The sequence below is a fragment of the Lontra canadensis genome, unplaced genomic scaffold, assembly GCF_010015895.1.
Source record: "Lontra canadensis isolate GAN:19392208 unplaced genomic scaffold, GSC_riverotter_1.0 scaffold118, whole genome shotgun sequence".
Classification (NCBI taxonomy): domain Eukaryota; kingdom Metazoa; phylum Chordata; class Mammalia; order Carnivora; family Mustelidae; genus Lontra; species Lontra canadensis.
In genome coordinates, this window is record NW_022631112.1 from 427,130 (window position 1) to 715,487 (window position 288,358).

General features: G+C 41.8%; 4 protein-coding genes and 1 long non-coding RNA gene across 7 annotated transcripts in view; 2 read left to right on the forward strand and 3 right to left on the reverse strand.

Annotated features, from left to right (window-relative positions):
* Positions 1-2,107, reverse strand: part of LOC116857103 — a 176,777-nt gene extending 174,670 nt beyond the window's left edge. The window contains exon 1 of the mRNA XM_032840946.1: positions 2,019-2,107. The gene's annotated coding sequence lies outside the window, so the exon portion shown is untranslated. The remainder of the gene's footprint in view (positions 1-2,018) is intronic.
* A 44,711-nt stretch (positions 2,108-46,818) lies between these two features.
* On the reverse strand, positions 46,819-95,597 carry WT1 (WT1 transcription factor). The gene is made up of 9 exons (XM_032841014.1): positions 94,519-95,597; positions 88,624-88,746; positions 88,075-88,177; positions 78,747-78,824; positions 58,324-58,420; positions 55,183-55,333; positions 51,386-51,475; positions 50,686-50,778; positions 46,819-48,209 (listed from the first exon to the last, which is right to left on the reverse strand). The coding sequence occupies exons 1-9, from the start codon at positions 94,961-94,963 to the stop codon at positions 48,088-48,090; spliced, it is 1,302 nt and encodes a 433-aa protein (XP_032696905.1). The 5' UTR covers positions 94,964-95,597; the 3' UTR covers positions 46,819-48,087.
* Positions 95,598-95,627: 30 nt separating this feature from the next.
* Positions 95,628-161,600, forward strand: LOC116857125. The gene is made up of 3 exons (XR_004380700.1): positions 95,628-95,670; positions 124,072-124,219; positions 161,521-161,600. It is a non-coding gene; the product is annotated as an uncharacterized LOC116857125 (long non-coding RNA).
* A 66,067-nt stretch (positions 161,601-227,667) lies between these two features.
* EIF3M (eukaryotic translation initiation factor 3 subunit M) lies at positions 227,668-250,988 on the forward strand. The gene is made up of 11 exons (XM_032841057.1): positions 227,668-227,778; positions 230,158-230,290; positions 231,246-231,384; positions 231,668-231,791; positions 231,947-232,041; positions 243,157-243,240; positions 244,204-244,303; positions 244,919-245,000; positions 249,079-249,222; positions 250,265-250,325; positions 250,794-250,988. The coding sequence occupies exons 1-11, from the start codon at positions 227,737-227,739 to the stop codon at positions 250,912-250,914; spliced, it is 1,125 nt and encodes a 374-aa protein (XP_032696948.1). The 5' UTR covers positions 227,668-227,736; the 3' UTR covers positions 250,915-250,988.
* A 297-nt stretch (positions 250,989-251,285) lies between these two features.
* The window catches only part of CCDC73 (coiled-coil domain containing 73), a 152,938-nt gene continuing 115,865 nt past the window's right edge, over positions 251,286-288,358 (reverse strand). For all 3 annotated transcript variants that reach the window (XM_032841056.1, XM_032841053.1, XM_032841054.1), the window contains 9 exons: positions 287,606-287,734; positions 287,042-287,101; positions 285,557-285,661; positions 277,687-277,797; positions 271,977-272,111; positions 260,001-260,178; positions 256,981-258,480; positions 254,906-255,039; positions 251,286-251,588 (listed from right to left, as the gene is read on the reverse strand). In XM_032841056.1, coding sequence (XP_032696947.1) covers positions 251,382-251,588; positions 254,906-255,039; positions 256,981-258,480; positions 260,001-260,178; positions 271,977-272,111; positions 277,687-277,797; positions 285,557-285,661; positions 287,042-287,101; positions 287,606-287,734 — 2,559 coding nt within the window. In that variant the 3' untranslated portion in view covers positions 251,286-251,381. The remainder of the gene's footprint in view (positions 251,589-254,905; positions 255,040-256,980; positions 258,481-260,000; positions 260,179-271,976; positions 272,112-277,686; positions 277,798-285,556; positions 285,662-287,041; positions 287,102-287,605; positions 287,735-288,358) is intronic.

Here is a 288,358-nt window from a genome sequence, read left to right on the forward strand (position 1 = left end):
CTCTGCCAGCAAGCAGGCCAGTTACGGCCTCATGGCCCAGCCCACAAGGAAAGGCCTCAACTTTAGCGCATGTCACTCCCCTAATTATTCTCTGTGCCTGGAGTCCAACAATAACAGAGCGTTTTTCACAAGCAGCTCCCACCATGAACCTTGCAGCCTCATGCATGCATCCGAGCACTGAGAAGTGCTAAAGGGTCGGGGGTTCACGCGGCCAACAGTCCCAGGCCTCTGGGGGAGAATCCCGGGCACTCTCTAGTCCAAAATCTGCCCCCAGAATAAATGCCTGAGGCCCCAGCTGCCTCCAGGGCCTACTTCCTGGGGCTGACCTGGGTCACAGTGGGTGGGGCCCTAAGAAGGCCCAGCAGATCTGAAAGCAGCTGCACCAGAGCCACTAAGAGAAAGAAGCAAGGGGTGGGGGACAGGATACTAAAGAAAGATTTTTCCTCCAGGGTCACATTCAGCGAGTGCTCCCGAAGCTATATCATATCCCGAAGATTGGTTTTTCAGTAAAGTTACTTACTCAATACCAGCCCTGACAGATACTGGGATTGGAGGTACGGTTCTAGGATATAACGGCAAAGTCCCCTACATTATTGAGGTGGGGGAGGGGCAGCAATAATCAAACTAATAATTTCGGTTCGTGATTAGTGCTTTGAAGAAAATAAAATATCTTTGTCCCATGGGGGTGGACAGGGAAATGAATATGAACTAAGATCTAAAGGAGGAGGTAGCAAAGCAAAGGCAAGGGAAAAGCATTCCAGGCAGAGAGAACAGAAGTGCAAGACCCTGAGGCCTCTGATTAAACGCTGATTAGGGGTTTAAAAAATGTTTGATGAAAAGCTAGTGCTCTCAAAATTCTAGTACATGGTAGACTTATTTCCTTAAAAGCATAAAGATCAAAGTGCCGTGTTGGAAAGAAATTTGTCCTTGGCTTTAAATGAAGATGCAAAAAGAATGTCTGTGAATATATATTTACATTTATATGTCTCACAAGGATCTTCTTAAAAAGCCTTTCATGTCCTTTATCCTTTAAACTTTTGTAATATAGGTTGAAAGCACGATACAATCTTTCTCTTCCAGCTCAAGCACTGAAAGATCTTTCTCCTAGAACTAATGAAGACATCCGTTCTGTCCGGATGTAATTTACCTCCCTTGTTCCAGATTTTGAAATAAGAATACCACGTACCCCTAATTGCAACTATGTAAAAAAAAAAAAAAAAAAATGTGTGCACAAGGATTAAGACGATGGGAGACTAGGAAGGGGTGGCGGTTGTTTTTCAATATTCCTTTGTTATTATTAAAACTGGGAAGAAAAGATACATTGTGCCTAACTGTGCAATTTTCTTGTCTTCAATGTGAATAAATGTGTTTTTAACTGCTGTTTATGTCCCATTTCCAACATCACCGCCACCGACAACCTCTCCCGGCTACAAATAAAGTTGAGAAGTGCAAGAGGTTTTTACAAACCCTCGTACAGTGAGTGCGTCGGCTCACGTACAATCCCTGTGCATCCGTCGACGGAACTTCTTGGGGATCCTTCGGGATCCCGGCCGTATTTCCCCCCAGGCTCTTATTAAAACCAGGTGCGCGGGAGGAGGGCGTTTTGCACAGAAAAGGCTTACGCTTGGCCCAAAGCTCCCCCTTCCGGTGTGTTTTCTAGACGGGATTCGTGAGCTGAGCAAAGAGAAAGCTGGCAACTCCTGCGGGGCGGGCAAACGGGGCGTGTGGTCAAGACGGACCCGCGCGCGGCCTGCGCCAGCGCCAAGTGTGCAGGGGCACCAAGTGAGCCGGGGACACGGACACTGCGCCCCCGCCGCCGGGAGTGTGGTCGGCGCGCGGGGGAAGCCCCAGAACCACAGCTCGGCCCGCGGGGGCCGAGAAGAGCAGGAGGGCGGCAGCGGGGCCACCGCAGATGGGAGCGTGAGAGCCGGGCGCGCGGAGGGGCCGGCCTAGGCCCCGACCCGCGGAGCTCGGCCGCCGTCTGCTGTCGGAACTCGCGCGGGCCGCGCGGCGCTTACCGTCGGCGGCCGGTGGCGCTCACGTGTCCAGGGTCCCGGCCGGGCGCGCGGGGGTGGGGGGAGGTGGCGCGGGACGCGGCGGCCGGCGCTCTGGGAGCTGGGGTCGCCGCACTCGGGGCAACGCGGCGCGGGGTGCCTGCGGGCCTCTCTGCCCGCGACCTTTGACCGGCGGTCGGGCCTGGGAGGACGAACACCGCGCCCCCTCCCGAGCGGGCAGGGAAACTCCTGAGAGAGCTCGGGAGAGCTTGGTCCTGCTGGGCCGGGACCCCCCACATTGGGCCCAGCCTCTGGGATGACGGCGTTGGTTACTTGCGGGGGTCAGAGATTTGAGTGTGGGCGCTTTCATCAGACCCTAGAGCTATTCAAAGTGGAGACCACGGGACGAGAAAAAAGGAGCATTATTAGGTTACAAATGGTTAAGGGGCAGAGAACAGGGAACCCCAAAAATACAGTTGCAATTTTTGAGCGGCCACTTACTCTTCCTTGGACCAAACGACAAACCGACATTTTCTCTTTCTTTCTTTTTCTCTACTGCTTTTAAGAGCGTGTTAACTAGGCTCTGTATAGCTTTGGTTCCGACAGCCCTGCATGAATTTTCAGTAACCCCAGGAAACCGCCAGCCAGACAAGACGGTGAGAAGGCCTCCCATCCCAAGTATTTGCCTGCACATTTGGTCCCATGAAAACTCCAAATCGGGTCACCCCAGCATATCTTCTGGGCGTGGTGCCCTGTTTGATGGGAAAAAGTATTCTCTGCCCCAACCTCAAGATCCTGTGACAGCCAACAAAGGGAATTCTAGAGAAGTTTCCAGACTGAAGCAACCCTAGTAATTTCTGGTAAAACATTATCTAAAGCTAGTTTTTCAAATCGTGGTCCAGGGACCACCTACATCCTGGGATCCTTGGTAGAGATTCAGGATTTAGGGCCTACAATATAGCTAATGAATTAGATTCAGAATGATGAGGCCCAGGAATCTGCATCTTTGGAAGCTTATCTTTCAAGGTTTCTGCTCAGTATGGTTTGAGAATTACTAGACTTAGCCCTTTATTTGACACTGCTGAAATGGTGCTTGTTTTTCCATCTGGAGCACTGCCTCAAAACTCTCAACAGTGTTAAACATTCTTCTTCTCCTTCTTCTGCTCCTTCTCCTTCTTCTTCTTCCTTTTTTCTTCTTCCGTAAGCCACAAAATTTGGCTTCCAAACAAACTGTGCCTTATTTCATGAATTTAAAAAAAGAGACAGAAATATGTCAAAGCATTACTTCCCACTGTCTAGGGCTCTGAGCACATCCTAATAATTAAAAAAAAAAAAAAAAAAAAAAAAACACCACTAGGTAAGTGGATTATGCTGAGTGCCTTCTACTAATGTTGGGCTGTTTGTCATTCTCAGCCCGACCCACTCCTGTCCTGCTGCTATTGACTGAATGCTTGCATCCCCTAAAATTCATGGTGAGACTTCATCCCCAGCCTGATGGTATTTGGAGGTGGGGCCTTTGGAAGATGATCAGGTCAGATGATCCTTACTGGGATTCAGGACTTTATAAGAGGCTTGGGAAAGCTGCTTTACCCTCCTGTCATGTAAGACACAGCTCGTGGATGAGTGGCTGAACCAGAAAATGGGCTCCCACCAGACACCAAATCTGCCAGTGTTATTCTAGCTTCCAGAACTGTGAGGAATTTCTGTTGTTTATAAGCTACTGAGTCTATGGTATTCTGTCCTAACAAGCCCAAATGGGCTAAGACACCTGCTGGTTTTTCTTCTGTTTCACTCAGGCCTCAATCAGCACAGCCTTCCTGATAAAATGGAAGCTGAGCCTGTGATCACGGCAGTTTCCAAATTGCACTGTGCAATAAAGTCATCTGTGGAGCTTCTTAGACTACTGACCCACACAGAATGTCCGTAATCCCAAACATATTTGTTTGCAGAAAATTTATTTTACAAAGCATCTCATGGAATTAATGAGTTATCAAAAGTGGTACTGTCAGAAAGAGCAGTGCACTGAAGTTGAGGAAATAATTAAGGGGGTAAACAGAATTTTTGCAACAAAAATATTTAACACCTTCTTGCTTGCAGTATCAAGAATTGGAAATAACCTAAATTTGTCCAGCAGTAGAAAGTTGGTTAAAAAAATGACGGAACATCTATATGAAGGAATACAAGACGACTATTAACATAGTTTAGAGATTATTTATTGACTTGGAAAGATCTTCTTGAGTAAAGTGAGAAGGCAACATGAACAATTGCTCCCTTCTTGTTTAAAAAAAAAAAAATCTAGTGGTAACTGACATAAGACCCATAAAAGCAAACTCCTAAGGGGGTGATAGTGAACACAGAAAAGAATCCCGATTTTGAACTGCAGACCTGGGAAACAGAGCCGAAAACAGAGCTTTAGTTTGAAATCTACTGAAAAATCAATTAGATAGGCTCTCCAAGTCATCTGCTGCCCCCCACGGCAGCAAACCCTCAACCCTCTTCCCCAGCAGGCTGGAAGCCTCACATACATCCTCCAGAGAAGGGATTGCAAGATTTCTTCTCTATGTCATGAAGGGTTCCTGATCAGATCCCATAAAACTGCACTCTGGTGAAGCCCACAGTTGACAAAACCCATCCACACACACGAAGCTTCTAATCAGAGTTTCTCTGCCCACTTGGCAGATATCAAGAATCACCAGATGTTAGAAGGAAAATGCTAATGTCAAAGAAGTGGTAAGAGCAAACAGAAAGAAATGAAGACTATGAAAAAGAAGGCACCTGGGTGGCTCTGCCTTTAGTTCAGGTCTTAATCCCAGGGTTCAGGGATCGAGCCCCACATCAGGCTCTCTTCTCTGCAGGGAACCTGCTTCCTCCTCTCTCTCTGCCTGCCTCTCTGCCTACCTGTGATCTCTGTCTGCCAAATAAATAAATAAAATATTTTTTAAAAAAAGAAGAAGAAAAACCATTTTTTAAAATTACGACTCTCAGAGAGATAAAAGACGATATAAGTCTGTGTAATAAGAACAGTCTGTTTAAAAAACAAGGGAACTAAGAAAAGACAGAGCTCTTCAACATTATATATAGGAAAATAATAAGGCATAACAGATATAAGTGAAAATAAAGGAAAGACCAGATCAACTAAACGATAGTATTCCAGGGAGACAGGATTGAAAACAATAGAGGGGAGGCTATCATTAAATAATTAATTGTTTAATCAGTAGGATTCCCCCCACTGAAGGCCATGAGTTTCCTGATAGAAAGGGCATCTTGAGTGCTCAGAAAAAATGGTTTAAAATAAACCTACACAGGGACGCCTGGGTGGCTCAGTTGGTTAAGTGGCTGCCTTCGGCTCAGGTCATGATCCCAGCATCCTGGGATCGAGTCCCACATCGGGCTTCTTGCTCAGCAGGGAGTCTGCTTCTCCCTCTGCTTCTGCCTGCCACTCTGTCTGCCTGTGCTCACTCTCTCTGACAAATAAATAAATAAAATCTTTAAAAAAATAAAATAAAATAAACCTACACAAAGGAACATCGTTATGAAATTTCAGAATATTAGTACAAATAGATTTGAACCACATCTAAAGAAAAAAAGAGTGACCTAGAAAGGATCAAGAATTAAAAACAACTTCATACTTCTTGACAACAACACTAGAAGTTGGAAGACAATGGTAACTAATATTATAGACTTAACTTTAGCTCTATTGGACTATAGTGAGTGTTTTACAATTCATCCTTACCACAACCTTATGAAATAGGTGCTTTTCTTATCTCCAGTTTACAGGTGAGAAATCTGAGGTACAAAGGAACAAACTACAAACTTGCCCAAATGACCTAGGTAATAAATGGTAAGCGCTAGGATTGAATCCAGGCTGTCTGGCTCCAAAGTCTGAGATTTCATTGATATATCATACTGAAACAGTGCTTTCGAAATTAGACATGAAAAGTACATCAACACAAAATTATATATCCAGCCAAATTATCAGTAAGTGAGAAATAAAGACATTTTTAGACATGCATGTTTTTTTTTTAAAAATCTACTTTTCGCGTACCCTTTCTTAAGGACAAATATATGATCCCAACTATATGAGGTACTGAGAATAATCAAATGCACAGAGATAGAACGTAGAACATTGGTTACAGGGTGTGCAGAGAGGTGAGAATAAGGAGTTGGTTAATGGGTACAGAATTTCACCTTGGGAAGATGGAAAGAGTCCTGGAGACGGATGGTCATGATGGTTGCACAGTAATGTGAATATGCTTAATGCCTTTGAATTATATACTGAAAAATGGTTGGAATGGTAAATTTTAGATTATGTTTACCAAAAAGGAAAAAAAAAGCTACTAGAGGAGAAGGTACACCACCCAAATGAGGGAGTGGAACAAGAAAGAGAAAAGTTGGTATACAGGAAGCAAGAAATCTAACTCAAGAGCAGGACAGAAGGATCCCCAGGATAACGATGGAGGGAGGTCCAAGGATAGCAGCTGTCCAGGAGGCACAGAGAACAACATTCCACAATGCAGCAGGTCAGAAGGCTCTAGGAGTGACATCTCCAAAAAGAGGAATCAATGAAAAACAGAATGTCTATTGAACTTTATAGTTAACTGGGAGATAATTGGAGGCTACATTACAAGGACATGAAAACCTAAGCAAACAAACAAGATGATCGTCATTTCTGGGAAAACCTCAAATTGGCATAGAAATTAAAAATTATCTTGGTACTCATACTATGTGGCTCAGCTGTGAATTGCATGTATCTCATCACAAGATGTTGACCACGGAACACTGATCCAATCACAATTATGATAGAACTTCTTTGAGAAGATGACTGGTGTGTAACAGGGTGGGCAAATAATCACGAAAACCAAATTCTTAGGAATCAGTCGATAATACCTCTGAAAGAAAAACCAAGAAGTGGCTTAGACACATATGTTAAGTACCAAAATAAACAACTAAAAGATTTTAAAGCAGTTGTCTCTTAAAAAGCAGAAAACAAGGAGGCAGAGTGGTTTGGAAACTGCTATTTTTTGTGATAAGCCTTGTTGAACTATTTGACTCTTCAAACCACATGGACATGGAAGTTAGGTAAAAATTAAAAAAAAAAAAAAAAACAGACCAAAAAAAGACAAATGCAATTCTGAAACTCCTCCAGATGATCCAGAAAAGTCTGTTTCTCCTTATTTTCTCAAATCAAACTCACTTTTTTTTCAAGCAGCGGTTTTCTGCATGACTCCTCTATCGTTCTCTTCCATTGTACGCACATTTTCATAAGATGAGCTTTTGCGAGCTAACCTGGGAACGCAACCATTTCTTATATTACTTCTCCAGAGATGTGTAGCTCCTAACCAAACAACTTCCAAAAAAAAAAAAAAGAAGACTTTCAGAACTTCTGTTTATTTACTGGGGACCATATTATCCATTCCCATAAGATTTTACAATACAGCTGAAAAAGCATTTGAAAAATCGGAGGGTTTTGTGATTGTGCTCAACACCATGCCAATTGTTTGGTAAAAGTCAGTGAATGGGTGACACCTGGAAAGAGTGATGGGCAGGGGGCCGTCCCTGGGGAAGGCTCCATCCAAGAGGCTCAGTTCAAGCTGAACCTGTCAAGATGGATGGTAGCTTGTGTAGATGGTGGTACTGATCAGGATTCTATGCAAGTGACAGATACTCAACCAAACCAGCTAAGCTGGAAGTAGAATTTTTTGGGTCCACCCAACTAGGACATCCACCAGCTTCTGGCAAAGATGGTTCCTGGGTCCAGAAGTGGTGCTAAGTGCTCTCCATCTCCATGGCTCCCCTCTGCAGCTCTAGTCTAACCCTTGGAGCTTTGCCACATAGGGCGCCGATGGGGTGGGTGGATAACTTGACCGGTTCTACATCCAAATCCCAGGGGAAGACCCAGATTGGTCCTCCAGCGGTTCAGGTGAATGGATACTGTGATGAGCCAGGCTTGAATTGGCTGCCAGAAAAAAGGAAAGATGGGGAATAAACTACTGGAGTTCCAAAATAAAACCTATTACATCCCTGTGTAATTGTACATACCAAATATGCTCTAGAGGAGATTTATTAGTGCGTGGGCCAATTGGCAATATAAGTAAAAATGCCTCATAAATGCTAAAAGCACCATGAGATGTTGGTTGTGAGTCAGTATGAAATGTAAGTCTGCATCGGCCCTGCCCAGCCAAACTGCAATTACTCCTGGATCTTTAGCTCTCTGAATGTTTTAAGTTTTTCTTTCCTCCTAGCAGATTCATTTGTCACCGTTCCCCCGAATATTGGCCTCTTTCTTCTCCCAGAGTCTGCTTCCAACTGCAGTGAAAAATTTGTTCATGTAATTTTTCAAAGGAAGTCAGAAGGGGGGGAAAAATGTCCAAAGTTGGAATGGTTTGAAACTGAAAACATAATGAATGTATGTGTGTGTGTAATCAGATTGTTCTCAGCATCTTTCACTCTACCGTTTCCCTAATCTATTGAGTCACTTTCTTGGCCTTGTTGCTCTAGTCCTCCAATAAGCCAAAAATGTTTTGCTGATACTAGCTGCAATTTATTGAGTGATAGGATATTTGTAACGTACTTTGAGACTGAGCTTATAGCCCCAAAGATTAGGCAATTCATTAGCAGAGAAATATTTTTGCCATCTAAAGAAAAAAAAATTTTTTCAGAATAATTAACTGTCTATATTGGGATTTCCAGTTTTTATAAGGCTACTTTAGACATCTGAATTTTAATTAGGTGTGCAACATTCATTTACTGCTGACAATGTGAAGTAGGCTGCTGTCGAAATTTGGTTCTGGTAAACGTTTCAGGGATGTCAACACTTGAATACCTAAGGCTATATTGAATTTTGTATTTGAAGGTAATATGGATGAAAGCTAACTACCTAGGAGTCTGAGTTTTACTAAAAAGATCCTGGTAATATTCTCCATAATGGGCACTAGCAAAATCTTAGAACATGGCCTCTACTTCATTAGCACAAAATTACCCAAACAAGACATTATTGGATGACTGCTCAAGGCCGTTCTCAATCCACTTCCTCCTCACCAGCTACCCACTACAGAGACTGAAAATTCCGGGTATTTATTTTCCCAGCCTCCTCTGTAGCTAGATGGCCATATGATTCAGTTGAGGCCATTTAGATGGAAGAGAAAGACAGGGAGTTTGGGGAAAGATTTTCCTATCTCAATAAAAGACAAGATGCATGGGAAGAGAGCCCTTTTGTGTCCGTCCTTCCTGCTTCCTTCTTTGTGGGTCACATTTGAGAATGTAACACCTGGAGCTTTAGCAGCCATTGGTAACCATTGCTGAAACACTGAGTATGATAAAGCAGAAAAAGCCCAGGTCCCTGGGGCCATCTTTGAGCCACAACACCAATCAGAATGGCACATTTCATACTAAGTGTGACTAGTAATCTACACTTCAGCCAGCGGGCATTCTATCACTTTTAACCAAAGACATGATTATCTTTTTTTTTTTTTTTTTTTTTTTTTTTGAGAGAGAGAGAGAGAGAGCATGAGTAGGGGAGGCAGAGGGAGAGAATCTTAAGCAGGCTCCACATACAGCACAGATCTCTACATGGGGTTCAACTCAGGGCTCAATCTTACAACCATGAGACCATGAACTAGTCTAAAATCAAGAATCAGATGCTTAACCAACTCAGCCATCCAGGCTCCCCATTATCTTTAAAATATTCAGGGATATAAATTATTTACCTGCTAACCATCCTCTGCTCTCCCTTTTCTGATGCTACATGGGTTTTTATTTGGGTATCCAGTCTTCTTATGTATTTCATGTAGCCAGTGGATACAGATTCCGTCCCCACATCCAGAGGCGATCATTGGTTGACTTAAGTCAATCAACAATTTCCACGCCCCTGGCTTTGAGTGGTGATTGATTCAAGGATTAGATGCAACTTAAGTTGTCCAACCAGGGAGAACTTTGGGTTTGTATTTGGAATGCTAGGAAAGGAGTGGTCTCTTACCTTCTGAACTACTCACATATGAAGCCTGGAATGCAAACAGAAGGCAAAACAGAAAGATGAAAAGAAACTGAGTCCATGATAATGTCCTTGAGGTGCCAGATCACCCTGGTTTTACCATTACATGAGCTCATGACTCTCCTTTATTAAAGTCAGTTTGAGTTGCATTTTCTGTTCTCATTCTGATTTGACACATCTCCTATCTGGACAGATGGGCAACAAAGAAGAAACACCAAATGGAGGCATTTTAAGAAGCGAAAGTGAAAGCATCCCTCCATATCTCCACCATATTAGGTAGATGTATGGTCACTCGTCCTTTTTTTCCACTCACCAAAGCTGGAGAAAAATATGACACATCAAGTTGTCCCATGTAATGTCACATGCCACTTACTCTGTAGGGCTTTAGTAAGTAATTAGCCTGTCTGTCTTGGTGTCTGTACAGGTAAAATGGAGGCGATAATGGTACCCGTCTCATAGAGAGGCTTGGGGGCTAAATGTGGGAATGCATGTCAAGTGCCTCTGACAGGGCCTATTCATAGTCGACGCTCAGTAGATGTTGATTATTACGATGATCACGAATCCTCTGTCAACTAGGGATTGCCCTGAGGAGACCAATATCTCTTGCCCAATATTCCCAATGATCTTTGAACAAGATATCATCTTGTTGAAGAGCTCATTCCTCTTCTTTCAGTCAAAAGAGAGCAAAATCAGATTCCTTCAGATTTCTTTTCTTTTCTTTTTTTTTTTTTTTAATTTGACAGACAGAGATCACAAGTAGGCAGAGACGCAGGCAGAGAGAGAGGAGGAAGTAGGCTCTCCGCAGAGCAGAGAGCCCAATGCAGGGCTTGATCCCAGGACCCTGGGATCACGACCCGGGCCGAAGGCAGAGGCTTTAACCCACTGAGCCACCCAGGCGCCCCATCCTTCGGATTTCTAAAGAGGCCCCCAACTCCTTAGCTCACACACAGATCTTTTTTTTTTTTTTTTTTAATTTATTTGACAGAGAGAGATCACAAGTAGGCAGAGAGGCAGGCAGAGAGAGAGGAGGAAGCAGGCTCACTACTGAGCAGAGAGCCTGATGTGGGGCTCGATCCCAGGACCCTGGGATCATGACCTGAGCCAAAGGCAGAGGCTTTAACCCACTGAGCCACCCAGGTGCCCCAACACACAGATCTCTTAATCAAAGCTCACTCCTGCCTTTCAGAAGGACCCGGAGCACTTAAATGCTATTGATTCTTACTCTCTGTGAAAAGGGGGTTCCCCCCCCGCCGTATCTATCCTCTTACCCTGGGAATCCAGAACTAGCCCGACAGCACACCAGCACCACGCCCTGCATGAGAAGAAAGCCCAGCTTGGGGCATGTTTATATTTGGCTGTTGCTGCCCCCTCACCCTTTAGTCCGCTGGGGAAAGACCAGGATGGATTCGTAGATCCAGAGGGAGAGGGAGAAACCTGGACACTGAGAAGCAGCCTCTGTAAACAAGGTTTCTGGAACGGCTGCTTTGGTGATTTCATCCCTGGTCAGGGATGCCATAAAAAAGAGAAATATTCAGTGATCCCCATTCCACATCACTGTAAAAGACTTAGAATCAGGGCCCAGAAAGCTTGGGTTCCAGCAACATTCTGCTTTGACAGGACCTTAAAATGCCTTCTGGAGTCAAGTCAGGGGGAAAAATTCTTAAGGTAACTGAGTGCAGCAAATAACCATGTATGAAGAATTTACTCTAATTGCCAAAAAGGAATATGGCCAAGGCTCCTCAGGAAAGGAGAAAAAAAAGTGAAAAAGAAAGCAGAAACATTATGATAAGAAGAGAAGGGATGTTCATTTTCAAACAGGAGATAAGATATGGATTAAAGTTCATCCTCAGAATAGTGTAGCAAGAAACTTTATAGCCAAACTGACTCCCAACCGGAAAGGTCCCTGTTTCTCGGATCTCTTTGAATTATAGGGAAAACTAATTGGATCTTCATGTTTACCATGGAGGAAACCAAGTGTTACTCAGGATGTAAATCCTGGAGGTACTTTAAAAGGACAACGTTGACCTTTACAAGCCTCTAAACTTATAGATCTGTAAGGAGAAAAAAATTGATTTCCTGACCTTTGACTGCTTCCTTGTCATTTTTTTTTTCCCCTCTACGCAGGGGCCTCTATTTCCCTTACTCTCTCCTTGGTGTTATTTTTTTCTGACTGTGCCATTTGTCCCTGTTTTGTTTTGTTATTTTCTGACTGTGCCTCAGACCAGTGGAAGGGAATAGGCCTATTTCCCAGTCCAGCCCTGGGAGAGGCGAGCAAGGCCTGCGGAGTGACTCCTCCAAACAACGTCCCTGGGTGAAGCCTGATGCCCCTCAGGGGCCTCCACTCTCTCTAGAAGCTGACTCACCTCCTCAGCAAACCCATGACAGTAAGACTAACTACCATGACATAATACTGTCCACTGAATATTGTGGTAAGACATCTTCAGACGATATCTTAATTAATCCTCACAACAACTCTGTGCATTTGGACCTCTAACAGGCTACACACAGCTCTCTCATTTCACAGGTCAGGAAACTCCCATTGTCCTCACCACGTCCTTTCTCCTTCGTCCTCCTTTCTTCAACCCACCATCCTGCAAGCAGAGGTGAAGTAAATGGGGGGCAGATTGTTGGAACTCGGAATTTTAGGGCTGATGGGACAGCGGCTGCTAAGAAAGGAAAATGAGGCCGAGAGACAGAGCAACTTGCCATACAAGGCCCATTAAGTACCCGGGAACCCCCACACCAGCATGGTTTTACCTTGGCACACAGCATTTTTTTCATTCACCCAAGCGTGCTCAAGGATGCCACAGTGTACCACCGTTCCTCAACGTTCAGTAATTCCCTGTGGGCTGTCTGCCATCTTTAGTGTCAGTGTCTATGGGGAGAAGCGAGGGGAATTTGGAGGCCTTTGCAGGACTGGAGGGAGACGTGGAGAGTGAGGGGGCAGGGGAACAGATGAGCATACCATGGAGAAGTCAGGCTGTGGGAATGACAACATCATGGGGTGGGGGATGGACGATGCTAAGTGATTCATCCATTTATCCCCAGTCCTCAAGCAAAGATGACCCTTCTCAAAATAGGCCAGGGGCTAGGGCAGTGTGATCTGAGATATGTTTACCTCGGGGACGTGCATAGGGGCTCCAAATCATTGCTCTTTGCCGTTCAAATGGCTTACAACAACATCTCTTGCTTTTAAGGCATTTGCTTTCCATCGTGAAGATTTTTGTCATATTTGTGAACCATCTGCAATATTATTAGCTTAATAATTTGTATCTATTTTTAAAGACAGATATGTTTTAGGGAAAAGTTTGCATCAATAGTATAAATGGAAAGTCAGTGTCATTTGTGAAAAATAGGGCATAATAATAAACACCATGAAAACAAAACAATGTTATTAGGTGCTAGCTAGCTAGTTGTCTGTCAAAGACTCTGTGCCTCAGCTTTGTTCTCTTTTTTGTTAAAAAGAGAGATTACCAGGTGTTAGGTGTTAAAGACAGGGCCAAATGGAAATTGTCTCCTTGACCTAAACCAGAAGGATTGGCAGAGAAGTTAAGAGCTATTGAACATCATCTAAATTATCTATGGAACCACCCACGGTCTTCATCCCAGGCTCTGGGGAATTCTGTGGGTCCCTTTCATGTTTCTCCAAAAACCAACACAGTGGCACATAAGAATTGATTCAATTCACCAGAGACCTATTATCCACCTCTGTGAGTTGGGGTGATTCACTTCTCTGGGCTCTAGATTTCCACAAAATGGGAGAGAGACCAGATCACATCTCCCAGTCTTTTCCAGCTCTAAAGCCTCCTTCTGGCTTTATCTAAGAAAACGAATATCAGATTTGGGACGTAGGACAGCGTGGATAGAACAGGCAGCCAGATGGTAACTTGAAAGGTGATACAGAAGGGGCCTGCATGTTGGGGAAGGGGTGAGGTGTGGAAGTATCACAGAAAGAAGTCATCCTGTTCCCAGGCTCGCCTGGGGCCACCGAAATAACATGTTCAGTCCCAAAATGCTCAGATGGTTAAAAAAAAAAAGTAAAACTCTGATCTTTTCATATTCAACACTTGGATTTCAGAACTAAGTTGCATAACTTGTAGTGAGAAAATTTATTTCATTTTCCTTTTAAAAAATAATTATCTACTTTCTGATATGAGGCATCCTGAACAGACTGGTTTCTGTTTGCTTGAGAGGAGCTTTGGGCAGTGGTTAGAAACTTGGCCTGAATTCCTTCACTTACTAAGGGTATAACTTGGGTAAGTCAGTCTCCACCTTAAAGGGGGGGTGGGTTAATAGTGAAACCCACCATGTTACCCATTTGTGGGGCGTAACACTATTAAATTGCAGTGATTGGGTAAGAAAATATGGGTTAAGTGTTTAGCACTGTGTCTAGCAAACAGTAAATGTCAAACAAAAATATTAGCTCGTAGTGTTTCCTGCCCATCTTGGCCCTTCTACTTGCTGTGCCACCACAGACCCCTTCCCTGCAACGCCATCCCTACTCAGGTCCTTCCTTCCCGTCTGGGTGATCACCTTTCTCATTGTCTGGCTGGTACCTCTTGTATGCCTGTCTCTGTGTCCTTTGCCAGATGCAGTCAGCAATCAATAAATCTGTTGAATGGTGTAGATCCCCTTTTAAAAATAATGGACGCACCCTTTCGCTGCAAATAGGAAGGATTCTACATGGATTTGTATACTGCGTTCAGATTGGCGGCTGAAATACCTACCCCCAAAGTGTGTTGTACACGAGGACTATCTGTGCACGCAACCTTTATAGGACTTGGTTGAAACAATTCCTGGTTTGCTAAATTAAGATGGGGAAGAGAACATAATCTCCCACTTCTGTTTCATTTCACCCCAGGATAAGGAAGAGAAGAGGATGCAAGTTTCCTAACTGTCCTGGTTTTCTTCTTGGATTCATCTAAGTGTGTTTACAAAATAGACTCAGTGGATTCCTTAGTAACACACACAAGATTAGCCCCTTCTGATATCTGAAAGATATATGAATTCCTGAACTGCTGATGAGAAAGATCCGTGAAGAGTTTTTTTTTTAATTGGTTTAGTAAGATTATTTCCAGTCAACAATTCCCTAGTTTAGTGGCAGAAGATAGATCTGTTTTCCATTAAAGTTAGATGCCAGACTTTTGAATCACTCCAAATAAAAACCCTTCCCTTAAAGAGCCACTTGCTCTCATTTGTTTTATAGTAAAAAATAAAAGTCAAGATAGAAAACATTATCACCAAATGGCATGCCGAAGAAGCACTAGCAATAAGAACACAAACAGCTCTTGTGCCAGTACTCGATTTCCAACTCCCGAGGCAGGATGCTCTCTCTGTGCTTCGTTGGAAACAAATAAACAACCATAAGCCAACTCGCCCTCATTTGTTTCCATCAGCCAATAAAAATGGTTGCCTCCTACTTGGGAGTTAGAAAATGCTTTCTTGTCTAATTTTTATTTGGTCCTCAGGACATCCCTGGGAGGCAACTGGGGCAGGTAAGAGAGATAAGATCGGAAACAGCCGCCATGTCCATTGACTGATGAATGGAGAAGTACAGTGTGATATAACCATACAACGGAATATTATGGAGCAGTAAAAAAGGAATGAAGGCCTGAAACGTGCCACGATAGGGACAAACCTTGACAGCATTAGACTAAGAAAAAGAAGTCAGTCCCAAAGGACCATATATCGTATGATTCCCTTTCTATGAAATGCCCAGAACAGGCAAATCTATAGGGACAGAGAGTAGATTGGTGGTTGCCTAGTGCTGAAAGAGAATGATGGGGTTGGTTGGGGTGGTAGAGAGCCAAAGTGGGAGTAATGAAAATATTCCCAAACCAAGTGTGGTGATGGTTACACACAGCTCTGTGACTATACTAAAAGCCAGTGCATTTTAATATATAGGCCTACTGGATGGTTTCTTATATCTCAATAGAGCTGTTTTTAAAAAGAGAGATAACATCGTGGAGTCTATCTTTGGCCTAGATGTGGGTTCCACATCTACCCAGCTCCACCACTTTGTTACTGTACAACTGTCTGAATCACAAGCGACCTCTCTTAGAAATAATCCAGTTTCCCTTGCAGGGCGGGGCAGAGGACCAGATCCGAGCTTGCCCACAGAGGGCTTGGCCGTGTGCTGAGGATGTGCCTCATACTTGATACATGGGGGCTCTGCTTAGGACCCTTCTGACTTTGAGCTCACTGAGGCTCAGAGGATGAAATGGGACAGATGGGAAATGGGCCTGACTAGCCTCCCAACACATGGCACAGGTCTGCCTAGAATATTCAATTTGGAAGGAGAGGTAGCAGGCACTTACACCCTACCATGTGCTGGCTCTGGCTGGTAGTGAGGACACAGTGGAGGGCTCGGCGATCCCTGTCCTAGTGGGGTTCACAGAGGAATGACTCAGAGAACAGGTTCAGGAGCTGCGTTGACCAGAGGTAGACCATAGGTGCTACCACTGATGGGCTTTAGGATCCTGGGTGGTTAACTTAATTTGTCTAAGATCCAGTATCTGCGAGTGTCCGATGAAAATCACAACAACACATAATTTCTGTGTCAACTATACTCAAAAAATTTTTTCGCTTTTGCTGTGAAGGTGTTTTTAATTTATTTTTTTAATTAAGGTTTTTCTTTCTTTAGTCCCAGTATTGTTAGCAAATAGTGTTATATTGGTTTCACAGGTGTACAACATAGTGATTTAACAAGTCTATATGCCATTCAGTGCTCATCATGACCAGGGTACTCTTTTTTTTTTTTACAGTCAATTTTTTTTATTTTTTTAAATTTTTTTTATAAACATATAATGTATTTTTATCCCCAGGGGTACAGGTCTGTGAATCGCCAGGTGTACACACTTGACAGCACTCACCATAGCACATACTCTCCCCAGTGTCCATAACCCCACCCCCCTCTCCAGACCCTCCTCCTCCCAGCAACCCTCAGTTTGTTTTGTGAGATTAAGAGTCACTTATGCTTTATCTCCCTCCCAATCCCATCTTGTTTCATTTATTCTTCTCCTACCCCCCAATCCCCCATGTTGCATCTCCACTTCCTCATATCAGGGAGATCATATGACAGTTGTCTTTCTCCGATTGACTTATTTCGCTAAGCATGATACCTTCTAGTTCCAACCACGTCGTTGCAAATGGCAAGATTTCATTTCTTTTGATGGCTGCATAGTATTCCATTGTGTATATATACCACATCTTCTTTATCCATTCGTCTGTTGATGGACATCTAGGTTCTTTCCATAGTGGCTATTGTAGACATTGCTCCTATAAACATTCGCATGCATGTGCCCCTTCGGATCACTACGTTTGTATCTTTGGGGTAAATACCCAGTAGTGCTATTGCTGGGTCATAGGGTAGTTCTATTTTCAACTTTTTGAGGAACCTCCATGCTGTTTTCCAGAGTGGTTGCACCAGCTTGCATTCCCACCAACAGTGTAGGAGGGTTCCCCTTTCTCCGCATCCTCACCAGCATCTGTCATTTCCTGACTTGTTAATTTTAGCCATTCTGACTGGTATGAGGTGATATCTCATTGTGGTTTTGATTTGTATTTCCCTGATGCCGAGTGATGTGGAACACTTTTTCATGTGTCTGTTGGCTATCTGGATGTCTTCTTTGCAGAATGTCTGTTCATATGACCAGGGTACTCTTAATCCCCTTTTTCACCCCCCCAAAATTTTAATAGTAATACATAATCTATAACATCAGTGTGAACATTTAATCAGATGATCTATATGAAGTATTAAATGACACATACTAAACACTAAAGAAATAACTGTTATTATTATTTTATTTATCAGTATCACTAAGAATATTATTATATCTCTGGCCAGAGGACCATCTTATTCAACTTCTATTAGCTTATTTCCTTATTTTTGAACTGGAGATATTAATGATTATCTCTAGCTTTTTATATAACCCAGGCAAGAAAATTTGTGTACAAAGTATTTCTGACTCAGGATTATCTAAACCCAGGGAAGTAGCATCCCTCCGAACCCCGAGTGAACCGAAGTATGGCTTTGTTTTGCCTCAGACAGCAAACCCTTCTAAATTACAACCCTGGGAAATCAAGATGATAGTAAATTATCTGGGCCATCCCCTGGCCTGGGGGACTTAGGGTTAGGGTTCAGGTAGTAAGTCCTAGAGTAAGTGGACATGTAGCCTGGCTGCAGATTGATGAGGGCTGAGAGGAACTGGTTATTTGATCCCCAGGAAATGTTTCTGGGCTGGGGTCACTGTTGCCAGCTTTTGAATCAGTAAGGCAGCACCTTTCAGACCAGAAACTTCAATTCTATTTATCAAGTCAAGAGAAGGGAGAGAAGCAGAGGCACTAATGAAAGCAGGGCATTGGCTAAACTGAGGTGGAGGCCAAAACTTTAGCCCTCACAGAAGACAGAGGGATGAGGCAGAGCATCTCCTGGTTTGCACGAGTTTCTGGGGGCTTCCAAGGGGGGGGATGTGGGTTCTGTCTTCAAGAGCTCAGCCACCTTTCTAACCTCTCCAGAGAAGCAATTGCCAGACACCAAGTCATCCCAAACACCTTCACTGAACATGTACCAGGGGCCATTCTCGGCACAGCTAATATTCCTTCGTTCATTCATACAACAGTAAATATTGAGCCCTTGTGCCAGACACTGGGATAAATAGAACGATGAATGAGGCATGGCCACTCACCGAGTTTCCAGTTGCGTAGGGGGGAGGAGGAAATCAGCCATTACAGAGTGATAAACGGTAGGAGGAAGGACTGAGCATGGGACTATCCAAGCACGTAGGATAGAAACCAGACCTGGAGGAATCTAGGGTGGCCTCCCCCAGGAGGTGACACTTCTGTCAGGCACTGAAGGATGAGTAGAAGTTTCCCATCGGAAAAGGAGGAAGAGACTGCAAAGCAGAGGGAGAATATATCCAAAGGTCTAGGTGTGAAACCCAGAGTGCTTCTGCAGAACAGAACGTGTTCTGTTTGGCTGGAGTAAAAACAGCCATGATGGGGACGGGCCAGAAACACGGCTAAAAAAGATTACCTGCAGCCACATATCACCTCCCTGCTCGAACTATTCCGTGGTGTTTCTGACCTGACCGAAATACTCCCAAGAATCCTGGCAGGGTGACCTTGTTGGTCAGGTGACCTTGTTGGTCAGGAAGAATGATTTCAAAGAGTAACAGTCCCTTGCCACCATCTGGGGACTGAGAAACAGCAAAGTTTCCTCCCTCGATTCCCACCGCTAGCTAGTGAGGCTGCCTCCAGAGTCTGAAGGCCTGGCAGCCAGTTTCGGTCCCCTAGGAAGTGTCTGTGGCCCCAAACCTGGAGCAGGCACACTGCATAAATCATGACACAAAAAAACAATCCTCATCCAAATGTGGGTTCTCTTGCTGACCCTCTGTTCATAACTTGAAACCAAAACACCCCTTCCACTCTCTCCCTACTCCCCTCTCCATGGGTTCCCAGCAAAAGCACTCCTTCAAGTTGTTTCCCGTAAGCCATTACTGAGACCTTCAGACAAGGAGGCCTTGTCACCTGTGGGTCTGGGGCAAAGCAGAACAATGTCCAACATGGCTGCCAGGGTAGGGCGATGGGCAGAAGCTCTGGTTTCCTTGGTGGAGGGAAAAAGACCGAGGGGGAAAGGAAAGACACAGATGAGCTAACATAAAAGGCTTGCCCTGGGAGATAGACACTTGTATGTATATCTGCATTCTTGACCAAGAATAGAGTGGCTTCCTGTTTCTCAAACTTAACGGGCCTGTGAATCACCTGGGGGAGTTTGCGAACGCCCACCTTCTGAATCGGTACATCTGGGTTGAGGCTTCAGGCCTGCATTTCTAAAAAGCTCCCAGATGATAACCACGTTAGTTATCTACTGCTGCATAACAAATTACCACAAAATTTAGCAGTGCGAAACCACAACGATTTATAGTCTCACACTGTGTTCGAGGGTCAGGCATCTGGGAGCAGCCTTGCCAGAAGATTCCGGCATGAGTTCTCTCATGAAGTGACAAGCAAGCTGTAGGGTGGGCTGCAGTCTCTGAAGGGCCCTGGTCCTCGGCTTCCAGGAGTGTCCCGGTTGGGTCCTGTTGCAGGAGACTCCTGTCCTCCATGGTGTGGGCCTCTCCAGAGGGCTGCTTACCTGGGATTTTCCTTCACCCGAGACGGAAACCACAGTCTTTTTACACATAACCCCAGAAGCGACACGCCATCCCATCTGCCATGTTCTATTGGTCCGAAGGCCACACAGAAGGTGAGAGGAATGAAACTCTACCTACTTGAGAGGAAGAGAATCAACACATTTGTGACCGTGTTTTTAAAACCATCACAGACATCGTTGGTGCCAGTCTCAGTCCACACTGAACAGTCTCCATAGGCCTATTGCTGAGGTCGGAAAGTCACTTAACCTCTCAGTACCTCATCTGTAAAATGGACATAAAGATGGAAGCCATCACATAGGGTTTTTCCTTATGAAAGAGAGGGTGCAGAGAAACTGCTCAGCACAGTACCCGGCGCGTGGAAGTGCTCGGTTAATGGTGACCACCGTGACTATTATCCATAGTCTTGTCACTTGACAGGCTGACCTGTCTCCCAGTGCTGGGGAGGGGATGAGGGGGGCGTTCCAGGCTCTGCTCTCTTGCACCTTCGTCCCAGTGCTGCTCAGTGCTCGTCACCTTCTGTCCCTGAAGCAACAAGGTGAGTACTGAATTGTTCCAGAAACCCAGAGACCTTCTCCCCTGCCTCTAGCCTCCTGCACAGCGGCTGCTGGGAAGGATTCAGGGGAGCATTGCCTAGAGAGCATGAAACCCATGTCAGGGATGCAGCTCACACCATCACAAGGTGGTCATGGGTCGATGTTAAGGGTCATCTTAGAACTAGGCCCACCGAATCAGAATCTCTGGCTAACCTGCTTTTATAACACCCTCTGTAGGAGAATTCCCAGGTACACTGGGGTCTAAGAGGCACTGCACACAGATGCAAGAGATTTATTTACTCACCTACCCCCCCGCCCCGCAAAAGAACGGGAAGGCTTGACTGTGAGTTCCTGAGAACAATAATGAGCTGTCCTCCTGGGGCCTTGTCTGAGGCCAGAGCTGGACTGGCCCTGGGGTTGACCCGGTGCAGAACTTCTGTCCTGGTGACTAATGATGCCGCACGGCCCAGCCTGGCTGGGGTTTGTCTACAGGCCCCATGACAGGCCCATCCACCCAGATAACCGCAATCTTGCTTTGTGGGATCAAATACTGGCTCAGGATTTATGAGTCCAAGAAACGACAAGGCTGTGCTAGAGAGGGGGTGGCGGGGGGCAGGGAGTGGCCTCGTCTCCCTCCAGAGCCTTGGCTGCCTTGCCGAGCTTTGGGCTGCAGGGCAGGCCGAGAGGACAGGCTGCTGCCCGTCCTGGGTCGGAACAGGGTCAGAATGCCAGGGAATAGCCCAGCAGCTGCTTCATGTCTGCACTCGACCCTTCAGCTTGTGTTAGAGGGTGAAATCATTGCATGGTACACACTGGTGCATTTTGTCATCCTAAAACTGAAGACGAGGTTAAAAATTTTTTAAAAAGCAGCATTCTCCCATTCTGTAATTGGCGAATGGAAAAGATGTTTGTCTTTGTTATCCTCTCCACAACGGGAATTAACGACTTGCTGAGAGCTGAGAGGCTGCAGGCCTGTGTTAGGAATTCCAATGGGCATCTTTCTAGCTTGGTTCCTCCTTTAGGAACCCGGGCCTGTGCCTCACACAGCTTTGGGAAGTTAGGAAGTGTGCGCACACGCCAACCTGCGTGTCCAAGGGTTTACAGTGTAGCGTCCACACACCGATTTATCAATTTATTTATTCATTTAAGTGATTTGATTAAATGCTCTTTGCCAGACACTGTCTAGGCTGCTGAAGATATACTGAGACTGATGACGGAACTTCCATTCTGGGGGGTGTCAAAGGAGACAGATAATAAACAAGGAAACATACAAATTTGGGTAATTCCTGCATGTGACAAAGCAGGGTTGGAGGTGGCTTGGAGCATTTCGAACAATCATTAACCTGTGCCGTGGTTGGAGAAAGCAAAGAATTAGATATTGATTTGCAATCTCGGCTTCCAGTTCCTTAATCATTCCTCTTCCAAAATAGTTACCTGACGAAGGACTGCGTTGTCCTCTTTTCAGTTTCCGTTTGGTTGGGATAGAACGTTGCACAGCCCTACAGCACAGGGACCCCATTAATAGCGTGGTTGTTACCGCACGGATTTTTCCAGGTCAAATTTTATTGTTTTTGGCTTGAGGCTGCTGCAAAATTTACAGAGCAAGGAGAGGTACAATGTGGTCTACTGAGCAAGTTACTGAGTTAGAGTGAGTTTCTACGCTTGAAGATACTTAGCATTTAAAGGCAATTTCATAAAGTCACCATTAGACTCATATATCACAATGGCAATTCAACAATGACGTCTAAAGGTTTTAAATGTGATTTTTGGAGCAGCAAGTACAGAAAAGCCTTAAACATAGGATTGGGGTGATTTTGCTTCTATGCTTTGGGGTGATAGAACTCCCCAAGACCTATGGAACACTGTGAACCCGAAAATGCACACATCTGCGTTCACATAAAATTTCAGGGTCCATGAACTCTTGAAGTCCATCCACGGATCTCCCAGGGGATCCATGGACCCTAGTTTCCTGCTCTAAAATTTATATTCATGGAAAGATGTCCAAGATATTTTTAAGTGCAAAAAAATAAGTTGCAGACAGTATATTCAGTATGATTCCATTTTTCTTTTAAATATTATGTATAAATGAACTTTGATATCTGCAGGGAGTGGCATCAAGTGAAAAGTTTACTTTTTACCTTTTTTTTGCATACCTCATTTTGAATTATTTTATACAGCAAACATATTATTTTGGTAGTAATCTTCTTAAAAATTAAGCCTTCAAAAAATAGAAATCATGACCACGAGTCAGACAGTGCAGTTGTCCTTCCTGGGAGATTGATCTTGACTGAGACCAATGCTTCCAGAAGGCTCTAGTGTGGACCAGAATACAAGGGGCTGAATACAAGGCTATGCGGAAGGTCTATCTCAGGGCCCTTTAGATGTAAGTTTGCTGGACTTAAAGATTCAAATGGGTAGCAATGGAATAATTTAAAAATGTATTTCTTTTTATTTTAAGATTTTATTTATTTATTTGACAGAGAGAGAGAGAGAGAGAGAGAGAAAGCATAAGCAGGGGAAGCAGGAGAGGGAGAAGGAAACTCCCTGCTGAGCCAGGAGCCCAATGAGGCACTCGATTCCAGGACCCTGGGATCATGACCTGAGCCGAAGGCAGATGCTTAACTGACTGAGCTACCCAGGCGTCCTAGAAATGTATTTCTGAAAGAATTTGTCCCCAATGAGGAAAGAACAAATTAGTCTGGAATAATCTCCTCAAATCGTTTTAGGTTACATTGGAGAGGTCTACCACATAAAGCATTAGGATCAAAGATCTCTATTCTTGGAAATCGGTGCCAGTCTTCTGCTGAGTCCTCATCCGAAAGGAGCAAAGCTGAAATAAGCAAGGAGAGTGATAACCTCAACTCCCACAGTTCCATACCAGGGCCCAGATCACAGGGAAAGCTAACCTTTGAGGGTATTTGGTGATGCACACTGGGATCCCAATAAGGAAGTGTAGAAATTCAGTCTATCATGTTTCAGATCATGACACCCTTCCCATCTGTACTCCCTGCTAAGGTAACAAGTAGAACATAGAAAAGTACTAAGTAAAGCACCTTGCGTTCAGGAATCATTTACCGCTCTAAGGGTAGATTTTTGCAAAACCATAGAGCTTAGCCCATCACATGGTATACTAAAGGGGGCTTGCCATGCAGGGAAGAAAGAGACTTTGGTTTCTTTCTCTTCTGAATCAAATCCTGGCCTGTCTTTGCTGTTTTCCTCCCCCCATGAAACCAAAGATGTTGAGAAAAGCCTTGGGCCAAATTTTGCTCCATTTCTCCCGGCCGTGGGGAATGGAGGCCCGTCCCATTTCCTGGAGTCATTCCATCTACTGTGCCCTTGGCCAGTCCTCTTGAGCTTGTGCTGGGCAGGGCTGATTGCCACACTTCAAAATAGCTCTTTCGGGGAGGTAGGAGAATGCAGTGGTTAAGTTAGCTATTATTAACATGATTTTAGTGATACTCGAGGACAGAGACTGGCTCTATGAAGACCTTGGCTTCTGTGGGTGGAAGTGACACTTCCATCCCACCTCCAGGGAGTAAAAGCATGTTCACGGTTGGGATCATTTTGACCTCACCTATCTTGAGACCAAGACCATCACAGGGTTCCAGGACAGCCCACGACATTAACAACCCACATGACTTCATTATTAGCCACTGCAGCTGCCATCATCTTATACTCACAGTGTGCTTTCTGGCCACGCAACAGAACCACGTGAATTAGTTATCTATTGTGATCTTTACGATATATCAGCAAAGCCCAGAGGAGTGGGCCCACTTGACAGATTAGAAAAGTGAGGCTTGTAGCAAATAAGGAATTCTTCCCAGGTCTAATCATCTCAATAGAAGAAGAGAAGGTGCTTGAAGCCAGGTCTTCTGACCCCACGTCCAGTGTTCCTTCCCCTCCACTAGCTTAGGTTAGGCAAGTAACCACAAAGCACAGTCCAACCAGTGAGAATCCCAGGGCATGAGCTCTGTTTTTCTTGGACCCAGCAAAGGAAGCAATCTTTTACCCCCAAAAAACAAAAATAAATAATAACTAGCTACCATGTTCTTAGTTCTCACTCTATGTCAGACACTTCATAAATATTATCTCCTGATTCTCACAAGAGCCCTACGTGGAAGGTACCATTATTCATGTTACAAATGAAGAAACTGAGGCTCGGGGAGCATCCAGTGTCTTGTCACAGACAGAAAGTGGTCATGCCAAGACTTCATCACCCAGGCTGCGACCCTGCGGAGGTCCGGATTCTCAGGCACCGCGCCTGCCGCCTTCCCCCAGCGGGCTTGTTCCTTGGTTCATTTATCTGGCCCCCACCCCAGGTCCTGACACCAGAACTTTTGCTTGGTAGCGGGTTAGTTGATTGAATCAAGCCAAATACTTCCACCTTGTCTGTTAACAGCCCTTCAGCAATGGCGCGTTAGGGGTCTAAGAGCCCTTAAACCAGCAACACAAAATCCCTTCTTTCTGCAAAATTGCTCTTTCAGATGGTGGGGAACTCCACGAGGACGCAGAGACGATTCCTCAAACAGAGTCTCACTCGGCAGCATAATTAATAAATGTCCCGAGGAGGGTCGGGGGAAAGATTTGCTGCCGTTTTGCTGGGCATCTGGGGAGTGAAATGCAAGCAATTCAAGTACATTTTTTATTTCCACTTATTGCCTTTGTCAAGAACCTCCATACTGCATAGGGCAGATGGATTAGGGTGGGTTGGTTTCTTTTTTAAAACAATTCCATGTTTACGTGAAATACATCTCCCCCTCCCACCTCCACTGACTAAAAAGAAAAACTACAAAGAAGGAGAAAAAGCAAAAACCTAAGCCTCCGTTGTTGACAAACGCTGGAAGAAATGTGGAAGAAACTTCCTTTTTATGCAATGAATGCTTTTTCTCACGTTTCAACAATCTCTTTTTTCCCCTAAAGCAACTCAGCGCAAAGCAAATACAATTTGGTGGAGGGAAATACACTTGCAACAGATTGCCCCCCTCAAAAATGTGCTGATAGTGACGGCGGAATTGAAGGTTTGGGAGGTTTGTGCAGAAAGGGAAAGCGAGCCGGGTTGCCTGTGACCTGGAAATCTCGGCCCCTCGAGTCCCAGAGTTCAGCTTCGGGTTTTGGTGTTCTCCTTGGAGACTCCGATTGATAGCTGTTGTCTCTGCGAATACAACTTGAACTAATTCCCAAGATAATGACTGGGCCTCCCATGATTTACTAACCTCACCGCTATGCAGCCGCTGACCAGGGCCCGTTAATCCTTTAATGGTCCCTGCAGTGCGTCCTGGCCACTCTGAAAATTCCACAGCCCTCCCTGGAACACTGAGAGGCATTGAATGCCCTCTCCCCTCCCCTCCCTCCTCCCCACCCCCACCCCTTATCTTATCAGGTGGCTAATTCCCACAAATTATTGTGTGATTCAGGGGGGAAAAAAAACTGAAATTGCTCTCAAATCATAAATTTGTCACTTTCTGGACAGCTGCTAAGTCAAGAAAATCTTGACCAAGTGGTGCTTAGTCACTGTTTTGAACAATTAAGACCTGTAAGTGCATTTGGCTCTCTCTCAAGCGATGTTTATTGATGGGAAAGAAGAAAACAGTTTATAGAGAGGTTTAACATGCTATCCACTCTTAAGTGGAGTGTAATCCTTCAATGGGGGTCGTGTGAATCACAACACACTGTCCCAGGCACATTGTCTCTGTGCCCCACAACACCCCAGGCTCAGTATTGGCCTTAGGATGGAGAATACCCAGGCTTCCTAAATCCTGTCCTACTCAGAGCCAAGAGTAATCACGACGGCCATAGGAGGTGTCGAACACATGGGGTCCCCTGAGCACTGAGCCTCAGAGAGGACATGGAGGCACTTTTCTTTTAAATCCTATATCGGGAATCTCTCCACTTCTCACCACCTCCTGTCCCAGCCGCCGTCATGCCTCAGTTGGATTATTGCAAGAACCATCCCGCCGATCTTCGTCCTCACCCACTTCAGCCTGTTTCCACATAGCAGCCTGAAGGATCCTTCTATTTATTTCTTTACTGAGGTAGTAATCATATAGCATAAAATTAAATATTTTACAGTATGTAATCCAGTGGCTTTTAGTCCATTCTCAAGGCTGAGTAACCATCACCTCTGTCTAGATCCAAAACACTTTCATCATCCCAAAGGAAGCCGGTACCCCTAAAGCCATCTCTGCCCACTCTCCACTTTCCCTCGCCCCTGGCAACCATGAGTCTGCTTTCTGTCTCTATGGATTTGCCCACAGACACTCATACAATGGACTCATACAATATGAGACCATTTTAGTCTGGCTTCTCTCGCTTCCCGTGTATTCATGTCTCACTCATGTTATAGTATATATCTGTACTTCATTGTTTTTTGTGGCTGAATAATATCCCATTGTGTGGCTATACCACATTTAATTTATCCCATTATCGGCTGACAGACCTTTGGTTGTTTCTACCTTTTGACTATTGTAAACAGTGCTGCTGTGAACTTTCTCATATAAGTTTTCCTTTGACTACCTGTTTTCAAGACTTGAGGAACTTACCTAGGATTGGAATTGCTGGGCCATGATCTTTTTCATCTTTGAGTCAGATCAAGTTACTCTTCTGCTCAAAAGCCTCCAGCAGTTTCCCACCCCAGAATAAAAAAAAAAAAAAAAAAGTCTTTACAATTCCCTACAAGGTAGATCGTGCAACCTCTCTGAACTCACCTATTACCTGCCCATTGGTCCCAGCACACCAGCCTCCTCCTGCCCTCCTACACGGCGATGCCCCACCTTGGGCTCCTGCACGCGACTGTTATACTGGGGATGCTCCCTCTTCCCTCCTCCCTGACTTCCTTTGGGTTTCTAACCATATAATGATCCTATTTAAAATGGAGTTCCCATCCCCTTTATCCCTGCTTATTGTTCTTCAGCTGGTCTAATAAATATTCATTTGATTTTGTTGTTATTGTTTTTGTCTGTTTTTCCCAATGAGTGGAAGCTCCGTGGGAGCAGAATTTTGGTTTTATCCATTGACATTCCAGGACCTAGAACAGGGCTTGCACCGGCTAATAACAACTAGCCCTTACATGCCTGCCTGAGTGCCAGAGGGGTGCTTTTGTATGAAGAAGTCATCTCCTTTTCCAATTACAGCAAGGGACATTAGTTCAATCTGTATGCATTTATCAGGTTAAAAAAAAGTTCAACACAAAGTAAATTAGGCATCACACCCAAACAGAAGTATTTTATATCCTGAGCTGAAGGCAGAGGCTTTAACCCACTGAGCCACCCAGGTGTCCCTCATTCAAATAATCTTGAAGAGAGGTTATGGATTAGCTTAACTCACAAGCTTCTTGTAAAGAGGTTAAGAGAGTTGACCAAGGGTCATAACTAGCAAGTCACTGAGCAGGGAGCTTGAACCCAGCAGAGTGCTTGCCCTGAACCACTGTCTTGGGTGATCTTACTATTTGAATGTATGCAAAGAATGGACACACAAAAATAGAAGCCTCAGAGATCCAAATTTTCATTTCAAAAATCCAGATGGACTTAAAACACTTGCTGTGGTCTGGGTTATTAACATATCTTTCCTTCCACAGCTAAGAAAGACTTGTGAGTCGTGGTCGGACAGTTACTAAAGTGACAGAGTTGACTTTTGGGAGTATGGATACATGGAGGGGGGGAGCTGAACTGCAATCCACACCCAAGAGCGTGAGAACTAATATAACTTGATTTTCCTAGAATGGAACTTAATTCCTATGTCAAAGTCCCATGTTCTTGGGGTCCAATCTTGTTTAATATTAACAGGGTAGTGCAAGTTTCAGGAGACTCACTGCCAAAGCCTGGAATATTGTCTTTTTGCTGTTCCAGCAATCCTTGCACACAAGTATTTACTGAGACACTTGCCCTGTCTGCCCTCCCCTTCGGGCCTAGAGGGCACTAGACACTCAGCTGGGGGGTCTATGGCGTCCTACCACTCTGTCTACCCAAGACATACCACTTAGCCATCTCTTTCTGGAGTCTTGCCATCTCCCTTCCCAAGCCCCTCCTCCTGCCTAAAGGAATGTCTTACTGATCTTCAGAAGAAATCCTTCTTTCTTTTAAATTATGGTGATTTCTTTTCTGAGTCATTCCCTCCATGATTTCTTTCACTCCATGGCAAATACAAACACAAAAATACATAAAAACTCAAAGAAGTTACCAGCCAGCCATCTCTTCCTATCATACCTATTCCCGGATGAAAAGAAGCCAGGAACTAGCAACTAGAGTCGGGAGAGGGAGAGCAGAATGCTTGGAGAAAAATAAAAAGGATAATATTTCCAAAGCGGTATCTCCGGCCAACATATTGTTGAGCACACACTGTGGGCCAGTCATTGCTCTGGGTGCTAGGGATACAGAGAAGAACAAAATCTACATAGAGTATGTATTAGTTTTCTATTGCTGCTATAACAAATTCCCACAAGCTCAGTGACTTAAAACAACAAAAATGTATTATATTACAATTCTGAAGATCAGCAGTCCAAAGTGGTTCTCACTAGACTAAAATCAAGGTGTATCATCCGAGCTGCATTCCCATGAAAGCTCCAGGGGGAGATCTGGGGAGCCGTTACTCTGCCTGCAATAGGAGGTAAGAGTCTGGAGTTGCTGTGGCAGGGGCAATTATAGGAGAAACGTGGGGCTGTAGGACAGGTCTTGGGGATGGCAGATTAGGAGTTCAGGAAATGCTTCTCTGTTTAGGTTGGGACCTGGAGGATGAATAAGAGAGATTTGGGAGATGGGAAGAGGAGGCTACAGAAGGAGGGATCCAGACAAAGTTTAGAGCAAAGGGTCAAAGGTGGTAGAAAATGAAGTCGATCTTTGGAGCTGTGAGTTGTTGAGCAAGGCTGCAAGGTAGGGGTCAGGTGTTCAAAGGCCTGGTAACCCCCGGGGATGTCTAGGCTTTATCGTCAGGGCAAAGGGCAGTGAGACGAGATGACCTGCATTTTAGAGAAGTTTTTCGTGGGTGGCTGCTGTGCTGGTATAGATGGGAATGGGCAGGACTGGTAGTGGAGAGAACAGTTAGGAGGTTGTTACAATAATCCAGAGACAGATGATGGGGGTGGGGTTCCCTAGACAAGTGGAGACAGTGTAGAAAGATTTAGATTTAGGACTGTCAGGGCTTGGTGATTGATTGGATGTTGGGTAAAGGCATAAGGAAGAAGGAGGAGACCAGGATGGCTCCCAGGTTTCTAGCTGGAGCCACTGAGGGAGGAGGAGGAGGCTTGAGGAATAAAATGATGGGTTCCATTTTGAACATGCTGACTTGCTGTTACCTGTGGGAGAACCAAGTGGAGATGCCTGGGAAGCAGTTGGCTACAGAGGTGTCATTGTGTCCATGTGAAGAGTAAATGAAATGTCCACAGAGTGCATTTAGCCCAGTGGCTTGCACAAAGTACATGCTCAGTAAATGTGAGGGATTAGTATTATTACTTTTATATCCAGTTCTGGGCTGTGCTTCAGTAAACCATGCCCTGAGAGCCACTGGGGGCAGGGGATGGGGACAAAAGGAAAGCAAGTAAATGCGGGGAGATCAGGGACAAGGGTGATTCTGCCGCTGCACGCATGTCCATGCTCTCACTCTGAGTGCCATCGATTAAGAGAGAAAAGGTAGACAGTTTGCCCGCTGAAGTTGGGGCATCAATTAGCATTAGCCAAATACAGAGAAAACAAAACTACCCTGAGTGCACGATGGTCCCTGGAGGAATCGGAAGGGAAGCTCCTCAGGCTGATCACTAAGATGAAGTCCAGGTTGGTTGGTTTTTAATGGGAAACTGTTGGGGGCAGGGGGGAGCAGCATCAGCAATGGCAGCCATGAGTTGATTCTCCTCTTAGTTCTGATTTTGACCCAGCATTGCCATCAAAGAGAGCTCTGTCTGCACATCTGGGCACACAGGCACTTGTAAGAAGACTGAGGCAATTTCTCCCGGTAGTTTAATATTCATACTTCCCCCTCACAGAGAGTAATTAATTAGTACTTGCCCCTCAGAGAGAGAAATTAATTTTTCCGGGCAAAAGTACCATTTGGGGGACGCCTGGGTGGCTCAGTTGGTTAAGCAGCTGCCTTCGGCTCAGGTCATGATCCCAGCGTCCTGGGATCGAGTCCAGCATCGGGCTCCTTGATCGGCAGGGAGCCTGCTTCTCCCTCTGCCTCTGCCTGCCATTCTGTCTGCCTGTGCTTGCTCTCTCTCCCTCTCTCTGACAAATAAATAAAATCTTTAAAAAAAAAAAAAAGTACCATTTGGTACAAGGAAAAACTGTATGATCTATGAGCTACTGGAGGAAATTTATTTCCTTTAAGTATTACCATTATGAAAGTAGCAACTTCGTAAGAGAAAAATGGAATTCAAGGAACATTAACCTCTAAATAGTGACAGCATTTCAAATTCCTGGCCTGCCTTCACTGTCACTAGGATAACTTTCGAAGTTGTGAGTACGAGGTCAGGCAATGCAATGAGAAATATCCAGAATCCAGTTGGTTGTTGTTTTCGTGGATTTCATGTGTTGCTGGGCTCCAAGACTGGAAAAATATTCAAAGAATGAAGGATTCTACCAAGTTTAAAGGTCTTTCAAACTAGAGCAGAGACATTTAAATATCTCAAGAATCAAAGAAATGCAAAATCCAGTCAAGTGATGAAGTGGTTGGCTGGGAGGTGTGCAGAATTCTGTGTGTACAGAGAACAATTGGGAATTGTAACTTGCATGGGGAGACACTGAGATACAGGACCGGAGATAAAGCTTGGTGAATCCCATCAGTCCAGTGGACAGTCCCGTAGTCAGCATCCAGACTCTATCAACCCTACCAAAGGTAACCCCAAAAATGTTTGGGAGTAATGAAGTTGTTTCTTCAGGTGGTAAAAGTTTCCTTAATTCTGAAACCTGGAGATTTTTTCATACAGAAGCATAGAGATGGCAAGGGAATTCAACAAACAAGCAAAAATATTAACATTTTTGTGTTAAGACATCACTACATGTTTTCGGACTTTAAGTGTAAAATTTAAGAGAACTTGGTATATTAGAGTTGACAGTCTGGTTTTGCAATTTTTTTTAAGGTGCTGTGCAAATAGATCATGCCAGGAGATCCTAATCCCTGTGAAACAGAGATTATAGCAAGAGACATCTTTGTCCGCTTTCATTTTCAAGAATTGCTTCGGTGCTTCTACACTAAGGATGGCTTGGGTTTTGCACTTAATTTTTTAAAAACTTTTTCTTGTGGAAAGTTTCAACATGCACAAAGGTAGAGAGAAAGAGATACTAAACCACCCTGTACTCAACACCCAACCTCAACAATTTTTAACATTTTTCTGTTCTTGTTTTATTTACTGACTCTATTGCATATGTTCTATTCCCTTCCTCCTCCTCAAGGATAATGACGCAGACATGAGGATTTTTTTAAACTAGGGTAAAATCAATGAGATGTACAGATTTTTAAGGGAAAAATTTGATGATTTTTGATAAATGTATACAAGTAAGTAATCAAAACCTCGATCAAGATACAGAACATTTCCATCACTCTAGAAAATTCCCTTATGCCCTCCTCCAGCTAATCTCCTCTCTCCATAGACAACCACGGTTCTGGTTTCTATCACCATCGAGTTATTTTGCCTTTTCTTGAGCTTCATATAAAAGAAATCATTCAGGGTTGTCTGGGTGACTCAGTCATTAAGCATCTGCCTTCAGCTCAGGTCATGATCCCAGGGTCTTGTTAAGATCTCAGAGTCCTGGGATCGAGCCCCGCATTGGGCTCCCTGCTCTGCGGGGAGCCTGCTTCTCCCTCTCCCACTCCCTCTGCTTGTGTTCCCTCTCTCACTGTGTCTCTGTCAAAAAAAAAAAAAAAAAAAATCTTAAAAAAAAAAAGGAATCATTCAGTAAGTTCTCTTTTGTGTCTGGTTTCTTTTACTCAAATTGCTTTTGAGATTCATCTGGATGGTTGCATCAATTAGTCATTCATTCCTTTTTATTGCTGACTAGTATTCCCTTATATGAATTTGCCACCATTTATTGACTCATTATCCTGTCGATGGACATTTGCGTTGTTTCTAATTTTTCACTATTGTGATTATAGGTGATATAAACATTCTCGTGTAATTCTTCCTGGTGATGCATGTTTTCATTTCTTTTGAGTGGATACTAAGGGGTGGAATTGTTGGGTCAGAGAATAGGTGTATATTTGACTTTATAAGGAACTACCAAAAAGTTTTCCAAAATGACTTTACCATTTTAAACTCTTACTAGCAGTGTATGAGAATTCCTGATGTTCCACATCTCTGTCAGTATTTGGTGTTGTTAGGGTTTTTTTCACTGTTCTAGCAAATGTGAAATGGCATCTCAATTGTTTGAGATTAATCTGCAAGTGTAAGTATGTGAGTGTGTATGTGCGTGTGTCAAGAAAGTCTTCCTATCAAATTTTTAAGTATGACCAAGGAAAATGATAGACTCTTTATTAAGGCATTTGAATTTATGAAGATATTTATTTTTCTTGTTAAATAGGAAACTGTCGATAGTTTCTACAAATCACATCTTCTATTCCTAGATTAAATTTCGTCTTACCATAGCGGACAATTCTTTTCATATGTGCTGTTTATTCTCACAGACACAATTTGATATACCGCTTTTGCATCTTTTCCCATGTAAAATTAGTTGAAATCGTTTGGTGGTAGGGGAGCAGGGTCAAGGTGGGGCTGTGTCCTTCTCAATTTAAAGATCAAAACCAAATTCAATTCATAGAATAGCCGCAGTTAACAGGCCCACCTCTGCTATTTGGGAAGAACTTGTGTAATAAAAAGGATTATTTATGGTGCTGTAGAAAGAGCAGTGGCTTGGGATGCAAAGAGAACAGCTCCAAATGCCAGCAGGCCGCTCACCGGCCTTCGGACCTGGCAAATTTCTCCACCTCTCTATGCTTCAGCATCTCCTTCATCCCAGAGCAAAGGGATGAATGGAGGACAGACACCCGGTAAATCCTGATGGCAAGACTGATGACTTAAGATAAAGTTTTCTGTAAAATGTGACCGGCAACTGCGGGTATCCACCAGGCACGGCATCTCCTGACACACTAAACCACTGGACATTCGTCTTTGAACATGGGATTAAGGTTCCCACCACGGAGGGGCTTAAAACAATAGAAATTTATCTCACAGTTCAGGAGGCCAGAAGTCTGAAATGAAGGTGCCAGAAGGACCAGTTGGGGGCTCAGAGGGAGAATCTGTTCATGCCTATCTCCTAGCTTCTCGCGGATGCCAGCAATGCTTGACGTCCTTTGGATTGTCATGACTTCAATCTCTGTTCTGTCTCCATGTGACGTTCTGTGTCTCTGTCTCTGTCTCCATCTTTTCTTCTCTCTTTTTCTTTTCCTTTTCTTCTGATGAGCACAGGAATCCTATTGGGTTAAGGACCCACCTACTCCAGTATAACCTCATCTTAACAAACTTTACATCCCCCATGAGGCTATTTTCAAATAAAGTCACATTCTGCGGTTCCAGGGAGGACACAACTTTTGGGGGCCACTATCCAAGCCGATACACACCCCTATATTGACACACCTTTGGAAACACCATTTGCAGTTATAAAACACGGGCCTCACACTCAGAAGACCGACATTCCAGTCCCTGTCTTGCCTGGAGCTGAATGACCTGGGAAAATCTACTTTACCTTTCTATGCCTCATCAGGAAAATGAAGTCAGTTCAGGTGGCCTCTAAAGTCTCTTTTAATGAAGCCATTCACAAGATTTGGGGACCCAATGGAGTTGCTTACATGCAGGGAAATGTGGGAAAGAACCATCAGGAAACCATGCCAGAGATGGGGAGAGGGTATAAGGACACAAACGGGTGGCATTGTTGGGGGGCACCCCAGCCTCACCGTGAATCTTGGTGGATGGGGGGCAGGTGCAGTCCTATCCCTGGGCGCCCAGGCTGCAGGTGCCCAGAGAGCAGATCTAAAGGTTTTACCTGCTAATTCTCACCATTCAAAGCCTCTGGCCTCTGGGATGGCTTTCGGCTGGAGCTTTTATTGGTTATTCAAGCTGTTCTTCTGAGCTGGCTTCTCTTTAACAATGGAGTTTATTACCATATAAATTGAAGACCTTGGTACACATTTTGGGAAATGTGGATTGATACCCCCCAGCAGGAATCAAGTGAACAGATTCCATTTACTGAAAGTTACCAGGCATTGTGGTAAGGACCCTCTGTGACCTCTTTCATTTTGTCCCTCAAAAAACTCTTTGAACCTGTGTGCCAGTCAATCAGTGTATTGCCGCTCAGCTCCAAACTCACCCTTCAGTACCTGCCTTGCAATGACTGACGGGACTCTGAGCCTGTCTTCTTCACCGTGACCACTGTGTGAAACTCCGTCAGTAGAGGGCAATGGAGGAACGTGATGGGAGGAAGAAGCGTCTCTTCCTGGTTGTGCTGTGCTCCTTGGCTTCTGCTGGCTGCCGCTGCTCCAGGCATTACACCCCTCCCCATGTGGGGGCCATCCAGGGGTGCTCTGCTCTACCCAGGGTACCCAGTCCCTAAGCAGCCTCACAACCCCTGCCCAGAGCCCAGTGACCACCTCACTGTGTCTTTCCTGCTGCAAACACTTAGGCCTCCCTGAGGCTCCCTAGCTCCCCTATGCACCTGCTCACCAGACCAGGTTTGTCTGTGCCCTGGAGGATGGTCTCTCATGGCCCTCCCAACACCGACACCACAAATCCTAGGCCAAGTTTCACCTGCCAGGAAGAAGACTCCCAGCATCCTACTTCCCTTTGCCCACCCACCTGGGCTCACCTGTCCCTGGCCACTGTATACCAGCTCTGGGCCAAACAGCCCAGCAAACGTCTCTGCCATCTGGTGGGCTACGACCTCCAAGTGAGTCTGAACCCCAGCCTCGAGGAAGGCCTCCCCACCCCAAGATCGTCCTTCCCTTGGGTACCTTCCCTCAGCTCTGGTGTACCCTCTAGAATTCTCTTCACATCTTTCTACTTATTGACCTCTCCATGCTTAATACTTCTTTATATTAAACCACCTCTGTTCAAATCACTGTGTGGTTTCTGCCTCCTGCTTGGACCCAGACTGATACAGGCAAGTACCGCTATTATTTCCTTCTTAGAGATAAGAGAATGCAATGAGCAGAGGCGAAATGACTTCCTTGGAACATGTGAGGAATGCAGCAGAGCTGGACGCAAACCCAGGCCCGTTGGTTCCAAAGCCTTCTATTTTCACCCCTCTGCTGAACTAACTAGGGATTGGTGTGAAGACATCACATGGGGGAGAGAGATGGGCTGACCTCCCCTCAGCCCTCCTTTCCCATGCTTTTATGTCTTGAGTATTCAGGCTAAAACAGGGGCCAAAAATGAAAAAGAAAAAAAAAAAAGGCCGGCTCTTAGGGGAAGGTTTCCAACAGTGATGAATGTCAATGGTCATCTCAAATGAAGGGCCAATATAAACATGAAGGAAAAGAAAAAAGAAAAAGAAATGTATTTAAAAATCACTTTCACGCATATTACATGTGGTCAATATCTTTCCAAATACACTTATTATGAGACTGATATTTGATTTTTGCCAATTTTCCCAGTTTTGTCTTAATCTGATAAAATGCCTCATTTCCCTAAAGAGACAACTAAAATCCCAGTTTGAGGGTCTTGCCTGTACTCTTACTTGGCTCAGAGTATCCATGTTTCTGGATGATGTATGTCCATTCAGCAATCAGGGGCGCAGGTCCCCACTGGGGCGCTCAGAGAGAACATGTAACAGCTTCCATATTCCTGGAAATGAGGCCCCAGGTTCCTCTTACAGTTTCTCCCTTGGGGATCACAGCAATGTGAGTCCTAATTAGCCTCAAAATAACAAATCCCAATATTAATGATCTTACTCAAGGGTTGTTCTGGTCTTCCAACTTCAGTAGGGAAAAAAAGTCCTGTGTGAGGATTAACCATTTCCTACTGATGAGACATGGTGAACTCTGACCTGTGAGTTAGGAGCCCTAGATTTGAGTCCTGGTTTTGCCACTCATTCTGTGGCCCTTCAAGTCGTTGTAAATGAAAGGACTGGATTCTAAGCTTCCTTCCAGTTCTATGGCTCTTTGACATGCAGACTCCTTTCAACTCCATTTAGTCGTAGCAAGTGAAACCCTGGCAGCTCCCATCACTGACGGCTCACAGGGCACCTGCCAAACCGCCAACCGCCTTAAATGCATTGTCTCATTTGATTCTCACTTTAAACCCATAAGGTAGGGGTGCCCGGGTGGCTCAGTCGGTTAAGCGTCTGCCTTCAGCTCGGGTCATGAACACAGGGTCCTAGGATCAAGCCCCACTTCAGGTTCCCTGCTCAGCAGGGAGCCTGCTTCTGCTTCTCTCTCTCTCCCTAATAAATAAAATCTTTAAAATTAAATAAATAAACCTATGGGGCACCTGGGTGGCTCAGTGGGTTAAGCCTCTGACTTTGGCTCGGGTCATGATCTCAGCGTCCTGGGATGGAGCCCCGCATAGGGCTCTCTGCTCAGTGGGGAGCCTGCTTCCCCCCCCACCCACCCACCGCCAGCTTGTGATCTTTCTCTGTCAAATAAATAAATAAAACCTTTTAAAACTTAAATAAATAAATAAACCTAGAAAAACTCACATTTTACAGGTTCAGAGGGGTTTGAACCTGGAAGTAATAAAGCTATAGCCACAAGTTCTCTCCCCAGATGGGTCACTGATTTTTTCCCAACCAAATAAATACCTTCCAAATAGGGTCCAGCAGAAGAAATGTGAAATTAGAGCCATCATTGATTTAAACAAGAAAAAGTCAGTATCAAACTCCGCTAGCTAACTGAGGATAAGGCAGTGGGTGGAAGTGGTCCGGGAGGTGGTGAGAATTGAAGTGGAGGAAAGAGACAAAATGGCACAGCCGGGTCCGTTAGGCACATGATCAAGTTAAATCCTTCCAGCAACCACAGAAGGTGAGCTTGCCATTCCCATTATGCAGATGAGGACGATGAGGTTCGGAGAGGTTAAGAAACTTGTACACACTTGTACACACCACCAGCCAGCAGCTAAGTCGCGTTCGGAACGCGTTTTGTTTTGCTCCTTCTATCACGCTGCAGTGGGAGGACATTTGGGAGGCAGAGATTTCAGGCCCTGAGCAATCATACATAGACTTATCAAGGCCAAGGCTGTGTCCACCGACAATGAAATAACTGGTCCTTTTGGTGCAAAGGAAGAAAAAAAGTGTTTCTTTAAAAAGTCGGTCCTTCCTTGACATTGGCTGAGCTGCGATCTCCTGCGTGGGTCCGAGGCCCCGCATCCCAGCAGGAGCTCTTTCTGGGCAAGGGAGGCTGCGCCCATGGGGGAGGAACCTGGGCTGTGACGACGGTCCCATCGGGGCTGACTTTAGGTTGGGCCCCAGTGAGGCTTTAGAATAGGCCTGTGGGAGGAAGCCGAAGAATATGGTATGAGGCAGGCACAAGGCCTGCACACACCAAGCCCTCTTCAAAACAGAGAGAAGCAAAGTGCTGTTCTACTTGTCTTTGGCCCCGTCTTTGAAGGCCAGAAGCTTACAAAGAACCAAAATGGGGCCTTCCTGGGAAAAGGGAATAACTGAACCGAGGACAAATACACTTGGTGCTGTAAGATGGCTCTCCAGAAAACAAACGAACAAAAGCAGTTCCGCTTTGTAGCACCTGCCAATTTCCATGGTATAAATACTTCCAACCCAAGCGACTACTGTTTTAACAACTGTCTTGCAAAAGTCTAATTTTTTTTTTTTTAAGTAGGTTCCACACCCAGCATGGAGCCCAATGCAGGGCTTTAACTCAACCCTGAGATCAAGAATGGAGCTGAGGTCAAGAGTTGGTTGCTTAACTAACAGAGCCACACAGGTGCCCCAACAAAATTCTAAATATTTACTCCTGTCTCACAAGCCAGTGGAAGCCAGCTTTACACACTACTGTGTAACCAGATCCAAGGGTGCGCCATCTTGAGAAAGCAGCAGTCTTTTTGGACAATGGCCCAGTTGCCCCCCCCCCTTCCCCACTATGGCTTTAGGTATACTAAGATATTCCCTATCTTTTTAATTTTTGCAGTTCCTTCTGCCTGGAACCTGGAATGTTCTTCCCTTCTCTTCCTTCTCAGAAACTCCTATGCATCCTTTAAGACCAGGCTGAAAAACACTCTGTTAAACCTTCCCAAAGCTCTTTAAGCAAAGCTCATGCTTGATCTTTTGCCCACGCTTGGACCATCAGTTTAAGTTCCTGCTTCTCCCACTAGACCATGAGGCTCTTGGGGAGAAGGCCATGCTTGCTTCATCTCTGAACTAGGGGTCAGGCACATAGAAGGCTCACGATATGTGTTTGCTAAGTGAATAAAATTATAAACTTCTCTCCGGTTTCATATTTGGCAGTGAGTGACATGACTCCTCAGCCTACATAGAATGTCTATTTCTCCAGAAGGTTCATGAAAGCTGTTCTAACGATAGTCATTGGGTGACAGTGGCCCATCCCAGCTCTGAAGGGATATTCTGGGAAGACCCAGGGTGAACCAAAAAAACAAACAAACAAAAAAAAAAACGTAGGGGGCTTTAAGGCTCAAAGTTGGTCCTTCTCTTAAGTACCCTCCCCTCAAACCTAAGAGGCTTCTATAGGGACCCCACTGCAGGGGAGTGTCATGCAGCGTGTCCCCTCGGGACTGCCATGAGAAGCCCAGCATCAGAGGACAGGGTGATCTCAGACTGCCGATCTCAAACTGGGAACTTCCAACCTGCCAGAGAGAAGTGGAAGGAAGGAATGGAAAGGGGAAGAGCAAGAGAGAAAGGAAGAAGAGTGACAGGAGAGAGTAGCAGTGTTCTCTCCATGCACCGGTGATAACAGTGCATCCCAGCAATGATAAAGTGAAGAAAATGAAAACACTGCTCTGGAGATTTCTAGAGCAGCTAACACAGCGCTAACTCGGCAATAACTCAGCCTGGTGAAAAGCAGCAGGGCATCCGCCATAGAAACAGCCCGTCCATGTCATGGCTTCTGTGCACTGTCTGGCGACGCTGGTTCGTTGAAACCACACCGTCCCCGCGCCCCCCGGGGCACCAGGAGTGGCGGCTAACCCAGGGGAGAGGTTGTGCAGGGTTGACGCTGATGAGGAGGTTTTTCGGAAAGACAAGCTACCCTTGACTGGATGCAGATGGCCGGGTGAAAAATGAAATCTGCCAGCAGAGGCTGCCTTTATCAGCTGTAGAGGCTCAGCAGGGACGAGACTTCCCCATGCCTGGCCCGCCAGAACGAGCCTCCGGTTTCAGCACCCTATCACAGACTGTCCTAATGAGTTCTTCTGATGGGAGGTGGGGGGCGCCAGGGGGCGGGGGGGGGGTGGGGGTGGGGAAGCCTGCACATATCTGCTTCTGGGAGTGCATCCTGGCAGTCTGGGGCATGGTACCGAACTCGCCTGGTGTTTGCATTCCATCTCCCAGAGCTGTAGGCAGGAATGCCTGCCGCAGGACAAGGGCTGAGACTCACCCGGGACTGAGTGCCCTGTCTATACTGGCCCGTCTAGCCGTCATTCTGGCCCCCTTTTTAATTTCCAACTGGGAGGCAGTGCCGAGAAAAGCCAAGAGGTTTCCCCCAGCACGCCAAGCCAGACCGATAGCCAGAAACCCAGGGGGTGCCCGCGGTATCGAAGATAAAACAAGAGCAAACGCTGCTGTATATTAAGTTGCTACTATGGGCCGAGCACCACATTGGCGCTTGGCCCCATGTAACCCGTCCAACTGTCCTATGAGGGCAATGCTATAGTCCCACCTTACAGATGAACAAAGAAAAGGTTAAGTCAACCTGTCCAGAGTCACAGAGCTGGTAAGTGACAGATCTGGGGAATGAAACCATGTGTCGTCTATTCACAGAGCCTAAAAGACAAGTGTGGAAGAAAGTGGGCAAAATGAAATGAGGTTTCTGGCGATTTGGCAGTGGATGGTCAGATAAATGAGTCAATTTTTCAGTTTCATCCAGGTTCTTTTTGTGTGTGTGGATTTTACTTTTTTGAGAGAGAGAGAGAGAGCGCGCACACACACAAGCAGGGGGAGGAGCAGAGGGAGAGGGAGAGAGAAAAATATCAAGCACATTCCCCACTGAGACTGGAGCCTAACCTGACCAGAGCTGAAACGTCAGACGCTTAACTGACTGAGCCACCCTGGTGCCCCATTTCATCCAGGTTTGGTAGCATCATGGAGATGACCATAATTTGAGAGCTGAATCTACCATTATGGATTAAACACACACACGCCATAAATTCATCCCAGAACCCATTTCCAGAGCTTTTTAATCACTGATGATTTTGGTTATTTGGTTATTTGATTTTGGTTATTTGAGCCACTGCTCTGCTCATCTGGGCACCTACCAGGCAATGCAGCCAGCAACTTAGATGGCAAGTTGTCTCCGAGGCCCCCAACTGGCCTGCAAACCCATAGAGTTCCCAATTCCTTGATATTGTCGCACTTGCCCACACACACCTGTGTTGAAGTCTTCTGAATACTTTTCCCCTTTCATTTGGGAAGCTGAACCTGCAGAAAGCACTTCGATGGGTTCAGAGAGGACCTTTACACAAAGGATGCCACAGGACCCTTGATGATGAGGGTAGGTCCTGCCCAGTCCCACCTGCCCACACCCTCCTCTCTGAGGTGACTGACAGGTGGGGAAGTGACCTTACATCACCAGTCCCTTCAACCTCCCGAGTTTCGTGGATCACACAAGGGAAATGGAGACAATTGTGTGACAAGAGGAATTTGGCCAGCTTCTCCCAGGGCAGCCCCCCCTCTTCTGTGCAGTGGGGAGGGACCATAACCTGCTGGTGGGGGTACCCCAGAGCCTGTTGGATGAACAGCCAGAGACCTGGCTGCCTCTGACTGAGGGTAGTTGGGCTAAGCACCTGCAAGGTCACCTTCTGTCTTCTGGCAAACCTGCAGGAGGTTCAGAAGGTGTTTGATGTCTCACAGGTGTGAAGGCAGAGCCTGTGCTCTTAGAGACTGTGTCATGCTGCTGGAATGTTCCTGCCTGCTGGAGGACATGTTCACCCCACGGTCTGCTTCAACAGCCCTCATCCTCTGCTCTGGGCCTTTCTGGGCTGCTCTCATCAGAGGTGAGTGGCTGGATCAGCAAACAGAACCATTCTGTCTTGTCTCTAGTGTTGGATGTTGCTAGAACACTTAGGGAATGGAGGAGTCTTTCAAAATTCACATCTCTTCAGCTGCCTCTTCTGAGGGCTCGGGGTCCCTGTCGAAAAGTGGTGGCAGCTTGTTTCCAGAAGGCAGCATCAGGAAACTTACTCAGAATGAATTTTGTGTTATCCACACAGTGAATTCAAAGGCATCTTTATCACGCAGCCCCACTTGATTATCTTCCCCCCATAAGATCTCCACAAACTCTGACCAAGCATCGCCGTGCCCTTCCTCCCTGGCTAGGGGAGAAGTTTGCTAGGGTTGAGGCTGGAAGGAAAGCTATGTCCCAAATTGAGGCCAGGGACATCGGTCATTATATTTTTAGACCTCGGAAAAATTGGTCTAAGAGGCATCTATGACAGTGTCCCTGGCCCTCTTCATTTGGATAGTAAGGACCCAATGACATCTTAGAAAAATGGAGGCTGCCTGCTGAGATGTGGGGACAGTCCTATGTACAGGACACATCCACAGGACTCCCCCTCCCCAACCATCACCAGAAACCAACAGCTTCCTCCTCAGGCCGTTCCCTCTGACGTTCAGCTCCTTGGGAAAGCAGGATGCTGCTTTTTAAAAGTACTCATTGACCTTGAACTTTTAAATGTGTTTCTCAATTTTCCCCTTTTATCACTGTCCGGCTCACATTATGCTATGTCATTTCTTAAGTTCCGGTATTTAATATAAAATACTGAATGAAAACATATTTTACAAAAGAGCTCTGCAACTGGAGATGTGGAGAGAGACCACCACGCCGATCAAGCATATCCTTTCTCCCCGCACCGGACAAACATTCCCAGTATCCGAACGAATAAGCGGGCAAGGCATTGGGATTGCTCCTCAGGTTTGTGGGGCCAACGGGTGTGGGGACAGAAGGATAAACAGGGTACAAGGAATGGGCTAAGAGTCAAAGTCGAGTGAGAATCTCAACTGTGCCATGTACAAGCTGGTTATATAAGCCGGTTGTATATTACCCTGTGGGACGTACTTCTTGGAACCTGTTTCTTCATCTGTAAAATGGGAATGTTCTCAGTAGAACTCCTGGCTCCATCCACACACAAAGGTCCAATAAATGGCCCCTGTTATGATCATTTGCCTGTTGGCACTTGAGCATCTCCGACGTGGGAGAGCCCTGGGTGTGTGTTCACAGTGCTGGCGCCGGTTCACGTGGGGGTCAGGCCCTGTCAGACAGAAGCCCCCTCTTCCTGTCAGACCTCCCTGACATCCACACTTCATCCCTCATCCCGTCTCATCCTTCTTGCCAGAGCTGTCTGTCTCCCTCTTTCCATCCCTCCTTCCCCCTTTCTCCGGAGTCCAGCTGCCTCCTCAGTGGCCCTCAGAATCCTTGCCGTGTCAGGCAATCCTTCTTACCCGGTGTCAACATCCCCAAAGCCCCTGGGACGCTGCAAGGGGAAAAGCTGCTTGTTTCAACCAACCCACCCTGCGCATTTATCTCGGCCCCATCTCCCCCGGCCCAGCCTTCAGTCCTCCCCTGCCCCATAAAAATATCTTGTTATCTCTTCAGCTCGCATGTGCTGATTTGGTCTGCCTCCGCTGCTTACATCTGTGATCTGTCTGAGGCTTCCCCTCATACCCGGCTGGCTTTCAGTCTGGGACTAAAGGCAGGGAGTCTCCAGAGTCCTGGGTCTTGGGTTTGCTCTCCTCTGTCTCTGAAAACCGGCCTTATTCAGGACTTGAGTAGACAGAGCTGTCTGCTGACTGGGCTGGAAACCCACCGGCCCCTTCCTCTGCTGTCTGGCTCTCTCCTTCTTTCTCAAGGCCAGTTCAAGAACAGAATCAGGGTTTCACTTGAAAAACGGAGAAAAGCCCGGCGCCCTCCCCTGAAGCAGCTGCTTTCTCAGTGCAAGAAACCAGACCAGGTGTGATCTTCATCATCATGAGCACTTAAACTTATTACGCTTTGCACAGATTTTAATCCCTTGACACATAACACGGTCATTAGAAGCAAAGACCTAAATGAAAAGGGCCAACACCTTTGAATTTTCTTAGGGATCTGTCTTCCTTCCTGTGGAAGCTTGCTTTCCCTTACTGTTGTAAGCATTTACCTGTGAGAAATTCTTAGTAGCCACTCAGCCAGCAGTGAGGCTTTGAAGAAAAATGCCCCCAGGTGAGAGCCACTGTTCTACACACACACACACACACACACACACACACACACACACACACACACAAAATCTCTCCCGGACACACCTGTTGGTCAAAGACCAGAAGTACAAACACTTGGCAGGGAGGAGAGGGTTCTAGAAGCCACTGCCTTTGCCCACTGGCACCCAAGGCACCAAGCAAGTGGTTCTCGGTAGGAGCAGGACATGGGGAATTCCTGCCTGTCAGCAAGGCTGCTGGCTCACAGGGAGTCAGTTCTCTCCAAAGCCACAGAATTCCAGGTTGTGGGTGTCAGGGAGGTTGAGGGCTGCTTTGGTGATGTGGACCATGGAAGGCATAGCACACTTCATCTCGCCCAGGGAGGCCTCCCTGCTTGTGGCGGTCACCAACAGAGGATGGGGAGACCTGGTTGGAAACCAGAACTCCCCATGGGTTCTCCCGGATCCACCGGGGTAACACCTGTAGCATGAGCGTCCCTACCCACAGCTCCACAGGCCACCGCTGCACAGCCCTGGGGCCATCTTCCCTGGCTGCTCCCTCTCTGGGCTAGACAGGTTCAGTGTGGCCCCAGGACTGTCAAGAGCAAATCTCATCAGTCACCTTTCAGCAAGCATTTATTGAGCCCACTCTCTAGGTCCTTGCTATGGAAAGGGCAGTTTATGGCCCAGCTGGGAGCTTCTAAGAAATGCAGACTCTCAGGCCCTGCCCCAGTGCTTCCAAAGCTGAGTACGCCCCTTGGCGATCCCTCACGTGATGCCCATGGTCACTGAAGGTTGAGAAGGCCTTTCTCTAAGTAACCCAGGAGAGGCAGATCCGCTCCTATCCAGCGGCTCATGGTCCGGCTGGGAAGACCGTGTTCACAGATCTGAAACAGTGGAGGGAGTGCGAGTCTATGTCACTGAGCCTGACTGGTGGGTACAGGACATCAAGACCAAGTCCTGCCTCAGCTTCTCGTTTGTAAAGTGGCAATGAAACTTGACTCGTTGACCTTGCAGATCGTCCTAGATGGGAAAGCGCTATACCCACCGAAGTTACAATTTATTGTTACAGACTTAGAATGCAACACAAGTTCAGACATGAGGGGGCTACAGAGGACTGCAACAGTCTGAGTAATCCAGCAAAGGAGAAGGGGGCTTTCAAAGACATTGAACCATATACTGAACTAGATAGACACTCTAGTCAAGCAAGAGGGGAAAACGCACATTTTGACACACGAACCAAACACAACCTCACTGGAGGTACAGAGAGCTCCCCCCGACCAACTTTCCCTGACTTTCACCCTGACGATCGACTGAGGCTCAGATCCGTAAGTCTCAGAGGCACACACTCACTGCCACCCAGAGCCTCACAGAAGACACAGAGCGAGCAGATGTCGTCTCTGTGCAGATGTCAGCAAGAGCCGTCTTGCTGTAAACCTCACCTCTGCTTGGGGGTATAGGAAAATAGATTTGTCTTTTTTTTTTTTTTAAGATTATTTATTTATTTATTTGACAGACAGAGATCACAAGCAGGCTCCCCACTGAACAGAGAGCCCAATGCGGGGATCAATCCCAGGACCCTGAGATCATGACCCGAGCCGAAGGCAGAGGCTTTAACCTACTGAGCTACCCAGGCACCCTGGATTTGTCATTTTGCAGGGCTGACCAATGAAGATGGCTCGACAATGCCAGGAAACATACACAGGGCAGAGCTAAAGGAAATTAGCAGGTGAGTTCTTAGCTAATTAGTTTCCTAGGTAATGCTTCTCAAGCCTTTGCTTTGTCCTAGATCTTTTCTTTTCTCTTCTCTTTTCATTCCCTTCCCTTCCTCTTTCTTCCTTCTTCTCTTTCTTTTTTAAATTTAATCTTCACAAAAATCCTATCAAGCAGGGGAATCTTTTGTTCCTACCTTGCAGAAGAGGAAACTAGGGATTTAGGATTTGAACCCAGGTTGGTCAGTGACCTTAGCTGTCGCCTGTTAAACCGCTAAGGCAGTGTGAGAATCTCTGGTCTTCCTCCTGCGGTTGAGACAATGTGGCTTTGCTGTCGTTGTGAGACCTGGCTCGCTCTGACTTGCTGACGTTGGCCATGCTTGTCCTGAGCTTCTCCAGAGAAATGCTGTCTTCTGGCAGGAAAAGATAAAACTGGCTGATACAAATGAGTCACCATACTAGCTATAATTAACAATGATGCAAGAGCCAGATGCAAACGAAGAGGGGGCCTCAGGACCTGACTTTTAGACGGCCCAAACTCTTAGCTGCTGGAGAGTCTCCGTGGCAGAGCAGCTGTCTGCTCTGGGTACGCTATGGAGGAAGACGTGAAACCTGGGCGCAGGCGCATTCCAAGCTACTGGAGCTGGGAAGGGCACCACCAAGTCAACCTCCTTATTTACAGCTCAGAGACCATACACCAGAACCAGAAAAAGAGTTTATAGTTTATACATAATGTAGACCTTTGCATTTACACCCGGCTGCCCTGGAAAGTCTAAGCACTTTTCCACCTACCGAGCTGATTTCTAACAACCACAGACGGCAACTCAGTTGTGCTAGGTGTTCAAAGTGTTCAGCCTCTGGCCTCCCAACTGCTGTATGTACCTGTGAACTTTCCAGACAAAGCCCAGTCATCATTAGCATCCCTAGTCTCATTTGCTGACCTGGAATCTTGTATCACTTGTTAGGGATACAAGGATAGCCTGATTAAATTCACCAAGCCCTCCATAAAGGCATCTGACCACAGCGCGAACACCATCACCCGGGGAGGCTGGCTGCTTCCAGGATGGATAACTGCTTCCTGGGGTTCGTGACCTTTGATGTCCCATAGCATCTTCTTACCTGTTTAAGACAGTCTCAACCCTTCTTAAGATTTGAACACAATGCAGCTGATACAATCTTGCCACTTTCCTTTTGAAGAGACTTTAATTGAGAGTGAAGTGAAAAATGCAGGTTACATTTTTAGTGTTATCATTGATATGTTGTAAGATCAACACCAAAACAGTGATGCATCTAACATTTACACATTTCCTAAGTTTAGTTGTCAAAGAGCAAATCATGATCAGATATATACATTTACACAATAATTTCAAGCAACAGTAAATAATAAACACCCTCCTTTAGCACACATGCACACACACACACACTCACACACACTCAACCACCCTTAATGGATTTCCTCACACTAGTAAGTCTCATCTTGCCACATACACTGTTAGACTCAAAGTTACTTAACAACAGTCTTATCAGTGGGGATGCTGGACCAGCCCAATTTTCTTCTAGAATCACTTTAATTTTTACAACTTGAAGCCACATACCCAACACGGTCTGTACATTCTAAGGACACCCTAGATGATAAAAATGAATTCCACTTCCTTTGTGTGAGGAGAGATGTACATCTCTGAAGAGGAATGTGATTACAACTCCAAAAAGTCAAAAATAAACCCCAAATCTCAGATCTCCAAGCACAGCTTAACAGCATTGTGCTAGTGTTAACATTGAATTAGCTCAACGGGAAGATTCTTTTTGATTTCTCTACAGAGGTACTGGTTAGTTCTGATTCTTTCTTAGGCTGCTTGAAACACACATGTCTCTTAAGGGGCCTGGGAGCAGTACATCGCGCTGTCCAGGTTAGCGGCCTGCCTAGCCTCCGAAATGTCAGACAGGGCTCAGCCCCGGTGCCTTGCTCTCTGATTTATTTCTGGCTGTTAGTAAGTGGAAACCATGACAAAGTTTACATTAGCAGACACATACACATGCCCCAGCCTGTAAATATTCTATGATGGAAAATGGTACAATGACTCCATTCCTAGTGAAAAGGAGCGTAAAAGGAGAAGAGGGGGCGGGGGTAACGTTACCAATAATGGCTCTTCTCCCAGTGGAAAACCCAGACCAAATGGCAGAGATGGGCTTTGAACTAACTGGACTTTGTCAGCCACTTCTCCAGGGTCTCTGGAAAAGCAAGCCAAGCAGAGCCCAGCGGCCTGGGGCAAACCTGGCGGGATCCAGCAGCACAGCCATCTTGTCTTGGAAGCTGGTTGAAGAAGACCACCGGCCATTTCCTTCTTAGAGAGGTGAGTGAGGAGGAATTTTAAAGTCAGATTTGAAAGGAGTTCACACACCGTCCTGCCTGGGACACAGACATGTCCCCCGGTCAGACCCCCTCAAAGCGCCAGCTGGAGTTTGGTCATGTTTCTCTGGTGCATGTTGTGATGGCGGACTAATTCGTCTGAGCGGGCAAACTTTTTCTGACAACTGGGCCACCGACAGCTGAAGGGCTTTTCACCTGTTGACACAATTGCCGGTCAGAGACACTTGCGGCAGAGAGACTGGGCACAAGTTCAACTCTCAAAGTTCTGAGTTAAATCATCCCAAGGCACTCACCCCCCATCAACACAACCCCCGGCCAGTTCTTTCCCTAGGCTAACAAATCGGGCTCATTTCATGGGCAGCCTTGGAATGGCAGCACCTCTGGACCCTTCAGGATTAAATGACTGTAGAAAGTATGAAATATTATTAAGTCAGAGGACTGGGGAAATGACAGGAAAGGAAAGAGACTAGTTAATCAAAATGGGCAATTCATATGTAATCGAGGGGAAAACATTTGTTTCAACCTTTGCTCTTAGACCATTTTGTGAATTGCATAGATGTTTCCCCTCCACTGTCTTCCCAGGGAATCCAGCTTCAGTGGGCTGCAGGAGCTCAGGTTCATGACCCTGGGTATTACTGATGGATCGCCCTCCTGTAGTAGAGCTGGGACTGTAGCTTACATATCTCTGTCTGTGTCAATATTCTGGATGGGCTGCGTATTTTAAAATAAGTCATTGATACCACTTGGCAGGGTATTTGCTTCCTTTACCTTCAAGTGTTCCTCAGAGCATAATCCCTGTTCTAGTAGAGGCGTGGTTTTAAGATTTTTAATGAGCTTGCCAAAAGATCGAGACCTCCCCACCTAAGGAGCTCTCAGAAGTTCCTTCCAAGCCTCATTCTGGACAGGAAGGATAATCAGCATTTATGAAATGCCTAGTATATGCCAGCCTTGTGCTGGGTATCTTCTGTATACTTTATTTCACGTATCCCTTACAACAGCTCTGCAAGACAAGCATTAGTATGCCCACTCTGGAGCTGAGGCTAGACCACTAGCAAGGGCAGACCCAAGCAGGATTTAATCCCTGGGCCTGTCTGTTCCTAAGCCCATGGGCTTGGCAGGATCCCCCCTCCCAGGCCTGGCCCTAATGGAGATAGAGCTGTGTGTGTCTTTTTCCCAAGTAAAAATGCCTCAGGAGCCAATCTCTGTCCAACCAAGGAGAACTTCCCAGGATATTGTTGGTCCCACTTTGGCTCCTCTGAGAACTACTGGTTGGCACAAGCAGGGAGCAATGTCTCAGGGGAGGCACTGTTTCAGGGTCAGAACTAGGGGCTGATCAAAATAGGGTAAAACAGTCTGCCAGTGGCGTGGGTCATTTTGCACATATGCCTATAGACACAGGGTTAGAGGAGGAGGGGGCCTGGATATAAGGGATGATAATTTTCTCACCAAATTATGAGCTCAGGACTAAGAAAAAGAAGAAACACGAGAGGCACCTGAGAAGGGCAAAAGAGAGGCCTGTCCCATCAACTCTGGGGTGGGCACAGGTTTATAAATGCAGCCTATTGGGGATGAGAATCTGCTACTTCATGGGGGCTCACAACCTCATGTTTTCCTTCATCTCCAACTCACTATTCCTCTGCTCTTCCTGATCTGACCCTTGGCTATCCCTCCCAACCTCCAGCCACGCTGTCAAAGGTCATGTTCTAATGGGCAAAGCCCAACCCTTTCTCTCATTGGTCTTCACTCTCCTCAGTCTCTCAACGGCACTCAGCTTTGCTGACCTTGGCTCTCTTCCTGATTTCTACCCTCCCTGGGCTGTGAGACAAACCTACGCTTTCTCCAAAAAAGAAAGCCATGGGACGTGGTGGGCTGGGAGCAGAAGGAATTGGGATTGCTACTTACTAGCTTTGGGACTGTAGACAAGTCATTTCATCACTACGGGCCTCAGTCTCCTCATCTGAAAAATGGGGATAAAACATGCCTACCTTCCTCTTCTTACAAGGATGTTGCAAAGATACAGCGAGATAACCCTAAGCCTTGACCCTCCTTCCAAAGCTAGAAAATACACAGCAAAGGTGGTGCTACTTTCATTAGGAATCACACCAAGCTTGTGGAAAAGCAAAAAGTTTCAGCGACCAGTGAATAAATGCCCTGTTCCCCTCTCTACACTAGTAAAGAGGGAATAATATCCACATGCTGATATGAGTTTGGCAGAAACCATGTCTGCTCCTGGGACATTAACTTTTAGCCCAGCAAGGATTCAGGCCTCTGAAAATAGTGTCATGAAATGTGAGCTCTCCAGAGAGTAAATATTTGGCTTGTGAGAATTTCTGCTGTTTTTCTGTAAAGTTGATGATCTTATCAAATGGAGCGACACGGTGTAATGCAGCAAACTGGGAACAGTGGGGACCTAGCTCCTCTCCTCCTTTCTTTCTGGACACACAGTAAAGGAGTGTTCTTTGCATTTCTCCCTTCTGCTCTGTAGTTCCCAGCCCCATCCCTTCTGAAACAATGTTATTAAAGAGAGCCCTGCACTGTTCTTTCTCTTGCTACACCTGCTCAGAACTTTTACACTCATCTTTTCCCATCTCTCCCAATACAAACAACTTCATTCAACAGTATTTTTTTAAAAAAAATAATGAAAAATAAATGTGAAGAAAAGTTTACGCACTTGTTTTACCTGTATGAGTCCTGGTGTGGGTCTTCAGGTGGTCAGACCGGGAGAACTTTCGCTGACAAGTTTTACACTGGAATGGTTTCACACCTAAATGGACAGAGAAGGTCTAGCCGCAGCCCTAACAATGTGGGAGCATAGGGAGGCCCCCGGGGCCAGCTTCCTGGAGGTGGCCAGAGGAGATGGGCCTTTCCAGCCCCCTGTGATGATGTCTGCATCTCTTTCAGATGTCCCCCGCACCCCAGGCCTGGCATGGACCACCTGATTCTATACAGTAATCCCTGAAGACCTGCTTCTGTCTGGGGAGCAGCTAACCCTTAACCACAAACGTCCAGATTCCCACTAGAGTCTCGGCTGTGTCCAAGACTGAAAAAGTGAATCACACACTACAAATTGATCGTGCTCTCCACCACCCTGTTGTTCACTGCTACTCAGCGTATCATCAGGAAATGGCTAGTGGGAGCCCACTATTCTGTGGTCTGCAGGAGAAATGTGGGATGTTTCATTGTCTTTTTTTTTTTTTCCCCTCCTTAAGAAAAGGAAAATCTCCAGTGGTGGGGGAGGGGGGCATACTTATTGGGAAAAGCTAAGCAAATGGCTAACCCTCTCACATCCATATTCAACAATAAAGAGAATCACAAAGTCAACTGCAACCCAAGAGAACATACTGCCAGCAACGAGAAGGGAGCCTACAAACCTGTGTGTCTCCTTTGGTGTCTTTTGAGTTGGTCTGAACGAGAAAACCTGCGTTCACAGTCCTTGAAGTCACACTGGTATGGTTTCTCACCTTGGGGAAGACACATAATCCATTTGAAAATGCTGCTGGAAATGGGGATCTCATGAAAGGCAATCTCTCCTGCTGGGAATGAGGGATCTCCAAGAGCCTAAGGCACTCTGGTAGACTGCGGTAGGGTGCTGCTATGTGAGGCTCAAGGCCTTCCTGCACACGGGGTCCTGGACAGTGAGTGGAGAGTGGGGGATGAGTTGAATGAGGATAGGTCCCTCATCTCTGAGTTGTAAGTGGACAGGAGCTCAGGTTCTGGTGTCAGACACTAGGGTCCCAACCAGCTCTGCCACTTCAAGCTCTGGGTGAAGAGCCATTTCCTTATTGAGAAAGGGGGCTACTAGTCTCACAGCTTTGAAGGATTCATGAATAGCTTGAGCCAGGCCAGCCACATAAAGGGCTTCTTTGCCCAGTGCCAAGCACACAGGCACTGCTCGAGAAATACTGGTAGAGAATCTTTAGAAAAATAATAAACCAAAAACGTCTTAACTCTTCAACTGAGTTGGAGGCAAAATTCTGGAATGCGTATGCCTTGGAGCTGGCCCCAGGTAATAAATGTTTTATGTTTTATGGTCTGAAGATTTGGTGTTCTCTGCCACTGACTTCTCATTCCTGGATCAAGCCTAAACAGCTCCATGCTTGTGAGACACTCAAGTGAAACCAGGAACCGAAGTATCTAGAAAGGCTTCGGTATTCCTTTATCCAAGAGAAGTCAGTAGTGGGATTGCACAAACTTCTGCCTCTGAAGGGAGAAGCCCCACCCCTGTCCTTGCTAGAGAAAGTTCAGCCAAATACTGGGAACAAAGCTCCATGAGTGCACTGAGTGACCTTGGGCCTGCCCACCTTCTTATGAGAATTCTGAGTCACCAGTGTTCTGGGATGGAGAGCAAGCCATCCCAGGACCAGCTGTTCTTTCTGTTAAAAGGCATTCCCGCGTTGCCTGTCTGGCCTCATATCCTCTGTTTCCCTGATTAATCTCTATTCCTGCTATACCAGAGCTCACCATTCCCTAAATCTGCCTTGCACTTTGCTTACACCAAATGCCCTTTGTCCTTATCTCCACATTTCTCCCTGTCACCAAGTCTATGGTACGTCCCTTGCCAATGCCACCTGCTTCTTCTGTGATGCCTTCTTGGAAATTTCATGATCAGTTTGAAAGCCCTTCATTCCCTCGGTACAGAACATATTACAGAACATCTAACTTGGTAGACTGGGTCCGTGGCTACCTTCCTGCAGGGGCTGGAAAATCCTGGGGGCAGGAAACTTTCCTTCACTTCGTATTTATATCTGGCCCAGTGCCTTATACTTCAACAACCGTACTCAGTCTACTTTCTTTTTGGTGCCTTTCTGCTTCTGCTCCTTCTTTGCTTCCTCTTCCGTGCCCTACTAACCCTTTGATAGCAAGCCCAAGCCCTTCCTCCTTCTGGGATGACTTTGGCTCAAATCAGCAAATCTTCTCAGCTAACTCCAGCCTCTGGTTTAGCACATTGTCACATACTCTCTTAGTCCCTTTTCATACGTGAATCCTAGCTGCAAAACAGACTATCACCTCTCTGAGAAGGGGGTTTATGACTTGCAGTGAAAAGGCACAAGTGCAGGTTCTGCTTCCACTATATTTTACCCACATGATAACTGGTCAGTGTGTGGGGATTAAATGAAAGAATGCATGTAGAGAGTCTGGCACACAAAAAATATTTGATATAAAAGTACTTAATACAACAGTCTTACTACTGTCATGTGTGATAAGAAAAGCTTGCATTCTTCCAAGAAAAGGGCTCCAGAACTGTTAAATACAGACTGCTCTCCTTGTCTTCTGCAAAGAGGAGCTTCTTAAAGCCATCAGAGGGTGTGGGGGTCATGGCTACCTTGCCCACTGCTTGCCCCTCACACACACAACTCCCCCTCCCTGCTTTTCTAAGTGTCTCTTCCCCAGTCAAGGTTTCTACAACCATATTGCCTCCAGTGTATTCCCTTGCATTTCTCTAGCCACAATTTTTCTTTATCATTTTCTTAATAGACTTCATAAATGCTTTTCAAACGATCTCATTTGGGAAACATGTAAAAATATAACAGGTCCCCAGTTCTCTCATCTTTAGCCTTGGAGCCTGTGGTCTACTGAGTGCAGACTCAGGTTTGTTCTAGAACTGCATCCTCCAGACACAACAACTTAGCAAAATCCAATGATCCAAAGAGATGTGAATACAGCTCGTCTCTTCTTCAGCTTCCCCAGAGCAAAATAAGCAGCAATAACAAAATAGTAAGGGTAACTGTAACAATAAAACTGCCCTTCCAGTTATGGGAAAAAACAGTGCCAGCTCCCCTGTAGGAAAGCCTGGCTTCTCACTGCTTCTCACTCAGTCTTCCCTGCAGTGGTAACCCGACCACACTCTCGTCCAGTGCCCACAAGGAAAAGAGCAAACTTTTGTGAAATGGCTGCTCACACTCAAGGTAGCCAATGACCAGACGAGGCCAATTCTCTTTCTCAGAGGAAGTTAAGATCCCTTAGCCTGTGGGAAAATCCTATTTTCCTTAACACATCACCGAAAATCATTTTTTTTTTAAGATTGAAAACAAAAATTAAACCTCCAAATCCATTTTCCCGTTCCTATCTGGTCGGTTGTTACTAACCCAAACAGTTCAGTTTTGCTTTGGACCACCTCTCTTTAAGTCTTACTGACTTGCTCATCAATCTCTCAAAACTGTCTGATTACCAAACTCCCGGAATAGGTCCTCTCTCTTTAGAGATGCTAATAGTATTCTAATAGTTACACTATTGTTTATTCAGACCTATTGACATACAGACTATACTAGGTGCTTCATAGCTAATGCCTTGCATTTAATTTGATTTTAAAAGTTAATCTAGGGGCACCTGGGTGGCTCAGTTGATTGAAACCTCTGCCTTCAGCTTGGGTCATGATCGCAGGGTCCTGGGATGGAGCCCCACATCCGGCTGTCTGCTTGGCAGGCAGTCTGCTTCCTCCTCTCTCTCTGCCTGCCTCTCTGCCTACTTGTGATCTCTGTCTGTCAATTTAATAAATAAAATCTTTTTAAAAATAAATTAAATAAATAAATAAATAAATAAAATAAAATAAAAGTTAATCTAGACTTTGGGCACCGGGGTGCCTCAGTCAGTTAAGTGTCCAACTCTTAATTTCAGCTCAGATCATCATCTCAGGTCATGAGATTGAGCCCCACATCAGGCTCCACACTCAGTGTGGAGTCTGCTGGAGATCGTCTGTCCTTGTGCCTCTGCCCCTCTCCTGCTTGTTCTCTCTCTCTAAAAAAAAAAAACGTAAATCTAGTCTTAAGACTGGAATAAGAAAGGCATTACCACCTCCATTTTCCATGAGACAAAAGGAAGTCCAAAGAGAGGTTCAGTAACTTGCTCAAGGTCTCACCAGTTGGTTGTGAAGTCAGAATTCAAACACATATTAAGCCTCTTTAGTTCAGCGGAATTCTTTTTCCACCACTCTGCTCTGTCATTCCTGAAGAAAGTTTACTAAATTCTTTATTAAAGGATAGACCATTGGGTTGGAAAATGCCCCTGGCAGCTTTTTTAATCTTCTTGGCCAGATCTTTCAAAGCACTGCCTACTGCCAATCCAAGAAATTTCCGGTGTCCTTAGCGGTGGGACAGCCAAGAGCAGGAGCTCTTGAATCCCCCTTGCCCACCGGCCACTGGAAATGAGGCTGGACAGGGGACACACTTACCAGTGTGCTTCCGGCTATGCATCTGTAAGTGAGACAGCTTAAAATATCTCTTATTGCAGCCCGGGTAAGCACACATGAAGGGGCGTTTCTCACTGGTCTCAGATGCCGACCGGACAAGAGTTGGGGCAACTCCAGGCACACGTCGCACATCCTACGAGCAGAGTATGAGAGAAATGGAGGCTTTAAGCCACATGTGAACATTCATGTCAGTCCTGGTGGAAGTGAGCTTTAGAATATATCCAAAGACAGGATGACGGTTATAAGATGTAAAACTGCTCCCATCCATACTCCAGATGCCCACAGCAGACATCACTAATGGACGACAGATCAGACCATGTTACAGTGCAGCACGCCAACATTACTACTACGAATCAACCAGAACTGGTACTTCTTTGAGGTCTTTTTGGGGTTGCTGATCCAGAGGATCTGGAAAAGAAATGCTAGTGATTGCAAGAGTTCCCCATCCATCCTGTCTCTCAGCTTCACCCCTGGAGACGGTGAGGTCTAGAAGTCCAACGTCCCAGAATCTATTTCCTCCCACTTGGACACACAGCCACATGACTTCAGGCCCAGTCTGAAATGTGTGGGGAAGTCCTTATTAGAGAAAAATATGGGATACTGAATGAACCCCAAACTGACCAGACTTTCCATGTGGGAGTAAATGACAAGGAAGGAAGAGGCCCCTGAGAGCTGGGGGCTCTCTCTGTGAAGGACTGAACCACCAGAGGCCAATGATATAGGCAGAGTAATCGCTCAATAGTAACACCAGAAAACACTGTGTCTGTCTTCTGGGCACTTTCCATGTCCTTCACTGTTGATTCCCTTTACCTTGAGGGAGTGGGTATGTATCAGTTCTCCATGACAAGGTGCTAAGGGGACACAGCGAGACAAATTCTCCTTCCTGCTCTCAGGATCAATGACTCATAGATGGGGAAAGTGGGAGTGTCCCAACGGCCACTGAATCTTCTTCATTCTCTTTCAGATGTGCAAATCAAGACCAAAGAGCACATCCGTGTTTTGTGTTAAGACCCAGAACTACCTCTGAGCCTAACCCATTCCCCGATCTGTGCACCTTCCACACCACACTTACATTCTAGATCCCATTTCACGTTGCCTTGCCCTTTGAGATTTTCTTTTTTGAAGGAAAAGTACTATGGTGACACACAAGTTTGCTGTTGATAGGCCACAGTGCCTCGAGGCAAATGGTGGCGTAAATTTAAATGACGAGCCAGCTGTGTTTGTCAAATTCTAGGAGAAAACGAGTCAGTAGTGAATCAACACCTGTGAGGTCTGGAGTCTATCCACAGCCATGATAGTGAGTCTGACAACCTGGGATTGGAGGACAGGAAGTTAAAAGGGGCTCTCTTCATTTCCTTTGATTTAATCTAGAGGTAGCACACACAACAGCAGGATATAAAACCGTGTTGTCGATGTCAGTCAAGGATCCTGGTGGAGGATGCTGGGGGCATTTGATGGAGGGGAGACTGGGATGACTCTTCCTGTACCTCCATCAGATTTCATATTTCTATAACCCTCACCTTATTGTCACCCTTGGAAGGTTTGGGCTGAGGGAGAACACTGTTCTATCACCATGATGCTTCTGGAAACATCAATCAGAATATCTCAGAGCTACTTGCCCCATACATCATGTTGGGACCTGGCTCGCACACAACTTACTTCTCGGGTACTGACTATTCTGGTGAAAGTATCACCACGGTCACTCGTGTTAGAGTCACTGAGGCACACGTGAAAGTCACACACTGAGACTCTTGGTAACTGTGTGTGGTTCTGATCCCCAAAAGAGGCTCTGCTGAGGTGGTCTGCCGTGGACTTTTGTGAATTCTCCAAAATGTCTACCTTTTTACTTTACTTTCCTCACTCTCCTTGGAGGCCCCTCCCCTCAAACTGCTCACAGCCCTCTGTCTCCCTGAGAAGCAATGCAACATGGTGCTTAAAAACATGGGTTCCGGAATCAGACAAGTCTCGTGTTACAACCAGTTGTGTGACTGTGCACAAGTCACTCATCTTCTCTGGACTTCGGTTTCCTCATCCATAAAATGGACATAATGGTGCCCACCTGTAAAGGTGCACTGAGGATTAAATGGAAAAATAAAATACAGACATGGAAGAACCTTAAATGCATATTGCTAAGTGACAGAGGTCAGTCTGAAGAGGCTGCATCCTGTGTGATTCCAACCATAACACGTCCTGGAAAAAGGCGAAACTATAGAGACAGTAAGAACATCAGTGGTTGTCGGGGGGAGGAGAAGAAGGGGGGACAGATGAATAGATGAATAGGGGGACAGATGAATGAACAGGCATTGTTATTTTTAGACAGTGGAACTATTCTGTACTCTAATGCAATGGTAGAAGTAGGGCAGTACACATTTAAGAAAATCCATGGAAGCCCCCAGCGTGAAAACCCAACCCTGAGGTAAACCATGGACTTCCGTTAACAATAATGTTTCAGAAAAAAAATAATGTATCAATACTGGCTCATCAAGTGTAACAAGTGTATCATACCGAGGCAAAATGTTAGTCCCAGGGAGGAGGGAGAAAAGGGAGGACAGGGGAACTCTTTGTACTTTCTGCACAATTTTTCCTTAAACCTGGAACTGATCTAAAAACTTGAGTTGATGAAGACAAAAAGCCCATATATAAAATTTGGCATACCTCCTGGCACATAGAAAATGTCCAGCACCAACACGGTGTTGCTGTTATTGTCATTATTTATTGTTATTAGTAGAACACCAAGCAAGAGAAGAGTCAGCTTCGGGCGCTTGACAATGCAGACCAAGTCAAGGTTCTGACTTGGAAGCCAAGCGTCTGGATCATTCATTGCAAGAGTTCCACAGCCCACCTGGGAAAGGTGAATTAAGCAGCGAAGGAGAAGGGATGGGGTTCTGCCAGAAGCATCTTGGTCCAAGTCAGGGATGTGGGTGTGGTCACAAGGACCTGTAGAGAAGGGGCTGCCCTCTCCACCCCAGTGGAAGAGGAGAGGTCCCTATCGTCAGAGCACTCTGTAATGAGGAACAGACTTACCAGGACCAAATGGCCATCAGCATGGAAGCGAAGGGCTATTGAGAAAGGAAAGAGGCATACAAGTCCCCGTCCAGCAAGCCCCCCCTCCCAAGTTCTCACCTGAATGCCCCTGAAGACGCCGTGGGTGTGTATTCTGTACTGGGCACCACAGAGGATGGGCGTCGTGTGGTTGTCACTCTCGTACCCTGTGCCGTGGCTGCGAACACAAAGAAAGGACAACAAGGCTCAGGTCGGTCCACCGGTGCCATCTGGAAATGCTCATCTGCGGCAGAAGGAATGTTCTTAAAACGCTCACAGGACAATGACAGCTGGCTTTTGCATCCCTGCACTGGGGCTGCTCTGGAAACAGGACTCTGGGAAGGGTGGGGCCGCTCAACCATCACGTCACCTCCACGCAGCCCTCCCTCACGTTCAGGTTCTCACAGGCCAGCCATTTGGGTCTACGCCTCTCAGACGAGCTGGAAAAAGACCCTGGGGCAGGACTTCATTGCCAGCAAGTTGTTTACCTTCTAGCTGGCAGGACTGACAGCTCCAAATATCTCAGGAATGAGCAGATCCCTCAAGTTCCACATTGAGTGCAATGGATTTTGGTCGGCACCTCATGACTCAGTTTTTACCAGATAGCCCCAAGAAAGTGATGACACAGGAGAAATGTCACATTCTCAGAAGTGGGGATTACACATCTGCGGCCCTGCTCCACTCACCCCTACAGATCAGTTTCCCAGATCAGCTTAACTCTTTGCAGCCGACCCATGGTGTCCATGGACACCGGGTAATCCTACCCAGCACTAGGCTGGCTAGTCGTCTAGTTGGTGCCCAGGTTCACCTTGAGCTGTGAGCAAGAGCTGAAGGCTGTGGAAGGCTGAAAAGAAGAACTTGGAAGAAGTGAAGACTCGAGAAGTATTCTCTCCTTTAGGTAAAAGCTGGTATGTGTGCTGCCGTTATTTTACTTCCAAATGAGGCAGAGTAAGGATTCTTATCTACATGGGAAGCGCATTACAATTCCTTCTAGAATCAGCACAGGGAGCTTTTAGGAAATGCCTCTGTAAAAAGGTGCAGCTGCTTTGGAAAATGTCTGGCAACTCTTCAAAAGATTAGACCTAAAGTTACAAGGTGACCCAGAAATTCTACTTCTAGGTATATTCCCCAGAGAAAGGAAAACATGTATCTACAGATAAACTTGTATGCGTTGTTGATTAGCAGCATGATTCGTAATAGCCAAAAAGTGGAATCAACCCTAATGCCCATCAGCTGACGAATGGATGAATGAATTAGAGTATCTTCATAAGAGGGAATATTATTTAGCAATAAAAAGGTGGGAAATACTGATACATGGTAATGTGGAAAACCCTGAAAACAGGCTAAGTGAAGAAAGTCAGCCACAAAGGACACACCTACTGTGGGATTCCGTTTAAACAAAATGTACAGAACAGGCAAATTCTGTAGAGACAGAAAGTGGGTTGGTAACGGGCTGCCTAGGACCAGGGAAGTTGGGGGGAATGGCAGAATGACTGCTGAAAATGTCCTAAAATTGTGGGAATGGTCGTACAGTTCTGTGAATATATGAGAAACTGCTGATTTGTATACTGTAAACGGGTGAGCTGTTCGGTGTGTAGAATTTATAAAGCTGCTTTACAAAATTAACTCCGGGGAATCAAGGGGTCCGTGTAATGGTTTCCCCCACCCCAAGCCTCCAGGTGTAATTAACTTGCTGTCAGGGCTGAGAACCTCCACCCTCTACCTCTGTTACTCTAGAGACACCAGGGGTCCCTGTGTGGGAGGCAGGTAGCTGGGCCGATCAGCCCACTCCAGCTGAGGGTGTGAGGAAAACCCAGGCCTGGCTCCACTCCCACTTCCCCAGGGGAGAAAATTCCTGGAGGGGAAGGGTGTCTGCCAGGATGACTGACTTGTCCACACGTCCCACAGCCACAGCAGCTGTGGGGTTTCACATTTAATTCTGGCTCCAGGCATTTCAGAAAGAATTGCCTGTCTCCCTTGCAGAGAGCAGTGATAGCAGTATGGGGAATCGGGTGGCAGTTCTGTTCCCTTGAACCTACTACACCGTGTCTCCACATCCTCCAGGTGATTTCTGTCATATCTCGGGGTGGGGGGAAATGTCCCAAAGAGCTAAACCAGGGTTAAACATGCAAAAGTCAGAAAGAAATGCCAAATCCAGATAACATCTGCCTCTGAACCTTAAAGTGTACTTGCCAAGAAAGAGGCCACATCTGCTTTCCTTACGATCATGCTATAGAGACAGTGAGGACCCAAGAGCTGATGACAGTGGCCATGTGGTAGCCGACAGAGGACAGGACAATGAAGGATGCTGCCAGAACATTCTGCCTTGAAGGCTGGGAAGAGATGTGGCCTCTGCTTGGTGTAGTCCTCTGCATGGAGCCAAAACGGGACACATTTTGTAAGGTTGAGGGATTCCAAGGGACACAACAGAAATCTGAATTATTTTAAATTCTGCTATCAAAGGGGAAGAATTCGGAACTCTTGTCTTGGCAGCTAACCACCGGATGTGTTGTTACTTGGGTTCGTGGAGGACACAGGAAATAGACTTCCCTCAAAGTACTTGTCCCAGGAAAAGAAGTGCTGCCCCACTCACAGGTAATGACATGGTCTTCAGAGCCAGATGCAAGCCAACACACACAAAGGCAACCAGAAACAAGACTGTACCTGCCAAATACGCCCCTAGCTTCTTCCACCAGGTCGATGAATAAAAACTACAGCTGGGTCCTGCCTGCTGGCTTTGGCGTCTCCAGAAGACAGACCCAGCAATGCCATTCCACACTTGGAAACCCTGCAACCCAACACTCTTCCCAGTGGGTCTGACCAGAACCGGATACAATCCACAGACATTTCATATGGGGACCACTCTCTCTGGGTGAGTAAAGGAAAGCAGGTCAATGGTCATGGAACCATACACTAACAGAGGGAGAAAAGTCATCTACTCTAACCCTCAGCTCAAACTCCTGTAACTTGTCTTCAATGGTTGGACAACAAGACTGGTGGTAAGTGTTAAAGGCAGCCCATTCCATTTGGGAAGTGCTTTAATTGTGAGGACAGACCTTTCTAAGCCAACCTGAAATTGGCCTCCTCCTTTCCATCTGCGTGTTTGACAGCCCTCTCTGTGTATCTCCTCTGCTCTGGGGTAAACTCAGCCTCAAAGACAGAGTCCAACTTGTCACTGTCTGTATCCTCTCAGCTTGGTGACTGAAGGCACTTAGTCTATAAATGTTCCATGAGAAGGACTGAATCTAAATCCTCTTCCCATCAGAGTCCTTCAGGTATGGGACCAGGTACAGAGCTGCGGTTCTCTCAGAGATTATGACATAAACTGGTGTCTGATTCCTTCCCCATCTATACCATCCTCTTCTTGATCCCCTTCCTTTGTTAAGTCTCTTTCAGCATGTGGCTTGAAATGGGTGCCAGTGCCCCTGGAAGACTGCCATTCTAAGGGAGGAGGACCATCCATAAACACAAAAACCTTAAGAATTGGGGGAGTGACATAAATAAGTAAGACCAGAGAATACATGCCTCACTCGAAGGGATTCCACTGCAAATTTTTCAAAATCAGTATGCCGGTCAAACACAGCACAATGCATTAAGCCCACAGGCTGTCAGGGCTCAATGAACACATCCAAGCACATTACTTCTTGGCACTCAGGTCACAGTGGCCCTCCTCAGTCAAATAGAATCTTCAACATCCAAGACAGCATGAACTGCAATTAAGGCACGTAGCTCCAACCTTGAGCTTGAACACATAATTTCTTCAACTGCTGTTCAAGACTACACATTTATCCTTCAAACTCCATTTTATTTCTTTTAGCAAGTCATCCCAACTGTTGAAATCTTTTTTACTCAATTTGGCTTCCAAAACATTTGTTTTCTATCCCATTTCATACTGTCTCTACCTTTGAAAATCACCTTTTTTTGTTTCCATTTTAAAAAAGAGGGTGGGGGGAGGACCTTCTTTGCTGTTGTGGGGAACTATTATATTTATAATACACATAACTGTTCTCTACTATTAGGAAGTGATAGGATTCTCGAAGTTCTCTCTATGCGGCAACCTGGGGGTAGCCATCATAGAGAATCTAGTCATTTGGATGGACAAATGTCATCAGCAGGAGTTAATCTGAGACAGAATGGCTCAGAATGATGGTGGCTGCCATTGGAACAATAGACCCAGCTATGAGCTTAGGTGGTCAAGTAAAGGCAAGCTTTTCCTCCAAGAGAATTAGCCTAAAAAAGTTCTAGTGATTATGTTGTAAATGAACCAAATAGGAGTGAAGGCAGAATTCTTAGATGTCTGGATCCATAAAGCCTTCTAAGAAGGGCAAGGAGCTACCACCCAGTGAAGAGATTTCTGGAGGCAAAGATGCACTTTCCAAATGAAGCAATCACAAAGCTCTGGACAGTTATGGGGCAAAAATTTGTCATGACCTAGAGACAAGGATGTTATTACTCATGGAGCAGCTCGAGAGTGGAATGTGAATCCCACCAGACTGAGCAATGATGAGACCCAAATCTCCCTTAGGGTAGAAAAGCTTGCGGTGGCTAGATCTACCTCCCAACCCAGATAATAAGGAGGAAAGGACGGACCCTGCTCTTTCAGCCATGGACTGGTAATTCTATGAACCCAGTTTGCCAGATCTTTCCATTTTCCAGAAAAGTCAGAAATCGAGATTTTTTATAGGAGATCACTTCAGCTCTAAATTCTGGCAAATGGGGCGCCTGGGTGGCTCAGTCAGTTAAGTGTCCAGCTCTTTATTTTGGCTCAGTTCATGGTCCCAGCATTGTGAGATCGAGCCCCACATTAGGCTCCTTGTTCAGCAAGGAGTCTGCCGGAGATCCTCTCCCTCTACCAGGGAGGTGGGGAAAGCTGTGGGGAAACGTCCCCACCCACCCCCTTAAATAATCACTCAGTCAACCAATAAAAAACTCTGGCAAATAACTGAGATTTCCTAGAATCACTATCAGATCAAACGACATATCTCTGGCCTAAAGGCCACCAGTTTGCTACCTCAACTTTAAAGGTGTACAAGGAAGTTTAAGCTATAAGCTAGAAAATTCCATCTTGGTTTCGTTATTTCCTTGACATGGCAACAAAGTAGAAGCAGGGAAGCACCTGATTCTTTGAAAACGGTATATTAGAACTTTCAAAACCCTTGAAAGCTTAAAAAAGAAGCTGTACTTGTCCACAAGGGCAAAATCCAGAAGCACTTATCATCTACAAGTATCAATGTTCACTCTAAATTTCATTGGTCCTCTTGCAGGTAGGTATAAACATTGAAGCTACAGGAAAAATTCCAGTGTATCCATTTCCTACAGCTGCTGTAACAAATTGCTACAAATCTGATGGTTTAAAACACAAATTTATTCCCTTATAATCCTGAATATCAGAAGTCTCAAACCAGCCTCTGTGTCCTAAAATCAAGAGGTGGGCAGGGCTGTTTTCTTCTGGAGGCTGAGGGGGAAATCTCTCTCCTTGTCTTTCTCAATTTCTAGAACTTGCCTGCATGCCTCAGCATCTTTTTTACATCATTCCAACCTCTTGCTTCCTTCGCCACATAACCTCTGTAGTCAAATCTCCCTTGTGTCTTCTTCTAAGGGTACTTTTTACATGTAGGGCTCACCCAGATGATTCAGGATGATCCCCCCATCTCACCAGAAAGGTGCCCCTGGGTGACTCAGTGGGTTAAAGCCTCTGCCTTCAGTTCAGGTCATGATCCCTGGGGGGTCCTGGGATCAAGCCCCACATCGGGCTCTCTGCTCAGCAGGAAGTCTGCTTCCCTTCCTTTCTCTCTGCCTGCCTCTCTGCCCACTTGTGATCTCTGTCAAATGAATAAATAAAATCTTAAAAAAAAAAAAAGATCCTTAACTTAATCACACTGCAAAGTTCCAGCAATTAGGACATAGCTGTCTTTGGGGGTCATTATTCAACCTCCCATACCAAGAGAATCAGACTTACTCAGTTTCTTGCAGATACATTTGAAAGAATTAAATTAATTTGGATCCTTTATCTCCAGATTAATCTAGTTTGAAAGAGAAACAGCACCTCCCCATCAAACCATTATAGCATCTAATGAGACTGGGCGTGTAAAGCACACTGCTCAGCCCGTGGTTTGCCTTCAATAAAAGTCTCTAGGACTTCACAGTAAGATCTGCATTTTACAGCAAAGATTATTGAGATTTAAGAAGACACTGAGTTATCTGCTCAAAGTCAGACAGATGGCAAGTGGCAGAGATGGGGTTTGAGTCCAGGTCAGTGCAGCTCTCATCCTTCAAAACTAGCTAGACAATTCTGGTGGAAGTTATTCCCCATCCTGGGTTCACTTTTGTCATCAAGACCCTTGACTAACTCTCAGCTCTCTTCTCCAGCGGTATGAATGAAATTAGGCTTGCTGGAGGTTTAAAATGTTGTGGGAATGGCTAGGATAGGAGAAGGGGAGCGATCAGGATGAACAAGTTTAAGATACTCTTCAGGACACTCCAGCTTCTGCTCTGAGGCACAACTTTCATTTTGGTGTCAGGAAAGCACAAAGCTAGCTGATGGAAACGGTCTGCTTATATGCAACAGACAACAACCAAAACTGAGCACAATTTTTACCAAAAAAAATTTCTTTCCACCTACCTGGGAAAATCAACTAAGCAGAAACAGTTATCAGTGGAGCATATACCTCGTGACTTCATTCCTGGGGGTGTTGGACTGCACATTTTCCTAAACAGCTTTAAAATGCATAAAAATGTATCCTGAGAAAGTGGGCTTTTCCTAGACAGCTTTAAAATACATAAACATGTGTCCTTAGAAAGTTCACAAAAAGAGAAGAATGTCCCTCATATAGCACAAATTATGAGCCTCCTCATGCTAAAAACTTGTACACTGAGGTTTGGCTCAGAAAAAAAAAATGTTCGAAGAGTAGCTTCTCTAGAAATGATTAATTTTGATATTCCACAGGCACAAGAAGATTAATAAAAAGGAATTGAGGTTTTACAGATGAGGAAAACCAGAGCTGCTCTGAAATCCCTTATCAACAGAAGAGGGAAAGAAAGAAAGAGAGAGAGAGAGAAAGGAAGAAAGAAAGAAAGAAAAGGAGAAAAAAAAGAGAGACTTTTGAAGATTATTAGTATTTGATACAAATATTCAAAAAGGGGAAACCTCTACCTGTGATTTCTCTCTCCCACCTCTAGTCCTTGTCCAGGTGGGCATCCCCCCACCCTCACCTCCATCTTCTCACCTCTGCAGAGTTAATCAGGTTGATGAAAAGCACCTGAGAAAACGTCAAACTCTTGCATATCCAGAGAATGGAACTTACCTATCAACCCCTCTTCTCTGTCCATCCTTGATAATAGGACTATATACATGAGATGCTTAAATGCTTGATTCCTTTTGGTGGTGGCAACCTAGCATAACTACCTCCAGCTCAACATGAAAGCTATTTTCTTCCCTGCCTGAATGTGATGTGCGAAGTGCAGTATTTAAATAAAATTCTGTACAAACATCACCAGCAAGGCCATTCTCTTTTCTTCGTGTAATTTCAACGTTTATAGTGGGAATAACAGGTGTATATAAAAGCCAAAGGATTGTTCTGTCCCTGAGAATATTTAAATGATGCAGTTTCTTTTATGAATCCAGCACAGAACCTCAAACGTAAAAATGAAACAACCAAGTTAAATTTGAGTTTAAAAAACAAAAACAAAAATACAAGTAATGTCTGCAGTCTGATGGTTCATGGTATAAAATTCTTCCAGAAGCACCGTCTACAGAAAACAACCAGCTATCTGAGTCTTCCTCCTCTCCTCAGGTGTTTCATTTCAGTTCAGATCTCAAGAAAAAGATGCATATTTGACTTTAAACAAAAATCTAATCTATCTTGTGTCACTTTTAATTAGAAAGTATACTATAGTAATTCTAACTATTGTACCTTTTTTTTTTTTGTTAAAGATATTGCTTATTTATTTGACAGAGAGATCACAAGCAGGCAGAGAGGCAGGCAGAGAGAGAGGGGGAAGCAGGCTCCCTACGGAGCAGAGAGCCTGACGTGGGGCTCGATCCCAGGACTCTGAGATCATGACCTGAGCCGAAGGCAGAGGCTTAACCCACTGGGCCACCAAGGTGCCCCACCATTGTACCTTTTAATTAACACTTTTCTCATGAACATTATTAGAAAGAAGGCTTCTCCACAAAAAACAAACAAACAAACAAACAAAAAACCTTGCCATTTGCAAGGATGTGGATGGACTTAGAGGGTATTATGCTAAGCAACATAAGTCAATCAGAGAAAGACAATTATCATATAATCTCACTGATATAAGGAATTTGAGAAATAAGACAGAGGATCATGGAGGAAGGGAGGAAAAAATGAAACAAGACAAAACCAGAGAAGGAGATAAACCATAAGAAACTCTTAATCTCAGGAAACAAACTGAGGGTTGCTGGAGGGGAGGGGTTGAGAGGGATGGGGTGGCTGGGTGATGGACACTGGGGAGCGTATGTGCTGTGGTGAGTGCTGTGAATCGTGTAAGACTGATGAATCACAGACCTGTAGCCCTGAAACAAATAGTACTTATATGTTAATTTAAAAAAAAAAAGAAAGAAAGAAAGAAAGAAGGCTTCTCTGCACTATCCTTCATTTATTTTCCCTCCAGGTCTCATACATCTTTATGGGCACCCAGCTCCAAAATCATCTGGAGCGGAAGAGAACTCATGCCACTTTTACTAACTTTGACTGTTTGTTGGTTTGTTTTTAAAGATTTTATTTATTTATTTGAGAGAGAGTGAGCAGTAGGGAGAGGGAGAGAGAATCTGAAGCAGACTCCACACCGAACACAGAGCCCAATGAGGGGCTAATCGCACAACTGCAAGACCACAACCTGAGCTAGAACCAAGAGCCAGAGAACCTAACGGACTGAGCCACCCAGCCACCCCTCACTTGGGCTGTGTTCATTCTCTGCTGAGCATCTCTTGTTCTGCCTACTCCACATCCGACCCACCTTTCTCTGCAAACATTGCCCTTTTCCTTTCCACTTTTCTGCTAATCCGGGCCTTGGACCCCAGGGGTGAGGACATACTCAGGACCTGGCCAATCAGATCATTGCACTCTCTAGCCACATGACCCAACCCGGGCCAATGAGAGCCTTCCCTGGGTCTTTTGTTGGAGAAGAAACAATAAGAAGGTATCTTCCTTGTGAGGCTATAGATGCCCAAAACCAGAGCTACTTTTGCCACGATGGAGAGAGCCTGTCTAAGACAGCTAGCACAGAAAACAGCAGGGACAAAAGGCAATGAAAGAGTATTCTAAGGACATCGTCTGAGCCCTTGAATCCAGACATGGGATTTTTAAAGATAATACATAAGTTACAAAATTAAAATTTCCCCTTTGACCTCTGCCACTTACAACCAGGGTTCTGCCCCCTGCTACAGAAAAAGTCTTGATTCGTACATAATCTAGCAGTTACCTAAAAGTCATTGGATTTATTTCTTCAGCGAATTTCTCAAAACATGTTATCTATAGAGGAGTACTGGTCCCTTCAAGGTCTTACCTTCTGGAAGATGCCTGCTGGTTCCAACAACGCTATCATTAACAAAACCTAGTTTGTATTCCTCTTTTGAAAGTTTCTTTATAGTCATGGCTCCTAGGCCTTCAGTTCTCATGCAGCCTGGTCGTTGGCTGCTCTTTAACAGGGGACACAGGCTGCATGGTTAACAGGCTGACAGCAATGCTTGTATACATCAGCCCTATGAGCCATCAGGCTTCCTCTCCACTTGAAACACTGAACAAACCGTCTCCGACTGACATTTTCCCTCTTATTTAACACTCACAGCAGAGCTAAGAGATACTTTAAATATTTAAATCCAATTTCTCACAACAGTTTAGAGAGAGCACAGTCCAAACACACCACAGTTTTACTGGCCCCTAGCACTTAGAAGATGGTTTTCGGCATGACTTTCATTCCTGCTTCAACACACACACACACACACACACACACACACACACACACAACTGTATTTTCAGAGACCATCTCAATCAGACCATATAAGATATCTCTGGATCTCTCATTACGTGTGTCTGGTACTGAGGTGATAGTTTATCAGAATCCCAAATTTCATCTAACTCACTGGGTTCACTGTTCTCAAATCCTGGGCTCTATGGCTAGAAACTGCTGGTAGATACCAAGAATGGCTGTCCCAGATCCACGTGAGACAAGCCTTGCACAGGAAAGATGGGGCAGGAGCTTTTCAGCCCAGATTCCTAACGGCTTCTACCCAACTAGCTTGCTCACTCTTGAATCTGGAAAAGTTTACTCAACTATGCTCAATTACATTAAAAAAAAAAAAAAAAGTGTGCTCCTAAAATACCAGGATCAAGCATGGGGCTCTGAAGATTAAGATGTCCCCTGCTTCTTCAGGTGAAACAGAGGCTTGCAGGTGTGAAGGCTGTGTGCATAATCATCTTTTCCACAGGTCCCACGAATGTTAGTAACACGACAGAGTAGATCAAGGTGAAGACATGAAGGAAAATCCTTGTAATATATTAACAGAATCACATTCATTCTCAAAGAAATTTTGAAACCAAAGGCATTACTGCTAAAAAGTTTTTGAAAATGAGGAAATTCAAAATGGAGACATCTGACACAGAACAAGACTTGAAAAAATGTTGAGGAATGCCATTCACATTCTTTTATTTATTTATTTATTTATTTTAAGATTTACTTCTTTATTTTAGAGAGAGTGGGCAGAGGGACAAAGGGAGAGAGAGAAAGAAACCCAAGCAGACATGGCCCTGAGCTCAGAGCCTGATGCAGGGCTTGATCTCATGACCCTGAGATCAGACCTGAGCTGAAACCAATAACTGGATGCTTAACTGACAGCACCACCTAGGCACCCCTGCTATCCACATTCTTGAAGAAAGATCCACTTTTTTTTCAAAAGTCAATCTTCTCCAAAATTAATTTTTATACCTGATTCAATCTACTCAAAATTCTAATTAAAGCTTAAAAAATAAACTTGTTATTTTAGAATTGTTATAGATTTACAGAAAGATTTCTAAAATAATATAAACAGTTACCATATATGTCATACCCAGTTTCCTCTCTTACATCTCACGTTAATATTAGTGCATTTGTCACAATTAACCAACCAATATTCACAAAGACTTTCTTTTCTTTCTCTCTCTTTTTTTTTTTTAGAGAGAGCATGCCTGCTATGCATGAGCAAGGGTGGTGAGGAGCAGAAGGAGAGGGAGAGAGAGAATCTTAAGGGGGCTCCACGCCCAGTATGAAGCCAGATGGTGCTGAGGTCATGACCTGAACCAAAATCAAGTCAGACGCTTACCCAACTAAGCCATCCAAGCACCCCAATAAAGACTTTCTTTGAAATGAACAAGCTGAATCTAAAATTCATCTTGAAGAATAAACAAGAGATAATAGCCATAATTAGTCTGAAAAAAGAAATACAATGCTAGGAAATTTTCTATCAAATATTTAAACAGACTATAAAATTATAGCTAAGAAAATAGTCTGATACTTGGCAAAAAGAATTAGACTGATCAAAAGAAGAGAGTAAAGTATCTAGAAATGAACCCAAGGAATTTGATAGGATCCAAGGATTAATAAAGGAAATACTTGAAGTTAGTGAGGAAAGGCTGGATTTTTCAAAATAGTTTGGAGATACTGACTAGTCCTCTAGAAACAAATAAAGGTGGAATCAAATTGCCAAATAAATTCAAGATGAACTAATGTTTAAATATAAAGAGTAAATTTAAAATATACCAAGAGGGGCACCTGGGTGGCTCAGTGGTTAAAGCCTCTGCCTTAGGCTCAGGTCATGATCCCAGGGTCCTGGGATCGAGCCTCACATCGGGCTCTCTGCTCGGCAAGGAGCCTGCCTCCTCCTCCTCTCTCTCTCTGCCTCTCTGCCTACTTGTGATCTGTCTGTCAAATAAATAAAAATCTTTAAATAAAATAAAATAAAATAAAATATACCAAGGAATAAGTAATTTTTTTTAAAACCTTGGGATGGGAAAATCTTTTTTTTTTTAAGATTTTATTTATTTATTTGACAGAGAAAGACCACAAGTAGGCAGAGAGGCAGGAAGAGAGAGAGAGAGAGAGAGAAGCAGGCTCCCCGCTGAGCAAAGAGCCTGATGCGGGGCTCGATCCCAGGACCTTGAGATTGTGACCTGAGCCGAAGGCAGCAGCTTAACCCACTGAGTCACCCAGGCACCCCGGGATGGGAAAATCTTTATAGACATGATACCAAAGCCAAAAACTTGAAACCATAAAACAAAAACTGATCACTTTTACTATAAAACTTTCTGACAGGAATAAACAAAACTATTAAGAGTCAAAATCCACATCAGAGAAAATAGTTGCAGTGCATAGGACAACAAAAGTGTTAATATCCTTATAAACAAAGAGCACTTGCTGATCAACAGTTAGGTTATTGGATAACCTATCCCAGCTCTCAGCTACCCAGTTGCATTTCCCATGAAGCCTCTTCTCTAAGGACAGTGTTCTAGCAATTCTATCCTCTCCCACCAACAACTTTTTCCCTCTTCTTGATCATTCCCATCAGTAAACAAACAGGCAGGCATTTCTCTCTAAATATAAATAAATAAAGCAAAACACTAAGAAATCACCTTCTTGGGGCGGCTGGGTGGCTCAGTCATGAAGAGTCTGCCTTTGGCTCTGGTCATGATCCTAGGGTCCTGGGATCGAGACCTTCATCGGACTCCCTGCTCAGCAAGAAGCCTGCTTCCCCCTCTCTCTTCCTGCCTCTCTGCCTGCCTGTGATCTCTCTCTGCCAAATAAATAAATACAATCTTGAAAAGAAAGAAAGAAAGAAAGAAAGAAAGAAAGAAAGAAAGAAAGAAAGAAAGAAAGAGGAGGAGGGAGGGAGGAAGGGAGTGAGAAAGGAGAGAAAGAAAGAGAGCAAGGAAGAAAGAAACAACCTTCTCCTGACATTCTATCTTCATTGAGCTAGAACCCCATTTCTTTGCTCCTTTTTGCAGCAGAACTCCATGCAAGTGTCTTTGTACAAATGTCTCCAGTCTATCTTCTTCTAGGATCTCTTAAACCCACCTCTATCAGGCATTCCCCCTCTCCTTCTAACCTTTCCAGAGACAACCACAATTACTAGTTGGGTAAATGTTTCCAGGAATTTCTTTCTGCAGATACAAACACATCCTAATAAAAATTAGTGATCACAGGGTGGTGAGAAAACAGATACCTCTTTTCCTTTATGATGTTTAGGTACTGGTCTGATTTTTTTTAAATACATAGGAAGCCTGCGCTACTTTTATAATTAAGGGAGGGGAGTTGTTTTCATTTTGGTAAAGTCACCATCTTAGTCTTAAGAACATTATATTTGTGGCTTTGTTTTTAAAATAAAGAGTTAGAGGGCTCCTGGGTGGCTCATTCAGTTAAGCCCTCTACCTTCAGCTCAGGTCATGATCCAGAGGTCCTGGGATGGAGCCCCGCATTGGGCTCTCTGCTCATCGGGTTGTCTCATGTTCTCTCTCTCAAATAAATAAAAATTATTAAAAAATAAATAAAAATAATTAAAAATAAAGCTGGAGTAAATGAACTTTTTCACTTTTAATAGGGAAAAAATCTCCTCAAGTATGCAACAGACCCTCACTTCAGAGAAGTGTTTATATGGATGGCTTTTTACTAGCGTAGCCTCCATGTCGATGTTTTCCTAGCTGGAGGTTACGATTTTTTTTCTTAGGTAAATGATAGGGAGAAGGATTCATGGTGAGTAGAGGGTCTCAAAAGGGTACAAGATGGGATCACAGACATGAGAGTTGCAAAATATTCCTTTTTTTAAAATTTTATTTTATTTTTTCAGTGTTCAAGATTCATTGTTTATGCACCACACAGAGTGTTCCATGCAATACGTGCCCTCCTTAATACCCACCACCAAGCTCACCTAACCCCCCACCTAACCCCCTCCCCTCCAAAACCCTCAGTTTGTTTCTCAGAGTCCTCAGTCTCTCATGGTTCATCTCCCCCTCTGATTTCTTCCAGTTTGAGATACCACCTTACACCAGATAGAACGGCCAAAATCAACAAGACAGGAAACAACAAGTGTTGGAGAGGATGTGGAGAAAGGGGAACCCGCCTACACTGTTGGTGGGAATGCAAGTTAGTGCAGCCACTTTTGAAAACAGTGTGGACATTCCTTAAGAAAGTAAAAATAGAGCTACCCTATGACCCTGCAATTGCACTTCTGGGTATTTATCCCAAAGATACAGATGTCGTGAATGAAGGACCATATGTACCCCAATAGTTCATAACAGCAATGGCCACAATTACGAAAATACTCCTTTAGGCCATGAAAGACATTCTCCACGCATCTATTATACTTCTCCTCCCCAACACACACACACAAACACACACATGCACATGCACACGCGCACACACACACACACACACACACCTTTATAGACAGGCTGGAATCCTACTTCATCTTTCTGGGCTGAGTCCATTACCTTCCTCATATCCATCTTGGACCTTTGGCCACCACCTTCCTTTTCTATCTTTCCTGCTTGGTCTCTTTGTTCTTCTGGTCTGAATAAACCTGTCATTTCCCCTCACCTTTACAAGACGAATATGATTCCTTGCTTAAAAATAAAATAGAGGGGCACCTGAGGGGTTCAGTCATTAAGCATCCGCTTTTGGCTCAGGTCGTGATCCCAGGGTCTGGGATCGAGCCCCGCATCAGGCTCCCTGCTCGGCGGGAAGCCTGCTTCTCCCTCTCCCACCCCCACCCTGCTTGTGTTCCTTCTCTCACTGTGTGTGTGTCTCTCTCTGTCTGCCAAATAAATAAATAAATATTTAGAAAAATAAAATAGAAACATAATATGGAGATGATGTCTATCAAGCCCGAAGTAGTTTTTTAAATGAAATATTTTTTAACAAGTTGATAATATTTTCAAAACACTCTCTTGATAGTTGAAATACAGAACTTGGCAGTGGCTTACAGAAGTTGAAGCCCAATCATTGGCTGTAAAAAAGAAAAGGACATAAATGTATATGTATGCATAGAAAAAGTTCTAGGGGCACCTGTGTGGCTCAGTTAGCTAAGTGTCCAACTCCTGATTTTGGCTCAGGTCCTGATATCACGGTTGTGAGACGGAGCCCTGTGTTGGGCGCTGGGCATGGAGCTTGCTTGGGATTCTCTCTCTCCCTCTGCCCCTCACTGCCCCTCCCCAAAAGAAAAAAGTCTAAGTGTATGCAACATAATATTAACAGTAATTTCATCTGAACTACTGGGCTGGGGAGGGGGAAGTGGTCATTTCTTTCCCTGCATAATTGTATTTTTTAGGTGTTCTATAATATATATACCTTACTTAAAAAATTAAAAAAGTTAAATACACTAATTGAAAATATGCCCAAAGACCCAAGGATGGGAAAGGCAGACAGCCTAGGAGAGTTGAAATCAGTAGCATGGAGTGAGAATGGAGGGCCAAGAAGTTCCTTCCCAGGTGCAAGGAGCAGGAGACACAGCTCCACCCCAACCCTGCCAACCCAGGAGTCCCAGGTTTGTCTTGGCAGTTCAGCTAACAGATCCAAGTGGAGTCCCAGGGAAGACAAAGAACCACTTTCCTGGCATAAATGTAGCCATTTAAAAGGATAAATTAACACAGTTTTGTTGGGGGCAGGGCTTAAGGGTCTCACTCAGGAATGCTGATACTCAGAGAACTATTTCTCTCCACCTTTGCTCGGCATCCCAAGCTCCAGGAGCCACTTAAAAGCAGGCTATCTATTTTCAAGAAGTAAATCTCTTGGACGAATACCTTATGTTTATGAGCTGGAAGGTGCTGGGCTGTGTATTGGAACTCCCAGCCAGAGAAGACAGTTATCTCTTTTGGCACAGGTTCTCGGGGATGAGACCATGTCTAGCGGGGATTTTCTCCAGATTCGAGAGCCTTGGCCCTACCAAACCGCACCGCTTCTTTTTCACCATACATCACTCATCGTGAATCTTTCGTTTTTCCTTTCAACCATCCACAGGTCAAATACTGTGTGTTCCCAACCGTCTGTGAACTTCTTGGACCAGCAAAGGGACATTCATTGTGCTCAGCACTCCTTTAACTTTTCTATTGTATTCGATTTCCCACTCCCCCTGCCCAGCTCCCCAGAGAATAACTTCTTCCTTGTTTTAATAACTTGGACCACAGTCAAGGTTGATGTGTTACTCCATTTTGCAGGATATTTTCTTCAGAAGAGGCAAAACAGAGACTAACGGAGGAGCTGCGGCTTGTGAGCAGCCTTAGGAAATCAGCGGCCGTTAAGAACACACAGGAAAGGCTTTTAAAGACATAAAAAAGCAGGCAACAAATGCAAAAGCACCATAAACAGAATTATTCATAAAGGTAGACTAATGCTTAGAAGGAACCCCTGGCAATTTTCTCTCCCAGTGACCCACTTTAAAAATCTAGTTTCATTTGTGAGTAACGAAAAGGGTCAGAGTTAAGAAAGTGGGTTCACAAAATACCTCCTGCTGACTTAAATTGAAATATAATACTCTCCCATATGAGGTCATAAAAGTAATTATGATCCCAATGGGCACACAGAGATCAGAAAATGAATAAAGAGAGGAAAAGAGAAGAGTAAATCAGGGGCAAGAGTATCCCCTCCTCCCCCATTGTATCATGTTTTCATCTCATTTTGCCCACGCTCGCCCTAAAAATCCCATCCCCACCCATTGTAATAACACCGCTCCCTGACATCTAATGAAAGATGTCTCCAAGGACTTGCTTAGGACACAAGGAAAAAACCCTCTTCTTTTTTAAGTAAAAATTTTCAAGGAAAAAAAGACATGAACAAATATTTAATGGGGGTTTGTCTGAAGTTCATGATCTTTTTAATAAAAAAACATTGGGATAATGTCTCATTTTTATGAGTGATATGGAAATTATCTTTTTTCTCTAAAATATGAGGCAAACCTCCAGTATTTCTGTTCTATATCTACTATGTCACCATGATTTTTCTTATCATTGATTTCAGTGTCAAGACACTAGTTGTGGATTTAAGTAAAATAAAATAGTTATCTATCTTTCTTCACGGAATATTTTTACTCAAATCGTGTATTTTCCACATTAACAGCGTTTTCATACCCTGACAAAAGGAAGTGAATACGACATCAGAGAGAAGGATGATGCTGACCCAGATTGTGTCTCCCCCTGGATAAAAGCCCAATTTTCTACTGGAATAAAAGATTCAACTGAATTCTGTTCTCGACAGCCCAGGGGCTTGGAGGAAAGAGCTAAGGAGTAGCCATTTTTAATAGCCATAAGAGAGGAGGCAAACTGTAGGTCATGACACACCAGTGCGTTGTAATATCAATCTACACATCACAACAAGTATTTTATAGTTCACACCAGCTCAGCGAAGAGCCTGCTTCTCCCTCTCCTTCTGCTGCTTCCCCTACTTGTGCACTTGCTCTCTCTCTCTCTCTCCTCCTATCAAATGAATAAATTAAATCCTTAAAAACAAATAAATTAAAAATAAAGTTCACATTGCTATGTGAGCTTGGTTTAGGTGGCTTAGTCTCTCCTCCCTCCTCATCTGAAAGATGGACACACCCTAGTATCCTAGGATTGTCATGAGGTCAAAGGAAAAAACATCCGTAAAGCCCCTTACATAGAACCCAGTAATGTTAGCATCCACCCTGAGATAAATTGTCGAATCGCAAATGGAAGCAGACGTCAGATGACTTACAATACATTCTAAAGGGATAAATGTGCAGCATGAGAGATGTTAGTAAGTTACACAAAGCAACTTTGTTTTCCAAAGAGTTGTTGTTCCGTAGGACCACCTACTGGAGACATTTTATTGTTTTCATTCAGCTTTCTGAATTAAAATAGTATTCAAGAAATACATTTTGGTTCAGAAATCCTTTCCTAAAATGTAAGCACCAGGCCAACAAAAACTCTTCTAGTTTTCTTTTCTCCTTGAAGAGGATCAAACAAAACAAACTATTCGCACTTTAGTGCTTCATCTTTACAATATAGCTTCTGATTCTCCAGAAAGTGACCAATATCATGTGTCTAAAGACCTTAAAAGGTATCAAAATTATTTCAACTATGGAAAGACCCAGAATCAAACACGTGCCAGGATCCCATATCTGTAATTTTTGTAATTAAGTAAACAAACCAACCCTGTACTCCAGCATGAAGAAATTTTAAAAATTGAAACATACTGTTCACTTCACAATCAAGTTCTGTCTACTCTTGGCATTTAACGTGGGGACAGTTTCTGAATTCTGAGAAGAGCAGAGAGAAGAAAAGGAAGGGGAAAAGAAAGAAAGGTAAGAGCAAGAAACCAAGAAACATCAGACAAGTTGAGAGTAGGTAGAAAGATAAAATGCTGAAATTATCAGTAGCCCCTTGGACACAAGTGTGGAGAGGGAAAATTCAAATCAACAGGTTTTTTTGGTTTTGTTTTGTTTTGTTTTTTAACTTTTGGGTCTTGAGAAAGGAAGTTGAGATTTGGATAAAATAGCAGGAAAAAATGGGGGATGGGGGTGTAGAGAAGGATCTAACAGTAAATCTTGGAAGACTGAAAAATAACTTTGCTGATCACTGAAGGATGATCCAAAAGCCAGCACTGAGCCAATGAAAGAAAGAGGAATGAGAAGAGGGCAGCCAATTCTGGTGTTCATGCAGGGGAAATAAAATCAAAAGAAATGGTACAGAAATGTCCCAGGCTGCAGACTATAGGCCCGGGGAAGGCACAGATGTTTAAGAACGGAAAAAAAAAAAAAGTTTTTTTAAGAATTCTGGCTACAGACTTGGGATAAAAATTAAGTTCTCCCTGAGAGATTTAAAAGCAAATAGAGAAAAAGCAAGTCATATATGCCTGAAAAATGTGAATGATCTAACAGGGAGATGTATAATACCACAAATTGAATGTTTTGCAAAACATTCCAGAGGAAATGAGCAGGGCTCTTAGTGCATCATTGCAAAGCTGTTTCCTAGGAGTATGTTGATGAGAAATGTCACCACCTCCATTTTTGCCCACAGTATGTCTATGACAGATGAGAAGGAGAGGGAGAGAAAGAGAGAGACGGAGAGATCCTTCCATCCCACTGTACCCACTGCTATGCTGGTCACCCACTGTCAGTGCTAACTCCTGCATCACCCCAGGCACCAGTCAACAAGGCCTACATCATTGACTCTCCCATCATCGTATCGTCCACTCACTTGCTCTGCCCTTCTGTCCATTTCACTGAGCTGGAGCTCCCAGCAGCAACTCTAGAAGAGAAGAAGAGGCGGGGAATGGGGAATGGAGCATGCATGGCTCTAGCAAGCCCCCGGATCCCAGAATCCAATGAGAAGCCCCTCATACACAGAGATGTGAAGTTAGTTGTCTCGTCCAGAGTGCTGGACTTAGTCTCCAGTGCCACCGGGGCTGTTGGTGGAGTGGAGGGTAGCATTAGGGAGGCTGGAAAGAGCCTCTGCTTTGGCATTAGATCCAGGCTTGGAATCCCACCTCTACCATTTACTATGACGGGAACTTGGGAAGTTACTTAACTTTCTAAATTTGATCTGCTTATTTGGAAAACAGGGTAACCATACCTAAGCCTTACAGTGTTAAGAAGAGTAAGTGAGGGGACTGAGAAAAGCACCTGCTATATTACGGGGACCTCACTGGAGTTGTACGCTAATGCCCATTGACTCCAATTTGAACAGCCGACAGTGAGTTCTTGTACTATTGAAAGCAAGTTCCACCTGTTTGCCTTTTAAAATCTCCAGGTGCAAAGAATCTCCCCTCCCTGTACTGTGTCTTCCCTACTGTGACAATCTACTGAGCACAAAGAAAATCTGTTGGCACAACCAGGTGTGAGCTCATCTGACTCAGAAGTCTCCCAGCATCAGCACTCAAATACGAATTGGGATCCCGGGTATTACAAACTGAGAGTATTTCTCGATAAGCTAATGTAATAGTTAACATCTGTGATATCACTAGCAAAATAAACATTAAATGAGGTTGAACGGACACAGTTTTGAAGAACTCTGAAACACTCCATAAGTAAAGGCCAGATTACACCTTCTCAATAGTCTCAACTCTCTTGTTTCGGACACATACAGAAATCTCCTATTTTGGGGCGCCTGGGTGGCTCAGTGGGTTAAAGCCTCTGCCTTCGGCTCAGGTCATGATCCCAGGGTCCTGGGATCGAGCCCCGCATTGGGCTCTCTGCTCAGCGGGGAGCCTGCTTCCTCCTCTCTCTCTGCCTGCCTCTCTGACTACTTTGTAATCTCTGTCTATCAAATAAATAAATAAAATCTTAAAAAAAAGAAAAAAGAAAGAAATCTCCTATTTATATTCCTGAAAATTTAATACTGAACACACCCCACCAACTGGGGGAGGGAGGAAAGCATCTTAATTCTACAGAGAGCCATGACTATTTTTCTAAGACTGCATTTCTTTCGTGAGTTAAAAGCGCCTTTTAAATGGTTCAAACAGGTGTATATTGAAGGGAAACGGAACAGAGAAAACCTTACCCCTTTAAAGTGGCTCCTAAGTTCATCTGATTCCACGTCATGCATTCAAGCTGGGAGGTCATCTGGTATAAATTGTCACTGTTAGAAAAAATATCCAGAGTTAGAAACAGAGAACTACAAAGAAAGACACAGTTAATAGCATTTTACTTTTTCTTTGCAGCGAAAGCCTCCATGTTTTCCAAAATGACAGAATACTGTGAGTCTGAAATGATTTTCATTTCGGCCCACTGATTCCTTGCGGTCACACAGAGCAGGAAGGACGTGAGAGTAATCTGGAAGCCTTTAAAAAACCTTAGCAGAGCAAACACTGAAGTTTCTAAAAAGGTATTAAACCTTTCAGGGGAAGAGGCTAAAAGGGAGTGAAACTCTTGAAAGGCAACACAGGCCGGATAACTCAACATTAAAGTTAAAAGCCTGGAGCTGAAAGTAAAAAGATGGCAGATTAATTATTCGTGAAAAGGCCATTAAGTTGTTTTAATCGAAAGGATACGTATCACGTGGATTATGAGGGTCCGAGAAGTCAAAGAGTGATGGCTGGTGGATGGTCTCATACTCAAGGATGTGACAAGCAAAAGAGAAAGAATGGTAAAGACTATGCACAACTGAAGAAATTCGTCTCTAGAAATTGTATAATCCTGGAACAAGTCAAAAGGAGGGGGGAAAAAAAAAGCCCAAGCCCTAAGCTCTAAGAAGGAAAATAACGGCTGATCATTTACATTAAGACCCCAAAGAAGAAAATACACTATCATGTAAACCAACCAAAAGTTGTTCTCTCCTCTCCTCTTACATTTATCTCCTTCCTAGAAAAGCAGCACATAAATCAACTGGCAGAAATCTCCTTAATTACCAAGCTCTATGCGGAATACATTCAGTCCTGAACTGAAATGGTTAATTATGAAATTTGAGACCCAAGAGATGAATGGGCTGTCTGCGGACCCTTGGTCTAAACATATTACAGAGGAATACCTTCCCTCTACCTTCATGGCAGAAGAGAAAGAGAGAAGCTTTCCGTGTCTAACGTGCGATATCAGACCCCAAACCCAGACCATCTCCACCTTGTCGTGGTACGCCTTCCTTGGGCAGAGGCAACACCAAATTTTAATTAAGAGAAGGTTTCATCAGGCCAGCCAAACTGGGAGCTTGTGGAGAGGTCAGGGAAATCGCAGCAACTCGGGATGTTTGGATGCTGTGCTCCCTCTGGGCATAGCCTGATAAATCATGGCAGAGTCCCTTCTGCTGTTTGCATAATTACTCGGAAAATGATCTGGAACTCCTTTGTGGTGGGCACACAGGATAAGGAGAAAATCAGATTCCAGGAGGGAATTTTACATATGAGATGTGAAGTGGCTTCAAGCTCCAAGTACGGGTCCTTTCATTAGTCAGTGTGTATCTGGAGCCCATCACTCATCCTTAGTCTGACTGGCTATTATGCTACTACAATATCCTAAAGATCAATGGAAAAAAAAAAATGATTAGTTTCTCCTGCCGCTTCTCCATTTGCGGTAGCGGCCCGTGCTGGTCTGTGCCACTACGTTTCGCAATTCCACAAATTCTTGCTGTAAGGCCGATGTAATTAATTCCTGAAGGACCCCCAATTTTTATTAGAAGTGCCAGCCCTGCTGCATTTAACACAGAAGAGTTTCTTGAACTTTCTGTGGGCTGACAGCTCATTAATAAGCATCCTCCTCCACAATCTCTACTGGTTTTTGTTCTCTTGCGCCTTTTCATCAAGCAATCCATTTATTAATCTCGCCATTAATCTCAGCCAACAGGCATTGTATTCCCCCAGCAGCTCAGTATTTTTGTCACTGATTTTTAAAAAATTGTTCACCAACTAAAATCACTCAGCTCCGGTTGACAATTTTCCTAGGCCCTATTGGGATGTGGGATCTTTCTGGAATTATTTCATCCTTGCCTAAGACGAAGACCATCATTTTCAAGAGGGCCGAGAAGCAAGATGAGGGACAGAAGTTTATGCATATGGGTTAATGAGCACCAAATATCTAACTTTATGATTTAGGAATTTTCTCACACACTTAAGGAATAGTCCAATAGATTCGTAAGGGTCTTTATCAGGAAGTACCGTGAAGAGAAAATATTTTTAAGACCATTTTCTCAGCCCCCAAAAAGCAAACTTTCCCAAATACACAGTCTATGTCTTACGTATGTGTATCTTCCTAGCGTGTGCTTAATAAACACACTGCACAGTTGGACAGCTACTGCTTAGACAAAGCTTTTGAGTACTTGAAATATACTAGTGCCACACACTGAAATAAGATTTGGGTTATTTTTTTAAAAGATTTTATTTATTTATTTGAGAGAGAGAAAGAGAGAGGACAAGCAGGGAAAGGGGAAGAGAAGCAGACTCCCATGGAGCACAGAGAGGAACATGGGGCTTGATCCCAGGACCCGAGATCATGACCTGAGCCAAAGTCAGATGCTTAACTGACTGAGCCACCTAGGCACCCCAAAATTTTGACTATTTTAAAAATAGAATATTTTAAAAATTAATTTCATGGTCTTATTTTTTTTAATGCAGCTACTAACAAATTCCAAATTCTATATATCGATATCTATCTGTATCTATCTATCTATCTGTCTGGCTTGCATGGGTTTTATTGGTCAGTACTGCTCTATAAGTTTTAGGACCTTGAGCCAATCAGTTTGGCTCTCTGTACCTCAGTTTTCTCATCTGCCAAATGGAAGTCTTAATCTCCATCAGTCTAACTTTACAGGGATTTGGTAAAGCCTTAAAAGTAGCTCTTTGAAGGCTATCCAGATAATATATTTAAAATTTTCTAAAGTATCTAATTTTTCACAGTGCTTTTCACACATCCTCAATATGCCCCACAACTTGGCGAGGCAGGTGTAGTTATGATCCCCATTTATCAGAGGATGACTGGGGCTCACAGAAGTGCCTGGCGTTGGCTTGCCTGATGCCCCCCAGCCCACCTGCCATACCCCTCTGAAGACATCCTGGCATCACTTGGCCTGCAAACTCATCCTCTACCACTTAAATAACAGTAATCATAAATAACAATAGTACAGACAGGTCTGGAGGGGAAAGAGAGCATGCTCCAGGAAGCACGGTGACTTTCTGTCTCCAGAAAGTTCTAAGAGGCAAGATGCCCAACACATCCTTTTCAGCCAACTAAGAATCGTATGCCAAGATCACAGGAAACACTTCTTGTTTTAGTGGTCCCGATAGCTCAGTTTGCAAATCCTCTTGAGGGGAGAGAAGATGGGAAGGGCGATAGGGAAGACGGACTTGTGGAAAATCCCCAAGCTCCGAATAGGTTTCCTGAGTCCAGTGATAGGATCGGAGCACCATTTTAACCACATCCTGCCTTCTGCTGGCTGGGGTTCCTCAGAGGCTCGGTCACTTAGCTAGGCTGGCACAACCTCTTCATGGAAGTCAATGACAACATGGCAGTAACTGCTGTCAGGGAGGAGAAAGAATGTGAACCCGAGCTAAAAATACCAGGCCCGAGCATGCTCCAGCTCTGATGTCTTTGGGCCATCGGTCCACACCTAGCTTTCATCATGAAAACCCACAGGAAGAGAAAGAGCTGGTCAGGGAATATATGGCCTCTGACAAATAAAGCATCTAATTTTTAAATAACCACTGTAGGTGTCGACCACTTCATTCCCAGAGGAGATCAGATAAGCAGGTGGTTTGGCTCAAAGCAAACCACAGTGGTCACGTAGGCATTTCAGCTCCTCGTCTAACTCTGTCTGTTTGGAAGTGAACTCTGAAATCGCAGGCTGCCAAAATATATTCCAAAAGTCATGGTATCCTTTATATTTTTAAGTAGATTTTTTTAAGGGCCCTTGTTTCCTATGTAAGAAATGTTTGAAGTTGGAAGCAACGGAGAGAGGAAAGAAACTTCTATAACTGGGATTAATGCAAGTTGGAGTAAAATAAAAGGAAGTCAGTCCTAGCAAAAAGAGGAACTTAAAAGGAAATCGGTAGTAGATCATATAGAGTTTGTTTTGGCCTGGACTGCAGTATTATTGAGTTCTCGACCTCCACACAAAAAGAAAGGAAGGGGAAAAAAGCCCTTAGCTATTATCTGAGCTGGGACTCCCCCACTCTTCAAATGCATGTGTAATTCAAGTACATGTTCATCTTTGAGTGTGTTTACTACATTCAGCAGAGCAAGGTAGAAACGTTCATGTCACCATTGGCACAGAGCTGTTGAACCTGGCTGAGGTTGGGGTCATCTCTGCCAGATGTTGGCTGACTGACAAAGGAGCACTTTGGTGGAAGTAAAGAACCCCACAAGGAAAAAAGAAGAAGAAGAAGAAGAAAGCAAGAATTAAAAAAGAAAATGCCAACCAAGAAAAATGCAGCTAGAGTTGGCATCTGTGATCAGAATTCACGATGGCCAGCCTTTGCTGCAATAGCTCTGCCCCACACCAACAGAGGGGCCCCTACCTGATAACCAGGACGCAGACACAGAGGCTGCAGCCAGACCTCCACGCAGCCCTTCTCCTGCGTTCTTCCCTCCAAGGCGCCATGGAGGCTGCCTGTTGAGAAATTTCTGCCCAGCAGGCCATGATGAATAATTATTTTACAGTCAATCTCTTGGTATTGTTATTTCTCTCAAGCTCACCAGTTAACCAAAGAAAAACCCACTGGGGATTCAACTTCTATTAATAAACACTTGGTCAGCACAAAAGTTGCAGGAATATTTGAAACTAGATTTTTCCCCCTCCCTGGAGACAAGTCCATTTCGAGCCTTTGGTTGTGATAACACTGCCCACCCCTGGAAACCATTTCAGACTTTCTGCCTTCGTGCCTACTGATGCAGGAAACAAATACCAGTATTGTCTTAAGTGAAACTTTATACCATGTAAAGTGTTCCTAGATACAAAAGTGAAAAGAGGCTTTCGAGATTGTCACTTTATTTTCTTGGACATGAGCCGTCGCTCTGATTCATGTCTATGTTGAAGGCCAACCTCAATGGTAGATAATGGATTTCCCGGTGACCTGAATTCCCCAGAAACTCTATGGCTGCTACGGAAGTCTCACAAGAAAAACCATCCGCTGTGAAAAGCCTCCACTGTCAACCGCATCGTTTGTGAATCATCAGCATTCAATTAGCAATATTTCAATCAGCAGTTACTGCTTCCCAAGGTGGGGTGGTTTCACCCACTAAATGGTGAAAGGAAATAGGCTCATTTAAATTGGTAGCACAGTTGCTAAAGAAGGATGCGCAAACCTAATAAAAGAGTCTAAGAAGGAAAGGAAAGGACTAAAATAGCTATAAACAAACAAACAAACAAACAAATAACGTGTGGGGACTATTTTTCAAACACAGGACACAGAACTCCTTTTCTTATCTTTTCTTTTTTTAGATTTTATTTTTTATTTGAGAGAGAGAGAGATCACAAGTAGGCAGAGAGAGAGGAGGAAGTAGGCTCGCCGCTGAGCAGAGAGCCCGATGTGGGGCTCAATCCCAGGACCCCGAGATCATGACCTGAGCTGAAGGCAGAGGCTCAACCCACTGAGCCACCCAGGCGCCCCCAGAACTCCTTTTCAAAGTAGCTGTGAGTATCAGCCCATGAACTGGGCAGAGTCAGGGATGGGGGGCTCCAAGGAGGTCAGCAAGCGGTGAAGGCAGAGGGGTTTGTGGAAGAAGAGTCACAGGAAGTTAAGCAGGGAAGGCCCCGCTAGCTCCCCGTTCTAGGTAGAAATCAGGACAAATCTGTGCTTAGTGAGAGTGGATTCATTACTCTCTCCCCTCAGGAGAGTCATGTGGATTAAAGAAGTCAATACTTGGAAAGTGCCTAGAAAGGTGCCCGGATGAAGGAAGTCTCTATGAGCCTTTGCTCTGCATATTTACCAGCAACAGTGGGGCTACAGACTGTACACGGGGAACTCCAGTGGAGTGAGTGGCCTGGAATCCCTGCTTGATTCAGAGCACAGATGGGTTTTGAAGTCAGAGAGACTGTGGATCAAGTCCTGGTCTTGATTCTGACTTGCTGTGTGACTTAAGCCAGTTATTTTGAGTCTCTGAACCTACTTCCTCTTCAGGAGAGTGGAGATTCAAGCATCTACAAAGAACTTAGAACTCAATGAAGGAACTGAGTGAAGCACTTAGCTCAGCGGCCAGCAGCACATAGTCAGCATGCAACAAACCCTCACAGTTTACTCACTTTTCCCCCAGCTATGATCACTGGTCCCCTAGGGGCTGAAATCTGGTTTCAGAAGCCTTAGTGACCTTTCCACGGACCTCTACCCACCTTCAAAATGCAAAGTGGCAGAGAGGATGGGGAAAACCATCCTCTATCACCTCCCATAAGCTGACTGGGGACATTTTTCTATTCACTATTATGCCCATCTACACACAAAGGGGCACAGCCAAAACTCCTCAGATCTGTTACCTGAGAGAGAAGAGAGAATCACTGGACAGTTCCCTCCTAACAAGAAGAGAATTTTGAGAATTTCCTCAAAACAAATTCACATTGCACACTGCTTATTCCATATATATATACCGTGTTGCCTCATATATATATATATATATGTCTTTATTTCATGCTGGGATGGAAGATTAAATTCAAGATTGGAGAGACAGAAGCTTTGGAAGGGCAGTGGGGAAGAGTCTGGGCAGGCTGCCCCAGGGGGTCAAGTGCAACAAGGCAAACGAAATACAGGCAAGCCTTTCCCAGGAGGTCCCAATTTTAGACAGAAGGGAATGGAGCCAGGGACCAAAGAAGCACCAGTGAACTCTAAAACCCAAATGTTATGCCATTCGGTGATTAAAATTTACTAGTGTTTCCTATGCTTTTTCAAACACTGCATTCACAAAAGCATTTCAATACCCTTTCAGACTTTTTTAAGAGTGAAAAAGAAAGGAAATGACATAACTGTGGTAATGTCAATGCATAGAACCAATTTTAAAACATTCTTACACCTGCTCATTCATCATTATTGCAGGGGAAGTACCTGATTTTTGAAAAGTGATTAGAAATGTTATGAATTTAGGGTGACTGGAACTTCAAAGACAGTACAGACTTCGAGGGAGCAAACTCTTTTCCTACAGGAGTCATAATTTCTTGCTTAGGAGTTATCGCTTCGAAATTTCCTCTAACAGAATAAAATGCTATTTTTGTGATATAAATACCAAAAAAAAAAACCAAGAAGCAAAAAAATTCCAATTATGTAGAAAGAAGAAAGGGTTAAGCAAATATTTCCAAAAGATGAACCTGACAAAATTGCTTTATAGAGTGGACATTCAGAAGCTGGATTACAAATGTGAGAATATTACCTATAAAATGCAATCCAAGTGACTTTTCCCACTTCCAAGGCAACCACAATTTCAGCTCTTGTCAAAATCCACCACAGGGACTCAGTTTCAGAATTGTTGTTAAACCAGTGGCTGTGATCACTTTATCCCCACCTCCTCTTTCTAGGCTAGACCCTCTGATGGCCCCTTCCTAGTGTGGCTCTAGGCTTGGGAGAGAGGAGAGTAAGAAATGTGTGTGTGTCTGTGTCCCTTTGAACCAATGCCTCCCAGACTCCAAACCCCAAAGGGATATACTACCACCCACTCCAGCGTCAAAGGCTTCCTCTCTACCTGGGGGTAAGTCTCCAGTCAGGAACTGAAAAGGCAGGAATGGGCCAAGGCCATCCCATGGGGAACCATTCCAACTATACCCCCAATGGCTGTTCCAGTTACAACAATGCCACTCTGGTAATGTAGGAACAGTTCCTCAAGAAGGATGGGAATGGCCCTGCCACCACAGTTTTGATAGGAGGGAGTAGGAGTGTTCGCAACAGAGAATGGCTGTGGGTTCTGCGTGCTTTCCAGTGCTGGGACCCACCAAGGGGAAGCACTGAGGTGCCAAAGAACAGAACTGGATTCTAGCTAGTGAGAAAGAAAAGGAGGATGAGGAGGTAAGGTCATTCTTCCGCGGTCTCTCAGCAACCTTCAAGCATTTCTTTGCTCCTTCTCGCTCAAAGAAAAAAAGAAAAGGCGAAAGGAAGGGGAAGGGGAAGGGAAGGAGAGTGATCTTGAATCCAAGATCCAAATAGATATGCCGGATTTCCCCCATCAAAAGGGAAGACTTCTGAAGTCCGTGTTGCCTCAGGCATACAGAACTCGAAGGGGCTCGACCCTGTACTTCCCCCAGATAGGAGAACCAGACCAGTACCAGGCTCAATTTCATAAGCACACCGAGACTTTAGGATGCGCCGCAGCCAGCTAGGGAGCGAAGCCTCCTTCCCCTCCTCCACCTGTGGGACTGGAGGTCCTCCAGGCACGGCCATCCCCCCCACCCAATCTCCCAGGGCAGGAGCTTTTCCTTCCTTCATTACCTCACTACCTCCTTCCCTTGACGTCAGCCCCGGGTCCTCGAGCGGAGGGGGAGGATGGAGATGAGTTTGGGGGCAGTCGGTATCAGGATCCCCGCAGCACCGGGGTGGGGGGCAGGGGTGGAATATGAGGTAATGCTCGCCCAGTCCCCGCCTCAAAGGCCAAGAGCCGCCACTTCCCTCCGCCCGCCCCACCTTCCAGCCCCGCGCGCCGGTGTGTGCACCAGTTACTAGGCAACCCTATCGGAGAAGCGGGATGCCGGCCAAGTTCACCCAAAGTTGAAGAATAAATTTGGGGGAGAGAAGGTGGAGGGTGGAACGAGGGCCGGGAGAACGCACAAGGGACAGGGGGAAAAAAAAGCTTGGAAGGAAAAGAGGCTGGTCTTCTGCCTCCCTGGAATGGGAAGGAGGACAGACGCGGGCTGGAGCAGCGTCCCCGAAGGCCACCGCGGCGACCCGACTGAGGTCCTGCCCGCAGTCCGGGTCCGCTGCCGGCGCGGGGCCTGGCGCTGGGAACCACGCCCACCGGGTGCCGCGGCGGCCGCAGACCCCGGAGCACAGGGGTGGGGAGCAGGCTGTGGTCCCAGCGTACGCGCCCTCGAATTACTCCCGGCGAAGGCCGCCGGTGTGGCCAGTGGGCGAGGAGCGGTCTGAGAAGTGAGAAGAACGGAGTGGGAGTGGACTCCATGTCTAATCTTTGGTCCCGAGGAAGCTAAGGGCTCCTTAAGGAGCGCTTAAAAAAATAACTTCTCCAAGCTCCACTGTTCTCTAGTTCAAACAGTAACCGCCCTCGTTTATATTCAAAACAAGAACGCCATGAGACGAGGAAACCTACTTCGTTCAAATCAGGAGATCTGCTTAAATTTGCTTTAAGTAGCTAAACGCGTCCTTTGCCTCCAGGACCCCGCACGCCCGCGGTCGGGGCTGCCCGCGTCGGACGTTCCCGCCGGTTCGCGCGCCCTCTCCCGGGTCCCGGGGACCCAGACACTGTGCGGAGCGCTTTCCTACCTGCTGTACGGCGTCCTCAGCAGCAGGGCCTGGCTGCCAGTGCAGCTGTCGGTCGGGGTGTGGCAGCCATAGACTGGGGGCGGCACGGAGTACTGCTGCTCGCCTGCGGAGAGCCGAGGAGAGCCGAGTGAGCGCGCCGCAAGGGATCCGGGTGGGAGTCGGTCGGGGTGGCGCGCGGGGGGTGAGGACGCGGGCAGGGTCCGGGACAGACAGCATCCCCAGCCAGGCTCGGAGACGAAGCTGGGGGCCACGAGCCTGGACGCCGGGGCGTGCCGAGAGAGGGCGTCCAGATCGTAAGGAGCTAATCTGCTTCTCACTTCACATTCCCTTAGGGCTTACTTCCTAGTACACGGAAAAGACATTCGTAGACTTGAGTAGAGCGGTCACCAACATGCTGCGGGTGGGGGCAAAACTCAACCTTTTCTTCTCAATTGGGTGAGACTGGGCTGATTATTTCTAAAAATCCCTTCTCTCAAAATTCGCCGTGGGATTCCGGGGATTGGCATGAAAGAAGGGGAGAAGGACCCCACATCCTTCCCGCCTGCTTACCCAGAGAGCCCTGCTGGCCCATGGGGTCCTCGTGCTTGAAAGAGTGGTTGGGGAACTGCGCCGCGTGGTGCGAGGGCGTGTGACCGTAGCTGGGCGTCCCGTCGAAGGTGACCGTGCTGTAACCTGAGAGCGCGGCGGAGAGAAGCACAGCGTCAGAGGAGTGGGGGTGGGGGTGGGGGGTCGGTGGGTCTACGAGACCTGAACTGGGGTCGAGGAGTCCCCGGCCCCGAACCAGAAACCCCAGTGGAGGAAGATGCCACCCCACCGGCCTCCAGAACTTTCTCGGCGGGAAGCCGGGCCCAACCGCAAAGGTGTGACCTCGGGGGCCGGCGAGCCGTCCTTTCCCAAGTAAAACCCTGACCTCCCTGCCGTTTCCAAATTCATGTACGCCCCTCGTCTCCCACGGTGTCTGCAGCTCCTGAACCGAACCTCAGGAAAGTGAGGTATGAAAACCGCCAACCGCTCGCCAGAGAAAGTTCTTCACCTCTAAAAACAAACACCGTGGCTCTTGCTCGGGGGCAGCGCGGGCGAGCGAAATGAATCTGTTCAGCTGACCCCGCGCTGACTCGGAGCCGTAAATCAGGGGACCGCGCACCAACTTTCATTAATTACTCGGAGCCCGTTAAACGGCATGGGCCTTAGATGGAAAGAGTCATTACTGAGTAATGTTATTTGAGGCTGCGCGACCCTAACACCACGACATCTAAGGCCCTCAGGAAAGCTGGTGAGGATTAAAAGAAAGGGGCCCTTTCAGTTGGGCCCGCGGGCGTCGGCCCTGTGCCCTCCTTCTACCCCTCTCGGATGCAATTCGCATCCCGTTCGTCCTTACTCTGACCACCATCGTGGGGGTTCCTCGCGCCCCAGGAGAGGAAGCTGCTTGTTTTAGAGTGTACCTGACACTGTAGCTCCCTTTCCCTCCAGGGCAGCGCACGGGTCCCCCAGTTTCCCTACAGTGCAACCAAGGGCAACATCGACTGTTCTTCTCCGGCTCTCCAAAGGCTGAGTAACAGAATGTGGTGTCTTGATTGAAAAACGTGGTCTCGCCGGGCCACTGGGTGGCTCAGTCCTTAAATGGCTGCATTCGACTCAGGTGATGATCCCAGGGTCCTGGTATTGAGCCCGAGGTTGGGCTCCTTGCTCAGCGGGAAGTCCGCTTCTCCCTCTCTCTCTGCCCCTCCCCCCTGCTTGTGTTTTTTCTCTCCCCCTCTCTGTCAAATAAATAAATAAACAAACAAAGTCTTTATTAAAAAAAGAAAGAAAGAAAAATGTGGTCTCCTTTTGTGGTTATTATTAAATTGCTTGAAACAGCTTCTGGAAAACTGTTGCCACCGCTGGGGAAAAAGCATCCTCCAACTACGATAAAGGTCAGTCCCGGGGCCCTGAACGGAATGGTGGGATTCTCTCCTTTTATGCGCAGGCCCCAGAGTTTCTGGCCTGAGGTCCAGGCCCAGGGGCAAATGAGATCCACCCGGTTGCTCACTTACGCTTACAGGAGGGCCACCGTGTGGATCCATCCCCGCACATTCTCCCAAACCCCTCCCAGCCATTGCGCTGGATCTTGAAACTCCACTCAATTTTTGGGAGTGGGATGGGTCAAACATCCACACTCTTGCCCCAGGCATGACAGAGGGTCTGCAACAAGTGTTTGTGAAGACTTAGGGTAGACAGAACTAGGAGGCTGTTACCCCATCATTGAAACATACCCCTCAAACAAAAACAAAACCGGAGCTTCTCCTGCCCACTTGGGGCAGTGTGGTGTGTCTGAGTAGGAGACAGGGTCAAGGCAGGTCCAAAGCAGATCATACCGGGCAGGCAAAATCTCAAGCACTGCTTGGCGCCACAGGTTGACAATTAAGAAACCACCAACTTTTGTAACTTGCATGACCCCAAAGTCCTACATCTCTCGCCTGCTAAGTAGGCAAAGATGACCCCCGCCCCGGTAGCTGTCAGGCCTGAGTGAGCTGGGTTTCCTTCTGGGAGAGAAGGCACGGCCCTCTTTGAGGCCTACCTGTCAGCTTACAAACGAAATGTGGCTCTCAGTACCCAGTTTTGCAGAGAGAAGGCCGAATTTTGAAAAGATGCATTTTTTTAAATAGAAGAAGAAACAGAAACCACAAAGAAATTGTCTCTAGACGAACCCTTCTCCATTGCTGAGCAGATGGTTAGGCAGTGGCCTGGAGCACGTGCTGTCCTTGGAGGCGGGCTCTGCAACTGTAGGGTTGCGGGCTGCAGCTCCCCAACCGGCCCCGTCGCCTCCGCGCCCCGCAAGGCTCCCAAGGGCCCCTCCCGGACAGGTCACGCAGACCGGGTATGGGGAGGCGGGGTAGGGGCCAGCCTCCAACCCCTCCCTCACGACCCCCGTGTTGAAGGCGCCTGCGGAGGGGACAGAGGGCTCTTTTAATTAGAAACTTATCGGACTGATTAGATCACGCTGTCCTGGGGCCTCTCGCTGGGCCAGGGACGGAGAGCGCGGGGGCGGGGGCCCAGGGAGGAACTGTTGCGGGCAAAAAGGGGCAGCGTGTTCAAAGACTTCTTGTACAGGCCTTCAAGGGAGAGGCTCTAAGCGTCCAAGGTAGCGCTTTTCCCACGGTTAGTCTCTGCCCGGGAAGGGAGTGCAACCTTGACCGCGCGGAGAGGCGAGACACGCTCTGCGCCTCCCTCCCCCGCGCGCGGCAGCGGAGGAACCCGGGAACAGCCTGGCCGGGCCTGGCTTCCCAAGAGCTGGACGGTAAAGTGGACAGCAGGCTCCGTCAGGGAGAGGGGCAGAAGGCTGAAAATGATGACTCCATTGCCTCGGCAGAATAAGGACAAATCTGTCCCCCAACGAAATACCCTCTCCAACATGACCCAAAGGGAGGCACCCTTCGCCCTTGGGTACAACTGGTCTCCACACTTGATTCTAGGGTGACCTGGTGGTGATGCTAAGGCCGCCTCCTGCACGGATTCTGAGCCCCCTCCAGCTGAGGGAATCAGAGGCTGACTGACAAGCAATCGTTTGGGGGTTTTGGGGTTCCCCCCTTCAATTCATTAAGTCTGGGACTACCCAAGTCCTCACCCCACTTCTGCCCTGACAAACCATCTAAACAAACCTCACACACAGACTACTGTCGGTTCAGTGCCCCTCCAACAGGGCAAAGGAAATCCATCTCAACAAAAGGACCAAGATCCCTGGAAAAGGAGGTAGAAATAGCCTAGTATGGTCTGCGTGTGAGTCCCAGCTGTACCTCAGAGCGACCTGTTGCACACCTAATCTCTTAGAGCCTAGATTTTCTCATCCAGAAATAAGGGAGTCCTCCAATGTCAGACTCCATGCACTCCAATATGCAAACATGCACGCTGCCTTAATGCTTCATCGCCAGTGCGATGTACAGAGTACAGAGTAGATGCTCAATAAATGTTTGCTGAATTAATGTTTGGAAGTTTAGGACACCACCTATCCTGTTTAAGAAATTGGAAAGGGAGGGGGGTGGCATGATGCCTGGTGGTGCCAACTGTCCTTTCCTGTGGGCCAGGATTAGGCTGCTTTGCCTAGGGACAGGGATGCAGAGTCTTGATTTCTCTCTGCTGGAGCCTGGTCTGGAGTCTGTTGATGGCCATTCCCATACTCTGAGGAAGGAGCTGATGCCCTTGCTTCCCCCAACACAAGCCTCCTGCTAGATTGCATTCCTGGGGGAGCCACAGGAATCCCAGAAGTCAAGAGAATTAATCCAGAATCTCCAGGCCTTGGGGTTGCTAAGGCTAGGACTGAAGCTGGAGCAGCTCCTGACATCTCACCCTAACCCCCAGCTGCCCAGTAAGTCCCAACAGCCAGGCGAGTATGACTCACTTACATTTTCAGTGCAAGAAAAAACTAAACCCACAGAAGAGAGTTGCCTTACAGGTTGTGGCACGTGTCTGGAGCTGGCTTTCCTCTGGGCTCTTCCCCAGGATGGGGATGAAAACTCCTTCACCTGCTAGTCCTGGTCCCCAACTCCCAAGCCTTATATCTCTTTGGCAACCAACCCCATGCTAAACTGATGGGATCCTAGGCACCAGAACTGCCTATAGAAGAGACCCAAACAGCATCCAGATTCCAGATTCCAGATTCCAAAAATCCCCCCAGAACCTAGATGGACTCAAATAAATGCTTACAGCACAGTAGTATTTTGAAGCCCCAGAAACAGACCAAATGGCGTCTCCAGGCCTCCAAAGAGAACACATCCACACTCAGATTCACTCACGTCACACACCTGCCTGCCAGTCTTGCCGTTTCTGGTTCAGCCAATTTTAGATGGTCTGCTGCCTTTGGAATGTAGAGCCCCAAGCCAGGGGAAAGTTGGGCTTCTGCTCCAGTGGCATACAACTTCAGAGCAACCCAAGTTGCTCACCTCTGCTCTCCTCTTACAGATGGGGAAACTGAGAACTGGAGATTTGTAAAAGGTAACAACAGCCTGCTAATCAGAGGTGACACTCAGAGAACACAAGGCTCTGAATCGACACTGAGTTATTCCAACATCCCTTGAGTGGGAAACACTAACTTCCATGTAGCAAACACCCAGAATGGAGGCCCCCCGGGTGCTGCTTGAGGTTCCTCCACAGACCACGGACCTCGAGTCCCCTAAAGGAAGAGGGGAGAGTGGTTTCGATTTCACTGGGGCTTCTGGTGAGCCAGGTGCTGCAGGCTGGGTTTAGCTAGGAACCACCTGAAGATACTCATTTAGAAGGTGTTGGCACTGACCATGTACCAGAAGCCCTGAGCCCTTCTGCGCTTGGGGAGCCCTGGCACCTCCCGCAAACGGTACATGCTCTGTTCTCCCGGCCCACGCATCCTAAAAACATCCTAGTCCCTTAGGTCCGGGGGAAATTTTGCTCCAGCAAAAGCATCCGCCATGGCCTTTGTAAGACATTTCCTAAAATACGGAATGAACTCTCAAAGAGCACAGAAGTCCAATTAGTATCAAATTGGAAAACAAACTACAAGGGCCCAGCCTGATTGACACTGCGCTAGTTCCTGAGAAACGTTAAGTAGGTGTGCGAGAGCCAGGGCGGGATGGGGACACTACTGGCTGAGTCCCTCGATGTACACTGAAGTCGGCAAATAAACCGTTCTTGTTCTGACCCCCCTGTCTTGCAAAAATCAGCTGAGCTCCGAGTTTAACGACAAAAAGGCACCAAGGCGCGCTGAAAGGAAGACCCACGCTTGGGCCTCGTTCCACCGCCTCTCGCAGGACCCGGTCCCACACAGCTTGGAACAGAATAAACAGAGTTCTCTTCTAGCCCTGGAGCTCTCACGGACGCTGCCTGAGCTGGAACCCAGGAGACATCCGCTTTTAATACTACCAGACGCGAACACGGCCATGGTTCCAGGAAAGCCACTGTTTAGCTGATAGCGCGTGCATGTCCTCGTTCCTTGTTCCGTGATACTTATCGTACGTCTAACGTGAAGGCTGGAACGGCCCCTGACATTTCCGTGCGGGGTAGGAACACGGGCTGCTCAGTCTGAAATCTACAAAGTTCCAGTGCCTAGTAACAGTCCCGTGGTGCCTTGAGCCACAGAGCACCTTCCTGAGACAGAGCCAGACACTGCACCGGTTCCCCCTTCCGACTCCCTCGGAGTCCAGCAGTCCTGGAATCTCCTGGGGTCCGAGGGGCCCCAGATGACCTCCCGGCTCATGCGAACCAGTCGGGCTCCCGGCCCTGCAGGATGTCAGGGGCCTCCGCCGGCACGTACTCCCTCTCCCCGGCCTCCTCTCCCCAAGCCGCTGCTTCCGCTACCCTCACGGTCTGGGGTGGGGGTGGGGGGGGCAGCCGGTTAAGAGCCGGGGTCAGGGAAGGGATAGGACCGGGGAATGCTAGAGCGCGGCGACAGCGCCGGCGCCACCCCGCGTGTAGAGGGCGCTCCCCCGGCCCGCTTACCCTGGTTGCGGATAGCGGGCTGGCTCTCGAGGCAGCTGGGCAGGTAGGGCGCGTTGGGGAACATCCTGGCCTGACCGGAGGACGCCTGGCTGGGCGGAGGAGGACCGAAGGGACCGTAGCGACAGGCTCCAGCTGTGCCGGTGAACTGGCCGGAGAAATGCACGGTGAAGGCGCTCAAGCACTGCTCCTCGTGCGGCTCCGCGCCGCCCCAGCTCGGCTCCTGTTTAATGAAGGAGTGAGGCGGCGGCGGCGGCGGGGGTGGCGGCGGGGCCGGCGGCGGCGCAGGACCGCCCAGCGAACCGTAAGCCGAGGCGCCCGGGGGTGCAAAATCCAGCACCGGCGCCCACTGCGCGGCGCCGCTCACGGGCAGGGCGCAGCCACCGCCTCCACCCAGCGAGGGTACCGCCGGCAGCAGCGCATTCAGGTCCCGCACGTCAGAGCCCATTTGCTGCGGCTCAGCCCCGGATGCCCCGCGGCTCCTTCGGCCTTGCAGACGCTCGGCGCTGTACTCGGCCGCACCTAACTTGGCCCAGAGGCCGCCTGGGCCCCGGAGCCCCGGCTGCTCGGGGTGCTGAAGGCACCCAGACCCGGAGCGGAGCGAGTGTGAAGACGCCGGCTCCGGGGCACACGTGGAAGCTGGCTCCTGCGGCAGGAGGAAGTCCAGGATCGCGGCAAGGAGGCGGCGGCGCCCCGGCTCCTGGGCTGCGGTCCCGTCTCTGGGTGGGTGGGTGGGTGAGTGAATGAGTGAGTGGGAGGGCGGGTGGGAAGGGGGGAGCGCACAGACGACCGGGTTGCGGAGAACCCCCGGGTGTGGGCGCTGCCTTGAACTCCTTACCCCAGCTGCCTGGCTGCCCCCAGCTTCCCAAAGCTCAAATAAGAGGGGCTGGCGGCGGGGGAGGAGGAGGAGCCAGGAGCCTCGGCCGCTCCATTCACACCGCTGCCTAAACCCGGCCAAGCAGCGCGCGCGGCTAGGTGGGGGCGCCCTCGCCGCGGGGGTGGGGGGCGGGCTTGAGAGAGCGTACCTCTGGGAGACACCCTCCTCTCCTACCAGCCACGCGCTCTCAGCCCGCCTACGGGACGCAGCCTACCCCCACCTCCCCTTCTCGGCCTTTGCAAGTGTGGGAGTCTCGGGGCACTGGCGAGTCTCTCCAGGTGAGCAGCGAATGTCCCCACGGTATCCCCGTGTGTGTGGTGGTGGAGGTGGCGGGCGGGGGGGTGTTAATCTGAGAGGGCGGGTTCAAGGGAGGGGCAGGTGAGCTCCTCGAGGGCGGGAACTTCAGGAAAGCACTGAAAACTTTCCGGAGCTTCAGAGAGGCCAATTCCTTTACTCAGAGCCCGAAAGTCCAGCTCCTGCTTCTTGTGCCGCCGGGCAGGAGTGGTGGCCGTAATCTCAGGTTCACTTGGGGTGGGTGTCACACTTTATGGGTTCCAGAGGCCACGCGCAAGGTGAACGTGGGTGACCTGGGGGGCGCGGTGCTTCAGCTGTGATAAAAGGCATATTTCGATCGTCTGGTAGTTGGTTACTGGATGAGGTTTGTGCCCAGACGAAGGCAGTTGTCGCCTGCCTAAAAACTGGTGTCAGCGGTACTTAATCTCCTTTCCTAGTGAGGGATATTTAACTCTAATTCGGTGAAGCCGGGAAAGCCTTTAGGGGAACACCCAGAGCTTGCACGCATTCTGATCGGAGAATCCTGGAGCCCAGTATGGAGGCTGAGAGGTGGGTCGGATTCCAAGTCCAAGTCCCCCCGGGAAAGGTTGTCTCCTGCAGCCAGTCCCGCCGCCCTCGGCCTCCGCTCACGATGGAGGATACCATTCTGGATAAGCAGTGACTGATGAGGGGACGCAAACCAGTTAGGAGGACCACGAGGGAAAGCCCTTAGTGGCCCACGGTCCAGGGCAGTGTTCTCACCGTTGGGAGTTCCGAGCGCTGAACTTCGCCACATCAGACTCCTCTCTTCACTCTGTGGGAGCCCCGCACGCCTCAGGGCGGGTGTTTGAGGTTTTGTTTCGGTTTTTGGCTCTTCCACAGTAGTCAGGATTTAAGGGGTTGCGGATCCTAGGCAAGGAGAAGCGCTGGGAACCCGGGTAGGAGTGCGTTTCGGGGCTCGTGGAAACGCCCAGGAGGCAGCGGCGACGGCGCAGCCTGGAACCGCCAGGAGCGCGGGCGGGTAGAAGCCGGTGGCCGCCAGGCCTCTTCCTCCAGGCTGGCCGCGGAAGGGCGCGCACCTCTCCACCAAGCCCTAGCGAAGCAACAACCATGGTAGTTGCAGTTTTACAAAGAAACGGAACGTTTTAAAAGCCGTGGCATGCTCTTCATTTTCTTGCGCTTTGGTTTTAGATAACTTGAACTTGCGCTGAGTAAATGAAGTAGACCTGAGTTCTGGCTGCGAACCCGAGGCTCAGAGCCTACACACCAAACAAAATTCCCTCCTCTTGGGGTCGCTCGTCCTAAAGGCGCAGGAGACGGTGAGGGCAAAGGTCGGGAACGCGCGCTACCCGCTGGTTCCCCCGGCCATCTAGAGGTCCTGCCCCTCTCTGCGCTACTTTGGTGCATGACTGTGCTTGTCTCCACTCAGAAGCTTTACCTTTTCTTTAAAGAACTGAAAAGGTTCTGAAGGCCAGCTCCTTCTCCCCCGACACTCTGTGAGCTGCCCACTACGCTTTCGCAAGTGCAGTCTGGAAACCTGCAGCGGGGCTGGAGAGCTGGGCAGAGGGCATGAGCCTGTGGTCCCTTTGGTGCAGAAAGGCCCCAGCAGATGAAACTTCTCAGGCCAAGTTGCCCCTAGAACTCCGCAGACCCCTGTCTCACACCCACCACTTTTATTTCAACGTCGAAGGAGTTTTTAACTAGGAATCACTCAAGCGCCACGAGGGAAGGAGAGACCTTTACGAAAAGTCAGGGATTTTTATTTGCCAACGAAAAGGTCGAGATTGTTTCTTTTTTATACTCTTCTGCAAAGTTTTGGGGGTCTTTGGGGGGGAGGTGACTTGAACGTGAGCTTTTGTGGTTTTGAATCCCAGATAGGGCAGAGGTGCTTAATTTTGCGCCTTTACGTTTTTAAAAAAGTTTTTGTTCAGGGGCGGGGTGGGGTGGAGTGAGAAGAACGGGGGGCCGAGAAAATTCAGGACTTTTCTTCCCTCCGCCATTTGTTGCCTGAGAATCCCAGAGGGAGGTAGAGCGGTAGTGTGATCCCCGCTTCAATCCTGGCTTGCCTCCTCGCTCCCGCACGGTAGTCCGAAACGGTGGGAGGAGTTCCCTGCAACCCGCAGGTCCGGGAAGTAAGTGCTGCGCGTCCGCCACCGCTCGAAGTCGGAGGGCCTCGCGGGAGAGGAGGTCTCCGAACGCCCCCACCCATCCGCATCCCCGGAAGCCCAGGAGCCCCAGGCCCAACGCTGGGAAACCCGCACACTGAGGTCCCCCTTTTCCCCTTGAATAACCTATTCTGCGGGAGCTCGGCGGTTATCCAGGCAGACGCGCCCGCTAAGCTGGCCTCGGCCCCCTGAGCCCGCCAGGCGGAGGGACAGAGTATCTGGCCGGGAGGAACTCTGCCCGCCTCGGCAGGTGAGCGCTCTCCGGCACCTCCGTAGCTCGAGGCCCAAGGAAATGAGCGCGGCGGAGACCTGGCCGCTCCCTTCTCTGATCCACCTTTCCACTCCCGTCAGCGCTGAGACTTACAGCACAGAGGATTTGCCTGAATCACCATTTGGCAGGAATGGAAATACAACTCCCCGTCTGCAGAGAAGGAAACTGAGGCCCAGGCAGAGAGAGGAAAGGCAGCTGTAGAGCGCGGTGGTTAAGAGGATGGAATTGGTAGTCAGAGAGTGGAATCTCAGGTCCGCCGGGTAACAGCTGTGTAACCCTAGTGGACTTCCATAGCCTTTCTGAGCCTCAGTTTCCTTATTGATGAGATGGGATAGTGCAATACTAGCGTCCACTTCGTGGAGTCGTGGGGATTCGACCAGAGAATAGTGTTGGTTTCACGCGTTCGATAAACGTTACAATCGTTGTCACTATTACTAAGGATACATGGCAAAATAGTGCCCAAGCCGAGCTGGAACCCACATCTCTCGACGACGTCTAGCTCAGTCAGGCCTTTATCCCCCTCCTTTTCTGCCTCTGTAGAGCTAATGGAATGGGCTGTAAAGAAGGGAGGGAGAGAGGGACACTGAAAACCCATGTGGCTCCGATACATTGGTAAAAGTCATCCTGGCCTGGAAGGTGCTTAATTATTGGGAGATCAAAAATCACCGCTGAGTGGTAGAGGGTCCCGAGGACCTCTAACCGCCCCCCTCCTCCGCCCCTTTGACCCCGGGGCTGTCAACTGCATCTAACCAAGAGCGGAGCCGGCCTTGCAGCCGCGGCCCCAGGGAGCGGCGCGTACTCCCAGGCTGCGCTCCGGGCGTCACCCCGCGGCCGCCGACAACTGAATAAACACTCAAAGCACTGCGATCTGTCAAAGGCTGGGGCCGGAGACGCAGAAGAGGAGTGGCTGCACCACCAGCCGCCCAGGAGGAACTGGCGCTCCATGAGCACCTCGGGCAGGGGCTAAGCCCCGAGCGCCACGCGCAGGACCAGCAAGCAGCCCAACAGCTACTCCTCCCCTCCCTGCCCACTCCAACTCTCGGGGATCTGCTTACCCCCGGCATCTCCGTAGGCGCTTAGCAGGCTTCCAGCCCCGTGCTTGCAGTAGAAACCCCAGCTTCATTTCTTTAAATTAAAAAAAAAAAAAAAAAGTAAGCGAGGGACTTTTGTTAGAGAGTACCCCTCGCCTTTGTCCCCCCACCCTGGCTTTCTCTGCTCATTTGAAAAATAACTCGATTTTTTTTAACAACCTTTCGTCTACAGTACAAACTCCGTTCTCTGACCCAGTTTGGGGGTTCAGGACCGGTGAGCGCCGCCGCCTAGGCGCTGCAAAATTTTCCCCTCTCCCGCAGCTTGCAGTTCTTGGAAGGGCCAGAGTTACCCGTCTATTCTGATGCCACCGCGAGTTGGTCCCCAAGCTCCCAGAGAGTCCCCGTTGAAAGGATTCCGCAGCGCTGCCTCTATTATTATACCGTAAATCTTTTTAAATTCTGGAACTAATTATATAGAGGATATGTCTCAATTTGTTCTGCATTAATGCCACAGTGGGGATGGAGGCCGGGCCGTGGCCAGAGCAGATACGTAGGCCCATGAAATTGATGAACTGAGAGTTGCTCCCAGTCCTAAGCGCACCATCTGGAATTCCAGTCTGAGGTTACAATTAGAACTCCTGACCCCGGATTCAACTTTGCAAACAACAGGGGGAAAAATGGGAAAAAGAAAAAAAAAAAAAAGGGAAAAAAAACCCAACTTATATTCTGCACCTGTAAAAAAAAAAAATCCCCACACAATCTTAAAATCTTTCCATCTCAGAAGATTCTTTCCAAGTATTCTTTAGTGTTTTTTTAACCTATAAAAGATAATGGACTATATTTTATAGACTGGATTTTATCTTATCCCTTTCCCTCTCCCGACTGCACTCAGTTTAACAGTTGTCAGTTTTTTTCTTTTTTCTTAAGGGTTGGATTTAATTATATGGGACCAAAATATTCCTTAGTAAATTAGCTTGCTAAATATTCTGTCATTTTGCTATTCTGCTTTTGAGAAACAGCTTAATTACAGAAATCTATCTGGATCTAGGAACTTCTTTTTCACTGTTGCTCCAGCTTAACTGTAATCAGGGATTTTATTTGTGTTATAATTTTATTTGTGTTCTAAATCGGTTAGGCCAAATTCTTCCTTCTTTCTTTAGTAACACACTGCTTTATTTTCCTCTCACTTTGACCCTCTGAAGAAAACGAAGGACCAGGCAGTGCTGGGGAAATCTGTTAAATTTATTAGCATAAATGCTTAGACAAAACGAGATATAAATCATTCAGATGTATTAAGCCATAAAGTATCCCAATGAAGTCAGTGCCTCACGGGGTCCTGGTGTATAAATGTTCATATAAAACAAGTTATCAGTATTATCTTTCAAACTGAATATGTGTTGTAAAAATATTCAAACATTGAGTTAAGAATATGGAGGCAACGGCTATGTAGGAAGGGTAGCGATTTGGTGGCTCAGAAAGCATGGCAGAAGACAATTCTCAACAGTAAGAAAATGCAGTAGACAATTTTTTTGAAGAAAAGTATGCAAGATATATTTGACGAGAAGTAAAGAAATAAGGAAAGAAGAAATGAATGGAGAGCAAGACACTGCTTTCTGTAGAACACTTTTTTCCCCTAAAAAAGGTCAATTTAGCTTAAAAAAAAATCTAGTCAGAAAAGGCACTGGCTCTTCACACAGATAACGGATGAGCCATTAGTGAAGAGCCACCTGGGCCTCCGTCTGCAAACCCGGATATGCAGCTGGTCGGCAGAAGGATGTGAATTCACTGGAGGTGGACAGGGAGAAGAGAGGTGGGGGAGTGAGGAAGGGGAGTTGCCAGAATTCCTAGCAGAGGTTTACCAAGATAAAAAATCAGACAAAATGTTTAAGGAGCAAGGGCTCTCAAAGCTCATAATCACAGCTCTCTGTAAACCTTGGCAAACCGAGGCATTCTTTGCCTTTTAGAAATGACTGTTCCAAAGCCTTTTTTTTTCTTCTCCCTCTCTCTCTCTCTTCTTCTCTCCCCATCTCTCTCTAATCAAGGAGTTTACCAGAGAAAGGGACTCTCCCTTTTCTTCATCAGGGACATCGTCAGCTTTTGGGGTTCATGGGTTCATTCACCATTGGGGTAACCATTTATCAGGAAATTTCTTTGTGCCAAGTGTTGTGGCAGGGACTGGAAATCCAGCCGCAGGAGGACAAGCTCCACCCTGCTCTCACCGAGCTTGCTTGTATTCCAGCCAGAATGACAGACAAATTACAAGCAAACAAGTTGGATACTTTCAGCTAGGGGTAACTGCTACAAAGAAACAAGGAGATTCATAGACTAGAGGAGTAAAGGTATGACAGGGATGGGAACAAATATACATGCACTGCCCTGTCTTAATGTGTTTGTAAGTATCTCACTTTAGTGCTGTGTGGCAGGAAGGGTTTGAAGGAATGGATCACTTGGTCTGGACAGATCTCTACCTAGAGGGGGCTGGACTTTATGGAATCAGGAGACTAGCGGTTTAGAGAGGGGAGGATTAAAATCGCCACCAGCAGGGACAGCTGGGTGGCTCTGTTGGTTAAGCATCTGCCTTCAGCTTTGCTCATGATCCCAGAGTCCTGGGATCCAGTCACATATTGGGCTCCTTGCTCAGCAGGGAGCCTGCTTCTCCCTCTGCCTGCTGCTCCCCCGCTTGTGCTTTCTCTCTCTCTTTCTCTGACATATCAATAAAATCTTAAAAAAATAAAATAAAATCGCCGCCACCAGCTGAGTGATGTGAAAGTTACTTAACCTCCGAAACACTCCATTTTTTCCTCTTGATAAAAATAGCAGCACCTTTTGAAGTTGAGAGAATGAGATGAGGAAGGGCATGTACCATTTTCTAGCCCAAAGGGAGCACTCAATAAACGGTCACTATTATCTATATTCTTATAGATTCTGTTATTCTTTGTTTCCCATTAATTGATAAGTTGTAGACCTAATACCGATAATGGTGTGAGTTACGAAAATCTTCACTGTTGTTCAATCAGGGAGAAGGGCAAGAGGAGAAGCCCTTTGCCAACAACTCTAACCTTAAGCTGGGTTTGTTATTGCCTTGAAGTGAATTGAAATCCTTCTGTCCTATACCCAGGTCTGAAACAGAAAATATGTAGCTTCTGCTTGAAAGTCAAGCTTAGATTCTTTCCTTGCAGTACAGAAGACTATAGATGAATGTCAGCTCGAAAGGCTTAGGATGCCATTTTCCCTTACAGCCACATTTCAGGTAGGTAGCCTAGTGTAGAATAAAGAATCCTGGGCTAGGTATAAAAGCAGCTGGGTTCAAATCTTGTTTCTGACAATGACCATGGCCTTGGGGAAATAACTTAAGCTCTTGATTTTTCAATACCCTTATCTGTAAAAGGAGAATGATAATAAGAATAAAAGCCATCAGGACCATCTGTAATGTGGGAACTAACCAGGGAAATAAATGTTGCAAGGAGTGTTGGGGTACATGCATCACTTTCTTCTGCATGTTTCTTACTTTGTAAAATGGGCATAGTACCTTTCTCATGGGTCTGTCGTGAGAATGACATGAGATGTGTTTAAAATCTTTCTGAACACGCCTAGAATAGAGTGCTCGCTACCTAATTGTGGCTGCTACTTTTCTTGTTAACCTTTCTCTGGTCATGCTCCCAGAGCCGAGCTTTACCTTTTCACACTTATAGTTTTTTGTTTGTTTGTTTGTTTTTTACTGTCGCAGGATGAAAAAGTATAAAGGGCAGGGCTTAGGGATCAGATGTCTGGGGTTTGAGTCCTCTTCTCCTCCTTATTTTCTGTATGACTTTGGGTGACTTCCTTATTTTTTCTGAGCCTCAAGTTTCATAACTGTAAAAATGGGAGCAAAGGATACCTTCATCTCACAGAGCTGTTTTGAGAACAGATTAACACAACACATGTAAAGTGCTTACATGGTACCTGGCATGTGGTCAGAAATCTAAAAATGGTAGTTATTAAGTTTTCAATTTGTCTAATCAGAGAATATTAATTTACTTCAAAAAACTGAGCAGCCACCAAGAACCTGGATTCCAGCATGATTCTGAGCACACACACAAACAAATCCCCATCTTCTAAATTCACCTGTGCCACATTGAAATCTTACTCCTTCTTATAGGAAAGACTTTGTAATCAAGGCATTGACAATGACTTTTCTTTTTGAGTATCAGTCCATTAGGTTGTAAGTTAGAATCACATTTATTTTCACCGAGTTTCTTTGCAGAATAACCAGCATATATCAAGGACTTTGGTAATCTCGTATTTTTTAAAATAAGCAGAAAACTTTTCAGCCAATGGAGAGGAAAAAAAAACAGTTGGACTCTCTTCCTGGAGTTGCCACACAGCATTTATTAATAGCTCTGTAAACAGGCTTGAACATAGTATCAGCTGGCTGCTCAAGATATTACAAAAGTTTATGAGAAGTGGCTCAGAAAAAACAAGATAGACTCATTAGAAATCTGATACTGGTCAATAGTGCCTTTATCCTGAGTCTCCATAAATCACAAACAAATGAAACTTCTATTGTGATCACTGTTCCATTTCTAAAGGATCTCCTTCTCCCCTTTAGTAGAAATTAAATAACATTTAAGAAAGCACATGATTTTTTTTTCTCTACTGATACAGAGACTAATTACAAAATTTCCCAAGAGGTAATAAAAATCAAGCTCTAATAAACAGATGTGACATACAATAAATAAAAAGCACATAACTTTGATTCTCTATTTAGGGCATATGTTTATCTTTAATTATCCCCAACCTAAGAATGGAATAACTGTTGTTATCTGTTATATTTATTATTTATTTCTAGAGTGACACCATGTTTTTATCTTACCCAGAACAGTCACAGTTTAAGTTGTTGTCCCAGCTTAATTATTAATTGCTCTCCTTTTACTTCCCAAAGTATTTTAGAATTGATGGTAAATAGTAAGGGTTCCACTTGCTTAAAATTTTATTTTATAAAAAAGACAGGTTCAAGAAAGCCATTAGAACAAGGGTGAAAGACAAGAGTTAATTGTGGCTAGCGAGAAGAAGAGAAGATTGGATTAATATTAGAAATCAAAGGATGAGGGGGTGCTTGGGTGTCTCAGTCAGTTAATCGTCTGCCTTTAGCTCAAGTCATGATCTCAGGGTCCTGGGACTGAGCCCTTGTTGGGCTCCCTGCTCAGCAGGGAGTCTGCTTCTCCCTCTTCCTCTCCCTCTGTCCCTATTCCCCCCTCCCCAGCCCCCTAGCTTGATATCTATCTATCTATCCCTCTCCCTCTCCCAAAAAATAAATAAATAAAATCATTTTTTAAAAAAGAAATCAAAAGATGAGGATAATTACTGTAATTGAGCATAAAATTTAGTTCTGAGCTTCCTGACAGCCAAGTCAAAAAGGGAAAATAAAACTAGCTATATCTCTCTCATAAAATAGAGAGAAGAAACCCATTTTTTTTTAGAAGAGACAGACTTTTCTAGCACTAAGCTCCGACAGAAACTCAGCTCACTAGCCTTCCTCTAAGGATCATGAGAAATGGTTAGTGACTTCAACAATAAAGTTTCAAAAGATGCAGAGATATTCTCTGGTGACTTCTCATTTCAACCCAATGGTGTAGTATTAAAATTATAGTTATTTTTCTAAAAAATAAACAAACAACAAAACCAAAAACCAAAACAAACAAATTTTTTTTTAAAGATTTTATTTATTTGACAGAGAGAAAGATCACAAGTAGGCAGAGAGGCAGGTAGAGAGAGAAGGGGAAGCAGGCTCTCTGGAGCCTGATGCGGGGCTCGATCCCAGGACCCTGGGATCATGACCTGAGCCGAAGGCAGAGGCTTAACCCACTGAGCCACCTAGGCACCCCAAAACAAACAAATTTTAAAAACCCAAACATTTTCTAAAAGGAAAGAGGCAGTAATATAATCACTTTTTAAAGTTCTCTGGAAGTCTGACCTGATTCAAATTAACCTAATGTGTTAATTTTCAGAAACTGCCTACTGATAATTTTAAAAAATATTTTACTCATTAATCATTCAAATAACTTTGAATATGAACCAAAACACTGCTAGGGACACGACCTTGTTCTCCAGAATTTGTGATCTGATTTGGGGAGAGCCCTAGGGTAGTAGTAGTTCTTTTTTTTTTTTTTTAAGATTTTATTTATTTATTTGACAGAGAGAGATCACCAGTAGGCAGAGAGGCAGGCAGAGAGAGTGAGAGGGAAGCAGGCTCCCTGCTGAGCAGAGAGACCCATGAGGGACTCGATCCCAGGACCCTGAGATCATGACCCGAGCCAAAGGCAGCAGCTTAACCCACTGAGCAACCCAGGCACCCCGGTAGTAGTAGTTCTTAAATGAGATGATTTCCTACACCTCTGGACAGAGCATCTGGTTATGGTTAGAGACATTTGTGATTGTCACAGCTTGGTTGGGGTAGGAAAGTAGATGCTACTAACATCTAGTTCAGACAGGCCAGGGAAGGTGCTAAACTTTCTTTAATTCACAGGGCCGTCCTCCCACAGCAAAAAATTATCCTGCCTAAAATGTCAACAATTCTGAGGTTAAGAAACCCTGCCTTAGGGTACTATCACTAGAAGAGATCATCATTTCTAGCTGGGGTAAAAAGAAGCTTCCTGGAGGAGAGGTCCCACCTCTCCCACCCCACCCCAGTGGAACCGGAAGATGCCTCTCCCCATGCTCAAGAAATGGTAGGCACAGAAACAGGTAGGTGAGAAGAGGCAAGCATACTGTAGGGATGCCGTCCACAAAGGGAAATTGTGGGTAAACTAACTGAACTACAAAAGAGGACAGTCTATGTGAAACAGTAAGAGAGAAAGCCAGAGAGTTCAAGTGAAGTTAGGGCAAAGAGTTTCTGCTCTGATGTTATGCTCCAAGATCCCTAAACATTGCTAGTGTTTTTTGTTGTTGTTGTTGTTGTTTTTTAAACCACACAAATCAAAAGCAGCATAAACTTTTATGTTCACAAAGATCATCTTTGAATACCAGCTTGGGCTGTATATATATGGATAGATGGATATTTTCTTCCACTCCCCTACATCATTTTTCACCACTTACATAGTAGGGATTCCTTGGACTCGGTTTTATATCACATTAAATTTTAAAAAATGAGTACCTACTTAAAAATACAACCTATCAAGGCACAGAAAATTCTGAACCACTGCTGTAATTAATAGAACATTGTAGGAATCACCATTAAGAAATATTATTCTGACCTAGTTCGCCGTGTCAAGCTGCAGATTGTCCTTTTCTCGAATCATGGAATGCTTTGTGAGAAAGGACTACAAAGCTGGGTCCCTCGATATTAGCCATCTCACCCCCCAAAGTTCAACCAGAAGTGGGACAAAACCCTCCTCACCATGTCGACGTGTTTACTTCTGGAGTAGGGTAGGAAAATATTGCTGTTGCCCAATTTGGTTTTCCAGCCCATTCACTTGCCTGGAAACATATGTTTTATTCTTTCCTTTGATGATTTACAAATAAATTAGCATGATCCGCCAAGGCCTGCCAACATACATGTGTGACTGGAGAAATTTGAGATGTTGAAAAATGATTGTGATTTATTGTATCCCGATACTTTCTTCTGAAGGACCAAATAAATAGCACCAGTTAGTTATATACCTGACATATTTATTGCAGAAATCCCACTGAGCACTTCCCATTGTCATGTGTTCTCACACATTGTTTTCACAAATTGTGTTTTGAAAGAAGTCAGGGAAATTCAGGCCAGAGAAACAAGATGTTATCTTTTGGAAAGGATGAGCCCACTCTAATGGAAAGGGATAATCCATTTAGAGGTTTGCAAAGCCAGTGTCCTCCAGTGGGTGTGATAAATCCACAGGATCTGAATCCGGGATTTTGCACTGGGACCTTGAAGTCAGCAGGAACAATTTAGTTGTGCTCCAAATAAACACAGTGTATCAATGTTATTATTGGATAAGCATGCACATCTGTTAGGTCAATTTTGTCCCAATTCTTTAAGGGAATTGCATTCACCAAACACAGTTCTAATTATGTCCATCACAAATAGATCTAAGATGAATGCATAATGTCAGTGGCACTCCTTAATCATCCCTGTTTGAAAACCAGATATAAAAAGGAGAAAAATTCACCTGCTCATCTCAGATGGGTCACATGCTTGGAGAACCCCTGAAGAGACTCTTAGTTCTCCCCTAAATTTCATCAACAGGACCATATTCAAAAGACGAGAATATTTGAGACAGCTGCCCTTCTTCACTTTCAAATAAATGTTGTACATGCTTTAATTTATGGTGGGGGGCAAGAGGAATCCAAATATGCTTTTCTAAGAAATTCTCCATCACTTCCTTTCCTAACCCCACACGGTACCTTCCTAGGTATGGTTCAGTATACCCAGGTTACGTAAGACAATCTTTCTCTGGGTTGAAATGGCAGTTTGCAGCAGGGTACAGCTGTAAGGCACTTCAAAAAGCATCTAGCTCTACCCCTCATTTTTCAGATAAAGTGTTATACGACTTGACCCAGATTACCTGGCTAGTTCGTGGCAGAGCTCCCGCTAAGGCCCAGCCTATGGGAGGTGAGATCTATCTTTCTGTAACTGCATTCACTCATTTACACTTTCTGAGTACCTACCACAGGCCCAGAAACTGAACAGGAGACACCTGGTCCTTGCTCTCAGTGTGCTCTGTCTGCCTGTGCCAGGATTTGGTCACAGGTGAAGCAGGACGTGGAACTTCTGCTAGAAGATGAATCCTTATAACCCCGCTCCCTTACACCAGCTCTGAGAATCCCTCAGCTCTTCCCTACGGTAATCGGGAAGACCAAAGGCCACTTCATTAAGTTTTAGAGAGGGCCTCTGGTGGGCTTGTCAATAATTAGCTAACCTCAACATTGTTAAAAATAGGAAAGCATCATTATAGCTTACAGAGGACCCGATCGACAGAGACGCCTGGCACACCGACAGCACTTTTTTGCTGGAATTAGTCAATGATGCCTCCCAAAGGTTTAGCAGCAAGGATACCCCAAGGGGGAGCTCTTCTGGCTTGGAACTGAACTACAGTGAGTGCGGATCAAACCCCAAGCACAAGGAGCCTTTCAGAGCCGCATTTAGTAGCATAGTCAAAGGAAGATAACCAGAAAGCCACAAAGAAACCGTTAAGCCTCTCCTCCCTGTGTTTTCGCTGCCTATTTAACACTGATGAAATCCTGACAGTATTGGTAAGGCAGGGGGGAGTGTTACACAATGTGCAAACTTCGCAGACATTTACCAAAGATCAAGTTCCAAGATGTAAAACAAATAAAACGAAGATTTTCTCCTAATTTGACTCCCAGCGGATCTGAAAAGCATTTCGAACATGTCCAGTAAGGCATTAAAAATAATGATCCCAGAGAGTCCTCACTCCCTTGGTCATCTTAATATATTTTTGTCTACAAACAAGAGAAGTTTTCTAAACTGCTCCCTTGGCTTCCTTTGAAAGATCTCTAGAACAAAAGTACTTTGGGTGACCCCGGGATACCCAGCAACAGTAACCAAGGATGTGGATGAGGCTGAGAAAGATAAAAACAGATGATGCGCTTTTTGACGTCAGACCTAAAATATTGTGTACTTAAAAACAGAAGAAAACGCTGAACCTTAGAAACAAAGAACAACTCCATCAGGAAGATGAGCAAGCTTATTGAAGAGAACGTTAAATACGATTTCTCAAAATGTACTATAAAATCACTCTTATGCTACCCAGGTGACCCTGTGGGGTAGCTTCTTTATGTAATTAGAATTGGCTTTCCTCCTTCTTGCATTTTTCTCCTTCTCTTCTTTTCACAATAATAGCTATTATCATTATTATTATTGTTATTGTTATTAGCCATCATTTACTGAGTGGCTGGGCTCTCTCATACATGCTCTCTACTGCTCATAACAACTGCTTTAATGAACGGTTGTGATCACCATTTCTGAGATGAGGGAATCGATGCTACGAGGTTTGAGCTGTTGACTGTGGAGAACACAGGCAGCCTGAGCCGCAGCCATCGCTGCGTACGGTGAGGCATCAGAAGTCTGGAAGGAAGTGAAGTGAGTGGACGTTGGGGATCCACTTCCGCGGCAGTCCTTGGCGTAGCTTATTCTCAAAATCCGACTTAACGGTCTATAACCGTCCAGCCCAATTCTGACAAGATCTGTAGGCCAAAGTAAAATTAAATGACTTTTGCCACGGAATCTGTTTCTACCACACACTGTCAACCGAAGTCCGACCCACCCCCTTCCTGTTTGTACCAAATTCTGGCATAGCCTCCTTCCTACAATAGCTATGTCCCTGAAATTAATTTTTTTGTTGTTGTTAAATACAATGAATAACAGTGACAACACACTGCGGGGAAGTTACAGAAAGGATTTGCTATTTCGAGGCATCCCAAGGCGATGTTTCCTCCTTCTAAATGATCCCCCCCTCTACCTCTCTCTGCCTCTCTTCAAACCTGAATTTTCACATGCCAGGATTGAATATAGAGGAGAGATGGAATGTACAAGCACACCAGTCTTGCATCTCGATAAAGCAGGCGGAAGCTCTATTGAAAGGTCCACTCAGGTTTTCCACAAGGTGGCTCTCAAAAGATCTCGGAGCTAGGCCATTTCTGATGGTCGCAGGAAGAAGAAAATGTGTCTTTATAAACCCAAAGTTCATACATATGTATAGATGTTCACACGTGCCTGTACACAAACGTTCCTGATGTTTACTGAGCTGAGCATTTCGCACTTGTACTTCTTCCCACAAGAGCAACTTCTGCTTACATCTCTCTCTCTTCCTCACCCCCACTCACATGAACAATCCTGAAGTCATGAGCTAAATGAATATGACCAATTTAAAAAGGAGAATGGCTTCATAGGGGCAAAGTGGCACTTTCCAGTTTCATGAAAAGACAGGACTCCACCAATGTTGACTTTCTGGAGCTTTTCATGCAGGCGGGGAGTCATGTGCTCAAAAGCTGAGACAGCTCTGGCTGGCTGAGTGCCTGAGGAAGACAGCCATGGGTCCTTAGTCAGGCATTTGGGATCACAACTCATCTCAGAAATGCATCTTGTTTCCAGTTTCCCCTTTATCTCTGGCAGAGATCACCGTGAACATGAACGGAGGGTTGTGGTAGAACTTGGAGCCAGTTGCCGGAGGATATCCACCCCACTGGGATCCAACCCAAAAAAACATGCTCTCAGCCTAAGCCATGCTTCAGGGGCTGGGCATGAAGCTTCCTGACTTGGTTGAGTTTCTTACTTTTTCAGGGTTTTTTTGCAACCCTTCTGGATTCACAAGTGAAGCTCTGAGGCTTATGATGGTAGCATTCCTGCCATTTGGGTCATCTGGGCTTCTTTGAAGAGTGGGCAGGTCTTGGCAGGCTAACCATGGCACAAGGATAAAAGTAACAATCGCCACTTTTATTGAGTGTTTGTTGAATGACTGACACTGCGATACATATTTTCTTAGATTATTTCATTTTATCCTTACAGAAACTCTTGGAGAAAAGTCATATAAATATCCTCATTGTACATATGAGGCATAGAGAGCTTGCCATTTGCCTTAAGTCCCACAGGTGGAAAATGACAGACTCCCTCCAAACTCTGCCAGTATGTTCCCATTGACCAAATCCTACCAGACGTGGAAGGCAAGGGAACCGACTGGGGCAATCCATATAGGTCAGCCTCGGGCAGCCCAGAGCAGGGTGAAGAAAGGTGGAGATGGACTTGGACAGGGCTTGTGTGTCTGCAAATGCCTTTATCCTAACCTTCGCTTGATTGATCTTTAGCTGGCTATACAGCTATAGATTGGAAATCATTTTCTCTTGGAATTTTGAAGACATTGTTCTTTGCCTTTTAGTTTCCAGCATTACTTTTCAGAATACAAAGCCATTCTGATTTCTGAGCCCATATATGAATTAGCTTTCCTTTCTTGGAAGTTTGCAGGATCTTCAGGAGCCCCCTGAACTGCCCAGTTCGATTCCCAATAAGCCTTGTTAAAAAGAATTGATCTATTAATTAAATTGTCCCAACAACTATTCTGGAATGACAGAAAAAGGAATTACCTATCCATTTTTCTCCCTTAAGGAACATTTAGAGCCCAGTCTAATAGAGGTATTGAATTTTAAAATCTGTTTAAAATAGTGAGGGGGTACCTGGGGGGCTCAGTGGGTTAAGCCTCTGCCTTCGGCTCAGGTCATGATCTTAGGGTCCTGGGATTGGGCTCTGCATTGGGCTCTCTGCTCAGTGGGAAGCCTGCTGCCCCCTTTCTCTCTGCCTGCCTACTTCTCTCTCTCTCTCTCTGTGAAATAAATAAATAATAACTTTTAAAAAATCGTGGGGAGAAAAAAGTCATGATAGTGAGAGTATCCAAAGTTATAGTATTTCTATTCAGCATCTAAAAATGTCTGTTATCCCATCCTCACATGAAATTGCTGTTGAATAAGATCAAACTAGGTTAGCACTAAACAGTCTCTGTCTTTTCAACAACTTGGGTCCAGGGACTCTGAAATGGAGACTTAACAGACATTTCTCTTAGAAAAATGACACGCTTTTTCATCAGCTTAATATTTTACATGAAGATATCATACCTGGGAGATTACCCTGTTGTGGAAACCAACATCCAATAAGCTTTGCCCCAGCACAGAACAATGGGTGACAGAAATTCTTTCTTGGGTTGTATTCTGATGGAGCCGAGGTTGGTTGGCCCGAGATGCTTTCCATGGTCTGCTGAGCACAAAAGTAGAGTCTGGCTCTTGGCCACAGACTAGGCTGCCCAGTCAATAAGACCTGCTTCCATCAACCCAAGGCTGTACTGATTTCTGCTTTTTTTAACAATTGAAATGAAAATGCCACCGGGAGGAGAAAGAACAATGGTGTTTTGACAAATGGAACAAAGATAGAGCTTGACTGACAATTCAGGTCAGAAAGCAAACGAAGGCACAGGAAGACTGATGTTGGCCTGCCTTCTTGCCAAGCAGCGAACACTCCGTGGGAGGTTTCCACTGACATGACAAACAGGCTTAACAGTGGCCATTCAGAGTCAGCAATTTTGTTGGTTGTTTTTTGGCAAAAGGGCGCTTTTTCTAGGACTTCAAGTGTAATTAGAGTAATATTACACAATTAACACATATGGAGGGCCTGGGTGGTTCAGTCGGCTAAGCATCTGCCTTCAGCTCAGGTCATGATCCTGGAGTCCTGGGATGGAGCCCCACTTTTGTCTGAGGGCCCTGCTTCTCCATCTCCTTCTGTGTCTTCCCTCCCCCCAGTTGGGTGTTCTCTTTCGCTCTCTCAAATAAATAAATAACTAATAACTAATAATAATAATAATAAATAAAAATCTGTCTCTCTCTCAAATCAATAAATAAAATATTTAAACCAAAATTAACACATACAGCCATAGTATCTTTGAAACCAAAGGAAGAACAATGAGAGCTTCTGCGACTCACTGAAAAATGTTATTGTCCTGTTTCTTTGGAGATCTGCTAGAATAGTTCAGATAGAGTTCTGGCCTTTGGAAGGGGCTAGGCTGAGAAACCTCTAGTTGCACTTTCTAGACTTGGAATCCTCTAAAAAGGGAAATTAGGAAGCATTCATTCATGACCTTGAAAAAATGTTTATAAAAGTATATTACAACGTATCAGTAAAAGGAGCCGGGAAGAGGGTTTATGTGAAAGTTCATGAGAGAAATGCAGCTATTAGCACGCATGCCTTTCCCCACCTTGACCCCAGCAGGAATGTGTAAATTGTAACATATGGAATGTAAGCGTCTGTTGAGATGTTTCATAAATCTGCCTGGCAATGAGCATCATAAGGCCCTGTGTGAGAACGAGCCCCAGCAAGGAAGAGATGGTCAATGTCACATAGAACTTTGGCTGTTCATCAGCCCAGGATCTGACCATCAAAAATGTGCAATGTTCTTTAATAATCACAACTACTTTCTGACAAGGCAACACTTCGTTAGGGAGCCCAACCCAAGAATAGGTAATGTGTTCATCCATTCATTCCAGAAATGTCTATGGAGAGCCTGTGCCATGGCCAGCAGCATGCTAGGCACTGCAAGTACAGTGAAGAACAAGGAAGACACTGCCTTGCTGCCCTATAACCTACAGCACGTAGACAAACAGATGTTAAACAAAAAATAACAAAAATAATTTTGTAATTACAATTTGGATAACTGCTAGAAAGGAGAATACTAGCTTGTGCTAATAGTACAGGGACTCTTCCAAGCTCTCTACATGGATTATCTCATTTAATCCTCATACCAATCTCAGCAATACATGCTATTATTAGCCCCTTTTTAAAGATGAAGAAATAAAGGCGTCAAGTTCTCCCTGTTTTGCTCAAGGCCACACAGCTAATGAGCGGTGGGCTCAGAATATAGTGTCAAGTAGGGTGAGTCCAGGCCCCGAGTTCCTGACTCTGTGCCACCTTTTTTATGACCTGCGTGGGGAAAGACCGTGGATTTAGATTTCTAGGTTAAAGAAAATGTCTTTCAGGGTAGGGTTTTAGGCCAAGCCCAAGCAGGAGTTATTTGGGAAAGAGAAGATAACAGGAGTATTCCAAAGTTGGGGAGATGGAGTGTCCAAAGGTCCTGAGGCAGAAGGAGTTGGCTTTGGAGGCGTGGCTGGAGAGTGGAGAGTGAAGGCAAGGCTGGAGAGTAGGCAAGAGTCAGAGTAGGTGCGACCTTGTAAATCCTACTAAGAGTCTTGAGCTAAATTCTGAGCAGAGTGGGAACTCCTGAAAGACTAGAATTTGTATGGGGTTTGTAGAGTCTCTCCAAACACAACTGCTACAGCTGGGAGAGGAGAGGCTTTCTCCCCACAGAGGATGGTGGCTGAGGCTGAGCTAGCAACTCATTCCTCCTTCCCACCATCTTTTGTGGAAGAAAGAGGATTCTACATAGTTTTGTTCTTATCAGACCTCTGTCTTCTGCTGCATTTAGAAGATGGTGGTGTCCAGAAAAGACTGATGCTATGGACTAAATGTCTGTGTTCCCCTCCCCCAAATTCATATGTCAAAATCTTGATCTCCAGTGTGATGGTATTAGGTGATGGGGCCTTTGGGAGGTCATCAGGTTAAGATGGCAGAAATTAGTGCCCTTATGAGAAGACACCCTTAGCTAGCTCCCTATGAAGATACTATGGGAAGTTGGACAATTTCAAGGGGGAAGAGGGCTCTCCCAGAATCTGACCATGTTGGCACCTGGGTCTTATACCCCCAGCCTCCAGAACTGTGGGAAATTTCTTTTGTTCATAAGCCCCCCAGTCTATGGCAATTAGTGATAGCAGCCCAGATGGTTGAAGGCAACTGGCAAACCAAAAATTCATTCAGCACTGCTTAATAGTAACCTCAGGCACTAGCATTAACTTTCACATTGCCCAAACTGTGGGAATTAAGATTAGGAAAATGATCCCCTCCCTCTCTCCCCTGCCCCAGATTTCCATGTTAAAAATGGTAGCATTTCCTTACATTCTTGAGATACTCTATTATCTGGGGTGTTTGTTTTTCTTTTTAATCAATGCTTTCATTTATTCACTCATCCAACGTTTGCATACCTATCGTGTGGCAGACTTGAAAGATCGAAAAGCAAGTAAGACTCAGGTCCCTGTGGAAGGCAGAATAATGAATGGCATCCCCGAAATGTCCACATCCTAATCCCCGGAACCTGTGGACACATTACCTCATATGGCAAAAGAGACTGTGCAGATGTGTCTAAGTCAAGGCTCTTAAGATGGGAGATCATCCTAGAATATCTTGAAAGAAGGAGGCAGGAGGGTCCAAGTCCTAGAAGGAGATGGAAGGACCAAAGCAGAGTGAGCAACACTACTCCTGGTTGGGGCCACAAGCCAAGGAAGGAGGGCAGCCCCTGGAGGCTGGAAAAGGTGAGGAATGGGTCCTCCCCTAGAGCTGCCAGAAAGGAAGGCAGCCCTGCCAGTTCTTTGGTTTTAGTCCAAAAGGACCCACTGGGAACTTCTGATGCTCATAAGATAATAAATTTGTATTGTTTCAGACAACTAAATTTGTGATCATCTCTACACCTGCATTCGGGAAAAAAATGCACTCCCCACTCCACTGGAACCTGTCCCAGGACAGACATCTTTGATCTCTCAGTTTCCTGCTAGGGCCCACAGTGTTTCTCAACCCAGCAGTCCAGGCAGCGCTTCCCAATCAGCCAGTGACTGGAAGTAGCTCACTTAGCATCCTGCGGGGTCTGTGCAACACCTTACACACAAGTGTGACCCCGCTGGGATCGCTGTATCTGTAAATATTCGTTAGATGGACATTTCTTAAAGATTTTTATTTTTATTCATTTGCTAGACAGAGACCACAAGTAGGCAGAGAGGCAGGCAGAGAGAGAAGGGGAAGCAGGCTCCCTGCTGAGCAGAGAGCCCGATGCGAGGCTCAATCCCAGGACCCTGAGATCATGACCTGAGCCAAAGGCAAAGGCTAACCCACTGAGCCACCCAGGTGCCCTCATTATGTGGATATTTCTTAATAAGTCTTCTAGATTTGGGCTCCAAAGTTGGTTCCGCCCATAATTGCTGTGTCTCCTCAGGCAAATTACATACATCCCCAGGCTTCAATTTCTTTATCTTGAAGATAATAATATCTACCTCCAAGATCATGAAGAATAAGTGACTAAGGTATCAAAGCATGAAAACTCATGCCTGGCCAGGAAGTGCTCCGATTTTAACAATGGGGATAATGACTGCTATTATTATTGCCTACAGAATTTATCTGAGGTTTAAAAGTCCTTTGGAAAAAAATAAAAAATAAAAATAAAAGTCCTTTGGGAACCTACTGTCTACAGTGTGGGACACACACTAGAGAAGTAGGAGCGAGGGCAAGTGGACAGGCTTTAACTGGGAGAAGACGGAATTGGGGTGAGGATGGTCGAAATGGAAACAAGTTGGGGGACTTGACAGTACTGCAGAAGTAAAATCAATGGGCTTGGCAATGAATTGCCTCTGGGGGTAAAGAAATGTCAAGAAAAGGGGAACGTGGGTGACTCAGTGGGTTAAAGCCTCTGCCTTCAGTTCAAGTCATCATCCCAGAGTCCTGGGATCGAGCCCTGCATTAGACTCTCTGCCCAGCAGGGAGCCTGCTTCCCCCTCTCTCTGCCTACTTGTGATCTGTCTGTCAAATAAATAAATAAAATCTTAAAAAAATTTTTTTTTAATATCAAGGATGATAAAGTCCAAAACCTTATGATGACATGCTAATTAAAGCATGAAATAAATCCTTATTTTGTTTGTGACCTCTCCCACCCCCTAGCTTTTCCTAGTGTGGTGCTCTTTTCTTTCTTCCTGTAACAAAGGAACACCATAAAAATAAAAATTAATAAAATAAAATAAAATAAAATAAAATAAAATAAAGAGCCAAAGGAGACACCAAGTATAGAGGCATAAACGATTTGGCAAAATGTAACGGAAAACCAGGAGACTTCCTCTACCTGAATTTTGGCTTTTTGTTGCCACTATGTGAAGAAGACTTCATGATTGGCCAGAAAGAGGGAGTGTAAGACAACAGAAAAAGAAAAAATAAATAGAATTAAAAGGTCTGAATTGACTTTTAGAAAGAGAAATAAATGAATAGCATAAGAGATAGTTTTTAATTTTTAATGCCTGTAATACAGTTGGGCAGGGGGTGTAGGCAGCAGGTGGAGAATAGAGAACAAAGCCCTTTGGGGCTGTGCAGGGTACGGGATGGGGTCAGCAGACTGACTGATGGGGAAGAGGGAAACGTTCTGGAGGTCGAGTTGGGACATATAGTTTCCAAACCCCGTCTTGGCACCAATGAGTAAGCCCAGAGCTTACCCATGAGGATTCTACAAGATAGCTCTTGTGTGCCTGGGTTCTGTAAAGCTGCCGGGAGTTGAAGGGAGGTCTGCGGTCCTCAGGAGGAACCCATCTCACTGGCACGTGAGTTGCCCCTAGTATCTTACGGGGCCTCACTGACTGGAGGGTAGTTAAAGGGAGCCGCTTTCCTCCAAAAGAAACTCCATGCCCTTCTGCTGCTGTCCTCCCAAAGAGATGCCTGTTAAAGGTGGAATGTTTCTGAGCCGTGGCCCACCAGGAACTGCTGAACAGTGGAGTTTATTTCTGCATGAAACAAAATACCTATTTTTTTCCTTCTGCCTGAGTCCATGATTTGGCTGTGTTTAGCAGAAGAAAGGAAGGAAAGGCATACTTTGAAATTGTAGCAAGCATCTGAGCAGATTGAATTTAATGTTGGATACACATGTCGAGGAAAGTCTCCTTTGGCTCCTGCTCCTTATTCACTGGGGCGCAGTGCGACGCTCCATTGAAGGGCCTGCTGATCTAAGCCAGTGCTAGCTGTTAACGGCAAAGGGCGGGAGCGAGGGGCAGCAGGCTGAGTCCAAGGAGGGATGCCCTCCCCCAGGATGCTTCTAGGCGCTCTGCTCAGCTCTGCCGTGCCCGGTGAGACAGGGCAAGAACCTAAAAGCTGCTCAAGTTCTAGCTTGGCCACAAACATACTGTGTGGTCTTTTCCCACAGCTTAGGTTTGGTTTTCCTGTCCAGGAGATAAAGGGACTGGACTAGATGAATGTAAGATTTTGTTTTAGGATTCCGACATTTGGAGCATCAACAGATGCTGGAAAGGAATGCCAGCCACGAGTGTAGGATAAAATTTGGCCCAAGTGTTTGGGAGGGCATTAGCTTTCAAATGTTTTCATGGGCATACCCTTTGGCTTATAGGGGTCAATTCTTGGGGTATATCCTGTGGAAATACTAGCAAAAGTTTGCAAACTTGGATGTTTACAACTGCAACATATCAGCAACAACTTATGTGTCCACTAGAAGGAAAGTGGTTAAATAAATGTGCTACACAACCATAATAAAGAATAAAAAATAGATAATACTTTAATATATTTTTATAATAATATATAATAAAAATATCCAAAATATATCTTAAAGTGAAAAAGTTAAATTGTTGAGTAAAATATATACAGCTTGATTATTTTTTTTCTGAAATGAAATCCAGATATGTATAACATATTTTATATTTAATTAATTATATATGCATCTATATATGCATAGAGAAAAGGTTGAGAAGGTTCCACACCAAAAATCATAGTGGTTCGCTCTAGGGCTGCACAGTTCAATATGGTAGCCTCACGTAACTACTGAGTACTCATAGAGTGGCTGGTGTGACCGAGGAACTGGGTCTTAAAATTTTATTTAATTTTAATTACTTCATATTTAACTTAAAACCTGTCCTTCAACTGTATGTTTTAGGAGATCTAAATACAGATCAAGTATTTTCAACGAGAATATAGCATCCACTGAGATGTATTGTAAGTGTAAAATACACATCAGATTTAGATGGCCTAGTCCTCAAAATGGTAAATATCTCAATAATAATTTTCTATTTTATTAATAATTTGATAATATTGATTACATGTTGAAGTAAAAATAGTTGGGATACGTTTCATTAAATAAAAGATATAATTAAAATTAATCTCACCTGTTCCTTTTCTACTTTTTTTAACGTGGCTACTAGAAAACTTTAAATTACATATACGGCTCACATGATATTTCTAACGGTCGCTGCTGCTTTGGGGAGTGTGATAGAGGAGAGGCTAGACTAACTTTTCATTTATATACTTTTGCATTGTTTGATTTTGTTACAGTAAGCCTGGATTACTTTCATAATTTATGAAGAATAAAGACCTTCAAAATGTGATAATAAAAAATTCATTTCTAGGATGTATTTTGATATATAAAGAAAATATTAGAGAAAGCACTCCCTCTAATTTGTTTCTTCTGGGATGGTGTGTCAGGGTCTGAAATAAATGTTTTGCCATCAGGTTATTATTAAGTGGAACTCTCATTGTGATGTGTCTGTGATTTACCAGTATCTTCTAATTGCTTGACCCTTTCTTGGACCACGGCTATCCTCAGTAAGTATACTTCTGCCTGACAACCATCCCAGCTGTGTTGGAAGAGGATTGTTTCTCAGAGAGTAGGAGTTAAGCCCACGAGAGTTAGGGAAAAAAAGAGAAATAATCCTTGAAGAAATCTCCCCTCTTCTCTCCAGTTCCCTCCTCCTGTATCAAGATTCCCCAAAGCTTTGGGGATCTATAGGCCTAGGCTGAACTTCCTACCTCGCTAAATGACAAGGCCAGGATGTTAATGTTCCCCATGCAGACACGTCTGTGTTATACATAAAGATGTCTGTGTTACACATAAACACGTTATGGCTGTAACAATATCACTTTCAAAGGAGCACTAATCCAATGAAGTCATTGAGTCAGAAAACATTTGTTTCTCCGTGTCTTGTGTCTGAGCTGTGTGTGAGAGAGAAGAGTGAGAAGGAGGGGCAGGGGAAGGATGGAGGGAAGGAAGAAGAGAGAGAGAGAGGACAATTTATAAAACCCTACTTTGCAGAGACAGCTTTTCAAACTATGCCTCTGGTTTCTTATTTGTTTGCTATGGTTTCACTTCCTTATACTTTTTCTGTTTGAAAAGTTGATGATAATCTCTTCTCTACAAAGAGGCAGATATACAGGTGACCCAAGTCAATATGTTGGGTAGGAAATTGTGGGGTTTGAATGGATGTCACAGGGTGACAGATAGAGAAGAAAACAGTGGCAGTTCTTAAAGTTCAGAAATAGCCAACTCCATGCTCTCCTAAAACCCTAGATCACCTATATCATAGCTCGTGTCTGCCTAGATCATATTGGCCTGTTTCTATCTGTCTTCCTTGGTAGGTGGTCCTATCCCCAGCACCTTGCACAGAGTCTTGCAAATAGTAGGCTCTTAATAAAAGTTTGTTAACTGAATGAGTGAAAGAATGAACAAAGGAATAAATGGATCTATCATTCAAGCGTCAATCTTATCTAAAACATTAATGCAATTAGAATTTCATCTCAAAAATGGACCTATCATTCAAGTGTCAGTCTTATCTAAAACATTAATGCAATTAGAATTTCATCTCAAAAATGGACTTGTAAAATTTTCCATCTTATTTACACTATATTTATTAAATGCCTATCATGGGCTAAAATAAAAGATGTCTAAACAAAGCCAGATTTTACACATACACACACACACACACGCACACACATACCGTCCCAGCCCTTATGACGTTTACAGTCTGGGGAGAAAGGGAAGGTAGGGATCAGGTATAAAAACATAAAATTAAAAATCACTAATTGTAATAAGTGCTCCCCAGGATATGATCAGGGCTGATGATAGAGAACAAAGCAAGGGCTGTGCCAATTTCGCCAATCCAATTTTTCTCTTCTCTGAGCAACTGACATTGAAGTCAAAGCCTGGAGGTTTGGGAGTCAATTCTTAAATAAACAAATTGGGGGTGAGAGGGCCCAGGAGAGAGGAAAAGCCTTCCACACACCCAGGAGCAGTGCCTGCTGCTTCTGTGACTTATCACCCAAATGTGTAATGTAATTTGAATTTGACTTGATTCATTTGGGTTTTAGGGTCCATGCTAATTTGCATGCCTGACTAGGTGTCAATGTCTGTTGGAACCCACGTGCTCAGAGTATAAAGAGGGTGATTTCCCTTATTAGAAGGGCAATGTGATTATAAGGGGATGTTCTGGGAGTGGGCTGAGGGGTGGCTGGCAGGAGGCTGGTAAATTTCGCTCGCTTGTCTTCAAGGTTGTCTCATCCCTCTTCACACTAGCTTCTGCATTTCAGATCTGCTCACTATTCAATTTCTGCTTTCAATATATATATTTTTTGTTGACAGTAATTACATGAGATTCACAAGAGCATTCTTACTTTTCACTTTATTTATACTCCTTGTCCCTTTTGAATATTTTAATATATGAGTTTTTATACCTTACCTTATAAAACTAGTAAATACAATTGTGAACTAGATGTATAGTTCTATTTAACAAGACGACCCTATGACCGTTGTTGGGAATTAGTTTTCTTTCTTCCCAATTATTAATGCAATATAATTTCAGTGCAATTAGATTTAGAAAACTCAAGAAAAAATAAAAAGGAAATAAAATTCTCTATAACTTAATCATCCGGAGATTACCATTGATAACATCTTGTTATATTTCTTTCTCAAGGCCTTTTTAAAAATAGAATCAAATTCTATTGTTAATTTATAATTGACCTTTAAAAACTAGAAACTCAATATATGTAGACACCTTTCCATGACAGTAAATGCCGACCTTTTATATAGGTCTATCATAATTGAAATTAGTGGACATTTAGGTTGCAATTTTCACCGTAAAATTAACTTTTAATCTACATTTTTAATAATATTTATTTATTTACTGGGGGGAAGGGGCAGAGGATGAAGGAGAAAGAAACTCAAGGAAACTCAATGAGTGTAAATTAGATGTTTGAAAATGTTTGAAAATCTAGGCTGACCAAATCAAATTCAGGGTTGTTTCCTAATGTCACTAAACAATTTAAACAGCAAGTTTCTCTTAAAATGCTCTTTCTTTCTTTCTTTCTTTCTTTCTTTCTTTCTTTCTTTCTTTCTTTCTTTTTAAGATTTATTTATTTACTTGAGAGAGAGAAAAAGCAGGTGCGTGGGAGAGGGGCAGGAGGAGAAAGAGGGGAAGCAGACTCCCTGCTGAGCAGGGAGCCCCAGGTAGGACTCGATCTCCTGATCCTGAGATCCTAACTTGCACCAAGACCAAGAGTTGGAGGCTTAACTGACTGAGCCACCTAGGTGCCCCACAAAATGCCCTTTCATAAAATATCAATTTCTCAGGAAGTTGGTGGTGATGCATAGGTGCAATGCCTCTGAAATCTGTCTAATGCTTCGTTTGAAGACTGGCTCACATCTGTTGTGTGGAGGGGGCTGGGGTGAGGGTAGGGGTGAGTACTGTTGGGAGTTCCCGCTCTGATCACAACTGTTACTGCGTCATCACCATGTCTGGCAGGGGAGGGGGCGGGGCACGAGGCAAAACTCCAGGTGCCCAGCAGTGGGCGGGCTGGAGGATTCTAGCCACCAGAGGCCCCCACCTACTAGGACTTGAAAAAGAGAACCTCCACCGGTTTCCCGCCAACAAAACAGAACATCAGCCAGCGCCGGTCCTCCTCGTGCAAGATCAGCCTGGCTCAGGCCGATGAATACACAGAGATCTGCTCCACCTTCAAACCTGACATTCCCCTTAGTTACCATCCTGTGATTTCCAAAAGTCTATTTTCTGTGTCTTTTCAGCTATAGCAACCTGCTCTCCTAAATAGCTTCTTTATCTGGTGGGGCAATTACAGTCTGTGACTAACAGCTGTGGTTCATAAACATGAGTTTCACTGTTTGGGTCAGTAGTTCTTAGCCTTTTCTGAATGGCAACTCCCCCAGCTGATCTTGGCATTAAGAGAAGCACCTTTCCTGAGCACTCGGGTTGGTACTCAATAGAGCAGTTTACTCTTGGAGGGTTCTGTTTTCCCATTATAAAGGAGGTGACGTTTTTATTAAGTTGCAAGTCCTGGCATCTAATACCAAACATATTTCTGGATGCTGACTTTATTAGTGATTTTAACTTTCTCCATTGAGCTTTTCTTTCTATTCCAAGTGGTCTACAATAGGTATGTCTTTTTAGACTTAGAAAAAAAAATGTTCTTTCAAAAAGTAAGTCTCAGGCTCGATGAAGAGTCTTAGACCTGACACCAAAAATCACAATCCATCAAAAAAAGGTATAAATTACACTTCAGAAGAATTCAAAGCTTTTGCTGTGTGAAAGACTATGTAAAGAGGATGAAAAGACAAGCCATGGGGTGGGAGAAAATACTATTTGCAAACCACACGCCTGACAAAGGATTTGTATCTAGAACATACAAAGAATGCTCAAAGGTCGAGAGTAAAAACAAAGAATTGAATTAGAAAATGGGCAACCTATAAGAGACATGTCATTGAAGAGGGCATACAGAGGGCAAAAAAGCTCGAGAAAAGGTCTTCAACATTACCAGCCATGAGGGGAATGCATTTGACCATGACCAGATACCACGATACACCTACCGAGAGAGCTAAAGTAAAAATAGTGACAATGCCAAATGCTCACAGGGAATCAGAGAAACCAGATCTCTCGTACATGGCTGGTGGGAACGTAAAATGGTACAGTGACTTTGGAGAACAGGTTGGCAATTTCTTAAAAAACTGAACATTGACTTTCCATATGACCCAGCAATTAATCCCTGGGCACATATCCCCCAGAAATGAAAGAACCCAAACAGCAGTATTCATAACAACTTTATTTGCCGTAGCCAAAATCTGCAAAACACCAAAACGTCCATCAATGACTATTTCATACCTTTTTGATGTTTTGTTTTAGAATGTGAGAATTTATTGCTTAATTTTTTATTTGGAATAAAACCCACTTAACATAAAACATCATTTTTACTTTCTTGAGCACACAATTCAGTGGTGTTTTTAGTTTATTCACAGTATTGTGCAACCATCAGCATTCTACGATTCCAAACATTTTCATCAGCCAAAAGGAAACCTCACACCCATCGGGTCATTTTCCCTCCCCTGCAATAACTAATCTCCTTTCCACACATTATATGATTCCACGTATATGAAGGGTGCCTATGTATGGAATCCTACAACAGGATACAAGAGTCCGTTGTGCCTGGCTTCTTTCACCCAGCATAATGTTTTCAAGGTTCATCCCTGAAGTAGCATGCATCAGAACTTCACTGCTTTTTGTGGTCGGATAATATTCCACTGCACAGATATATTTAAATTTAAATTTTTAAGATTTTATTTATCTATTTGACAGACAGAGATTACAAGTAGGCAGAGAGGCAAGCAGAGAGAGAGAGAGGAGGAAACAGGCTCCCTGCTGAGCAGAAAGCCCGATGCGGGGCTAAATCCCAGGACCCTGGGATCATATTCTGAACCGAAGGCAGAGGCTTAACCCACTGAGCCACCCAGGCACCCCTAATTTTAATTTTTGATACAATTTTTCTTTGTTCCCTTCCTGCAGGTCTATTTTACGTTGGTTAGTTTAGCGAACTGCCTCCAGCCTGGACTGCTTACCCGTGACCTCCCATTACTCAAACCCAGGCTGACATATGTGGGCTTCGTTCCCTCACTTCTCAGTGTCTCCTCCTGAAATCAAGACGCTTCCTCGGGTAGGTGATTAATTGGGACTCAGAGGATCTCTACAGGGTAGGGTCTCCTTGTGGCACATCAGAGGTGACTGGTGTCAGGGTGGAAGGGAGGGGAGACAGCCAGTCTGTCTACGGAGCCGAACCAATTTGTAGTCTCTTAGTCACTTGACTCACCTTTCTGGAACAAGGCGCACTAAATCTTTTCCCCAAAGCAAAACTTTTCTAAGCTGTTTTGGAAGCACACACATTTTGCCTGAGTGTCCTTACTCTCTGCATGGTGCTCCTGAGTCCAGAGCTGTCTGTCCCATGGTGTTGCAGTCACCAGCTTACCCACTACCAAGCACAGTTTCCTTCCATCACTGATGTCATAGCTGGGCTGAGCTGACTGTGCCCATGGTGCGTTGGTGTCTTAGTGAATGTGAAGCCCAGTTACTGAGCCTTTATGATGTATAAACCCCAGACTAAGCCCTTTGCATCTGACTTTGGGCTCACAGCAATTGCATCAGACCGAAGCTGTTCTTATTCCCCGTTAAGATTCAGAGGCAGAGGCTCAAAGAGTTTTAGGGTCCAGTCCAAGATCATATCACCACTGAGTGGCTTGGGGAGGTTGCAACACAGACCAGATCGATGGGTCATTCAAGTGCAATGAGAGCCTAGGCTCTGCAGCCAGACTTCCTGGCTTCCAATCCTGGCTCCCAATCCTGGCTCCTTGTCCATTACCTATTTGGATTTGCCTCCATTTCCCTACCTGTAAAATGGGATTAATAATAATACCTACCTCGTCGTGTTGTTGTAAAAATTAAATACATGAATCTGCTACGGCCTGAGAGCTCTGTGCCCGGCACACACTAAGGGCCATGTGAGTGATCACTGCTGTCATGGTTGTTTTTATTACGTTGAGTCTTAAAAATGGGACAGTGAGGCAAGAAAAAAAAAAAAAAATGACCCAAACAGACACCATTCCATGTTGCCTCATGAGATCTCTTCTGGCCAAGTGACACAGCACGCATTTCCTCTAAGCTGCTGCTCCCAACCCCAGGGGCTTTCAACCACCCACAAAGCCAAACTAACCATTTCCAAAGCCACATTCTTCAGGTCAGCGATAAGTCTCTGTAGTAACAGGAAAGGGGGCGAGGGGAGCATAACTCTTTCTTATAAGAGCCAGCCACGGATTTTCTTTGGAGAAGCATATTATGTGGTCACCTGGGACATTGCCTTTTGTCAATATTTAGGATCACCTAAATAGCTTAGGAGCACAGATGCTTTGTGTATCTCTATTTCCACAACACACCATGGACTATCAGTGCTACAGGAAATACAGCCAATAGTGCCTTTAACTCTAATCAGATTAGAGAACCAATTCCAGGAACTCCAGAGCCGGTTCAGAAAACTCATCTTTACCAAAGGGTGTCATGAGACACTACCTGCCTCACAGAGACTGGTTACAAAGGTTAAGAGACCTGCAGCTGAGGCTTTCTTCACTCCTCTAAATTGGTGATGGCTTCAGTCCAGGCCAAAATCAGCTTCAATTTGGAATCCCAATCAATAGCCCTGTGAAGGACTTTGCTTTGAGGGGCCCGAAGTTGGCTGAAGGAAGACAGGCCTCACCATCAGATGGGCTAAAGCAGGTGGGTCTCCCTGAGCTCAGGGAGTTACAAAGACTTTTTGGGCAGAGCAATAAGAATGTTACTGCTGGCATAGGACCATATGTCAGGTTTATAGCTCTGAGTCCCCAACACAAACTCCAGGCTCTCATGACCTTCAGGAAAGACAAGGTTTATAGTTGATCTAATTTAGAAGGGAGAGGCTCTTTCCAGAATCCCTGAGTATAAGGAATGCCTGATTGAGGGGAGGGGGTAAGGGAGGTAGGAACATACCCTTAAGACTGGTGTCTAAGATAAGTGCCCTTAGGGGCGCCTGGATGGCTCAGTGGGTTAAAGCCTCTGCATTTGGCTCAGGTCATGATCCCAGGGTCCTGGGATCGAGCCCCACATCGGGCTCTCTGCTCAGCAGGGAGCCGGCTTCCCTTCCTTTCTCTGCCTGCCTCTCTGCCTACTTGTGATCTCTGTCAAATAAATAAATAAAATCTTTAAAAAAAAAAAAAGCTGAGTGCCCTCAGAATTCCCTGGAGGGGAGGGGACATCTCTATAAAGAATCATAAATCTTGGGGCGCCTGGGTGGCTCAGTGGGTTAAGCCGCTGCCTTCAGCTCAGGTCATGATCTCAGGGTCGTGGGATCGAGTCCCGCATCGGGCTCTCTGCTCAGCAAGAAGCCTGCTTCCCTCTCTCTCTCTCTCTGCCTGACTCTCCGTCTACTTGTGATCTCTGTCTGTCAAATAAATAAATAAAATCTTTAAAAATAATAATTAAAAAAAAAGAATCATAAATCTTTAAGATTTTAGAAACTTATCTTGATGTGGCTTTATCAACATTCCTATTACATGTGTTAGTAGAAGGAACTTACCTCCATGGCACCATCACCTAACTGAACTCTTTTATTTTATGATAAAGAAGCTGAAGCCGAGTCAGACAGCACTTTAGTAATGAAGGCCCAGAACACAAGATGGCAGCCCTCAGTCTAGTTTTCCACACTCAGAGCCACGCTGCTAAAAGACAGTTCTAAAAATGTCCTTCTACACAGATCATTCCTCCTCTCTCACAAGGCTGGTGGGTCTCTCCCAGCAGATAGTTCTTCTTTTTTTTTTTTTTTTAAGATTTTATTTATTTATTTGATAGAGATCACAAGTAGGCAGAGAAGCAGGCAGAGAGAAGGGGGGGAAGCCGGCCCCCTGCTGAGCAGAGAGCCCAATGCAGGGCTCGATACCAGGATCCTGGGATCATGACCTGAGCTGAAGGCAGAGGCTTTAACCCACTGAGCCACCCAGGCGCCCGCCCAGCAGATAGTCTTATCCATAAACTATTCAGAGTCCTCTGAAGCCTGTCTCAACAAGAACTAGAGCTTCTGCCGAGGTGGGGAGGGAGGATTCAAGGTTGGATTGAGAACAGAAGTGATTAAAAGGCTCAACAGAACAATCCTGCTGATTCAGAATGACTAGAGAGTAGTCTTCCTGATTACCTACTGTTTCTGCTCATGCTTACAAATGAATGAATATATGGAGAATTGAAATATAATACGAGCAGTGCTACTCAGTTCAATCGAGTCTTTCTTCCCCTAGTGTGTCGAGGTCATTATGATGAGTATGGGTTACCGTTCTGGAGAATTCAAACAATGGCGAACAGGGTTGACAATCTTCCCTTTAGCGAATTTTTGGTAATTTACTGACCCTGTTGTAGAAGGTTAGGGTGTCTAAGCTCGCTCTTTTCTTTTTTAAAAAGTGAATCCCTTCATATCTGTCTGCTTATCTTTCTACCTTTTTTTTTTAAGATTTTATTTATTTATTTGACAGACAGAGATCACAAGTAGGCAGAGAGGCAGGCGGAGAGAGGGGGAAGCAGGCTCTTTGCTGAGCAGAAAGCCTGACGCAGGGCTCCATTCCAGGACCCTGAGATCATGACCTGAGCTGAAGGCAGAGGCTTAACCCACTGAGCCACCCAGGCGCCCCTGTCTGCTTATCTTTCCCTTAGCCTTTTCTTCATAATAATATCATAAGGAATGTACACACACACATCTAGTTATCTGAGACTTCGGTTGATTGGTCCCTAGTTAGCCAGTTAATAGGACCATCACACAGAGGATTATGTCTTAAACATCTCCCCTGAATTCTCTGTTAACAAGACAGGAGACAGGCCATGGGTCACTTGATCCTTTTTACTTCATTTAGGAACATGAATCTTGAGGCCAAGAGGCAGAAACCAGCCCACTGACACAATTGGCAACTAGACACAAAACAATTCAGTGATGGGTTCAAGAAAAATGAGGTCAAGTTTAAAAAATAATTTTAAAAAAATTCAGTGATCAGGGGCGCCTGGGTGGCTCAGCAGGTTAAAGCCTCTGCCTTCAGCTCAAGTCATGATCCCAGGGTCCTGGGATTGAGCCCGGCATCAGGGTCTTTTCTCATCAGGGAGCCTGCTGCCCCACCCCCTCTCTCTGCTTGCCTCCCTGCCTACTTGTGATCTCTCTGTCAAATAAATAAATAAAATCTTTAAAAAAAAAATTCAATGACCAGTTCAGGTACACCTTAACTCGTTATGTATTTTTGAGCAGGCAATGAATGAAACACAAGAGTACGCAGAGAAATATGTTTCGTAAACTAAGTTAATAGAAGCTTTTAGTGACACCTTTCTAAAAATTTATTGCTTCTCAGCTTAAGCTAAATGTTTTAATGTTTTATAAAATAATTTTTTTAAGTCACAGATCAAGATTTATCTACATTCAGGTAGATTCTGGGGGCTCATGTCCAAAAGACTTGGTTCTCCTGAGGGTAGTATCCTTTGCTTTTCTTTGAGTATCTTATTAACACTTCTACTTCTCAGGAATTATGCCAAGTATCAAGGCTACAGAGGAAGAAGACCCAGCCCCTGTCATGAGAACTGACATGAGAGACTAAACGCTCAAACATTTTCTCACTGTCACCGTCATTTTCTTTCTTAAAATGCCATCAATCTGAGCTTCATAGACAATGCTCCTTACATGTCCTGTGGTTTCTCCACAGGATTCCTACACACTTGCTACTTAGTTCTCTTTAAGATGTACACATAGTTCAAATTGAACAACTTCTCAGAAATGCTGCTGTGCATTTTTTTCCTGTCTTTACCTCGTCACACACCCTCCTGCCTCCAGCCTGGTTCTTTCTTTGGCTCTTGATCTGAAATAACAAGGCACTAAACTGAGATGAGAAGGGCCTGCTTGTCTCAGGTGCCCCACATGGTGCTCACTGATAAGGGTTTTGTTATATCTTTCTTTCCCAAGTTTGTCCTAGCCTATTTATCCCTAGATTGTTTTCTTTCATATTAATTAACCATTATTATTGTCCACTGAAGCATTATTTGTAATAGCTAAAAAAAAAAAAAAAAAAAACAGAAGTAATCTCTATCTTCATCTGTAGGAAGGGAGTTAACTATGTCATATCCATACAATGAAACTCTCTTCATGCTTTAAAAAGAGTGAAAGGTCTTGGGGACGCCTGGGTGGCTAGTTGATTGAGGGTCTGACTCTTGATTTCCACTCAGGTCATAATCTCAGGGTTGGGGGATCGGGCTCCGTGCTCAGTGGTGAGCTGGTTTCTCTCCCTCTCTTTCTCCCTCTCTCTCTGCCCCTCCCCCTGCTGGCTTACGCTCTCTCTCTAATATAAATAAATAAATCCTTAAAAAAAAAAACAAAAAGAGGGGCACCTGGGTGGCTCAATGGGTTAAGGCCTCTGCCTTCAGCTCGGGTCATGATCTCGGGATCCTGGGATCGAGCCCCAAGTCGGGCTCTCTGCTCCGCGGGAAGCCTGCTTCCCCCTCTCTGTCTGCCTGCCTCTCTGCCTACTTGTGATCTCTGTCTGTCAAATAAATAAATAAAATCTTAAAAAAAAAAAAAAGAATGAGAGGTGTCTCAAGATGGTGCACGCATAAAAGCAGAGATTGGAATGGGGTCATCAGAGGCTGGACTTTGGAGGAAACAGGAAGATGTTGGTCAAAGATTTAGCTATGGCAGGTTGAATAAGTTCGGGAGATCTAATGGACAACATGGTGGCTAGAGTTAGTAGTACCGTATTGCATTCTTGAAATTTGCAAAGAGATTAGATCTTCTCACCACAATAGTAACTCTATGAGGTGATATGTTAAATAGCTTGATTGTGATAATCCTTTCACAATGCACACATAGATCAAAACAACGTGTGTTCAACACCGCAAATATATACAATTTTTATTTGTCAGGTGTACCTCAATAAAGCTGGGGGGTGGAAATGAGAGGTATATATGATACATTGTAAAATTTTAAAAAGGCAAGTTAGAAGGACAATATGTGTTCTTAAAAATACATGTGTAAATCTGTAGAAAATACATATGTGAATCTGAAGAAAGTGATGTGAACACACCCCTACACAGTATTTGAATGAAAAAAATTTTAGGAGATAAACAGACTTAACAGTGAGGAGTCTAGCAAGTGAGGCAGGGAGGGAACAGATGAAGGAAGGAATGCACTTTCTAATTCTGCACTTTTCTATTGATTATTTTGACAATGAGTAGATATACTTGTTATAAATAAATGGAGAATATAATATTTTCCTAGATATTTCAAAACTATATATTCTTCTGGACTTTTTTTAAAAAAAGATTTTATTTATTTATTTGACAGAGAGAAAAGGAACACAAACAGGGAGAAGCAGGATTCCCACTGAGCAGGACCCCAATGCAGGGCTCGATCCCAGGACCCTGAGATCATGACCTGAGCAGAAAGCAGACACTTAAGACTGAGCCATGCAGGAGCCCCTGTTCTTCTGGACTTGCATAGCTGTTGAGTTTTCACATACTTTGATAATACCCTTATCTCCTCTTTGATAGCTTCAGGGAATTAAGGCCCCAGGAGAACAAGTGTGTGCCCCTCTTTCCTGTCTGTTGCTTCTCCAGGTTCCCCATCCCCTGGGATAATACAGAGTGTGTTTCATTCAGACTCATTGTACACCATTCCCAGATATCATGGTCACGTGATAGATGGACATCCTGGAAGATCTATTCTCCAGGCCCTGAAAGGAAGCCAGAGTGGTATGATTTTCAACTCACAGATCAGGAAACTGAGGCATGGAAAGTTGACCGGGGCTGCCCAGGCCACATGAGAGGTTAAAAGTCATGAGATGTGGTGGAAAAGGTCTTGGGTTCAAAGCCCTGAACCCCAAGTTGAAGTTATTGACATATTACATTTTCTTTAAGCAAAATTTTAACTCCCCGAGTCCCAGTTTTCTTGTTGGTAAAATAAGGATTAGAATGCCTGCCTCCCAGAGTGGTACTATTACATGAGAGTATTTAAATTTTTTTTTCCCATTGTAAAACACCATATATATCATAGGACCAACAATCAGAAAATTAGATGTGAGCATCTAATGGTTGCATATACAACTAGACTTTGATTTTCTTACGCTCAAAACACAAATTTAAAACTGTCTTTCAAACATCTTAGAAGTAGTCCCTTTGCCTTGAAAGGTCTTGTTCTTTAAACTCAAGCTTTTTTGTTCTCCGCCCCAAATATTTCTCTTCATGCGTTTTAAAAGAGGCACAGAAGTATCAGTTCCACAAGGAAGGCAACAGTACTCTACTAGAATGCCATACCAAATTGGAGAGAAGTCTAAAAGCAGATTAAAGTTGTTTCAAATGCTTCAAAGAGGAGGAAAAATCTAATCCCCCAAGGCTTCTTTAAATCCATAGTCCTTAATTTCACAAAACTTCCCAAGTCTTTTAAAAGGCCCAAATATCATTTTACAGTGTGAAGGAGTAATGGAGAATATTTCCCAATTTTTAAGAACATTCTTCCTTCCTTAAAAAAGAGCTCGAGAAAGCTGGGTCTCCCCTCACAAAGGAACTGACTCAAGTGGATGACGACCTGCCGCCTTAGCAGGGAGTGGGGGCAGCCGTCCCCAGAGCCCTGAGCCTGGAGTTGACGGCTAACGACTACCTGGAGAATTCCTCAAAGAAGCAGAGTCAGGCCTTTTCCCTGTTATTTCTGGGCGCGATTTTCATGTCTGTCATTGTGTGGAAGAACGCCCAGTCCCTCTACTGTGTAACACTGAAGGAAAGAAAGTTTCCAAATGAGAAGAAAAACAAGGCTGGTTATAACAGACACAAGTAGGACCCCTTCCACTGCTTTAGAAAACTGTTCTTCCTAAGCTATCTTCACCTTCCCAGGGAGGCCATCCCTTGTCCCGAAACACTTCTCCAGACTCTTCCCTTGCTGACCTATGGAAGCAATGATAAGAGCCCCCATTATAGCATGAATACGGGTTGAGATGACTTCAGTACCAAGCACTTTGTCAAAGGGCTTATGTGAGGCAGATACTATTATTAGCCCCATTTTACAGATGACCAAGTTGAGGTCTGAAAGCCTAACGCAGCCGCCAAGTGACACATAGCTACTTAAGGGGTTGAGCAGGTACTTGAACCCACTCTTTCTCACTCTGAAGTCCATGCTTAGCCAGAACAATGCACTGCCTAAATACAGACCACATGGCGAGGCCCAGGTTGAACACTTCTGTTCTACTTCATCGCTGAAGTTATTCAGCTAACTGGTATTACGGTTAACAATAGCGGCCCGTGTCCGTTCTAAGGATGCTCAGTGGCTTACACACCTGGTCTCATTTCATGCTTCCCAGCAGGTGTAAATGGAACAGACTACCCTGACCCTGGAAATAATTTCTGCCTCTTCTGTCAGACTTTTCTTCTCTCCTTCTCTCCTGTTCTCATCTCCCTCTTTCTTCATCTCTGAGATGTTCTGGTTGCATTTTTACCTTGCCTTCAGACTGGCCTAACCTGCAAAACTTGTCGTGAAGAAGATGGTGAGGGGAGACATCTTTTCAGGTGTCTTCTTCTTTAGTTGCAGGGAAGTTATGAGTGTCCCTCTCTCTCTCCATCTTCAGGACACCTCCCCGCGGAAAGTGCCAGAACGGTGACCTCAGACCACAGCTTGAACGCTGATTGGAAGTCACCCAGCTCCCGAGGTGATAGAGTGTCCTTTCTTTTAAAAAGGAGATAAAAATAGCTAAGAAACAACACTTTCCTTAGTTCTCTGAAAGGTTGGCATCCTTCCAGGAGAGACTTATGTACTTTTTGTACTTGGAGGAAAAAAAGAGATGGGATCTGATCCAAGATTGGTCCTACAAACGAGAGAAATATGGAGCAAGCAGCTGGAGCCGAGCGGCCAAGTGGTACCACCAGCTGCAGGCCCATTAATTAACATTCCCTGGTATGTAGCAGCTTCGGTGACCTTGATTCTTGTTGAATTCACAGAGATAATTTTTACAGAGCCTCCACTTTTCTCGCCGCAGTGTATTTACCCAAGGAGTACCTTGCATATTTCCCCCCATCTCTCTGAGCAGTAAATTTATTCTAATTGCAAAGAGATACAGTAAAAGCCTGATTGAACACTTGGAAGTTTATAGAGATTTATTTCTGGGGCTTAAGGGGGTTTTTAGAGTGTGTGACTAGAGCGGGGTGGAGGGGAGCTGGGGAAAGGAGCCCAGGAGAAAATGTAGATTTAATGGATCTATAAAATGACCCCTCTAGATAAAGGCTTGTTCCAAAGACTCTTAAACAGCCTGACCCAAACCAGGGTCTCTGATAGCCAGTCCGACATGAGGTGTCTGAAGAATTGCATATTCCTCTCCGGGTTTTCGGGTTTCCATATGAAATTCATTATTCCCCATGCAGAGGTGGGACAGGGCTGAGTCTGTTTTCCAGAAAGAAGAAGCATATTTAACTACAAATTTCTAAGTACTAAAAGCTATGAAAAGAGGCTAAAGTAAACCTCCAGCACCAGCCCTTAAAATCACTCAGCCTTTTCTCTAACCTTCTGGAAGCTGCATTCCGAATTTTAAGCGTACTATCCTGGAAGGTGAATCGTGAGAGCCTGCCCTTTGTACGAGGATTTCTGTCCTTCAAAACCTAGTTATCCATGACACTTCCAGCCGATGGTGAGACAGACGGACACTCTCCTCTAATGGGGCCTTCTGCTCAGAGTCGACTTTGCCTGTACACACCACTGAACTTTTCCACGAAATCCTTCTAGGCTTTTGATCCCATGAGTGACATACATCTTTTTGCAAAGCAGCTGCTTTGCAAGTCTTGCTGAAGATGAGTTTTAGGACTTTCGACTGTTAACTTTGTTATATTGTACATCTACTCACAGTACTAAAATAGAGACCTTTGTTCTGGAAGAAGACACAAGATAGAAAAGGATACAAAGTAGATGCTAGTGAGGAAGAAGCCTGCAAAGTCGGTGACTGGCATCTTTGGCCAGAGGCTAAATGGGGAGTGCGTGAGCAGTTTGGGATGTCCCCTGCATTTTCGCTTTTTTTCAGCAGTTGGCATAAGGAGACCTTAGGAACATTTTTTTTGTTGTTTTTAAGTTTTTGTGAAGCTTAACACATAGGGGGGAAAAAGGCCATTTAACAAGTTGTTTTAAAGTTAACACCCAAGTCAAGTGATATATAATATTGCTCACTTTCCCCCATAAGCCGCTACCATGCTCCTCAAGAAAACTGCTATTATGATGTTTATGGGAATCACTTCTGTGCCTTTTAAAATAATTAGTTAGCACCTAGGTGTGCATCTATATAGAATAGTTTAATTTTATATCTTAGAACTTCATATGAACGGAACTCCTGCCCTGTTCTTTTGTACCTGGCTTCATTTGCCATTACATTTGTAAGACCCATTCGTCTATTTTGCATGGAGCTTAAGTTTATATTCACTGTGGACCAGTCATGGTGGCACGGTACTTTTTTATTTACAGAGCTGTTACATGTACTGTTGGGGGATGTCAAGGCCATTTTGGGGCTGTTGCTAATAAAGCTGCTGGGAGCGTTCATGGGCATGCGTGTAGGTGCACATGAGAATTGGCTCGGCTGGCCTGGTTGGTGTCTAACAATGCAATTTGAACGAAGTTTGAATCAAGATTAGTCCTAGGTTTAGGGACACCTGGGTGGCTCAGTTGGTTAAGCATCTGCTTTCAGTTCAGGTCACAATCCCAGGGTTCTGGGATCGAGCCCTGCATCTGGGTCCCTGCTTGGTGGGGAGTCTGCTCCCTCTGCCTTTTGCTCCCTGTGCTTATACTCTCTCTCTCTCTCTCACTCTCTCTGGCAAATGAATAAATAAAATCTTAAAAAAAAAAAACAGGTAAGTTCTAGGTTTAATGACAAAATGGACAGAATTTGTCATTTGTTCATTCATCCAATAAACGTGAACTACACTTCTACTACAGGACTAGTGAATATGACACAAACTGTCTCTCCTCTCGTCTATGCTCACAACAGACATTACTCATTCATAGGGGCGTCCTTTCCTATTGAGTCTGAAGTGGCTTCAGAATTGTTCAAAGCATGGTCATCAAGGCAACTACTATTAAGGATCAGAGATGGGAGTGTGATGGTTAATTTTCTGTCTCAACTTAGCTAGGCCACAGTGCCCAGATATTTGGTCAAACATTATTCCAGACATTTCTATGAAAGATTTTTTTTTTTAGTTCAGATTACATTTTTAGTTAAGATTTACTCAAAGTCCGTAGACTTTATTTGGACTTTTTATTCAGTAGACTTTGAGTAAAGTAGATAATCCTCCATAATGTGTGTGGGCCTCATCCAATCAGTTGAAGACCTAGGAGAAAGAAGACTGACTTTCCCTGAGAAAGAAAGAATTCTGCCAGAAGGCTGTCTGGATTCAAACTACACCTTTTCCCTGGGTCTCCCCTCAATGGACTACCCTTGCAAATTTTGAACTTGCTATTCTGTGGGATCATGTGAGCTAATTTCTTAAACTACCCCCCACACTGGTTCTCTTTTCCTGACTGAATCAGGTGGCATGATATTGGCATAAGACTGTCTGATGGCAAAGGAACAGAAAGCTTCTCAGACTAAGTAAAAGGGATTTATTGTTGATAGAGTGGAATCCCTTAGGATTAAACATCAGGGAATACTTTAAGATTCAGTATTACCCTCCTCAATAGCAAATCATTATAGCACTGTTTTCATCTGAGGCATTTTCTAAAATAAAAATGTGAGCTTAGGGGTGCCTGGCTGGTTCAGTTGGAAAAAAACATGCAACTCTTGATCTCGGGGCCATGAGACTGAGCCCCACCTTGGGTTCTACTTAAATAAATAAAACTTTAGAAAATCTGGTGAGTGTATATACAATTTCTCCCCTAGTTGGTGAGTGTGATCAGATGCTCTCAGCCAGTGAGATCTATAGCAGAGAAACTATTCTGACCTTCTCAGCCATTGAGCATTAATGTTTACTACTCTGGCTGTTCCCAGCCAAGAAGTTAAGCTCCTCACTACACTGGCAAAGTTGGATGTGTCTTATGATATAGATTTTTTTTTTTTTTTCCTGCCCTAACCTCCCTTTCTGCCATCACTTTTGTGTTCTGACAAACAGATCTGACCCATACTCGCTGACCAGAATGTATAGCTAATAACACTGGACCTATAACAAAGAAATAACGGGGAAAGCGTCATGTTAGATGTTAGGATACAGGTTTCTGGAAGCTGTAGGTCCTCCTACACATTGGATAAAGAAGCAGAGAGTCTAGTCAGCAGGTAAATAGGGATATCGTTGGGGGAGTCTTTGACTTAGGTAGGTCTTCATGATGGGTCAGGGAAGCTCAGGGTTGACCAAAAATATATGACAAGGAGCTGGAAGAAATTATGGAAGAGACACTGGAAGAGCATTGGCCGGTGTGCAAAGCCTGCGTCACATCTCTATAGGGACAGTGCCCACTGGGGCTCTTCAGGCTGCTGCTTACTAGGAAGGGGTGACGGCCAGGCCTCTCCTCTGGGTCATGTGCTGGCTGTGCTCTCTGCTTCTCCTGCTTCTCCACCAGCTTCCCTACCACACTCTCCCCTCTGCAGATCAGCCCTGTCTGCAAGGCTCCTGGTTCCCACTGCTCCACCACTTGGTTTGGCTTTGGGTTTTTGTAGCGGGTGTCATTGGTGTCCTGCCCAGGTCCTCAGGCCTACCTTGGAGTTCACCTGCAGTAGTGGTAGTCAGTCTCCACGGGCTGGCAACTCCCTACCTCCAGTATCCTATCTCTCTGCTTTTCGAAGACTTGTTTTGTTTTGTGTTGTTGTTGTACCAGAAAGCTTGCTGGGGGCGCCTGGGTGGCTTAGTTGGTTAAGCGACTACTTCGGCTCAGGTCACGATCCTAGAGTCCTGGGATCAAGTCCCTCATCGGGCTCCCTGCTCGGTGGGGAGTCTGCTTCTCCCTCTGACCTTTCCTTCTCATGCTCTCTCTCTCTCTCTCATTCCGTCTCTCTGAAATAAATAAGTAAAAATCTTTTTCAAAAAATAAAATTTAAAAAAAGAAAGAAAGAAAGAAAGCTGCTGGACTGCAGGAATGTGCATCCCCAAACGGGGGATGTCAGGAGTCAGTGCATAAACGCCCCAACCTTCCGGTTTTCCAGTGGGATCTGAGGTATGGCCCACATGGTTTCTCAGGGCGTGTCAAGAGGGATTAAACCGCAGTTTCCCATGGTGGTAACCTGCTCGTTAACATACCTTATATTGGCTTTTCTCCCTGCTCTGTCTCCCTTCCCCCACCCTCTCTAGTACTTCCTCGAATGACCTCCCAAATGAACTTCCTGCACCGAAGTTCTTGTCTCAAGGTTGGACTTTGGAGGTCACAGTTTTATGTGACCTCCCAGTGGCCACACTTTCTGACTCTTAGCCCTTATGAGTCTTAAGTTCAGAATCCTGTACGCAAATCCGATTTGTCCAGATCAAAGGTGACACATGCGTTCCTGGTTCACTTAGCTATGGGTTGGGTCGCGGAGGCAGTGGGCTTAGTGTTATTTAGGACATGAATGACTTTTCTTGTACATCCGTCTTCTCCATGCCAGGTGTTGTGCTGGGCAATCGGACACAGAGAACAAAACCCAATTTCTGCCCTTAAAGAGTTCTAGTTGGGAAGTAGACTTATAAATAATACTTACATCACAAAATGGTAGGTTCTAGAACAGTGGAGGGAGGGTTAACAAATGTTATGGAAGTAAAGTAACTATAGGTTGGGGCACCAAAGGGTGGGTAGAAGCTCATCCTGAGAAAGGGTAGAGAGAGGATTTTCCAGGTAGAGGACAGAATGGAGCAAAGAGAGAACACAGGCTGCCAGGCATTGTCTTACCTTAGCAACATCGCTTTGTGTTTTGTTTTCTTTCTAAGAGGAAGAGTGAGGCACCACGGGAGAAACTCAGGTGCTCTGGGTTCAAGCTTTCCATTATTTTCCACATCTGTGGGAAGGTGTCCACATGTTTGGAAGCCAAGGGACATATTACTTTACAGTAGAGGGAGAAAAGTTAGAGGATGTTGGAAAATGGAGAACTGGAGCATAGAGCCAGGATAAGCAGACTGTGTTATACAGCTCATGGCAACTGCTCTTGGAGTCATCGGGAGTAATATTCATTATCACATAAGTTAATGCTTTGGATGAGTGCCTGTGACTCTTCTGCTTCTAGAAAGCCAAATTGCCTGTCTTCCACAGACCTGCAAGAGACTTCTCCTCACATGGAAGGGACTTGACGGTGAGGGTGACTTTGAAAATATTTAAGCACCGTATCGCAGCTAGTGGACCAGTTAGACGACACAGTCCACAGACACTGGGATGCTTGCACAAAGTGGGCGCAGGCCGGACCCAAGCCCTGTCTTAGGGACCATCAAACCTGACACTTGTTTGGCAGGAGAGGTTGAAGGACTAATCTGAGACCATGGGGTGACAGGGCTGGGAGTGGGAGCCACTCCTGCATTCACCCTCCCTCCCTCTCCGCTGCACATCAGACTCCTCCCTGGCCTCAAGGCCTGCATGGGACAGGTGCGCTACGGGTTTATCCTAGCCTTGACTCATACCCATGGCTGCCCACAGGCAGGGTGTTTGATTCTTGAGAGATCCCCAGTGGGGAAAGCTTTGATACCTCCCCTCAAAATTATAGCTCTTACACTGCTTGTGCTCATGTTGAAAATTCTTTATCCACTAGTAAATAAACATCTATCATTTATGTTTTCATCTACATCTATTATTTATGTTATGTAATGTATGTGGTTACAAGCATAATTTATTTGCACACATATCACATAACATATGGGAAAGGATGCCAGGAATAGTCAGTTTTTAAGTTGCCTATCAGATATGTACTATGTCTCTATTATTTTCCTTAAATCCACCTAACTCTGAATCCACGTCGCCATCTTGCCAGGATAGTGAGAAAGGTAACTATCTACCTCCCTCTTTTCAATCCAGAGGCTTGGGCAGAAGTCCAGAGGTCTTTTGCAATACGAAGGCCCTGCCTTACCATCATTATTCATTTGTTCAACAAATATTTATTGAACACCTACCATGTGTCAAGCCTGGCTCTTGGAGCTGATAAGTAGTGATGTACAGAAGAGGTTAAATCCTTGTCCTCTGTTCCAGGCTGAGGAGCACTCTGTTACTCATTGGTGAGACTGGGATCGGGCCTCCCTAGGCTCATGCAGCCCCTCCCCACTAGATGCTGCCTATCTAGGCACTGCCAGGAAGTAGGGAGAAAATCTCCCATCTAGATGATCTGCACTCCTTCCTGAGGGGGACCTCTTCTCCTAGACTCATCACTTCTCAAAGTCATCCTCCCTGAGCCCTCCCTCCCCAGACCATCCTTCATGGCGCCTCAAGGCACAAAACTTTTTTTAAGATCATAAATGTTCTGTTTATTTCTTATTATAATATCCATACATCAGAAGTCTCAAAACAAAATTATTTTGTATTTAATTCAATGACTTTTTAAAAAATTGTGGTATGGTAAAAATCTTGTGAAATTTACCATCTTAGCCATCTTTTAAGTGTTCAGTGGCATCGGGTACCAAGATGCAAAACTTTTATCCCAAGAGGCTGCATCCAATTTTTAGCTCTGCCCAAATTTTCCAAGCAAAGCAATGCAAAGCCAAGAAGTCTGTTTGAATGAAGGGAAAGGGAACCAATGTAATACTTTAGTCAACCAGCCTGACATACAAACATTGTAACTGTCAAAAGAAGTTACAGTGCTGACTTGTCCCTGCTGAACTTTATGCCACATTCCTACCATACACATTTGGTCAACACATGTGCGTAAGAGTGTGTATGTGTGCGCGTGTGTGCGTGCACATGTGCATCTGCATTTGTCCAGCAGCTGGGCCTCAGGAGACTCTGAAATGTGGTTTTGTCAGTTACCAGATCACTTTTAGTCAGGGTCCTGCTGCCTCTTGCTGATCTCCTGAGAAGGAGGTTAACCTCCACACCACTTCAACCTAATTCCCACTGTCACTAGCTGGGAAAGGCCCCAGTAAACCCACGCTGGGTCAGGTATTTTCTGATCAAGGCGCAAGGATTATTTGGGGACATCTTCGTTGTAACTGGGGACGCTGATGACTAAAAAGCTCCCAAGACACAGAAGAATGGATCTGTAAGGACCTAATTTTGTTCATTGTGACAGGACAAGATGTTTTGGATGGAGGAATAGTTTTGTGCTTCATTCTCTTTTAAGGATGCTCATGTGATTTTCACATGTTTATCCAGCAATTTAAAACGTGTGTTTCCGGGGTGGAAGTGGTTTGCAGCACTCTTCCTTGGCAATTTCATCTTCTGCAAATGGTGTAAACCATGACTGCTGTGCCACGGACTCTGATTTCTGACTTCCCCCTGATTCTGTTTTCATAAACCCAGCTTCCTACTGGATACTCTCCCCCAGGATACTCACGGAATCTCACATTCAGTATGTGTACAACTGAAGTCATCATTCCCCTCCCCCCGAAACAAAGCCCTCTTCCTGGTGCTTCTATTTCTTTTTTTTAGAGAGGGAGAGAGAGCATGCATGACTGGGTGGGGTGGGGGGAGGGGTAGAGGGGGAGGGAGGGAGAGAATCTTAAACAGGCATCATGGAGCCTGACACCTTGGGGCTCCATCTCAAGACCCTGGGATCTTGACCTAAGGCAAAGGCAGATGCTTAACCAACTGAGCTATCCAGGTGCCCCTGGTGTTTCCATTTCTTTTAGTGGTGGTGTTCTCCCTGTTCTTTGTCTTTACAATCTTCAGGTGATCTCTGGGTCTTTCCTTTCCCTTGCTTCCCACATCTGGGTAATTAGAATATTCTCCAGATGCGATCTCCTTAAGATCTCTCCATCCACTCCTTCCTTTCCATCCCCACCACCTGGGCTCTTACCCAGTGGCCTCGTTTTGGCCCTCCTGGGCTCTTACCCGAACCATTACTGCAGCTTCATAGTTGTTTTCTTCACATTGGTGTCTGATCACTACTGTAATGGTCTAGCTCAGTCTTCCTGGTTATGTTTTCAGTCATATTGCTAGACAGTGAGCTCTGCATTTTATTCATTTTTATATCCCAGTGCCTAAGATGGTATTTGGTACATAGTAGGCACCCAATAAAGGTTGGATTGAATTATGTTGTTTTTCTACTGAAATTTTTCCAGTGGCTTTCCATTCCCTACCGAATGAAGCTACAGCCTGGCATTCTGAGCCTCTGTTTAATAGAGTGGGTTATCACTTAACTAAACTAACTGCTTTTCTGCAAATATTCTCTCTACTCCCGAAAGTGAGTTGAAACTAGAAAATGGAAGAGACATAATTTTTGAAGCCACGGTGGCTGAGAATTATTCAAAACTGACAAGATTTAGGAAATACAGCCATATACCTAGCAAGATACATTAAAAAGAAGTTTATACCTTAGACAAGTTTATGGGGAAACTGGAGAACACCAAAGACAATGAGAAAAATCTTAAAAGCAGCTTGGAAGAAAAGAAACATCACCTACAAAGGACTGACAATTAGACTCTTAACAGACTTAATAATAACAGTAAATGCAAAGAGACAGTGGGATAATATATTCAAAGCATTGAAAGGAAAAACTTTCCCTGTATATCCAGAAAATCTTTATTTCATGAATGAGAATAAAGTGAAGACATTTTCAGATCAACAAAATCTAGCCGAACTTTACTAAAGGATGTTGAAGCTCACTGGTCAGTCTTCTTCTATGGTTTTTTTCTCTGTGTTTCATAAACTACATCTTCCCAAAGATGTTCCCTTCAAAGAGGTTTTTTCTCTGTGTTTCATAAACTATATCTTCCCAAAGATGTTCCCCTCAAAGAGGGTGTTATGATCAAACCCTCTTCAAAAATGCTGTGTGGAGTGCTATGTCTCCCTGTTGGAGATCCACAGTTTAATATGTGTATGTTTGCAGTTCCCTAAATTATCTGATTATACAACAACTCCTTCTACTCTTTACCCCATGAATATCTCAAGCAACTGGTGTTTCTAATGACACATTTACAACAGAAGACAATGACTTATTTGAGTATAAGACAGAGAGTCAACATTTTGAATTCCAGTTCTGTTAACAACTAAGCACATAATTAGTTTTAAGTCATATGTCCTCTGGCTCCTTATCTGTGACATATCAAAGCAGATCATATTATATCATAAGCAGTCCCTTCAAACTCTATAAAGTTCCATGAATTAAAGAGCGTTTGTCTCTTACAGTCAACCAGTCAGTCATTCCACACATATTAAATTCCTTGTATGTGGCAGTGTGTGAAATACTGGGCATATAATGATGAGTACGATCAGCATAATTTCATTTTGCTATCTGTTGAGGATGATTTTCTAGAGCTCACTATGAGAACATTGTTCTTTGGCTTCCAGAGTCAAATTACCTCTGGTTAAAAATTGGGCATTTACTGCCTCTTTATTATGTATATCAGGTTGTGGAATGAATCTTTAGAATCAAAATTTATGGTCTATCGAGGCTTATGATTTTTTTATCCAAGAGTTCCATTGTAAGAATAAAAAATTTAACATCATCCCTTAAGTGTCTTTAGATTTTCATCTTTTCATCATAACTTTAACTGTGTGTCTTCCACTGTCTTTTGTAAAAGACAATCCTCCGTAGTTTAAAAAGCAAATTCTAGCGATATGGCATCAACCGAGCTCTATTGGTGTATGGATATTGTCCTAAGCATTTCACATATATTATCTCATTTAATCCTTATGACAACAACGAGACCCAAATGCTAATATGATTCCCATTTTACAGAGGTTCAATAACTTGCCCAAAGTCATACGGCCGGTGAAGTTGGGCTTTGACCTAATGCAGAATGGATCCTGACTCTGCACTCTCTACTCTAATATTTAACTGCTGCTCTTCTTTAGATACTGTCCAGAAAGTTTTCTGATGGAAAGTTAAGGGTTAAGATCTCTGAAGAGCTGAACAACCATATGGGATTTTTAAACATCCAACTTCAGCCAGGTAGTATACAGTGAGGAGGTAATGAAAAATTAAAAACCTTTTTGTTTTTGGCTAAGTAGTAATCTTTATGGTTCTGAACATACCCATGTGCCAGAGAATTGCACTTCAGATAATAAGTTAACATAAAATTGGCGGTACAGTTTAAACCTGACAGCTCTCTCTGTCTGATAGGTTCTGCGAAAGTAATTTTAAAGATAAGATTTTACTCTCAAATCTGAAATCGGTTCTTTAAACATTTCCAACACCATCCAGTATTTATGAACTAGTTTCAGTTATATGGAGAAAAACTCCAGTGCTAGGAGGAGAGGAATCCTTTCATCATAAAATATTGTATTGCCAGAAAAGAAGCAAAATAGAATCAAAGAAATGTGAACCAAACAACGTCAGTGAGAATTCTTGGCATTTAGTTTTTGAAGCCATTTTGCATGGAAATGAATAGAATATAAACACAGTACTTCATCTAGGATATGGCAAGAAACTTCAAGATTGTAATGTGCATTAAGATAACATTCCAAACCTATCCTTTCAAGTTTTCAGCCAAGAATTTGTTTTTACAATTTCTTTGCAGTTGGCAAACAGCTAGACTCTGCTTGAGATATCAGTTTTCATGCTTATGGTCCCAATCCCATTGTGTGTAACTGTTAACTTACTGTATGACCTTGACAAACTGACTCCCCTCCACCCCAATCCAAATTAAGGAGGTGGATCCGTTAGGCCCCTTCTAATTTTAAAATTCTATGGTTCTAGCCTATGGATTATGACATGAACACCATAAAAAGTGCTTGCTAGAGGGGATTGGATTTTTAGAATTTGGGCTACTTAAACACCTTTAATTGACCTATGTTTGAGCCAGTTATAAAGAGAATGTAAACCACAGCAGCCAAGGCCCATCCGTGATTTACTTGTTTTTGGTCCTGGTCAGCAGCTTCTGTGTTTATTTCAGGTCCCCAAGCACATTCTGTCATTCCCAGAGACAGTCTGTCCATGTGCTTCCTTGACTCCCCAACACGAATGGGGTCTGAGAGACTCCGGGCAAAATAACCAGGGATCACATCTGCCACAGGCCATGAGATGACCTTGAACGCCTTCCTAAACTGCAAGGAGGTGTGGACCCTGTGGGACCCTGCCTGATTGCCCCTCCAGACTGAAGTGCCTATGCCCTCAGGTGCCTTGAGGGTTGGCTGCTGACAGTTCTCCAGCTCAGACCTTCTCAGGAGAGAGTTTTTGGATGAAGAGAGCAGCTTTGCCCAAAGCCACCACACTTCTAGGGCATCCTACATCTAAGGATTGCAGATTCCGTGGGGAGGCTGGTTAAGGATCCCACTGCCCCAGTGGGGTCCAACTCTGAGGGGCCATGTCAGTGCCTGAGCTCCCCGGGTGTGCTGAGCGGTGCAGCTTCTCCCGTGGCCCATAGATGTCGCTCCTGAGCACTCCTCAGTAAACTTCCCGCCCCAAGATCTCTTTTTCAAGAGTCCCCTTCTGGGGATCCAGACCTGACACAGACTTATCCACCTGAGGTGGAACTGGGGCTCTGCTTAGTTCAGTGCTGGGTCTAGAGGTAAATTTCATCTTTAGCAAAATAGAAGTAATAACTACTCCAGAGCATTCTTTATTGTAAGGAAATGAGGAACTCATAGGAAATGATTACCAGCGATAATTTAACGTTTATTGAGCAATTATGTGCCATGGCATGTACTTCACCACACAAAAACTCCATGAGAAAGATAATATCCCTATTTTACAAATAAGAAAACCGAGGTGCAGAAAACTTAAGTAACTTCTCCAACGTCACACAGCTCATAAAAGTCAAGAATTCAAAACCAGGCAGCAGGACTGCAGAACCAGCATTCTTAGCTAAACACTTGCTGCCTCCCATTGCTAAGCAAAAAAAATTTTTTTTAATTTTTTATTAACATATAATGTATTGCTAGCCCCAGGGGTACAGGTCTGTGAATCGCCTGTTTTACACACTTCACAGCACTCACCATAGCATATACCTTCCCCAATGTCCATAACCCAATCTCCCCGCCCCCCCCGCAACCCTCAGTTTGTTTTGAGAGACTAAGAGTCTCTTATGGTTTGTCTCCCTCCAGATCCCATCTTCTAAACAAAAAATCTTAATGTATTTGCATGATGATAAATAAAAGCCCAATCATGTCCCCTGATTCCAGAAGGACGTTTAGCAAGGCAATTGTAAAAGAAAAATTTTACAAAGAATTTTTGTACTCCTATCATTTATATTTTTGTGTTACTACAGATTATGTGTTACTATAGATTCTTTGTGTTACTGTAGATTAGGCTTATTTTTGCTTCAGAACAACCTTTTCTCATTAGGGGAGTGAATGAAACAGTTGGAAGGTGGGGCACCCACCCTCAGATGTAACAGTAGTTGACCCATTAGACCATCTATTTTTGTTGTTTCTATTTTAAGGAAACATGTGCTAAATTTCGGTTTTAATGATAATATACTAAGTATAAGGTTATAGTCAATAAAACAATGACATGTTTCATTATTAGATAGTAATAGGGTTAATAGGGTTTAGGTTATAGCATATTACCTAGGCTTTTAAATATCTCCCTCCCTAGGTCATTGGGAAGTACACCGTATTGGGGGAGAGAGGCACTCTGGTAAATGTCCCTGCTGTCCACTCCTGACCCCTCAATTATAGTAAATTTTTGTGTTCACTTCAGACTAGCTATCTGTTATTATCCAATGGAAGGCCTTTGTTTCACATTTCACTTCTAACCTAAGCAGATTTATGCCATGATTTTTATCTCAGGGGATAATGTGTTAACAATGCTTGTTTGGACCCTTGTTATACCTTTAAGGTCAGGGATGTCTGTTTTACTCTTTAAGGCACAATCTGTTAAAGTTTTTATGATTTGCAAACAAAGTGGTTTTTCATCTTCTGCTATTAGATAACTAAGGTATAAGAGAGCTCCTTCTACACCAAATAAATTAAACATCTAAATAATTTACAGCTCCAGGTATGTTTGCCAGACTAGCATAACTGAATAAAGTCAACAGATTAAATGTTCCCTTGGCAATCCGTAAGGGTATGAGATATAGCACCTGGGCTGCTCTGTTGGGTCTTGTTATTAAATCACAAGCAAAAGCTCAGAATCCCAGGGTCCCAAGTGGCAGGTAGGAGCTGACTTTGGAGGATGGAGTCATAGCAGTCGTTACCCATGACTTAGGAAGCGAGAAACTCTTAGCACAATTGAGATAGAGAAAGAGAAGGAGAGAGGGAGCGGGGAGGAAAAGAGAGAGACAGAGAGAGAGGTTTTGGGGAGAGACTATATGTTTCAATGACGGAAGATTCTAGTTCTTTACTTATGTCACTAAACTGGAAATTCATCAACATTAACTGTGTATTTGTGCAATCTCCGAGCAAAAGTTAAAAAGGGGGAATATTTTGTGTGTGGAACTACTATCACTGTCAAGGTCAAACCAAGAACTTGCTAGAAAAATAGACAATATTTTCCTCTTTCTAATTTCATAGGAAGGCTTCGACCAGTACCTGCTTTTGCCTAGAGAAGGAAAGTTTGATCAGCAGAGCTGGTGGCAGCAAGAGAAATACCAGAGCATAGGATCCAAGAAGTTATGTGCAATATCCAATCTAATTCTTGGGAAGGTTTCAAATGCCAGAAACCAGTCATCTCATCTTTAACAAATGGAATTTTTCAATCCAAAATGTGGTTTTAAATTTGCACATTTACTGATAGGATGATCCGTGGGAAGATGAGGTGAGGAGAAGCAAGTATACATTTAGCCAGAGGAAACCCCACCTCTGGATCATATTCATTGCGGACAGCAGACAAACAGGGTCCCGTTCAAAAACAATAAATACCTCTCTGCTCTCTAAAGTTCTCGTGGAAATGTAAGTGCTGTAAGGAAAATATGAAAGGCAGAACTCTGCTTATATTTCTTCACTCTTGTTGGCACAGCTTCTCTGGAGATGAATGGGAGAGCAAAGAGGAAAAACAACCATTCCAGGTGTATTGTATACCGCTGTCTTTAGTAATTACTAGACTTCCAGTTCTATGATAGCCCCTTTGGGGTGGTGTAAGAATTGGAAGGAGAGGGGACAAGGGGGTGTGTGTGTGTGTGTGATGATTTAGTGTGCTTGACCTACAAAGTATCTGAATTTAAGGTAAAACCATTAAATTGGGTTCATTGCTGTATTCTCATGGGGCACAGTAACCTTTTCATTTTCATTTAGGAAGAAAGGGTGGACGAGAAGCTTCCCATGCCTGGTTTGTAAATACGGCCTTGAAAATGTCCACAGACGTATTGTTGTCTTGTTGAGTCTGCAGCCAGGAAGACAGAAATCACTGCAGGAAAGCAGGTGTGAACACCCCCCCTACTTCAGAGACAGCTCTCTTTGAAGCTGGAAAATCAAGGACGCTGGTACCTTCAAGGAAACAAGGATATAATTATCAAAACCCCCAACTGGCCAGTGACCTTCCATTCCTTAGGCCACCCTACTCCCTTGGCTGGCACCAGCCCAGGTCCTCACAGACTCAGCTCTGTGTCGCAGACCGCTCAGACCGAGGAGCAACCCCCTCACATACCCTTTGAAAGCATTCGTAATCTCTTTCTCCTGCAGTGCTCTTGCTGACATAAATCCGCCAGCCCCTTGGGGGTGGGGGTGGGGCTCTGAACCCCCCACGGAGGGAGGCCCATTCAGGCCAAGTGGAGTCTGAATGGCTTAGCGGTAGGATTTATGCTTCCCCTCACCTGTGCCGTCTGTCTGTGGCCCCTACCCCAGTCTGGTTTTGAAGGTTTGAACATGACCCCCCCAGCTTTTTGCCAAGCTTGCCATCATCACCTCAGTCACAGGGGCAGCAGTCTCAAGGCCTTTGGAAGCTAATAACAGGGACTCTCACCTCCTTTGTTATATCTGAAATGTTGAAAGCAGAAGCCTAATAAAATGAGTTCAGAAAAACAAAACCAGCAATAAATTATCGTTTGAAAAGAGTGGCTAAAGAACTCATCTACTCTGAATACCTAGGCGCTATTTCTCAGCTACAGCGATAACCCAGCATTTGGACTCCCTTTCCTGTGCAAAAGCCTTGGCTGTGTTCTCTTAGCATAGATTCTTCTCAGCTTCTATAAGCCAAGTGTCCAGAATCAAGAGTTACACAACATTCCCCACCCAACTCCTTCACACTGTACACACACACACACACACACACACACTCACTCGCTCCCTACCCAGCCTTGGTCCTAAGGGGTCCACTGAATTCTATTATTTCTTTTTGACCACAAAGAATTTATCCTACATCATCATCCATCAGCACTCACTGCAATTTTACATTTTATTTATTTTAAGATAAGAGTAAAAGTCTACTTCCTTGACCTCATAAAGACTACTTATGGTAAACTGATTTATTTAATGAAAAAATACCAGAAGCATTATTCCCTGTAAAAGCAGAAGCAAATTAGAGATGCCCTTATCACTGTTGTTTTTACTCCATGTTTTGGAATTTCTAGACCATTCATTGCTTCTCAGGGCACATTTAGCAACGTACAGAATCAATTTTGGTTGTCTTAACTTTGACAACTGGAGTGCAGTTGGCCTCTGGTGGGTAGAGGCCGAGAACATTGCTAAATATCTACAATGCACAGAACAGCCCCCACAACAAAGACTCTTCCAGCCCCAAATATCAGTAGGGCCTAAAGTAAGGAGGAACCTTGCTCTATACAATGCAGTATGTGAAACATAAGTAAGAGAAATAAAGCTTAGAAAATAACTGATTTTTATTGTCATTAACTGCAAAGAACATGTATCATCTAGAAAAGCAACCCCCGCAAATTAAATAAACATTATTAAAGTTCATAAAATAGTAAATAATGTAGCTGGATAAGATGTTTTCAATTATGTAAGAGACTTAAGAGTCTTTAAATTTTCCTACAGGTTTGGTTATCTATTCTACAAAAACTTCCTGAGAACAAAAGGATTTGTTTTATAAAAGAACACTTAGGAGATATAAGATGACGTTTACATTTTAAAACTATGGGAAAAAATTAAAAATTTTAATAACTGAGTCTATAACACTGTAATACAGTATTATAGGAAACCCAAATGGACATATCTTCCTCAGCTATAAGCTGGACTTGAGGGCTTTCTTAAAAAGTTTGTTAAAGCATGAAAAAATTGCTCACGGGTAGTAAATACACACACACACACACTCTCTCTCTCTCTCTTTTAAGCAGATCAAAACTTCATCATTATTTTTTAATGAAGGTAGTATTCAGATGCATTATTGGAAATCGAACTAGTCTATCACAATAGATCATTATGATCCGGTAGATGAAGCTTCTTGAGGGGAGGGCCCAAATCTTATTCATCTTCCTATCTCCATAACTGACACCTCCCAAGAACCCAATGTTTGTGAATGAATGAAATAAAGAGAAAACACTAACAGTAAGAGATGGTCTTTGAACTCACTAGTCAGAAGTTAACATAGAGCCACAACAATTGTAATTCAACATCTAAGAACCCATATCTGAAAGGATGAGTGAATAGTCAAGATTTTAATAGGAGGTTTTGCCTCATGTTGCAACCATAAAATGTAGAGGCTAAAAATAGAGGGAGTGAACAGGAATCAACCAGTGATATTTTACTAAGAACAGTAAACTCGGTTTTTAAATGTTGAACACCTGAAAGAGTCTATAAATACTTATATGCACATAACCTAAATGTATCAGTGGTTTCCTTGATCTTTCATTCATTTTCATGACAAGCCTTCAAAACTTGAGGGGAAGGGAGGGAGGAAAGAAACAAAGGAAGGCCAGGTGGAAAGTCACAATCAGGAAATAATCAAAAGCTTTTACTTTACCCCTTCCATCCAATCTCACAGGCTCACCCGAAAACCTTCCATTCTGATTTTTTTATTATGTTCTGAATGTTTAATAGCATTAATTCCACAGTTTCAAGGGGTTGAAAACCCTACAATCCAGTTTAATATAAGATGATTCAAAAATCCCATATTGGGACAGATTCGTGATCTGAGAAGCCTCAGACAAGTTCACCAGGGAACATATTCCAGTATGTTCTCTTGGTCTGTTCGATATAAATTTCAAAGCTTAGGGACAAGAAAAATCACAGTTACTATTCATTGAGCACTTGTTATGTGCCAGACATCTTACTAGAGAATTGTTCATACATTTTCTCAGCCAGCCATGATATGATAGCCTTCCAGATGAGGAGACAGAGGTAATACAAGAGGGCCACCCATAAACAGGCAGAGCCAGCCACACCTGCCAACCCCCAAAGCCAGACTCCTACGTACCACATTGCAGGTGTCTCCAGGATATCATATTTCTCTCCATAACCCACTCTTCATGGATTTGGTCATAAAATCTCCAGATCAGGAAGCATTGCTGAGACAGGGAACATAAAGGAAGTGCGCAAAACAGTCCTGGGCTAGAAGGACATGCTGTCTTCTTGAAGATATATGATAAGGAGCAGGCGGTGATTAATACCAACTGTAAAGAGTTCCAAAGGAAAGTTAAAGCACACGTCTGAATGGATGATATTGCCAATAGACATGTGGATGACCAAGAGGCAGAAAGAGAAAATACCAGATGGCATTGGTAAGGAAAGTCTCATCAAGGACCCTCAACCTACCAAAGATTCGATAGGACAGTCGCAGGATTTGGACAGATAGAGGAAGAGGTAGAAGTAGACGTTGTTCAAGTCAGTTTCTCTCCACTGGGGCTACTAGACAAACAGTAGCCAGGTGTGGGGCTGTTCAGGAGCAGAGCATGGCCAAGAGACAGCACCCAGGGTGACACTGAAACCAGAAGCCAGGAAGGCCACCCCTGCGGTGTCCATATGGAGGCACTGCGCCAAAGTCAGGAAGCAGGAACAGGGCAAAAGGTAGGAACTAGAGAGTTCAGTCCAAAGTCAGAGAATTGGGGAGGAAGGGAGAAATGAAATCTGGAGAGCCTTCCCAAGCTTCTTCATCCCAAAGGCAGACACCCCTAATGAGACATGGAGCCCCAGCTCAGAGTGGGGAGCATGCTGTGAAGGAGTTGAGGAAGGCTGTGCAAGAATGAATGTGTGAGTAAAGTCTAGGGTGTAAGAAGGGACCAGCCAGTCTAAAACGTAGGGTGCATCTGTGGAGAGTAGTATCAATTGGATAGGCCAGATGAGGCCAGCTGAGAGACTAGAGGATCATGGGCAACAGCCAGCTTATCAAGACACAAAAGCAGGTCTAGAGTCCAATGAAAAAGTATCCATTCCATGATGAATCTGACCGTTTGAGACGGGTTAAGTCCTTTTTTGTATTCCATCACCTTCCAAATTGGGAATTTTGACTCTGCCCCTTACCAGCTCTATGGCCTTGGGAAAATTACTTAATCTCTCTGTGCTTCAATGTTCTCATCTTTAAAATGATCATAGTGATTGTATCTACCTTGTAGGAGTGCTGTGAGGATCGATCCTGTTCATATATGTCACTTGCCCTGCACAGAGCCTGGCATGTGCTAGTGTAATGTGAGGGTTTGCAGTCTATGATTCCTTCCCCATTTCACCACTGTATAGGTTAAGGACTCACAATTGTGGGGGAGGTGGGCAAGAAGACGAAGAGGGGGAGGGTATCTCACAGCCATTCCTTCTCTGAATCACCCTGAATTATAAATGCATCTTTTGGAAACTGTCCAGCTCCTGAACATCTTGCCTGTGTCCAGAGCAGCACAGAGAAAGCCGTCAAGTTTGCTGTAGAGACTGCACATTTCTAACAGCTTTGGATCCCAGTATCCCTGCCTGGCCTCTTGCCTCGTCAGCAGTGTGCTGGGCTGATGTCTAAGTGAGTAAGTCCCCTTCTGAAGTTCTCACAATTCTAATCCCTAGCTCCAAGCCTCCAACACGCTTTCCATGTGATGCGCATGATGTCAGCATTATTTGCCCATCTAGATCAGGTCTGTGTTTCATCCCATGTAATAAATGTTGTTGGAGCAGCTGTATAGCCCACATTCGAGTGGGGAGACAGATGATAAACCAGATAAGTAAGTAAAATGTAAAGTGTTTTAGACAGCAAGAAGCATTAAGGAGAAAAAAATAAAACGGGCAGAGTGCAATTTTCGAAATGGTGGTCAGGGAAGGTGTCACTGAGAAGGTGACCACTGAGCAAAGACATGAAGAAAGTAACACCTCCTAGGTGTGTATGTGAGAAGAGGATCTTCCTGGTAGAGGGAAGGACAAGAGGAGAGGCTTTGAGGCAAGCGTGTGCCTGCCATGGTGTTGGAGCAACAGCCAGGAGCCCAGCGTGGCAGAAGCGGGATGAGTAGGGAGAGCCAGAGGGAGAGCAGGAAGGTCATGGGACAGGAGCACCTAGGCCTCAGAACCCCTAGTAAGGATTCTTTCTAGGAGGATGAGGTGTCGCTGGAGGGTGTGGACGTGATTTGACTTTTACATCTGACCAACTCTGTCTTCCTGCTGGGTTAGAAATACACTGAAGGGATGAGGATAAAACAAGGGAGAACAGTGAAGAGGATATTGTAATAAGATAAGAAGCGAGGGTTGGCAACAAGAGAAGGTAAGGGGTGGCAATGAGAGTCGTTAAAAAGTGTCAGATTGGCTTGAATATATTTAGAAGGTATACCCAATAGGATTTCCTGGTAGACTGGACAGGGGTGAGAGAAAAGCAAAACAAAGCAAAACAAACAAACAAACAAACAAAAAACCAGGAGACAAGAGGGACATCAGTGACTTTGTCTCCAGTAAGTGAGAATGGAGTTTCCTCTGAGATGCAGATGTTCAAGATGTCTGGTTCAACATCCAGGAGTGAAGCAATCTGGGCTGCAGGTAAAAATCAATCTCAAAAATAGGTCTCAAAGCCCATGCTCTAACTAATACCTTACAAACTTGGAATTTGGGGACTTGTACCTATTTTGTATGGGAGTGGGAATAACAGCTTTCCAGAAGTAACAAGAATGAAAAAACTAATTACACAATCTCAAAACTTAGTTTAAGTTATGATTTTCAAACACTTGATCTTCCCAAGCTTTCTCTGATTATCGAGGCCCTTCTCCCACCCTAACTGCTCCCCACCATTACCTAAAATAAAACCTATCTATGCCCAAGTTGGTTCTGGCATGATAATAGTTGGGCTATCACTCCCAATGGGAATGAATGTACCTTTTCACAACAAACTTTACATAAACAGTGGTTCTCTGCTTGTTAACACTCCTGGAGGACTACTATGAATTCAGGCACCCCTTCAACTCTTCCATTCCTTAGGCTACTGTCTGTCTAGACCTCTTGGCCATTTCAGAGTTTTTCTATTTTGACAAGGGAGGAAGACTGCAGGTCAACCTAATCATTCAAACAACCATGCAATGCATCAGGAAATTCATCAGTGTCCATCTCACTTGAGTTTTCTTATCTAGGCTATAGATTAGAGGCACTGTGAATTTTTTATTAAGACATAATGTATTATTTGCTTCAGGGGTACAGGTCTGTGAATCATCAGGCTTACACAATTCACAGCACTCACCACAGCACATACCCTCCCCAATGTCCATAACCCAGCCACCTTATTTGGTTTGTCTCCCTTCCCAGTCCCATCTTCTTTCATTTTTTTCCTTCCCTAGCCCCCAAATTCCCCACCTGCCTCTCAAATTCCTCATGTCAGAGAGGTCACAAGATCTGATTGACTTATTTCGCTCAGCATAATACCCTCTAGCTCCATCTACATCGTTACAAATGGCAAGATTTCATTTCTTTTGATGGCTGCATAGTATTCCTTTGTGTATATATATATTCCATTGTGTGTGTGTGTATATATATATATATATATATATATATATATATATATATATATCACATCTTCTTTATCCATTCATCTGTTGATGGACATCTAGGTTCTTTCCATAGTTCGGCTATTGTGGACATTGCTGCTATAAACATTTGGGTGCAATATGCCCCCTTTGGATCACTACATTTGTATCTTTAGGATAAATACCCAGGAATGCAATTCCTGTGTCATAGGGTAGCTCTATTTTCAACTTTTTGAAGAACCTCCATACTGTTTTCCAGAGTAGCTGCACCAGCTTGCACTCCTACCAACAGTGTAGGAGGGTTCCCCTTCCTCCATGTCCTTGCCAACATCTGTCATTTCCTGACTGGTTAATTTTTGCCATTCTGACTGCTGTGCAGTGGAATCTCACTGTGCTTTTGATTTGTATTTCCCTGATGCAGAGTGATGTTGAGCATTTTTTTATGTGTCTGTTATCCACTTGGATGTCTTCTTTGCAGAAATGTCTGTTTACGTCCTCTGCCCATTTCTTGATTGGATTTTTGTTCTTCGGATGTTGAGTTTGATAGGTTCTTTATAGATTTTGGATACTAGCCCTTTATCTGATATGCCATTTGCAAATATCTTCTCCCATTCTGTCAGTTGTCTTTTGGTTTTGTTGACTGTATCCTTTGCTGTGCAAAAGCTTTTGATCTTGATGAAGTCCCAATAGTTCATTTTTGCCCTTGCTTCCATTGCCTTTGGTGATGTTTCTAGGAAGAAGCCGCTGTGGCTGAGGTTGAAGAGGTTGCTGCCTGTGTTCTCAAGGATTTTGGTGGATTCCATCTCACATTGAGGTCTTTCATCCATTTGGAGTCTATTTGTGTGTGTGGTGTAAGGAAATGGCCCAGTTTCATTCTTCTGCATGTGGCTGTCCAATTTTCCCAACACCATTTGTTGAAGAGACTGTCTTTTTTCCATTGGACATTCTTTCCTGCTTTGTCAAAGATTAGTTGACCATAGAGTTGAGGGTCCATTTCTGGACTCTCTATTCTGTTCGATTGATCTATGTGTTTGTTTTTGTGCCAGTACCATACTGTCTTGAAGATGACAGCTTTGTAATAGAGCTTGAAGTCTGGCATTGTGATGCTGCCAACTTTGTTTTTCTTTTTCAATATTCCTCTGGCTATTCAGGGTCTTTTCTGGTTCCATATAAACTTTAGGATTATTTGTTCCATTTCTTTGAGAAAAGTTGATGGTATTTTGTTAGGGATTGCTTTAAATGTGTAGATTGCTTTAGGTAGCATAGACATTTTCACAATATTTGTTCTTCCAATCCATGAGCATGGAACATTTTTCCATTTCTTTGTGTCTTCCTCAGTTTCTTTCATGAGTACTCTATAGTTTTCTGAGTATAGATTCTTAGCCTCTTTGGTTAGGTTTATTCCTAGGTATCTTATGGTTTGGGGTGCAATTATAAATGGGATTGACTCCTTAATTTCTCTTTCTTCTGTCTTGTTGTTGGTGTAAGAAATGCAACTTCTGTGCATTGGTTTTATATCCTGACACTTTACTGAATCCCTGCATGAGTTCTAGCAGTTTTGGAATGGAATCTTTTGTGTTTTCCACATAAAGTATCATATCATTTGCAAAGAGTGAGAGTTTGACTTCTTTGCTGATTTAGACACCAGACTTCTTTTTGTTGTCTGATTGCTGAGGCTAGGACTTCTAGTACTATGTTGAACAGCAGTGGTGATAATGGACAGCCCTGCCATGTTCCTGACCTTGGGGGAAACACTCTCAGTTTTTCCCCATTGAGAATGATATTTGCAGTGGGTTTTTCATAGATGACTTTGATGACATTGAGGTATGTGCCCTCTATCCCTACACTTTGAAGAGTTTTGATCAAGAAAGGATACTGTACTTTGTCAAATGCTTACCCAGCATCTATTGAGAGTTTCATATGGTTCTCATTCTTTCTTTTATTAATATATTGTACACATTGATTGATTTGCTGATGTTGAACCAAACTTACAGCCCAGGAATAAATCCCACTTGGTCGTGGTGAATAATCCTTTTAATGTACTGTTGGATCCTATTGGCTAGTATTTTGGTGAGAAGTTTTTCATCCATGTTCATCAAGGATATTGGTCTGTAATTCTCCTTTTTGATGGGGTCTTTGTCTGGTTTGGGGATCAGGGTAATGCTGGTCTCATAATGTGAGTTTGGAAGTTTTCCTTCCATTTCTATTTTTTGGAACATTTCAGGAGAATAGGTATTAATTCTTCTTTAAATGTTTGGTAGAATTCCCCTGAGACGCCATCTGGCCCTGGACTTTTGTTTGTTGGGAGATTTTTGATAAATGCCTCAATCTCCTTACTGGTTATGGGTCTGTTTAGGTTCTCTATTTCTTCCTGGTTCAGTTTGGGTAATTTATACGTCTCTGGGAATGCATCCATTTCTTCCAGATTGTCAAATTTGCTGGCGTATGGTTGCTCATAATATGTTCTTATAATTGTTTGTATTTTTTTGGTGTTGGTTGTGATCTCTTCTCTTTCATTCATGATTTTATTTATTTGGGTCCTTTATCTTTACTTTTTGATAAGTCTGGCCAGGGGTTTATCAATCTTATTAATTCTTTCAAGGAACCAGCTCCTATTTCATTGATTTGTTCTACTGTTCATTGATTTCTGCTCTGATCTTTATTATTTCTCTTCTCCTGCTGGGTTTAGGCTTTTTTTGTTGTTCTTTCTCCAGCTCCTTTAGGTGTAGGGTTAGGTTGTGTACTTGAGACCTTTCTTGTTTCTTGAGAAAGGCTTGTAATTGCCATATACTTTCCTCTCAGGACCGCCTTTGCTGTGTCCCAAAGATTTTGAACAGTTGTGTTTTCATTTTCATTTGTTTCCATGAATTTTTAAAAATTCTTTAATTTCCTGGTTGACCCATTCATTCCTTAGTAGGATGCTCTTTAGTCTCCATGTATTTGAGTTCTTTCCAACTTTCCTCTTGTGGTTGAGTTCTAGTTTCAAAGCTTTGTGGTCTGAAAATATGCAGGGAATGATCCCAATCTTTTGGTACCAGTTAAGACCTGATTTGTGACCCAGAATGTGATCTACTCTGGAGAATGTTCCATGTGCACTAAAGAAGAATGTGTATTCTGTTGTTTTGGGATGGAATGTTCTGAATATATCTGTGATGCCCATCTGGTCCAGTGTATCATTTAAAGGCTTAATTACCTTGTTGATTGTTTGCTTAGATAATCTGCCCATTTCAGTGAGGGAGGGTGTTAAAGTCCCCTACTGTTATTGTATTATTATTGATGTGTTTCTTTGATTTTGTTCTTAAATGGTTTATATAATCGGCTGCTCCCATGTTAGGGGCATAGATACTTAAAATTGTTAGATCTTCTTGTTGGACAAACCCTTTAAGTATGATACAGTGTTCTTCCTCATCTCTTATTAATGTCTTTGGCTTAAAATCTAATTTATCTGATATAAGGATTGCCACCCCAGCTTTCTTTTGATGTTCATTAGCATGGTAAATTGTTTTCCACCCCCTCACTTTAAATCTGGAGGTGTCTTTGGGTCTAAAATGAGTTTCCTGCAGACAGCATATCAGTGGGTCTTGGTTTTTTTTTATCCATTCTGGTACTCTGTGTCTTTTGATTGGGGCATTTAACTCATTTACATTCAAGGTAACTATTGAAAGATATGAATTAGTGTCACTGTATTGCACTGTAAGGTGACTGTTACTGCATATTGCCTCTGTTCCTTTCTGTTCTGTTACTTTTAGGCTCTCTCTTTGCTTAGAGGACCCCTCTCAACATTTCCTGTAGGGCTGCTTTGGTATTTGCAAATTCTTTTAGTTTTTGTTTGTCCTGGAAGCTTTTTATCTCTCTTTCTATTTTCAATGACAGCCTAGCTGGATATAGTACTCTTGGCTGCCTGTTTTTTCTCACTCAGTGCTCTGAATAGATCCTGCCAGTCCTTTGTGGCCTGCCAGGTCTCTGTGGATAGGTGTGCTGCCAATCTAATATTTCTACCATTGTTTGTTACAGACCTCTTGTCCCAAACTGTTTTGGGATGTTCTCTTTGTCACTGAGACTTGTAAGTGTTACTATTAGATGAGAGGGTGTGGACCTATTTTTATTGATTTTGAGGGGAGTTCTCTGTGCCTTTGGGATTTTGATGCTTGTTCCCTTAGTCAAATTAGGGAAATTCTCTGCTGTAATTTGCTCCAATATACCTTCTGCCCCCCTCTCTCTCTCTTCTTCTTCTGGGTTCCCAATTATTTTAATATTGTTTCATCTTATGATATCACTTATCTCTTGAATTCTCCCTTTGTGGTCCAGTAGTTATTTGTCTCTCTTTTTCTCAGCTTCTTTATTCTCTGACATTTGGTCTTCTATATCACTAATTCTTTCTTCTGTCTTATTTATCCTAGCAGTAAGAGCTCCCATTTTTTATTGCACTTCATTAATAGCTTTTTAAATTTCAACTTGATTAGATTTTAGTTCTTTTATTTATCCAGAAAGGGATTTTATTTATCCAGAAAGGGATTCTCTAGTATCTTCCATGCGTTTTTTGAGCCCAGCTAGCACCTTGATAGTTGTCATTCTGAACTCTAGTTCTGACATACTTTTTTTAAAGATTTTACTTATTTATTTGACAGAGAGAGATCACAAGTAGGCAGAGAGGCAGGCAAAGAGAGGAGGAAGCAGGCTCCCTGCTGAGCAGAGAGTCCAATGCGGAGCTGGATCCCAGGACCTTGGGATCATGACCTGAGCCGAAGGCAGCCACTTAACCAACTGAGCCACCCAGGGACCTTCTAGTTCTGACATGTTACTAATGTCTGTAATGTACCGAGGCATTGGTACTGCCTCTTGTTCTTTTTTTTGAGGTGAGCTTCTCCACTTTGTCATTTATCCAGATAAGAATAGATGAATGAGAGAACATAATACTAAAAGGGTAGCAACAACTCCAGAAAAATATACACTAACCAAATCAGAAGAGACCCAAAGCCAGGGGGAGAAGAAAGGAGGGGGGGGGTAATATATATGTGTGTGTGTGTGTGTGTGTGTGTGTGTTAGACTGGTGAATGGAACCAGGCCACACACTTGATTTTGGGTGTATTTTGGTCTATTAGAAGAAATTGTTCCCCAAAATTTTAAAGAAAGAAAATACACACACACACACACACACACACACACACACATACATATGGGTTAAAATGATGAAGGGATGGAATATGACCATTAAGATGAAAATTTAAAAAGGAATTGATAAGACAAGAAGTTGGTTGGAAAAAATAAAAGAGGAAAGAATGTGATCAAGCTGGAGAATAGAACAAAGCTATGTGCTAGATTTAGGGTATATTTTGATCTGTTAGAAGAAACAGTATCCCAAAATTTTAAAGAAAGAAAAACCTATATAAACCTATATAGAAAATAAGGTTCAATACAATGAAGGGATAGAATATGAGTATAACAATGAAATTTTTTTTAACAATGAAAATTTTATAAGATTTTTAAAAGGTATTGATAAAATAGTTTAAAAAACATTAAAAGAGGAAAAATTTTAAAAAATAGAATAAGAAAAATAAAATTTAAAAAATTTAACCTTGAAAGACTAGAGAATCATGGGGAAAAAAAGCCATGAATTCTACGTGCTATATTCCCATCGCTCTGAAGTTTTGCAGTTCTCATTCAGTGAACTTGGTCTTGGCTGGATGTTCTTGCTTATCCTCTGGGATAGGGACCTATTGCAGTGATTCTCAAATGTCTTTGCCTGAGGCGGAATTGCATCGCCCTTGCCAGGGGCATGGCTAAATTATCTGCTCGGGTTCACTCTCGTGAGCTTTTGCTCCCTGAACGCTTTCTGTAGAGCTTTGGAGGACAGGAATGAAAATGGCAGCCTCCCAATCTCCGACCTCAGAGGAGCTGAGAGCTCAGGGCCCTACTCCTCCATGCACCCTCAGAGAAAAGCAGTCAATCCCTCCCGTCTCCCTGGTCTCTGCACTCCAAGCTCACCCAGCCTGTGACCAAGCATTTCTATCTCTGGTGCACGGCTCCATTTGGAGTCTCCAAACCCAGCAGATTCTTGCAGCGTGCTCCCGAGCTGCTCCTCCCAGAGGAGGAAGGAGGGGATCTCTCCAGATCTGCCACCTGTGGGGTCCCTGCTCAAAGAGCAGTAGCCTGACTCTGCCTAGGATGATGATTTAATGTAACTCTTTGGCTCGGTCATTGCAGCTGGCTTCCCCACTCTGATACCTGGGAGCTCTGTCACACTATGACACCCCTGGTCTTTTTGTGTCCCCATGGGTCCTGAGACCACACTGTCCCTGCAAGGGCTCCACTCCCCGCTTAGCCTCTGGAGCGATGTCCCTCAGTGGAACAGACTTCTAAAAGTCTTGATTTTATGCTCTGCTGCTCTGTGCTTCCTGGGAGCCAGCCCTTCCGCCCCCCACCCCACGCAGTCTGTCTTCCCATTTGTTGCCTTGGATTCACTTCTCCACATGTCCTACCTTCCAGAAAGTGATCGCTTTTCTGTTCCTAGAATTGCTGCTCTTCTTCTATCTCCTGTTGAGTTTGTAGGTGTTCAGAATGGTTTGATAACTATCCAGCTGAACTCCTGGGACCTGATGATATTGAGGTCTCCTACTCCTCCGCCATCTTGCTCCCCTGACACTGTGATTTTCTAAGACCATATATAGAAGAGAAGGGGCAGTTGGTCATTGCAGGAATAAAAGGCTGAGCTAGACCTAAGAGCAGATGTCTTCTCTCACAGATGTAGGAAGTTTGGGAGCTTATATCCTTTCTATCCATTGCTTAGGAGGGGGATATGCAATTTGGATTCACGAACATGTATTGACTTATTGACACAGCAGGGGCTAAGTGCCCTTGCTTATGTTATTCTCATGTAATCCTCACATTAGCACTGAGAAGTGGTACAGTATTATTTTGCAGTGGGGGGAAATGAGGTTCAGAGAGCACAAGCAAACTGCTTGAGGCCAAGTCAGCTGTGAATGGCAAGAGTTAGCCCCCAACCCAGGTCTTAAGGGGCTTTTACTCCCATGCCATGTTTTTGCATCATGATGTGAACAAATAATGAAAGGTTTAAGGCAAAACAGAGAGTCTCTAAGCCCAGTGTTTGCCGAAGATGACTTGTCTTCTCTTCAGAAAGGAAATATCCATGTGGGAGAGGTTTTACCTCAGAATGTGGAGATTACACTCTTAGTTGCCAGGAGAAGATGGGTAAACACTTTATTCAACGCCTCAAAGATGTGATAACAGAATTTTCCTTTTTTCATTTGCCCAGGAGAGAGTCAAAATTCACAACCATAAGACACACACCCCAAATGTGTGTGTAGGTCTGTGTGTACATGGGTGGGGAGAGAACACCAGTCAATACTTACTTGGGTTAGGTCCAGACTGTCCCTGACTATGATCGTTGGATTTATGATTTCTCAACTTTACAATGGTGGGAAAGCCACATGCATTCAGTAGAAACTGTACTTCGAGGGGTGCCTGGCTGTTTCAGTTTGCAGAATGTGTGACTCTTGATCTCAGGGATCTCAGAGTCATGAGTTTGAGTCCCACGTTGGGCACAGAGCCTACTAAAAATTAAAAAAGAAAGAAACTGTACTTTGAATTCTGAATTTGGATCTTTTCCAGGGCTAGCAATGTGCTTCTGTCCTGTGATGCTGAGTAAGGCAGTGAGCCACAGCTCCCAGTCAGCCATGCAATCACAAAGGTCAGTGACAATTATATTTACAACCATTCTGTACCCACACAGCCATTCTGTCTTGCACTTTTAGTACGGTATTTAATAAACTATGTGATGTTCACTTCGTTATAGAATAGGCTTTGTGCTAGGTGACTTTGCCCAGCTGTAGGCTAAGGTAAGTGTTCTGAGCACATTTAAGATGGACTAGGCCAAGCGATGTTCCATCAGTTAGGTGTATTACATGCATTTTCAACTTACTGTATTTTTGACTTAGGGTGGGCTTATTGGGGCATAATGCCATCATAAGTCAAGGAAGATCTATATTCTCTTAAGTCCTTTCCATACATGATTGCTCTTAGTCTTTGCGTATGTTCTTTGAGGCATTCTCCCCTTTACGTTCCAGAAAAACAAAACAAGAGTCTTTCAGGTTAAGGTTTGTGTAATTACTTACAGTACTCAAAGCTTATGAGAGGCAAGATTCCCACCCAAATGGATACAAGTAACTCCCATTTTCCCTGTAGCCCGAAACCCACCATTTGAAAATAGCACTTTAATTGAAATGGCTACTCTTACACTTCCCCCATGGACATGTGAACTGATAGCTTTCAGACTGAAACCGTGGCACTTTTGATCCAATTATAAAAGTAAGCATATTCCTTCAGCTGACTAATTCCATATCTGGGAATTTTGCCTAAGGAAATAATCAGGCATATGTGTGCAAAAATTAATGTGCGAGTAAGTTCTGTATATTGTTATTTGAGTTATTTATTCTTGAGTTATTAATATTGTTGCTAAGTTATGAGATTCAAATGTCGACTAGGATCCGGGTGCGATCCATTATGGTACATCCCTGAGGGGAATGTTAGGAAGTCATTAAAAATTATGGTGTAGGGGCGCCTGGGTGGCTCAGTGGGTTAAAGCCTCTGCCTTCGGCTCGGGTCGTGATCCCAGGGTCCTGGGATCGAGCCCCGCATCAGGCTTTCCGCTCTGCAGGGAGCCTGCTTCCTCCTCTCTCTCTCTGCCTGCCTCTCGGCCTGCTTGTGATCTGTCTGTCAAATAAATAAATAAATTCTTTAAAAAAAATTTTTAAAAAGTATGGTGTAGAAGAATATTTGATAACAGGAGGATACTGCTATCATATATTCAGTGAACACAAGCAGGTGTTAACCCAGTGTAGTATACCTACAGGATATATAGTATGCATTGAAAAAAATACCAGAAGAGATACACTGAATTTTCTGGAAAGACAGGACCTCACTTAATTTGACTCAAAGCTGACAAGAAGTGTTCCTTAACCAGAGGCTCAGTGCAGTGTCCATGTGAGGTTCTGTCTTCAGCATGTCTTCCCACCTCATGGAACAAAATCCAGATTTCTTAACTTAGGCTGGAAAACCCTAAACAATTCTGGTCTTCTGGACATCTATCCACCCTCCTTCTGTGTTGCTCACTATGCTTCCCCCACACAGGCCCTTTTTAGCTCCTAGACTGCATGTGCTCGACCCTAGTGTTGTGCAGGGACTTTGTACATGCTGTCCCTTCTGCCAGGAATATTTCCCCCATTCTAATGGCCGGCTTCTTTCTTCAGGTCCCAGCTTAAATGTCACCTCTTCAGTGCAGTTCTTTGACTGCCTCACGTAATGTAAGTATTCCCCTCTATTCTCCCCCACAGCATCCTGTTCTTTTTCTTTTTTCACACACGTGATAATTTGTAATGACATATTTATGTAGTTTACTTGTTCAGTATCTGCCTTCTTATGGAAGGTAAGACCTGTGAGGCTAAGGCCCACATCTGGTTTGCTCACCACTGTACTAAGTATCTACTCATGGCAGGCACTCAAGAAAGACTTGTTGAATGAATGAATAAATGAACAAAGATAACACAAAATTATTAGGCACTGACTCTACACCTAGCAAAGTGCTGTGGAAGGTTTAAAAGGTCTTTAGAGAAAGGAGACAGGAACTAGATAATCAGTGGCTGATTATCAATGTAAATCAGTGTAACACACAGGCTGTAAGAATTCATACAAGGAAATGCTTTGCTTATCTCTAAACCGTTTTCTAAGAATGGCTCATTGGATGTGAACTATGTCCTGAATCCTAGAAGTAATATGAAGTAGAGTTATCACTGAGCACAGGTCTCCCATTTTTCTTTCTTTTTTTCTTTTTATTTTAATTCAATTAATTAACGTATAATATATTATTGGTTTCAGAGGTACAGGTCTGGGATTTATCAGTCTTATACAACACCCAGAGCTCATTACATCACATGCCCTCCTTAATGTCCATCACTCAGTTACCCCATTCCTCCACACTCAGGTCTCCCATTTTTCTAAGGGTATCCAGTTCCAGATACATCAGTTAAAGTGGAGCCAACCTCTACCACTTGGCGTGTGCTCACTTTTGCACTACACGGTCCCTTCAAATCTGACTTCCTTCCCGAAGCAAGAGGAGAGAACCTGCTGTACTTGTCCAAAAAGAGCTTGTCCAGGATGCCTGGGTGGTTCAGTGGTTTAAGTGGCTGCCTTCGGCTCAGGTCATGATCTCAGGGTCCTGGGATTGAGTCCCACTTCAGGCTCCTTGCTCAACGGAGAGCCTGCTTCTCTCTCTGCCTCTTCCTGCCACTCTGCCTGCTTGTGTGCGTGCTCTCTCTCTCTCTGACAAATAAATAAATAAAATCTTAAAAAAAAAAATAGAGCTTGTCCAAAATCACTAGGGCTGTGGTTCACAAGTAGAAGTCATCCGTCTTCTGAAGAACCACACAAAATACTAAAAGGGTGGGGAAAGAAAAAAACACAAAACAAAACAAATCACTTTTCTGTTAAAAGAGAAATCTTCATAGATAAAACCTGGCAGAAGGCTTAAGAACAATTGTAGGCAAAAAGAAAACAGATTATTCTACACATTTTATTATTTTTCCCATAGCAGACTACAAAATGGCAACCTTTATCTGACTCTAAAAACAAACACATAGGGTGAACTTAGGGCCCATCAGTGCTCCGAGGGAATGTTGCCTGTGGACATGAATTTGGGTGTTTGTGGTGGGGGCTGGGATGGCATGAATATTTTCCAAGCCTTATTCAAACAGTAACTTGTATCTGCTATCATGCTATCAATTTTTCCAACAGTGGATTGCAAATTCACCTCATAAATCAATCTGTACAAGAGGTCAGAAGCCAACCACAGCCAATTAAAACCTCTCAGCAATAATTCATCTAAGATCTGAGTAAGGATTTTTTTTTTAACAAGTCCTAGGAGGCTCTTGTTTATTCTAATCAGATCAGAAGAGGAAGAACTAAATTGGGTAGAACCTGCATTTTTCTCTTATCCCAGAACACAAACTCAGATGTTTTTATAGGGAAAGGAAGAGGAAAAGGAGAGAGATATGAGGAAAGAGTGGGCTGAGAAATCAGAACACTTTCTGCGCCTAAAGCAGTGTTACCGAGGCTCTCCCAAGGCCAGACCTGCGCCTAACTGCCTCATTCTGGGGTGCTTCGATTCCAACCTCTTTGGCGTCTGAGTCCTGTCAGTATTGTGTCCAACAAGTAAATACAGTTCAACTACAATTCAGTGAGTGTCTTTGACAGGTCAGGCCCTATGGAAGCTTGAAATAAATCCGGTATGCTTGTTGGTTTTTAGAGGACTGTAGATTACAGGTTACCCAGAGCTGAGAAATTGCTGGAACAATTAAGAGGCTATAGAGCATATACTCTGTGTGTGTAAATATGTAGCTTTACACGCACATATTCATATAGTACAACTCTACCACCGTAATGATAGTTGTTGAAACTGTGTTGAAAGCTGAGTGAACTCGGAGAAATCATTCAGCTTTCTGAACTTCTGTTCTGCGTCTGGGAGATGGGGGATAACATCCCGACAGCGTAGGCATGAGGGAGATGAAACAAGATGTTGGCAAAGCTTCGGCGTGCTCTCTGGCCCCCAGGGTGGCCACTCAGTTCTGGCTGTAAGGAAACACACTATGGGATTCTGGGCCCCACGGCAGTGCTCCCTGCTCCTCAGCTCACTGGGTTTCTAACTCCTCCCTCCAGTCACAAGTCTAGCCCGATTCCTGATGGATCACCGCACTGATGCGTCCTATAGGTTGGGACTGAGGAGCTGCCAACAGCCAGCCTCAGCCTCCTGTTGGGGGCAGAACAGCCCACGGGGGCAGTCTCTGCCTGGCTGGAGGGGCTCCCTGTTCCCCAACATGCTCCTGCCTGATTAGCAAGACTCTGACTTCATCCTCCTCCCAACCTCCGGCTCACAAGCAAACCCTCTAGCTATTTTTAAAAACAAAATGCTTTATTTCCTGATTATAAACATACAGGGAAATGCTTATTGTAACAGTTGGAACAGACGTATAAAATGTATAAAGGAACAAAATTAATAGTCTTGCTGTCTCCATTCCCTCTATCCTGAGGTAGTCAACATGACTTGTAAATATCTTCCCATGACTTGTAAGTACCCAAAAAATACAATATCCATACTTTAAAAGTATACATGCAATCCTATAGACAATGATAAATAGGGCGTGCCACTTGCCACCCCTACTTCCACAGAGTCCAAAGGATTACGGAAGCTTTTCCCAGCTACTATTTAGAAACTCTAGACAAAACTGTGAGATCTTTACCCAAGTTCGGCAGGACATTCAACAAAGTAAATAGAAATATTGGCTTTGTCTTCCTGGTTGCTATCTTTTAGATTTCATCCAAAGGGTTCCAAAGCGTTAGGTTTGTCAAAGAACTCATAATTGTTTTATTTCTCTGTAAAACCAGAGTAGTTTATCTATTTACGATCTGGTTCCCTTTCCTGGGACGTTCTCTTTGTCTTCAGCTTTTTCTAGATTTTGAGATACAGGCAAAGGAAAGCTGGCAGCAAGAGACACTGTCTTCCTCACCAGAGGTCTCTCGGCAACTACCTTCTCAGGGTGAGGAGATGGTGTGTGTGCTTGAGCAGACAAATTCTGTGGGCTGGCCACAGAATTTGGGTTGACCAGGGTGACCAGGCCCAACACCACACCAGCTAGGAGCGAAGAGCCTGTCAGAAAACATGGTACACTTCAGTCTCTTAACTGCTGGAACAGCTGGTACCTCAATGACACTGGCCAGGGTGGGTCTAAGAGTAGAGTTAATAGTCATTTTTCCCATCAAGTCCTGGGCAATTCCTGAGAAAATGCACATGGAACCAAATCCCATTCCACACCCAGGACTCCACGGAAGGGGATGGAGAGTGGAAGTACACAGTGGACGTGATCAGCCTGATTGCCTCCTTCTCCTATTCAGTACTGATCACCAGCAGGGTAAACACACCTAGAGAGATGGGGATGTTCTTGGTATGAGGTACTCAGGTATCTCTCTCAACTCTGCTGGGAAGACAAGACACCAGCACTCCCTCCCACTCAGCCACGTTCTGGTGAGAGCACAGAGACCCTGCTGCATGAATCAAAGTAAGAGCTAGGGAAAACTCATGCATCCTGAGAGAGAAAAGCACTGTGACACCAAACGTAAACCCCTAAATCCAGTCTAGCACGAACGAGGATAAGGAGGCTCCTTCCAGCTGGAAACAGAACAGCCCCCATAGAGTTATTTATCGCTCGCCCACCATGTTTATTATTGTTTGAGAGCCAGAGAAAGTGGCTGTGTTTACAGCAGGTTACGGGGATATCAGAACACTCCACACGGGATTCGTGAGGCTCCTGGAGCCTGACAGAGATTAGGAAGCATAGAGACGCCCCTCCTAGACACACACATATTCTCTAATTACACTCCGTGTGTGTTGTTTATCTGAGGACTTTGAGCTTCTTGAAGATAGGGGTGATGCTTTATATCCTCTACATCCTCTTCCAATCGTTCTGTAGAGGAAGTGAGACTTATGAAGCAGGAGCTCCATAAATATTTGTGAAATGAGCTCAGTCAGAGAACAGAATCTGCTCCGATTGTCAGTAAAAACAACTTAATCTTCAGCTACTACTGCAGAATCTAGTATGTGAGGAGCCAGATTAGCCAGGGTAGGAGGAAGAGAGGAGCAAAAGTTAAAGGTAGATGCCGCTCCCGGCCCTCCTGGTGGGGTGAGGAGAGTAGCACCACCTTTCACAGCTGACTCCATCTGTTAGAATAATTTTTTTAAACTTTCTCACTAAAATCTTTTGAACATTGTGTTCAAATCCCCACCATTTCTTATTTTAGACATAAGGCTTAAAACATTTTTTAAAAAGGAATATATGGAGATCCCCTCTCACAGTGCCTGGAATATGGCCCCAGATGCTGGTTTCCTTCTCATTTTCCCTGTCTTCTGGGCTTTAATCCATGGAAGTTGGAGTAACCCGATGCAGAGTCTTTCCTGAAAGCACAGTTTGGCAGGAAAAAGGAGGACGAGGGCCAAGGAGACGTGTCAGTGAGGAACTCAGGGAAAAGTGTTGTTCTGGTGGACATTCTAGTTTGTGAGCAAAAAAGTATATGTGGGAATATCTGCAACCTCAAGGCCACTTGACTTGACACTTAACAGCCAGGCTGAACCCAACGTGCAGGAGAAATCCAGCTGACAGGAATCTTCCTCAGACTCTGCTCAGAAAACGCTTTCTACGGTCTAGGTTGTTATCCTCATGATGTATCTTGTCGCTTGTCTCCCCACTTTGAAAAAGAAAACACGTTCTCAGACTTTATGAAGAAACTTGTGCTTACTGTTTGTTTTTTTTTTTAACATGACCCAGAAAAAAAAAAAAATGACAATGGAAGGTATGGCACAACACCTAATAACAGAAGGAAGTTAAACCTTCCCCTAGTCCTCCAACCCCACCCCCATTTTGAACAAGGAAATTTAAATTATTGGGAAATTTAAATTACTTGTGGCCTATAATAGCATTTACTCAGAGGAAACACGCAGGTTTATAATGTGAAATAATTGTGGTTTTTTGTTTGAAAGTTCTTTTTTTTTAAAGATTTTATTTATTTATTTGAGAGAGAGAGAGACAGAGAGAGAGAGCATGAGAGGGGAGGTCAGAGGGAGAAGCAGACTCCCTATGGAGCTGGGAGCCCGATGTAGGACTCGATCCCAGGACTCCGGGATCATGACCTGAGCCAAAGGCAGTTGCTTAACCAACTGAGCCACCCAGACACCCCTATTTGAAAGTTCTTTAAATTCCTTATGAGACAGAGGAAATAGAAAGAAGACACCCAGATGCTATATAAATTTTTAAAAAATACATAAAAATATGAGAATAACATTATGGATAACTCTGTTTTCTAGCTAACTTAAACTCTGATATGGACATAACCTAGTTTTTGAGAGATCTTTGACAAAGTTGATATTTCTCAAATTTCTGTGAAACTCCTTATAAGTACTGATTGGAAAGGTATAGAATTTAGTCAAAAAAGTCAAAATGAGAATCTGAGGCTAGTATTTTCCTCTGATTTTGTTTGATTCTGCTAATTTTGTTTCTAATTTTTTTCTTTCCCAGCTATGTGTTTTCCAATGCCATCATTTTAGCTTCAAGTACTATAACTATACTTTTAGTTTATCACAATTTTGCATTTACGTATAACTAAGATCTTTTATTTAATAAATAGTGATTGGATTGCTAACACTGTACCAAGAACTGAGTTTTAAAAGGATGATAACATCTCTGAGTCTATGTTTTCATACAGCTCTTCTTAAAACATAGTAATATTAAAATATACTTTTCATATGCCCTAAAAAATAAGCAAGCAAAAACAACTGGGATGTAGAGGGAACTTATAAACACTAACATTAACAAACACTGACAGATGAATACCATAACTACACTAAAAACAGGGGATGAAAAGAACTGACTTAAGTAACTATGGAAAACAGTTATCTTGACTAGGTATTATCAGGCTAACGGCAAAAAGAACCATTCAAATGCTGTCTTCTACTTAAAAATCTGTATCTTAAAAATCTGTATCTCATTAAACGTTTACTAGAACATTTAAAAAATGAATAGGCTGTGGATAATCACAGCTGGGTTTCTCTGTGTTAGAGAAAGAAGTTACAAGTAAGGAAAGGGGAAAGATTAAAATGAACCCTGTGGATTAGAATCCAAGTTATCAATATAAATTCATATTATTATGTACACACACATATATGTAGACATATATATATACATGAATACATGTATTTTATATGTATGTATACACACAGATATGTACATATAGGAAGATACATACAGAGATGTAGATGGTACTGATGGGTATATATGCATGGTTTAAAATCAGAATACTTCCTAGCTCTGTCTACTGAGAGGGCCTAGAAGCAATGGTCTCCAGTAGCAATGAGCACAACTAATGCCCACATCTTGGTTTGTAAACACCATTCCCCAATAAAAGGAACCAAGGCTGCTTGGAGAGATAGTAGGACAGGGACAGAGCCGGGAAAATATGAGTCTGGAAAACCTTGTGAAGCCAGAAAGGAGGGAAGTGCTCTAAATAAGATGGGGGCATGTCAAAAGAAAACAAAAGTCTACTTATGAACATTCCTAATGGACAAGTTAGGACAATCTGGGCAACAAAACAAATACTGATACCATTGGATTTTGCCCATAGAATAACATGAATATTCATGAGACCAGACTGCTATAAATATATGTGAATAAATAGGTAAATAAATAAATGACTAAGAAGAGATAGCTCTTTCTCGTAGTAGAATTCCAATGAATGGATGTAGAAGGAAAGGTGGAAGTAGAAAATCACCATTAGGTAAATATTATAGTAATTCTTATTGTAGACAAGCTCTACAGATGAATGGTAAAAAATACATAAATAAATAAATCAGTGTACAGGGGCACCTGGGTGGCTCAGTCAGTTAAGCATCCAACTCTTGATCTCAGCTCAGGTCTTGATCTCAGGGTTGTGAGTTCAAGCCCTGCATGAAGCCTTAAAAAAAAAAAAAATCAGTGGAAAAATAGATGATTTGCAAAGTCTCCTATTATCTCCCTCAAGATATTTATTAACTATGAAGGGAAAGGTCGTAACTTTATAGTGGATAAACCTTTGCAGATACCAACTTAACCAAGTAACCAAAGTTACAATCTCCAATAATAAAACATATCAACATCATAAATCCCTTGATTTGAGAAGGAAATAACATCATTTCTGTAGTATTCTTGCCAAAAATTTATAACCTTAGTTCATTTGTGAGAAAAAAATTTAAAAATCCAAATTGAGGGACATTCTACAAAATGAGGAGTACTCTTCAAAATTGTCCGGGTTGTGAGAGACATGAAAATCCTAAGAAAGGAGATAAGAGATTTAACAGGTAGATGCACTGGAAAAGCTGCATAAGATCCTGGAAAAGAAAAAGAACATTAGTGGAGAAAGTAGTGATATTCAAACTGTATCAATGTTTGAAAATTATGCTATGGTTATGTAAGATGTTCACACTCATGGAAGTGGGGTGAAGGTATCCAGGAATCCTCTACATTATTTTTTTTCTTTTCTTTTTTTTTAAAGATTTTATTTATTTATTTGACAGAGCGAGAGAGATCACAAGCAGGCAGAGAGGAAGGCAGAGGGGGAGGAGGAAAGAGGCTCCCCGCTGAGCAGAGAGACCAATATGGGGCTCCATCCATGGACCCTGAGATCATGACCTGAGCCAAAAACAGAGGCTTAACCCATTGAGCCACCTAGGTGCCCCTCTTCTACACTATTTTGACCACTTGTTCTTATAAGTTTAAAATTAGCTCAAAATAAAAGTTAAAATAAGATTAAAAAATATTTTAGCCCTCAAAGAGAATTTAATAGGAAAAAAATAGTGGAGGAAGTTGAAGGCCCTACTTACATAGTGCATTGCTACTTTTGACTTCTCTTACTCCATTTTCCCATAGCACTTACCACCTTCTAACATATTATATAATTTACTTAATTATTATAGTTAGTGTGTATGGCATGCTCCCCTATAGAAGACAGGAGGGAGGGTCTTTGTTTCGTTTACTGGTTTATCCTGAGATTCCAAAATAGCGTCTGGCTCAATGTAAGCAATCAATATGTATATGTGTGTGTATTTGATAAATGCATGAATGAAAATTTGCAAAAGAATAAGTGCAAGATAGATATATTAAGTAGATGCAACAAGCTCAGATGCCTTCAGGGTTTGGCCAGGTAACTTAAATATGTGAAGGGGTGTCTGTTTTGTTCACTAACGTAGCTCAGGTGGCCCAGAGAGGGCCTGGTACACTTAATAAATTATTGTTTGCTAGAAGAATTAATGTAAGTTTTTTTTTTATTAACTGGATGCAAATTATACATCTGGAATTTTAGTAGTGTTTTGATTGTACAACTATGACTATCTTGACTTATACAACATGAAAGGAGGAAAAAAACTAAATTTACTGGTAAATGCAAAGATATTCAAAGATATTCAAAGATAATACTTCTATCTGCTCCATACTAAAAATTTTACTTTCTTTCAGATCCAAAAAATGAGTTTGTTGGTGGGAAATGTATTTCCCAAAAATGTTATGTTAAGATGTAGTGAGAATGTCACATATTGCTGGTGGCAACACTAACTGCTATAACCTTTCTGGAAAGCAATTAAGCATTATGTATCAGGATCTTAAAAAAAAAGTGCTTAGGTTTTCACAAAACAATTCCTTTTCCGGAATCCATCTTCCAAACCGAACTGTGTAGATATAGTAGCCACAGAGTTAGTTATGAATTAGAGATAGTTAAGAAATGAAAGGTTGACCAAAAAACTAAATCAGTAATGGGAAAATGAGTAAGTACATACAATATATTCAAATTATGGATTATTTTGTGGGCACTACAATCCATGTTTATGAATTCCTTTTAATACCATGGGAAAGGGTTTGTATTAGAAAGTTAAGTGAAAAAGAGGAGGATACAAAATTGTATAGGCAGTATTATCACAATAATATACAATACAATTTTTTAAAAAGTGGAAATATGCACATATGTGAACTCTTTGGAATTTCTGCCCCTGCTTCTCTATACATTTCTTTACTTGTCATTAACACACACCAGTTTTAAATCAGAAGGAATGTTAATGATAAAATACAAAAACATTTCATTGGTTAATCTTAAAAATTCTATGAAATAAAGACAAAGTCAAATGACAAAATAAAATTTATTTTAAAACTTTTACTAAAAGGAAACGTGGACAAATTCCTTTATAATCTGTAGTGGGGAAAGCCTTTCTAACTATGACTCAAATCCTAGGAGCAATAAAAAGAAAGCAAAAACTAATAAATTTGAATGCATTAAGGCTTTTTTTTAAAATATTTTTTTATTTATTTAATTTCAGATCAAGATCATAAGTAGGCAGAGAGAGAGAGAGGAGGAAGCAGGCTCCCCACTGAGCAGAGAGCCCAAGCAGGGCTCGATCCCAGGACCCTGGGATCATGACCTGAGCTGAAGGCAGAGGCTTTAACCCACTGAGCCACCCAGGCGTCCCTGCATACTGGCTTTTTAATAGAGAAACAAAACATAGGCAAACAACAATAACAACAAAAATAAATGGCAAGGGTATTTGCAACTCTTAATATAAAGGGCTAATTTCCCTATTGCTTAAAGGACTTTTAAAATTAAGAAGAAACATGGCAAAACCTGATAGAAAAATGGGCATAAAACATGTCCATGCAGGGGCGCCTGGGTGGTTCAGTCAGTTAAGCCTCTGCCTTTGGCTCAGGTCATGATCTTGGAAGGGGGCTCCTGGGATTGAGCCTTGCATCAATCAAACTGACTTCCTGCTCAGTAAGGAGTCTGGTTCTCCCTCTCCCTTCCCCTATTCCCTTGTGCTCTCTGCTCTCTCCTGTGCTTTCTCGCTCTCTCAAATAAATAAATTTAAAAAAAAATAACATGACCATGCTGTTTATAGAAAAAGATATACAAATGACTCTTAAGTATATGATAAGATGCTCAACTTATTTCATAAGAGGACTGTAAATTAAAACCACACTGAGACACCATTTCTTACCTATTAGCTGGCAGAAACCCAAAGCTTGATAATACTGTGAGGCTGTGGGGGAACAGGCCTCTCATAAATTACAGGTAGGATATAAGAGTGCATTCCTACGGAGGAGAATTTGGCCATAACTATCAAAATTACACACACATTTATCCTTTGACCCACCCATACTCTATGAGAGTGCCCTTCTATTTTTCTTTTTACTCTCCTTGCTCATAACCATGTGTGCAGTTTATAGCTAGTATGCTATCAAGGTATTCTGAGGAGACTTAGTCTTACTCTTGCCGCTTTCTACAGACAGATCTTTCTGGGAATGATCAGATGGGTCTGTTTGGAAGTCAGTGCTGTTTTTCCATCACCAAGGGGTTTGCTGCGGAACGCCGCCCCCAAAGTTCATTATCTCAGCATTTAATGTTTTGTTTTTGTTTTTTCAAAATACAGAAAAGTAATTAGAAGACATGATGGGCAATAACCTCTGTGCCAAATTACCTTGTTTTAATTTGATGATGCTTTTGAATTGTTCAAGCTCAAATAATTAATTTTAAAACTGCCAGTCTCTTGATAGGATTTTTTTTTTTTTTTTGGAATGTGCATGCCAAGTATTATAAAGAATGTTTTTCATGGTAAAATCTTAACCCCCTAAGACACACAATGACCACCGGACCACTGATCTGCTTCAAATATTCGAAAGATAATAAGCCACAAGTTCACAGAAGAAAATTATTGCCTGGAGAGCCTCTAGCAGTCTAGGTCTGACTATTTCTTTAGTGACATTTATAAAACCCCATTTCTTTAATCAGATCGTAAGAAGACTGAATCAGGTTTCAGATTCACTCTGGGTTGATAATTGAGCTCATTCCGGAAAGGCCTGAGGAGCACAAAAGCACTGAAGTGAAACCATGGAAATTAGTGATTTGAATAGGAGAATGTGAACTTCAGTAAAGCGAACATTCCCCATCCGGGACTCTCATGGAACAAGCTTTGCCAAGCTCTAATGAGATTAATGAAAGTAAAAATTAAGGCAAACACGGGGAACCTTGTTTTCTATGAAAGGAAAGAAGAGAGGAGGAGAAAAAAAGATCAACCTCCTTTATACCCTTAACTATACAATCATGGGTCCACGTGGAGGGGCGGGCAACACTCTCCTTCTTGCTGGGGGAATGCAACGACTAGTCCTTTCCCGACTTGTGGGGTTTGCCTTTGGAATAGTTGGCTTCCTTCAATAAGACCGGACAAAAATTCCGGGCCATCTTTTGTAAATGTTTGTTCTCTACAAGGGCAGGGCGACTTCCTAAGTGGGTAAGCTGGCTGGAGATCTGAGCAAGTTTAGAAAGGAGAGCCAGGCCTGACCTTGAACTTCACGGGCACTGCGCAAGGCAGCGCACACACCCTTCACCCTGGCTTGGGGCCCTGATGTGCAGCCCCACGGATCTTCTTAACCACTCACATCCCCTCACCACACTGTCCTTGGGGGGAGTCTCCAAACCTCGTAGGCACACCCTGCCTTAGAAACAGTCTCCCCTCAGCTGTCTGTGTGGCGTTTTCCCTGTCCTTCTTCAGCGCCTCACTCAAATGCCCCTTTTCAATGAGGCCTTCCGTCAGACCTCCACTGCCCCCAACCCCCGCCCCGCCCCCGTCCCCAGCTCCATTTTTCCTCTTTCTCATTGTTATTGCCTTCTACCTTAGTATTAATTATCTTATTCACTGTATTTATTATATGACTCCCCTGGTACAACCTAAGCTCCCTGAGCACAGGTTTTTGTCTGTTTTCTGCTGTGTTCTCACTGATAGAGGAACGGTGCCTGGTGCACAGGAGGCATTTAATAATTTTCGGTTGAATAAGTGAATAAATTATCCTGCACTTGCCTTAACGTGACCCTATCCGCCTTCATCACAATTGTTTTCCTTAGTGGATTTTAAGCTCCACACAATCAGGGATGGTATCTGCGTCCCCCAGTAGATCATCCCAACACCTGGCATCATGCTGGGCACACAAATAGGCCTTCCACAATCACTTATTGAATGAAAGAATTAAACCATCCTAACAATCTTTCTGAAGATATCAAAATGGGCATAAAGAGCCACAGATTCCAAGTAACTTTGGGAAAATCTTTTGATCTTAGTGGACTCAGCTTCTGCAAATAAACAGTGATAGGACTGGGCCAGAGCAAAATAAGGTCCTGTCTAGTCTTGGGATTCCATGGACCCGTGCCTTCCTAGTGTGTCTTCCTCTCTTCTTCTTATCCAGTTTATTTTTTGAGTATAGTTGACACACAATGTTACATTAGTTTCAGGTGTACAACTTAGTGATTTGACAAGTTTATACATTAGGCTATGCTCACCACAAATGTAGCCACCACCTGTCCCATTACATTACTATTGCAATATCATTCCTTATGCTGTAACTTTGATTCCCAGGACTGTCATTCCATAACTGGAGGCCTTCACCCGTTTCTTCTCAACAACTCTTAAAAGTCCAGATCAAGTATGGTTACTAAGATGTATGCTCTTAGAAATTGTATGCTGTGGAAGTTGGGGTTCCCAACAGACATTTTAGACAGTCCCAGGGGTTTGAGACATGTACATGGGATGGAAGAAACTGACTCATCTGTTGATAAGGGAGCTACTGCGCAAAGACTGAGTCTTTCTAAGGATGGATAAATTGATTTCAGATAAGAAAGTTATAATTTTCTTTTTAAAGAAATTTTTAAGAGTTTTTAATTTATTTTAGTTTTTAAAGTTTATTTATTTATTTATTTATTTATTTATTTATTTTTAGTGATTTCTACACCCAGCATGGGTCTTGAACTGATGATCTCGGATCAAGAGTCTCATGCTCCTCAGACTGAGCCAGCCATGCACCACCCGCCTCATAAGGGTTTTTAAAAATTGTCTTACTTGTGGGACGCCTGGGTGGCTCAGTGGGTTAAAGCCTCTGCCTTCGGCTCAGGTCATCATCCCAGAGTCCTGGGATTAAGCCCCGCATGGGGCTCTCTGCTCAGTAAGGAGCCTGCTTCCTCCCCTCTCTCTCTCTGCCTGCCTCTCTGCCTTTTGTGATCTCTGTCAAATAAATAAATAAAATCTTTTAAAAAATGTGTTTAAAAAATAGTCTTACTTGTAGTAGTCTATCTGATTGTTAGATCATTTTTATTGTTGTTTGAGATTCAGAAATCTTAGACACGTTACTTCAGAAAATCACAAGACCCACAGAAGTGATAAAAATTGTAGAGTTGACTATCTTCTGCAGTCAATGAGAATTGACTTAGGGGTGTCTGCTCATTTATTCAGGGCCTTTTCAAAAGTTATCCCTTTGTTCTAAATTCTAGGTCACTGTCATGGTTTCTAACGTTGGATGCCCATGGGATCTACCAGTACCTCTTGAAATCATGAACTAAAGTCTTGATCAGTTTTCACAGCAGGTGTAAGAAATGGTGTAATTAGAAAAGCATGTAGCAAGATACTTTCATATTTCTATCCCTAGTTTATTTTTAATGTTCTCACTGCCTTAAAAACTCACTGCAAATATTTGGCTTTAATGCTATACTTCCACACCTGCCAGTTTTTTGTGGGCTAGGAATGCCCATGCTTTTATTGAGTCTACATTCTCAATACATCAAGAGGCATGAAAATATTCTGAAGTTGACTGCATTCTGTTTTATATTTTTAAATTTCATTCTAACTCAGATAAAGCTAAGTTTGAATGGTCCTTGCCTGATCATGACCAGTGTTCCCTGGCTCCTCCAAATTATCAAGTCTGTCCCATGTTATACCACCAAGCACTACCAAACAGCTTTCTCGGGATATGGCCAGGTCTCCTTAAACCAGGTGGCCCACCACAGATTGAATCCACCCCCAATGAGGTCTTCAACAGAGACTCAGCCAAGCTGAAAATTGATGGGAACCAATGTTTGATGGTTGAAGAGATGAAATTTGAAGACTCAAGGCAAAGGAGTTCTCTGGAGAGGGAACAGCAAGTGCAAAGTTCCTGAGGTGCAAATATGCTTTATATGTACAAGAAATTGAAAAATACTGGTGAGACAGGTGTATGGGAACTGAGAAGTCACATGGAAAAAGCCAACCTAAATAAATTTTATTCTTCATTCCCAAGTCTCTGCTGCACAGTTTGGTATAAATGACAATACTGGCAAGGCTAAATGTTTGGGATTCAGGTGGGAGTTCCCCAAGACAGAGATTAGATCAAAATCCTATTTCTGGACTTCTTAGGCTGACTACTCTTTAGCTGGTGGTTGTTTAAATAAAGTTTCTCTACCTCTGCTCTAACTTCTTTGCATTCTAATCTCTACTCTCCCCTTTCTCTTCTTAACCCCCTTGGCTTCCAACACAGCTGCAATGTCCACAATCCAGGATCACCTGAGCTGGTTCACACCTGTCTTCCTGCCCTGTCAGAGCTTCTTGATAGTTGACATAGCAGGTCAGCTTCCTGATTGTAGACTCTCCCTATATCTGAGAGCTGTTTGTTTTCACCCTTTGTCTTCCTTCCACTTCTGCCTTCTCTCTCTCTCTCTCTCTCTCTCACACACTTCTGGCAGCCCTACATCCATACTCTGTCTGGTCCAGGCTGCTTCTAGGTACTCTAGACTTTGATGGCAGCTTTGTGCCTGGAGCTCACTTCCCCAGCCTGAGGACCAGCCCGATGGCAACATTGAAAGAACTGCTATTGGCTTAGAAGCAATGCTGGCAGCACATAAGGAATTGGAGCTGGGACATCTCTGAAACAACCTGCATGGTGTTTACCTTCAAATATTAACCACCTCTAGGGCACAAGTTTCTGTAGCTCAATCAATTCCTTCTCCCAACTCAGCACCTCCTTATTTTCCAAGACAAGCAACTTGATATTTTGTTATAGATTTGCATTATCTTTGTTTTGTGACTATTTTAATGTTGCATCCCAACAAGATGTAGAGTTCTTGAAAAGCAAGAACAGTGTCCTGTATTTGATTTGTAAATTTTGTTAGCCTTAATAGTGTTGTGCGTACATACAGTGAGAGCCTAATAAACACTGGCTGATTGATTGTTCATTGTCTTAATTCACCTGGGAGTTTTAGGCACAGGAGTAAAGGTGTTGGCAAATGTAGTCCTTCTTGGTAGATCTGTGTCACTGGAGCTAAATGCTACCTCTAAATGCTGTCTAAAGTTAGAAGCTGGGAGGCTGAGCAGTAGAGCACTCCCACGTCCCTGAAAGGTCCACAGTTGCACAATTCAGGACAAAAGGGCAGCCCTTCCTGCTTCATGTGATAATTAGATTGTTCACTCATTTGGTAATTCAGTGAATATTAGTATTTTCTGACTCATGCTCCTCTACTATGTGTGAGGCAACGTGCTAATCACCATGGAGGACCTACAAAAAAATTCTGAACCATGATGACTGGGGTGCCTCGCTCAGCCTGAATTTCGATCAGATAAAAATCTCAGCTCTTCCTCTCGGAAGAACAGTGGGGGCAGAATCTGCAAACAATGGGCATCACACGTCAGTATCTGGGCTGCTGGCTGGACTCTGTCTCTGCTGGAACGTGCTGTCCGGGTGGAAAGCAAAACGATGGATCAAGACCTTTTTAAATCAGGACCGCCACACTTCAGAACTTCCCTTTTCTTTTTGTAACAGGATGTCAAATGCATTCCAATAAACCACAAGAAATCCTGATGGGAGAAAGGAAGATTTTTAACTATGTCATGTTCACAGACGTTATCCTAAAATGGACTTCCAAACTTTATCCACGATCACAAATGTAATAAAACAAAAGGACTTCAAAATCTGTTTCACTTCACTGTGATACTATTATGCTCAACACATGTGCTAAACAGAGGTTTCATTCATTCATTCATTCATTCATTCATTCGGTCGGTCAGTCCGTCATTGGGTTGTTTGTTCTTTCCTTCACATAGTCATTTATTTAACAAATGTTTACTGAGTGCATACTAGGGGCTGCCCACTGTGCTAGGAACTACAGGTAATGTAAAGATGAATAAGATACCACCTCTCCGGCCTTAAAGCACTTAGAAAATGAAAGAAAGGATAAAACATGCCCTTAAAAAACTATGGATAAAATATGTGATAAATTATCCTTGAAAATTAAAGGGCTGAGAGAACAGAGATCTGGCCTGAGACAAGGGCTTCATAGAGGAGGTAGCTGGGGCTGAAGAGAAACGGTGGGAAACGAGGATGTGGAAATGGGAATGGGGTTGAGGATGAGGCATTTTCACCACCAACATAATTAAACTATAGAGTATTTATATCACACCCGGAAGTTCCTTCATTCCTCCTGTAGTCAGTCTCACCATCCCACACCCCTTGGTCCCACGGAAACCGTGATTTTCTTTCTCATATTGAAATAAGTTTTGCCTGCTCTAGCTTCATTCAATGGAATTTTACAGTATCCAGTCTTCTGGATCTGGCTTTTTTCATCCAACATACTTTGAAATTCTTTAAAGTAAGCGTTCATTCATTCCGGTAGTTTGTTCTTTTCCATTGCTGAGCTGTATTCTACCATATGGTTGTGCCACACTCTCTTTATCTATTCATTTTAAAAGATTATGAATATGAGTATTCATGAACAAGTCTTTGTGTGGACATACGATTTCATTTCTCTTGGATAATACCTAAGAGCAGGGGCGCCTGGGTAGCTCAGTGGGTTAAGCCTCTGCCTTTGGCTCAGGTCATGATCTCAGGGCCCTGGGATCGAGCCCTGCATCAGGCTCCCTGCTTCCCCCCTTCTCTCTGCCTACTTGTGATCTCTCTCTCTCTGTGTCAAATAAACAAAATCTTAAAAAAAAAAACAAAAACCTAAGAGCATAATTCCTGGATTATATGAAAAGTGAATGTTTTCATATAAAAGCAACTGCCAAGCTGTCTTCCAAAGTAGCTGCACCATTTTACACTCCCACCAGCAGCCGACGAGAGTTCCAGTTATTCCATATTCACTCACACTTGGTACTGTGATTCTTTCTAATTTTAGCCATTCTAGTACGCATGTAGTGCAATCTCACTGTGGTTTTAATTTGCTTTTCCCTGATGACTAAAGACGTTAAGTATTTTTTTCATATGCTTGTTAGCCATTCGTATAATTGCTTTATTGAAGTTTCTGTTCAAATCTTCTGCCTATGTTTAGTTGGGTTTTTGTTTTATTATTGAGTTGCAAGTGCTCGTTATATATTTTAGGTTCAAGTCCCTTATCAGGTTTGATATGTTAGGAATACTGCCTCCTAGTCAATGGTTTACTTTTTCTTTTACTGTACTGGTACTTTAGAAGAGAAGAAGCTTTAAATTATAATGAAATTCAATCTATCAAGTTTTTTCATTTACAGTTGTATTTTCTGTGTCCTAGTTAAGAAAACTTTGCTTTCCCAAAATCACAAAGACTTTCTTATATGTTTTCTTCTAGAAGTTTGTTTAGCTTTGACATTTCAGCATATGATCCATTTTCATTATGATTATGATTAAATTTTATGTAAGGTTGGTGGTAAGGGACAAGGTTCATTTTTTCCATATGAATCTCCAGTTGAAACACTTCTACTTCCTGGGGGAAAGAAAACTCTTTCCCTGTTAGATTATTTCAACACTTCTGTCAAAACTCTCCTGACACTTTATGTATCAGTCTCTTTCTGGGCTACATATTTATTCCATTCATCTAGGTATCCATCCTTACACCAAATCTTCACTGTTCAATTTATGTAGCTTCACAGCAAGTCTTTCAATCAGGTAAAGTAATTTCTCCAACATTTTCATCTTTTACAAATTAAGAAAGCCAATTTGATTTGCTTTTATAACAACTTGTTCACCAAGAGCAACAGCAAGATACAGCTATGAATGATATGCACGCCACCACCAATTTCAAATACTTTTCTACTCCAAATTAAGTTTCTTCACTTAACACAAGCATTACTTCCCCCTCAACACTGTGCTCCACCAAAATTCATATTGGTGTTATTACCAGAAACATAAATTATTTTATCTTCAGTGCTGAACTTTTAAACTAACTTTATGATAGCATTCACAATAATGGAAGAAATCGCAGGCGTTTCAGCCTTGACCAAATGAACTTTCGAGTAGTTTATTTACTCTTATTTCATGAATTAAAACGTGGAATCACTATTGAGATTAATTTCAGCATCTATTTGAAATAATTGCTATAATGCATATAAATCAGGCATCATTTAATTATTTGCAAACTTCTTCTGCTAATGGAGCCAATGCCTTAACAGTTTTTGCTTTATTTCTTGTAAACACACAAGAAAGACAAATATATTGGGTGTCTCTTGTTCACTTCCGGTCATCTCAGCCTCCCTGGTTCTGCTTGGGTGCCACACTAGAGCACCCTCAAAGTCTTTCGTCTCAGCTCTGCACCTTTAGTTTGGATTTCTTTCTTGTGCTCCAGAGCTTCCTTGTAAGACGCCTTGCAGAATATTTGGCATACATGCACTAGCTAGCAGTAAGCTAATGGTCCCTGGAAGGAACTTATAACCAATGGGACCAGTCACTAAATCCTATCCCTTTCTTCATTAGAAGGGCTTTCTTGAGATGAGTTTAATATGGCTCGTCAGGCAATCTCATGGACAGAACAATAAGTCACATGGAGTAGTGGTCAACTTTGATAGCACTCCTGGATGTTGACTTTGCCTCCTTCCCTCCTTTGCTCTTCCTGGCCCTAATCTCTCCTATCCAAATCTCATTCACCAATAAAATATTTGAATATAAAGATTTATCTTATGGGAGCCTTTTTGGGGAAACCAGGTAAAGAGAATTCAAATTCAAGTAGTCAAATTAGGGGGATCTGGGTGGTTCATTTGGTTAAGTGACCCACTCTTTATTTTGGCTCAGGTCATGACCTCAGGGTCGTGAGATCGATTCCTGCATCTGGCTCTGCACTCTGCAGGGTATCTGCTTCTCTCTCCCTCTCTCTCCCTCCCTCTGCCTCTCCCCCTGCTAGTGCACATGCTCTCCCTCTCTCTAAAATAAATAGATAAATCTTTTAAAAAGATATATCCAAATTAATTTGTAAAAAGGAGGAATCATGCTTTAACAAGTGACACCTGAATATAACTTCCGAAGCCACGTGTCTTGTGTTCTTAAACTACTAACCTAATACTTCTTCAGAACATTATGTCTTCTAATTTTCATTAGTCAGTGATATTCACTATAGATCCCATAACAGATGGGATGCAATATTATGTGCAAGTTCATCGACTTCAAGATGGAAATTTTTTATAAAACAAAACTTCTGTCCATCTTTCCTCCCTCCCCCTTCCTTCCTTCCTTCCCTCTCTTCCCTCCTCCCTCCCTCCCTTCCGTCTTTCCTCGCCCCAACCCTTTTCATTACTGCTGCAGGGAATACTGTAGTGTGCTGTCCAGATTCCCCCTGCAGGACCGTAGCAAGGTTCTTCCAGGTGCTGGGAATGCTGGCTGTTGACAGCTCACAGTTAATTCCATATCCAGGAATTGCCCTTGGCTGAGATATTCAAAGTCATGTTCTTTCCCCCAGTGTGTGTGTGGGGGGAGGGGCAGGTAGCTCCCACCCTATAAAATTGGTAAATGTCAGCGGGATGGAAGGTGGTGGTGAGATATAAAGATGTGGCCCACTTGCTTCACTTCAGGACAACCTTGATAGAGCAGGCGATTCCAGAACCCCCATGGGATCAGCTGAGGCTTCGGCTGCACCTGCATCACAAATCAATTTTCCTACTGCCCAATCTTGCTTCCCTCGATCCCTCACAGGTGTTGTTCCCAATAAACTCCCTGGAGACAAACCTCCATTTCAGAGTCTGTTCCTCAAAAATCCAGTCTAAGACAGCTGTCGAAAGGGTTTTTTGCAACATTTTTAAAAAGCATTTCTAAACAATGAAATAAATGTTATTTTCATCATGCAATAAATAATAAAGCCTCTGACCTCTGTACTAAGAGCGTTGAGGCTATTCTCTATTCATTCTTTGGTAGTACTGCTCAGCCTGTATTCCCTGCATACATTTCATGTACACCTGACCCATAATTTCCCCATTGCTCTCTGACCCACCCACTCATGGTCTGGCAGGTGTACCAAGAGACCAGCAGAAATAGCATCATTGACTGTCTCTCCCACCATCTCTGGAGATAGAAGGACTTAGCTGGCATGACTGATCCTATCTGAGGGCACTTTGGTTTTCATCAGCAAGCACTCTGCACTCTGTCCTTGAAAAGAAGGTGTTGATTACTTTGCACCTTGAAAGGGTCCAGTAAGGAGAAGCGGATTTGTCTCCAGATCAAACTATGGTTAAGGTGAGAATTCCGTCCATTACGCAACCATTTCACATGACAGAATCCGGATGTCCAGAGTGGAGGTCTGTCAAAACCCTCCCAGCTTCTCATTCCACTATAAATAAAAATACCCCATTAAAAAATGAAACACAAATGCTGGTACAAATGCTGGATGGGAGTTAGGAAAATAGACACAAAGTGTGTCTGGGGTAAACCAACACACACAGTCACCCTAATTTATAGATAACAGAATGACATTGAGGCTGTGTGTTCAAGAACATTCTCTTACACCCTACAAACTTTAGTGGTTGCAGGAGTGCCCTTGGCAACACCAATACAACCAAAATAGCTCAGAAGAAAACTAAAATTCTCCATTCTATAGTACACCCTTGGGAGATGTCACAGAAGTTAGTGATAACCCAGCAGCATGGTCTTGATGAATATACAGTAGGTAGAGATCTTTATCCATACAGGATATAAGATAAGGGTCTTAATGATGAAAAACAACAAACCCATACTGCCAAGGGTCAATAGCCAATTTCCAGAGTTTCTGTGATAAGTACATGTCAAAATTTCCTCCAGTCAAGGGTGATGGCATCCAGGGCCGGTGTGAGCAAAATCAGAAGTTTAGATAGGTAAAATGACCATTTTAGATAAGGTAGATTTAATTGAACAACTTAAATATGACTGATTGCATTCTATTTATGTTAGGAAAAAAGCAAATATATCACAGGGTGAAAAAAATCAAGTAGAATTTGCTTTATCAACACAGGTTCTGGGCCTCTCCACTAAGGATTCCAATTGTGTTATTTAAAATCAGAGGCCTGGGATGCCTGGGTGGCGCAGTCAGTTAAACCACTGCCTTTGCCTCAAGTCATGATCCCAGAGTCCTGGGATCGAGTCCTGCCCAGGCCTCCTTGCTCAGCGGGGACCCTGCTTCTCTCTCTGACTCTGCCTGCCACTCTGCCTGCTTGTGCTCTCCCTCCCTCTGTCTCTGACAAATAAATAAATAAAATCTTTAAAAAATAAAATAAAATCTGAGGCCTCTGTAGCAACTGTAGAAATACCTAGCTTTTACACTTGAAAGATTGGGGAATGGAGTCACTTACTGGTTAAATTAAACTTAGAAAGATGTCAACTAAATCTTTTAACCTAATATCAGATACAGATTTCTGTGTTAGAACTTCATACACTTTAAAGGGATGTCTGGGTGGTTAGGTCCGTTGAGCCTCCAATTCTTGGTTTCGGCTCAGGTCATGATCTCAGGATCTTGAGATTGAGCCCCAAATTGGGCAAAGTCTGCTTGAGATTCTTTCCCCCTCCCATTCCCTTCCCTTCTCCTGTTCCTCCTCTGCACACACTCTCTCTCTCTCTCTCAATCTCTCAAATAAATAAAATCTTTAACAAAAATAAGAATTTTACACACCTTAAATCTCTATTAAAACCCCATGGCCTTGTGATAATTAAATTAATTAATACATGCAAAACACTTAGAACAGTGCCTGACACCTGGTAAATAACTTTGTAAATGTAAGATGCTGGTATTAATTTTCTTTTGGGGAGAATTAGAAACAGGAGAAATTTCAGAAATAGAGTTAATGGAAAAATCTTCAAGCAACTTTTGAAATGTCTGTTTGGGATTTTTCCACTCATTATTCATTTATTCAACAAAGTATTTGTTCAGCACTCGGTTGTTGTAACTATTCTGATTATTTGAGGCTGCTTGTCATGTAATCAATATAATTTAATCACACCAACATATGATCAAAACAATTCTATTGTCGCATCTAATTCTTTAACCAGTCGCAATGGACTCAGATAAACTATATAATAAAAATTTATGAAGAAAATAGCATTTAAAATAGTTTGTAGATTAAATGAATTCATTCTGATATTCAATTTCCAGACAATAATTGCCCTTCAGAAATGCCAGCAAGACACAAGAAGCTGTAAAGTCAGAGAAATGTGAACATTAACCGAACAGCAGGGTCAGTTATGATGTCATTAAATAAAACACACACTCACATAAGCAGAAGCCAAATAGACCATAAAACAGTTGATTCCTTTCCACATAGAAAGACCAAACGCATCTATCTTAAGAGTGGGGACCATGTATGCCAATTAAGTTGTATATTAGATATTTTCCATCAACCGAACAAGTATAACCAGAAGCTCCCAGGATTTGAAAAAAAAAAAAAAAAATACATTTAAAGCATGTGACAGTATAAAATAATTTTAGCCAAAAAAAAAAAAAAAAACCCCACCAACAAAGCATCAATAAAAAAATTTGGTACTCCTAAATATTTTTTAATATAACGGGTTAAATAAGATACATCAAATGAAAGTGTAATAGATATAATTAGTCGTCATTTGTAAGTTTTGGCAAAAACTTTGGGCAATTTTTTAAAGGATTTATTAAAAAATTTATTTATTTATTTATTTATTTATTTGACAGAGAGAATGAGAAAGCACAAGCAGGGGAGCAGCAGAGGGAGAGGCAGAAACAGTCTCCCTGGAGCCCGATGTGGGACTTGATCCCAAGACCCTGGGATCATGACCTGAGCTGAAGGCAGATGCTTAACCCTCTGAGCCACCCAGGCATCTTGTCCCAGCAATTTAGAAACAAATTATTATGATAGCTGAACCACAAATCCTCTGACAACATTAAAGGAAGGTATAATATATTTGGCAGCCAACAGAAAATTTAAAATAATTTGTATGCTAGAAAATTAGGTTATTTTTAATGCACATTTTGAAAGGAGTTCAAAGAATCGAATGACACTGTCAAAAAAACTTTTTTTCTATTTATGAATGAGATCTCTCAATTCTTACCTATAAAAATAGATTGGAATGGAATTGATGCAAAAATGTTATTTTGGGAATAAGTAATATCCATGATAGATCTATAAATCCATCTTTAGAAGCCCATCTGCCTCAATAATCGTTTGTTTTTTGGGGTCAATAATTATTTATCAAAATATGTGACATATTTTATAATCTTCTGCTTAGGTGGGTATTGCCATGTACTGAATAACTGTAATAAAAATTCAACCCGCAAGAGAACAGTTTCTTTCTTGGAGGTTTATGATCATAGAACATTTATTAAATTTCAATTTATTTACATATTTCCATGGCAGAGAACTATGAGAGAGTCATCAATAAAAGTCTGCCAAGATTAGGGGCGCCTGGGTGGCTCAGTGGGTTAAGGCCTCTGCCTTCGGCTCAGATCATGATCCCAGGGTCCTGAGATCGAGCCCCATATCGGGCTCTCTGCTCAGCGGGGAGCCTGCTTCCTCCTCTCTCTCTTTCTGTCTGCCTCTCTGCCTACTTGTGATCTCTGTCTGTCAAATAAATAAATAAATAAATCTTTAAAAAAAAAAAAAGTCTGCCAAGATTAAAATAATTTACATGAGGGTAAAACTGATGGTGGAAGTACAATGAAAATATAAATTCAAGTGGAAAAAGAAATGATATAAAATACTGACTACTAAAAGTGGATTTGTGTATTATTTCAAAGGGCAAGGAAAGGCATCAGGTCACTGAAATACTTTAAATATTTAAAGTCCAGTTTTAGGGACTCCTGGGTGGCTCCATTGGTTCAGTGCCTGCCTTTGGCTCAGATCGTGATCCCAGGATCCTGGGATCGAGTCCCACATCAGGCTCCCTGCTCAGCAGGGAGTCTGCTTCTCCCTCTGACCATGCTTTCCTTCTCTCTCAAATAAATAAATAAAATCCCTTAAAAAAAATAAAATAAAATCAGGGACACCTGGATGGCTCAATGATTAAGTGTCTGCCTTCAGCTTAGGTCATGATCCCAGGGTCCCGGGATCGAGCCCGCCTGCGGCTTCCTGCTCAACGGGAAGCTTGCTTCTCCCTCTCCCCATGCTTGTGTTCCCTCTCTCGCTGTGTCTCTCTCTCTGTCAAATAAATAAATAAATAAAATCTTTAAAAAATAAAGTCCAGTTTTATTTTAAAATGTCAGTGTTTACAATGAACCAGAAATTATTTCATCTGCAACTTTCTAAACTCATAATACTACTTTTTAAGAAAAAAAATTATTTATTTATTTATTTATTGAGACAGAGAGACTGAGAGAGCAGCAGGGAGAGGGAGGGGGAGAGTCTTGAGCAGACTCTGCACAGAGCGCAGAGCTCAACATGGGGCTCAATCTCATGACTCTGAAATCACGACCTAGCTAGATGCTTAAGCGACTGTGCCACCCTGGTGCGCCATGGTAACACTTTTTGACGGTCCACATAAATTGTGCAAGGGGATGCATAGTTTTTCAAAATGGAGTTGGTATGTATAAGAGCGACACCCTGGAAGATCCCTGTGGCTCTCCCTGTCTGCAGACACAAGGTCCACACCGAATCCAGAAGGATGAAGAATCCGCCAGAGTCTTGGACTAGGGACTGGGGGGCGGGCAGCTCTTGCAGGGCAGCAGGAAAGGCTGGGAGACTGAAGAGGAAGACTGACATAGTGAAGACAAGTGTTTCAGTACAGCTGGAGTGAGGCGCCGAGCCGGTAGCTGAGGCTACGGGGGTGGACAAATGATCCGGCTGGAAAGTTAGAATAAGCAGAGAGGCGGAGGGCAAGGATGGAGCTTCAGGAACAGAAGAGTTCGAGAGGAACCCCTAGGGACTCTAGAAAAGTATGATTCAATCAGTGGGAAGGGAATGGAGAGTAGGTATTCTGAAAGCCAGCTGGGAGAGTTTTAACAAAGGGAATTGACAACAGTGTCCATTGGACTTAAAGGTAAAAGGGTTTGCTGGGGAATGTGTTAGTTAGGGGTCTCTGGGGGGCATGCCTGAGAAAGCAGTTTAAGCAGCAAACGGGGTAGTGTGAAAAGTCAGAGCCAGAGTTGAACCCCGAAGCAGGCAGCTGCAGGAACTTAACTGGGAGCACTGGCGGGACTCCTCAGGGTGAAGCCACGCTTCACCAGCTCAGCCCCGTCACTCCCCCAGTCCCTGGGTTTCTATTCAAACGTCTGAGAGACTGGCCCAGCTCAGGTCAGGTGTCTCCTCTTCCATAATCAGCCACCGCCATGGGGTATGATAACACAGCACAGATGGCTGGTGCAGGCTTATTCCTACCTATTTGGGGCTGAGTTAGAGAAACAGGACCCACTGTGAGCAGGGAACCACCCTCGCCGGGGTCTCCCACAGATTGCCTCTGCAGAATTCACAGGATCAGAAGTCAGACTGCAGAGGTCAAGGAGTGAATGGGAAATGAGAAAGTCGGCTTTGAAGAACTTGGCCGTGATAGGACAGAGAGAAGTGGTAACCAGAGTGACTGGATTAAGAGAGGGTATCACCAATGGAGCCTTCCATACACGTCCAGGGTTTCCCTTCTCTCCCATCCACATAAGAATCTGCTCTTAAAATCCATCTATGGTAGTTTCTCAATGTGCTTGAGCCATAAAATCGTTGATGGCAGCAGTGGGGGTGGGGTTGGTGGTAGGAGAACAAGGACTCTAGTTACTGAAGTCCTTCATATCTCCAAGGCACAAGTTTCTAATATAAAAAAATGGGGAATAATAAGAATTGTGGAGGAAAAAAAGAATTGTGGAATAAGAAAATAACAAAACATATGTAACTCTTTTATAAACTGTAAAAACACAAACAAATAATACGATGTAACATCCATAACAAACATGCAAAGTAGAACTGGCTCACATACACAAACTATACTCCTGAAAATTCTATGCATTTGTTAGTCCAGTAATAGTTTTGTTTTGGAGAGTTTAGAACTTTGTTGCTGAAAGGTTTATAATGATTATCTTCACAAACTCTGATTTTGTTTAAAAGAAATGTGCCCAGGGGTGCCTGGGTGGCTCAGTGGATTAAGCCTCTGCCTTCGGCTCAGGTCATGATCTCAGGGTCCTGGGATCGAGCCCCACATCGGGCTCTCTGCTCAGCAGGGAGCCTGCTTACCCCCACTGTCTGCCTGCCTCTCTGCCTACTTGTGATCTCTATCTGTCAAATAAATAAATAAAATCTTAAAAAAAAAAAAGAAAGAAAAAGAAATGCATCTGCATGGCTCAGTTGGTTAAGCTACTGCCTTCCGCTCAGGTCATAATCCTAGAGTCCCAGGACCTCATGATCCTAGGGTCCTAAGATCGACTCCTGCATCAGGCTCCCTGCTCATCAAGGAGTCTGCTTCTCCCCCGGCCCTCCTCCCTCTCATGCTCTCTTTCTCTCTGTCTCTCATTCTCTCTCTCTCTCAAGTAAATAAAATCTTAAATAAAAGAAAAAAGGAACATGCTCAGAGACACTTAATAACTCAAAGTCACACAGCTACTAAGAGGATGAGAACTTGATTCAAACATTCCTTAGTATGCAACTTCTTGCATTTGATTTACATGTTGAAGTGTAACATACTTTTTCTGCTAAAGCTTATGTGTTTTTTTTCAAGTTCTTTCCACTATAGTGAAATCTACGGAAGTAAGAGAGAGATCTACATTGCATCATCTCAAAGGGGAAGAGAAATTTCTTTGGATCACAGAGTCTTTGCCTTCTGGTTGTAGGGATAAAGAAATCACACTGGTATAACTGAAGGGAATGGCTACTTTGGGCCAGCAGCAGCCTGAAAATATGTAGCCGTCTTGGGCGCACAGGTTTGAATCTTGGCAGGGTCAACATGATAGCTTAACCTTTTAAGACAGATAAGTTGAGTTCTTGGAATGCCCCTGTTTAGTGGGCTTGCAGGGGTCTTTTGGATGAGCCCTTTGCTAAGTGAAGTCTGTTTTGCATCAACTTTACACAATGTCGAGATAGTCTAAGACTGGATCTCCATGAAGCCAAAGCCAGCAATAGAAAATTCAGTCTATCAGCTCTTTATTTGGCATGGAAGAGATTGCGGTATTGACCACTGCAGCCGTATTGACCACTGCAGCAGTATTGACCGTATTGAACTTTGGAAACCATCTACATGCTCAAAAATTAGGAAATGTTTAAATGAATTATGGTCTATTTGTATGAAGGAATATTGTGTGGCCAGTGATATTTTGCTTTCTTAGAATCTAGGCATCTTCTACAGCTAATTTTTAAAAAATGGTTTAATTTCTATTTTTGACACATGTTGCCACAGCATTGACTCAGCCCGGTGAAATCTTATATAAGTCCCTCTATGATGTTTCCACTTACCAGTTATTGCATTGTCTACTCCATCTTGCAGCCTCTTAACCATGACCACCACAGAAAACTGAGTTCCAACAGAACTCATGAGGATGGAGGTGTAGTTGTGTAACTCCAGAAGTGGATTTTAATTCTTTGTAGTATACTGGAAGATGGGAAGACTCTTGAAAAGTTAAAGTGCTACGTAAATTTCAGGGTCATTTCTCTGTTAAATACTTCTCCTAGTCTAATTAAATAATTAAATACTTTTTCTACTAAGTACATACTTTCTCAGTGTCTAATTCTGGCACTATAAGAACAGTACTAATAAATGCAGACAGGTTCTGATCAAAAACTCTGTAATACCAAGTTTTAGAAAGTATATGGAGAAATTGAAACCCTCAAACATGTGGGAATGTAAACTGGTGCAGCCGTTTTGGAAAACCGTTTGGCAGTTCCTCAAAATGTTAAATATGGAGTTACGATATGACCCAGAAATTCTACTCCTAGGTATATATACACGTATGAGAAATTAAAACGTTGTCCACATAAAACTTGTGCATGAATGGTAAGAGCCCAAACGGAGAACAGTCCAAATTTCCATCTGAATGGAAACTGACAAAGGGCTAGACAAAATGTAGTATATCCACACAGCGGTATTCTATTCACCCACAGAAACGAATGAAGTACTGATGTCTTCTACAACATGGATGAACCTGGGAAACATTACACTCAGTGAAAGAAGCCAGTCACCGAAGACCACATAACGTGTGATTCCATTTATATGAAACCTCCAGGAAAGGCAAATTTACAGAGACAGAAGGTAGAGTAGAGGTTGCCTAAGGCAGAGGGGTATTTGGGGAGAAAATGGGGATTGACCACTAACGGATATGGTTTCCTTTCAGAGTAGTAAAACGTTCTCAGATGGATTGGGGTGCTGGTTACACAGCTCAGTGAACATACCAAAACCCGTTGAACTGGCCGCTGTGAATGGGCGAGATGTAAGGTATGTGAATTGTAGCTCAATACGGCTATTAAAAAAATAAACTCAGATACAAAAAGGCTCTTTGATGAGGAGCAAGGTCACACACACTGGGAAGTGGAATACTGAAAGGTTTGAGGTGCCTGAAAGGTAAGATTTCAAACGAATGGGAAAAGGCGTATCCGAATCCACCAACAAATGGGGAAAACACCCAATCGAAAACTCAGATCAGAAGCACAACAGATCCAGACTAATTTTTAAGACACAATCAAATGGTGGATGACAAAGCTGGTGCAATTACAGAAGCTAAAGATAAACAAAAGAGTTCAGCTGTATACCTGTCCCATCAAAATAATTTAAGTTACCACAAAAGTCCGTGGAAAACCACGATTTGCATGGTATTTGGTAATACCAGCTCTGTGATTTCCTTAACCCATTGATCCTAACCTGCCTATCAGAAGTGGAGACAACATTGATATATCTTTTGCCTTAGCCAGAGGGAGGAAGACATTCCCACATAATAATCACATCCTTATAGAAATTGAAAACGTATGTTCCAGCCATGGTGGTCTTACAAAAATATAAACCCATACAGGGGTTCTCAATTCCGTGTCATCATTCATTTTGCTCACTGGAATGACCAGAGCTTTGCCAGGCTATACGATGATGGATCGCTTTTTCATAAAAGGATATTTTATGAAATATTGAAATGTAGCCCATTTCTACCTGATAAATGCCGGGACCTGTAAACTTTGAACCCTCGTTGGCCTTTGTTGCTTGTGACCTTGTTTAAATGATTAATGTTCTTTTAACAACTGCAGGCTGCTAGGGGAGGCCTGCACAGACTGTGTACAGATCCTTTATTTGAGGCAAAATCAAGTTGTTCAAACATAGAACTGCTCACGAAGTACGCTCTAGGACATGCAGAGTTGTATCATTTTTTACTTCAGTCGCCCTACCAAAGGCCAGTGTTGTATTTTTGTGATGCATGTTTTTTATTTTAAAAAGTTGCAAAGGTCCCCTCCGTTTTTTAATTCTTGCCCCCAAAATTGTTGACACAATTTCTCCGTCATCCCCAAACTCAAAGTGAGTGGACAGATAAGATTATTTTATCACACATTTAAAAATATTATTGTTTTATCAAAGTTCAGGAGCATTTTGTGCCACTCTACCGCTATCATCAAAGTTGGGGAATTGAATCATTACGGAGCTAACTGAAGTCTCAGGCCTCACAACTCTATCCACTGTTAATATCCATCACTTAAATATCAAAGATCTGCATTTGCCAGACGTCAATAGAACTCATGTTCAGGGACTCGAGGAAAAATGGACTGGATCTTTCTTCATTAACATCACTCTGGAAATAGTGAAGACATAACAAATTTTTCTCACTGGTTTTACACCAAAACTGAAAACAAAAGCAAAAAAAAAAAAAAAAGTTCTTCTGGCCTACAAAATGTTTTATGAACCCAATGTTCCCTGAAAAGATTCATAGGAAATAAATAAAATTGGAAGTCTTTAGCAGCTTGCTTGGTATACATCATTACTTCCACTGGGTAAAAAGATATGTGCAATTCTAAAATGAATGTGTTTAATAAAGTACATTTTCTTAGGACTACAGTAAGAAAGATCCTCCTTGTTTAGGGATAAAGGAGAGTGAGAGGGTTACCCTATTCCGGTTAGGGGGAGCAACTATGTTTTAAAGATATCATCTATCACGAAATCAATGGATTATCACATCAGCACTACAAACAAGGCATTTCTTTTTTTTTTTTTAATTAAGTTTTTGTTTAAATTCCAGTTAACTAACATACAGAGTATTACTGGTTCCAGGCATAGAATTTAGTGATTCAACACTTCCATACAACAGCCAGTGCTCATCACAAGAGGTGTTCTCTTTAATCCCCGACCCCCAGCCCCCCCCATTCCATCACCCACTTCCCCTCTGGTAAGCGTCAGTTTGTTCTCTACAGTTAAGCATCTCCAACAAGACATTTCTTACCTTATTCAGGATTCACATCACTGTTAGGGTTTGGGGTTAGCAATTTACATAAGATATCACTAGAGGTAAGTAGCCTTTTTTTTTTTTCTTAATGGCTCCAAGGTTAAAGTTGAAAATACCAACTTGAGGTTGTGCAGAGATGTGGCCATATTGAATGTCATTTCCACATTTTCCAGTAAATCACTTCATTATCCATAATAATAATCTTCACTGGCTTTACAAGTAATTGCTTTGCTAAACTTAAAGGAAGTCTGATTTTAATTTGCTATCTGCATCTACATTCTCATATTCTTTTTATAGATTTTTAACAAGTTATCAGTAGAATCTTCTTTCACTCAAACATAAGTGAAAGTTTTATCTATCTTGAGATATCACTAGAATAATTTATTACTGGGGAAACAAAACCTTTTGTCTCAAAATATATTTCTTCCCGACAGCTGTGGTATTTCAGGGAAAGCACCAAAGCTATGATGGTCTGGACTGCAATCAACCATTCTTAATAGGAAATTTTACAGACTTTTAATAAGATATCCTCAAATAATTTATGGGGCGAGGTTTTGAAGTGAAGAGGCATTGTTTGGCAATATGTTCCTCCTCTAATCTCAGGAAATTTAAATAAAAGAGTGCTCATTTCCTCTGAACTCAGCAGTTCTCCTTAAAAAAAAAAAAAAAAAAAGATTAAGAAAAACACCTGTTAAGACAGTCCTAAAACACGGGTTACTTGCTTCAAACAAAATTGTGCTAAAGCAAACAAATAAACAAATACTTTAGTACCACAAAGGACTTCTCTTGTAAACTTGCTGGTCTATCACAGGTTAGGAATTTCCACAAGCAAATCCACAAGGCCAGGGTCAGTTGAAAATCACCAGGGAAGAGTCTCCTGCTTACTAAATGCATAGAGTAATCCCTAGGTCACCCTGTTCCATTGAACTAATGGTTCCAATCTGTCCTATATCATGGCCCCCACCCCACCCAGCTGTGGTTTGGTTTGGTTTGATTTGGTCTGGTTTGGCTTGGTTTGGTTTAGTGTTATCTTGATGCTACTCTTCATTCTTCCCATTAAAGTCATACATTATATTTATCTTCTTTGATTTTCTTCCACTTTGTTGGTTTTGTTTGATTGGTTGATTTTGGCTCAAATTTTTGTTTTCCTACTTAAAACTGGAAGTTTGAACTCTCTTTACCTGTCATTATAATGGTAATTTCCTCATTTTAGGATATGCCAACATTCACTCCATTTGGTTCCTACATGGAGTAGGATATGGACTAGAACCATGTCTCTTGTGCTTTGGCGTGTGCACAAATCACTTGGGTATCTTGTTCAAAAGTTAGTTCTGCAAACTGGTGGTCACCAGAGGGGAGCTGGGTAGGGGGATGGGCAAAATAGGTGAAGGGGATTAAGAGTACACATATCATGATCAGTACTGAGTAATGTATAGAATTGTTGAATCACTATATTATAGGCCTGAAACTAATATAACACTGTATGTTAATTAAACTGGAATTTTTTAAAAAAATTAATTAATTACTTCTTTTTAAAGGTAGTTCTGGCCTAGTAGGTCTGAAATGGGGCATCTCTAACAAGCCCCCCTCAGATGATGTCAGTGCTATGGGCCATTGATCCACACTTTGTAGCAAGGACTAGATGATGTCAAAGATCACTACCAACTTTAATGCCATATCCTGGGGGGTTTTGTGGGGTTTCTGTGGGGGGTCACTGAAGAGTCTATGAAATGTTCCAAAATTCTGATCGGAAAATTTTTAAAAATTTGAAATCCACATATATTGCCCTTCTTCAAGAAATTCAACCAGGAGAATAAAAGTAAACCTAACACTAGCTGATTAGCAGCAAGTATGATGTTGAACATATCTTTGTCTTGGGTCAAGAGAAAATTATTTTATTCATTCTCATGCTACCTCTATCTCTTCCCCTCTCTTTTCTTCCAGTAACCTTGACCTCTCTCCCACACACATATTCAGTTGGGTAGCTCCTGTACTTACATAAATTTTGCTTTCATTCATCAACCATCATCCAGAAACTCACAGCTGTACTGTTAAAAGAAAAGAAGATACCAAGATATGACTCTGATAAGATGTACACAAATTTATTCAAAGCATAGTTGTATTCTCAGGGAAGGATGGGAGGAAATGTGGATTCATCATATATGCTCCTAAGATATCCTGAGGCTTTAGCACTAATCCAGGAGACTTCTTCCTCCAATACCAGCTCATTCCTATATCACTCATACTCTATATGTAGCTAGAGATGGATGATTCTTAAACTTCCAGCCAAGATATAAATCAAAACTCACCCCAAACTTAAAAAGTCATTGACTAGCTTAGAATCTATTGTTGTGGACTGGATTTCATGGATTTTTCTTCTTTTCTCTTTAAAGTAAGAGATATCCTAATTTAGAAAGGTGGAAAACTGACATCTCTGTTTTCTCTTTGTTTCTGTTTTCTGTATTTTTAAAAATTATAGATCAAGGGAGATGACTTCAATTTTCCACTTCACTTTGTACATGAATATCCAGTTTAATGAAAGAAAAGACTTCAAGAACAGTCATGTGATATTGGCTAAATATAAGTGGAAAGAATTTTTAAATCTTTCAAGAAATTACTTTTTGTAAAATTTCCAGATGTATTTGTGTATGACAGGCCTTAGGTCAGATCGCTTGAACTATTCAGAGACCAAAACAACTGAGGTCTGACATAAATTCAAAGGCTTTCAGCAAAAGGGCAAAGCAAACAAAATGATGGAGGATGGGGCAAGGGACAAGGAAGGGAAGAGCAGGTTAGAACTGAAACGACTGTCTCTCCCTGGGAAGGTTTTTCTTTGGAGAACATTTAGAGCCGTGAGGGAGGAAGGGACTATCTGCCTAGCCAGTATAACCAGTCCAAGGGATCAACAGTAGAGCAGATGATGCAAAGTGACGACCCTCAGTTCCAATTATTTATTGCTGCGTAACAAGCTATCCTGAACTTAGTGGCTTAAAACAATAGCTCTTCATATCTTGTAATTTTGTGGGTTAGACTTTTGAGAAAGACTTGACTATTAGTATACATAAGTCACTTGGGGGTACTCATCTAGTAAATGGTCTTATTTGTAGGATCCAAGATGGTTTCACTCCCGGGTCTGGTGACCGATAGGGATGGCTGTAGGGCTAGGCTCAGCTGGGACTGTCAACCAGAATGACTTCATGAGGCTTCTCCAGTGTGGCAGCTTGAGGGCTCAGATTTCTTACAAGAGCCAGTGTCCCAGTGAACAAGGTGGAATCTGCATGGCCTTTGATGACCCCATTTGGAGGTCACACATATTGCTTCTCTCTACTCATTTTGTCGAAGCAGTCATAAGCCTGCCTACTTTCAAAGGAAGGGAAGACACATAAACCCTAATTCTTGAAGGGAGAAGTGTCAAAGAATTTGTGGCCATCTTTAAAAACTGCTACACTCTCAAATCCATGAAATACATCTAGAAATGATAGACATCAGTATTTAATTACTGGCTGCTTCAATGGCTAGAAACTCAAACATGTGTGCCTTTTTTTCTCTGTGCATGTAGAAGAGGGTGCATTTGAAGTGAAAGCTGCATCTCCTTATTCACATTGTATTCAGAGGAATGAAGTCAATTTTCTAAAACTTTATTACGCATTTTGGGAATAACTCAGTTACTATTTTTTTTTAAGACTTTATTTTGGGGGTACCTGATGGCTCAGTTGGTTAAGCATCTGACTTTGGCTTAGGTCAAAATCCCAGGGTCCTGGGATTGAGCCCCACATTGGGCTCCTTGCTAGGTGGGGAATCTGCTTCCCTCTCTCCTACTGCCTGCTGCTCCCCCTGCTTGCTCTCTCTCTCTCTGTCGAATAAATACATAAATAAATAAATAAATAAATAAATAAATAAAATCTTTACTAAAAAATATTTTATTTTTAAATAATCTTTACACCCAGCGTGGGGCTTTAACTCACAACCCCAAGATCAAGAGTCATATGCCCTACCAACTGAGCCAGCCAGGCGCCCCATCAGTTACTAGTTTTTACACTACCCACTACTGGCATTGTATTCTATTGCCATCTACATTGTAAAGCATGCGGATATTGGTAACCATTGTCAAGTACAAGACAATAAATTGTAGCTCTTGCTAATAACTGTCCATGTACTATAAGGTATTTTTCACAGTAGGATTTTACGTAGTTCTCTTGAAAAATAGATAATGAATGCATTGCAAAACCTTTTTTTTTTCCCCAAAGATTTTATTTATTTATTTGCGAGAGAGAGAGAATGAGAGAGAAAGAGAGCATGAAAGGAGAGAGGTCAGCAGAAGCAGCAGACTCCTTGCCCAGCAGGGAGCCAGATGTGGGACTTGATCTTGGGACTCCAAGATCATGACCTGAGCCGAAGGCAGTCACCTAACCAACTGAGCCACCCAGGTGCCCAGTCTTTTTTTTTTTTTTTTTTTTTAATTGAGGTGTAGTTGATATACCATGTACATTAGTTTCAGGTGTACAACATAGCAATTATACAATGTACTAATAATTGTACTAATGTACAGAGGGTAAGTCTATACATTATGATAAAATCTTTTGATACCTATGAACTAAATATTACATAGGGACACAAATTATTATTGTTAGTAATGTGAAAATTAATAAAAGGAAACCTCGTTTAGAATGGGAGGCTGACAGAGGAGCTTTCACACCCCACCATTTATCATCAGTTGCAGACCCCACAAAAAGAGAGGAACCTTACCCCGGAAGAAGGGCTTTTCTCCTCCGCCTACAGCAGCCCAGCGGCTGAAAGGCAGTCACAACTCAGCCAATGAAAAGCCGTCATACTTTGAACTCCCAGTTTAAGCCAATGGACTCTTCCTTTCTAACAGCCCCTCCCTCCCTCTCCGCCCTCCCCCCCCCCCCCCCCACACCCCGCTAGAAGACACCTGTCCTCTGCTTCGCTCTGCAGACTTAAGCTGTGATGTGCTGTGGTTTTCTTATCTGGGACTGGAATTTGGTCCTATTCCCAAATAAACCCATTTTTTTGCTAGTAAAATAATTGGCAGTTTTATTTTTTAAGGTTAAGAGAATGGTAGTCATTATGTGTTTCGTGGCTTTGTGCCAGATACTGTTTTAGATCATTGAGCTACGATTTCCAAACTCTTGCCCACAAATTTTTAAGTAGGTTATTGAAGTTTTATCAGTAGAAGTAACTAGTAAGGGGGCGCCTGGGTGGCTCAGTGGGTTAAGCCGCTGCCTTCGGCTCAGGTCATGATCTCAGAGTCCTGGGATCGAGCCCCGCATCCGGCTCTCTGCTCAGCAGGGAGCCTGCTTCCTCCTCTCTCTCTGCCTGCCTCTCTGCCTGCTTGTGATCTCTGTCTGTCAAATAAATAAATAAAATCTTAAAAAAAAAAAAAAAGAAGTAACTAGTAAAATAAAATCCTAAGAATATTTTTTTTAATGAAAGGGAGTGATATAAAATGATATGTAGAACTTTTTGTAAATCACTCATTATCTCACATAATTGCTTTTCTCTGTTTTGGCAACAGCTGAGATGCGCATGCAGTCAAAAAAATTAAATTGGCAAGAATCCGAAAAATCAAGGGCCTGGCAGAAGCTGACTTATCAGGGAAAGCGGCACCCTCACACCATCTTAAAAGTAAGTCTAAGCTCCTGATTCTCATAGATAATGTATTCCTTAACAACCTCTCTTTTTATTTGCAAGTCAGTTCAATATAAATACACTTGAGGAATGGCTGGTAATGGGTACCGTGACCGTTTTAAAAACTTTTTTGGCAAAAAAGACCCCACCGAGCTGTACATTTTTAAAAATGAATTTTATGGTATGTACGTTGTATTTGAACAAAAATGTAACTATACAACTTATAGAAGAATTAGGGAAAGGAATACTATTACTGAAAACCTGAAAAAAATACTTTAATTATCAAGTGAAGTTATTGTATACAAGATGTTGTAGAGCCTAATCTAATTTATATTTTCTATCATTGTGTTGACAGCCACAGTGGGGTATTAAATTCTGTAGGAGGGAAGATGAATAGTGAGTTAATCTTTGCCACTTGTCCCCACTTACTATCATCACACCAGCCACACTCCCTAAACTGCTCATTAAAATGTCATGGAAAGAATGTGACCCAACCTTTTCAGCTTGGCTCTAGGCTGAGACCTAGAAGACTATGAAGGCTACCAAATCAATATGGAAACTCACTCTATTAGATCAACTATTCAAAGTAAGGTTTACTTTGTAACTGAGTGGAATCCAAAGCACCAAAAAACTCCCACCAACCTGAAAATTGCTACGTATGGTTATTAGGATTTGTTTGCTTGTTTGTTTAATATTAACAGCTTCTTTTTTTTTTTTTTTGTCTTTTCTCCACTTAATTGGTTTTAATCCCTTATTCAGGCTCATACTATATTAAAAACACAGTTTTCATTTGACCCTTTTTCTCCCAGGATGCTTGCCAATAACTAGTACTCAGTGGGTATGACAGTGGTACTGAAGTACTGAGCTATTACACACAAAATATCTTTTAAATTTCAGACATAAATTGGTAAAGAAAAGTTCTTGCATGAAGTTACCAAACCCTAGGGTTGTAGCTATAATTCAATAGTCCCTACTATATTCTACTGCAATAAAAATATTGTCCCAGATTTTTGCCCCTGGAGATCAAATATATGATGGATTTGCCTCTGGAAATATGCGTGGTACTGCTTGGGCACAGAGAGAGTAGATCAAAGTCCCAGCAGAGCAGGAAAAGGGTGTCAGCAAACACCTCCTTCTGAGTTTTGGGTACAAGACACTCAAGGAGGGAAGTCATCTGGAGAGCCTGGCAGTGCCCTCTCTTGGGCTTTTCAGGTCCCTATGGGCCCTGAGTGTCCTTGTGATGCCTACAGTCCTCTGATGAAACCCTCCACTCAAGCTGTCACCTCTGACCATACCCTCTGCTCCCTAATTAGTCCTCCCATATCTCTCCATCAAAGCTACTATTTCCTCCCTAATCTCTCCCCATAAATGTTAGAAAAATGATATGGAATATTGACAACATGATTCTTTGAAAACTGCACAACTCTTTAGAAAAGGCCTTTATTGTTGTAACTCAGGATAGTGTACTTGCATATTAACAGAGGCTGTTTGTGGTGATACTTTGGCCCAAGGTAATGGTAGAATGGTAAGCGGGAGGAACGTTTTTTTGGGAGATAGAGTTTTCTCATCCATCCATCCATCCATCCATCCATGCAGACATTACATCATACAGCTGCCATCTACTCTGTGATGTTATTAAACATATAAGTCTTCTAAATTTCTGAATAGTGAACTTTGCATCTTGAATATTGAATTGCCTATTATTGTATGTTCACGGTCCATAGGACTGAGAAAATGTGGATCACTCACTTCAGTGAGTTTCTGTGTTTATCAGAAGCTTATCATTACACCAGGAGGTTAATTGTGCCAGGGGGTGCCTTCTACTCTAACCCTTTAAATTGCCTATCCCACCAAGCATCACACCCTTGCTCTTCCTGAAAAGAATGCACCAAGAGTAGATGTCTCCTGAAACCCACGAGGCCCTTTCCCCAGATTCTCTCATCACTGTGTTATTTCTCTCCAGTCTCAGACCCCTGGCTTCACCCCCTTACTCCATCCTCACTCCCCCTTCTGTTTGAAGATGGGGGCTTTTTGGACTTCAGATTCTCACCAGATTCTAGACTCTGCTCCCCCTCTCCCAGTTTTGGTATCCCACTTAGTTTCAGAGGAGAACCTCCACCTGCATGGAATCTGACAGAGACCAGCTCAGTCTCCCAGCAAAGGGGTGGTAGAATTCCTACCCCAACACTAGTAACTGCTATATAAGATAATTATCTATTACAGAATGTCTTCTAGACATTGTCTAGACAACCTGAGAAAATGACTCTTTTATTTTGTAAGACCACAAATCTCATTTAACCGACCTTAAATGATGCTGGAAACAGGACAAATTCTTGTGTGTCTTAAATAGAATATTGCACAGCATGGTATTCTATGCCTTACATTTAACTTCAGGAGGTATATTGTTGCTGAAAGGTTGCTGTGCGTATAGAGGTAGAAATAAAGAATACCAGGATCATCTTCTTCTTCTTTTTTTTTTTTTACAAAAATAAGATACCTTCTGGGGCGCCTGGGTGGCTCAGCGGGTTGGGCCGCTGCCTTCGGCTCAGGTCATGATCGCAGGGTCCTGGGATCGAGCCCCGCATCGGGCTCTCTGCTCAGTGGGGAGCCTGCTTCTTCCTCTCTCTCTGCCTGCCTCTCTGCCTACTTGTGATCTCTCTCTGTCAAATAAATAAATAAAATCTTTAAAAAAAAAATAAGATACCTTCTGATGCTTCATAAATTAAGATAAATTTGGCCAATTTAGACTTGGCCCGAAAGTCTTTACACAGGCAATGCTGTTCTTTAAAAAAAAAAATTTAAGAACATCGCTTAAATGTTGCTCTTGGCATTGTACATTTGATATGTTTAGTTGCTGTGGAGTCACTTAAGGGCATGACATGAAGGTTGGATCTATAGACTTTTAAATGTAAATAAACTGGTTTGAGTTTAGCTATCACCAAACAGACATGCTCAGAAGAAAACTTTGTTCTCCCATGATCCATGCAATTTCTATTTCCAAGTGGTAAACATAGTGGATTAGCACTCGGCAGCCACCCACCCTTCTTGTAAGAGTGTTCTTAGATGGCAGAGGCTGGAAAGCTGAGGATAAGGACGCTTCCTAGAGTCACTTGAGGCTAGGTGTATTATTTCCTAGGATTGCCATAGCAAATTACCACAAATTAGATGGCTTAAGACAATGGAAGTGTATTTCTTACAGTGCTTACAGAGGCCAGAATTTTAAAATCAAGGTGTTGGCAGGGCTGTGCTCCCTTGATGGTTGGGCAGAACCCCTGTTCCGGCTTCTGATGGCTCCCGGCCTTCCTTGCCTTCATCTTCAAGTGGACTTCTCTTTTCTCTGTGTCTCCTCCTCTCTGTCTCTTATGAGGACACTTGTCATTGGATTTCTGGCCCATCCAGATAATCCAGGATAATCTCATCTTGACATTCTTAACATAATTATTTCTGTAAAAACCCTTTTTGCAAATAATGTCACATCCTCAGGTTCTGGGTAGACATATCTTTGGAGGGGCCACCATTCAATCCATTATGCTAGAGTTTCTGGATGTGAGCTAGGTTATGGTCATTAGATGTACTGTGTAGAAGTTGGAATGCAGAAATGTGGAGGGGGCCATCTTTCCACTTCCTTGGCTGAAACTGTTGGTAGTCACAGTTATGAAGATCTTGGGATTTACTGCAACAAGTTAGTAGGGGACAACCTTTAAATATGTGCAGATCAAGGCAGTTGCTGTACAATAGCTTCCTTGTCTCTAGCATGTATCTAGAGCCCTGTGTTCGTGAAGTCAACGAGAAGGAAGGTGATTCCCACCTTTCTAATTGAGGCAGAGGTAACAGTACTCCCGGTGGGTCAGCTCTTTGGTGGTTGTTAAGTAATTCTGGGTGTCCAACTATAACCTTATATAAAATCACTTTCTTTTTCAAATATCAACGTGGGCAACTAAACCCTGCCAATTCATTCCTGTTTGGCCAATATATTCCTACACATTTTTTGAAGAGAAAATACTATTATTTAAAATAGTATCACTTTAGAGTTTAGATTGAGCCCCATACTGTCTCCTATGTCTGGCTCATGGTGACTAGACCCAAAGTCATTTGAACAGTGAAGCACAAGGCCTTCTTTTTTTTTTTTTTTTTTGGCAATGAACTTGTCTGTATGGTACAGTATTGGTGAATAACTGATAACAATACATTTGCCAAAAACTAAAGAACTTCATTCACAGAGTGAATCCTAATGTATGCAAATTTTTAAAACTCCTTTAGGGGGCTAGGGGATCCTCTTGGAGAACATGACAAAATTATCAACTCCATTACAATTGTATGAGACAATCTCCCTGAAGGAGTGGGGGAGAAACATGCTGACCCCAGTAACTTTGGAAATGAGTAGTCTGTAAAATTAAAGGCCAAAAGACCTTTTTAAAAAATATCACTTAAAGTTCCCCTTTTTTAAAAAGATTTTATTTATTTATTTGATGAGAGAGAGATAGAAAGCCGGGGATCACAAGCAGGGGGAGTGGGAAAGGGAGAAGCAGGGAGCCCTATTCGGGGCTTGATCCCAGGATCATGACCTGAGCCAAAGGCAGATGCTTAACAACTGAGCCCCCCAGGCATCCCTTAAAATTCCCTTTTAAGTAATTCTTTGCCGTCTTCATTTTTACCTGGGACATTCTTTATAGAAGACATAAGAGAATCCTGGCCTTTTCTCATAAATAACCTGCATATTCTCAAAAATGCAAAATTTGTTCTAAGCTAATGCAGAAGATGTACAGTGGTGGCCCCAGGGCCTGATTCCACCCACAGACACATTTTGTTTAGTCTGCACAGTGTTTTAGGACTACTGGAATTAGTTGTTTATATTTCAAAATCTGAAGATAACATAAAAATATGGATTTCCGGCTTTTTAAAAAAATTAGAAGCTCTAGCAAGACTCAGCCCATATTTGCATTTGGCAGTGTGCGTGGCGACAACAGGCTGCAGCTAAGAAGATGTCGGCTTCTTTGCACAGACCTGTTCTCCCATTTGCCATGGGCCTCACCACTCAGGTTGCCTTGTAACTTAAGATGCTGCCCTGACATCGGAGTTTGCAGCTCCTGAGATAATGGAAAGATTCGGGGCGATCCTCTGAAATCCTGTGAACAGGATGAAGCTTGTCCTTTTGGCCAACCTCATCGCCCCTTGCCACACCTTTCCCCATCTACCAGCCTCACTTTACCCCTCTTTCCCAAGGCTTCCCAACTTGCTTCCTGTTTTCCCAGAGAAATGTAATCTGGCCACATATGACTCAGCCTTGCATCCTTTGCATTTGCAGAGAAGAGAATCTAGAAAAACCTGTTTTTAACTGAACGCAGTTCGTCTTTAATGACCCTATTCTAAGCACCATGAGCCATATACTTGGCCAAAGCCTTTACGTCACCATTTTACCCTTTCAGACAACAGGTCTCTGTATTAAAGCTTGAGAGGTATGTCAGTTTGAATTGAGATTCTTTTGTTTTTTGTTTAGATGTGGACATAGTAGCAGTGAAACATACTAGCTAGTGAGTGTGGAGGGTTGGAAACCACTCATTAAATTTATTGGTTCTTTGATGTCCCGTTCATGGCAAACTGTCATGGTTATTTTGCCAAAGAAGTCAAAATCATCAAGTCAAACACATCAAGTTGTGTTTTTTAATGGGGATTGATAACACTTTTATGAAAGGGACTTTGTGTGGAATTTTAAAAGGACATCCATTTCCCTTCTTCCTAAGTACAGTAACCTTGCCGTGGCCCCTTGAGGCCATTCAACACCAGCGTGAATCCGCTGCCCCTTTGTGAATTTCACAACCCATCCCACAAAATGTTCTGACTTTTTCACCTAAATATCAAAAACTTTCAGTTAGCCAAGAGAAGAAAACATCATTATCAAAAGCCTTTCTCATACTCGATTCTATGGAAACCACTGACCATATATAGGAAAAATAGCAGGCAGCTGAAGTTTAGATCGGGGCATTCATCTTTCCTTTGCGATAAAAAGTTAGGCTGGCGACTCGGGACCTCGCTACACGCTTCATTGGCAGAAATGCTCTGTTTCTGCTTGAAAGCGTGGGCATTTCAGAAGTGCCTCCCTTCGCCAGGATGAGTAAAAACAATATCATTTTCCCTGATAGCTGCTGAATTGAAGGGAAGGATTATTTATTTAAACTTTTGAAGCATGAAGCAAAATGTCGCCAGTGTCCATCCCAGGAGCCATCAGTCAGGGGGAAGAGTTTACGAAGCGTTTGGTCAGCAGGGTGATTCCCACTGTCTCGTGTAAAACACACACGCAGCAGTAGCCTCTGAACCCCTATTAAAAAAAGGCAATAGTTTCAGCTCCTTAGTTCCCACTACTGCACAATCCCATTACCTCTTCTTTCCTCACAAAAATATGTTTTGAATTATTCCTCTGCTGATGGGTGATGAAAAGCTCTTTTATTACTTGCTAACAGTCACTGTTATTACTAAGAACGGTGCTTCTGCAAGCCTTTGCTCTTCCCGCCTCCAACCCTGCTGCCAGCCCCACGGAACGCCACCAGTTTACCAAATCCCATCGCGTTAGCACCTCATTGCTCCTGTGAGTTCCGCATGTTCCTTAAACCTGGCTGTGGGTACCCGCATTCAGACCTCCTGCCCAGGAGCCTCCAAACACCTTCTCTCCAGAGCGGCTCCAGACGAAGTCTGAGTTGCTGAAACGGACACGGAAGGTGAAGCTTAACAATTCCCGAGAAGCCTTCGGAGGCTTGCAACTTTTCTGGTTTTTTGTTACACTCCGAGTTACATGGCCCTACTTCCTATCTCTCATTTTAGGATGAGCTTCTGTGTTTCCTACGGTCACTAACAAATTACCACAAATTCAGTGGCTTAAGACACAGCAAATGTTTTCTTTTATAATTCTGGAAGACAAAAATCCAGACTAAGTCCTTTGGAGCTAAAAATCATCAGCAGCCAGTCCCGTTCTTTCTGGAGGCTCCAGAAGAGAATCTATCATTTCCCTTTTCCATCTTCTGGGGGCTGCTGGCCTTCTTTGCCTTATGGCCACATCCCTCCCATCTCACTTGGGTAGTCATATCACCTTCTTCTCTTCTGTAGTCCAATCTCCCTTGGTCTCCCACTTTGGGGATACTTGGGATTATATTTAGGGCCTATCTGGATAATCTGGGATAGTCTCCCCATCTCAAGATCTTTCACCATAAGAGCAACAAAGTTTCTTTTGTCATAGAAAGTAATATGCACAGGTTCCAGGGATGAGGATATGAGCATATTTTGGGGAGCACACGCTTTTAGCCTACCATAGCCTCCAAGTGTTAGTCAGTGAGATTGTTATTATTTGCTTCTAGACTGTATGTTTTCTTTTTTAAATTTAGACATTCAAAGAATACAGTGCTTTATCAAACTAGTAACACTTTCAAGGGGGAAAATCTTCAGGAATCCTGTGAGCTGCTTTAAACGGGTGGTTCTCTAAATGTCCATAGATTTTTGGTTGTTTTTTTTTTTTAAGATTTTATTTATTTATTTGACAGAGATCACAAGTAGGCAGAGAGGCAGGCAGAGAGAGGGGGAAGCAGGCTCCCTGCCGAGCAGAGCCCGATGCAGGACTCGATCCCAGGACCCTGAGATCATGACCTGAGCCAAAGACAGAGGCTTTAACCCACTGAGCCACCCGGGAGCCTCAATATCCATAGTTTTTGATATTTGGATCTACAAAGTTTTTTGGGTTTTGTTTTTGGGGGGGTTTTGTTTGTTTTTTAATTCAAAGAAGTCCTATTTTCCATAGGTCTCAGATTATGGCTTCTAAAGCCATTTTGCCGCAAAGACTCAGAGCTCCTTGTATAAATAGTTGATGCCAGGAGTAGGGGAGGAAATCTACTAGATGAGCCTGAAACATTTCAGAGAAAAGCTGGAAAAGACTCCTGAAGTGTCTTAAAAGGAGTCAAGGGACAATTTGCCAAAGCTCTCACTGGCCAGTAATCACAATGGATTGACATATAACGAATACATATAAATCCATGAATTTTAACTGATATTTAAAAAGTATCTCCCTTGTTATCTTTGGAGGTTGCTAGGGAATCAACTTACTACTTTAAAATCTGGTCAATTAAAGGCAAGAATCAAGCATTTGTCCTGCTTCTCTTATATGGGCTATATCCTAGGGTAATCAAATAGTTGAACAGACAAAGTTTCTCTTTATAGGATTATTTCAGCTGATAAATAATGAAGGAATTCTAGAATTAGGAAAATCAAGGTAGCCCCTAATGAACTAGCAAATTGTGCAACCCCAGTGAATTAACAGATCTATGTAATGATGATCCACGGTTGCTAATATCATGAAAACTAAAATAACCGAGTATAAATGCCTGCTGACAGAACACACTCATAAACCACTACTTATAAAACATTCTTCCAAAATGAATCTAATCAAAACTCTGGATCTAATAACCAATTCACAGGAGATGGAAAGACAAAAGAGACACGTTAAACAATACTGGGTTAAATGAAATTTGTAAAATCTACATAAAACCAAAATCGCAAGACAAAAAAGATGGTTTGGAAACCTGTAAATTAAGCCTGGAAATAAATGGCCATGTCAGTCAATCGCAAGGCATACAATCCAGTCTTATCTTCATTCAAGCAAATCACAAAAATCAAACAATAGTAAGGGAGGCTTGAACTCTGACTAGATATTTGATGATGTTAAAGAATTAGGATTTATATTTTAGGTGTAATCAGTTTAAAAAAGAAGTTCTCATTTAGAGCTGTGTACTGACATATTTTTAACCAAATAACAAATGGGATTTGCTTCAAAATAATCTGGAGTGGAGTGAGGATCAATGGGTGAAACAAGATTGGCCACAAATTAACAACTGTTGAAACTGAATGGTGGGTGCACAAGAATTCATTATACTCTTCTCTCCACTTTTGTGTGGGTTTGGATTATTTTCACAATTGCCTTTTGGTTTTGCAGTAAAATCTTGCTTTTTTTTTTTTTTTTGGCTTTAACCTAACAATATCAATAGCAGTAATACTAAACACAGATTATTTAGGGTATTTTTTTTTTAATTAAACACAGTTAAATGTCTTTAGCCCTTCCTTAATAGTCCAAAACTCCCCACGGACTTGTTAGTAGGGAACATAACTTCCAAGTTCAGGCGCTGGCACACTAGCTAGCTCTTCTATGCACCTTACATCCTACATGAATTTTTCTTGACTGTCCCACTGTGTTTTGTTATATATCAAGGCTAGACACAAGATTTAAACATGCTATAAATCCTACCAAGTTCATAGATTGGTCTTATTACCTGTTCTCAAATATCTTGATAATATTCAAGGCTGTAAATCTCAGATTGCTTTCTGCCCTAATGCACCTTGCCACTGGAGAGAGAGTTACAAACAGACTTCACCCCATCTCCTAAGGCAGTCTTTTCTGGGGAGAAAGGCTGAGAGATAAACACATTTAAAAAAATAATTGTACGGTTATTAGTCTGTAAGGATCGTCCAACTAAAGAGTGAGCTATCTCTCCAGAACTACACAATTCTCTGTAAACCAGACTCAACACCTTGGAGTCATCACCACTGTGTCCCAGGTCCTCTTTTGGGTGCCTCTTTTTAAGTAGCTGCTATGTGCAAGGCCTCATGCTTGGCACTGAGGATACAGGGAAATGTGGCACAGTCCTGTTCTAGAGATCAGTCCAGTGGATGGGAAAGAATGAACATGAATGAACATATCTTGTCAATGTGCTGATGGAAGTCTTCAGTTCTCCAGTTTTTGTGTGTCCTCTTTCCCTTCAATTCCCAGTGGCCCTCGTCTGAACCAGTATCCTCTGTGACTGTAGATGGCATGGTCCAAGAGACATTAGAGTTCAATGGTTAAGAGCAGAGACTCAGCTGCCAAACGCCTGGGCTTGAGTCTGGCTTCACTACTTCCCAGATATTTTAGAGGTATTACATTCCTCTGTGTCCCTGTGTGCTCATTCATAAGTAGGGGGTAATAAGGCTGTTGCAAGGATTAAAGGAGTTCATGTCTATAGAGGTCTCCGCATAGTACCTGGTATAATAAGGACCTTATTTGCTTAAGTGTTTTATCGGTGGTTCAGACTCCTCTTTTACCAACCATCCATAGCCCTTCCAGTAGTCACAATCGCTTCCATTAATTCCACAAAGCCGAGCTAATAAATAGCCTAGTGTTTATGGGAACATTGCTAGACTTAGGGTCCGTTAATGATGCCCATTTCCAGGAAGCTACCTATAGTCATCTTTCTGCTTAGCCCTCAGCCCACCGTTGCATTGCAGAAGCCTGCTCTTAAAACTTTACAGCCTGTCCTCAGCCTCTGCCCAAGTCAAGCACCCCAACATCTGTCCCTTAACCCCAGCAAGTGAAAGCCCTGTTTACATAATAATTTCTAAGGAAATTCTCTCTGCTCACAGCAAGACTGTCTTTTACACAATGTTCTGTGGAGTAATGCAGCAACTCACCATGAACTGCTCTATCCCAAACCAAAAGGAACATTCTAAGTTGCTTTCCTTACAAATACACAAACAATCTTTCCTTAAAGAAGAATTCTGCATCTGTATAAAATATTGTAAGCACAGAGGATGAACCTGACATGGAAATCCAAGAAGGCTTCCCAGAAGAGGTGACCTGTAAGCTTTAAATTGTCCTTATTTCAATATTCTCCCCAAATAAATATTAGGGTAATGCATGTGGAGGGACTCAGAAGAAATAAGGCAAAACATAAGCAATGAGTCACTCAGGGGGAAGGACTTCTGGTAATTATTTTCTTCTTTATGTTTGTATACTTCCCAACTTGCTACAATGTATGTATTACATTTAGCATAAGAGGATGAGATGGTATTTTAAATGTCTCATTTCTGGTTTTTCCTTTCCATTTCTTTTGTCCCCACCAACTCCATGGTATGTCACTTTTATCTGGACTCTCTCCCCTGCTCAATACCTAACAGTGGCTTCTTCCTACTTTCTCCTCAAGCCCTCTTAACTCTGCCATTTCATGCTTCTTCATAATTCATCCCACCCTATTCACCTCATCATATTCCCCTCTACACCCTCTCATCATCCAAGGATAGAATCCTACCTTTCAGCAGGAAAATGACAGCCTTTTCCCTACTTCTGAGGGCTCTCAGGAAAATACCCCACAATGGCTAAAAATCCTCTGTAGGGTAGGTGGTAAGAAGTAGAACTGAATACAGAGATGTTGGCATGTTTATCTTCTTTCTAGGAATTGATGTTATTCATTTACGAGAGTCTTAATTGCTGCTGTCCATAGCTGCATTTCATAGATAGGGTTAAGTAATTGCCCACGGTCATGCAACACTGAAAGGCATGAAAGCCTGGATTAGGACCCAGGTCGGCTGGACACCAAAGCCATGCTCTTGCCTTCATACCATGCTCTTGGCAAGGAGAACATGTCATACTTATATTCGCTTCACAGTTGTGGTAATTGACATTGGCAATTGGTAATTACCAATTACCAATATTGACACATTGACATTGAAACTGAAAAATTGTTTCTAGCCAAGCTAATTCACTCCCAGAGCTCTTTTAGTTTATGGCTCATAATTTTGTACATTTTATACTGTATTTTTGCTAATTCTTTCTTATGTATAAATCTCTTCTCCTTAATTAGATCATTGATTTCAGGAAGTGATGACCATGTGCTAATAAGCACATACTAAGTGCATTCTAAGAATACAGAGACTAAGAACTTCATTTCATGTGAAAGCTTGCTTTATCAAAATAATATTTCAAAGGTTATATAATTCCTAACTAAAAACCTTGAGTGACAGAATAATTTACCAATTTAGGACATGGTTAATAAATGAAATAATATTTCTACAGAGGCCAAGAAAAAGGTAATGTATCCCTTATTAAACTATTTATTATATCATCCTTTCTCAATCTTTCCCAAACACTGAGGGTTCTGCCAGTCTTACAAAGATACACAACTTGTCATTGTAATCTACAAAAGAAAGTACAGATGGATATACAAATTTTATTTTTTTAGTTTCATTTTATTTTTTTGGACATAAAAAATGTTAAATGCTATGTATTTACAGAACAATGGGGGCTAGCTGGAGATAGGAAGATAGCATTCAAAATGGGTGAAACCAACTCAAACTTGCATTCAAGAAGGAACCTAAAGAAATAATTTAATATGCCTACAATCTGTTTTTACCCAACAAATACCTGAAAAGGGAAAAGCACGCGGGAGACTAACCTTTAAGATATTTCTGCAATGAGGCTTTTTCATGTTGGTTCCCAAGTAACTCATAATTTTGAAAATTTCAAAATGTCATAATTTGTTTATTAGCATTACTTTTAGAAGAATAGATTTCATGCTGCCACCAAATATGAAATAAAATTTTCTACCTGGTGAAATATTTCCCTGGAATATTACCCATTCTGCCTCATAAGAGGGAGTGGAACAACAGATGTGCTGTTATTAGCAAATCGTCATCTCCATTAGGACAAATTTCATGAGTATCTTTTCTTGTAGGGAGTCCCAACTCCTTCAATCTCTGCCCCCTTCCAGCATTTTCCTTTTGGATTGGATCATATTTTCATATACTTGTTTTCATTTCCTAGAAGGATTATGCATCTCCAAGTAGACTCTATGCTCTCCGGGGCTGGTTTTCTTTATATTCTGTAAACCCCCTTAGCTCTTTGTAGTGGCGTGCTGAAATAGCCAGTCAACAAATCAGAGCGTTATTGGATTTAATTCTTTTAGGGAAACAGAAGTGGGGTCATCCCTCTGCATTGCTCCTTGATTCTTTGGGCTTCTCTAAAACCGCATTTCCAAACATAGAACAGCTAAAATAACAACAGCACATGCTTGCCTTTTCCCAGTACCATGCACTTTCCAAAGGGTTTCCATGTATCTTATCTATTTCTCACCCAAATCCTAGGAGGTAAGTAGAGCAGATATGGCCCATCTCATTTGATAGATGGTAAAACAGAGGAAGAGGGAGGTTAAGTGACTTGCCCAGACTCTCACCACTCCAGTACATCTGCCAGAATTATCTTTTTAAAAATAAATATAAACATGACATTCGCCTGCATAAAATCATCAACAGGACCCCGGCTGTCTAGGGGGTAAAGTGCAAACTCCTTAGCGGGGCACACAAGTCCCTTCACATCCTGGCCCCATGCTCCTTACCAGCTTCATCTTCCACTGCTTGGCGGGGCACCCCACACTCCCCAGCCACCCACAGCTGCCCCCCACACACTCACACATCATTAGCACTCAAGCCTGCATGCCTTTGGATCCATGGCTTCTGCTCCCCAGAATGCCCTTTTGGGTTTAAACCTTTTGTTACCCCCCTGAAATCCCTATTTGGCCCCCCACATGTAAATCACATGAAACCTCCTTTATAATCTTGCTTCTGACTTCCTTTCTGTTGAGCAAATTGGCCATGCTTTACAAGCCACCGGCTGATACCTGGTATGAGCTCCCCTTTACCCTGCTCTATTTTTGTCTTTTTATCCCCACATAAACTTGTTACCTTCTAACTTGTTACCTTCTTGTTACTTTCTAACATACTATGTGATTTGCTTATTCTTTAAGGCTTCCTATCTGTCTCCCTCTGTTAGAATGTCTGCTCCTGTAGGGCAGGGACCTTTGCTGATTTTCTTCACCTTTCTGTACCCCAAGTACCCAGGACAGAATCTGACACATGATAAGTGTTTGGGAGATTCAGAAAGCATTAATTAAGAGACCTTAGTTCTGACACTGAGGCTACAGAGTTGAAACACATCCCTTGGGCTAGGAGAAAGGGAAGTGAACTCCAGCATTCTGGTGCACAGAGCAGGGAGTGCAGTGATGGTGGTAAATTGGGGGCGGGGGTGGGGGAGTGAGATGAGAACACAGATAAGGGGCAGCCAAGGAGGCAGGAGCCTGGCAGGTGTAGATGAAAGTCACAGACAGGAAAGGCTTAGGCTCCATCCAGTGGGTGATACAGAAAGAGAGCCTTGACAGCCACATGCAAGTTCACTAAGTTCAGAAGGAGGTGGGGGAGAATCTTTGCATTTGAGAAATTACAAGTCACTTTTTATGGCTTGGTCTCTGGATGCATATGGGGGTAAGATAGAAGGCCAGAGAACTAATAAGTGTAGGAGAGACACAGAGCTCTCGAACATAACCACGTCTTTGCCTCAGAATCAAATGCAACTGGGTTGTTTATACCTCCCAAACAACAGTGTTCCAGAACACCTCTTTTCGGGGTGCCTGGGTGGCTTAGTCCTTAAGCGTCTGCCTTCAGCTTAAGTCATGATCCCAGTGTCCTGGGATCGAGCCTCGTATCGGGCTCCCGCTTCTCCCTCTCCAGCTGCCCTGTGCTTGTGTTCCCTCTCTCACTATGCAGTCTCTCTGTCATAAATTAAAACAAAAACAAAACAAAACAAAACAAAAAAAAACCCCACCCCTTTTCTGAAATGAAAATTTGCTAGACATTATTAATTCTGATGTCAATAGTTTAGAGAGGAAAATAGTCCAGAGTCTGGGCATTTCACCTCGATCTCTTGAGACTCTAGAAGAAAATAGAGTACATACCTTGAAATATTAATCCTGCTCATTCATGGGGCTTCTGTATCAGCAGGAATTTCATATGTTTTTCCTTATTAAGCCTTTTCTTTTGCCCTTTCAGAGTCTGAAAAGAATTTTTGTAGCTAGAGTATACCTAGATGAGTTGTGGTAGTTGGCTTAATTTCAGGAGAGTAATATTTTTTATTGTTTGAGTAGCTCACTGTTTTAAACCATCCAATGAATGTCAAGCACTGTGATAGGCCTTTTGCTACAAAGACTAATAACATAGGGTCTTGGCTTTTCCGACGCTCACACACTGGTAGGGATCAGCAGACGTATACGTATAATAAAATGTAGAGATCAGATATGGAAGTTTGCATGGGATATAGAGGGCAGACAAAGAAAAGAGTGCTTTATTTTTTGAGAGAGAGAGCGAGCAAGCAATGGGGAAATGGGTGTACGAAGTTTCCTAAAAGAGATGATGCTTGATCAGTCTTGAATGTTAATGTGTGTTCTTCAGTGGACATTGGACAATGGGCATTCAGGGTAAATGGGAAAGCACTAAGCAAAGGCTTGACGATGTGAAACAGGCTGGCAAATTCAAGGAAGTACAAAGAGTTCAAAATGTCTGAATCTGGCCTGTGTGTGCCTGTGAATGTGTGTAGGAAGTGGGGCATATGACTATATGCCATCGTAAGGAGTTGGGATTTCATTCGATAGGCCAGTGTTTCTCACACTGTGATCTGAGGAACACCTGACTCAGACTCTTTTAGAGCTTCCTCATTAAAATGCAAATCCCTGGGCTCTTAGGATTCAGAATCTCAAAAAGAATGATGGGTGAGGTTGGAAAGACCAAGGTGATGCCTATGTAAAGTAAACCTTGAGGACTGCTATTGTATGTAAATCATTCATTCTCCGTTGTATAGGTTACAATGAGAGACATTCAAAGGTTATAAACAGAGGACAATCAGATTTACTTCTTTTTTTTCCCCTTAAAGATTGTATTTATTTGTTCGATAAAGCTCAAGAGAGCACAAGCAGGAGAAGAGGGAGAGGAAGAAGCAGGCTTCCCACTGAGCTGTGAGCCTGATGTGGGGGCTCTATTCTGGGACCCTGGGATCCTGAACTGAACCAAAGGCAACCACTTGTCTGACTGAGCCACCCAGGCGCCTTGAGAAAATACATTTTTTGAAAAAGATATTTAACACAGTAAAGCCACTTTCGAAAATTATTTGGCAAACATATATATGCCTTGCGTTCCAACGACCTCTTCCCTCGATGTATACCTAACTGAAATGTGTACTTATGTTCCTCAAAAGACACATATTAGCATATCCACAGAGCTACTGAAAGATGGAAATAACTCAAATATCCATTAACACTAGGAAGGATACTATAGTGTAATATATTTACATAGCAGAACACTATATATAAAGAGAATGAATGATCCACAACCACATGTAGCAATACGGATAAATCTTACGAACACAATGTTGAGGGAAAAAAGCTGGAAACCAAAGAGTACACACTGTGTGATTCCATTTATATGTAACACAAAAACAGGCAAAAACAAATCCATACTATCTGAGATCAGAATAGTGGTTACCTTTGGGAAGGAGTATTGTGACTGGAGGATGTTTTGAGGTTCTCAAAATATTATCTCTTTATCTGGTCCTGGATACATCAGTATGTTCAGTTTGTGATGCTTTATTGGGCCGTACATTTATGATATGTGCAGGGACATCCCTAGTGTATTTAGGTGTGTGTTTTAAGTAAGAAAAATTATATATTTATTTATAGAGCATAAGCGGAGAGGGGTGGGCACAGGCAGAGGCAGAGGGAGAGAGAGAATCTCTAGCAGACTGCCCACACTGAGCACAGAGCCTGATGTGGGGCTCGATCCTACAACCCTGAGACCATGGCCTGAGCTGAAACCAAGAGGGGAAGCTCAACTGACTGAACCACCCAGGCACCCCACCACCCGGTGTACTTATTTTTAAACACCTTTCTCCTCTACGTGACAAAATGATTTCAATAATAGTCATGAAATAAAACTAAAATAATAATAGTTATAAAAGAAACAGACTGTGAAATCTTTTTAAGTTAAATCTTACATGCGGTTGTGTGTTTGTGTATGGGTATATGGGTGCATACACAAGGTTTTAATTTATGTGGTATTGTGATTCATAATAAGAAATAAATGTTTAGGGGAGGGCTCATCCCCAGCCATCCCACTGGGTGGCTCAGCAGGTTAAGCCTCTGCCTTCATCTCAGGTCATGATCTCAGTGTCCTGAGATCGAGCCTGCATCAGGGTCTCTGCTCCTTGGGGAGGCTGCTTCCCTTCTCTCTCTGCCTCTCTGCCTACTTGTGATCTCTGTCGGACAAATAAATAAATAAAACCTTTAGAAGGAAAGGAAGGAAGGAAGGAAGGAAGGAAGGTAGGTAGGTTGGTTTAGGTTGTCATTGCTCTTTCTGGTAGAGAGCTCCCAAAACTCTTGGAATTTCCTGTGCTCAGAGGGATAAAGGGGTCTCCTGTTATGTTAATGAGGTAACCTGCTGGCTAGGGGCTGGTTGCTTGGAGAACCAACCAAATGATTAAAAGATTGAAACTTCCTGTGCCCCCACCCTCTCCTCTCCTGAGAGGGGAGTGGGGCTGAAGATTGCACCAATGGCCAATGGTGAAATCAATCATGCCTTTGTAATGAAGCCACCATAAAAACCCCAGAGGACTGTGTTCAGAGAACTTCCAGGTTGGTGAACGCGTGGTGGTGCTGGGGGAGTGTGGTTCCCTGAGCATGGAAGCCCCGTGCCCTTTCCCGCTTGCTTGTCCTACACATCTCTTCATCTGGCTGATCCTGAGATACATCCTTTTATACTTAACCAGGGATCTGGTAAATGAAATGTTTCTCTGAGTTCTGTGAGCTGCTGTAGCAAATTAATCAGACCTGAGGAGGCGGTCACTGAAAACACTAATCTATGGCCAGTTGGGCAGAAGTACAGGTGACAAGTCCCCTCCACTTGGAATTGGTATCTGAAGTGGAGGATGGAGGTGGAGGGCTGTCCTATGGGACTGAATTCTTAACCTGTGGAATCTGATGCTGTCTCTGGGTAGGTGGTTGGTGTCCAGGAATAGGAATCACTTGCCGGTCTAGGGAAATCACCCCCTACACACACTCACACACGTTGGAAATTGATAACAGAATTCTATTAATAATTAACAAACTTTTTAAAAAAAAATTCACTGTTGAAGATGTTATTCAAATGCAATAACGTATATTACATATGAAGTAAAATTTGGAAAGTAAAAATGTTTATGAAAGTATCTTGCAGTACCCTGGGTTTCACTGTTCAAATTTTGAATACAATATAAAACTTAAAGTAGTCCTAGATTGACAGAATTGAAGTAATTTAAGTTCTGTTTCTTTGTCTTTACCTTCACCACAATGTCAGTTGTTTATTTTGAACCCCTTAAACATGGAATACGTAGGACCACATGGGTCAGAAACACAATCTGTGTGGAAAGGCAGCTCGAAAGATTTCAGACCTTCAAGGGTTACTCTTGAGATGTCTACACGTAGCTGAGCCCACATGTGTCAGGGACCAGCTATATAATTGGACGTCCTCCAAATTAAATTCCTTATAGAATATAGTGCTTATTTAAAAATAAGAAAAGTTGGGGCACCTGGGTGGCTCAGTGGGTTAAAGCCTCTGCCTTTGGCTCAGGTCATGATCCCAGGGTTCTGGGATCGAGCCCCGCATCGGGCTCTCTGCTCAGCCTGCTTCCTCCTCTCTCTTTCTGCCTGCCTCTCTGCCTACTTGTAATCTCTGCCTGTCAAATAAAATAAATAAAATCTTTAAAAAAAAAAAAAGAAAAGTGTGCAATTTCTCATATATATGATATATATTTATTTAATATGCTTTATAAATATATATAATTGCATCAGAATAATTTATTAATGTATTTACATATAAATTAATATAATTACAAGTATATAAGAGCATCAGATTCCATAGGTTAATATATATATTAGCATATTTTAAAAATATATAAAATATTTATATATATTTAGTTCAGTAGTAACTGCACTGATTACTTAGAACTTAACCATTTTTTTCATGGAGGACTATTCTGTCCTTCACATTATTTTATTTATTTGTTTATTTTTAAAATTTTATTTATTCTTTTGAGAGAGAGACAGAGCGGGCACAAGCAGGGGGACAGGCAGAGGGAGAGGGCGAAGCAGGCTCCCCGCTGAGCAGAGAGCCCGATGTGGGGCTCGACTCCAGGACTGGGAGATCGTGACTGAGCTGAAGACAGACACTTAACCATCTGAGCCACCCATATGCCCTATCCTTCACATTATTTAGAAGGAATTGTGCAGGACGTAGTAAAAAGTAGGATCAGCTTTGTTACTGTTTTTAAATGATCCACAGGCAATGTACTTCCTTATTGTTTGTACCCGGGAATGGACCCCTCCCAAGACCGCACCCCTGGTATGCCGCCAAATATGTGTGCTTTTCTGTATGCATATCATGTTTCACTAAAATGGTAAAAAGAAATAAAAGGACTATCTGGGGCAGCTCACAGAAATGTTGGGTGAGCTGGATAAGTAAGCTTGAAGCTGCTCTTAAAACAACACCCGAAACTGCATGGCCCACCTGGGCTACAGAAGCCGGAACCGCCGCTGCTGCCCCAGGGCACCTGTGAGGACAGGCCACCGGCGCTGTAGGCCCCGAAAGCCAGAAGCCTCTGCTGCCTCCTTTGCCAGGCAGGTTACGCATCGAGTTTTCTCCTTCAAGTTGCAGGTTCACAAACAGATCCAAGCGGGTCTAACTGATGGAACCTAAAGTCAGATGTTGGGAAATTTGTTTCCTGAATTCCCCCTCGGGGAACATAGCTATCAGAAGGCTGAGAATCACAACAAGGATGTCCAAAAAGTGATAAATAGCCAAAAAATATGAGACAGCCCACTACAACCTCCTTCTTAGCTGTGTGTAATATCAATACGTCTTCGTTCTGTACTTAAAAATAACACGTGAGCAATCACACTAAAATTCTCCGAAGGAACATAATGCAAATATCTCAGGCAGCTAAACATGCTACCTCTGCCCCAAAGGGAGACCATCTTGAAGGAAAAAAAAATGTTCCTCCACGTACTGCATGCAGTTCAGAATCTTAGCCCGGGATGGTATGTGGCTCCAGGTGTGTCTCCTCAGGGCCCCATGACCTTAACACAAAGACAGGGTGACTCCCTCCAATGCACTGAATGTGCAATAGAGAAAGGTCAGGGTTTCCATAGCAACTGCAGCTCAGGAAAGAGGAGAGTGGGAAACATGGCAGTCAGAGCAACCCTCAAATGTAGCGGGGTTGAGGACTTCTTGCTGTGGTGGTGGTATAAGATCTTGGTTAGCCTGTCTGAGAGCTTCTGGTTCTGCCTTCTGGAGACGTCGTCTGAGTCCATTATCCTCCATGGCATCCTATGAGAAGCACTTTGGGAAGGATGCTTTCCTGGTGGCCTCAGAGTACTTCATAGCCCACTTTACCTCATAGGTATGAGTTTAGGGTCCGGGGTGGCCTTACGGATTGAACAATTAGTGGCTGTTTCCAGAAAAGTCTGGAGTTTCTTTGGTGATAGACTGTTGTGAGACAATTTTCCTTGGGCTTCTTGATCTGTATGTGTCTGAGATGTTGAAGCACTGATAGAGCCTTTAGTTTCCAACTATATTTTCAAGGGTGTTTATGTAGAAGACACTACCGTGGAAGATAACAGTAGTGTTTTCCTCCACAACAAAGGTCAAGCACGCTTACAGTCCCTTATAAAGTATTTGGGCTCCCTAAGCTTGAGGTTCCTTTCCTGGGACGGGCACATCAGACACACATCTGAGCCCATCTAGACAAGAAATGATGAGGATCTGAAGAGAAACATAAATAAAAAGGATAGAAAAGCTGTTCAGGGGACACCTGGGCAGCTCAGTTGATTAAGCATCTACCTTGGGCTCAGGTCATGATCCCAGGGTTCTGGGATCGAGTCTTACATCAGGCTCCTTGCTCAGCAGGAAGCCTGCTTCTCCCTCTGCTTTTGCTCTCTCTCTCTCTCTCTCTCTCTGACAAAATCTAAAAAAGAAAAAAGAAAAGCTGTTCAAAATTGGGGGATATGGTCCCTCCCTATGCCCAATGTTTCCTTCCAAGTGAAGAGAGCTCTACAAAGTGTCCCTCTGGTCTCCGCCTATCTTTCTGTGCCTCTGCCCAGTGGGAAGGGGAGTGATTGCTCGGATCAGTGCGTGTGGGAAGAACAATAGGCTCATCTCACATCCACCATTTTCCATGGGGAGCAGGCCTCCCATGGTATGCAGCCTTGTGCTGGGAAACGAGGTATCGTTCTGCATGAGCCTGCATAGTGGGGACCCAATCTGTTACTGCCTCTTTTTCCTCTTGGGCAAGCTAGCCACGGAGACCATAATAAGTTCAGTGCTCCTCCATGGTGTAAGTCTTCCCACGTCCGAGGCCTCCCAATCCAGCCTTGCCTGTGGCCACGTAGGTAAATCTGCCCAATTCTGGAGTTGAGGTTTACCACCATATTAAGAGGTCAAAAACCATGACCTACCTCTGTTAGTAATGAAGATGCTATTTTGTCCCACCTCTGCCTCTCGTGTGCATTCTTTATTTCCTGTTAAAAAACAACTCTGTTGATAGAATTCACATACCGTACAATGCACCCATTTCAAGTCTGTATTTCAATGGATTTTAGTATATAGATTTGCAGTGTCATGTAGCTAGTACCACGGTGATTTGGGGAACACTTCCATCACCCCACAAAGAAACCTCTCACCTTTTAGTTATCAGACCCCATTCTCCCCCCTTTACCCCCACCATGGAATTGAACAATATGTTCTGTTTCTGGTTTCTGGCTTCTTTCACTTAACTTAGGATTTTCCACGTTCATTTGTGTTAGAGCATGTATCAGTCCTCCATTCCTTTTTATTGCCGAATAAAGTTCCACTGCGTGCATGTTCCACATTTGGTTTATCTGTTCATCATAGGATGGTCATTTGGCTACTATGAATGTTTTTGGCTATTATGAATAATGCTGCTATGAACACGTGTGGACATGTTTTTGTATGTTTTCAATTCTCTGGATGTATATCCGGGAGTGGAACATAACTGTATGTTTTCCAAAGTGGCTGCCCTACTTTACATTCTCATCCTCAGTGTATGAGGGCTCCAAATTCTCTACATGCTCATGAACACTTGTTACTTTATTTTTTATCACAGCCATTCCGGCAGATGTACAAGGGTATGTCATGTTGGTTTGATTTGCATTTATCAGGAAGCTAATGAATAGTCTTTCGTTGATCTGGATGGTGGTTAATTCTGTGATAATTCATTGAAGTGTGCACTTATGATCAGTGCATTTTTCTGGACATATTATACTTCAGTACAAAAGTTTATTTAAAAGTACATATTCCACATCAGGAAAAGACTTCTTACATTCTATTTTAAAAATGCAATCATCACCGCCTGTCAAAAAAGAAGAGCTAAGAGCAGTGGCTTTAAATGGAGACAGACTTGAATAGGAATCCATGCTCTGTGTTTCCCCGTGGCAAAGCTCCCTAACTCTTCTGAGCCTCAGTTGCTTCATCTTTAAACACAATTTTTTGAAAAAGTAGTAATATTTTACAGGATTGTGGTTAGTGTGGCTCCTGTGGGAGCTCAAAATAATGAGTTTTTTCTAAACACATAGAACTTACTTGCTCGTAAAAGCTCGTCTTGCATTCGCATTCTTTTCAGCTGATAAGCCTCTTGACTAGTAAATGCATTTTCCCCCTTCTGGTGTAGACATGCCTTTCTGAAGTCATTAAAAAACATAAATGATGAATGTGTCTTCCTTAGATTCAACAGAGTTATGAACGTTTCAATGATTGGTTATGTCCTGTGAAGTGAAGAAGTTAACCTTATGAATTTCCTCTTACTACAAAGACTAATGGGAAGATTAACGTTTTCTAATGCTCCAAGTGTTGGAGATTTAAGGCACTGTATTAGTTTTACTGCTCAGTGTACAGCTCAGGTGCAATATGTTCCAGTGAGTCACCAATCAACTGGCTTAAAAGGCTGTTTCTTCTATAAAGTCACTATAATCATACATTGCATCACTAGCATAAAATTTAATTATTAGCTATAAATCTCTGAGATCCTAAGATGATAGTTGCTTTGTAAATTCAGTGTTACACCACAATAGCACTAAAAGAGATTCCAAGATGCCTACCACAAATACACGTTACCAAAATTTGTGAATTTACACTTCTGTAAACTTTTTATTTACAACAGTATGACTTTAGATTTTAGGTTTTTCTCTTTGTGTCAGTCAGGATTAGGTTCAACTGTGTATAAGAGAAATCCAATGTAATGGTGGATTAAACAAGTTGAAGATTTATTTTTCTCTTAAGTAAGATAAGTCCAGAGGTAGGCAGTCATGAGCAGGCACTGCATCTTCCTGATGTTATCGGGGACATGGACTCCTTCCATCTTTCCTCTCCATCATCATGGTTTTGACCATTAAGGCCACATCTTGGTCTTAGTTTGGTTGCTGCAATTCCCGCCATCAAGTTTAGCAAGAAGGAGAAAGGGGCAAGGGCAAAAGAATCAATCAGTTTCCAGGCTAAGTCTGCTCCTTTTTTAGAGTTTTCCAGAAAGGTACTCTCCAAATCCCCATTTACATCTTACTGGCTATCCCTCTCCAAAATAAGGCTGATAAATTTAGTTGCACAGAAGGGTACTTTGCCACGCCTATGCTATGGGGAGGGCTTTGCTACCCAGGAGTAAGAAGATAGATAGCAGGTTGACAAGTGGTAGTCTCTGCCACACTTTTTTTTTTAAACTATTTTTTATGTCTTTCTCAGATGTTATAATCATCTATTTTTTATTCACAATTAAAATTTGAGGCAATTTTCAGAGACCTATTACAAGTCATTTTAGGTAACTATTAAAGTATCATTCACTAATATAATAACTATTTATTGAATTTTCTTTGTGTCTGACACTTTGATAAGTGAAGAGATGCAAGAATGAACACATTTCACCCTAGAAGTCAGTATACATTGATTCAGTAAAAGGATAATGATTATTAATTTAAATGATGCCTATTTCAAATGGGTTATCCTTGATAATATAGTATTACTATTAGGTAACCAACTACATGTACTATTTTAACATAAAAATATGCTTTCCCTTATCAGGTGAATAATTTCACAGTGTTGAGATGCCTGATATAGACTTAAAGACAAATTTTAGATATTAATATGCAAAGCATTCTCCTTATAGAAAAATAGATTTGGTCCAATAATAAAATTTCAAGTGAATATATTAATATGGCCCTTGTTAATAGAATAATTAAAAATATAACCAAATCCATGTTTTCCAGGATGCTTGATTGGAAAGAGCAAAGAGATAGCACTAGAGGAAAAGCAGACAAATTAAACAATAAAGAAAAACTATAAATATTTGTTAGTATTTTTCAGGTAAAAAAATCAGCCAAGAGAATATCATCTTGCAGAAGATTGGAGCCTTGAACTTCTTGGCAATTCATTTTTTGAAAGTTTCTAGGTATGTTTTTAAGAAACTCTGAAGATTATAGTAACAGGTTGTTATCGTGGTGGTATAAATGACAACTCTTATTTTATTGCCTTTAACACACTAGTGACATGTATTTTATTTCAGGCATAGGATGAAGTTGAAACCAGCCAGCTCCAATTTCAACTGGCTGCAGATTTCTTCAACTGGTTCCAAATTTCTTTATCTTAAGTATTTGGAGTATTTAAGTATTTAAGTATCACTGGTCTAAGTTAAGGAGACTTACATGAAAAAGGAAAAAAAGTCTATGGAAACACTTATTTCATTTAGCAAAAATAAAGCTAAAATTTTTTTCATTCCTTTAAAAATCAATTTGACTGGAGGTATCTTTTTTCTTTTCTTTTTTTTCAAAGTAGGTTCCATGTTGGACATGGAGCCCAAATCAGGGCTTGAACTCATGACCTTTAATCAAGACCTGAGCGAGATCAAGAGTCAGCCATTTAACCAACTGGGCCACCCAGGTGACCCATTTGTAAGTGACTATAAGCCATGGGAATATACAACATATACTTTTTCTCATGAGGTTGGTCCCTATCACCCTCTTCAAAGTAGTTTTCCTACCCAGTCGCTTTTAGGGATGGAACCCAATTCTCTATTTTGAAAGTTAGGATGAAAGTTTAGAAAAATGAATTTCAAGCTGAGGCACATAAGCTTCCTATCCCTATTCAAGATGCATCCTTTAATTTTACTCTTTCTGGTATCCCATATACCTAAGCAGTATCTAGTACCTAACAGAGATAAATATGTATGAATGAATCAATGAGTGAAAGGTTAAAGTTTAAAATGATTTTGCCCATATCCTTCCACCATCTCCCTCTCAAGAACTTCTAGTTCTTGAGAACTAAGAACTAAGTTCTTAGAACTTAGTTTGCATTCTTAGGACTTTGCTCTAAGGTGTCTTGGAGGAGGAACTCAAGGATTATTTTTTCAGGACCAGTAGATATGTATGGACCACCTGCTGGGTGCTGGGCACCGAGGGTGAGAGCAAGGAATGCAGTGTAAACATGACACGTTCTTAAGTTCCCTGCCCTAGGTTCAGTTTCTACATCACCAAGGGTCTTCCCTGCAAGAGTGAATCCTTTTAAGTTTGGTCTAGCCAGATGTTTCTGTACTCCCCATCCCTCCTTTTTTCTCCCTTCACCTACCATTTTTTATATTGAGATATAATCATGATATTAACAAACTATACATTTTTTAGTGTACAACTTGATAAATCTTATATGTGCCTATAACCAGGATACAATCACCACAATCAAGATAATGGACATGTCTATAACCCTCCCCCAAAGCTTCCTTTTATGCCCCTTAGTAATCCAACTATCCTTCCCCTTGCCTAGTCCCCTATACCCAGGCAATAACAATCTACAGTGCTGCTACTTAAGTTAGTTTGTATTATCTACAATTTTATATAAATGGAATCCTCTAGTATGTCTGGATTCTTTCATGCAGCAGAATTATTTTGAGATTAACCCATGTTGCATATAGCAATAGTTTATCTTTTTAAATTGCAGGGTAGTATTGTATCACATGGATATATAACAATTTTTTTAAATTTATTCAGCTGTTATGGAACATTTAGGTTGTTTCCCATTTCTGGCTATTACATATAAAGCTGCTGTCTTTTGGAAACTAGTTCCTCAAAAAGCTAAACATAATTACTATACAACCCAGCATTCCACTCCTAGGTATTTGCCCAAGAGAGATATAAACCTGTGTCCACGCAGATCCTTGTGCATGATTGTTCACAGAAGCATTATTCATAATAGCCAACAAAATGGAAACAACCTAAATATGCATCCCCTGATGAATGGAAAAATGAAATGTGGTATATTCATAACAATGAAATCCTATTAAGCAATAAAAAGGAATGAATGACTGATACACACTCCAACTTTGAAAGCATTATGCTAAAAGAAGCCAGACACAAAAGGCTATATATTGTAGGATTCCATTTATATGAAATGTCCAAAATAGACAAATTCATAGAGACAGAAAATAGAGTAGTGGTTGCCAAGGGCAATTATTCCAGCACTGTTTGTTTAAAAGACTAAATTGCCTTTGCATCTTGGTCAAAAGTCAGTTGACCATTGTGAGTCTGTTTATTCTTTTCCTTTCATCTGTTTGTCTGTCTAGATTACTATTACCATTCTGCCTTCCTACCAGCAATTTATTAGAATTCTAGTCATTCCACATCCTTACAGCATTTGGTATTGTCAGTTTTTTCTTTTAATTAGCTATTATAGTAAGTGTGTAGTGGTATCTCATGTTTTTAATTTGCAGTAAAATTGGGTTGTTCTTTTTCTTACTGATTCTCCCATCGTTTAAAAAAAATTAATTTTCCCTTGTTTCCTAAAAAATAACTACCTCAGGTGTGTACCATGGCCTTCTTGTTGTGTTTTCGTGCATTTTTAAGTAAGAGGCAAGCTTGTAATTGCCATAAGTTTGCCTCAGAATATTAGAAGGCATTGGCTTGAGTTCAGGACAAAACTTTGGAGTCCCCTTGACTTTCTCTTTCTCTCACACCCCACATCTGATGTCATTAAATCTTAACAGCTTTACCACTAAAATATCTAGAATTCAGTTTCTCACCACCACTCCACCATCTTCTATAATTCCATCTTCTGTAATAACTTCCTAACTGGTGTCACTACTTTTACCCCAGCCCAACCTACCTCAAATTGCAATACACCTGCCAGAGTGATCCTTTGCACAATAAAGTTTGATCTCTTCACTCTTCTGCTCAAAACATGTCAGAGGCTTGCCAATTCATTAAAAGTCAAAGCCAAAATTCTTGTTATGGCCTAGGAGACCATGATCTGGAGGGCCATGGCTATTTTCATTTGTTCTTTCCTCTTCTCTTACTTATATCCAGCCCATAGGCCTGCTTGCCCCTACCTTGCTGTTCTTACGAATGAAATGCTTTCCTGGGGGTTTCTTACTTCATACTTTACCTATTTTCTTCAGTTCATAATATAAACTGAACAGTTTCCTTCCATCACTGTACCTAAAAGGCATGAACACAAACTTACACACAAACCACCCTTTCTCTCCGTTTTCTTTTTCCCTTTTTTTCCTTCCTCCCTCCCCCCACCTTCTGCTTTTACCTTTTTAGTACTAGTTAACAGGTTACATACAGGAATTCTTTAGTAATAGCTAGTACATTCAGTGCTCACCGTGTTTTAAGCGTCGTATATATTAATTTACTTAATCCTCATAACGGCACCGAGGTAAGCACTTTATTATTCTTATTTTTCCAGGAAGCTGATACACGGATGTTAAGCAGTTTCCCCAAATCACACGTCCATCAGATGGTACAGCGGGGATTCCATTCCTAAGAATTCTACTCTGGAGGCCAAGCTGTAAGACGCCATCCAGGACTGCCTTTCTAATTACTTTGAGACGCTTGTGCCCTGCGCACCCGCTGGAATGTAAGCGGCAAGCGGAAGCTTCTTTTGGAAACTAAGGCTATCCCCCGCGCAGAGAACACTCCCTGCCAGCAGATCCCTCAATAAACGCTGAAAAGTGGGATAAATTTTAACCCGAAAAAAATTGTCGGGCCCGGCAAATAACGTAAACCCCGAAGGCTCTTTTCGTACTGCCAAGAACCAAGGCTCGGTGGCTGGGGGGAGCAAGAACAGAGGCGCTGTGCGGTGCAGCCTGAGAGCTGGCTGGCAGAGGGGATGTGGCTGCAAAAGAACAACTATTTGAGCACAGTTTTCGTTGGCCGAACTGGCGTAAGATTTCATTAAGGAGGTGAATGAAGTAAGGCGCAAGGCGTGAACTCACGCGAAGGATAAATACGTAACACCATTCTAAAAGCTAGAAGCAAAAGGCGATGCCAGGACCGGCTCCCGGCAGAAGGCGTCCGCGAGACCCGCCCAAGTGCGCGCCCACCCTTGTCCAGCGCGCGGTGGGATTGGCCCTCTGGCCCTGCCTATCTCGGTGGCTCCGCCCCGCAGGGTAACCCGGAAGCGGTTGTGAGACAACCCCACGCACTACAGCTCTCTTTCCGGTCGGCGTGGTTTTGTGAGCGGTGAGACTGCCGTTCCCGGGCCTTCAACATGAGCGTCCCGGCGTTCATCGACATCAGTGAGGAAGATCAGGTGTGCTCCCAGGCAGCGAGTGCCTCCAGGACGGGGCTGGGGGAGACAAAGGGGTATGAAGGGTTGAGCCAGGACCAGGCGGGCGGCACGCCGCCCCGCGGAGCCCGCTCCGGGGATGAGAGCCGCGGCTCACTCCCCACACAAGACAGTAGGGAGGGAGGCCGGCCTTGAGACAAGTCGCGGCGCTAATTTCTGGCTTGGAGTTGAGGTAGCCCGCCGACCGTTGTTTCCAGCGCGTGGACCGAGGTTTTAAGGCCAGCTTCCTGGTCGGCGTCGGGACTCTTCCAGTCTGTGTCACTTCTGACGACACTACTTTTTGACTGGGAATGGTGCCTGCTTCCGTCTCCCAGACGCAGCCACATCCGGAGTGGGAGGTGGCGAATCTTTAGACGGCGTACGCAGTCTAGGAAAAATTATTTTATAGTAAAGCTGGAATGGTTTTATTTTGTGATCACAGAGGCAAAGGTGACCCTATTTTAAACGGAGGTCATACTTTATATTTCTACTTGTACAAGAGTGAGAGTTCTGCAGTCTGAAAGTAGAACGTCAGTTTCACCCTCATGCTTTGAGGCATTAAGTCTGGTGAACCATCGTAATATTTTTAAATTTTTTATTTCGGGCTTGGTCTTTTGTATGCATGGCGGATACTTCTAATTTTTCCCATAGCAAAAGTTAAACTGTAGTTGATGGGAGTTAAACCCGAAATTATTTTCTCTAAGTTTATTTTGTAGAACTGAAAACCATATTCTGTGAAGTCGTAGGTGTTTTATATTTTTTGCTACCCCACTAACATGGAAATTTGGTTTCTATAGAGTTGAAAACACCAGTACTATTCTAAGGTAACTGGTAGAATTACAGGTGTTGATTTTTACTCCCAATAGTAGAAGTGCAGATCCTCAGCCCTGAAGAACCGACTAAGAAGGGGAAACGAAAGGAAGGCGATGGGGCGCCCTGGGGGAGAAGATAAGGCCAGGGAAGGAGTTGAGCACATTAGAAAGGAAAATGGGGATGGGGGGAAGCATATGTGGTTACTAATGAAATCATGTTACTAACAAATTGGCTATTAGATTACCCCAAAAAAGTATTTGATTTTAACATAGGAAAGAATTTGTAGATGGAGGACGTTCTTGTTGATGGCCTTATTTTAGTTTTAAAGATAAGTTAGTTTCCTTTCTAGTTAGGTTGTGCTACTTTTGTAATACATCAGTTTGACATCAACCATTCCTTTCCGGTAGATAAGGGATTGCTTCAGAATTTCAACTTTGGTCAGATTCTGTGTTTGAGTAGACTGGGAAATAGAGTTCAGAATTTTTTCTTTTCTTTAATTGTCTTACTCTACAACTACTTGTAGCCAGTGAGGATGACAGATAAAAACAATAAAATGCTCTTTGATATGGTGATGGTGGTTTCACGAAATCTAGTTTATAATACCAACTCATAGGTGAAGTTAACTGTGTTGTTATCTGAAAGGATAGGGCCATCAGATATACAAATTTAACATATCTGTTGTAGGTAGCCAAACATGTTTGTGGGTTTAGAAAATGTAATACCTGTGCATTTACTAATGGTATACTTTCATCTCCCTGCTTAAGTTTTCATTTTATTATCTTAAATACCATCTACATTGATGTTTGGCTGCCATAAATACCAACCCCTCAAAAGGGCACCTTACTGAATATTATATATATGTTTTAGAGTATAAAATGTCTGAATACCTGGATGTGACATTGTAGTTACAGGTCCCAGGGTGCTTTCTGATTCAGATATGTAGTTTGCATTCTAAAAAAATAGTTATAAAGTAGATCCAGTTTGAAAAGTATTATATTCAAAACAGTCAAAGGCATCATTTTTTATCTTTGTGTTTCCCAGAATGCTTGTCTCATATAGGTTCTCAAACATTTTATTAACAAATGATTACCTTCATGAACGGCAAATGTCTCTAACTTTTTAAATTGGCTATATTATGTATACTTGAGAATAATAAAATTTCATTTCTTTAAAACAGGTTGAATTTACCAGATCAGATTAATTCTCCTCCACACACAACCCCCTCATAAGCACTTTAGATACATATTAGAAGTTTTTGTGTGTACTGGAAGTTCAGCAGCAGTAGGTGATAGGAGAGAAATTCTGAAGGTGATCCACGTGGGTCATACTGGGTTTGTGTAGCCACTTGGTTTTGTAGAGGAAAACCTGTGGCTCCTGTAGGATGTGAGGGGGACTGAGGTGGGAGAGAGGCACTTCAGCATAGTAATTTAAAGTCATTAAGTATGGTATTTACTTCTTATTTTTTCCAAAAAAAAAAAAGAATGGTTTGGTATCTTGAATTTTGGCATTGTCAGTTATAGAAGTGTCTAGCAATCTTACTTGATTCAACAGGCTGCTGAGCTTCGAGCTTATCTGAAATCTAAAGGAGCTGAAATTTCAGAAGAGAACTCAGAAGGTGGACTTCATGTAGATTTAGCTCAAATTATTGAGGCCTGTGATGTGTGTCTGAAGGAAGATGATAAAGGTTTGTTTTTAATTTTTTTGTAATGTTTATTAATCAGAAAGGATCTACTTTTTAAATTTTTCCTGTAAAGTATATTTGTCTTGGACTTGTTAAGCCCTGTTGTCTTTTAATCTTAACCTTTGCACATACTTTCAGGTTATTTTAATCTGTTATACCTGTGAAGTAAGCCTATTTTGAGAGAACATCTTTTTTAAGAGCTAATGTTTTTTGAGTGTTAAGTACATACACTCAATACTGGTAATTTCAGAATGAACTGAAGAAAAGTGAAGCTCTTCTTTCCTTTTCATAGTTTTACATTAATACCAAATGGGATATAATTTCCAGTAACCTAAAAGACAGTGTTATTTGGCTGATGCCCTATTTATTGACATAAAATGGGAAATTTTGAAAATTGGGAGTCCTATAATCTTTAGTTAAGGTTTGAGATCAAATTTGGTTTGTAGTTAATAACTTACAGTTAGAAAGCAATGGCCCAGCCAGGAAGTTGATCACTTTCATTTCTCAGTAATTTCCTATTTATATATAAACGTTTCCTTCACTTGGGAAAGCATTTTAACTTGACCGAGGGAGTAACTTCCAGACAACTGAATATCTTGCCAGTAAAAATTGAAACCATATATATAGACATTTATATCAGTCTTCTGTTTTATAGGTTGGAAACCAAATCTTAGATAATAATTTCTTTTTTCTTTAATAAAATGTACAGTGTTTTCGGATGTTAGCTGTGTAACAGAATTAGTTTCATTTGAATTCATGTATAATATATTTTTAGCCTAATGCCCACCATTGAAGGAAAAGTTTCCTCTGGTGAAACTGTTTTGCAGTAGGTAGATTATATCTTCCTAAAGTATCTTAACTTTAATGGTCTTTGATGTATTAAAACACTGGAAATACATATTTAATTAGACACATTAAGTATGATAGTATCACTCTTGTGTTATCCATACATGTGTAGATGTTGAAAGTGTGATGAACAGCGTGGTATCCCTCCTGTTGATCCTGGAACCGGACAAGCAGGAAGCTCTGATTGAAAGCCTGTGTGAAAAGCTGGTCAAATTTCGGGAAGGTGAACGCCCATCTCTGAGACTGCAGTTGTAAGTTAAGAACTGAAAGAGGCTTGGTTTTTTAAGAAGCTCTTTTTATGTCACTGTCATTTAATGGTTAAAAGCAAGAATTACAGAACTTGACTGTCACCTGGGGCTCTGATTGGTTGCGTTACCTTGCACAGGTCATTTAACCTTTCTGCACCCCATTTGCCTCCTTGTAATGTGAAATTATTAATGGTGTCTCAGGTTTGTTGTGAGAGCAGATAATCTGAACTTAATCGTCGTAGTTACCCATCTGAAACACTGTTTTATTATTTTTTTTGTTAATCAGGCTAAGCAACCTTTTCCATGGGATGGATAAGAATACTCCTGTAAGATATACAGTATATTGCAGCCTCATTAAAGTGGCAGCATCTTGTGGGGCCATCCAGTATATTCCAACTGAGCTGGATCAAGTGAGTTACTGTGTGGAATACTTGTTCTGCTTATAAGAAGTGCAGACTATATTATAATTAAAATAGCAAATATGTATGTTCTAAATGTTACCTTTTAAATGATGAAACTATATTCAGCTGTGCCACTAAATTCCCTCCTTTTGTCAATCCTGTAGGTTAGAAAATGGATTTCTGATTGGAACCTTACCACTGAAAAAAAACACACCCTTTTAAGGCTCCTTTATGAGGCACTTGTGGATTGTAAGAAAAGGTATTCAGAATTAATGTACTAACTTAAAACTTCACAGGCAATATAAGTAGTTGAGGCTGTTTTTAAAAACAAGTGAGGTAAGTGATTTTGCTCTGTTTTGTTCTTCACAGAGTTGCTGTAAATGTATTTCTGTAAATTTCACCTACTAAGTTAACCATAACTACAAAGTTTAAAATAGTTTTCCCCATCTTTAAACATTTTTAAAAGCAAGATTTGCTTTTGTTCTAAAAATGGTACAGCTGTTAACCTGAAAGCTCTATGTAACTTTAGACTAAGTTATTTAATGATGCTTTGATGTCTTAGTATGGGATAGTGCTACCACTTTTGTTTAGTGATAGTGAGGGACTATTAGTCAAAGTTTCCACAGTCAGCCTCTTATATAAACAGTACCCCCAAGATCAAATTTTGCAATAGACTTTATTAAATGAATACCTATTGAGCTTCTGCAAGGTCTTGGGTTTCTAAGGTTTGTAATTCATCCTAGCAAACTTCATGCCTAAAATACTTACTCTGTATACCCAATTTTAGGATGCTTACCAAATGGTAGGTTTGGCTCAGTTTTCAGAACTAGTGTTAAATGATAATCTTACCTTTTTGACGTAGCTTTTCAATTTTTCTTTTCACATAATGGTTAAATACTTTTAGAAAAAGAAAAAGTAAACAATCTTCCCTTTAGTTTTATTGTTGCACAATTTTTATACTGGCTTATAGTACTGGGTATTTAATGTATTAGGGTCAACAAGGTTAATAGGTTTCTAGTAAGTAATGTAAACTTTTTGCAACTATTTAAATTTAACAATGTAAGAGGAAATTTTTGTCATTAAAGTTGGAACGTTTTATCAGAAAAGAGGAGAAGTAGGGGATTGCACTAATAGCCTGTTTCATTCTGATCAGTGGCTACCACCTATTATAAATTGGCAGACTTACTACAGCATTCTAGCCAGTAGTCAGTAAAGTGTTAAGAGTAAATAGTTTATAACAAAGACCATTTCATATGGTGAGAGCATTAAAAGCTATTAGAGAAAGAATCGTTATTTTCATTTATACTTCAGATGGGCAGGCTGTGCATCCAGACTACTGGAATTTCAAGTCTTGGCTCTCCTGCTTGTTGTATGACTAAATAACTATCTCTGTAACTCTGTTTCCAGTTTCGGAGTGGAAATAATAGTAATACTTCTCTCACAGGGCTGCTGAAAAGAATAATATTCATCTACTTTTTAACAAAGTGGTTTCATTATTGGGACAGCTCTCAGTAAAAGATATTCTTACTATGCTTTTCATTTTTCAAGCTCACCTTTAAGAAATTAGTCTTTTTTCTGATAGAGCAATTAAAAATGATGAGTGTTATGGTTTCCGTCTGAATGTCTAGTGCTTATCAGAGATGAGGAGTACTTACTGGGTGCTCTCTGTAATTGCTGTTTAGTATGTAGAAGGGAAGTGACTTATTCTAAGGAGTTCCAAATCTAAATTTTCAGAGAAATTGAAATAGAATATCAGTACCCATTTAAGCTCTACTAGACATGTACTAATGTTAACATACTAGAAAACACCTGAAGTATTTGGCACAGGTGATCACTTTTTCCTTCTTGAAACACATTCTTCGGTTGGTTTGTGGGGCCTCCACCCCTCCCTGTCATTGAAGTGTAGTTGACATACAGTTCATTAATTTCAGGTGTACAACATAGTGATTCTACATTTATCTACAAGGGGCTCCTCTCTCTCTCTCTCTTTAAAGATTTGAGAGAGAGAGAGCACGCATGAATCACAGTGGGGGGTGGGCAGAGGGAGCGAATCTTCAAGCGGACTCAGCTGAGTGCAGAGCCTCATGCCAGGCTCCATCTTAAGATCGGTGAGATCATGACCTGAGCCGAAATCAAGAGTCAGACGCTTAACTGACTGAGCCACCCTGGTGCCCATCAGTTCTTCTCTTCAATCACAGCTTATTTGTGGGTTCCTTCTCTCAACGTTAGGATAACTTATTCCTGGGATGACTTCTGCTCAGTTACATTTATTCCCTATACACATTGTTGTATTTTTTTTTTTTTTTGCTATGATTTTGGGTGAGGCTGAGTACCAAATGCAAGATCGTTTTTTGTATTGCTAAGTTGTTAAAGTTCAGTACAAGATACTTCACATCCCTGTCCTCACCTACTAAAATGCCAGTGGTGCTTCCCAGTTATTAGAACAGCTGCAGCAGCTCCTATGCACTTAAAAATGCTCTGGAGGGCACCTGGTTGAGAGCCACTGCTGCCTGAGTGCTCTCATTCAGTCCATGCCTTTAAGTACTATTTACATGCTTGTGGTTTTCACGTGTTTATCTCCTGTATTTCTCTTCTGAACTCCACAAATACCTAGCTATTCCTGTTGAACATCTCTGTTTACTCAAAAGACATCTCCTACAACAACTGCAAAAATGAACCTTTTTTCTTCCTAAATCTGTTTTTTTTTTTTTTTACCTTCTCCAACTCAGGAAATGCCATTTCTATGCTTCTAGTTACTCAAAACCCAAAACTGGGGTTCCTTTGTGGTTCCTGTTTTTGTCTTATACTTCATATCTAATCCAATATCAAATCCTGTCAGCTCTGATAAATCTAAAGTCAGTCAAGTTTCTCACTACTTCGGATGCTACCTTGTGGTCTAAGCTACCATTATTTCTTATTTAGATTTTTGAAGTAGCCTCTTAAATGGTCCATGTTTGGGTCTTGTCCCTCTACAGCCAGTTCTTAATATAGCTGCCAGAAAGTTCTGTTTAATATGGAAGATCAGATTATGTTTTCCTTCTATTCAGAACCCTCCAGTGGCTTCTTCGGGAGGCCAAGCCAGCTCTAGAATATTAGTACTGGCCCTTCTGCGTGGAGCACACTTCTCCCAGGTAGCCATGTGGCTCCCTTCGGCTTCTTCAGATCTCTGCCCAGATGTGTATATAACAATATCTCCCCTAAACCCTTGCATTGTTTTGTTTCTCTCATCCATATTTCATCATTTCCTCCTTGGACTTCTTACTAACAGACTTAATATATTTTAATGTTTATTATCTGTCCCCATTAGAATGTAAGTTCATGAGGGCAGGGACTTTATTACTCAAACGGTGTCTGACATGTGGTAGGCACTCCATATTTGTTAAAAGAATGACTGTTTATGAAATATGTTGCAAAAGCAGTGGCTGCAAAAGCAGAGATGTACAAAAGCACATGAAGTGGTAGTTTATGGAACTAGAGTGCATGCCCTTCCTGAAGGCTTTTAGATTAAAAAATGTTAAAAACACCTTGAAAGTATAAGATCCCTGGTTTTTTTCCCCCATTTCTGATGTTACAGAATTAGTTTCCAGTATTCAAGTGTTGGTTCCTTCATTTCTAAGAATAGGTGCGGTCCATTGATCACTCCACAGTTCCTGTTTTTCTCCACCTCTCAGCACCGTGTGACTATGATAACCCCTTCCCTCTTAGAAACTTTTCTTGATTTAGATGACACCTCTCCTTGTTTTTCTCCAACCTCTGTGGCAGTTCGTTCTCAGACAACCTTTGTAAATTATTCTCTCTGTTCCATTAAATACTACTATTACTCAAGAATTTGTCCTAGGACCCTTTTTTCACTCACTCTGCCTGTGGTCATCTCATCTATTTCCATGGCTTTTGTCATCTACTGAATGGACATCCATGTCATTTTTTTTTTAAAGTTCAGATAGAGCAGCAGGCAGAGGGAGAAGCAGGCTCCCCACTGAGCAGAGAGCCTGATGCAAGGCTCGATCCCAGGACCCTGGGATCATGACCTAAGCCAAAGGCAGCTGCATAACTGAGCCACCCAGGCGCCCTTACATCCATGTCTTTAACACAGGCTTCTCTTCTGTGCCTTGGATCTTTGTGTTCAGCTGCTTTCTACCTTTTTCTGCATGTTTCCACTCAGGTATGGCACATAGCTGCCTCAAACTCAGTGTGACCAAAATGAATTGGTCATTTTCTCTCTCTTAGTCTCTTTGTTCCTAACTGAGACATCTTGAAGTATAATCAATTTTTCTCCACATAATGGTTTTGTGAAATACAAGTTTCAGCAAATTTTTCTTGAGGATATAATGCAAAATTCATAGCATGTAAGACCTTTCTGACACAGACTCCCAGGTTACCTACTGAGGTAGCTTGGGCTTGGAGAATGTGATAATAATCATGCCATTTTTGTGTGATACGTTGACAGACTACAAAAACTGCTTTGTTTAATGGATATTCCCTCCCTCCTTTTCCTCCCAGCACACAAACCTTTCCTCTTGGTTATCATACCCAGGATGTCGTGAACTTGTGTCCGCTGTAAGAGCACCCTGCTCTTTCCCAGTCTAGACCAGGGGCTGGCACCTTTTTGTATGGTCCACGAGCTAAAAGTGGTTTTCACTGTTTTAAATGGTTAAGAAAGAAAATCAAAGGGAGAATAATACTTCATGACATATGAACATTATATGAAAGTCAAATTTCAGTGTCCATAAAATTTTATTGGAACAGTCATACTTAACTCTTTTATGTATTGTCTATGGCTACTTTTGCCAAGACTAGAGTAGTTGCAGCCGAGACCACTGTGGCCTACAAAGCCTAAAGTACTTCCTGGCTGGCTCTTCACAGAAAGTTTGCCTGCCCTTGGTCTGGATGACCTACACTCAACTTCATTTCTCTGCCTAAAGCACTACTGTCATGGTGAGGTTAAATGCCTCTCTCCTACAGCACCCTCTGCTTTTATCATGGCATAAAACAGCCTCAGAGGTTTGTGAGGTTGTACATTCAGTGAAGGCTAGGAACCTTATCTGTCAACTATTGCGCATGCCCAGGGTATTTGGCGCATTATGGGCCCTGGATGAATAAATACTGCCCACCCTAAGGAAGGTAGAAGAGGATGGCTATTTTATTCAAATAAACAAGTTGCTGTCACGTTGCTGATTTAAATTTTAAGATTGGTTTTTGCCCAATACACGTAAAATGTAATTTTCTTTCCTGCTTCTGAATTACAATTCTGAGATACACTTTGCCCTTTTAGTAAGAATGCTTGTATCTATGGGTCCCCTCCTTCATTATTTTACTTATATTGGTGGTTGATGAGTGCAAATCATGTAACATTTTTTTGAGCCTTGATTGTATGTCAGACACTGTGCACTTTAAATGAAATTTTTTATCTGGTATTTGTGAATTCAGGTCTCTTTAGCTGATAAGCTACATTAGGTTGAAATATATTGTGGCTGCTAAAACTGGAAAATGAAGTTCACGTGTGTTTGTAGAGTATCTCAAAATAATTAACAATGAGTAAAACAGGTTTTCATTAAAATTTCTTCAGATTCTGGGGCACCTGGGTGGCTCAGTGGGTTAAAGTCTCTGCCTTCGGCTCAGGTCATGATCCCAGGGTCCTGGGATCGAGCCCCGTATTGGGCTCTCTGCTCCGCAGGGAGCCTGCTTCCTCCCCTCTCTCTCTTTCTCTCTCTCTCTCTCTCTCTCTCTGCCTGCCTCTCTGCTTACTTGTGATCTCTCTCTCTCTGTCAAATAAATAAAATCTTTAAAAAAAAAATAAAATTTCTTCAGATTCTTACAGTTCTGTCACTATATATAAGATGCTGGTTACCACTTAACCACTTCTGTATTTACATTTGTATTTTTTGTATTTTTTTTTTACTTTTTTTTTTAATATTTTATTTGTTTATTTCACAGAGAGCTAGAGAGAGAGCACAAGTAAGCAGAGCGGCAGGGAGAGGGGGAGAGAAAGCAGACTCTCCGCTGAGCAGGGAGCCCGATGCGGGGCTCGATCCCAGGACCCTGGAATCATGACCCGAGCCGAAGGCAGCCGCTTAACCAACTGAGCCACCCAGGCGCCCCCATTTGTATTTTTTTTAAAAGATCTATTTTATTTTATTTTATTTTTAAAGATTTTATTTATTTATTTGTCGGAGAGAGAGCACAAGCAGGGGGACCAGCAGGCAGAGCAGGCAGAGGGAGAAGCAGGTTTCCCGCTGAGCAGAGAGCCCAATGCGGGACTCGATCCCAGGGATTATGACCTGAGCCCGAAGGCAGACGCTAAATGGACCGAGCCACCCAGGTGCCCCAAGATTTATTTATTTTGGAGCAAAAGTAGGGGGAACAGGGGGGAAGAATCTCAGGCTGACTCCTCATTGAGCATGGAGCCTGTCACGGGTCTTGATTCTACGACCCCAAGATCACGACCTGAACTAAAACCAAGAGTCAGACACTGCGCCACTGAGGCACCCCTACATGTGTATATTTTCATAAAGCTTAGTTTGTAGAAGTTTTAAAATACCATTTAATTTTTTAAAATAAATTATACAGCTCCTACTACAGCCAGTTCTTAATATAGCTGCCAGAAAGTTCTGTTTAATGTGGAAGATCAGATTATGTTTTCCTTCTGTTTTGCCCAAGTTGAATTGAATATAACTGTCCAATGATTCATCAGTTTAAAAGAAGAAATAAAGGGTAAAGATAAACATTTTCTAAGACCTCAGATTGAATGAATACATTTTGTGCTTTTTACTACAACTGAAATTGGTCATCTGCATAATTTTAAGGATAATTTAATTGGAAGAATATTTTTAGTAGAGTTACTAAAATACATGGCGTTGGCTCAATTTTGGCCATGCTATTCCAATAATTTCTAGAACACAAAACTTTTTTCCCACCTAAGCCCTCTGTACTTGGTCTTCCCTTTGCCCAGAAGTTATCCAGCCTTCACCTCCAACACTTTTTATGGCCAATTATTGTATCTTATATCCTTTATATTTCATCTTATATGTCATTCCTTTAAAGAGAGGCTTTCCCTGTGTACTCCCTGTCTCTGCTTGTGTTACTCTTTTACATCACTGTTTGTTTCTTTCATGGCACTTACTTGTGGTGGGATTTTTTTTATCACTTTATTTTTTCATCATAATAAGTACTCTAATCCCCATTCCCTGTTTCACCCATCCCAACCACCCATCTCCCTCTGATAACCATCAGTTTATTCTCTGGGGTTGAGAGTATGTTTCTTGGTTTGTCTCTCCCCCCCTACCCCCGCCTTTGTTTTCTTTCTTAAATTCTGCATATGAGTGAGATCATACGGTATTTGTCTTTCTGTGACTGACTTATTTAGTATTCTCTAGTTCTATCCATGTTGCAAATGGCAAGTGGTTTTTTTATGGTTAAATAATATTCTCTTGTGTTTGTATGTATACACACACACACACACACACACACACACATATATTTATCTTTATCCATTCATTTATTCATGGACACTTGGGCTGCTTCCACAGTTTGGCTATTGTAAACAGTGCTGCTGTAAACATAGGAGCGCGTGTATCCCTTTGAATACAAACAGGCTGTGCCAGTTTGCATTCCCACCAGCAGTGCACAGGGCTTCGCCAACACTTGTTTCCTGTGTTTGATTAGCCATTCTGACAGGTGTGCGGTAACATCTCATTGCAGTTTTGATTTTCATTTCTCTGATGATGAATAACATTGAGCATCTTTTCATGTGTCTGTTGGACATCACCCATTTTTTAATTGGATTATTTGTTCTTTGTGTGTTCGAGTTGTATCAGTTCTTCATATATTTTGGATCCTACCGCTTTATCAGATATGTCATTTGCAAATATCTTCTCCCATTCTGTAGGTTGCCTTTAGTTTTGTTAATTTTTTCTTTTGCTGTGCAGAAACTTTTTATTTATGATGTAGTTCCAGTAGTTCATTTTTGCTTTTGTTTCCCTTGCTTTGGGAGACAGATCTTAAAATACATTGCTACAGCTGATGTCAGAGAAATTACTGCCTGTGGTCTCTTCTAGGATTTTTATGGTTTCAGGTCTTACATTTAGATCTTTAATCCATTTTGATTTTATTTTTGTGTAAGGTCCAGTTTCATTCTTTTGCCTGTAGCTGTCTAGTTTTTCTAGCACCATTTGTTTTTTCCCATTGGATATTCTTTTCTCCTTTGTCAAAGATTAATCAACCATGTAATTGTGGGTTTATTTCTGGGTTTTCTCTTCTGTTCCATTGATCTGTGTGTCTGTTAAGTACCATACTATTTTAACCATCTCTTCATGTTGTAATATGAAATCTGGAATTGTGATACTTCCGGCTTTTTCTTTTTCAAGATTGCTTTGACTGTTTTTTTTTTTTTGTGGTTCCATTCAAATTTTAGAATTGTTCTAGTTCTGTGAAAAATGCTGTTAGTATTTTGATAGGAATTACATTAAATGTGTCGATTCCTCTGGGGTAGTGTAGACATTTTAACAGTGTTCTTCCAACCCATGAGCATGTAAATGTCTTTTCATTTCTTTGTGTTATCTTGAATTTCTTTTATCGGTGTTTTATCATTTTCAGAGTAGAGGTCTTTCACCTCTTTGGGTAAATTTATTCCTGGTTATTTTGTCATTTTTTTGTGTGATTGTAAATGAGATTGTTTTCTTAATTTCTCTTTCTGTTGCCTCATTGTTAGTATATAGGAATACAGCATATTTTTGTACATTAATTTTGTATCCTGTGAATTTACTAAATTCATTATCAGTTCTAGTAATTTTTGGTAGAGTCTTTTGGGGTTTCTGTATATAGTATCTTGTCATCTGCAAATAATGAGAGTTTTACTTTACCAGTTTGGCTGCCTTTTATTTTTTTATGTTGTCTAATTGCTGTGTCTAGGAATTCAGTACTGTGTTGAATAAAAGTGGTGAGAGTGGACATCCTTATCTTCTTCCTGGCCTCAGGGGAAAAGCTCTCAGTTTTTCACCATTGAGTATTTTGTTGGCTTTGGGTTTTTTGTATAAGGCCTTGTTTATGTTCAGGTATGTTCCCTCCAGATCTGCTTTGGAGAGGGTTTTATCACAAATGGATATTATAGGGGCGCCTGGGTGGCTCAGTTGGTTAAGCGTCTGCCACATTTAATGCAAATAGTCCCACATCGGTGCCCTTGCTCAGCATCTCCCTCTGCCTGCTGCTCTCCCTGCTTGTGCTCAAACTCTTTCTCTTTCTGACAAATAAATAAAATCTTAAAAAAGAAAAATTTATAGGAAATTAACTTTAAAAAAATGTTGTAATTTGTCATATGCTTTTTGTGCATCTATTCAAATGATCGTATGGTCCTTATCCTTTCTGTTGTTGGTGTGATATATCACACTGATTGCTTTGTGAATATTGAACCACTCTTGCATCTGTGGAATAAATCCCATTTGATCACGGAATATGATTTTCTTAGTGTATTGTTGGATTTGGTTTGCTAATATTTTGTTGAGGATTTTTGCATCTGTGTTCATGAGAGATATTGTCCTGTTGTTCTCCTTTTTTGTGATGTCTTTATGTGGTTTTGGTATCAGGCCTTATAAAATGAATTTGGAAGTTTTCCTTTTCTATTTTTTGGAGTAGCTTGACAAAAATTGGTATTAACTCTTCTTTAAATGTTCTGTATTTTGCCTGCAAAGCCATCTGATCTTGGACTTCGTTTTTTTGAGAGTTTCTAAATTACTGGTGCAAGTTCATTGCTGGTAATTGGTCTGTTCAAATTATGTATTTCTTTCTGCTTTAGTTTTGGTAGGTTATAGGTTTCTAGGAATTTACCTATTTCTTCTGAGTTGTCCAATTTGTCTGTATGTAGGGTTTCATAGTACTCTGTTAAAATTGTTTATTTCTGTGGTGTTGGTTATTACTTTTCTTCTTAGTGATTTTGAGACACCTCTCTTTTTTTTTTAATGTATTTCGCTAAAGATTTATCAATTTTATTGATCTTTTTCAGAGAATGAGCTCCTGGTTTCATTAATTTGTTCTGTTGGCTTTTTTTAGTTTTTATATTATTAATTTCAGCTCTGATCTTTATTATTTCCTTCCTTTTGCTGGATTTGGGTTTTAAATTCTTTTTCCAGCTCCTTTAGGTATAAGGTTTGGTTGTTCATTTGCAATTTTCTTGCTTCTTGAGAGTTGGTCTGTATTGCTATAAACTTCCCTCTCATTGTACTTTGGCTGTATCCCATAGATTTTGGACCATTGTGTTTTCATTTTCACTTGTTTCCATGTAATTTTTTATTTCCTCTTTGATTTCTTGGTTGACCAAGTCATTGCTTAGGAGCGTGATATTTAACCTCCATGTACTTAACACTTTTCTTAGATTTTTTTTTTCTTATTGTTGATTTCTGGTTTCATAGCTTGGTGGTCAGAAAAAAAATGCATGGTATGACTTTGGGTTTTGGTTTTTGGTTTTTTTAATTTGTTGAGACCTGTTTTGTGGCCAAATATGTCATCTATTCTGGAGAATGTTTTTTGTGTACTTGAAAAGAATGTGTATTCTGTTTTAGGGTTGGAATGTTCTGAATATAGCTGTTAAATCCCTGTGGTACAGTGTGTCATTCAGAGCCACTGTTTCTTTATCAATTTTCTGTTTGCATGATCTGTCCATTGATATAAGTGGGGTGTTGAAGTCCCCTACTATTATTATACTACTATTGATTTTTTTTTTTAATGTTCTTAACTGTTTTATATTTGGGTACTCCCATATTGGTGCATAAATAATTACAGTTGTTAAATCCTCTTGTTGGATTGTCCCATTTATGATTATATAGTGTTCCTCTTTGTCTCTTGTTACAGTTTGTTTTTTAGATCTATTTTGTCCAATATAAGTATTGCTACCTAAGCTTTCTTTTGACATCCATTTGCACATTAAGTGCATCTTCTGGTCTGAAATGAGTCTTTTGTAGGCAGCATATAGTTGGGTCTTGTTTTTTTAATCCACTCAGTCACCCTCTTTCTTTTGATTGTTTAGTCTATTCAACAGTCAGAGTAATTATTTATGTATATTTATTGCCAATTTGTTACTTTGTGATTGTTTCTGTAGATTTTCTCTGATCCTTCTCTTGCTTTCTTTCACGGTTGGCTTCTAGTGATATACTTGGATTCCTTTCTCTTTCTTCTTTTGCATATCTATTACTGGTTTTTCATTTCTAGCTACCATCATGGCATTTATTTGTTAGCTGTTACTTTTCCTTAGTTGTTGGTCTTTCCTACTAGAAGGAAAGTTGTGTGATTTTTCCCATAGAGCAGGACCATGTCACTTGGTAACCATTGTATATATCATCAACATGTAATGATATTCTGAAATTTCTAAAGCAATATTTCTTTTTAGTGATGCTGCTTCAAAAGTCATGGTGGAATTGCTAGGAAGTTACACAGAGGACAATGCTTCCCAGGCTCGAGTTGATGCCCACAGGTAATGTTGAACATGTTGTCTTTCTGATGGGGACTACCTGCAGCTTGGAGGTTGAGCTCCAGCAGAAATTATGTTTGCATCTCCCAGCCCAGTGATCCTGAGCCATTAGATACTGTGTGCTCTGTGGTGATTCCAGTGTAGAAAGTAAAATCCAGGGCTTGGTATTGGAATAACCACAGATTGTATGTGGTATTGTGGTACAACCACAGATTGTATTTGAGGTATTGCTGGTTTGGGTGTGATGACCCCAGCCTGAGAAGTAGAACCTAATTTTGGGTTGATTTTATCTTAATGTTAAAGTATGTAGATGAGGAAAGGTTGGTGGCATGCTAATAGTTAGCCCATTGCTAATGAGAATAAGGGCTTCAAACAATCCTAGGTCTATTTAGTAGCAATAATAATGGAATCAGTTTTTAAATCTGTGAAACAGAAATAACTTGTCTATAGGGTATGGCGTTACAGGGACCTAGGTGTTGCTAGAAAGTGTAGTTTGTGGGAAAGATATTTAACTCTGAGGTAAGACTGTTGGCATTCAAATACTCCACCACTTAATTAGTACTTTCTGGGCAAGTTCTTTTGGCGCCTGTTTCATCACTGATAAGAGGCATGATAACTTAGTGTGTCAGGGTGTGTGAGGGTTAAGTGAGGTAATGCACGTAAAGCACTCTGTCTCGCACCTGGGAGGATGCTGCTGCTGTTTTAATTACTCTTTCACTATTTTGGTCATGCTTTCTCTCCGCCTGTGTTTTTGTTGACAACCACTTTATTATTATATTTTGTTAAAATAGATACAGCTGATACATACTTTTTTTTTGGCCTGTTTTAATCTCAGTCCTGTAGCTTTTTCTATGCTGTGTATATTAACTCTTAGATATTTTACTGAATTAAATATATTTTGCAATCTCTAAAAGTTGGTGAAAAGTTTCTGAATCTCAGGACTTGTATTTTTGTTTTTTAATAAAGGTGTATTGTACGAGCATTGAAAGATCCAAATGCATTTCTTTTTGACCATCTTCTCACTTTAAAACCAGTCAAATTTTTGGAAGGCGAGCTTATTCATGATGTAAGTACTTTATCTTTAATGTGAAAAATGTTCTTTTTCCTAAATGTAACATATTGGAGCAGAACTCTTTGTATTAATGAACATAACTGTTAGATCTAGAAAGAGAACTGGTGTTTGTTTGTTTTTTTTTTTTAGTATCAAGAACAGAATGAAATTTAGGACCAGCCTATTTTTCCAGTCACTGAATGTACCTGTTCTTTTTCCTTTTGCTTCATCTCCATACTTGCCTATTACGAACATAAATAATATGAATTTCTTTTTATATGTAGTGTCAGGTAGCCCCAGTTAGGAAGATAGATCTGATATTTAAAAACACATGAACACACTTCTCAAGTATAAGTATAAATACATTTTGGATTAGTTTCCATCTTCATTGTGCTGTTCCCACCGTCTTTCAGGGTAGCTCACTCAGAGTTCACTGTATTTACTGATTCTTCATCTAAATGAGTCTTAATGAAAGCAAATGGGTTGGATGGTAATTTGATCAAACATTGCTATTTCTACACTAAAAGAGGCATTGAGAGTTTTATTGCTTCAAATTAATGTCTTAAAAATATGTTGAGTATAAATCTTGATTCTGTATTGAATAATTTATCTTTATTTTTCTATCTATAGCTTTTAACCATTTTTGTGAGTGCTAAACTGGCATCATATGTCAAGTTCTATCAGAATAATAAAGACTTCATTGATTCACTTGGTAAGTTTTGGAGTTTATTCTTTGTGGGGGGTATAAAGAAAGATGGGAACATGCTCTTCAGGAACTCTCATGTACTGTAAAATCCAGCAAAGATGACTTTGGCCTTCTGTTTAGATTATCCTAACCAGTGAAATATGATAAAACAAGAACAAACAGTGAATAGTTTAAAAGATTATTCAGAATGAATTGGGAATCAGAAACAAGAAGGTGTAGGTGGTAGCATTTGTGGTAGAAAGAGCATGAAACTAGGAGTCAGAAAACCTAAGCCTTTTTTTTTTTTTCTCTCTATAAGAGGGTTGTTGGACTTGGGGCACTCCTATGAGGTCTACTAGACCACGCTTCTTTGAGGTAAAGTTCTAGCAAGAAGCAGGTGTTGGAGCAGATTCAGAAGTAGTACCACTGATACATGTGTGTTTAAATTGTGGAATGGAGGATGGAGCAGAAAAGCAACTTAAAGGATCACCATTACTTTGATCACAGTGGTGACTTTTAGAAGTACTCATTTTAACAGCTGACAAAATTTGATGACTTAAAGCTACTTTATTATTTAAAATAGAATTATTTGTTTATAAAAGACCCTTACTCTTTATATTTTTGGTAATGTTTAAAAAAGACGCCATGGTTACATAATTGAAACAAGTGGGTTTTTTCCCCTGTAACGTATTTTATTCTTAGTACACACTCCCTCCTTGATATTAACAAATTCTAGAAGTGTATGTATTGTTAAGCAAATCTAAGTGAAGCTGTAGGTGGAATTAGAAATCGAATTACATGATGGGAGAAACTTTCTTTACTACAGTTTGTTGAAGACAGCATAGTCTGAGCTTTATATGATTTTCATCTTTGAATTTTTTTCTAGAGGATCAGAGCTCTGCATTTGTCAAACTGAACTTAATCTTATCCTCATTGAGCAAATTCCATATATATTCAGTATTTAATTTCCTTCTGCAGCATGTTTTTAACATACTGAAATTACAAAGAGAAAAATTAGAAAATCTGTAGTTGAACAGATTTAAATTGATCTAAAATCACTAGGTTTTTTTGGAGAGTGAAGTCAACTATGAAACTGAGGTGCTTTGTTTTTCTGCTAGGCAATAATCAAAACACCTTAGCAGTTTGTTATATTTTCCATGTTAATACTGAATTGTTAGTCTCGTGGTTTGAGATACAGATGAAGGAACTCATTTATAATCTATTTTGATTATACTTATTATCCTCAATTGGCAATCATTAATTCCTATCATATGTATATTTTGTGCAGCCATTGGAATTGGGGAAGATTGAATTATCCTGAACATAATAAGGCATTTGAAATATACCAAGATAAAGTAGATGCAAGTTGTGTTTGTGTAGAATGCTTTGCCAGGTGCACTAGACCCAGAAAACCACATTCTGTCCCAGTTAATTTGTTTTGTGGCATGAAGCTATGTGATGGAATGTTAATGTCAGCAACCTCTTTATTTACGCACCAAGGAAAAAGGAGTAGTAATTAACACTTTGACACTCCCCCATTGATGTGTAATTGACTGTTTCAAAGGAGCACTGGTTCATAAGCTATTGCATGCATTAAAATTACGTTTTCTATATTGCAGCATTTTAAGACGGGTCAGTGACAATGCAGAAATTGCTCAATGATGCACATTTTTTTATTACTGCATTAAGGTTTTGACATATTAGTAATGAATAAATGTTTCCATAAAATTAGATTTTTTTTATAACTTTAAAATTGAAATATGACACGGAACACTGTGACTTCCTCTTTGAAGGTAATGTTCTAGTTTCATGAAACAAAGCACAGCTTTCTACAAGTCTTTAACTCATACTTCACTGGCTTAATAGTATTGATTTTGAGAACGAGGTCTAACATGCAGGTTTCCACATGTAAGATAGATAATGGTTTTACATAATCACTCTAGAAATAATCTTCATTTCTCTGATAAATTCTTAAATTTATGGTAAGCTTATAACTACACAAAGAGTAGCAGTAAAATAGTATTTCAATTATATCTTAGAAACTTCAGGAGTGAGTATCATTTTATCATACTAAAAGAGATGCCCAGAGAACTGGAAATGTTACGGAATTTTCTTATAGTTAAAAATATTGGGAAAAATCTCCAGTAGTTCTCTGTGATAGGAAAAACATAACATTTTTAATTTATGGTGCTAACTGGGATTCCATTCCTGTTTTGCCTTTAGTTTCTTGAACAAGTATGCAAATAACTTTTATTAGAAATTTGTAAAAGATGCTTTCAGCAAAGTATCTTATTAAATGTGTTTATATTTGGTTTTACATGTATTGCTAACATTTATTACAATTGAAAGTCTGGTTACAAATGTCTAAATTCTACAGGTGGCATCACTTTATCAAAACACTTTGTTTTATTAACACTGACAACTTGGGCCAACAGTAAGCATTATCCCGTGTCAACTGAATTGCCCTAACATGTCTACATGTAATCTGGTGTTATACAGTTGCTACCTTCTTGCTTCAGAAAGTTAATCAGCATCTAATTTGCATTTGTTAATTAGGGTTAATGTGCACTAATTGATTTTTTGATGCTTGTAGATTTCCATTAAACCCAGTTAGCAATACTTACTTAGATACCTCATTCATTTGAGTTATGATGATCATGTTTTTGTTGAATCTGTGCCAAATAGAAGGCCTGCATCATAATTACAGCTAATTAACAGATGATTATGTCCTGTATTAATGGGCTTCCCTTGTCTTCTGCTAATATGTGTTATAAATTTCAAGTTTATTTATGGAGTGCTTAGAACTTTTTTAACAATAGAAACTTGAGGCTCTTAATTATTAGAGGGTACATGATCATTTGCTCAGTTTACATAATTTGAAATTTTAGAGAAAAGGAACATGTAATTTTAGATTAATTTTAGAAACTTGTTTTTGTAAGTAAGCATCAATTCAGGTATATATGATACTGTGTTATAATTCAGTTTCCACTTAGGAACTGGCAATAATTAGATATTCAGGATTTATAAATATTTATGTGTATTACTAGTCATTGATAAGCAAATGTATTTTTTAGGCCTAGTACTGACACTTTGACTAAGTCATTTAATCTCTTGGCTCTTCAGCTTTTTTTTTTTCCTTTCTCTTCAGCTTTCTTATTTTTTAAAATGAAAGCATCAGGATTGGGTAATTTATTAGGTTTCCTTTTGGGTCTAATAGTTGTCTGTGATCTCAATAATTGTTAACAGCATGTTTCACTAGAAGTTATAAGGCAAAATTGGAATTATTTATGCAGTTTTGTACTTCAGGTATCACTGTTAATGGTACTATTTAATTTTACCTGGTAATCAGTGTAGCCTATAATTGCTAAGTGATGAACACACTTTTGATTTAACTGTTAAATCCAGAGTGACCTGGGAAATGGAATGTTTTTATAACTGAATGTATATAAAAATATTTTTAAGGCTTCATGTGTACTAGTAATACTGACAGAACAAAAAGATAAGGAATCCTGTGTTTAAATGGAGAGCGAATAGTAAAAATAAACTTAAATAATTAAATAAGAAATTTTTAAAAATATTTTATTTATTTATTTGACAGAGAGAGACAGCTAGAGAGGGAACACAAGCAGCGGGAGTGGGTGAGGGAGAAGCAGGCTACCTGCTGAGCAGGGAGCCCTATGCAGGGCTCGATCCCAGGGATCATGACCCAAGCTGAAGGCAGACGCTTAATGACTGAGCCACCGAGGCGCCCCTAAAAACGTTCTTATGAAATAAACTTTTTGTACATTTTATCTCCTATAATGTGTAACTATAAAAAATGTAAAATGTGCAGAAGTTTTAGGTCTTACACAAAATACCATTTTATAGCCCATTCTTAACTTTAAACCTATGACCTGTGGCACTATAGCAGTAAAGAAATGTAGCTCTAGAAAAATAATTGTAATACTCCATAATTAACTATAGAGTGAGTTTATGGTTTACAAATATAAGCAGCTTTGTCAAAATTACTCTGTAAATGCTCAGTGACTTCTGACAGAGGAGTTGTAATTGTGCAGACCTTTAGCTAGTGTGGATGTTCATCAGACTTTACCGCTGTGTTACTCAGGTCTGTTACATGAACAGAATATGGCAAAAATGAGACTGCTTACTTTTATGGGAATGGCAGTGGAGAATAAAGAAATTTCTTTTGACACAATGCAGCAAGAACTTCAGATTGGAGCCGATGATGTTGAAGCATTTGTTATTGATGGTAAGACAATTAGAATATTTTCTTTTTTTTCCTAGAATTTCTCTCTTACCTTGTGAAATACAAGATTTTATATCTTGGGGTGCCTGGCTCATTCAGAGCATACGACTCCTGATCTCAGGGTCATGAGTTCAAGCCCCATGTTCAGCATGGAGCCTGCTTAAGAAAACAAAAAAGATTTTGTATTTTGAAATGGAATTGTATTCTGACAAAGCTGCGTTCTTTTGTAGCAGAGATGTATGTTTAGACTTGTAGAGTATATTTTTAGTAGAATGAAGATTAAGTGGAAATACAAATTGCTCTGTGGTTTTTTGGTATTCTGTCCCTTGAAATCATACAAAGTAAAAGCCTTTAGACAGTATACCATAGTGGTTAAGAGCCGAGATTTTAGTATTAGACCTGGGTTGGGTTTGAGGGCCAGGTCTTCCTTTGTGAAACAGTAGCGTAGGGAGTTAATATGTGGTTGGGAGGATTAAATGAATTAATGCAAGTAAAGCACTTTATTTAGCCCAGTGCCTGGCACATAGTAAATGATCTGTAAATATTAATCATAATCCATTTTTCATCATTGGCTAGAAACAGGACCTTTACCAACAATTACATTATAATACGATTTAATTGTTCCTCAGATTTTTTTCCTGGGCTTCCTAAGTTTGAAAGTTGGGAGAATTGTCCAGTCAAGATTAACGTACAGAACTACTGACATGGTTTCTTTTTAATGCTTTAAGTCTCAAACGGTCCTATAAAGGAGTAATATCTTACTAGAAAATTATTGTTTTCTCCCATATGCAATTATAGGGGAGAACACTTAGAATACTTAATAAAAACTGTGATATTTAGTATAGATTCACCCAGCAAGCATAGGACAAATGTGTGACCTTCCTCTTGGTTCCATCACACTGTTACATTTGTGACTAGATTCAGAGCGCTGGTTTATAAAATGATGTTTGAAAATTGTCAAGTTTATTGTGGTTTAGTTTTATATCTTAGCTGTTTTTCTTGGGGATTTTCCATATAACATACCATGTAAAACATCTTTTTTCAGCAGTAAGAACTAAAATGGTCTACTGCAAAATTGATCAGACCCAGAGGAAAGTAGTTGTCAGGTAAGACACACTTTAAGACTTTGCAGCATTTTGTAGAACAGTTTAGTTTGTTCTGATTATTTCACTTAAGTGTTTACAGAACCAAGGTGGTGTTCTTAATCCATTGACTGTAGTTAAATAGTTGCTATTTATCATAATTTTATTAAAGTTCAGACTGAATGTGATTAGCTTATTTAATGAAAGAGTCCTATTTTCCAGCACATTTCATTTAATGGCTTAGCATTGGCTAGAATACTAATGACTTTTGTGTCTGGTTTATGTAGTTCAGGAAAGTAGAAGGTTTAGGATCAATTTGATAAAGATTTTTTTTTAAATTGTTTAGAATGATAAGAGAAGAATTAGAAGCTTAGGTCTTTTGTGTGTATTTAACCTTGTTTTTAACTAGATATAAGTCTGTAGTATTGTAAAAGAATGCCAGAAGGATAAAAAGTTGACGAATAACTTTGTTTTTAATTTTTCAATTTTTAGTCATAGTACACATCGGACATTTGGAAAACAGCAGTGGCAACAACTGTATGACACACTAAATGCCTGGAAACAAAACTTGAACAAAGTGAAAAACAGCCTTTTGAGTCTTTCTGATACATGAATTTTTATGCTATATATAAAATTTTGTTCTTTTTGGAAAAAATCTAAATCATAGTAAAACAAACTAAAATTTGACTACAGTCTGGACATTTATGTCTTAAGTTTAAAAGAAATGTAAAAAGTCACAAGTCTCAGAGGATACAAAGTAATCAGTTGCAAAGGGTCACTATCTGTCTTGTATATGACTTAAGTTGTGTTCTGCAAGGAAGGGGGTTAAAGGTGCAAGAGCTTTGATGAAAGGATATATGGAGGAAAGCAAATTTAACTTAGGGGAATTGGATGCCGGCAGCCCTCTTATCTATCTTAAATGAAACATTTGTAAAAGCGTAACTTCATCACATCAAAAAAAATTGGAAAACTGAGGATTAACTGTAAAGCTTTAGGTGCGGCAGTTCGTTCTAGTCAAAACTGTATTATTGATATTTCAGTGAAATCAGTTCACCACTGAAAGCATTTATCAACATTCTTTTAATCTGTCATTTTTTCCAACATCTCTTCTGCTTTTCTTTTCTTAGGTTGGTTGTCATTTTCTAAGCTTAGGAAGTTTTCGATTTCATTAATTTGATTTGTTACTAGGCTCTGCCAGTCATCCTCACCAGCAGATAGTGCTGCTGCATCAGTAAGATCTTTAATCTTGGTTGCCTGAAGAACTGATTTCAGGGGCTTTATTTCCACCTAGGAAAGACCAGACTTGTTTGGCTTACCATTGAAATTACTTGTTTTTTTTTTTAAGTCCTTAATAAAGCTCTGCAATTATTAGTATGTGAAAAAGCCAGCATTTTTCTTGACTAATTTTCAACAACTACCTTAATTTGGCATGAAAAAAAAACAATAAAATGTGAATCTGGAGGCTTATGCCTATGCTCCTTAAGTTCCCTAATAAGTTCAGGGATACCATGAACATTTTCTGAAAAGTCTTAAGCTTACATTGAAAGAAAAGATATTTAAAACAATTGCAGATCAAAATCTGTTTTGATTTCTCTTCCCTTCCCAATTGTGTCTGTTTTGTGTCTTCTAATCAAAACCAGGAGAAAATTAAAAATGCTAATGGAGGAGGGCACCTGGGTGGCTCAGATGGTTAAGTGTCTGCCTTCAGCTCAGGTCATGATTCTGGGGTCCTGGGATTGGACTCTCTGCTCAGCAGGGAATCTGACTGTCTCTCCCTCTACTGTTCCCCCTGCTTGTGCTCCCTTATTGTCAAATAAATAAAATCTTAAAAAAAGAAATGCTAACAGAGGTAGACTGCCATGTAGAAACTGCCTTTTACTTTGATTCCTCTCCTCCTTCAGAGCACCATTGTTGGACAGAATGGAAAGAGCAGTGAGGTATTTGGAAGTTGGCATGTTTCCAAAGCACTGCATTGGGTAATACTTACTTTTTAACACAGTATTATAAAAGTTTTTCATTTTAAGATTTTTTTTTTCTGATAGTAATTATACTTTTTCCCCTATTATCTAAACTTCCAATAAAGAAATGAAAATCACTAGACATCTGTCCGGAGAGACCAGTCAACATTTTGGTACGGCTTGCTTCTGGTCTTTTTTTCTAAGCATATTTGATCATTCTATAGAATTTTATATCTTGTTTTTTCCCTTTGTGGGCTGTTTCCTAGGTTTTAAAGATTTCTCATAAACCATTGTCAATGACTGCACAAAATTTCTGGGGGAAAAAAAAACGGTCAGTGGTCTTCTGATTCCAGACAAAATCTGGTGGTAAAAGGCTATTATGTATTTTAGAAATAAAGAACAGAGTAAGAATTACATTCATATTAACTAAAATCTCAACTACCATTAAACATTTTGATATAAATATTCTGGTCTCTTCTGTGTGTATATGCATACTTGCAAAATCTGGATCATAATTTTATCATTTTCTGTTCTGTGTTTAAAACATTTAATAGTATTTTCCTCTTAAAAGTCTAAGAATATGGCTCCATTATATTCCGTGTTCCATAATGTAGTATGTTGAAGTTGCTTGGAAATGCTTACTATTGTAAATTAGGCTATAATGAATATAATGTGTTTACAGATCTTTGAGTATTATCTTACATTAGAATCTGGAAACAGGGCATTAGACTGGAAACAGGGCATATGCATAACGTTTTCAAAGTGAGATTATATAGTGATAATTTTTCAGTAAGCTTAGTTTACATTTAACTTCAGTTCCCTAAGGGTTGCTAGTTGGGATGGATCTATTTGGCTCATGAGAATTCTACAGTCAGCCACAGTCCCCTTGAACTCTTAGCCTCTGATCTTTGTGGTGATGCTGTGTTCATAGCTGACTGCCTGTGTCTTTATGAAATAACAGATGAAAAACCAAAGTATCAGCACAGGACTTCGCAGAGACCACGGGCAAGTCATTTAAGCTTTGTGGCCTCACTCTTAGCACTGTTTAGTTGCAAAATTGTAGTGTTAGTTGCTATTGTAGTGTAGCTGATACTGGATAAAAATGTGTATAAATGTGTATTTCTGATAATATCTGGCATGTAAGTACCCAGCATATGCATTTAGCTTACAGGGCCAGAATGAATATAAGTCATCCATGCAGTATGGAGAATGGGTCTAGAGAAATACATCAAATCTAAATTTAGGTTGCCGATTTTGATCTAAACTGACTGATGGTCTGTATGTTTTAATGGGGGTCTCTCACAATGCTTGATGCATTTTGGTGCATTTGATATCAAGTTCAGATTACTAATTTTCCAGAATCCTTGACTTTTTTGTCTTGATGGAGAGAAAAACATTAACACATACCTGCTCTAGTTTCTTTCCCCTTAACTACCTACTCGTGGGAGGGGCAAGAGCAGGTATGACTGGAGAAACAAGATGCAGTGTCGATGAAAGTTTACACTTAACAAAACTCGTCATATTGGGCTTAGTTGAGGTTTTGCAGCCTACAGCAGTAATTCTAGTTGCAGACATGTTGCTACATATCGTTTTGCTCCTTCCTTTACCGTCACTTCCTTTTAAAAATCACTTCATTACCTCTGTACCTCCTCTTTCTGCCTTAAAAGATCTACTCTTTGGCCTAAAATTTCCCCCAGTCAGATTACCAGTCTTCTTTGCATTTTAAAATTTAAATGAACTTAATTTTAAAAGGAAAATAAAATACACTGTTAAAAGCTGTTATTTGTTAAGGCTGTGCTAGTGCTGTAATTTTTGTTTTACAGGTGCTAAGGTAAAGTTACTTAATGTGTACCTCTAAAATTGAAAAAAATATACAATGACTTTAAAATCGGCCACTGTGCAGTTGGTTTTTTTCTGTAAGTAATCTTTCCTAAACTTTTTAGGTTATACCTTTTAGCAGTTAACACCTGTAATTGCCTATTTTTAAGATTTTTGAACAGTACAGGCTTTTTCATGCTCAAGTTTTGCACTCTAAGATAAAAAATAGCTTATAAATTTTGCCAAAAAAACTGATCAGCTGTGGTCAGTTGCTTTTCATATGACAGATGGACTTGTGGAGCCATGTAATCTCTACAAATACTTTGCTTAAAATATATATAAATCCATACTTAGAATATCACATATATTAAGGGTATTTGATCCCTTTGCATACTGTGTTCTAATGGAAATAATTTTTTTTTGCAATAGTTTTACCAAAATGACGTAATTACTTAAGCACGATCAAGAACAATGGAACTTAATTGATTGCATTATTTTGAGACCTCGTTTATTAAGATAAAATTTTAAATGTTCAAATGCCCCTACTCCTAAATTTAGGTGACTAAAAAAAAAGAAGTACATACATAATACACTACCTCACACTGTCCTTCCCAAAACAGGCTGGGTTATATCTATTTGATTTATACACTGTGACTTTTTCCTGCTGTTTTCCATCAACCTTAATTGTGAAAAATGGTGCCATGTTGCCCTCTTGATATTATTTTGGAGATCAGTTAGGTCTTAAAGCATCCAGATGCATACAGTTCTACACATATCTGTAGAATTAGCTCACTAAGGTCTGCTCGGCAATATTTTTAATTGACTTACGTGTTCTGTGGGAAAAGAAGAATCGTAAAAAGTCTTTGCAGTTGCATTCCTCTCTTCACTGGGCTCTCCCTTGGGATCTGGATGGATACTCGAGTTATTCAAAGTGTCAGCAACTCTGTTAATGCTGGTAGTATCTGGTTGACAAAGAGGAAATGGCAACAACTGAATTTTATTCTCCAGGCACTCATTTTAGGACTGAACTTGTTTTTCTCTGATCCTATCTATGCTTTTGTATTTAAAAAGTAACTATTTTGTTTTTACTTTGAATATTCTATAGTTTTCACTGACTTTGCTCTTAATATACATTAGGCATTTCATTTCAGAAAACAAAATTTTATTGCTACTTTCTAAAACCTGCTGGTTTCACACTGAAATGAGTGAAATGGTGTAAATATCTTCAAAGACAAAATAACTCCCATAAAATGTTACCCTCATTCCCCTGGTTATTGCATTGCCACAGATGTAAACATATTAAGATTGATGGGAAAAAGTCTGAATCAACTAAAAGTCAGATTTATAAAATATATTTAAAGAAACTGGCCACGGTAAGAAGCCCAACAAACTGGCTGACTAGTAGGGGTCACTGGAATTTAATAAGTAGATAAAAATGATTTAGAGAAACACGTCAGCTTTGAAGGTTAAAAGATACTTGTAACTTTTATGAGTGGATATTTTTACAAGTTGAATTTCTACAGAATTTTCAATCTCCCCTTCCATCCTTATTTATATCATTGAGCTTTAACGTAGAAGAAAAGCCTTATGAGAAAACAGTCAACATGAGACCAGTGCCTTAACAGCACTTGCCTAACTGCAGCATTCAACAGATTCAAAATTAATGGAATCTAAAGTTAATACATTTTATTCTATTAGGAAAGTTACAATGTGTAAGATGAGGTTTTACAGTATTTTGGTGGTTTCCGTTTTTCCCTGCATTACCTGTCTATGCTAGTAAACCTGATATGCTTATTTTGCTTTTAATTCCCAATTTTTCTCTTCAAATTTCTATTAATTGCCTCTTTTTAAAAGTATCTGGTAGCTCTAAGGGCCGTTCAGAGCTTTCCTTGTAATCTGCATTTAATGGGTCTAAAATCACACTGTTCAATGGCCAAGTTCCCTTAAAAATCTAAGAATATCTTTAACCTCAATAACTTTCACTATAGGATTGCTATTAACAAAGTAAACTTTTTTCATGATAATCAAACTGTTTGTTAAAGTTATATCTGTACAGCATTTATACATGATATGTAGTATATTTCTATTTTTAAATATTTTTGGTAGGAAAAATTTCAAATACACAAAAATAGAACATGAACTTAGACCATCACCCTGCTTAAACACCCGTCAGTGTTAAGTCCTATGTATTTCATCCATTTACCTCCCCCCTTATTTTTTATTCTAGAATATTTTTATAAAGCAAAACTTGGACACTTAATTCATGTGGTGGTTAGAATACATATTCTCTGAAATGTTGAATATTTGAATGTTTTAATGTTGGTACATAACTAAGGGATTACGTTTAAAGTGTTTGAGTTACAAATATCAGTGATACGAAATGCATTAATGTTACACCTCAACAGTGTTTATAAAATGAAAGCTGGATTCTGGTGCTGGTGAAGGGAAGCTAGAAGTAGAAAAGTCAAGGAAAGAGGGAGAAAATTGGGAGAAGAAAATGAGGGAAGTTTTTTCAGTATAGAATGAAAAGGAATAAACATGCCCACTGGCAGAAGCCTTATCAACAATTGAGATTCTAATTAGATAGTTGTTGCTAATTTAAAATTAATGACCTGGACCTGTGATTATTTCTGCTATTTCCAGTTCCTTGGTGAAATTTTAATTTCCAGTATGCATTTGCATCTTAGTACATGTTGATATTAGTGGCTTAGATTTAGGTGAAAAGAAATCCACTATTTAAATAAAACCTTTCCTACTTTTACATATATACATGTATAGAGTATCTTAGGTTTAGGTAAAAAATATGTAAGTGGTTTCATTTTAAACATAAATAGCCCCTTTATCAGGAATAAGGAGTAGAAATTCAAATTTTAAAAAAAAAACCATAAACATTGTTTTCTTACCTGGTCCAATATCCTTCCTGATATCATCATCGTTTTTGCAAAGTGTTACTGAAACCAGATTTTTGTTTGCTGATGGGCCTACTGGTCTCTCCTTCAACAAAGGAATGCTAGAAGTTGAAGTGCTCAGTGTTTGACTTTCAGTTTGATTTACTTTTGACCAAGGACTGGGGTCTAAGAAATTCACATATACTGGAATTTTCTCAGTTTTTTTATCTGAAGTTGAAAGATCAAAGGCTGACCTTCCACTTCTGTTTACTAAATCTCCAGATGGCTTTTTGTGAAATGAACATGATTCTTCCAGCTGTCCTTCACTGTAAATTTTTCCTGAAACAATGTCATTTAATGACTCTGTTTTCTCTGTATTATTTAACAATGAATGCTGTCTTTCATTGACATTCACAAAAAGGAAGAGGTCATTTTTTGTGGCGTTAGTTATCTGAGTATTATCAATCTGACTCTCTTTATTAGAAAACTGTATTTCTGTGGAAGTTTGCATAGGAACAGCAATTTTCATGTCTTCAGCTTGTGAAGTATGTATATTCTCATTTTTAGCCTGAAGATGGGAAGTGGTTGCACTGTTTTCTAAGTATCCCAGACAGCTCTTCAGCTGGCTAGTGTGCATCTCATTCAGATTTTCCCGCATAGTTCTTTCACCAGGGCTTGAGTTGGGTTTCACCAACATAGGCATAATATTAACATTTTTATCTGAATTCTTAAGAAGTACTTTCAAATTCTCACTGAAAGCAGCCGATGAAATGGGCTTGTTAGTTGCTGTGTCAGAGGGAATAGTCGGTTCAGGTCTCTCTGAAGTATCATTACAGATTTGCTGGAAAACTGAAGTTTGTTTAAATGGCAATACACTGCACTCACTTTCCTTATTTAACAGTTGCATTTGGTTTATTTTACATTGTTTATCATCTAACATAACATTACTTGACTCCTGTAAACTGTATTTCTGACACTGAAGAGCATTCTTTTCTACATTGAGAGATGGATCCAGATCTGCTTTGGTTTGGTCACTACTTGTAATTTCCTTCTCTGTGGCATTTTCTTGAATCCCTGGAAGCAATCTGAACCGTTCAAATGGTTCGTCTTCAGAAACATCTTTCTTTTGATTTGTATGCTGAGCCACCTCACTTAGGATATTGTTAGATGATCTGTTATTATCAACCTCCAGATGAGCATCTGCATTGTGAAGATCGAATCCTTTAGTTCCTTCTAGGAGTATCTTTTCTGTTTCTATTGATCTGTCTGCCACTAAAAAAGAATTTTTTGGTGATTTAAATTCTGTACATCCATTGTCTTTTCCTGAACCCACCTTGTCTTTTATTTCTGCGGTAACTGCTTTTCTAAAGTCAGTAACATTCAAGGTTTGTGCTTGACTAATTAGTTCTTTTTCTGTGCCGAGGTTTTTGCTTAGGGAGATTTCACTCGGATTTCTATCCTGAGATACAGTAGGATCAGTTTCATTTTTGGAGCTTTCTTCAAAAAGCTGTAAATCTGTCATGAAGAGAACACAGTAAATTTTTATATTATACCCTAAAACCTGCTTTTATAAGACATAATGTATTACCTATTTATGTAAAAACATTTAGCCTTAAATATTTCATTGTCCATTACACAAACATTACAATACCAATTTTACCAAATATTCAATTCCCTTGGTCATAATAACATTTAGCATGCTAAATATTTGGCTCTTCTCATATTAAATTTTGATTTCACAAAGTATTTTTGGTTTAAAAAGAGGGAAGTTGAGGGTATACGGAAATGGTTTTTAGTTTTCTAGTCTGTTACACTTCCTTTTGAGCATACAGTACAATGCCATGTAAACACACAGCCAAGTAAATAAAAATGAATTTATCCTAACAAGTTAGACTCTAATTTCTAGTACTACTGTCAATTATTTAACCAAGGAACCTGAAGATCTAATTGGCTTTATTAAATGATTCACTGAATCAGACAGCATCCTATCTAGCAAAGAAAAAAGAGCCCCATTGAGCTACAGAGAAAAAGGTTTTTAAAGGTAGAGAATGAATAGACAGAAGAAATTATTAGCAAAGAATACATTGTTTTAGGCAAGGCCGCCCTCCTACAGAGAAAGAAAGAGGTCAATGGATTTCTTACTGCTGACCAGAAGATTCCAGGTTGACTAATGAAAGGTTACATTCCTGAGGATTGAAGCTGCAGTTTGGTTGGTATTAAGTTTTGGTTTGCTGACATGGGTTCTTAACATGAGTAACTCCATTTTGGGCCTGTGGTTTTCTTTTTACCACTCCTGAGGATCCAGAATTGCTAGCTGTTTCTTCAAGACTGACAATTACCACTTTTTATTCATTACTTTCTAAGTATTTTAAAGTTTGGAGATACTTTTGTGCAAATGTATAGAATACTTAAGAAATATGTTTTATTCATCTAGGTTTTAACCATAGATTTCAAATTTTCCATATAGTTAAAATAACCTAGAATACGAAATTCAGGACTTGAAGGGCTTTAGTCCATTCATTTTCTCTACAACATCTCCACCAAGTGGTGGTTCAGCCTAGGTTTGAACACCTTCATAAAATAAGTCTGTGGTCTTTATAAGCAATTCTTTTTCAAGATGCACAAGTTTAGTAAATTATTTCAATGGTTACAGAAAGGCATTTGAACTAAGAAAAGTGCTCTAGGTCTGATACTCAGAAGGTTATTCATATCCCAGAGAACACACTCCACAAAGCAGTGAATGCAGAAAACTGAACACAGAAAGCTATGGAGTAAGTGATAAGGAAAGGCAGAAATAGAATTTTCCCCAAAAATACTAACTATAAAGAATAGCTCAAAAGAAGCCATCTTAAGACCATACACAAATGAAAAAGAGTTTCTTCAACTACAGTATAGGATCCTCAAAGCAAAGACTTTAATTGGTACTCCCCTGCATTCCATAGATGGCCTTGCACAGCACTTTGACAGATCCTTTATTTGTGGGAGAAAGGGGGAGCTCAGTATTTAAAATTAGAAAATAGCAATATGCTGGTTACCTTCTAAGATGACTTCTATAAACGGACCCTCTTTCTTCTCCTTTTCTCTGTAGTTCGTATCTGAACAAAAACTCAAAGTATCCTTCTTTATTTCTTGCCCAGAATTGTATTTCTGTATGATGTTTTCTGATTTTTCCATTGACATTTCACTGTTTTTAGAATTTACTTCTGGAATATTCTAATGGAAAATGAAAAAAAGTACCTTTAATGTAAAAACATTGTTAAATAGTATAAGACATCTGAACAAATTCTTCTGATAAAAGTACAATCTGTTTCAAGTCAACCATTCAGCAATTTCTATTTGAAGGCCAAATTACTTACTAAATGTAGTATACTACGCTTTGTAATAAGATCTCTTAAACTTCATTTTGTATAGTTTATCATATTTAAACAAAACAGACCTTTTGATGTTTTCAATATGCATTCTACGTTATTATATATCTCACACATTATATATAATAAAATAACCACTCATTAAAAGCAAGGTAGTCATGGTTAGCAAACTGTTTTGAGTATTCGGTATTTTTATGTATCTTGAAAGTAGTTCATCAGTACAAAATCCTTTTATTCCCTCTATATTCAGCACATAGCCATTGAAACACTGCACTAAGCTTTCAGATGCAATAAAGAACAGCCTACAGACCCTAGCCTCAAGAAACAATCCAGGAGGAAGATAGGAAAATAATCTAGATGAGGATAGGAGGCACTCCAGGGAAAGCAAAAGACATACACAGATGCTAAACACAGCAAGATTATAGTCTTCATGAACTACTCAGGATTTCTTTCAGCTAGAGCTTAGGTTGCTGGGAGAATGGAGAGATGGGAGGCTTGAGGTAAGCTATGCCCAGATCATTAAGGGCCAAATACAGCATGCTGAGGGTTTCCAGGAAGACCTGAGAAGTCACTGAAGGGTTTTAGACAAGGTAATAAACACGATCTGATTGGAAAGACCATTCTGGCTGCAGCATCAAGAATAATGTTTTTTAAACTTCATTGATTAAAAACTGCTATGAGAATTAAACGTTCTACAACACAGCACACCAGATACCTACTCAATGAGATTATATTCTGTTTTCTATGCTGCTTTATTTCATTTTTTAAAGAATGCTGGTCACAGACCACTAAACTAATTTACATGAACGACTAATAGGCTGCACCTAGAAGTCTGAAAAATACTGAATTAAAGGGAGGCAACATGAGGCAGAGAGATGGATCAGAAGAGTGTCCTACATCACAGATATATTCAGAACATTTCATCCCAAAGCAACAGAATACACATTCTTCTCTAGTGCACATGGAACATTCTCCAGAATAGATCACATCCTTGGTTCTAAATCGGGTCTCAACCAGTATCAAAAGATTGGGATCATTCCCTGCATATTTTCAGACCACAATGCTCTGAAGCTAGAACTCAATCACAAGAGGAAATTTGGAAAGAACCCAAATACATGGCGACTAAACAGCATCCTTCTAAAGAATGAATGGGTCAACCAGGAAATTAAAGAAGAATTGAAAAAAGTCATGGAAACAAATGATAATGAAAATACAACAGTTCAAAATCTGTGGGACACAACAAAGGCAGTCCTGAGAGGAAAATATATAGCGGTACAAGCCTTTCTCAAGAAACAAGAAAGGTCTCAGGTACACAACCTAACCCTAAAGGAGCTGGGGAAAGAACAAGAAAGAAACCCTAAACCCAGCAGGAGAAGAGAAATCATAAAGATCAGAGCAGAAATCAATGAAATAGAAACCAAAAAAACAATAGAACAAATCAATGAAACTAGGAGCTGGTTCTTTGAAAGAATTAACAAGATTGATAAACCCCTGGCCAGACTTATCAAAAAGAAAAGAGAAAGGACCCAAATAAATAAAATCATGAATGAAAGAGGAGAGATCACAACTAACACCAAAGAAATACAGACAATTATAAGAACATACTATGAGCAACTCTATGCCAACAAATTTGACAATCTGGAAGAAATGGATGCATTCCTAGAGACATATAAACTACCACAACTGAACCAGGAAGAAATAGAAAGCCTGAACAGAACCATAACCAGTAAGGAGATTGAAACAGTCATCAAAAATCTCCAAACAAACAAAAGCCCAGGGCCAGACGGCTTCCCGGGGGAATTCTACCAAACATTTAAAAAAGAACTAATTCCTATTCTCCTGAAACTGTTCCAAAAAATAGAAATGGAAGGAAAACTTCCAAACTCATTTTATGAGGCCAGCATCACCTTGATCCCCAAACCAGAAAAGGATCCCATCAAAAAAGAGAACTACAGACCAATATCCTTGATGAACACAGATGCAAAAATTCTCACCAAAATACTAGCCAATAGGATTCAACGTACATTAAAAGGATTATTCACCACGACCAAGTGGGATTTATTCCAGGGCTGCAAGGTTGGTTCAACATCTGCAAATCAATCAATGTGATAAAACACATTAATAAAAGAAAGAACAGGAACCATATGATACTCTCCATAGATGCTGAAAAAGCATTTGACAAAGTACAGCATCCCTTCCTGATCAAAACTCTTCAAAGTGTAGGGATAGAGGGCACATACCTCAATATTATCAAAGCCATCTATGAAAAACCCATCGCAAATATCATTCTCAATGGAGAAAAACTGAAAGCTTTTCTGCTAAGGTCAGGAACACGGCAGGGATGTCCGTTATCACCACTGCTATTCAACATAGTACTAGAAGTCCTAGCCTCAGCAATCAGACAACAAAAAGAAATTAAAGGCATCCAAATCGGCAGAGAAGAAGTCAAACTATCACTCTTCGCAGATGATATGATACTATATGTGGAAAACCCAAAAGACTCCACTCCAAAACTGCTAGAACTTGTACAGGAATTCAGTAAAGTGTCAGGATATAAAATCAATGCACAGAAATCAGTCGCATTTCTCTACACCAACAACAAGACAGAAGAAAGAGAAATTAAGGAGTCCATCCCATTTACAATTGCACCCAAAACTATAAGATACCTAGGAATAAACCTAACCAAAGAGACTAAGAATCTATACACAGAAAACTATAAAGTACTCATGAAAGAAATTGAGGAAGACACAAAGAAATGGAAAAATGTTCCATGCTCCTGGATTGGAAGAATAAATATTGTGAAAATGTCTATGCTACCTAAAGCAATCTACACATTTAATGCAATTCCTATCAAAGTATCATCCATTTTTTTCAAAGAAATGGAACAAATAATCCTAAAATTTATATGGAACCAGAAAAGACCGTGAATAGCCAAAGGAATATTGAAAAAGAAAGCCAAAGTTGGTGGCATCACAATTCTGGACTTCAAGCTCTATTACAAAGCTGTCATCATCAAGACAGCATGGTACTGGCACAAAAACAGACACATAGATCAATGGAACAGAATAGAGAGCCCAGAAATAGACCCTCAACTCCATGGTCAACTAATCTTCGACAAAGCAGGAAAGAATGTCCAATGGAAAAAAGACAGCCTCTTCAATAAATGGTGTTGGGAAAATTGGATAGCCACATGCAGAAAAATGAAATTGGATCATTTCCTTACACCACACACGAAAATAGACTCAAAATGGATGAAGGACCTCAATGTGAGAAAGGAATCCATCAAAATCCTTGAGGAGAACACAGGCAGCAACCTCTTTGACCTCAACTGCAGCAACATCTTCCTAGGAACATCGCCAAAGGCAAGGGAAGCAAGGGCAAAAATGAACTATTGGGATTTTATCAAGATCAAAAGCTTTTGCACAGCAAAGGAAACAGTTAACAAAACCAAAAGACAACTGACAGAATGGGAGAAGATATTTGCAAACGACATATCAGATAAAGGGCTAGTGTCCAAAATCTATAAAGAACTTAGCAAACTCAACACCCAAAGAACAAATAATCCAATCAAGAAATGGGCAGAAGACATGAACAGACATTTCTGCAAAGAAGACATCCAGATGGCCAACAGACACATGAAAAAGTGCTCCATATCACTCGGCATCAGGGAAATACAAATCAAAACCACAATGAGATACCACCTCACACCAGTCAGAATGGCTAAAATTAACAAGTCCGGAAATGACAGATGCTGGCGAGGATGCGGAGAAAGGGGAACCCTCCTACACTGTTGGTGGGAATGCAAGCTGGTGCAACCACTCTGGAAAACAGCATGGAGGTTCCTCAAAATGTTGAAAATAGAACTACCCTATGACCCAGCAATTGCACTGCTGGGTATTTACCCTAAAGATACAAACGTAGTGATCCGAAGGGGCACGTGCACCCGAATGTTTATAGCAGCAATGTCTACAATAGCCATACTATGGAAAGAACCTAGATGTCCATCAACAGACGAATGGATAAAGAAGATGTGGTATATATATACAATGGAATACTATGCAGCCATCAAAAGAAATGAAATCTTGCCATTTGCGACAACGTGGATGGAACTAGAGGGTATCATGCTTAGCGAAATAAGTCAAGCGGAGAAAGACAACTATCATATGATCTCCCTGATATGAGGGAGAGGAGATGCAACATGGGGGGTTAATGGGGTAGGAGAAGGGTAAATGAAACAAGTTGGGTATGGGAGGGAGACAAACCATAAGTGACTCTTAAAATCACAAAACAAACTGAGGGTTGCTGGGGGGAGGGGGGTTGGGAGAGGGAGGGTGGGGTTATGGACATTGGGTAGGGTATGTGCTATGGTGAGTGCTGTGAAGTGTGTAAACCTGGAGATTCACAGACCTGTACCCCTGGGGAAAAAATAAATATATGTTTATAAAAAATAAAATTAAAAAAAAAAAAAGAAGAAGAGTGTCCTAGTACCATAGCCCAGGTGATATTAGTAGAGATGAAGAACTGAATAGAAACATGAATTATTTATGAGCTAATCAACAAGACTTGATGAATGATGGGATATAAAACAGTCAAGATAGATTCACAGAGTTTAGGTATGTAGAGGTGACTGGTGGATGTTACTTACTCAACTAGAAAACAGGAGTAGTAGCAGGTGTGGATGAAAATGTCATGGGTTGTTTGAACCTGCTGAGTGTGAAAAGTTAGTAAGATAATAAGGTAGAGATGTCTAATGAACATCTAGATTTATGAATCTGGAGCTTATGAGAAAATTTACCTGGAAATGTAGATCTGAAAATCATTGGTAGAGAGATGGCCACTGAAGATGTACAAGTTGATGTGACTAACTAATGAGAGTGTATTTAAAAGGAAAAAAAGGGGTAAAGCATAAAATGCTACTGAAAACCACAAAAAGGGGCAGAAGAAGACAAGCTTGCAAAGGATAAATCTGTAAAGGAGAATGACAAAAACAGTATGGTAGTTACCAGGAGCTTTGTAGTCTTGGATAAATACGGGTTCAAATCTGGTTTCAGTACTTACTAAGTAGGAAATCTTAGAAGAATATAGTAGTTAACCATTGCTGTGTAACAAGTTACCCAAACTTAGATGTTTAAACCAGCAAACATTTATTATGCCATAGTTTCAATGAATCAGGAAATCACGAATGATTTGGCTTTGTGACTCAGGGTCTCTCATAAGGCTCTACGCAAGCTGTTGTTCCTGGAAGCCTTAACAGGGGCTGGAGGGTCTGCCCCTAAGAAGGCTCACTCAATGGCTGGCGGTTGGTGCTGGCTGTTCGGTGGGTGCCTAAGTTCTCTTCTATGGGGCCTTTCTTCCTCCAGGAACCTGACTCTACAGGGAGAGAGATGGACACAGGATCAAAAAGGTTTTTTTGTGTACCTTGTAAAATGAGAGAAACCTTAGAATGTTTCATTGTAAATGGAAAAATATAAACTAGTAACTCACAAAAGAAATATAACTGACAAACATAAAATATGTTTGGGGCAGCTGGTTGGCTCAGTTGGTAAGCATCTACCTTTGGCTCGGGTCATGATCCCAGGGTTCTGGGACTGAGCCCCGCATGGGGCTCCCTGCTCGGTGGGGGGCCTGCTTCTCCTTCTGCCTGCTCTACCTGCTGCTCCCCCTGCTTTGTTCCCATTCTTGTTTTATCTCTCTCTGTCCAAAAAAGTGAATAAAATCTTTAAAAAATACATGTTTAATAAAAATGCAAATTAAAACTGATTAAGGTAAGAATTCAGAGAGTTTGGGTATACAGGTGTTTTTATATGTGGTTGGTGGGAGTATAAACAATCTTTCTGGGGGTGCCTGGGTGGCTCAGTGGGTTAAAGCCTCTGCCTTTGGCTCGGGTCATGATCTCAGGGTCCTGGGATCGAGTCCAGCATTGGGTTCTCTGCTAGGCAGGGAGTCTGCTTCCCTTCTTCCCTCTCTGCCTGCCTCTCTGCCTACTTGTGATCTCTGTCAAATTAAAAAAAAAAAAAAATCTTTCTGGAAGGCAGTCTCACAATATGTGTCAAAATTATAAGGAGCAAGCTCTTTGATCCAGCAATACTATTTTTGGAAATTTATCCTAAAGAAATCATCACAAAAGTACACAAAGATATTTGTATAAGGATGTTCTACAGTAGAGGAGTAGAGAGATTAATTATGGCACATCTCATTCATACAATTGGAACTGCTATACATGTCAATTTCTACTGACTTAGAAAGCCACTATTTCAGTTAAAGAGGCAGTTTCTTGAAAGGTTTAATATAGACTCAGCAAATCCACTCTAGGTTTATACCTCCCCAAAACTGAAAACAGAGACTCACACAAATGGCTGAATGCCAGTATTCAGCAGCGTTATTCACAGTAGCCAAAAGGTGAAGACCCAAGTGTCATTAACAAATAAATAGATAAACAAAATGTGGTATATCCATTCACTGGAATATTACTCTGCTGTAAAAAGGAATAAGGTTCTAATATAGGCTGTAACATGGGTGAACTCTGAAAATCTCATGCTAAGTGAAATAAACCAGATAAAAAGGACAAATATTACACAATTCCACTCATATAAAAATATATAGAATAGGCAAATTCATAGAGTCAGAAAGTAAATTAGAGGTTACCAGAAGCTGGGGAGAGGGGAGGTGGGGAGTCACTGGTTAATAGTTAAACAGTTTCAATTTGGAATGATGACAAATTCTTGGAAATATTGGCGAAGACTGCACAACACTGTACTTAATAATTAATTGCAATTAATGCAACTGAATTGTAATTTTAAATGTCAACAGAAAGGACAGAGATGATGGATTTAGCAAAAAAAAATTTTAACTATTACAGATGTTCAAAGATTTAAAGAACAACACGAATATAATAAAAATATACCCCCCAAAAGAATCAAATGGAAATTCTAGAGATGATATATATACACTATCTGAAATAAAAACTCACTGTATAGTCTTAACCAAGATTAAACATATTAGAACAAAAGATAATTGGACTTTAGGGCACAGAACAATAGAAAATCCCAATGGGAGAAGACAGAGAAAAAAGACTGAAAACAATGTACAGCACCTGTTAACCTGGGGAACACTATCAAGCAGTTGAATGTATGTGTAGTTGAAGTCCCATAAGAGGAGAAGGGGACAGAAAAAAAAATCTTTGAAGAGGTAATGACCAGAAATTCACCAAATGTGATGAAAACTCATTCCACATATTCACAAATCATTCAATAAATCCCAAGCAAAATATACACAAAGAAAACCAAACCAAGGCAGGATATGATAAAGAGGGATGTGAATGTAACAACTGTAGACTTGCCAGAAGCAATGCAAGCAACAATGCAACAGCGTCTTCAAATGAATGAAAGAGAAAACTGTCCATCTAGAATTTTAGATCCACTGAAAATACCCTTTACAAATTAAGGAGAAATACACACTTTTCCAGACAAAAGCTGAGAGGATTCCTCACCAGATGTGCACACACATGCACATACTTACACAAACACACAAATATGAAAGGAAGCTCTTCAAGCTGAAGTACTAGGATACCAGCTAGAAACCTGGACCTACACTAATGAGTAAAGAGTGCCTGAAATGGTAAATATGATTGAAGGTAAAAGATATTTTCTAATTCTTCATTTTCTTAACCAGGTTAAAAAAAAAGGTTAAAATTTTAAAGTAAATAACACTACATGGTGGAGTTGATAACATGTAAAAGTAAAGTGTATTATAAAAATAACACAAAAACCAGGAAGGAGAAAATGAGAATATAGTATTGTGAGCTTCTTACTAATCAGAGAATTTGGCATAATCTTATTTGAAAGCAGACTATAATCAATTACTCCAGAAAAAACTTGGCAAACTATGGCCAGTGTGCCCAATATGGCCTACTGTTTTGGCATATATACTTTTATTGGTACACAACCATACCCATTTATGAACTACATAGATCAGAATAGTTTTAGTACATTTTATGTTATGTATATTTTACCAGAATAAAAAAATACAAGGAACAGTTCTCAAAGAGAAAAGACTTCCTCATGTTATTACTCAACATAAAGGAATTATGAATATTCCCTTTAGAAAAAGTCACAGGATTAAAAAGGATACATAATGCTAGCACTACTCTTCTCCCACTAACAAGTACACAAAAAAAAAATCAGTAGGGATAGAAAAGACTTGAATAACATTATCAACCAGCCTGATCTAACTGACAGTTATAAAACATTCAACCAACCAATAACAATACACATTCTTTCAAGGGCACATGAAATATTCACCAAAAGAGAGGCACTTGGGTGGCTCAGTCCACTAAGCATCTGCCTTCAGCTCAGGTCATGATCTCAGGGTCCTGGGATCAAGTCCTGTGTCTCTCTTAGGCTCCCTGCTTAGCAGGGAGTCTGCTTCTCACTCTACCTCTGCCCCTCCCCCCGTTCTGTGTGCATGCTCTCTCTTAAATAAATAAAATCTTTTAAAAAAGCAGAAAGAAAAAAAAGAAATATTCACCAAGATAGATAATAGGCTTGGCTAAAAAGCAAGTCTTTTTAAAGAAACTCTTAATCTCACAAACAAACTGAGGGGTGCTGGGGGGTACGGGGGTAGGGATAGGGTGGCTGGGTTATGGACATTGGGGAGGGTATGTGCTATGGTGAGTGCCGTGTATTGTGTAAGCCTGAGGATTCATAGACCTGTACCCCTGGAGCAAATAATACATCGTATGTTAATTTAAAAAAGGATATTTAGATTTAAAAGGATATATTTAGATTTAAAAGGATAAAAGCCTTACAGAAAATGTTCTTTGACCACAACTAAATTATAGTTGAAATCACTAAAAGAAAGATATTTGGAAAATTTTCAAATACTTGGAAATTAAGCCACAGTTGTAAGTCATACCCATATGGTTTATGCCCATACCCATGGATCAAGGAAGACCTCACAAAAGGAATTTTTAAATATGAATAAGGATGAAAACACTACATGTCAGAATTTGTGGAATGAAGCTATAACAATGCTTAGAGGAAAATTTATAGCTTTATATGCTTATATTAGAAAAGAAGAAAGGCCAATAATCAATTGTCTAAGTTTCCATGTTAAGCAGCTAGAAAAAACGTATCAAAGCCAAAGTAAGTAGGATGAAGGAAATAATTAAGTTAACAGCAAAAGCCAATGAAATAGAAAATGAACAACCATGAGAAGGAAATCAATGATGTCAAAACTGGTTCTCTGAGAAGACCAATAACGTTGAAAATCTAGCTAAACTGATGAGAGAGAGAAGGAATGAGGAGGAGAAGGAGGAGTGGGAAGAAGAGAGGCAGGACAACACAAATGGGAGAGAGGACATTAATAAGGAGGAATGTAATAATAAAGGAATATCATGAGCAACTCTTTGCCAACAAATCTGACGACTCAGATGAAAAGGACGAGTTCCCGGAGGGACAAAAATTACCAAACACCACTGTGGTGTAAGTGTCCCAGATAGCCCCCTGGATCCGCGATTTGCGGTATACAGTTGCACTAATGACTAAGATCTCAAAACAGCACAGGGAAAGGGCATATCAGGGTAGAGTCTGGAGCAAAGCAGGTACAAACTTTCAGGAGCCCCATCCCAGTGAAATCATACAGGATATGCTTATCCTGCAACAGTGAATTGTGACAACAAATGTGAATTTTCCTCCACGAGGTAAGCTCATCGGAGATTTCCTGCTCAAGGTTTTTTGGTGCTGGTCATGCAGGCACCACCTGCCCAGTGCGCACCAGAACTCCGGACTCCCAATAAGAAAACACAAGTTCAGAGTAAAGCACGATGTTTAACTAACACTTTAGGCACAGTGAGCCACTCCTGGCAGTTAAGAAATGGTGGGGAACCTTCTCCAGAACCAAGTTTCCAGGTACCAGTCAAGGGCCAACTTTGTATGCAGGCCTTTCTGAGGACAGCATTCACAGGCCTCTCTGTTAACTATTTCTGCACACCAACACAAGAAGAAATAGAGTGAACTGTCCTATCAATAATACTGAACTTGTTATTAAAAATATTCCCACGAAGAAAAAGCAGATAGCTTCACAGCAAATTCTATTTAATATTTAATAAAGACATAATAACAACTCTACACAATACTCCTCTGGGAGTGGGGAACACACTCTAACTCATCTTATGAAGTCAGTATTTCTCTGATATGAAAACCAGACCCAAAGAACACAAAGAAAAACAAATGAAACCTACAGATCAGTATTCCTAATCAATGCAAAATCCTTAACGTAGCATTAACAAATTACATCCAGCCATCTATTAAAAAGATAATAAATATTTCAAGAATGCAGTGTTATTTTAAATTTGTAAATCAATTAATGTAATTAATTGGTTTATAACATATTAATGGAATAAAGAAAAAATGATTATCTCAACAAATACAGAAAAACCATTTCACAAAATTTAATACCCATTCATGATTAAAAACTCAGCAAACTAGGAACAGAAGGAAACTTAATCTGATAAAAAACATATACAAACAACATATAACTAACATCCTATGAAATGGTTAAAGACCAAAAATTCTCCATCTGAGATGGAGGAACAAGGCAAGCAAGTCCACTGTCAAAATTTTCATTCACTACTGTACTAGAGAGTCTTAGCTACTGCGATAAATTGAGAAAAAAGTAAAATTCATACAAAGCAGAAGGAAATAAAACTTCCTTAAATTCACAGATGACATAATATACACAGAAAACCCAAAAATTAGAAGAAAAAAAAACCTACCATTACAATAAATTTTAAATGGTAATAGGATATAAGGTCAATGTATAAAAATCAAATGTTACTTCCATGTACTAGCAAGAAACAATTAGAAAAATTAACTTTTAAAATACTATTTATAATAGGATTCTAAAATATGAAATATTCAGGGATAAATTTCACAAAACACTTTAAAGACTAACACAATGAAAATTATAAAACATTTCTGAGAAAGCTATTAAAGAATGTCTAAATAAATGTAAAGATACACCACGTTCACAAATTGGAGGACTCAGTACTGTTGAGATGTCAGTTCTTCACAAATTAATCTATAGATTCAACACAATCCAAAATCCCACAGTTTTGGGTTTCTCTTTTAGAAACTGACAAACTGATTCTAAAAATTATCTGGAAATGCAAAGGGCGTAGAATAGCCAAAACAATCTTGAAAAAGAAAAAGAAAAAGAAAATCAAGGACTTGCACTACCACATTTTAAGACTTCTTACAAAGCTACAGTAATAAACAAGTGTTGTGTATTGACTTAATGATAAACATATAATCAATGGAACATAATAAAGAATTCAGAAATATATCCACACATATATCAGATCAACTAATCTTCAAAGAATGTAGCAAAGTACAATAAGAGAGGAAAAAAAAATCTTTTCAAAAAATGTGTGTATAGGAACAACTGAAAATCCATGTCCAAAAAATGACCCTCAATCCTTCTATCATGCTGTACACAAAAATAAACTGAAAATGTATCACAGACTACATACTTATACTCATTTTTTTTGAAGTTGGGACCCTGAAAATAGAAAGCAGAGAGAAAATCATCAGTAATGGTCCTAATTTCTTTAGGTTTCATACCCCCCAAACACTTGAATTTTACCTGAAGCTTCTTGTCTTCCTCAAACTTCTTCTGATCACATAATTCATTGTAACGTTCTTGTAACTTAGTATGAGTTTCTTTAAGTGATGATAACTCATTTTTTATTTCATTAATTTCTCCATTAAGTTCTTCAACCTAATACAAAATTTAACCAAAATGAATAGTTATATAAATGTGTATGGGGGCGCCTCAGTGGCTCAGTCAGTTGAGCATCAGACTCTTAGTTTCAGCTCAGGTCGTGTCTCAGTGTCCTGAGATGGAGCCCTGGGGTAGGCTCTGCTCTCAGCAGGGAGTCCACTTGAGAATCTCTCCCTCTGTCCCCCCACACCGACCGCCCTGCTTGCATACACTCTCATAAATAAATAAGTAAATAAATAAATAAATAAATCTGTTTTGTATGATGATATTTTATTAACACAAATTTTTGGAAATAGTAAAAAAATTTAAATGATCCCAAAGTCATTACTAATTTGAGAGCTACCATTCATTGAATTGTGCTGAGTACTAAAATACAATTTCATACTCATAAAAAAACATATGAGGCTCCCAGATGTTTAAGTAATTTGCCAAGATCAGGTGGATATAGTCAGGCAGGATCCAAATCCAAAGCTAAATATAGGGGTTGTTGTCTTAATTACTACATTTAACAATCTCTTCTTACAAATGAAAAATTATTTTTTTTAAATTCTCTAAAAGTTACACCTTCATTACTTTCTTGAAGTTTTATTTTCTTGTTGCAAATCAGACATACAGATTTTATCTCAACTGAGTGACAAGTACTAAGCACTAAGTAGTGCAAAAATAACTGACACTAGGGGCGCCTGGGTGGCTCAGGTCATGATCTCAGGGTCCTGGGATCGAGCCCCACATCAGGCTCTCTGCTCAGCTGGGAGCCTGCTTCCTCCTCTCTCTGCCTGCCTCTCTGCCTACTTGTGATCTGTATCTGTCAAATAAATAAGTAAAATCTTAAAAAAAAAAAAATAACTGACACTTGAGCCTGATATTTACATCCAGACAAATCTCTTTCGTGGGAACCTCAAATATAAGACAAAGTAAGTGCCACTGAGTCCCTGTGGAGGCTAGCAGACATGAACTCCCCTATTACTTCCTGTCATCTCACCTATTCTTAACCTTTTGTTTTTTTTAAAGATTTTATTTATTTATTGGACAGTAGGTAGAGCGGCAGGCAGAGAGGAGGGGAAGCAGGCTCCCTGCTAAGCAGAGCCCAATGCGGGGCTCAATCTCAGGATCCTGGGATCATGGCCTGAGCCAAAGGCAGAGGCTTTAACCCACTGAGCCACCCAGGTGCCCCTATTCTTAACCTTTTAAAGATCTATCTGTGCAAGGTGCTTTTTTCCCAAGGCTCAACTTTCCATGAGTTTTTTTATCCCATCCTTTCCTATTCCCCTCAAAGCTTAGTTCTGGCACTAATCTCTTCCCTGTTGCTTATTCACAATTCTTCCCACCATACCAGCATGTTCTCTTCCGCCTTACAAACAGAACTAGAACAAGAACAAGCCTTACAAAAGGAACAAATATGCTCTTCTCACAGTCTTAACTCATTTCTCTCCTCGACCCAATTACTCTCTCTCTCTCTCTCTTTTTAAGATATTTTATTTACTTGAGAGAAAGAGAGAATGAGAGAGCGACATGGGGGGGGTGTCAGAGGGAGAAGCAGACTCCCCGCTGAGCAGGGAGCCCGACATGGGACTCGATCCTGAGACTCTAGGATCATGACTTGAGCCAAAGGCAGTTGTTTAACCAAATGAGCCACCCAGGTACCCATCTCTCTTCCTTTAAAAGAAAAAAGATCTATTTCTTTTAGAGAGAGGAGAGAATGTGCATGCGTTGGGAGAGGGGCAGGAGGAGAGAATCTTCAAGCAGAATCCCTGCTGAGCGTGTTGTGACATGGGGCTCGATCTCACGAGTCTGAGATCATGAACTGAGAGGAAGCCAAGAGTTGGACACTTAATGAATTGAGCCACCAGGAGTCCATCTCACTTCTATAATATAAAAGTCCACACTTGGCTACTTCCAAATTCTAACTTCCCAACCCTCCTTAACAACCTGACTCCTGCCCTCACTATTCTACAGATCTCCACCCACACACACACAGATACCACCTGCAAATTAGCCAAAAAGGCTTTTTCCCAAGTTTCATACCAGTTAACAGCTCTGCAGCTTGTTCTTGGAACAGCCTCTTTTCTTTGTTTTCATGGCATTACTCTTCCTATATCCTCCCACCTTTCTCACTGTTCTTACCAGGCTCCTCCTCCCACCCTGTCCCAACACACACACACCCTACTGTTTCTTCTTTAACCTTCTTCTCTTGTCCTCTACTCCTTCAATAGATGATTATAACTATACCTTGAAATTTTATCTTTATGCTAATAAACCTTAAATCTGTATCTCATCTCTCAACTTCTCTCCTAAGATAAGATTCACATTTCCAAATGCATGGTACGCATTTCAGGCTAGATGTCCTGCAGGCACTATACATTCACCAGCTTCCAAATTAAAGTCGTTCTTTTCTTCTACCAAATCTGCTTCTCCTTTTACATTTCTTATGTGAATTAATGACATTATCATTCTACTTGTTACACTAATCTCAGAGTCATGTTTGACTCCTTTCCCCTTCTAATATTTATTATATATAAAATACCACTATCCTGCCAATTCTACTTTTAAATGTTTTTTGCATCTATTCCTCTTCTCTGTTCTCACTACTGTTACCCTAATTCACACCCTCATGGAGTCAAGGTTGCATTCTTTACAGTATTCTTGCTGCTCCTTCTCCACAAAGCTGTCCTCCATACTGCTGCAAGAGTTATTTTTCTAGGGGTGCCTGGGTGGCTTAGTGGGTTAAAGCCTCTGCCTTCAGCTCAGGTCATGATCTTGGGGTCCTGGGATCTAGCCCCACATCCGGCTCTCTGCTCAGCGGGGAGTCTGCTTCCCACCCGCCCCCCCCACCTCACCCCGCCTACCTCTCTGCCTACTTGTGATCTCTGTCAAATAAATAAATAAAGTCTTTAAAAAAAAGAGAGTTATTTTTCTAAAACTCAGATCTGACGTCACTTCTCCGCATTAATATTCTCAGTGACTTTCCATTACTTATAAAGTAAAATTCAACTTCCTTAATAAGGAGCCTCTTGGAAAATGATCTCAACCTATTTTTCCAATGTCACATTCCACATATCCTATGCTTTATTCAAATCAGACTGCTCATCACTCTTGAAAATACAGTTTCATGCCTCCAGGATTTTTCATTTCTTTACCAAATGGAATGCCAACAAGATGGAAAGAGAAGTGTAGGAAATGGGCACACATTGTTGGTGAAACCTTATTTACACGTTCGAGGCCAAACTAGTATCATTTTTTCTCTAAAATTTTCTCCAACATAGCTAAATAGATATGATTTATTTTGTTCTTTCATGGTAATTTGTTAATACTATCAAAACCACTCCATGCTATTGTGGTCAATTTCATAGTTATCTGTCCATTTGAATGTGAGCTCTTTATTGAGCTTTGTATCTTGGGCATCTCTGAAAATCCAGTACCTAGAACAGTGCCTAATAAACAGTAGATGCTCAACAAATGATATAAATTGAGTTCCTTTTGTGACCTGTGCTTTCCTCTAAATAATTTCTGAATATCCTCATTTATTGTCTTTTTGTCTATATATGCCCATTAGCTATATAACCAGTCAAATGAAAACAGATACACATTACACTGTTCTTTGTAATATTTCGATGAATTTTAACTATACTGTCTAAAGATATTCACAAAATTTTATTTGTATAATATCTCTTTCACTGTTTTCTGGGAAAATAGCAGTTTGTGTGATTGCATCTTATTTTTATCTGTATCTTTTTAAGTTTTTAAAAACCCATCTTGATCCAATCTTAGTAGCAATACCTTCACTATTTTTCACTCAAGAATGGTGAAAAACTTACATAGTGATAGAAATACAATTAAAGAGCAGATCTAACCTCCCATTCAAGAAAACTCTTAAATAGAACCATAGCTTTTTCTTTAAACAAACAAACAAAAATTATTTATTTGAGAGAAAGCATGTGCATGAGAGGGAGAGCACGAGCAGTGGGGGGAGGGGTAAGGGGAGAGCGAGAAGCAGACTCCCCTTTGAGCAGGAAGCCTGATGCGGGACTCAATTCCAGGACCCCGGGATCAAGACCTGAGCTGAAGGCAGACGCTTGACTGACTGAGCCACCCAGGCGCCCTCAGCTTTTTCTTAACTATGTTTTGTTTAGTACTAAAGCATATGGAAGTGAAATGACTATAGAAGCTAAAAAATCCTATTTCACACAAATTTATAGAAATTTGTATGATACAATTTTATAGACTGAGGCCTCACCAGTGAAACTGAATGGTTATTTTTCTTAATTCAGTGCATTTTTCCTTGTGGGAGGGGCATGGTTATGGCTTCAGGGAAAATGAATGTTTAATTTCTAAGTGCAGCTAATCTCTCTTTTTTTGGCATGGTTCACATGTTTCAGTATATCCTCTTTTCATTTTATAGTTCTCCTTATCCTGACAGTACCATTTCCATGATTTTTAAACATCAGGAATGAGAAGGAAGTGTTAGGATACAATGTGAATTTGCTGAAGTTAGAATGAATATTACTACGCTTGTTGCTTAATAGTGAACTATAGAGAGTAAGCATTTTTCAGTATTCTGATACAGCTAACTATGAAATGCTTTTTGAGATATGGATAAATCTTATTAAATTCATCAGTGAAGACTTGATCTGTCCAAAATACAAATTAAGGGAACATGTTAGCTTGGGAATGAAGTGAAAACTCGAGTTACTTGTGTAATAATTTATATCAAAATTGTCTACAAGAAAATGCTTATCAAACTGGTATTTGGATACATATTAGTATAAAATATATTATTAAGTATTACAAAAATATAGCATAATTAGTATAAAGGTCCAGAATATAATCTTTCTATCCCAAAATACAGTTTTCATAAACTCATAGTGACCTTCTACTGTGTTAATTCTTTTTAAAGATCAAAAAGAAATAAAAATACATATTAAAATAGAATAATCAATTTTGGGGCCTACCAATTTTTAAAGTGAACCTTTATATTTTACAACTTTAATTTATACCATCCATTTCATACTTTTATTATCTACTTTACTAAAATGAAAATTTAGTGTAAAATAAACGGATGTGGTTTAAGGAAACAGCTATGTTTAGAACATATCAGCTCTTCACGATAAAATGTTAATACTACAGAATTCCACTACCGTACACATGTTCTAAACATGGCTTTAATACATCTCAACAAAACTGCTGAGGAAAGCTAAACAGATCAGCTAATAGTGCCTATATAATTATTTTAATCATTTTCTAAAGTACTATGCAGTTGTTTTATGAAAAGGCAAATTAATTTTTCTTTGTCACATATGGGAAGTCATTCAAATTATATATATCAATATTTATATTAGTATAAATATACACACACATATATGTGTGATTTTTCATGCATGAAAGCATTACAGGCAATTATATTAAATTTAGCTTTTCAACAGCATTTACTTTTTGGAAATACAAGTGCAAGAAGAATGTGTGTCTGACTCTACTCCTTTATTATTTTTGCAATATTTTCTTAGCATTTAATAGTTATTTTAAATGTCTACAACTACTTAAAATATTTTAATATTTTACTATTTTATAAACCTACATGCTTTTTCCAAGTTCCCAGTGCTTTCTCATGCTCATTTTGAAGATTAAGGAACTTTTCTTCATTTTCTTTTACCTTCTCCCTTTGCAGCTCATTATCTCTTTCAAGGGTCTGCAATAAAATTAATTATCCAAAAAATAATCAATACCACATTAATGAATTTTGATGTGTTTTATGTTGCTTAGACCTTTGCTTCTAACATGCTGAAAGTGCCATACAGATCAGTGATAATGTGCTATCTCAACAATAATTTTCATAAATTAACAGAAAGGTGCTTATAGTTTAGTTAACAGGAAATAGGGGGAGGTTATGAAAAAGAAATGGCTATAAAAGGGTATAAAAACATTGCCATTATTCAGTTTCACTGCATAAGTTTTAATGTACTGAAAAAGTAATATAAAGTACAGCACTGAAAAATATGAAATGTAGCATAATCCAGCCTAACTCTACTACAAAATTTTAACTACCACAAAACATTTTTTCCGTATCTGTTTATTTTAGAAATTAACTGGCTAGGAAACCCTTAGATATAATTTTAATTTTTTAAATTTCAAATTAACACTTTTTTTAGTACAGGTTCAGTATTTACCATATTAAATTATTACTTCATAAATTAACATAATCACCACTATACAACCCTCTCCCCCCAAAAAACCTTTAAGAGTAAAAATACTATTTTCTAAGACAAGGGTTTTAAAACTCTTAAATTACTGTCACCAATATTATTAGGTTTCTTCAGTGTCTGCTGATAATCCAAGTAAACTTCCATAAAAAGATAAATAGTTAAGAACTCTACCCACATGTCTAATACATCTGGAATTTTTAAAGTTCATTTGTTTATCATTATTAAAGTTATTTACATTCAGAGTAAACATTTCAAGCCACACAAAGGACAGAGAAACAAAGGTAACGTGTCCCTCCATCAGCTCTCCAGTTCTCCTCCTCCAGAGGTAACCACTCTAGCAGTTTTTGCATAGCCTTCCAGAAATTTTCTCTATCTTTTTTAATGCAGATGAGACCATACCATATATATCGTGTTCTTCTGCGATCTGTTTTTTCTTAAAAAAAAAAAAAAGTATTTCTTGCTTACTCTCCATACCATTAAGTATAGATCTATCTCCTTTTAAAGGCCTCATAGTATTCCATCTATTTAAAGTTTTCTATTATATCTAGAATACCAATACATAATGACATAATTACATAAAATTATGGAAAAATCCAATAAAAAGCATTTTATAGTTTTAACATTAAAATTCTCCTCCAGAACATAAAGAACATTATTGTGCTTTGATAGCCTTCAGTGAATACCTATTTTGACTGCCTTTACTTCAAGATAATATAACTCTTTATAGAAGTCATGTGTTTTTAATTTATAGGCAAATAATAGAGCAGTTTCTAAGTATTTACAATGTGTTTATTTAATAGCAGCTTACTATTTTTTTTTAAAGATTTTATTTATTTATTTGACAGACAGAGATCACAAGTAGGCAGAGAGGCAGGCAGAGAGAGAGAGGAGGAAGCAGGCTCCCTGCTGAGCAGAGATCCTGATGTGGGGCTCGATCCCAGGACCCTGGGATCATGACCTGAACCGAAGGCAGAGGCTTTAACCCACTGAGCCATCCAGGCGCCCCAGCAGCTTACTATTTTAACATTCTAACTAATACAGTATCTGTTTATACTGATAACACCATATTTTGGAAGAGATACAAATCAAAGTTTAGAGATGTGAGAAAATATACTACGGCATCTATGTAATAATAATAAATGACCAAGAGCAGTATATTCTTAAAACAGTGTATCAGATATCAGTTGTTTCCTGTCCCGACCCATAGCCTCATCTAAAAGAAACTGCCTATATCAGATACTCTGTTTCCACATTTTGGAGATTTTTCATCCTTCATTACAATTTGGACCTATTGATCTTTCAGTCTGCTACACTGATCGAGTGACCTCTGAGGATTTCCTTCTCTCTTCTGGGGTTGGTCTCTTGGTTCCTAGATCCTATTGTTTCCTCTTTCCTGGTTTATTCCCTTGTCTTGGTAAAGTAAACCTTCCTTTACTTCTTGATAAAGGAGGCACAGGTGGCACATTTCTTGAGGTCCTGCATGTCTGAAAATACCTTTTTTCTACCAACACATAATGATTCATTTGGCCGAATACAGTACAAGTCTGCTTTAGAAATCAATTTCTCATGGGCACCTGGGTGCCTTGGTCCGTTGAGTTTTCAAATCTTGGTTTGGGCTCAGGTCATGATGTCAGGGTCATGAGACTGAGCCCCATGTGAGGCTCCACACTCAGCAGGGAGTAACCTTGTGCCTCTCCCTCTCCCTCTGGTCACCCCCCTTCTCTGTTTCTCAAATAAATAAACAAAATGTTTAAAAAAAAAAAATCAATTTCTCTCCAAGCACTGAAGGCATGGTTCTATTATCTTCTGTCTTCCAGCACTACCCGTGAGAAGCCAGAAGTCATTATGTTGCCGTTCTTATTCTTAATCCTTTGTGTGTGACCTAATTCTTTTTTCCACGGTTTTAGAATCTTCTCTTTCAGTATAAAATTTCATAATGATATACATTGATGTTGAGCAAAACAAACTCAAATTCTTCAGTTCTAGGTTACATTCCCATTATTTCTTTGGTCATCTCTGCATTTTCCCTATTCTCTCTGAAATTCACCAGACCTCTTGGAGTGAATCCCTAATATTCTTTCCCTTCTGTTTTCCATCTTCTTGTCTTTTGGTTCTACCTTCCAGAATATTATCTCAATATTACCCTCCAATTTTTCATTGTACTTTTTATGTCTGCTGAAATATTTATTTTAAAGGTTCTCTTTCATTCTTGAGTGTTTCTTTTTCTAAAGACTCCTAATTCTTGTTTTTGTGGATTAATAAATATATTTCTCTTAATGGAGTGTGTTCTCTTAGAGTCTCTAATTTTTTTTTCATTACCCTGTTAGTTTTATCTGATTTTCCTGGTAGAGATTTTCTTCAAGTGCCCAGTGATCCTTAACTACATGTTCATGTTAAAAATAAGTACTAAAAAGCTGACTAAAAGTTTTGTCAAATGATGGGCTTTGCTGTAGGTTGATCTGGTTGAGCAGTTTCACTGGGAGCACTTAACTGGAACAGCCTGAGCAAGTCCGTTCCCAAAGAAAGGAATCTTCGTTCTCCTGTCTGGAAGCAGTAAGGCTAGCTGTGCTCTAAATCGGGAAACAGAGCAGGGAGGTCTCAAATGTCAATACTTAGATTTCTACCCTGTTTTCAATATAATTCTCTCAGTAACATATATTGGTAAACTGGCTCCAAACTTTCTTTTTACAGCCTTTGCCAATTTCAAACATTCCAGCCACGGGCAATTTCAAGCCACCACTAGTTTCACAACCAGCTCACAAAATGACAACAGCTCTAACAAACAGCTCCCCTGGTATAAGCCGTCTCCATGACACTGAATTTCCCCACCTCAGCTGTCCCTCAAACTCTCCAACACAAATCTCCAATCTCCTGCCAAGTAGAAGACAGGCAGTGCCGTGTGCGCAGGCTAGGGAAGAGACTTTGAGGGAAGCTAGCTTCTCGCTTCTTCCACAGGCCTTCTAGCTCCTGGCTTCAGTCACACATCAGCTTCTGAGGCACACCGTGCTTGCGGGTTCCTGAGCACTCCTGCACCTCTGGCTTGGGTTTCTACTTTCTTTCATTTGCTAAGTGAACTGCTAATTTTCCATTTGGTTCCCACTTAAAACTTAATTTTTATTATTTCTTCTCTTTAGTTGTCCCTGTGGATTTATTAATGTCATTTTATTGCAATTTCAGAAGGAAACAGAAGTTAAGGTGTGGGTTCAATTCAACATGTTTAACCAGAAGCCCAGATCTGGCAACATCTGAACTTAGGAAGATTCTGAATGGATTCATTTTTAATCATTCATTAATTTAATAAAACATAATGAGCTCTGACTGTGTGCCAGATACTCTTTTAGGTTCTTAATGCTACATGCATGAAACTATTAATATTCTCAAGGAATTTAGACTCTAACAGAAAATTATTTGTATCTGCATGAAGAAACCCAAAAAAAATCCTGAAAAAATGGATCTTTCAGCAAGTCAAAATAAAATCCTCTGTTAATGTTTTAATATACCAAAAACTAAGTAATTTACCCTGGTTAATACTATGACTATCAGAGCAAACTAAGTAAATTATTCTTGTTAACACTATGACTACAGCAGCAGAACTACACTTACATTTAGACTAAACTATAATTAAATCTAGTAGAAAATACTCTCTGTCATGGGAATTCAGGTTTCTATTCTTCAAGCTGTACTGTCAAAAAAATGAGACAGATGGCAGCATGATTGCAGAGCACTGAAAAAAAGCAGGCCATTATGAAGAGTAATGATCCCTTTTAATATAGGTGGAATTAGAATGCTCCTCAAGAAAAACACTTGAGATATCTATTCAGCATAATCCTCAGCAACAGTTCAACATTAATATTTGTTATACTATATATCCGTGGTTCTCCAACACCAGTCTGTAAACCAGTACTGACTCACGACAAAATTTCACTACTTAATGGCAAACAAAGTCTATACAAGTCACCAAAGGTCTTTTCTTGTAAAGGACTGTATCTATTCTGAGATTATATCCTTAACATGTGGGGTTAGAATATTCTTTTTTATAAAATAAAAATGATGACAGATGGTGTTGCTCATTTTTAATGTCCTTACTTATCAAAATAAAAAGCTGATAGTTCTATCCTGTTCTTGACATTACTTTGCATGAAATTTCCATTCAAAATTTAGTTTCTCTATGTACTATCGAGGCTCAAATAATAATGGTGCTAGTTAAAGAGGCATCTGGATTGTCTAAGATATTGGCACTTAGAGGTAAAAAACCCTGAGACCATAGTTATAGTCCCTGTTAACTCAAAGAACACATGACTGTTTGTCTCTGTGTCTACTGCACGCTCTGCAGAATTCAACAACACACAAACATGGCATTTAGAGCTCATGAAGAGTAATTTAAAAAGAGGTTTTCGAGTAAGTGATCTAACAAAAGTGGCAGGTCTCACAGATCTAGGAAGAATACATTAACAATGCAGTGTTGTAGAAACAGTGCTAGTGTACAATCAGGTCAAAAATTTAGTTTTGGGTTTGCCACTAATTAGGAAACCTTGAACTATATCGCTTACACTTTTTGGACCTCTAGTTCACCATGAAATGAAATGATGGGATTGGCTGATCACTAATATTTTGTTCGGCCTAAAAAATCTATTTCAACTCCTTTAAATGGACAGTATAACAATCCTGATAACTGCTGCTCATAAAACATTTGGGTAAATTTTATTCTGTGCTTCTTGGGAGAAGGTTCAAAATACTAAAAGTTCCAGTCATCTATCTATAGGGTGGGTAAAAAAGATGGAGGGATACTTGCTTATAACTGGACTTTCAGAGAAATTTCTTTTTACTAGTCTTACTGGAGGAACTGAAGAGTTTAAGAGGAAGGAAGAGTCTGATGCCAGCATACTTCCTCCCTCTCCTAGGTCTAAGTTTTACAGTACTGGGGGCAGGAAAGAGAAATGAAGGCAAAGCTCTCTTTACATGATTAGTCAAAGAACATCAATGGTGAGGAGATAAATCTTGCATTGTTTAGGTTAAGTGTGGTTCCATTCAATGATGATGAAGTCAGCACAATTTGTGGGGCCCAATGCAAAATGAAAAAGGCAGTGAAAACGCACTATTAAAGGCACCAAAGTACAAAACCTCTTCCTTCCTTCAGGGTCACCCCTTTCTTTCTCTCCCTGTCAACTTATCATAGTGTTTTTTATTTTCTATTTAATGACATGGATCCCTGGGCAGGGGGATACTCACAGGGCAAATGCAGATCCTCACAGATGCTTAAGGACCTCACCACACAGCTCAGCACAAGCAAGATCCACCAGCTACGTGCTTCTACCTCCTGCGGGCTACTAGACCCATACACTGTGCCCTGGCTGGAGGTGGGCAAGTCAACCTTTCTGTCCCATAGGACCTCTGCCCCAATCCATGTTAAATGGGTAACCCCCAACCGACGGCAACTGCCAGGCAGGGATATACCTCAGTATCTGGACTGAGGGACTCACTCCCTGCCAAGTCATCTTCCGAATGTGCCAAACACACTGCCAACTGGAGACACCAGATGCTGCAGGGCACATACAATGGACGCAGACCCTCATTGTTATATTTAGGCCTCCACCAAGGGTAAGGAACAACAAAAGAACACAGACCTTTCCCCACCAATGTGACCACAACAGTGGTGGGGCAGAAGCAGACAGGATGAGGACAGGCAGGGCCCAGGATAACAAAGCATGGAAGAGACAGCAGTCAAAAACTGGTCCTAAGAGTCAGTAGGAGACAGAAGAAAGCTTAGGCTCCAAGCCCCTAATGCATGCTCCATTTTCCCATCAGACTTAATTGACAAACATAAATTCAAAGATAAAAACTAATAAAAATTTCAGGAGAGTGAGCCTAGAAGGTTAAACCTGAAACACAAAACCCTTCTGAGTATGGGTCTCTATGCAGCTGCACCGATTACACACCCAGGAAGTTGGCCTTGGCCTCCGCTGACAGTGGTCTTTACATGGGAGGCCACCATAGTTTTGTTTTTTAATTTTATTTTTTCAGTGTTCCAAGATTCATTGTTTATGCACCACACCCAGTGTTCCATGCAATACGTACCCTCCTAAATACCCACCACCAGGCTCACCCATCCTCCCATTCCCCTCCCCTCCAAAACTCTCAGTTTGTTTCTCAGAGTCCAGAGTCTCTCATGCTTTGTCTCCCCCTCCGACTTCCCCCAATTCACTTTTCCTTTCCTTCTCCTAATGTCCTCCATGTTATTCCTTATGCTTCACAAGTAAGTGAAACCATAAGAAATGTTCAGGTTCACCTTCATTACCAAGAATCCCTTCAGAGGAGCACAAATATCTTCCACCGGTCACCCCAGTGAAGCATATTCCCAACTCCTTCTCTTACACTGGACATCCCATCACTTGGCCAGTGGCACACAGGACAGTTTCTGTCCTTCCACTAACCTCCATGTTCCTTCATGCAGAGCCACCAAAATTCTCTCTTCTGCATCTTTCCTGGGCCATATAGTATCAGAACAAGCATACTCCACTTCAAGCCCCATTGGTACATGTCACTCCAAAAACTTTTGTCCTTAAAATCTCTGGACCATATCTGTGTATTTGTCTATATGTTCTTGGTAGAATTCCAAACTTCAAGAAACATATGCCAAGTTCTTCCACATGAACTTATCATATTTTACTCTGGCAACACTAGAGTGGACCTTCGAGTTTCTACAGCATCTCAAGCATCCATCTACAAAAAAAGATGGCACTTTCCCCTTTTTGTACTCCAGTCTTTACATGATTTTCACATAGACTCCTTCACGTAGTTTATCAAGGAAAATATACTCGCAACATCCTTCCCAACCAGGGAGAAAAGCCTCTCTTATTGAACTCTCACTCCTAAGACATCAGTGATGTTAACTTCCTTCCTCCTTCAATCATTTTTTTGGGTCTGCCCTCAATTTCTGGAAGTTCACTAACTGCTCTCTTTTATTTTCAGTTTTGGTTTTGGTCACAATTCTAAGACAAAGAAAAAGAATCCCATCCAATCTGTTATAAAATAAAGTCAGATACTTGATAAAATTGAACATTTAAATAGTAACTTAAATGTTAAAAAAAAGTTCATTACTCTAGACATTGATACCAAGTTGATGAAGAAGGTCATATCTTACCCCTAAAATTCAAAATGATCTTGGTTAAAGTTGGGCAGATAAATGCAACTAGACAGGTAAAGCTCCTTAAATGGAAATATATTTTCTATATCTCTATATACAACCTGATTCTTTTCTTTTAACATCTTCAACTTTGCTTCCAGTTCAGTACTAACTTGAGTTTGATGCTGAAGTAACTGTTGCATACATTGGAAAGAAATGATGATATCCTTTAAAAAAGTACAAATATGGTATATCAGTTGGAAGAATTTTAAGACTGTAGATATGTTTCTAAATTCATTCTTAAACTACATTTTCTAATTTCTTAACTTACCTTTATAGTTTAATTTCAACATCATAATAAATAAGAGTGAAATAAACTAGTAGCACATTTTACTAAATATATACAATTATACTAAATATATAAAATAATTACATTATATGATTGCTATATCCAAGAGTTTTTCAAATAACTAATAGTTTTTTCAAATGGACCATGAATTATGAGACACTACTAGAAAATGTGAAGCATTTAAAACCAAATCTTTTGTTGGCTTGTCTTAAAAACAGTAAATCTATCATTACTGAAATGTCGTATTGCTAATGAGCCAGGATATCACAGTATGTATTCAGAATGAAATGGAGGAAAAACAGAAAAACAGAGGGAAAAAAAAACAGGAGAACTTTTCTTTCACAGACCTTTTTTAAATAGAGGAATTATAAATATCAAATAGATTCAAATGACAGTATAACATTCTATAAATGCATGCTCTAAGCATACATACATTTTAATAATTATCTGGTAGGGTACCAATGGTCTAAATTATCAAGGAAAAAACTGATTTATTACTCTTTTTATTTATTTATCAAATACTTTAATGTAATATTTTTTCCAAATGTATTAAGACATAATTGACAGGGGCGCCTGGGTGACTCAATGGGTTAAGCCTCTGCTTTCGCCTCAGGTCATGGTCTCAGGGGCCTGGAATCAAGCCCCACATTGGGCTCTCTGCTCGGCGGGGAGCCTGCTTCCCCCTCTGTCTGCCTACTTGTGATTTCCCTCTGTCAAATGGATAAAAAAAATATTAAAAAAAAAAAAGACATAATTGACAAATAACATTCTGTAAGCTCAAGTTGTGCAACATGATTTGATAGATACATATAGTGCTAAATGACTACCCTAATAAGATTAATTAACGTCTCTATCATTTCACATAATTACCCTTTTTGTGTGTGTGGTGAGAACATTTATGATCTACTCTCTTTTTTTTTTAATGATCTACTCTCTTAACATTCAAATATATAACACAATTTTGTTAACTAAAACCATCATGCTGTACATTAAACCCCCAGAACTTATTCATCTCATACCTGAAGTTTGTACCCTTGGACAAACCTCTCCTCATTCCTTGGCTTTATTTTTTAGTGGAGCACATGTGAGACCTGGTTAAAAAGGTACATGTGCATCCAATAGGCTCTGAGTGCTTACTATGTGCCAGGAAATTGACCTAAACATGATTCCATTTGTTATTTAACTTAATTTATTTCCCATATTATACTTGGTTTTAAAAAATATTTACTGGCTCCCAAAATATCTTATGATTGCTTGCCTTTTTTGCTTCTTGAATATGTGTGATCTCTTCATTAATCTTCTTATTTAATTCCAACTCCTTTAAAAAATGAGTAATTTTCAAGTTATGATATAAAATTCAGCAAATTCTACATTTAATTCAGTGATCCATACGTTTAGGAGAGTCATGACCCCTTCTTACCCCAGAGTACCAACATTTGTTTGCTGGTGAAGTAATGGCTCCTAGTGAAATAAAGGTGGTATGAGATGTCCAACACAGGCTGCTGTGCAAATTTATAAACATTCATGTCAAAAAATTACAAAATTCTCATCTCCAAAAGCTTTTCTGGAGATGCCACTGTACCATAGATTACCTGACATTATATGAGAGTAGAAATACAATGGTTTACAGACAAATTTTATTGTCTTAAATTCTTGCCGATAATGGCAAAAATTGCCTAATAATGAAAAATAGTTCACGGTATCTTTTTTTTTTTTTACTATGTATGTTAACTTTACCAAGAAGGAACATTTTAATATTATAAACCTGAAATTCTCATTTTACAAAAACACTATATAAACATGAATATATTTGATTAAATACCATGTTGAATCTTTCCTGAAGTTCTTGAAATTTCTGTTCTTTAATTGTTAAATGGATGTTTTCTTCTCCCATCTTATGTTGACATGTGACCTTGGACTTTATCAAGTCTGACGTAACTTTTTCTAGTTCCTTAACATAAGAAATATAAACAGTAAGTTCAGTATAAACATTTTATCAAAGCGAGATATTTTTTGACAGTTTTAAAGTCCATTTTAAACGTATCATTATAATTTATAGTACTTCACATATCAAGATAATACTACTGATCCATAAAGGTCTATTTCCCCTAGTTCCCTTACAAGATAATTAGCCAAGGTGGGAATGCTATAGGGATAGAATGCATGATTTTTTTCCCTAAAAAGAGCATTCTAACCAAAATAACTAACCCACGAGAAGTAGGGTATTTTTATTTATTACTTATTCAAAAAAAATCTACAGAGATAAAAAATAATAAAAGATTATCGATTTCCAAGTTTCTTAGCACCTAATAAGAAAAATTTATGGGGGAATAATCATAATCTAATGTGATGAGGGTTATAGTACAGAAATGTATAGAAGCATAAAAAAGAAAAAGATTGGGGTGCCTGGGTGGTTCAATGGGTTGGGGCCTCTGCCTTGAGTCTTTAAGTCTTTAAATCTAATTGAGCCTTTAAAGATAAACTTGCAAAGAGGACAAAAAAGTAGCCATTCCAGACAAAAAGACTATGCATGCACAAACGTACAGAAACATGAAACAGTATGGCACTTTTCAGG

Excerpts from the sequence above, each read along its gene's own strand:
- WT1 (XM_032841014.1), bottom strand. The coding sequence starts at position 94,963 with ATGGGCTCTGACGTGCGGGACCTGAATGCGCTGCTGCCGGCGGTACCC. Across the intron at positions 58,421-78,746 it reads TTAGGAGCCACTTTAAAGGG|CCACGGCACAGGGTACGAGA; the intron begins GTAAGGTTTTCT and ends TTGTGTTCGCAG. Across the intron at positions 50,779-51,385 it reads ACACCAAAGGAGACACACAG|GTGTGAAACCATTCCAGTGT; the intron begins GTTTGTAGGCTC and ends CTGTCCATTTAG.
- EIF3M (XM_032841057.1), top strand. The coding sequence starts at position 227,737 with ATGAGCGTCCCGGCGTTCATCGACATCAGTGAGGAAGATCAG. Across the intron at positions 227,779-230,157 it reads ACATCAGTGAGGAAGATCAG|GCTGCTGAGCTTCGAGCTTA; the intron begins GTGTGCTCCCAG and ends TTGATTCAACAG. Across the intron at positions 245,001-249,078 it reads AGACTTCATTGATTCACTTG|GTCTGTTACATGAACAGAAT; the intron begins GTAAGTTTTGGA and ends TGTGTTACTCAG.